The sequence below is a fragment of the Lagopus muta genome, chromosome 10 (assembly GCF_023343835.1).
Source record: "Lagopus muta isolate bLagMut1 chromosome 10, bLagMut1 primary, whole genome shotgun sequence".
In the NCBI taxonomy this organism is placed as follows: domain Eukaryota; kingdom Metazoa; phylum Chordata; class Aves; order Galliformes; family Phasianidae; genus Lagopus; species Lagopus muta.
Genome location: NC_064442.1, coordinates 16,455,554 through 16,708,493, shown reverse-complemented (window position 1 = coordinate 16,708,493; position 252,940 = coordinate 16,455,554). Strand labels below are relative to the sequence as shown.

The 252,940-nt window shown below is 41.5% G+C and overlaps 8 protein-coding genes across 33 annotated transcripts; 5 read left to right on the top strand and 3 right to left on the bottom strand.

Annotated features, from left to right (window-relative positions):
• Positions 1–11,747: 11,747 nt before the first annotated feature.
• CRABP1 (cellular retinoic acid binding protein 1) lies at positions 11,748–24,691 on the bottom strand. The gene is made up of 5 exons (XM_048956076.1): positions 24,587–24,691; positions 24,236–24,382; positions 23,734–23,912; positions 20,896–21,009; positions 11,748–12,061 (listed from the first exon to the last, which is right to left on the bottom strand). Exons 2-5 carry the CDS (start codon positions 24,303–24,305, stop codon positions 12,011–12,013), a joined length of 414 nt encoding a protein of 137 aa, XP_048812033.1. The 5' UTR covers positions 24,306–24,382; positions 24,587–24,691; the 3' UTR covers positions 11,748–12,010.
• Positions 24,692–41,777: 17,086 nt separating this feature from the next.
• On the top strand, positions 41,778–50,522 carry SKIC8 (SKI8 subunit of superkiller complex). 5 transcript variants are annotated; one of them, XM_048955675.1, is made up of 11 exons: positions 41,778–41,866; positions 41,983–42,026; positions 42,119–42,146; positions 43,390–43,495; positions 44,592–44,764; positions 46,194–46,342; positions 46,530–46,623; positions 47,369–47,462; positions 48,130–48,222; positions 48,759–48,837; positions 49,542–50,522. In XM_048955675.1, the coding sequence occupies exons 2-11, from the start codon at positions 42,015–42,017 to the stop codon at positions 49,629–49,631; spliced, it is 918 nt and encodes a 305-aa protein (XP_048811632.1). In that variant the 5' UTR covers positions 41,778–41,866; positions 41,983–42,014; the 3' UTR covers positions 49,632–50,522. The 5 variants fall into 5 exon arrangements, with proteins under 5 accessions (XP_048811632.1, XP_048811631.1, XP_048811629.1 ...); XM_048955674.1 differs by having other exon boundaries at positions 41,789–41,839; XM_048955672.1 differs by having other exon boundaries at positions 41,790–41,901.
• Positions 50,523–50,652: 130 nt separating this feature from the next.
• On the bottom strand, positions 50,653–55,870 carry DNAJA4 (DnaJ heat shock protein family (Hsp40) member A4). Of its 2 annotated transcripts, XM_048955669.1 has the most exons (7): positions 55,617–55,870; positions 54,137–54,317; positions 53,131–53,235; positions 52,186–52,413; positions 51,873–52,103; positions 51,332–51,432; positions 50,653–51,257 (listed from the first exon to the last, which is right to left on the bottom strand). In XM_048955669.1, the coding sequence occupies exons 1-7, from the start codon at positions 55,746–55,748 to the stop codon at positions 51,039–51,041; spliced, it is 1,197 nt and encodes a 398-aa protein (XP_048811626.1). In that variant the 5' UTR covers positions 55,749–55,870; the 3' UTR covers positions 50,653–51,038. The 2 variants fall into 2 exon arrangements, with proteins under 2 accessions (XP_048811626.1, XP_048811627.1); XM_048955670.1 differs by lacking the exon at positions 54,137–54,317 and having other exon boundaries at positions 55,617–55,720.
• A 66-nt stretch (positions 55,871–55,936) lies between these two features.
• Positions 55,937–88,831, top strand: ACSBG1 (acyl-CoA synthetase bubblegum family member 1). Of its 5 annotated transcripts, XM_048955667.1 has the most exons (16): positions 55,937–56,029; positions 56,207–56,336; positions 56,818–56,897; positions 66,807–66,874; positions 74,049–74,266; positions 74,875–74,963; positions 75,724–75,844; positions 76,303–76,383; positions 79,091–79,240; positions 81,039–81,215; positions 81,779–81,960; positions 82,772–83,005; positions 83,438–83,655; positions 86,292–86,431; positions 87,017–87,263; positions 88,296–88,831. In XM_048955667.1, exons 5-16 carry the CDS (start codon positions 74,135–74,137, stop codon positions 88,370–88,372), a joined length of 1,848 nt encoding a protein of 615 aa, XP_048811624.1. In that variant the 5' UTR covers positions 55,937–56,029; positions 56,207–56,336; positions 56,818–56,897; positions 66,807–66,874; positions 74,049–74,134; the 3' UTR covers positions 88,373–88,831. The 5 variants fall into 5 exon arrangements, with proteins under 5 accessions (XP_048811624.1, XP_048811622.1, XP_048811621.1 ...); XM_048955665.1 differs by lacking the exons at positions 55,937–56,029; positions 56,207–56,336; positions 56,818–56,897 and adding an exon at positions 60,158–60,268 and having other exon boundaries at positions 82,775–83,005; XM_048955664.1 differs by lacking the exons at positions 55,937–56,029; positions 56,207–56,336; positions 56,818–56,897 and adding an exon at positions 60,158–60,268.
• Positions 88,832–89,429: 598 nt separating this feature from the next.
• IDH3A (isocitrate dehydrogenase (NAD(+)) 3 catalytic subunit alpha) lies at positions 89,430–101,656 on the bottom strand. The gene is made up of 11 exons (XM_048955671.1): positions 101,508–101,656; positions 100,349–100,411; positions 98,714–98,797; positions 97,320–97,434; positions 96,604–96,791; positions 96,194–96,327; positions 95,508–95,610; positions 95,364–95,428; positions 93,590–93,674; positions 92,961–93,113; positions 89,430–91,059 (listed from the first exon to the last, which is right to left on the bottom strand). The coding sequence occupies exons 1-11, from the start codon at positions 101,532–101,534 to the stop codon at positions 90,976–90,978; spliced, it is 1,101 nt and encodes a 366-aa protein (XP_048811628.1). The 5' UTR covers positions 101,535–101,656; the 3' UTR covers positions 89,430–90,975.
• A 233-nt stretch (positions 101,657–101,889) lies between these two features.
• CIB2 (calcium and integrin binding family member 2) lies at positions 101,890–139,917 on the top strand. Of its 5 annotated transcripts, none has more exons than XM_048955678.1 (6): positions 101,890–102,822; positions 110,430–110,464; positions 121,163–121,274; positions 130,013–130,160; positions 130,283–130,445; positions 134,011–134,710. In XM_048955678.1, the coding sequence occupies exons 1-6, from the start codon at positions 102,772–102,774 to the stop codon at positions 134,198–134,200; spliced, it is 699 nt and encodes a 232-aa protein (XP_048811635.1). In that variant the 5' UTR covers positions 101,890–102,771; the 3' UTR covers positions 134,201–134,710. The 5 variants fall into 5 exon arrangements, with proteins under 5 accessions (XP_048811635.1, XP_048811634.1, XP_048811636.1 ...); XM_048955677.1 differs by having other exon boundaries at positions 130,250–130,445; XM_048955679.1 differs by having other exon boundaries at positions 130,250–130,445; positions 132,864–134,127.
• A 10,989-nt stretch (positions 139,918–150,906) lies between these two features.
• Positions 150,907–185,099, top strand: TBC1D2B (TBC1 domain family member 2B). 7 transcript variants are annotated; one of them, XM_048956168.1, is made up of 15 exons: positions 150,907–151,041; positions 153,484–153,572; positions 160,911–161,064; positions 164,276–164,441; positions 167,615–167,772; positions 168,719–168,945; positions 169,905–170,297; positions 171,553–171,663; positions 172,359–172,552; positions 173,194–173,688; positions 175,298–175,415; positions 176,023–176,208; positions 177,487–177,608; positions 180,497–184,495; positions 184,821–185,098. In XM_048956168.1, the coding sequence occupies exons 2-14, from the start codon at positions 153,558–153,560 to the stop codon at positions 180,690–180,692; spliced, it is 2,535 nt and encodes an 844-aa protein (XP_048812125.1). In that variant the 5' UTR covers positions 150,907–151,041; positions 153,484–153,557; the 3' UTR covers positions 180,693–184,495; positions 184,821–185,098. The 7 variants fall into 7 exon arrangements, with proteins under 7 accessions (XP_048812125.1, XP_048812126.1, XP_048812122.1 ...); XM_048956169.1 differs by lacking the exon at positions 150,907–151,041 and having other exon boundaries at positions 152,665–153,572; XM_048956165.1 differs by lacking the exons at positions 150,907–151,041; positions 153,484–153,572 and adding an exon at positions 154,723–155,082 and having other exon boundaries at positions 184,821–185,099.
• A 31-nt stretch (positions 185,100–185,130) lies between these two features.
• On the top strand, positions 185,131–234,420 carry DAPK2 (death associated protein kinase 2). 7 transcript variants are annotated; one of them, XM_048956175.1, is made up of 12 exons: positions 188,307–188,361; positions 191,924–192,100; positions 193,947–194,042; positions 210,863–211,084; positions 217,060–217,198; positions 219,083–219,212; positions 219,874–219,922; positions 220,573–220,599; positions 222,703–222,855; positions 224,203–224,248; positions 225,143–230,120; positions 230,289–230,320. In XM_048956175.1, exons 3-11 carry the CDS (start codon positions 193,966–193,968, stop codon positions 225,791–225,793), a joined length of 1,494 nt encoding a protein of 497 aa, XP_048812132.1. In that variant the 5' UTR covers positions 188,307–188,361; positions 191,924–192,100; positions 193,947–193,965; the 3' UTR covers positions 225,794–230,120; positions 230,289–230,320. The 7 variants fall into 7 exon arrangements, with proteins under 7 accessions (XP_048812133.1, XP_048812130.1, XP_048812132.1 ...); XM_048956174.1 differs by lacking the exon at positions 191,924–192,100 and adding an exon at positions 193,666–193,828 and having other exon boundaries at positions 188,340–188,361; XM_048956177.1 differs by lacking the exons at positions 188,307–188,361; positions 191,924–192,100 and adding exons at positions 188,628–189,164; positions 230,830–234,420 and having other exon boundaries at positions 230,031–230,120; positions 230,289–230,369.
• The last annotated feature ends 18,520 nt before the right edge of the window (positions 234,421–252,940 follow it).

The following is a 252,940-nucleotide window of genomic DNA, read 5'->3' as shown; positions in this document are numbered from 1 at the left end:
ACTCTAGGCATAGCTTGCTTCCATTATTATCTTTATTGGCATTTTTATGCAACCATTTGTCTTCAATATCTGCAGCTGTATCCTGAAGGATTTTGTAAAGGTACGTACAATATTTTCCTCTCATGAGAGCTTGGTTTTAATTCAGCGCCTTCCCCCCTCCTCCTGCCTATTTAAAAGAAAAAAAAAGTTTCCACTCCTGTGCTGTCTTAAAAGCACAAAAAGCATCTCACAGATGGGCTGACTACTCAAAAAAGGCAAGAATCTTAAAATCCAGCAGATCCCAGTCTAAACTCCACTCCTCCCCTGCTGCATTATGAATTAATGTGTCTTGATGTCATATTTTTCCCACCACTGCTTTCAGCAAACTCCATCCTTTTCATTTCCTCTGTAGCTCTACTTACAGCTGGCAAACTAATCACTGCCTGAGCACTGCACCTCAAAATATTTGTTTATGCTGAATGAGTCTAGCTGGATTTTCTGTTTCACATCATCTGCTGTTCATGTTAATCTGTATCAGTGTTTGGTTCACGGTACTGAGCTCAAAGAACAATTATGTTATTGAGGGGAAGGAAGTGAGGCTGTAGGAAAAAAACTTAGTATGAGCTAGCTGTGAAAACGGGTGTTTAGCATACTTTTAGCATGATCAGAAGCAGAGATTTGTTGCAGTGATACAAGTAAGACAATTTTGAGGTCATTGTGTGGACTGAAATTAACATGCAATTCAGTTTCTTCCCCCTACAGGGTCTGCAGGGGTACAGACCTCTGTTCCCACAGCATATTTATCACTGCAAACATCTGGCTGAGATTTAGACTGCTGTTGAACACAGGTAATTTCAGCTTCACTCCGTTGTTTTCAGTCAATCCTCCAGCAGCCTTCCTTGCTTTAACCTAGATTGTGAACAAGTGCTTTCTGATGGCATTTCAGAGGAAACTAATCTTGCACTCAGACTGAATTATGAACAGATTCATCTATGCCCCGTTCTCTGTGCATGGAGCAGCAAATCCTTAATGACCTGTTCTTACACACAGACTCACTTGCAAAGGCTCAGCCTACGGAGAGAGAAGCCAGGACTTTTTTTCCTCTGAAAGCAAAACTGCTGCTGGCAAAAGGTGCCACAGATTTATACATATTTTTCAGAGGCCTCCAGAATTTTAACATGCAAAATAGATGCAGGAAAACAAAAGCTTTGATTAACAACTGCAAAACATGCCAGAAGACTGATAATGACACCCCAGCAATCACCACAGACCCCAATTGGATTGTGCTAAGCAAATTCCCTATCCAATTGTGCTGCCTGAGTGGAGTGACATGCAGTCAATAATACACCATGTGGACAGCAAGATACCAGTATTGGCTTTGGAGTGAGATGTCCTCACTGCCTCTTGAGCTCTGGGATCAATAATGAGAGAGGGGGGAAAGAAAAGTGCAGCAGGAAGGCCAGCTGCTCAAAGAACCCTGTTAGGTTGATGTATGTACCAGTGGATTTCTACATGAAAACAGCAACATTGAAATGGCCCTTTGAGAATGATGTATCAATACTAGCACTGTTAAATATACAGCTTACATACATCACATATGAAGCAATTTTTGCTTTGTCCATTCATTTCTGCAAATGATGCTGCCCTTTCTCTTCCTGTTAAAGGTGCTGATGCATCTGCTGTTGCAAACCACAAACGTGTCCTTACTGTTTTCCCACAGACATCACTGTTATCTCGTTCACGCATTATTAAAGCTTATCCCTCTTACAAGGGGATGGTCTGATGTAAGCCTCGCTGGCCCTGCAACATTCAGGCAAGCTCTCACTTCATAAGAGGGACTGGTCCAGAGAAAGTGCTGAGCATATGGACTACAAACATGCACTGTCCTACTCCCAGGTATGGAACGTGTAAGTTTCCTGCCTGTTACTGACTGAGAGCATCCTCCATATCACAGAAATGAATAACACAACTCTCCTTTCAGCCCTCTCCCAGGACACCCCTGTATTTAGACCTGCACACGTGTACTTGCCCAACCAAGTGGAGTGTCCATTGAAGCTAAGACACGGATGAAAAGAGGAATAAAATCAGCTGCAGCAATTCCTGGCACGGGGGACCAGAGCTGATGGGCTTTCTTCCAGGGACATCTGGTCATTAACCCTCACACTATACGGGCTTTTAGGTCCTTTCATTCAGGACAATGGGCTGCACGGTAAGAAGCACTAACTTCACACAGCAGAGGCTTAATCACACCTTTTGGGACTTTAAAAGCTGGTAGCTATTGATTGAGGCAAGGGTGGTGAAACGAGGTCGCAGCTGCCTTCATCTTTCATATGGGGTCCATGGAGACCACACCGGGTAGCATGCAGAGCTCCCTATTGATTCAAGTGGCTTGGCAATTAAAAAGCCCCATTTTCATCCTTTCAGTAATGTCCCCTCACCAGATGAAGCCCAGTGGGCTCAATCAGCTCTCACGGCTGCCCAAACTGAGTTGGATGCACTCAGCTGTAACACCAGATGAATGCTGAGCACAACTTCATTTCACACCAAACGCCCCGAGATCCATCCTGCATACAGCACAGATGGGGCAGTGTTTCCATGCCCCTTCCTTCAGGCCCAGATTAAACAGAAAACCCAGAGAATGGTGTGGCTCTGGAGAAGGACCTTGCTGTAAGGAGAGCCAAGAGAGGAGGCACATAAGCAAGACAGTGTGAACAATTTATTTTCTGTTCTAATCCTCCTCCTGTGCTTCCATCTTGCCATTGAAACATGAAAGGTGATATCCTGCACATCATCTGAACCCTGTGGGTCTCTTCTCATGACATCCTGTGCCTAGGAGTGCCTCCCTGGGGCAACACCATACACTGAAGCTGGAGAGAACCTCAAACTGCCTTTGTCAGCACCTGCACACTGTGCATTCCAGGGTAATAGGAGGGCTCCGTCCTCCTGTGAGTAACAATGGCGAAGGTGCAATCTCAGCCCACAGCCAGCTGTGGAGCCTTAAGCTCCCACTAACCTCCCAGCAAGGAAATGGATGTGTCTTTTCATCACTCACTTTGTTGCACAAACAAAAGGCCATTCATTTCATTTGCATGGCTACAGTTCTACAAAGCAGTATTCAAAAAGGCACAGGTTATCATGCACACAGATGATCAGGCAGCTAAATGATGAACTCAGACTACAGAGATATCCAGAAACAATAGTGGACCTCACCACATTTTATGAGAACACAACATCTCCATGCAGGCTGAACACCTTCTGACAATTCTTGCAACATAAACAATTCAAAGACAGTCCTTACCATATTGATAAAAGACAAATGCTGCCCTTAAAGTCACATAGGCCACTATTTCTGTTTCTGTAGTGAGAAATGCAGTTGGCACTTCACAGATGAATCTTAAAAGAAATTCCTCATATCCACACCAGTGGTTTCCTGTGACAGCCTTGCACTGTGATTTCCCAGTGCAGAGATGTGTGCATGGCCAACACATGCTGAGCAGCCTCTGAACATGTCGCTATATTGCTTTCAGGTGAGCAGTCCTGGACATCTTGATTGCAGGACTGAGGCATTAACTAGGGGAAATTATGGGCTATGTAAGACATCCCTAAATATAAGGAGATTCCTGCATCTATTTTCAAAGGATAGAAGCATGTCCCATGCAAGCATTTTAGTAACTCATGGCCACAGTCTCTGACCACCCACTTTCATGTCATTTCATGCACTGTGCTGCCTTATTCCTATATTCACCTGTGAAGACACGTTGTGATGCTTGCCAAGCAGGGACAGAGCAGAAACAAGAACTGCTTCCTTGCCCAAGGAAGTGGTTTTGGTCTGCTGATCTGCACGGGCTGCATGCGTAGCATTCCTAACCTGTGCTGCACATTTGTGTGATACTTATGTCATCTCACATGTCATTACTGTGGATATCTCTCCAAAGCCACTTGCTTCCTTCCATCTTCTGCAGAGACTCAGTGGGCTCCACTGGGAACATAAGGCACAACTCCAGAGTAAAGTGTGTATTTTAAAAAGCACCTTTGTGTATATATGGGTAACAGTAGAACAACCTCCTTGCAAGACACGGTGCAGATTTGCAGGAATCTGCTGCCCAGATCTCAATATCTCTGAAAGAGTGTACCCTTCCCACTGCTGGGTGAACATCAGGGAGATTCACACCATTCCCAGACAGCAATCACCAGGATGTTTGTACTTTCTATCGTTTCTTTGAGGCTGATCTCATCTATCTATGTCCAGTTTATGTGAGCAGTTCTCTTTACAAGCTGTACTTCAGTGGGCTGCCATCAGATTCTTCTGCTCCATCCAAAGCAGAGCGGCCGCTCTCAGCTGTCCCCAGGGGCCACCGCCTGCTTCTGCCTCCCACCCCCAGCTGCAGTGCTGCTGTCTGAGCTCTGTAACTGTGTCACAGTTCAATCAGCTCTAAAACCTTACGTAACTCCAGTCTGCTTATGGAGACACAGCTTGGAAATTATTAACCTGGTATCTTCTTCTTCGAGATATGGCCTCATTCTTCTCACCCAGCAATTTTTCACCTATTTGCTTTGTGTTAGTAGATGATGGAATCTGGTGAATGGCCACCCTAATTATTGCAGCATCCAATAGGCTTCAGGAAAAGTGATGATTACTTATTCAAAAATTTCATAAAATTAACAAATTCTGAATATGCTCAAGATTAATTTAACAGGCACTACACATAATACATGCATTTAGCATATGCATTCATTTAAACTTGGTAGAGAGGAACATCACTCTTTCACAAGACATCAGGGTCAGCAGCAGAGGAAACCACTGTTCATCCAAACAAGAACACACATCAAGCAGTTCAGGGACCTGCAGCAGTTTGTTCAAATGTGTGCAACACCAAAACATACCAAGAAGCTCTTCCCAGGCTTTTCACTGTAACAGAGAATTCAAATTCCTCCTTAAATTCTGCTTCTCAGCCAAAATCAAGAAGAAAAAAAATGATGGAAAAAATAATAAACTCCCTCTCTCCTACTCCCTGCCTTGGAACAGATTTAGGGCTTTATTCTGAGGTCCTTCTGTGCTTCCACCTATTACACCTTTGATTTTTTTCTGCTTGTCTACTAATGAAGGTAGCAGAAAGAATAACGTGACTGGGGAAAGGGCTGTTTGAGTTTTGTACAGAAAACCTTGTGTGCTGCTTTGGGAAGGTAGCGGAGCAATCCATTGCACAGCAGTGTTCACGCTGTGTCAGTGTGCATCTCTCCCTGTTCTGTCTCAGCCCCATTCCCCAGGGTTACAGTGAGGTCTGTGCAGTCATGCCACGTCTGTCTCTCAGTCAGACAGCAATGAATGACTTCAATGAATGTGGCCACTTTCTAACGAGCTGAAAGAAAGGCAAGAGGGCACCGTGTTCATCTTGAGAACAAGGTCCTGTGGTGTGATGGCCGCTTCGCACACACGTACAGGTACACACTACATCCCTCTCGCCTCCTTTTTCCTTTCTTGAAAATGGATTATTGCATTCATTCCCAAATCCCAAAGTATCTTCCTAGATACTTCCAGCAGGACAAAATGCCAGCAGTAAATCAGTGGATTTATTCACTTTGCTGTAATTTCAGCAGTGGCAAAGAAGAGACCTCAGTCCCTGCAAATGACCTTTTTACAGCACTGACCATTCCCACAGCTTCCCTGTGGCTTCACGACCTGCTCCAACAAAGCACTGACCATCACATTTCTGTTCAGACTGTACTAACAGAGCCCATTTCAGATTTTTTAATATTCTTCACGTCCATCACAAAATATTCCTATCGGTTCATTAAGGGAATGAGGAAATAAATCACACTTGAGAGAATATGATGCCAGTCAGATCCAGATGATTCCAATTTACTTCACTAAAATATTTTTGATTAAAACACATTACTGGTGACGTGTCTGAAAAGGAACTTGGACTTCAGCCTCTGTAATAACTGCAATATGTTCTCAGTCTCGAGCCCTGCCACAGACTGCATAAGCTCACTGTTAAAAACTGCTGTGAGAGTTATTAGGTGCTTGTTTCAGACACACAGACTTCTCACTGCAGTCATTACTGATGTCCTGGCACACCCTATGTGGGATCATCTGCAAATTAATATCGTTATTCAGTTGTTCCAGACTCACTATGCACCGTAGTTGCACAGTGTCAATTTTACATAAATTTCCAACATATGGAACATTTTAAAAATCTCCCAGCTGCAGCAAGAGAAATGGAAAGAAATAACTTCAGCCACTAGCAACCTCCTAATAGCACCAGAATCTCAGCATTGACATGGACAATAAATCAGTGCTTAGGTCTCTCTAACACTGATAACATTGCTTTCCATCAAGATTGCTTTAAATCTTTCTTCAGAGATGCTAAGCTGAGCTCTCATGCTGTAGGTGTGTGTTGCAGGCTGTCACCAGGCAGGGTAGAAGCTAAACACAAAAGGAGATTAAAATGTTTTATTTTACTCACATTAAGTAGAATCTGCAAGTCCTTGCCCACTAAAACTACCGTAGATTTTAGTGGTGCTGTTTGTCTCAGCCCATCTTCGGATGCCAAAAATTCTCAGTGCATTTAGAGGGGTGATTTCAGTGGAAGGTCCCTTTGTCTTTTTGATGGGTGCTGCCATTCCCTTGTGTGAGACACTCAAAGGTGAGGGCTGGGATTCAAGCACGTGGAGGTGTTTCCAAGACATGAGGCAGAGCAGCTGTATGTCTGCCAGCCTGCTGAAGGGCTGTGCAGCTCACTGGGGTCTCAGAGAAGGGCTTTTTAGGCACTGGATACGAGGGGAGAGAGACTCTTTTCTCTGATCCACTACATCTATTCCTACCTGCAGTTTCCAGGCAATCACTTGATTTCCAGTTGTCCCCTTATCTCCCAGCAGAGGCAGCTACTTAGACATGAAAGCTTTCGCCCTTTGAAAACGGAGTGAACTCATCAGACCTATGGTGAAATCTTGTGAAGAACGACATGGAGATACATATCTACAGAGCTTTTAAGGATCTGTTGCTCAGTCAGACACCTGGAATCTCACCTCCTTCCTGCCTGAGCAACTGAGCTGCCTCTCCCAGTGAGGAGCAGCTGGTTTGGGCAGGAGACAGCAGTGTCTGGTAGAAGACTGTCGTATTCCCTGCCACAGAAACCATCTCAAGCCTCCCCACCTTCCTTTCCTTTGTCACAGTGTGTGACCATACAACACATTCTGACAGGAAATTATACTCGAGCCTGTAACCCCAAGTAGCTGCCAGATTCCTTTTTGTTTTGAGTAGATGGCAAGACAACAGAGTGCCTGCCATAGATCATGTTGGTGGACTGTCACTACAGGCCCTCAAATGGAAACAGCATGGGAGTTACAGGACGAGTTCCCAGCTTGAGAACTCTCAAAACTTTGATTTATCAGAGCGCAGCAAAAGTCAAGTGAGAGTGAACTGAAATTTCAAGAATCCAGGTGGTATTTTCTGCCTCAAATCCAAACTGGCTTCGTGTTGTGGGAGGTAATGTGGGGACTGCTGAAATGAAGGAATGACCAATAAGTGGTATGGCGTCTGTTTCCACCTATTCCTTCATTATTACCAACAGCATTTTTTCTCCAAACTCCTCAGCCAGTCATCTGTAATATCAAAGAGAAAACTATACGTCGTTCCACTTCTGACAGGGTGATATTCAGACAGCCCATATTTTAACAGGGCTCTGGATTCTGTAGCCCCATGGCATTTGGGCTTCCTGTCAGCAGAAATAGATCTCTTTGCACTAAGAATGAACTACAGCAGCACTAGCTCTCCAGGGCATGCAGCATGCAGGGGGACAGCTCTGTTTCTGTACAATAGTAGTCGGTGGTACAGATATGTGTGAACTGAATAATTCAAAGTAATGCCACATTTCTGGCTCAGGACTTTTTATTATTATTGAGTTTCCCACAGTAGATTTTTTTTTTTGAATTGAGCTTGACTGCCTGATCTGTTTACTGGTTAGGATATTTATTTTTCCTGTAGAAAAGAAAAACAATACAAATTTTATGAGAGTGGCATAAGAACAAAGTATGGAAAATCAAAGGAGAATCCTAAAATGAACTCTTCTTGCCTAGGGCAGAAAATATGGCTGCTGTATTCCTAGTGTCCCACACGTGTAGAGAAGTTTTGTTGTTGTGAAATGTTACACATACTGCAAGTAGGTGCAGGTATCTGTATAACCCCTGCTTTGTCTTACTGGAGCAGGCAGTTATCATCAGTCCTGCAGCGCGTAGCATGGCCCCAAGCCTGCAGACATGTTGGCTGGAAGTCAGCTGCCTAATCACAGCCACCTATGTTGTAATGCCCTCAGGTTTCGTCCCTGATCTGCCGCTGCCTCTCCAAAAAGGCACAGATCTCATGCACAGCCTGTTTTATACGCTAGTATTGTGCAGAGGTCATGAATACTCAGGATATCTAAAATCACTGTAGACACCTACATTTAAGAAACCGAATATTCACTTGTGCTGTAACCTTAAACTAACGGAACTGCTGAGGCAGCTGCAAGACATGGCCTTTATGTCTTCCAGGGAGGAAGCCTTCCCACCTTCTCAGTTATCTGCACCCTGCTGGCTTTGTGTGGGGAAATATAACTCTATTTAACCATAAAGGAAGAGTTTCCCAATGCATTCATTTGTACGGTCATAAAGTTCACAGCGACAAAGACCGACGGCCATTTGGCTGGTGCCATTGGCCACTAGCAGACCTCAGAAGCCCAGATGCTTGGGCAGAGAGAGTTGCAAGACAGCAGCCATGCAGTGAGCGGTCACCACAAAATGCTTGTAACAACCGAGCGCTTCCAGGCTGAGTGACAAAGTGCTATCTAGAACATGAAGCGCAAGGGAAAGGAAATTCCTGCAACTCTGGAGAAGCACAGTTTGCTGACATGCATAGCTGTGAGCCTAGCTCTGTCCCTGGCTGCACTGTTTGCTCCGTCTCAGGCCTCTCAAAGAGTCTCTTTAAATTGGATCTAGAAAACAAGATCCATAAATGCACTGGAGCACTTCTCAGGCATCCAAATGCTATTAAGCAGTCAACAAACCCTCTGTGTAACCCTTAGGTGCTCCACTGTCCTGGTGTCTGCCTATAAAAACCCCTCACTCCCAAGCGCATAGAATGGCTACCGGCAGCTTTGAGGATCCTACTCTGCCAAATAACTGTTCAAGGTTCATACAGTGTGACATTAGGTTTCTGTAGATGCTGGGTACAGCAGCCCTACTCTGCTCCCACCTCCTCATCTGGGGAGAGGTGCATTCATGGGTTTTTTAATGCAAAAAGTGAATAAAACTGTCTCTGTTGGTCTCCCTGGCATCGCTCTACTTCCATGTTCCCTGAGGGGCCCAATCTCAGCAAAGAAAAGAAGGGCAGGAGATGACTGCAAGGCCAGTAAAATCATTCTAAGTCTTCTGTGCCTAGATTTGAAGAGCTTTTAAATCCAGGAAGACTCACAAAATGCAATTTGGCCTTTGCAGTATTTCAAGAATGAGCCGTAAAACTAACACCCTGGACCAGTTCTAGTCCCCATCACATGAATTTTCTCATGTGCCAGTAACTCTAATGTAAGGTAATCAAGTGAAGAGGGTTCCATACTGAAATTACTAAAGAAAGGAACTTCTTTCATGCCAGACTGTAAACAAAGCTTGGGGGAACAGTTTAAATCCTGGAAGGAGAAAATTCTCAGTTATGCTGAGTAGCTCATATCTCAAGAGTCTGTTTTCAATCATAACCTCTACAACCCAGATTCACAGCTCATGCTTTACTACTTGAACAGCAGTTGCCAACTGGATAGAAACCTAACTTGGTATTTTTCAGTTGATGGGAAAGTTTTCTGAAGGATATTTGCTGGAGCAGCATGACAGCTTTGCACAATTCTTCCTAGAAATGAAACATAAACATCACTGCTTCCATTAAGTGCACTCACTTGCTCTAGACAACCAGTGAGGTTGATACCAATACCTTCCTAAATCCTCACAGACCATATGCCAGGGCAGAAAAGCTAACTGACAAGAGCATGTCTAGTATGAAATGGGGAGGTTGGTGGCCCTGCATGTGGCAGGAGGTTGGAGATTCATGATCCTTGAGGTCCCTTCCAACCCTGGCCGTTCTGTGTTTCTGTGATTCTGTGAATGGCAAAACAGCTGTGTTACCCACTAGCTTTGAGTCTGCTACTTGCTCCCTGTGCTTGAATTGGTCCCCACACCCACCAACCACCTTCTGACTCTCCCCAGAGTCAGGAGTTGGAAGTAAAACATCCAGCAGTGTTGGTGGGCTCCTGCTGCTGCTGCAAGGGTATGGCATGAGCCAGCATGTTTTACAAGACAAAGCTCCTTTCTTCTGAGCCTTGATGTGGCAATAAACAGTTTTGTTCACATCACTGAGAAGGTTTGAGCTAGTTCTGCCTGGCGCTTTTTATGGAGTCCCTTTGGCACAGCTGATTGCACAAACAGGTCCAGATACTCCTGACATTGATATTTTGGGAGGGGAGGGAGGGGATAATAATGTGACTCTTCAAAGATAGAAATTAAAGATATATCACTGCCATTCCCCTTAGGATTTCATTCTCATCAGTTGGTAGCAGCGCCTAATTCCAAAACAAAGTGAATCTAATTTCATTTCGTGCTTCAGTGCAAGCTGTCATGCAGTGCTTTTAATTGGCACCAAATGAGACAAGATCTTGGAAATAGGGTTTGACTGAATATTGAAGTGTGGAAGGAAGAGATCCTCCTTTTCAGCTGCAATATCATATACTGCATGCTCATCCTAGATAAAGGTCGGAGAGCAGAGGAGACAGAAGACATCCTCTGTTTGTCTCCTGTTGTGCTGCTATAGCTCACAATGTGATACACAGAACAGGTAGCTGTTTTCTCCACAGCAACTGATGAATCCTATTGAGGGGATTCCTCTGCACAGTGAGTCATAAAGAGGCAAAGTCATTTGTTTGCCATAAATGTCCCAAGACAATCGAGATTTGGATGTAGCAGTTCAGCGGATGGGACATACACTGTGCTACCTCTGAGCTATTTCACAGTTTGCTATGGTTGAATGGTGTGAAGCAGAGAAATGATTTTTGCAAAGTTGAAAATTGGTCAGATAAGCTTGGAGAGTGCACTGCAATCAGTAGTGCTCCTACTGTCTAGTTGTAGATATTCAAACACTGAAGAACAGGAGAGTTCCTGGTCCATCAGAGTAATGTCTTCCTTGTCACAGGTGAGAAGACAGGAGAAAAGCAGCTTTCCCCAGCTTCATATTTTTTTACGACCAACATGAGTAAAGTCTACCAGATTCTCCTGGCTCTCTGATCAGGTCTGATGCGTTTGGGTGTGATGACAGTAAGCAATAGTTTTGATCACAGCATTATTTGTCCTGTAAATACAGCTGTGCTTTGTACTTGGTTAGCGAGAATTTCTACAAGGAAAGCAAACCTCTGCCAGTTCAAAGTAAAAACAGTTTCTCTCCTTGATCGTCCTTCAGAGATGCAACTAGAAAGAGCAAAGAGCTCTCCTGGTCTTGTCTCATTCTGCCACATCACAGCCCCAGTGCTCACAGGACTTGTTCCTGGATGCCCCTTGCACAGTGACAGGTCAGAAGAAGGAAAGAAGCAGGCGTCTGGGTTTGAGAAAGCAACCTGCAGCTTGCAAAAGTCTGGCCAACAGCACTGAAATTCCACACTGACTTCCACAGAGGTGAAGAAGCGCTTCAATCCTAATCAAAGCACTGCTGAGTTTGCTATTAAAAACACCCCAAAACAGCTGTGAGTTATGCCCAATAAGTTTAATCATTGGTAAAACCATTGCAAATGACAACTACAGAATACAAAGCAGACGCAAAAAAATGACCGCATAAAAGTGAGAAAGGAGTAACATCTGTGATGAAAAATAAAGTAAAATACACTTAACAGGATACAGATTCAGATAGAACACACACGGTCACATACAACACCGCATCAGTAACAGCACACACAAATACTCATTCTACTGGGGCTTTCCACAGCTCTCCACTTCATCCCAGGTGACAAGTAAATGGATGTTTTTACTCTCTTACATAAATTCTTGTGCACACAACATCATCAGCACCAAAGGTCTGGAAAAGAAAAAGAAATCGATCAGAACAAATGGAACCAGTAAACACTTAACAGCATTTTTAAAGTTACTTTTACTACAGTAGATCTACAGCAGAAATACAATTTCCTATGTCTTTTGACAGATGAAACTGAAGAAAGGAATCATTTTGGACAAGAAGTGCACTGCAGGTGACCTCTTTTCCCAGGCACCATGAATTTTGTCAGAATGATAAATGACTCAGAAATTCCCTCCTTCTATAGTTTCTTGGCATGCATTTATAAATAAACATGAGAAAAGAAAAGGAATTTGGAATGCACTGCTGTTATAGTTAGAAACAATTGCAACACTTTGAACTGGAAATGCTGGGGGTGCAGTCAGACTGGATGGCATGTTAGAAAGGTATTCTTTGATATCTGCAGGTGTAAATCAGAGTAGTTCAAATGAAGCCACTGAAGCAACATTGATGAGTGTATAAGAACAACCTGTGAGCATAATGCTGCTGCAAGATGTTGGCACACCATGCTTGGCTACTGGAACCTTCTCTCCCAAGATGTAACGTGGGCTGCGCCAATCACAGCCTCCTTCCAGGATACACTGATCTAACCAGTGAATTAGTTAGCTAGGTAGGGGTCTGAAATGAGGGCATATAATGGACAAAAATGCAGTGGAGATGGAACTCATTTCACGTGACAAAAACTGTGAAATCTCACAAATGCTTGATCACTGCACATCTGAGAATTGCTGACTTAATACAGACTGTGTGTTATTACCATTGGAGCAGGGGCTAATTTACTCTCTTCAGTGACCAGCAACAGAACCCAAGGGAACGGCATAAAGCTGCAACAGGGGAGGGTCAGGTTGGGGATCAGGAACAGGACAGTCAGGCACTGAGCAGGCTGCCCAGGGCAGCAGTCATGGCACCCAGCTTGCCAGAATTCAGGAAGTGTCTGTTTAATGCTGTCAGACACATGGACTGATTTTTGAGTGGTCCTGTGTGGACCCAGTGATCCTTATGGGTCCCTTCCAGCTTGGGATATTTGCTGATTCTATGATCATCCTGTTTCTCACGGCAGATTCAGTGCCTCAGCATACTTGGATTTTCCACTTACTAGAGTTGGTACTGTGCCGTGCAATATGAACAGGAACAGAGTTTTAGATATGCATCTGAAAGCCTGTGTTGTTTTTTTTTCATTCTGCAGTACTGCACTTAGAAGACAATTCTACAGCAGTCATATTGCAGTACGGATTATTAGGACATTTAGGCACGACAGAGATTGTGGCAGCTGCCTCAGAAAGCCACCTAAACACAAGATCATTTTGTGTAACTTTATGTCTTTAGGCTAAAATCAAAGCAAGCAATTAAACATAAAGGAAATAAGCATCCAAGAATGAGGAAATACTGCCTGCAAAAGAGCTAGAAGCACACTGCATGCTCAGCTACACTGACATCACCAGCTCCAAGCTCACTGCTAACAAGCTGCGAGATGGGATGCTTGGCTGTAAGAACTGCCAATGTCTCACTGAAAAATATAATTAAGACCTACCCCAGAGTGTTATGAAAATTCAGCTGGACATTATTTGTTTTTATGCTCCCTATGCTTGCTTTGGCCAATATTTCTTCACAAGGATTTGGCTTGGAAACTGCCTCTGGCACATATTTTATTCACTTTACTGAGGAAAAAAGCCTTGTAGTATTTTGGATGGAGAGAAATAACAAAGATACAGGCTTTGTTTCCATGCGTAAAAAGAGCTGATCATATTAATCTTCATATACATTTTTAACTTCTACATGAAAATGTCTGAAAACAAACACTAAAGGATGCAGCAGTGCCCCCATGCCCACAGCAGCAGCTGCAAACACCCTCACTTTGGCTTCCTCTGGCATCTCCAAAATTATACACAAATGTGCAATTACTTTAGCAGGAGCTTTCCTGGAGACAGGCGGTCAGAATCAAGACCATGCAGAGCTTGAGATTTTGTGTAGACTAGAAAGTCACTGGCAGTCATTGCCTTCCTGTGCTACAATCAAGCACTGCTAAGCATAGTGAAGTTTGGGTCCTCACTGCTCTTATTTCCATGCTGGAGTGCATAAAGAAATGGTTGTGATTGTCATTGTTATGTACGTGGTTTAAATGTAAAAGGAGTTTCCCTCTCTTAATGTAACTTGCAAGCATTGTTGATAAAACTCCATGTTGCTAAGCCATGCAAAGAGGAACACATTCAAACTTGCTGCATTCCTTTTCTTGTGGTTAATCACAGAAAAGTCTAATGAACAGCTGGGCCCAAGTGCAGGGGAAGATCCGAAACAAAAGGCTGTTATTCTTACATCCTTCACACTTACATCCTTCTATCAGGGGTAAGCTTAGTATTTATGTGTCCAACTCTAGAGTGGAATGAAGCACTAGCTCCTGTCAGAACAAGCAGACTTTACGGACTTCCATGACTGAAAAGATCAGAACTTCATATGATAAGCAGAGAGGGTAATCCTGGCTAATTGGTGGTGAAATTTCATCAGATCAGCTCAAAGGAGTGCAGCACTACCAAGCTAAATTCCAAACTAATGAGAAGATGCAGGATTCTCAAACACCACACTCCCATCAGATTGCAAAGAACCCACTAATCTTACAAAATGCTACAAGGCTTCTATCTAAATCTAAAACAGGATTTTAAATGTGCAATTTACAGAGGATTGTAAATTACAGAAGAGTTTTCTTCACTTAGCTTGTCATAATTTGTGACTAAGAGTCCAAAAGGGCACCACAAAGAAAGTGCTGTACAAGGGGATAATCCAACAGATTCATCTGTTCCAGTTCACTCGAGATTTCATGAGTGCTGACATCATTAGAGACTAACTGAAAATTCCAGGGCAGTATATATTATGGTACGAGCCCATCTGCTTTGTAAAGGCCTTCTTTTCAAACATTTCTTGTGGAACCTTTGTGATACGTGGAGCAGACAGTACCACCAGGAAAACTGTCACTGAAGCAATCGCCTGGGAAAGATCACTTCTGCCTGGGTGTGTGCAAAAATCCCCTTCTCTGCTCATGACTGACCAATCTGCAGAGCCACCTCTTACAAACAGAGAGGGAATACATCAGCAAATAAATGGAGAAGATGCTACATGAGTGAACAGCACTTTCCATTCCCAGAAAAGGCTTTGCACGTGCAGACTAACGTGTGTACACTCACAGAGGCAACACTCCCTAACAAGATGAAGGTATCTATAAATGATGATACTTCATCCACGATGACAAACTAACGTTATACAGCATAAAAATATAAATCTTCACAAGAAAGCCATATTGTATATTTCCTTTCTCCTCTTGAGTGCCATAGTCTTTCAAGGAGATTGATTGTTTTGGGAACAGTCACAGAAGATGCAGCCCTCATTTTCAAACTCGGATGCTACTAACAAGCTACCCAACATACAACTTCACTTTTCTGCAGGACAAGACTATGCAAAATCAGGTCATGCATCAAGGTATCTGTATTTGAGAACTGCTGTATTATACAGCTGCCTCGGAGTAGTGCAGCAAATGAATGGCAGAGATAAGAACATAGTCTTTTAAGCCAGTTTCCAGCAACCACTGAAGCTGCAGCTGATATTATACGAGCCATCCACAGGGTCAGATGCATCCACCATATAGAAGGCTTTGGCTTCTTTCTCTGCTTTTGGGACATGCCTCAGATCAAGCTGTACTGGCGAGCAAGGGCTGCAGGTCTACAAGTTCCCATTTTAAATCTCCTCGGGGTAAATACTAAAGTGAAGCACTAGGTAAATGCAACACATATGTGTGCACGATCACAGGTCTCAGAACTTTTATCAAGGCTGCTTTTAGCGAGGTCAGCAGCAAAAACCCCCAGTGACCTCCATGAGGTGTCCCTCCTTTTGATAACTGATTGTGTTTAAGATAATTCTTCCAGAACTTTAAAAAACAGCTTAAACTACTTAGGGAGTTGAACATTGTTTGATACAAGGCTTAGGCACATCACAAATCTCACCATTCAGCTGAAAAATATATTTCCCAATCTGCACTTCTCACCTGCTATGTTTAACTTTAGAATCCAGCAACATCATTTAATAATGTTCACTCACTCATCTAAACTCCATAGTTCACCAGTTTTAATCAACCATGTCGTGACTTTTCTGGGAAGGAAAAGGAGAACACAAACCATGCTTGAACTCCCCCTAATGTGCTGATCTTTGACCCTTGCTATAATTGATTCTGAGAACCCCTGTGTGATACATGAACTGTGTCAAATGTGGTCTAAGGCTGTTTTTAAAGATCCTCTTCAGTAACCACCCACTTAAAATATTTGTTATAGGTTAAATTAAAATCTACAGAGGCATGAGCAGCTATGAAAGCACTGAGGCAGATAGAGTAAAAATATAGAAATGTTTCTCATTTGAGCAGCTAGCATTCAGAAGCAGCATCCTTTAAGCTTGTAAGAGCAGACCTTTTGTTCTGACTTACACAAGTGATTGATAGCTCATTAGTGTCCTTGATTAAAACACACAGCAAGAGCAAAAATATTAATGACTATAAAGGAAAAGGGAGGGAAAAAGATGTTAGAATAGCCTAAATCCCAGATCTTACTTTTCAGACAGGCAAATGAAATACATACTTTTGTGTGAGATTCCAGTCTTGATTGCCCAAGTGCTAATTCAAGTTGCTTCTGAGCTGAGTGGTAAACAAGGATACCTATGCTTTATAGACCTGACGTCCAATAATATGACACAGTCACAACAAGCAAATCTGGACTTTGATCCTTATCATCCTCCTTTGCCTGAATATTCCTTTTTTAACCTGGATTATTTGCTACTTCTAAAAATGCAGCACTGCCATCCTGGCATGTGCATCAGATGAGATTATCATTAACATCACTGATGAAAGCAGCTGGAATGTTTTGTACATTTGCAGCACCTTTTTTATAAAGCAGGGCTTGGTCATAAATCCCTCACTCTGCTAAAAGGACTCTTCCAGTGGGACTTTAGATCTACACCTCCCATAATACAAGCCAAGTATTATTTATGCTACTAATAAGAGTCATCTCATTCCCCATTCTGCAAGCAGTTCAGGAGAAGTAAAGATGAACATAACTGGCACCTGAAATTAAAGGAAACTTTTGCTAACTGAATAGTTTGTTCCCAGCATCATGTATCAGAGGGCATCATGTGCCATGAAAGACCACCGTACTGCTTCAGGGGAAGATCTTTGAAGAACACAAGAAAAATCTTCTGACAAAATCCAGAAAAGACTGGTAATTACATAGTAATAAGGTTTCTGTTTTAGATCTATGATAGTCATAACAATTCAACAATGATTTGTTTGTTTGTTTTTAATATGTGATAATAAATGCATTTTACTGAACATGCTGCGTTGGAAAGAAAAGCACATCCACTTGGAAAATGTCATAATCTAATGATCCCCCTAAGCCATGTAGCACATTAGATTAAAAATTATGCAGCAAAGCACCAAGATTTATGCAGCTACTATTAGCAGAGTAAAACCCATTCCTCACTCCTTACCTATTGCCTCAAGCCTATTTTCCATTAATGCCTGAGAAGTCTAACACAGTTTAGATTCCTTACTGCAACTTTTTGCACACAGAAGATGAGTTTTATTGATTTCTTCTGCAAATGCATTAATAGCTAGGAAGGAGAATGATGACTTGTTGAAAGAATTCTTTGGCTGGAGAAGCAGGAGAAGAGGGTGTGAAAAGTATCAGCTTTACAGAGTTCTTAAACTGCTACATCACAGGGTCTTTTGAATTGATGCAGGGAGCAAAACTACATGAGAGTGAATTTTGGGCCCTAAGGATCCCTAAAATAGCTGGGATGATCAAGGGAGAAAGGGGGGGGGGAAGACAATGACATCCCATTGTGATATCAGTTTGGAAGAAGCAAGACACACGAGTCTATAGACTCATACACAAGGAGGATTTTTAAGCATGAGATAAAATAATCTAAGTTAAAGCCTGGAGAGATGATGAATGCAAACACAGTTGAGAAGCAAAAGCTCGAAAGGGATCCCCAAATTTCCCACTAAGAGCTCCTATTCCTACTTTGCTCCCCATCAGAGTCAAGAGGTGCACCTCATGCAAACCCTTTGAGTAGTTTAGCCTTTAAAGAGAATGATCTAGATGGAACATTCCAGGCTTCTAAAATTAGGGGCTACAGGAAAGAGAACTCGAGCCTCCTTTACTCCCTTCTGCCCTCCTTCAAACACAAAGCCTCCCACATGGATTCACCTTGGCGAACTTAACTTCTCCAAACAAAGCAGAGACCTCACACTCACTACAATTACTCTTTGGAACACCTCAGTACTGAGCTTCAGGGTGTCAGAACATTTTGAACATCCTGACTCATATGTTTAAAAGCTTTGGATGCTAAGGGACTTGAAATTTTATGTCTTGAGGACCAAGCATTGGCCTAATACTTAACAAAGCAAAATAGGCCATTATGCTTCAGAAAGGAGGCAGAAGACTGGAACTGCATACCGTATTAAATAGTGAAAAACAGGGGGGATGATCTCGACCACTTGGAAGCAAATACTATGTTTTCACAATGGCCACAGTAAAATCCTACCAAAACATAATCCCAGTTTGCAGGCAAGGAGAAAGGGATCAGTCCAGGGAATCAAAAGCCAGGAAAATTACCTGGGACCATGATCAGCAGAACATGAGTTTCCAAAAGCTAATTAAGAAAGTCTTCAGGTAAGAGCGGGGAGATGAAGTTGTTACTGCATCAGGTGCTGGTATGACTGATAGCAGAACAGCATGTGTGATTCTGGCATCCATAGGTTAGAAAGGAAATAAATTAGAAGGGCTTATAGAAGCACTGAAAGAATGATTCAAAAATAACTTGTTTGATGTTGAAGGGCTCAAGGGATTTTGCCTAGCAAAAGGAAGGTTCTTCCAGGAGGCGGCTTCATCAGTATTTGCAAAAATAAATGTTAGGAATGTTGTTTAGATTCTTCAATGTACATAATACACAATGGCAGAAAGTTGAATATAGACATATGCAGATTAGAAAGAATGCGTACATTTCAGTGGCAATGAAGAGAACCAGTAAAAATCACTTCTCAGAAGTTGTTAGCGGTCCTATAACTGAAAATACTAATAAGGAGGAGTTTTTTTCTAATGCACATCCTAATCTGGAAAAGAATTAATTCAGAAAAGCTCAACAGATGGATTATGCAGGAGGAAAAAAAAAAAAAAGCTAGATGGCTTTGGAATCTTTGTACTGCTCTGCTTTCTCAACCAGCCTCACCCTTCTACCCCAGCTGGGTACGTTCATGTTGCTGACTCCAGGAGGGAAATGTGTTCTGATTGCCTTTCCTGCTTTGCTTTGAACTGCTTTTTTTGCTTGAACTTTCCTTAACAGCTGCCCCACAGTTTATTGTTAAGTAATAAACTACAAAAATGTATTAAAAAGCTGGAAAAATTAAAGTTGAGAATTCATTTTATTCGGTACGTTCTATATAAAGATGAAGCAGAAATCAAAGTACTTTGCCTCCTTAACTTTGGGATGATATAAAGGAGGTCAGTGATTAATTCAAAATAAATGATCCAGAATTACAGTATTCTTTCAGCAAAAACCAGTTCCACTTCGTTACCAGCAGCACACTCTTTCTCATAAGGGGTGGATAAACAGTTCCAAGAAGTCGGGGCTAACAGTAATACTTTAAAAGCTTTCTATTTATACTTGGCTAGGTTTGGGTCCTGTTTTTGTTTCACATGCACTATTAAAAACAGAGCTCCAACTGCTTTAGAGAAGCGTTTGGGAGGCTGTTTGTTTTTTAAATTGCAGGGGTTTAATTAGTCTGATAGTCTGAAATAAAAACTCCCTGTTTGATGTTTTTTTACTTGTTGCTCCAGCAGCATCTCTTCCATGCCCAAACCAATGAGGCACAACAGCTCAGCCAACTGATTTATCCAGAATTCACTTGAAAGAACATGCAAAATAAAAGATTCTGAACTTGAGCTGAACTGTGTTACATGTAACTCTGAAAAATGGTGTCTATATTCAGTTCTGGATGTCATTTAATTAATGAATGTGGATGGATTCCTAGGGAAATATACATTAGAGCGAACTCAACTCTAACAGAAGTACAATATAAATAAAGAAACTGCTCATGATTCATGGCATGAATGGAGAGGCAGTTGCAGAGGTGCTACTGCAAATGCTTGAAGTAACCCTGCTGCCATATGGAAGGTCACAAAGGAGCGGGGGGATGTTGGCTTACAGCAAATGTGCAAACGTGCATATCTGCAGCAAACTCACGGGGCAGCTCTGAACTGGATGGAGAGATGGTCAAGGAGTAGGGGGTTGTGGCAGAGATTGGGAAGGAATTGTGGTTCTTCATGAGCAGAATGAGATTAGAGCATACCAACAACATGCCACATGTCTCCTATACACCATGTGCCTGTGTATGAGAAGCATCACATTAAACACATGCTTATAAAAAGAAGGTTCTCCAGAAATGAGGTCAAATGCTTTGATCTCTCTCTCACCAGAGAAAATCTGCAATAAATCAAACAAATTCTTTGGTGTTACTGTGGACGTAGAGAGCAGGAGTGGCCCACTTATGATTATTCTAGCAGTGAAAACATGGTGAAAGATACAGCAATAAAATGCAAGTGAGAATCTGCATAAATTTGCATTTTTTCTTAAAGAAAAAAAAAAAATACGAAAAAGAAAGGAAAAGATTTGATGTGTGAATTGTACTGCAGAGAATTATGAAAATGGCAGTTTTTCCAGATAGATTTAAGAAAAGGAGTAAGCCATGCTACATAGCAACAAAAAGCTGTTAACACGGTGCACGCAATGGTTGGGTTAGAGGTTCTTACCAAAATCAGCTCATCATTAGCTAATTCTCGAGTCCAGTATGTTTTAGGACCATCTCCCTCAATAAGAGTTTGTTTGCAATAGATCTTGTTTTCATTCTCCCAAGTGGCCAAACTCTGCAGGCAAGAAAACCATTAGGAATAGCATTAATTATATTCTCCAGCAGCATGAAGCAGAGAGGCAACAATGAGCAGCAGTGAGAATAACTGCTGTAAAGGAGTAAAACACAGATAAAGGCAAAGGGAAACGGACCAGTGGAAAGTGATGAAATCAAAATTAAGTTGTAAGGTTTTATTGTAATAAGTGTATAATAGCAAAGTAATTGATGTGTCTTTTCAGTGTAAATCAGCACTTGTTTCCAAACTCAAAAGCCGTTCTCCTGAATTGCTTGATGTTGAAAACCATTGTTTAGAAACATGATAATACAGAGCCCACATTGCCAAATACCTTGGCACACTGGTTTGATGTGACATATTACTTGTCCCTACCAAGTCCCCTTAGAGTAAAAGCATCAAGAGGACTGTGTATCATTTTGTGGTGATAAATAATGCAGCCTTTCCCACCTTCCGTGCTGTGTGGCACCGAGCCAAGTTAACTGTATGTTAAGCAGATATTGCACTAACGACCCAGGATAAATCACAGCTACAGCTCCATTACAGGAACTTGGTTAGAATTCCAGTGTTTGTGGTATTTCTTTTTTAAGGCTCTAGGTCTGCTGATTGAAAATACCCTCGGGCGTTTTTCAAAGCATCTGAATAATGATTATGAAACCACAGAAAAACAAGTTAAGAAAATATAGGGTTTTGTTTAGCTTTCACAAATAGGCAAGCCCTGACTTTCTGTTGCTTTTCATTCTAGCACTGAACTATTATTCTATGGGGCAATGGAACAGCTGTGCAGAAGGATGCCCTTAATGAATGTGTGAGTAATTGCTTTACAACTAGCACATGGGAGACGTTCATTAGTCCATGATTATATACAAACATGTGTGCACATATGTGTGCATAAAATGGAGTTAACACTTCCCAGACGTTCTGCGGGGAAAAACATTAAAAAAACCCCTTCCTTTGATCTAAAATTAGCTGTTCACCTTATATATTTATTCCAAACCAGTAGGTTTTTAAGCCAACAAGCCTCCTCAAGTGGCAGTTATAGAAGCTGTGCCTTTCAGTGAACTGCACTGGACTCCTCTTTGTTTTATGAACAATGGATCAAGTTAGTTGGCAGAACAAAACCCTCCAGTCCATGAAGTGTATCACAGCCTATCACCAGTTAGCAGTTAGTTTTTCCAGGTATCACAAATTATATTCCAAAGTATCATTTTAGTATTTGTCAATTTCTGCTCCATGGCCACATCTTGGCCATATAAATCCAACAGTACAACTAATTCCTGAGTCTGGACTATAAATAATTTCACAACACATGGAAAAAATTTACTACTTCACAAAACACATTTCTTTCAGACTTTTCTAACCTGCAAAGCTTACAGCCATAATTATTGTTTTTCCATCTGCAGCAATAAATCCTCCTCTAGAAAGCAGGTCACATTTATTGTGTATGAATTATACATGAAAAAACTACTTTTGCTGAGCAAGACAAATTAACAGCCAGCAACATTTCCTGAACAAACTGTTAAATATATGATAACTCACCCTGGAGATGAAGGGGGTTGATTTAAGAATTCACCATCTTCCAATGTCTGCCTCTCTTCGTCAAAACTTTAAATTCACAACAATTGCACTGAAGATATTAAGTTTACTCTGATTTTTTAATTGTTCAAACAGTCTCAGAAGCTGGCCCAAGAATCAGCAGAGATGATAGCTTAGCTAATAGGCTGCTGCACCACTACAGGCTATCATAAAAACCATATTCTTTATTTGGGACATTTCTGCTCTTTACTCACACACCTTTCTGAGGCAATCTTATAAATGTCAGTGAGTCAAGTACTTGGGTAAAGGATTACATACTCATCATTGTTAACTTTTTTTGAAAGACAGCACTCATCAGAGCCCAGTTCTCCAGTACCCTCGATCCCACGTACCTACATCAGCAAGAAGCCAGGATCAGATCCTGCTGACTTAACAATATGATATCCCCTCCACAGCCATTGAAGAGGCTTACAAAGGGGAGAGGAGCAGGGGCTTACACAGAGAATCAAACCCTAAACACTCCCTCTGATGCACTTCTGTATAAGGAGACACTGTAACTGTGGCTGGTGTGACTGTCTGGAAGTCTGTCCTACATTGCTAAAGATTTACCCAACCAGCAATCTGAAAACATGAATTTGCAAAGGAATGACAGATAATTTCAGCCCCAAATAACCAATGTGAACCGTTTGTGAAGTTGTCCAACTGATTTTTGGAAAATGGTTATGCCACGTTTGTGCACTAAATCCTGACTCTTGAGGTGTCTCTCACTCCAGTGCTCCCTATGTCCACACTGAGGAGGGGGACCAGGAAGAGCCTTCACTGTGGGTGAGGTCTTTAAGAGAGACGGAGGTAAAGAGAGCTGGACAAAGCCCTGGCAGGCAGGGAGCTGGCAAGCAGATACTCAGCTATGCCCTCAACACCTGTCATGCTCCGTTACCTTCAGATTTCAGCTTTGCTCTGTCCTGCATGCCAGAGAATGTTAGGTGAGGTGAGCTGCAATCACCAAGACGCCCCCTCAGCGTTTCTAGGAGGAAGAAGGTGGAGGACAGCAGATGCATTAATCCTATCTAAGAGGAGTTTGGTACGGAAGCTGGGCAGACACAGTGGCTCTCGCGGCCGGGGCAGCAGGTCTGCACCTCTCAGCGTTCACACACACACACACACACACCGTACACACAGCTCTCTTCTTACCCTGCATTTTCGGCCATCCACCGTCTCCTCCTCGAAGCTCTCCCCGATTTTGAAGTTGATCTCCGTGGTGCGGACAGTGGTGGAAGTTTTGATGTAGAACTGGTCCCCGTCCTGGCGGATCTCCACGTGGGGTTTGGAGGCGGCCGCCACCGCCACCTTCCTGAGCATAGCGTTGACACCTAGGCGAAGCGGGGAGGAAGCACAGCTTGAGTTCGCCAGCTCGCCCAGCACCGGTCCGGCTCGGGGCGGGGGGCCGAAAGACAGCTCCGCAGCCCCGCACGGAGAAGCCGCGGCGCCGGGCAGGGCGGTGCGGCAGATCCCCGGGCAGGGCCGCCGGCTCTCGCAGGTGAGACCGCCCCGCGATCCCCGGGCAGGGCTCGCAGCCTTCCCCGCGCCGCAGCCCCGAGCCTTCCCGGGCGGCACCGGGCACCGCACTGCTCCGGCCACCCGGTTCCCTTCCATCGCTTCGTCGCCCCAGCCCGCCCGCCAGCCCCGAGCTCACCCAGCGCTTTAAGGAGCTCGTCGAAATTCTCGCTGCTCCTCATCTTCCAGGTGCCGGCGAAGTTGGGCATGGCGGGGCGGGCGGCGAGGACGCGACGCTGCTGCTCGCTCTGCGGCTCGGGCACCGTGTGAGCGGGGCGGACCGCGGCTGCGGAGGGGAGCGCGGGTCACACCCACCGGCCCCCAGCCGGCCCCCAGCCCTTCCCCCGGGAGCGGCGCACGCCGCCAGGCTGCCGTCCCCCCTCCCAGCCTTCCGTCTGTCCGTCCTCGCAGCCATCCATCCATCCATCCATCCATCCATCCATCCATCCATCCATCCATCCATCCATCCATCCCTCTCTGCTCCGCAGACCTCCTGGGGCCGCCCGATTGCCACTCGACCAGCCGCTGGGCGCTAAGGACTCGATGACAGAGCACAGAGGCAGCCGGGGGAAAACGGAGAGCGACGCAAATGGGAGAGGAGTCTGGGGGCTCAGGGTGCACCGCTCACAGCCTCGCTGGGCCGAGGCGCGGAGGCACACCATCACACCCTGTGCCCGAGCTGTCCGGGCACACCTGTGTCACCTCTGGAACCCGGGGTGAGCGCATCCCCAGAACCGCTAACGCGGACGGCTCCACCAAAGGGGTGCTGGGGGGGCACGGCCCTGCGCAGGGCAGGCGGCTGGAGCCGTGCCCGCACCGATCCGAGCCGGAGTAGGGCGAGGGATAGCGGCACGTGCAAAGCCCGTATGCTTCTGTAGTCACAGCCACGCTCCTGCATCGCTCAGCTGCAGGTAGATAGAGCCGAAGGGCTGCCAGGCGTTGCACCTGCATCCCGAGGAGCAGGGCCCGTCCTGGTCATAGCGGTTCATGGAGAAGCACACCAAGCCTCGTCCCGCTGTTGTAAATAAACATCAGCATCTGCAGCTGTGAGCACCCATCTGCACCTCGCTGCATTTTCATGATGGGTTCCACTGCTTGGAACCCCCCAGTTTCAGGCCAGAGGTGCTGGACTCATGTTCCTCACTGTAGCTGATTTAATCCATATGATTAAGAGGAACAGGATTTGATGGGTTGAGACACATGGACTAGTTCTGCTGCTATTGTGCATAAGGAAACACTCCAAGATTTGGAGGGCTGTGATGTCCCGCTCAGAACAGAGGCAGATGTATTTTAATGATAGGAAGCCCTTTGCTGAGCTGGCTCCATGCTACATGCGCAGCCATTCATCACTTGTTTCACTCGCTCTGTGAAACGACGAGCTGGTTCCTTGAGGTATGTCTAAAACATGTTCACCCCTGGAAAATGTGCAGATCCGGGACTTACTGCAGCCATCTGGCAGGAAGGGTTCTGCAGTTTCTATAGAGTGAAATTTGCTCTCATTTTCCACCCCAGGAAAAGCTTTTCTCCAGTACAGCGGAACTGTAGGGCAGAACCAAATATTTCTCTGTTGGCAGTTATTCTTTTTCTACTGAATTTTTTCCTCTTTCTTTTTAGGACACCCTGGAGACCTGGCACAGCTCAGTATCTGACATATTCTGATGGAAAATGTATTTTATTCCAAGAAATGAAAATTCTGATGGGAAATATCTGTTTTCAATATCAGTTTCCTCTAGAAAAACAAAAAAAAAAAACCAAACAAACCAAATCCAGTCACAAAACATTTCTTGTTTCGTAGTAAATGAGATTCTCTATCTGAAATAATTTGTTTAAAGATTTCCAGTCACCTCAAAATTAAAACAAAATTAAACGCACCCACCCCCAAAAAAGAAATGCAATAAACAAAAACCAAAAACACACAAGACTCAAAATTGCCAGTAATAGTAATACCAAAAATACCAGGAAAAAAAAAATATCAGAAAGCAGTCAGAGAAATGATATGTCCATGGCAGGTGGGCTCAAATCTTACGAACAAAAAGCTGCAGGCCCAATGAGCTGGCACCAAATCTGTGTATTGCCACAAAGCAGTGCTGAAGCCCCCTGCAGAGTGCCTCAGTTTCAGCTTGCCAGTTACACCACTGAAAGCATACTGCCATCATCCAGGCTTGCTTCCAGAACCCCACAAATAAGTACACGCGGACCCCAGTGGAAGCAACACAGCACCCACAGGACAGAGATATAATAATAATAACAATAAGCAAGTGCAGCAAAACTGAGTGGGAACCATCTATGTCTACCTAAGAACATAAATTGGCCCAGAAGATTTGAGGGGAGCATTTTGGTCTTTAAAGGACCACTTAATTTCCACTACTGCTCTCCGTTTGCTGCACTGCTGGTCTGAACAAGGAGGATTCCAGGAGACGTTGGCTGTGGAGGTGTTTCTAAGAGGTAGGACCAGTTGTCAAGGTGCTGGGCTGTGGCCACTGATCTGCCTCATGCTGGCCAGGAGAGAACCTTCAGAATACCCTTCATTTAGAAAGTGTAGCAAGCTAAAAGGAGCAAGAGCCTGCAGTGGCAAAGGCTCTCTTCTGCAAGGTCAGCACATTGAGCACATTGAGCTCAAATACATCTAAGTCAAACTACATTTCTGTTTAGTTTATGATCTTGTCTAAAGACTGTGAGTTACCAACTCATCTATACAGTACATTCTTGGGTGTCTACCTGGTGTTGTCTGACAATATGCACATGTTCACACCTTATTACACATAGAGCAGCTTTGCTTCTAGCGCTACAGACTGGGCTCAGCAGCTCTTTAGAGCTTTAGGCTTTGGGGCTTTAGGCCCCAAAATTCAAGCACGCACAGAATTGTGCCTCTGAGACTCAGGATCACTGCTGTAAGCACAGGCTGGAGGCAGGACCATGTATTTCCAGAGCAAATGTTTTCATTGTCACCAAAAGTTCTTCATATATATGAAGTAATTGAATTAATCACCTACATTCTTCCACGTTATCCTTCCTGCATGCACCTTCTCTTTCTTTTATATAGTTTGTTTTCCCATTCTATTTCACAAATATTCCCTCATTTTTCTGCGTTTACCAGTTCATTTAAAAAGTCAGCAGGAATTGAACTGCAATCTCATAAAGAGTCTCACTTCACTCCAACAGAAGTTTAAGAGCAGAACAACTCTTACATTCCAGGTCCTTAAGACAGTGAACTTTCAGTGAGTAAAACACACAGGATTTTTTTCTTTTCAGTTTTCCACTGTATGAAAATATTGGGATTGTAATCCCACTGCATTGTGGTATACGAGTCCTCTCGTAGTCTGATATGGCAACAGAAAGAGATTATTTAAATTGCAATAAATTTCAAATGGCTTATGGACCAGTTACACCAACTAATTACACATATAATAAGAATATTCAAGTCAGTAAGGGCTGAGATTCTATTTTGCTCTGATCATATCAGTTAGATCAATGCTGTTAGGTTATTATTATTTTCAAAGGAGAAGAAAGACAAGGAAAAAATATGAAGAGAAGCATAAAGGAAGTCAAGAGAAAGGAAAAAAATAGAGGGGGGTGCAAGAGCCACAACAAGTATAGTTAGAACAAGAAAAGAGGAGAGGGAATAGGAATTCTGATTAGCTTACTTCACACCTTGGATCACACAAATGAAGAGCAGAGAACATCACCATGTCAGAAATAACTCAAATCTGTACCATCATGAAGTGAGGGTAGCACCACTAAGATCTGAAAGCTATTCTGATTTCACAGCTGGGAATACTGTCCGTGGACTTCAGCCCTCATCATGGATTCTTACCCTACAGCAGCAGATACGTATCAGGTCATGCTGAAGTAACCAAACTAAATGGTAGTTACACTTTTCTTTCAAGCCCCTTCTTTATGTGATTTCCTCATTTATACTATGGAAAACAGTTTGATTTCCAAAACACCCCTGTCAGCAGTTTTTTCCCCTTGGCATTTATTTTATTCACCTGAATCCCCCAAGGCTGATCTTCCCCTGCAGATGGACCTAATTAATCTCTCCAACAGTGTCACTAAGACAAAAGAAAGTAATATATGTACAGATGGGACCAGGGCACTTCATCATCCATCCAAATAAGTGACCAGTAATGTGACCAAAACTATCCCCTTGAGGTTATTGACTGACCACTGTGAAGCCATACAAGGCTCAGGGTAAACAATAAATTTTATTTACTAAGGTGGTACCCCAAAAAAAGAATGGCTTAAAGAAGAGTATAATAAATTATTTCTGACATGAATAAATTATACAACTGGAAGGCAAATTGCCATCGTAAATTTATCTGCCAAATTAATTTACCATGGACCTCCAGCATGACAAAGGGTGAAATGTAATACGAATGTATTCAGTGGTGTCTTGTATTTTCTACTGCACTCTCATTAACAGTTGAAAGAATACCCACTAATTCCAAGCTGAAATGCTCATGAGATTTCAGACTGCTTCAAATGATGTTTTGGGGATGCTCCAGTCCAGACAAGAACATTCACTGCAAAAAAGATTATGAAGATCTCTTTAAGCAGTAAAGTCATTATTACCTGCTCACAGGCAACCTAAGGAAGACTAGGCTAGTGGAGCAGAGGGTCAGAGGCTGCTGTGAGTGGCAGCTTTTTGCACAGGCTGATGTACAGGAGTGCTCTGAAGCCCCAGTCTGTCTCCTGGGCTCACCAGGTGGGGTCATACTGGTCTGATTACTTTCTAAGAAAGAAAATCAAGCCTTCTTCAAATCAAGTAAGGTTCTGCATGTGTGCACCACATTCAGGAACAAGGTTGCTGTTCCCTTTTTAAATAAAAACTCATATGGTGTTTCAAATAGAAGCCTCTGAATGTGCTCGAGTCAGGAAATAGGTAGAGATACTGACAAAGTCACTCTGAAAATCCAGCCTCCCTGTTGAGCTGTGTTGAGGTTCTTTCTGTATGTGGCCACAGAAATAACTGAGCAAGGATAGGGAAGTGAGAGCAGTGCTCTGCACGTTATGTAGCCTTGATGTATTTCAGCTTGTGACACTGTTGAAGTTTGGTGGTTAGACTGCAGATACTCCCCATCATCACTAATGCTGAGAAGTTGTTTTCTCATAAAGAAGTTATCATGGCATTAGAAATCGGTGATGTTCACAGAGGCTTTCAGAAGCCCTGTAGTTCTCTTTTGCTTAACAAAAGGTATTAGTAAAGCTGTAGCTGTCAATATAAAAGCAATCAAACTGCGTCAATTCCTCTCTAAAGAAGACTCAGGTCTATTAAGACTTAGTCAGGCAGATGGACCAAACTGATGCATGGATTACCTTAGATATTGGAGTCTCTTAAAGGATCTTTGTCTCTGGGGATAGAGGACCATGTTATTCTTTATCTGACTGTCCAGAAGAAGAATGAGTGAATTCAAAGGAGCATATTTCCATTTAGGTCTGGACTGAACTCCCAACAGGGCCATGTCCTGAAGCTATAGAGGCCCTAACATTTGCACAATCCCAGATTTTACTCCAGTGCTCTGACCTTTGCGTATATGTTAAATTCAAAAGCTTTTTACTACATCTGGCAGACAAAAAAAAAAAAAAAGAAAAAAGAAAAAAGAAATTAGCATTCCACGTAAATTAGAACCAGGAAACAGGAATCTCATCTGTTAATTCAATTTAGAATTCCAAATGTGTTATCAAAAGTTTTCCATCAGCCTACCTCAAAACAGTCATAAGTCTAAGGGTTTGGAGTAATCCTTACCAGCACAAGGAGCTGTTCCAGTGAAGGTACATCAGTTTATGTCAGAAGACGTGGTCCAGTAAGATGTAAGCTATAGGTGTTTTAACTTGTATCCATCTTCCCCTCATCTTTGTTTTGCACAGCTAAACTTTGCTTAGAAAACAACCTTGAGTACTACTGCTCCTTCCATTGTTAACCCTCTGACCTTCTAAACTAAGATCATTTGCTCTTTCTAATTCAGGAGGTTTCTGGGGCTTATTAACTAAACAGGCCAAGTGACTGTTCCCAACTGAAACCAGCATCACTGACAAGGAGGTCATTGTTTCCCAGGCTTCCTCTCTAGCAGTAGATCTGTGGATTTCAGACTGAAAAGGAATAATGCAGACATTCTTTGTCTATACATTATCTGGGAAGCATCAAGATAACTCGAGCCACTTCCTCATCATTAAAGACTTGAAGGGTCATCTCCAGGGACCTAGGTGGTTACAGCCAGTTTTAAAACCTGGATGCTGATATTTGTAGGAAACTGTATGAGGTACCTAAATTAAAGAAGCTGTCTTTACAATTAATAATCATTTAAGCTTGCAGTGATTGCAGTGGAAGAGAAGAGTGCTTAGCACATAGCTGAATAGCAGTGCTTTTATTTACAAGTCTCTCTATGCACTTAAAAGACTAGCTGAGTGCAATCACATTTGCACATATTCTTTAGGTAAGACATAGCAAGTCTGAAGTCCTGAGTGGTTGTGGCCACATTTGCACATGATGAACAAAGTTCTTAAAAGATGCTGTATTCAGACTTGAAAAATCATGGATTCTAACATGTAAACCTACAATGATGCATGTGAAGAAATACCTGTTTTTGAAAATTCTTTCAATTTTCTTTAGGAAAGACACAGCAAGTCTGACGTTCTGCGTGCTTGTGAGTGTTGAGAGATCTTTTCACTGGAAAACCAGAAATTCTAGCTGAGATAAAGACCTTGCTGCAAGGGGTTTCAGACTTTTAGGAACAGCAGGCGTATTTGTGCTAAAAGATTACATGAATGTCAAAATAAGTTGCTTTCAATAGAATGTGCCTCATGTTTCTTGAGAATCCCTTCCTCAAAAGAGTCCACTCACAATCTAAGAAATCTCCATCCTGCATGTCTCAAAATATCTTTGTACCCCTCTTACTTTTAAGATAATGGGAGTAAATTTACTGGAGTATGAAAGAGACTGTAGTTTCCATGAGCACCACCTAGTGCAGAGCATGGCTCGTGCAACATGCAGCCTCTTCCATCTGCATCACAGATGCATTCAATCTTCAGCAGTTTCCTATGGGCAACATCCATCAATAATGTTAAATGGAAAAAACATGGGAGGAGGACAGATATTTTGTCCTTCGTTTGTAATCTCAAGGTATGAACCCCCAAAGTAGGAGTTACTGTAATTGCAGAGGTAGCACAACTAAATTCAGGGGGATGCTTTCATAAAAGCTGACACCCAACCAATAGAGAGATTATTAACTATATTAAAGGGGCACAGCGTTAAAGGGAATTGCTGAACTTTGAACTCAGCTGTGCTGATGTAACCTCTCTTCTTCTGGGCACAGAGGACAGAAAAAGAGGACACAAAGAAGTTGCAAGAATGCAAATTTAAGCTCCTAAGTCATTTAGTTTCTTTCAAATGTTTCAGCTTTTATTTTAGTATAATGCTGCCTCTCCTTGCAAAATAGACCAACATCTTTGCAGTTCATAAATCTAAACAACAAGCCTTAACCACAGATCTCAGAACAAAAAGTTGAAATCTTCCCTTTTGCCATTAATTGTTGTGTCAGTGAACAAAGAGCATTCTCCTCATCTGAACTCAGTATCTGCCACCAGTGTCAGATGGCTATGGCTTTCCAACTCATGCAAAGTGATACTTTTTTAATATAAAAAAGGCATTATTCTATCATATAGACTGTGACCAGGCATATGAAGCTTATAAAATGAGAACTGGCATTATATGAACACTTCAAAAATACCAAACTAAGTCTACATCAGAATATGTTCAATAATTCAGTGTAAACAGGCTATGTCATAAAACAAAGCACTTTTTTTTCCAACTAGGTATTGTTTTTTAATATTGCATTCAAAAGGCACTCCAAGGATTAAGGGCCCCGTTACGCCAGGTGCTATAGATCTAATTGCCTACTTTTCTTCACTCATAAATAATTGTGAATGATATTTTCTTGGCACAAATAAATCAATGTAAATATCTGGGCTACAAACCTAAGCAGAATTTCTAAAGAGAAATGTAGCCTACATGCCAGGGACATAACTCACCACAGTTGGAAACGAGCAAATAGAAGTATATTAATTCTGATTTTCCTTAATGAGCCATGACAGAAAGTCACTAAGCTGAACCTAACTTTCTTTAATGAGAGAAGTTCTGCCCATAGTACCACTGATTTTGAATGGACACCTCTCATGCGTTTTTCTGGTTTCTGAAATTATGTGGTCTAAATTCATTGTGGCATGAGTAATGGTAACAAAAACAGGCTTGGACTGAGCAAAGTACAGAGAGACTTCCTTCCAGAAGAAAGAAGTGCTCCAGAAGCAAGATAGCTAGGGAGGCTGGCTGTGATCTAAAATAAGAGGAAATAGATAGTAAAGATCAGGGCAGCAGACCATGTTCAGGAGCTTGTTGTGCTTCAAAAGTCTGAACTCACTGTGTGTTAAGAAGAAAATAAGCGTGGCTGAGAAATCCAGCAACTCAGTGGCCAGATTACTGATGCTGAAGGTTTGACTGGAACCAATGATCTTTCAGCAGGAAAGGTTTCTTGAGAAAAATATATCAAAGCACTTGACTCACCAAGGACTTCTGAGGACTGTGAGAGAGGTGTGGCACAGCACTATGGCAATTGATCTGTGAGATGACAAGTAACACTGGTGCCAGATGTATGAGCTGCATCTGCACATGAAAAACCAAGAGGAAAAAGCATTGGTCAGTGGAAGGAACTAAGAACAGGACCAGATTCAGCATTTTGATTCAGCCACAGGGAATGACAATCTCTTGGTGAGGGGCTCATGGCCGGATTGTGACGGCAGCAACAAGTATTTTTACTGCTGTTATTTGTGTGAGAGATTTGCTGATGATTTCAAGATATCATAGTTCCAGAAACAGCATTTGCCTTTGGGAAATAGACTAAGCACAGCTTAACAAGGAAACATTTACACTGAGCTATTATGGATGTAAAAAAACAAGATTAACCATGCTTTTTAAGGTAAACTGTGTATAAGCTCCTGACTTGCTGCTGTTGAAACAGACCTCTGCTGATTTATTTATTGCTTAAGAAAGACATTGCCTGCAGCTGTGATTAGACAGAATATACTTTCACGGTAATCTCTAATGCACTTCCCATGTTTTTAGCCTAATGACTGTGACAGACTGGTTTGCTGCTGGCTACAGATTTCAAATGTTGTTTTGTCTGACAGTTCCAAAGGGCTTAGTTGTACCAAACACACATGCAGCATGTAGCGTGACACTGACTTTATCCCACAGCTCTAATTGCTTGCAGTTGGTAGAAAGCCCATAAATATAGGCAATGTACTACTGGCATAAGCCATCATCTCACACAGTGAAAATGATTCAAATAGTCCTTTCAGCTAGCACACATTCAAATGGAGTCCCCAAGCTTGGAAAAGGTTGAGCAAAGAAAGAAGTGCAGTATGTAACCAGTTATCCTGTATCAAGGGAACAGCTCTGTACAGTCAGCTCTGAAGTGTCACTCCTTCCTGGGGACCTTGTGACATTAGTTATATCTGACAAGAAGAGTAGGTAGGCACCATGCTAAGTATGACTCAGTCTCAAAATATCAAGGAAAAAAGAAATAGGAGCAGAAAGGAGATGTGACACACTGAAAATACAAATAGACAACAGAGTATGTATGTGGAACTCATTGAAGCAGGCATGTTTCCTGAAGCAGCAATCCAGAGTGCATACAGAACCTGGAACTTCATCCTCAGGACAGATGTTGGCTCTTACCAATAACATCCATTAGTAAGTTGGGGGGGAAAGAAAAAAAGAATCCACACCATGCTCTCACCATTGTAAAGATGTACCAAAAGTGAAAGGTAAATAACAGTAGGCAAGGCAGCTGGAACTCATACAGCCCTAATAAAACACATTGACACTCCTGAACATTGTATCCAGAAGGCCATTTACTGCTGCTCGTCAAATGCCCAATAGCAGCAGGCCAACACTGATTGCAGTACATTAAAATTGTTTGTTTACCGGCCTTGTGCACAAGTAGCAACAAAAGAGAGGTCATTCACTTGTGATATCACTGCTTGTTTTGTTTTTGTTTTGGAGCAGCTCTGCTCGATTGACTCTTCATTGTCTGTACATAGCACGTGGTGTGGTAAGAGATGAGGCTATGAGGACAGCACTGTGTGCATGTGCAGAAAGATGATGGGAATGGTAGAACTTAATTTACAAGCTCTCAGGCACACAAGCCAACTATTGGAGTTGTAAGTTCTTGGCTTTTCTCCCAGGCTAAGTGGTTCACTCACAGGATAAAAGTTGATCTTGGAATTTTATCAGAAGAATATAAAGAAAATTCACTTCCCCTAATCTGCAACATAGAAAGAATGGTAGGAATTTATGCTTTAAAAATGAAATAAGCTGAATAATATGTTTACATGAGACCAATATAATTTAAAGGAAGAGACAAATCATATCTGTCTGATTTTCTAACAAATTCCTGGAAGTGTAAAGAATTGCAGTAAATACATTCCTTTAACATACTTTTCAACTTCTTTATTCTGTGGGTTGTAGTATCCAGTATATTGACATTTTCTTCAAATTCTCTTTGGAACCAGCTCTGCTCTGCTGGCTGCAGTTTGGAGATGAAAGGGAAAACTTGTAGGTTTTAACCAGGACTGTACACTGCCCCTGTGATCATCCATAAGCACGCAGTAACAGTGTCACAGCATTTAACTTAAACATTCCAATCTTATTTCCTCACTAAAGCTACAATGTAAAGAAGATAATTTTCAGAAGTAAGAAGTCACAGACCTGCAGGAAGAATCCATGCAGCATCTATTTCTGTATTCATCTTATTCCTTGAAATTGGTATGGCCTTTTGCCAGCTCCATCTCACTAAGAGGGAATATTTACAGTGATGGCATGACAGACAGCTCAGATGTTCAAGTGAGATGCCAGACTTGGAACTTTGTCGTAGAGAAAAACAAGCAACCACCAGAAATGAAATTGTAAGAATCCTTGGGATATCCCCAGCTGGGCAGGAAAGCACACTGACAGCAAGTCTGTGGGTCAGGAATAGAAAATAAAGGGGACTAATGCACCTGCCCAGTTCCAGAGGAACACCAGCAGTGCAGAGCACTGCAGGGGCAACGTGGCAGAAATGGCTTTCCACTGCAAATGCTAGTATGTTCTGCTGCTTTAGGAAATCATTGTTTGTTTTTAATCACTTCAGACAGTTCTAGAGATCTCCCATGAGAACAGATGCTGCTGTACCGATGGCTTACCAGTCAAAATGCACGTTCCTTTCAATATACACTTCTGTACACAGCACCTCCTCACCATTTTCCCCACAAGAAACAGAACTGTGCAGTCCTACACAACTAGAATAATCATATGTTATCTACAAAGCTGATTCCACTGTTAAGCAAGCTTTAATAAAAGGCAGAGTTTTACCTGGAGCATTATGAAAATTGAGCAATTTGACATATTAAAACTATGTGAAAGCTTTCTAAATTAGCTCGTGATGCAGTATTGTAGTTGTCACTGGCTATGAGTCATTTGATTATGCAAATTACCCACAGTTTATTACCCCAGTTATATTAAGGGAGGAGCTGAGGGATGTTACAGCAGTCAGGGTGTCCATGCACTGGCATCTGTTTACTTGTAATGCATGTTAACACGTCAATGCATCTGTTCTTGTTATTCTTTCAGAAAGACACTGATTTTGAAGTCAAGCCAACATTTTATCTGGAGATTATTTATTATCCAGTAATAATTTGGGAAAGATTCTCCTACCCTTTCTCAGAATGGACTGTAGGCAAACTTTCAAGTCTGCCCACTGAAACCAACTAGAATATTCCAGCAGTAACACAGTGCTGTGTGTGAAAAAAGAGAAGCCAACTTTGGCACTCGATTGTTGCTACTGTGATTATTGCAGAACCTGTTACACTGAGTGATAGATGACAAAAGGGCCAGAGCTCTTAGCTATAAGCTTCCTATAGTGTGTTAGCTATAAAGGTCTTTGGAGTTAAGTATGAGTTAATTGTCTTCCCATGATAAAGATGTGAAACAGAACAGTCTGGGCAAATGAGTCAGAAGAATGGTTATAAGCAAAAGCAAATCATCAAGGCAGAAAAATGAATATTGTAGTAGCTTAATTAGACTCCACAAGCTTTAGAGGCAGGTGTATAATTATGATCCTGATGATGATTGCTCCCCTCTGTCACTGCAGGTCCCATAGAGCAAGGTGCAGCCATGAAATGGGTAGCAGAGAGCTCTGCTCCTGTGCATTTTTCCCCTCTGTCTTCCCCCCCATCTCTCCTCTCCAACTGAACACACTCAAGTGTTGGTTCCCTGGGGCTCAGTGCTTGCACATTCTGTTCAGCTTGTCTCCTCTTATCTCAGACAAGTGACCTGCACGAGCTAGACCTCACCACAGAGAAGCAGGCAAAAGGAAGACAATAGTAGCAGTCTCAGGAAGTTCAGATCTGCTTTACTAATCAAAGCAGTCCAATGAGGCTAAAAGCAATTTGCTGGAAAGTCAGCCACCAAAACACTTGGAAGGACCTGAGACTGTTTTCCCAAGAGATTTAATTCCTCCAAGGGCAAAGCCTCTCTTCAGTGCCTCACACCTCCTGCTTGGAAACATCAGAACGCTGGGCAGCTGTCACATCAGATTTTGTCACTGTGCCCTAATGCAGGAAGACTGGAAAGTGACCCAATTCATGTTTAAAAAGAAAGGAAGCAACAATAAAAAGAATTTGTGCAAACACCAGTACGTAGATGGCAAAGCAGATTGCCTTTACCCAGCAAGTTGAGATCTTCTTGAAGGAGGTCAATTGTGAAATCCTTACAGACTGACTGTACAACAAATGGATTCCGTCCTGCTTTTGGAGGAAATCTAACTCTTAAATTCAATATATCTCTTGCTAAATGCAATCAAAAAGCCTCCCGCATCAGTCTTAGGCAATATGTTCCACTGAAACCTGTAATTACAATCTGCTTCTCTTTAAATTAGCACCTTACCAGCAATGCTACAACATTTCCATTAACACGTGCAACAAGCCCAGGAGCATCCCTTCTCCAGAACAGCAGCTGGTCTCACTGTGATTTGCTCAGGGGGAGACTTGTATGCACACACAGCATAACTGCCCAAGGCAGACGCTGTCACTTCCACAGTTAGGCTGAACATGACTACGTTCCAGCTTTCCAGGACTAAAGGTTTGAAAGCCAGTCTGCAGTTCACATGAAATGGCCTCTTCAGCTTTTGTGCACCACCCCCCATTTCATGCACGTTACTCCCTTCCCTGGAAGCGGAAACCCAGCACGGAAGGCAGCGTGCAGAAACAGCAGGTGATGGATGTTTGATTTTTTTGAAATATCCCAGCTGTATTTATGGTGGCTCTAGCACATCAAATAATGATCTTTCAATCACTGCCAGCAACCAAAACGTGATCTAGGATTAGTAAATGAGAGCTAATGACTGCACTTGGCTAAATTTGTATCGCAAGGGCCTAAAAGATCACCTTCTTCATTCCTGACTGCAGAAGTTGGGGTCAGTTGGCAAACATTTTCCTGGCTGAGGTGTTGTTACAGAAATGCTGTACATCCCTCCATTAAGAAACACCAAGAGCTGTAGCTAGCTGGGTCACAAACCAAACACAGCTCAGCACAGCAGCACAGACTCGTAACTTTCAAATAAATGCAGAAGGTACAAACTCCTGAGAGGAGCAAAGACCACCTGCCTAACACTTGCCAAATGTGCTGCAATGGCCACATCGAGGGATTCCTCACCCTTGGAACCTCTAAGCCTACTCCTGAGCTAGCAGGTTCAATGGGGCTAACACTATAAAGGGATACATCACATGGGACCTACGCAGTGATCAATTCATATATAACATCTATGATTTCTCCATGCCATGCTTCTGCTTCTCTCACTAGCACATCACTAAACAAAGGCAGTCATCACACTGGAATCCTGGATTTTCTTTCATTATATGAAATACCTATGGGTGGTTCAATGCCAGGTGTGAACAAAGCAGTCATGATGGGAGCTCACAACAGAGGAGAGCACAGAGCACACCATGAGGTATTTACAGATGGAGTGCATAGAGCACTTGAACTTGTGCTCAGGACCTGGTAAAATCTGTAAACCAAGAAAACCTGCTCTCACTGCACAGAAACAGTATGATGTAGCACCACTGCAAAATGGGCTTCCACAGCATACAGACAACAAAAAGATTTAGTGAATGTACATTATCTCCTTGAAGCACCCGTCCAGTGGTAGCTGAATGTAATGTTTGATGGTGTGCCATGCTTAGTCCTCCTCCCATTGACTTCCACAGGAGCCAGGGCATGCAGAGCACTGGCATTTATCCTCCAGTGTAGCTCCTCTGAGTAAGATTAATACCACCAGTTTGACTCACAAGGGTCTGGGAGCCAGGCAAACAAACTGAGGAAGAATAAGGCTTTCTCTCAAGGAGGTTGGGACGTGAAAGAGGTTGCCCAGCAGAGTCATCAAAGCAAACAGCATGAATGGAACAGTGTTGATGAAGACAGAAGTGGCATTGAAGGCTGCAGTAATAAAGAGAGGCAGTGACATGAAGATAAGTGGTAAAGTAATTGGCTGGTTGAGCCAAGTGAGGGTCCATGCAGCCTGCCTGCCAGTAAACCATGCCAATGGATACCAGGCATCGGAGATCCAAGTGTCCATTATGTAAATACATTCTAGACAGTGACACAAATATATAGGAACGAACACTAAGTCCAACTTCTGAAAATATTCTGAACGTATCTAAGCTAATTACTTCAAACCTGCTTTCCATCAGCTGCCAATAGATGAAGGGGACTGATTTGAGTTTTCTTACTAATTATTCTCAACAGTCAGAGTTGCGTTCTCCACATCTGATGCTGTAAAAGTTTTTTTTCATATTAAAAAGATTGTTAGAGTTACAGAGATGCTACAGTGCCAGGTTAGTTTTCAGCTCCTCTCTCCAATAAAAAGTAGGTTTCAAACCCATTCAAGCAGCTAACTGGACTGTTACCTTATAAAGAGAATCCATGAGGAGTATAAAATCAGTAACATTTTACAAGCAAATACCCTAAGATTGGAACCATCATGTCTTTATCTGTAATGAACTGTGAAAAACTTGGTCAGGCAGAGAACAAATCCATGGAATTGAGGATGTTCCACAGCAGGTGAGGAAAACTCCTCTTTTCCTCCCTGTCCCTCAGCTCAATCCTGACAAACGAACACCAGATGTTTCTTTTATCATACTTGATTTTTATATACTCATTCAACATTTCAGGCTCACATGGATCTCTAAGAAACTCTCTCTGACCCACCTCTCCCCCCAACAAAAAAACAACAAAAAACAACAGAGAAGCTACAACAGAGAACAAAATCAAGAATAAAATATAGTAATTCTGATTAAGCGCAGCAAATACTTGAAGGAAGAATTGAAGTTTCCCAACAAGGAGGAAGAGAAGACAAAGTGAGAGCAATGGCTGGAGTCAGTTATCATAAACACTATGACCTGGAGATTGAAAGGCCTGTAATTACATCTAAACATTCTGGCTGCTCTTCAGGCAATGGTGGGGATAAGGTTGCTTCTGAGGAGGAAGTCTAGTTTTTAGGATTTATTGGCTTAATTAGCTGTTTTACTTTCCTCTTTTCTTCCCAGAAGAAGCTGTTTAGTCACTCCAATCTCTCTGCTCACCTCATTCATTTTAAAGGAAAGTGCTTTCCAGGCCAAACTGTCTTCTTGCCATTACCCTACAAAGATAATTTGGGGTAGAACAGCAGAGTGCTGGTCAGAGAGATTTGTACCTGCAAGTGCTAAGCATTATTTTCATTCCTGTTTGGCTCAGTTCTGGCAGCTTTGATTTTCTTTTCCTCTATTGGCTGTCTAAAGAACTCACTGCTTATTGAATGAGTGTATGGAAAGGCTTTCTTCCTTGCTAGAGAAGCAATTCAGCATTTAAGTGCAAGCCTAAAACAGTGTCAGCGTGTAGGTACACAACTGGACTCATTTCAAAAGTGGAACTGTAGATTGCAATTAAGACCTTACTGCCTGTGACTCTTGCTTTTCTCTCTAGTATCATGACAGTAACATGCTACAGCGCTGACGGGTGGATTATACATGCTTATACATAGCAATTAGACAGGTCAGCACAGTGGGAAAGGTGTTACAACAATGGTGTGATGACACAAGGACCAGCACAATAGAAAGGTGCTATAAAGGAAGGGAAGAAGATTGCTCACCTCTATCAGAAGACTCCAGGTTCACAGGGAAAAGCTCTACCAAGGAGGATCTCCAGGAAGAGATCCTTCCCCAGTCAGCCCTTCAATGGGGTCTAAGAGAGGTGCAGCCAGGCTCCACTCCTGCTCACACAGCTGCATTGCCTTCACCTGTGCTCCCGGGGCTGACTGGGTCCTTCCCACAGGTCTCCATCAGTGGGGCAGGCCGGGACTCAGCAGTTCCCATATAACTGTCTTTCAAGGAAAAAGTGTATGTTCTATGTGTAACTGTCTGTGTGGAACTTGATGAAGGGGACAGGTACTTGAAATGCATGAGCAAACTGCAAATACAGTTCCAATTCACTCCCAGGAAAACAATCTCTCAGCAGCTTCCTAGGGCCACGTTGGGCAATGTAAGTAGAGGAATCTTGCCACAGCTGTCCCTAACACAGTAATAGTCAGCTGATAACGTGTCTCTGTGAATGCCAACCCTTTGCCACCACAAGGAGCGGAGATTATCTTGATGCTGCTGCCCCACAACGGGCAGACGGTGTAAATCCGCATGCTGATCCCGAGCTCTGCGTGAGGCAGCTCTTTGTTTCCGTAGTGCCTGCAGGCACTACAGTTTCTACACAGAACGCTGCTGTGGAAAACCAAACCTGAAATCCATGGATCAGCCCCGAAAGGCACCTGTCATCCATTCCAACCCTATGGTGGCAGTGGTGATACAGTCATTTCCAAGGTGACCACGTTGTTCCATCCTCAAGTCATCTCTTATGCTTTCCCACTATCTGCCACAGATAACTTCAAATATCACTATCACTTTTCTCATCCCCGCTACTTAATGGATTATTTACTATGGACGAGGGAGAGGAGCTGATGTGGCTGACAACAGTTGAGTGTTGTAGTGCTCATCTAAGTGCAGAGCAGAAACTCACAGTTAATTACCTTTATGCTGTAGGGAGGTTTGGTTGACCTTGAGATCTTGATAAATTTGGCTTTTGAGAAAGGCTAGGCAAGTGTTGAATGGTGAATCCTGGTATGAGTTATGAGCTGAGGACATATAAATACAACGCTCTGACCGCAGCCCCAGGGCGCGGGGCAGAGCTGCTATGTGGTGAGCCAGCGGCCCGCGGCGACGGAAACTGCCGGGATGGCACTGAAGGGCGCTACAGTTATGTCCATGCCGCCCAGAAATGCTTTAGGACAGCTGCAAGGCCAGCGGGCGGTTCCTCACGTAACGTTGGCTGTCTCGGTGTGACCAGCTGAGGAACCTGCGAAGCGCACAGCGCAACGCAGCGGCTGAGCACAGACACGCGCGCTCAGCCTCTCCGCTCCCACAGCCGCCCCGTGAGGGAGGCGCGCGCTGACCGTTATGGCGCGAGGAGCCGCGCTCAGCGGCACCACACGGCGGCGCTCTATGGTCGAGGCGTGGAAGAAGGCCGCGGGATGGGGCGCTCTTGCCGCGCTCTCTGTGCTACGTGACCTCATCAGTGTGCGACAGCGGCGACAGCCGTGGCGACCGGAAGCTGTGTGTGTGTGGGCACGGCGCGGTACTGTAACGGCGCGCCGTGACAGGGGTGAATGCGGCAGCGATCCGGGAGGGCCGCGCGGGGTGAGGTGGGCGGGGGGTGACAGGAGGGCCCCTTGGGCCTTTATCCGTGCGTGTCGCGCCTAATGGATGTTCTCCTTCCAGAGCCTTCCTGCTGAGGTCGCTTCCTCGCAGACATGACCACACAGGTAAATCGAAACATGGCGTTACTCAAACTGATCGCTACTCGGATGGATTTTTAGGCTGTTTGTGCGTAATACCAATTGTTTTTTCTTTTTAGTATGGTATTCTCTTCAAGCAAGAACAAGGTGAGAAGGCACTAACTTGTACTTCTTAATTCTGGCTTCCTCGGGTGTTGTAGAACAGATTTGCCACTGAGATCATTAAGGGTGTCCATGTTATGTGTACATCAGAGCAGATTTTCAGCAGCAGACAAAATAGCTGTTGTGTTCAGAGCAATGAGAGCCGGGTGTTACTGCTGCTGCACAGCAGGCAGCTCTTCCTGACTAGCAACAGGGTGACTTGTTTTGCTGATTGGACTCTCATGCATTCTGAAGCTGTCCTGGGAAAGGTGTACAGGCACTGTGGCTGCAGTGGTGTGTTCCTGCAGCAGCAGGTGCAGTAGACTTAGGATCACCACCATGATTAGGCCACCATGATTTCTGCCTGATAAAACTTCCTTCTGTAAAATTTTCTACTAGGATACAGATATTGGGACATGCAGTCTTAAAATGGTAAAGCAACACACACAAGAAGAGTAATTTCCTGTTTTCATCTCCTTGCTGGGGGGGAAGGATCTGTTTTTTTTTTAACAAAGTACTTCAAGATGCAATAGAGCTTCCAATCTGCTGGGAGTAACTGCTGTAAAAATTAACTCTGAACATGTTTAAAGTTTGTCCTATTGGATGATTCTTGTGTCTTCATCAGATAGCTTGCAGGAGATGGACACTATAACCTTAGCTCTTTTAGTACACCTAAGGGCTATTAAACAACTTACATGGTAATTAATGCTAATTAGGAGACAGCCCATGAAGTAGCAATATCACATAACTGAGAGAGAGAGACAGGGAACAAGATGACAAGGAGAGTAAGCAGTATGAGTAACAATGGCAGGGTTAGGGTATAAGGAAATAAAATAATCAAAAAACAAAACAGAAAAATGGGACGGGACCTCCTGGAGCTCCCAGTCAGAGCTAAAGTCTTGTAGTAAACTAGATAACAACAGAATTATTGCAATTGTATCATTGATTAAGATACAGATATCTATGTGAGAATGGTAATAAAGAAGGGGTCTGCATTGAGATGATGCTCCTCTTGCATTTGGCTTGTTTATTTGGAGCTTTCTGTGTGTAGAATATTGCTTCTGCATGTGCTTAGCAATTCTCCCTTTTGTAGGCACAGTCTGTATTTGTGTTTGCCTCAGGCACGTAACTGTGTCACATCAAGATGTTCATTGGCCTGTCTGCTCTGCACGAAGTAAAAACTGGTTGCTGTCTTACATCAAAAGAAAATACTTTAACTTCTAGTTTCAATACTTTCAATCTCTTTTAGCTCATGATGATGCCATCTGGTCAGTTGCCTGGGGAAAGAATAAAAAAGATGGTTCTGAAACTGTGATCTCTGGTTCTTTGGATGATCTCGTGAAGGTCTGGAAGTGGTAAGTGAAGTACTTTGTATTGGATGCTATGAGCAGGAGTTGGTATGGAGTTACAGCAGTCTTAAATTTGCAGAGGCTGCAAGGATGGACATTAGGAATTATTACTTTTCAGAAAGGGTGGTCAGGCACTGGAATGGATGCCCAGGGAGGTGGTGGAGTCACCGAGCCTGGGGGTGTTCAAGGAAAGGCTGGATGTTGTGTTGAGGGACATGGTTTAGTGGGAGCTACTGGGAATAGGTGAACGGTTGGACTGGATGATCTTGAAGGTCTTTTCCAACCTTGGTGACTCTCTGATTCTATGATTCTACTCTATGATGTTAGAAATTACATCAGGGAAGGGGTAGCATGGCATACAGCTCTTCTCTTGAGCAGACCTTATCTTTTTCTTTTATAGTGGTAGCATTCTGGGATGCTTCACATTTTTAAGAACACAAACCCTTTTGAAAACACACATCACATTTTCTATGTCGTTTACCACATAGTGGTAGGACTTGTTGCATTTGGAAGCCAAAGAATTAGAAATGCAACTTTTTGAGGTAATGCATGGGGAAGGAATGTGTCTACTGTGAAATGAATAATGGGAGCAAAATAAAAAAAGGAAATGTCATCTTCCTTTCTTATAAAAAGAATAAATCCATAATCCTAATAAATTAGCACTGATGTGTACTACGGCAAAGAATTTTTTCTCTCCCTAAGTCATAAGAAGACAGGTATGTGCTTCACTTTAATTACTTGAGTTGCTGTGTTGTGATATTATAAAAGTGTTTGTCGTCATTTCATGTTACGGTGGCAGATGAAGTCTGTAATGTAAGTACTCATACATTGCTGTGGAATGGTGATTTCTGTGGGAATACTTAGAAATGCAAAATGAAGTACTTACTTTGCATAAATATGGTAAATAATTAATTTGTTGGTTCTTTCCTTTGAGTACCATAGACAATTTGTGCATTTCTGTCTTTGCTTTTCACTTAGATTGCCCCCTGCCTGACTGACATGGAGAACTGTGGGTCATCTTGTTTGATTGTTCTGTCTGAGGTTTGAGACTGATAAAGTACCCCTCAGCTATTCATAACTTTTTTTTCCCCTGTGACAAAAGGAATGATGAAAAATTGGATCTACAATGGACGTTGGAGGGTCACCAGCTAGGTGTGGTGTCTGTGGATATCAGCCACACGGGTTCCATCGCAGCATCCAGCTCCCTAGACGCCCACATTCGCCTTTGGGATTTAGAAACTGGCAAACAGATCAAGTCAATAGATGCTGGCCCTGGTAAGATACCAGAGTTACACTGTGTTATAAGATGTGTACTAACACCAGGTGGTAAATACTGGACAATGTATAACTAGAGTACATGAGATGACTGGAATTTTTTCCTAATCTTTCTTGTAAAGTCTTAAAATCTTACTGATTTTTACCAACTCATCACAAAGTAGTATTGGACAGTTTCACATTTACACACTATTAATGCTTACACTTGATACACTTTTTGGTAGATACTGTAACAATTGGACCGATCAATATGATGGGAAAAGCTGGTTTACCAGAGGGGTAATGACAAAAGGATTGGCACAATAGAAAGGTGCTATAAAGGAAGGGAAGAAAATTGCTCACCTCTATCAGAAGACTCCAGGTTCACAGGGAAAAGCTCCACCAAGGAGGGATCTCCAGGAAGAGATCCTTCCCCAGTGGCAGTCAGCCCTTCAATGGGGTCTAAGAGAGGTGCAGCCAGGCTCCACTCCTGCTCACACAGCTGCATTGCCTTCACCTGTGCTCCCAGGGCTGACCGGGTCCTTCCCACAGGTCTCCATCAGTGGGGCAGGCCAGGACTCAGCAGTTCCCATATAGATACATAAAGCAAAATGGAATCCACCTTGTTCTTACACATATATAAGGATATGTAAAAAAAAAATCACAATTCAGACTGGTTATAAAGTCTGAACTTGCTATTGACATCTAGTTGTGCATTGAATTTGAGCTGTATATGTGATGCTTATTTCTGTAGTACATCCAGGCCTAAAGGAGCAAGTCAATTTACAGTAAAGCTGAAGCCTGTTGATCGATGTTGCATTCTCCAAGTTGAAATGCAGATTATTTCATTATTGTCTTATTTTAAATATGTCATTGATCCACCGGCAAATCCTTTATTTAAGAACAATTTTTGAGTGCTTTGGGTAATTAATGAATTATTAATAAATTAATAAGCAGGCCTGTAGAAGTGCCTGAATTACATTGTGCCAGGTAAACACCTTACCTAACTCTCAGAAGGTTTTTTAATTCACTCACAAGGCATGTTGATCCATGTTACATTCTTTTATCTGCATGTTTCTCCTGTGTCTTCAGTGCTTTGCTATCTGCTAGCATTTCTTTCTTTCACTGGCTTAGTATCTTCTGTCATGAGGAGAAAAGAATTCAGACTTCACTCAGTCTTAATTCTAAACCTGTCGTTACAGGAGGAGCTTCTAAAACCAAGATCTTGGAAGAAAATAGCATTTTTTACTGAACTGAAATAAACGCTTTGTGCTGCACTGCATTAATTATGTAGAAGGAAATTAACATTAATGAGCTGGTCCACTGTTACTCAGTGGAGTTTGGAGTATTTAGTACAAATGTACGCATCCAGAACTGACATCGTTGGATAAGGACCAGCAGAAGTACTCAGATAACTGAATGTTTTGCTGTTGTTTTTTTTTTAATACAGTTGATGCTTGGTCCCTGGCTTTTTCACCTGATTCCCAGTTCCTTGCAACAGGAAGTCATGTGGGAAAAGTAAATATTTTCGGTGTTGAAACTGGAAAAAAAGAATATTCTCTGGACACTAGAGGAAAGTTCATCCTTAGCATTGCATATGTAAGAAACACAGTTAATTTCTTACGTGAAACATGTTGTAATATGTTGTCAATCAGATTTTGTTCTTCCTTCAGCTAATTTCTATGTAACGTTGTCAGCCATACTTTGTGACAAGGTGCCAAGAGCACTGGGGAGGTACATAGCAGGAATTCTTACAGCTGTTAAATGCACCCTTCTTGTCTTACAGAGCCCAGATGGAAAATACTTAGCCAGTGGAGCAATAGATGGCATTATCAATATTTTTGATATTGCAACTGGAAAACTTTTGCACACGCTAGAAGGTAATGAGTTGTGCATTTGCATTATCTAAGTTATTGTTTCACTCAAGAAAACTGAGGGATTTAACAAGATGTTATCAGCTAGAACAGCCATGGCATAAATTATGTTTCTTTTCCGTTAGATCTTATTTATGTAATGTACTCTAACATGTAATATAAACTCAGGCTTGTAGTATAAATGCCTACCTTAAAATGTAACTATCAGTAATGCTTAACTCAGTTTTTAACTGCAGTTGCTTCTTGTGTTGTGCAGTTATGTATTGCACAAATGAGGCAAATTGTGCTACTGTGCATGTGGTTTTTTTCTTCTCTTTATGGTGTCAGAGAAAACAACTGAACATGTTGTAAAAGATGCACATTTTTAAGATAAATGCGCTTTTAATGTTCATGCAGTTGTGTCCAGTGTATAATAGAGCCCAGCAACTTCAAACATGACAAACTCATGTTAGAAAGTATGATGCTTGTCCTATTAGAAAGCAGTGTGAGATCAGAAAATTGTACGTTTTCCTACATTGCTTCTAATTAAGATCCACAGCTGTGAGAACAGGAGGGTACTTTTGTGTTGGTGTAGATATGCCTCAGCATGCAAAGCTCTGAACTACCGCCAGTTTCCACTGTATGTTGTATGAAGAAGCAAAAGCAGAGAGGTTGCTTTCTTTTAAAAGTGCTGTTCCGGTGTAACTCCTTACTGTTGCTGTCATTAGTAGCTGAAGAGCTACTTTGTAAGCCATGAATGCTTCAATTTCAGGTCATGCGATGCCTATTCGTTCCCTGACATTTTCTCCAGACTCTCAGTTACTTGTAACGGCTTCAGATGACGGCTACATCAAAATCTACGATGTGTGAGTTGGCATTTTGCAGCACATGATAACAGTAAAGTAACTACTTCAGAAAGCCAATGCTGTAATAAATATACCGAACTCTCCTCTCTTAGTAATCCTGTCCAGCTCTTGGAGATCACTTTATCTAATAAATAACCTTAGCTTAAGTACTAAAACACAAATCCTTCAGTTTTTACAAAGCACTTAGGTGGATGGCAGCCTTAGCTTGCAAACAAATGACTTTTCTCATATTTGGCCCTGTAAGGAACAGGTTGCTTTGTGTATCTGTCCTGTGTATTATCTTAAACATCTGTACCCAAGAAATGATATTGTATATGACCTTTTTCTCTTGCACTATGCCAACCACCTCAGTGATCTCTGCTCCCCTACATTACTTTGCATTACTGTGCCTTCTTCATAGAAGTTTTTCAGGTCCAACTGTTTCTTCCACCTATGCATCTTTTTAGTGGCCTCTTTTTAACTCTTGAAATGGAAAAAAAAAAAAAAATTATTTCAACACCATTCTGCTTGGATGAAAAAATGTCCAGAAGTCACCCTCTGTAATCTTTCTGTTGAACTGTTAGGAGTACAGTAACAGCACAGTATGAGCTGATTGCTTTTTCCCTGGAGGGAAAGAAGGCAAATATTGATGTTATAATTCTGTTTTCTAAATTTGTTCTTTCTACAGACAGCATGCCAACTTGGCTGGCACACTGAGCGGTCATGGATCCTGGGTATTAAATGTAGCATTTTGTCCTGATGATACCCACTTTGTTTCCAGGTACTAACGAATTTAAAATCCTTTATGCTTATTTAAAAAAAAAAAAAAGAATTATAAAGAGAGATGGATCATGAAGTAGCTGTGTTGGAACATTTCAATAACAGGCTCGGGAGACAATCTGCAACATAGTAGCAATTGAACAGGGTAAGCCATCCCAGTGCAGTGTAGTTCCCTCAAAGTGAAAAACATCTGAACCTCTAAATGAGCAATTTGATTCTAGAGATCTGAAAAGCTGTATTAAAAAAAAAACAAGTACAATCCAATGTAGTATTGCATGTTGATCTAGTGGAGTAACAACTCTTCAGACAGCTCAGACAAGGTGACCCAGGCTTACATAACATGCATTTCTTTATCTTTGTATCAAGGATCTTGGAAGAATTTTCTGGCTAAAATGGGAACCCTCAATTTTATCTTGCATATACAGGACCAGTGAATGTATTTTATAGGTCACTGGAACCTGCTGGAAGACATGTGTCTTTGTTACTGAACTGCAGTTAATCTATTAATTTAGGTGTTGATCAATATTACCTTTTCAGTTCATCTGATAAAAGTGTGAAAGTTTGGGATGCTGGAACAAGAACCTGCGTTCATACTTTCTTTGACCACCAAGACCAGGTATGTTAGCAACTTAAAACTGTTCTGTCTACTCTTGCTTTAAGTCTCCATCTTAACAGGAAAACTTCAGGTATGCAGTTATCTGCACTCGTGTTTAAAATTAGAACTATAGCTTTGGGATTTGTCTTCATCTTGCTATAATGAAATCCTCAAATTGTTAGTAATTTTTAGATACTTAATATCAAACTAATATTTCAAGGGTATAGATAGATGTCTTCCACAACTCATTTTTAGAGGATCAGATGAGGACAATCCCAGATGGCTGAATGAATTCTTATCAAGCCCTATTAGTTTTGTCTGTGGTCTTACGACTTCAGACAGCACACAGATATGTAAGGGGGAATTATTATAAAAGCTTGATAAGCATCCTTGATACTTAAGACTTCATCCTTAAGTGCATGTACTGTTATTGTAGACTCCTCAAGAGAGCAATCTAAGAGCACATAAATCAAGCCTAGCATTTTCAAACGGGCAGGTACACATTGGTAGTTTGTAGAGGATGCATCATCTGCGGTCAGTAGGAAAGTAAAGCCTTTTCAGACAACTAGAGGGCACACTGCTATTAAAAGCAAGAGGTATAACTGAACCAGCTCCAGTGTGGCCTTCCTCTTTTGCTTCTTCTAGTCAGTATAACTTGCTGCAAAGACAAATACATTTTTGCCTTACTGTTTTCCCTGATAATCTTCCTTATGTCCTGTTTGCAGGTTTGGGGTGTGAAATATAATGGAAGTGGGTCCAAAATTGTGTCTGTTGGAGACGACCAAGAAATCCATATTTATGACTGTCCTGTTTAAGTGTCTTGAGTTAAGTGCTTTGGTTTTCTGCTGTGGCATTTCTTAGAAATACTGCAGTCCTTGTATTATTACCTTTTTAATATTAAAAAAGCATTTTAGTAATGCTCAAGAAATGAAATATCATTTGTAAATTCAATACCATTTAGCATGGGAGAAAGCTTTACTTTTTTAAAAATAAAAGCTACCACTGCAATTAATTTGTGATTTTTGGAGAAACATTTTTAGAAGGATACAGTCATGTAGAATAACTGCTCAGTTAATCTACCACTGGTATTTGTTCCCTGCCTTCACAGAAATAGATGAGAGCTAGAAATTGTTGTTCAAGCTGGTCAAACTTATTTTAGGAGAAGGGAAAGTGACAGACATTAGGATATGCTTTACTCATCTTCCCATTGCTCCTGAAAGCAAGAGAGGGTCATTTAAGTTGAACAGCTGTTCCAGTAATTGTATGGTGACAGGTGCCTGATCATGGTTTAATCTCAGTAAGGGGCAGTACACCTCTTTTCAACTCTGACTTCAGTGATTCTGCTGCAGGAAAAACAGCACAGAGGGATAAGTCATCATTTTACTATGCTATTTCATGGTATTAGAAATGGGAGTAGCATAGCCAAGGCAGGGAGCTTTGTAATAATATTCATCTTAATCAAAGCTAAAGTACCTACTGCCCAAAGGAAACAACACTTTCTAGAAAAGGCTGAGGTATGATCTCTCAAAAACCTAAGTTCTGGTTTTATTTGGAAGCAGTATGGTGTATGTCATTCTGAAGCACATAGAGGCCACTATACAGATTAAGGTTGTAGAGCTGCAAGTTGTTACACTTACATAAAGCTGAGCATTAAAAGAATACTAGCCTATTGTAGAGAAGAGGGAAAAGATTATTATGGAGAAAGAACACTTGATATACAAGAGGAATACAGCTAACAGGGTTGCAACATGCAAAGGTAACCATACAAAGGAGAGCAGGGACTTGAATTTATTTAGAGATTCTAGATTGGTTAAAGAAGTACAAGAAAAAAAAACAAAAGGTGAAGTTCTATTTATTAGAAGTAACTTCTGCTATGTTTTATTCTATGAAATTAATTTTTCAGTATGAAAATATTTACATAAGACACTACTCAACTTCTACCAGTATTGTGAGAGTCTTATATAAATAGCATCAGTGAAATAAATTGAGAACCTTCAAAGCACAAGGAAACATACCAACTCAGTTGGTTCTCAGCTGTGTGACATTTGCTTTATATATAAAGACAAGAACACAATATAAATTAGTTACAAAAAAAAAAAAGTGATACTGACAGCGCAGCAACTCAATTTGCTGAACACAAAGACCACAAGCAGTGGCTATTACAGCCATGCAGTTTTCATTGTGAAAATTTACATTTTAGGCAATATCAACTCCACCTCAATTTAAGATGTCTGACACTGTACACCTGTTCTTGGGCCATCCTCATCTTCTTCATATGCTTCTCCTCCACTGTTACGGTAGGTTTGCTCGCTTGGGTCAAAATCTTCAAGATCTACTTGATCCATCTCATCTGTAATCATGACATCTTCTCTTGGAGGAAGTAGAGCCTCCAGCATATTCAGTTTCTCCCTTGGAAGCCAGTGCTGCTCTGGAAACTGGACCTAGGATTTATTTAAAATGAAGTTATTTCTGATGGTAACAATTCATTTGCTGCAGTAAATAAGCAGTTGCTTACCAGAAACTGTATAATTAAGCTGCCTCTGTCCATCGGAGATTTGTAGATAGGCATCCCTTCATTGTAGATACACTTCAGGTCACCATGTTTTATCACTTCACCTACACAAAAGTTGGGAGTTGTTTAATGTGACAGAAATTCAACTATCAAAAGCAACATTTAGTTTTCTAGAGACTAGGGAAAATTGTGGATTGAAGAGTACTGAAACCAAACTGAATAAAAGGAACACTGAAATAAGCTCCTTAAGAGGATTTCATCTACCGTAAAAAATAAAGTCAACTAATTCAGTCTGGTGGCTGTGCTAAGAGAAGCAGATGATATAATACAGTTTATAAACTTAAATCCCATAATTGAAGTAGAGATTTCGTAAGAAGCATTTGACATCTTTAGCTGTAATTCCACATGCAATATTTAGTTGTTACTCTTCAATCCTGAATTAAATTACTTCAGGCATAATTATAGTTTGTTGCAGCAGCTGATTAAGAACAGACAGCATAATCAAACAAGCATTTTGTATGTCATCAGAATTCTGAAGACCTACCTGGTCTAGATGATATGACAAGGACTCTGTTATCAAGAGTTTCAATAGTCTTTTTGAAACCACATAAAGCCTCTGAGAGTTGAATTCTCATTTTTGTAACTAAGTCATGGCCTCGTCTCTGAAAAACACCATGATCCTTTTGATCAAGCACAATTATGACATCACCAGGCTCCAGATCAGGCTCTTGATCACCTTCTCCATGAAACACTATCTTTTGACCATCTTTCATACCTACAGGAAAAGAAAGCACTTTATTCTCTGCAGATCTATCGGACTGGGAGTAGAGAATACAAAACAAATACTCAGTTCTCACCTTTGTCAACATGAACTTCTATGATCTTTTTCTCTCTTACAACCTTACATCCATTGCAGTTGTCACACCTGTCCTTTGGATTTATTCTTTCACCTTGGCCTTTGCATTCTGGACACACAGTTTGGATTTGTTGTACCATGCCAGGCCCTATCTGCTGAACAAGAACTTGCATTCCTCTTCCTTTACACACAGGACACTTCTCTATTGCACCTCTCTTTCCACCATAACCTACGGCAAGAAGTAGTTAAAGATATTTCAAAGACCAGAATTAGTCTAAAGTAGTCAAGCTAAAACTCACTGACTTCAGGAGAACCTTTAGAGTAACTCAGAGTCCTTCTGTAACATATTTCCAGTGTAATTATATATAGTTTCTATGACAAACACGCCTCACAAATTAAACATTTCTACATAAAGCAGTCAAGGTACCTATGCACTAATCTTTCCCCTCTATCCCTCAATACATTTTTGTTTTCTATTATCAACATACAGCATTCCAGAGCTGAATATTCCATAAACACCCTGGAAAGAACTCGCTTACAAAATATTTAATTAAGTACTACAACACAAGACCGCATTAAGTTTAACCTCAAGACCAGACATCATGATACTTAAGAGCTGTAAAATGAGTTGCATAATTGAAGCTAGCCTTCTACCCACAATGATTCAAGGAAAAAAACCCAGCTAGCTATTAAAGCTTCTAATTAAGGTATTTAAAAACTCCCTGAAAGTTATAATCAAGTCCACCATTAGATCAATAGCTTAACACCACTGTGTTTAGGAAGACAGCCTTGCTCTTGACTAAGCACTGGCATAAAGCAGTGCAAAGAAGCAAGTACACTGATAAACATTCAAGAAAAGAGAAGATCCACTTAGTTGTTAATCTTCCACTACATTCTTTGAAAGAATCATGGAATAAAAGGTGTTTGAAACCACTACTTATTTTACCTTCGCATTTCCCACAAATAACATTTTTTTGCAGTGCCAGTTTCCTTGTAGCACCATTATATAAGTCTTCAAGAGATACACCTAGCTGGTGCACAACATTCTTGCCTTAGAGAAAGAGAAAAAAAACAGATTAATTCTGGTTCAGCAACTCAGAAGACTAATGCTTATTTAAAGGCTCTATACTTGTTCGTACATGCAGTCTCACTAAAGAAACAGAGTTAATTCCAGACTTGGAACAGAGCTCAGCCCCTTAAAAGCAGGTGCTATCAGCTTCCACTGAGCAGCACCCACTTAAGTCAGAACATAAAGTTTAGCTGTAGTTAAGCAAAGCATCATTAACACCACTCTATCCCTACTCTTGCCCCGATTTCATAAGCTTAACTGAAAGGAAAAAGATGCAAGGACACTACCAGCTTCAGATCTACTCAATTTAGAAATGCCTATTAGGCCTACCTATGTATTTCCATGCCACTTCATAGCATAGTTTCAAAATCTTTATAGCAAGTTACTACTCGCTCTTCCAGCAGACACTGGAAATGAAAAGAAGCGATTGTGCTTTGGCAGCATTATATGCTCAGCATCACAATTTCTCTCAAATCTTTTCCATTTAGATTTAGAACTTCAGCTTAAGTTGATGGTGTCCTTTGAAGCAAGTTGCCCAAAGCACATGAGCAAGTGAGGCACAGATTTGGAAAGAAGATAACTTAAAACCCATCTGCTAGCCGTCTCAACCACCATTTCCCCCACCCCTCGAGATTACCCTCACCCATTTTAACAACAACAACAAAAAAAAAGCACAACTCATCAGAAAGACTGCTAATAGCTACATCATGTTATCTACTTAATTTTGCTACTAGAATAACTAATATTATAGTTTACTTCATCTATTGTTTTAGCTAGTAAAACCCATACTATGTGCACTTAGCAGAACAGCAGTACTACAGCACGGGTGTTTTATGCTTAAGTGCATGGTTAGAGTTTCTAGAACTTGTTTAGAACTGTGTACCTCTTCTCTCTCTATTCATTCGGCCTCCACCACCAAAGAACATGTCAAAGATGTCCATGGGTGAAGAGAAGCTGCCGCCACTCAGGCCTCCTTCTTTAATAGCCTGCTCCCCACCCTGGTCATAGAGGTCCCTTTTCTTTGGGTCCGACAGAACTTCATATGCCTGCGATATGAGTTTAAACTAAAAAGAAAAAAGAAGCTCTGAACAACTATGACCAAGAGGAAAAATAAGCCTCTCATATGCAACTGAATCTTCAGACTAAGCTGCTGTCACACTTACAATATTTATTCTTTTCCAAGAGGAAAGTCCCTAAACAAATAAGTCACAGACCCTACTAATACACTTTAGTCTATAAAGAACAACTCCTGCCTCCCTCCCACCCACCAAACGTTACAAGTGAACTTAATTCAGAGTCACATCCAGCTTACAAGCATATGCTAACTGCCCCTTTGGTGATCATTGGTTGCCGTCATTATGTACTCCTAACACATCTGTTAAGAAAGGGGCACCACATTATCCCTGTCCCGAGTGGCTCCCCGATGGTCAGTGGCCAGTGCTAGTCATTCTAGAGCTAAATGGAGATCCTTCATAGGCACTGCACTCCTACAGCCAACTAGAATTAAGCAGGTACTTTTAACTTTGATTGACAAGACACTGGTGTTCTACTCATTACACATGGAAGACTTAAAAATCAAAACATCATCCTCATAAAAAGGGATTCTTTTTGAGTAATTCCAAGGTTCCCATCACTAAAAATAGTAGACAAATTAAGTCTAGCTACTTTTGAACACAATTTGCTATTACTGAAATGACAAGCTCCGGTGTGAGCATCATTTACTTACGGACAGGTCAACTGGCGGGCCAAAATTAAAAGCAGATGTTAGCTGAGCCCACATTACTACTTCACTAGTTTTAGTACTCTGAGTTAGTGTACTAAATGCACAGAAACTGAAGCTTCCTTTCCAGCAGCGAGGGATCATCAAACCAGTTCGCAGACAGATGAAGCAATCACCCAAGTTTGATTGGCTTTCCAGTCTTCCAGCTGCGATGCTCGTTCCCACACAAGAAATTAAGTTCAGCGGGTCTCTATCAGTGCCTGGGGCAGCTCTGCCGGAGGGTGCTCGCGGTGTAAGCCACAGGACGGCGACCCCATCCGCCAGGATGTGCTGATCTCACGGCAAGCTGCCCGGCAGCATGGCACCGCGAGGGCACCAGGGGCTCTCCTGGCTCTGCCGGCTTTAAAGCATCGCTCCTAGAACGGGACTCAGGCCGACGAGCACAAGCAGAGGAGTAAGACCCGCGATCGATTCGTCCTCTGCAGCAGGACGGCTCCCAGCACAGCCCTGCACTCAGCACTACCACAGCCGCATTCTAACAAAGGCCGCCCCGGGAGCCGCCCAGCCGAGCGCGGAGCCCAGGCGGGCCGCCCTGCCAGCATAGGGACCGCCGCCACCCCCCGCGGCCCGGCCCGCTGCCTACCCGCTCGCCCTCGCTGGGGTTCTTGTCGGGGTGGTACTTCAGCGCCAGCTTGCGGTAGGCACGCTTGATCTCCTCGGAGGAGGCGGTGGGCTTCACCTGCAGGATGTCGTAGTACTCCGTCTCCTTCACCATGATGCTCCGTGGGGACGCGCCACGCTTACAAAGCCTGGAACACCTACAGCGCGTCTAAAGGCCGCAGCCGCTCACCGCCACCCGCACCTCAACACCGCACCGCACTCAGAGACCTCAATGATGGCCGGCGCTCCGCCTCTTCCGCGGCTTTTATAGCGGCGCCGGCCGAATCTTCTGGAATGACGCCGCGCTACGTCACGGCGCTGGAACGGTCTGGAACCCGTGCGCATGACGTCACTGCGGGGAGCGGAGCGCCGGGCGGCGCCACAGGGGGCGGGAAGGTGGCATGGGGCGGGAAGGTGGCATGGGGCGGGCCGGGCCGAGCTGCGTGTGGGCGGGAACTTGGGGGGCGGGGCTGAAAAACTCAAGCCACATCCAGCCTGGCCTTGAATGCTTATCTTGTTAATTGAGGACAGTGGTCTGTCTCTGAAGTAAAGTACACACATCCTCTTTTCCAGTACTGTGCAACGGAATGGAGTGGGAATCCTTATCTCCATACTCTGTAAGAAAAGTAGTACAGCTTCTTAGCATGCAGGCACATTTCTCAGCAATTGGAGCAGCTGTTCCTTTCTCTACTCGGCTAGCCTGGTGCGTACCTCCTGGTGCAGTTGTTTCCTCAAATCTGTAGCTCCAAACTAGCAGTTACTTCCCTGTTTTTCAGTTGAATATCTGATCTCTCTTACTCTTTCCCTTCCTTTTCTTCCCACTGCATGTAATACTACCAACTGCATTGTCAGTTTTTACTTACGAAGTACTAGTTTGCATGCAGGTGTGCACAGCAATGAAAAAAGCACAGAAGCTCCCTTCTTTCCAAAAAGGCAGGACTGGTTGCTGGGAAGAGCAGGGGTAATGTGATGGCAGCTCCTGCTGCCTGCTTTGTTTAACCCTCAGAGGACTCTACCTTTGTTTTTTGAAATGGATATTCACACTGCTAGCACAAAACTAGTCAAAACAACACCTCCCATCTGGTCTTTGCAGCGTTCATTGTCTTTATAGGCCTTAACAAGTATGCATTTTATTTTTCAATCTCTACTGTATTAAATACTCATACAATCCCTTTGTTTTCTAGCCATGCTGTGTGTCATAAATCATGTCTTCTGAGCTGTGGAACTGTTACTGAAAAGAGCGTCCTGTCTCCTGGTGACACAGGTAAGAATACAGTCTGTTAACTGAAACTCAGTTTCTTTGAGCACTGCTGATTTTTGTAAACAGGCTCCCAAAAGGACCTGTAAGAACTCAGGAGCCTGAGGCCTTGAGTTTCTGTTTTCAGGTGCACCGAAGTTTGCTGCTGTACTCTCTCACAAAGGTGGAATCTGAATCATAACAAACTTTGTGTCCTGTTGAGCTGGATTTTTTTTCCCAGGTGAAGCAGGTATCAGGATTTCTACAAATGCATCAGGGAAATAACCTTTAAATAACACTTCTAACCAGTCATTCTTAATTAAAATATACTTTAGAAAGACTATATAAAAAAAAAATAACAGTCTAATGTAGTGGACCTTACATGGTGCTAGAGTTCTTTGCACAGATATAGTTGTTGAAAAGGATATTCTGTGCAGAAGCCAGAAAGAAGAAAAATGCTTTTCCTCTTGGTGAAAGGTAAAAGATTGAAATGATGGTGCTTGCTTTATGTTGTTAGGGTGTTACAGTGAATGACTAGCACCTTCAGAGGATTTTTCAGAGCTGAGTTTTAATTAAGTGTACTGTAACCTGCAGAAATTAATTTTATGTAACTGTAATACAGCAGAGTAAGGGCTGTTACCTTAGTACTGCTTTGATTGGCTAAAGGCAGCTTATCTTAAGGTGGTTTATGCCTATAGGAAATGTGACTCAGATACAACTGCACGAGTGAACACCTGTAAGGCAATATCAGATGGCAGGTGACCTGTGGTCCAATCTGCACTTCTCTTCAGAAGGAAGCAATATAATTGTTTCTAGATATGCTTGTCCTCAGACCAAAACTTGTTTTGACCTTACAGGATGCTCTCTCCAGGTGCTCAGAATAGCTCTCTCTTCTTTGTGTGTGTTGATGCCTACTTTTTTTTTCCTCTCACAATTATCTTCCTTAATCACTACAAGCTGTAGTTGAAAACAAATCTCAGATCTGTTATAGATGCTGTGACTCTAGAGGCTTTGCACAAATTGATCTGTTTCTTTTTTCTAACTGTGGAACAATTCCTTAGAATGCAGAGTGCATTGTTCAGAAAAGCAAAATGCAATTCTTGTTGCTGTGGCGTGGCCAATTAGAGAAAATATTTTTACAGGTATGTCTTGGAAAGTTTAGTTATTTAAATATGAATACATGACAGCTAGTTACATTTATGAGTAGCTACAATTTGTACATATCTTTGGTATGTTTTGGGGCTCAATTTAAGACTCAGTGGAAGAATAGGAAAAGTCATGTTTAGAAAGATGTTTGGGTTTAGAATTCTGAGACCTGCTAGCATTTAAAGGTAATTGTTGAGCTGCTTAAAGTGTTTTAGCTAAAAAATTTGAGGCCTTTTAAAATTTTATGATATATATATATGTGCATTTGTTTATTTTTAATATGAAAATATTTTGTGTAAAGATAGTGTCTAATGACAGTAAATGCAGTTATCAACCATCAGCAAAGAACATCCAGAATTAGTGTACTCCTCCATTCATCTTAAGTTTGTGGTGAGACAAGCACTCTTGCCTTTAAGGGAGAAAAATGAGAGTGCACAGCTCTGGACAGGTTCATGTTGCCGTAGCAGCACTGTGAATTAACCCTGAAACGTCCTGTTCCAGACATGAATGGGGTGCCATGCCCTGCACCCGCTCTGAGGCTGATCTCTGCACTGTGGCTGAGTTACTGGCTGTAGTAACAACACTGCTTTGTTCTGGCATCTGCAGTATTTCTGTTTGGCATCTTGTGACAGTGTAGGGTTGCAGTGACAGTGCATATATCAGTCCCTAATTCCTGGCAGATTCCAGCCATGATTGTAGAGTAAAGGACATAAACAGTAGGTGAGCCTTATTCACCTCTTCATTTCCTTCATAGCTTTATAAGCCTGCCTGTGTTCAGAAAGCTCACCTATAGCCTGGAAAAAGAGGCCCGTTCCACTGCAGCAGTTCAGGCTGTGAATGTGATGCAGTCTTGTGCAAGTTGCAAGCCAGCAGTAAAGAAAAAGGTGACTGTGCTAACAGCATCATATAAATTGCAGCATGTAAAAATCATTGGAAGGTGAGGTCATTCCTTACTGAACTCTTACAAGTTAGCATCGTTTACTAGGATTTACAATTTGAAGCTTGAAGAGTACTTAGAAATGTACCAGGACTGCAAAGACAACTTAACTGTAGAACTTTCTCTTGCAGCACAGCATTCATGGTTTCGTAGTTAAAATGACAGGATTGTTTGTAGCTGACAATTGCAGGAAACTTTGTTTGACATAGTCATGAGAGCTTTCTGTTAAACAGTATGTAACACACATTAATATCAAATTGTGTTGTGCACAATTAAGCATTTGTGCATGATGCAAGATACTTTGGAATAAAATACTATTCTTTCTATAAAGCTTCTACAAAGTTTGCTGGTCTTACATTTTCCTAATCAATGTGGCTTTGTACCACTAAGCAACATTCTAGAGCTTGTTTTGTGGCTCTGAGAGCAAGTGGCATGGCACAGCTCGTATCCCTCTCTCCTCCTTTCAGAAGTGTAATCATTAACACAGCCTTCCAGGAGCAGACCCTGGCTGAAGTTATCCCCTATATCTGTGGGTGTAGAGTAGGGAAGTACCAGTGGGCTCAGCCTGAAGCCATCGCAGGGAAGCTGCTCCCGGTGGGAGGGTTGAACTGTTCCCTGGGTCTTATTTATTTACTGGCAGAGAAGTAGCCAAAGTAGCCAAACTGGGCTTACTGCATCCTGGGAAGAAACTGGAGCTGTGTAGAAACGCCTACAGTATTCAACAGGTCTGCGTTGGTGTAGGCAATGAAGTGCTAGTAGTTGTAATGCTGGGGGAGGTGCTTGGCTGTTGCTGTGCTGGGTTTCATAGGTATAACTGACTTCAGGGAATTACCTAATGTAATTAATCTGTGTTTTCCTCAAAAAAACAATTTTGTTGAGTGCTCTTTTCTGGAAATCATGGTAATAAAAATAAGAATTGCTTCAACTTGTGTAAACTAATTTGTTAGAAGTCTTGTCAAAAGAAAGGATTTGCATTTTAAAACATTGTAGACTCATTAAAATTCTTCTCATGGATAATTAAAGAGAACTGGATTAAAAGGAAAGTTTAACAGTAAGCGGCTCACAGCACTGCGACATTTCAAGCATGTTAAAATCAGAAAGAAACAGCTTTTGTGGCTGTAGTCTCCTCCTCTTGCATTACGTGTTGTTTTTTCCAACAAATAACCAGTTACCATCAGTTTCTTCTATTGTCCATGTTGCTTATTTATGCCTGACCCGCACAGTTCTTCAGCATATTTGTGACCAGCCTCAGAGGGTGTGTCAACATGCCTAACACTGGGGAGACTCTTAAGAAAAATCTACAAGATGAAAATGGGTAAAGTAGCTCAATTCTTTATGTTAACAAACTGATTTTTGGATATTTTGGAACCTCACTTTCTCTTCTATTACCCAGTGGATCCATGAGGGCCTTGCATGCTTCACAAGGGCTCAGTCTAATGCAAAATTAGAATTATCCTTGAATGAGATGAAATGGTAATGAAAATTCTAAATGGTTTTATTCTATGCTGACTCCTAGTTTGGCGTTAGTCCTAATTCAGTATGAACTGTGTTGCTTATATCCTACCTGCATATATTAAATTGTATGGTGTTCATTTTCTAGCACAGAGGCTCTTAGCCCCAGAAGTAGGCTCAGCAGGAGTTTGTGCATAGCAATTCTTACAAAAAGTGTATTTAATTCCTGTGGCTCAGCTACTCAGAGCTCAACAAAAGTGTGGAATACTAGTTAAAAATACTGGCCAGCTACTAGAGTACTGTGCTCCAGCAAATTAAATTATTAATGTGAGATTGCAGGCCTTCTCAAGTAACGGAAGATAGCAAAGTTCTGAAAGACAAGAAAAGAACAGTCGTGCTGCTGAGCCATTCCCTCACGGGTCTCCAAAGGACAGAGCAGTATTGAAAACTGCAAGTTCAGAACTGTCTGCTCTGCACATGCTACCATTCATTTTGTGTGCTCTGAATTGACTGAAAAAACATCCCTTGTTGCAGCTATGACTGTAAGTCTTCCCTGCAGAAATGGAAGGGATAAACTTTAGGTGATAATCTGCCTTTGTTATTGATCTTCCCATCAGTGGCAACAGAACTTAAACAAAAAACCCATCTCTTAGAACAGGAAGTGGGGAACTTAGTTTTAGAAGAGTTTATTTCGAAGTTGATAATACTTTCTTACATGAAACAAACCATCTCAGCTGCTCTTTTCTTTTTGTCCATGGCAGCAGAGTTTTTGAAAATACTTATTTTAATTATAGAAGAATGAATGATACAGGAAATGTTTTAACTTCTGCTTATTTTGTCAGTATTGCTGAGTAGTAATTATTGGTTCCTACAAACATATCAGGCACACATTTGGTTGTTAAATCTAACTTCACTTTGATTCAGATAAGAGCTTGCAAGTTACATCACTTGGAAGATTTGCTTGATGTAATTGGATTTCTTGCTTCTGGAGTGGTGAAGTATTTAATGCTAAAGTTGACAATTTTTAATGCACCTCAAACTTGTAAGACAGTTTGCTTTGTGATCATTACAGGTGAATGTACACACTGATGTGTGAAAGTTAGAATTGTCAGTAAATCAGTGGTAATGCCTCCGTTCTGGTCCATGCGTGGTCCTACCTGTGAGGTGCTTACTGCAAAGATGGTGTTCTGGCTTTGCACTGTTAAAACAAACAAAAAAATACAGAAAGAATGTTAAAACATACAGAGGTTTACAAAATAGGAAGTTGAAGTTTCTTGAATATTCTTCAAATTTGATAAAAAATGTGCTTGGTGTGTGGTTTGTTCCTGAAATTCTAAGGAAAGAAAATCAGAGGCTAGAGCTCTGGCTGCTTTCCATCCATTCAAATTCCTGCCTTAAATACATTGTTTCTTGAAGAAGTCAGTGCATAGTTACTGTTTTCTAAGTAGCGTTGTCCACCTGGTGTGGCTTGAAGTTGGGTGAAGTTTCTTTCTAGGTACTGGAAGCAGGATTTCAGGTGAGGAGAACCAGACAAACAGTATCTATTCTAGCGAGACGGGCAGAGCTAGAAAGAGCTTTTGTAAGGCTGAAATTCAGTGCGACCTCAAAAAGGAGTGAGAGAGGAGGTAATGAGTTCAGCATGACCTAACTGCTGGAATCCCTTTCACCCACATACTTCTCAGCTGTCTGTAAAACAAAAGATCAAAATATACAGGTTGTTGGGTTTTGTTTGGTTTGGGCTTTTTGCAAATACAAATCTGCTTAAGGTGTGTGCCAGCTGTGGCTTACGGCAAAAGGCCTTTCTGCTGTTATCTTTCTCTTTAGTGCTTTGTTCTTCATTAAACTTTTGTGTTGCTTTTAAATATCTCTGTGTGAAAAGAAGCTGTATTAATAAGTTAAGAGACAGTTATCTGGTGGAATCTGAGAAGACTGATTGTCAAATCAGCTGAATGTTTTTGCAAGAGTAGGCGCATGTTTGCACTCATTTGTGGCCCCCTTCTTAAGTCTCATAAGGACACTGAAACTAATTGGAACCCAAATCTAACCAGTTCTTTAAGGACAAAGGGAAATTTTAAATAGAACAATAGGGAAAGTATTACAATATTGCCCCAATTAAAAAAGAGGATTAATTGGTAAATAAAACCAGTTATAATAGACAGTGATGCCCCTGTAAAGGACCACAAGGGCCTCGTAGCTACTTAAGGTAGGAAAAATTTTACGTGTAATACAAATTAGGATTTAAGGAACTATAATGTTATGTGCTGCTACTCTCCTTCTTTTCCTTATGCAGCAGAACACAAAGAAATATTTCTTAAATGTCTGGGGTAATAATTAATAGCATCTCAGTCAGGAGACACAGAATTTCCTACTTAGCTATTTATGTTGCTTACAGGTTTCTATTTATCTGATGAGCTATCAAAGCTTTGGCACTGTGTAATGTTGATTTAAATTAGAGTGATTTCACCATCTTTGTCTCAATCTCTGACAGATGTGTGAGTCTTCATTTATTTTCTTGCATTCCCTCCTACCTCCTCTCCTCAGAGTTCTGTTTTTAAAATGTTGGACTCAGCACTTGCAAGACACGAGAGAAACTGGGAAAGGATTACTCATAAAACTGGATCTGGGTGATGTTTAGTGGCTGAGCAAAGTGCCAGGATCATTCAGGTTTTCAGAAGTACCCATAGGTAATGTGACTGCCTGCTTTTTTGCTGAGTAAAGAATTGTCAGGTGATTACTTAATGATTTCATCTTGAATTAAAATGGCCCAGTAATGCCTGACTCCCAGTAGAAAGTGCTTTGGAATAAGCAACTGCAGACCCAAACACACTGCCAGAAGCGGCCCTGGCATAGGCTAAAGCTGGTGGATTGCATACGGATAGGTTGTCCTGGAAATCGGGTAACAAAAGCTGGGGGAGAATAAATTCTCACTGACTTGGAAAGGCAGAAAGGTTCTGCCATGGCAAAAAGTGCATGTTTTCCAATTCAGCCTCACTGTGTATTTCAACTAAGGTTTATTTTTAATTGGGAAAGACTAAGGCAACAAAAGTACTGATTGAGGCCATAGATGGGATCTTCTTTTATAGAATGGTTCCTCCAAATTAAGTCCCATATTATGTCAGGAAATAGTGTTCAGAAAACATTCTTGCTAATGGACTTGTGCAAAAGTATGTTTTGATCCATTCTAGATGGTCAACACTGTGTAATATGAACTCATTTTGATCTAACTGGCATGCCAAAGTGACCTATCAGCTCCTGTGTGTGCCCTGCAGAGGTTTTTGTGTATTAGTTTTGGGATCATGCTTCTGTTTGTTTGCCTAAGCAAACAAAAGAGAAAATAATCTTTCAGATAGCACATTCCCAAATTCTATGCCTACACTAATAACCTTGCACGATGTATGTAGGGTGCCAGCCTTAACAAAGTCCAGGTTTCAAAAGCACCTTGGTTGTGATAGGGCATCTTAGCACCTGTATGGGAACTGCTGAGTCCCGGCCTGCCCCACTGATGGAGACCTGTGGGAAGGACCCAGTCAGCCCTGGGAGCACAGGTGAAGGCAATGCAGCTGTGTGAGCAGGAGTGGAGCCTGGCTGCACCTCTCTTAGACCCCATTGAAGGGCTGACTGCCACTGGGGAAGGATCTCTTCCTGGAGATCCCTCCTTGGTGGAGCTTTTCCCTGTGAACCTGGAATCTTCTGATACAGGTGAGCAATTTTCTTCCCTTCCTTTATAGCATCTTTCTATTGTGCCAATCCTTTTGTCATTACCCCTCTGGTAACCCAGCTTTTCCCATCATATTGATCTGTCCAATTGTTACAGCACCAAACACAGTTCTTCAGCACATTTTCTCCTTGCAGCAGTATACTCAACAAGCTTGTGATTCAAGTAGTCCCACAGTGTTGTTTCAGTTTTACTCCAAGAATGCCATGTAACAATCTTTATGGAGTCTCTAATTAATTTTTTTTAAAAGGTTAGCACCGTAAAAGTGCTGAAGTATTAAATTATATTTAGAACTGTATTCTTTCACTCTGGAGTGATGGTTCTGTATAATGTCCTGAGCAATAAACTGTTGATAAAAGAGAATTTTGCACTCTGAGAGCAAAAAGTCTCTCCAACTGCTTAGTTGGCTGAGGCAGGTGACAACTGCTTTGCACACAGTGTTACAAACTTGGGTGCTTCTGAAGATGTCTGATGTGTAGAGCTCCTCAGATGACATTTTCATGTTAGAATGCTGCCAGGGTGAGTCTAGAAGTTTAAACTCGCTGGTTGATTTTTTCACATTACACTGCTAATATTTAGGGAGCAAATTATAAACCAAACCAGTATCTTAGACCTTATCTGGGTGGGAATAAAACTATAAGGGATTTTCCTTTGGGAGAAATGGTTACTTATGATTATTTCAAGTTCTGAGTAGTCTCACAGGAGGTTATTCTGTTAAACTATCAATCATATCCATTTTCTTCTGAGGGCTTTTTTGCCATTATAGGCAAAAGTAACATTCAGTTGTCTTTTAACTAAGGCTTCATTTGTCTTACTTTACTAAAAAAGTAAGGATTGAAAAGCCTTAGTATTCAAAAAATAGTTAAATTTGCACTAGGTTTCTGCTTGCAAAATGCCATTTTTCTTTCAAATGGGAACATTTTTGAGGGCTGAGTGCTTCAAGTTGACAGACATATTTTTAAGTGGTTTTAGATGCTTTTATTTATTTTTATCATCAACTATACCTTCCAGGACTGTTGCTCTTTACATTTCTTTAAGCTACCATTCTCCCACACATCAAACATTTACCTTTTCAAATACAGTCTAATCCCCCTCTATATTTAAATTACTTTGTTTCTCATCAACATCTGCCTCCGCCCAGCCAGTGACTATTTCCAGAGCCTAAGTCTCTGTTTATTGAACAAGCTCTTTCATGTTTTGCCCCATTATGCCATTAACAAGAGGAGAAACATCCTCACAGGCAGGCTAGTGATGATGCCTTATTTTCCATCAGCTGTTTTTGCAACCTGTGCCTCTGCTCTGAGACAGCAATCTGCAGCGGGGAAGAGCTGAGCAGGGGCTGCCGCTTCTGATGAGTGAAGAACTGCAAAAACAGCTGTGTTCTTCTGTAGGGGCCTGGCTTGGATGAGGCTTTCTTCAAGTGTGATTTCGTTGTGAATAACAACTAGTAATAAATTCTGGGATTGTGCCACGTATCCATATTCTATAAAATGGAGTTGTTAATGCAAGATACAAAATAATGTGGTGACAGTGCTTGGTCCCACTGCTTGCTATTTGACTGCTGTGTTTAAAAGCTACTTTGGAAGTTGCTTGTTACTTTTTTGACAGCTGGGAAGGGCATTGTTTGGATTTTCTTTTCCTGCGTGAACTTACCTTGTTACAGAGGAGAAGAACTTGAGCTTCACTAAGGATTCTTCCATTATCCTGAGGGAGCAATTGATGATCCAGAGTTGTTCTCAGTCTCTGAAGGCTGCTGATTCCTACCTGTTGTTCTATTAAATGAAGTCAAATCAAAGTCTGCAAGCTGAAGCCTTCACTGAAGGACAAGTTCTTTCCATATATTCAGACTGCTTATATTCAGTATCAGCTATGGCTATTAACTATTAAATATAGATGTTGAGAACATGTACATTTCACTGGGTCATATTATTTTAATGCATTAGATTATTCATCAATAACAGTATGGTTTCTAATATTCTGTAGTTCATTACTTTATGCACTTATTCACTTTTACACGTTCCTTTGTTATTTAGATTTTTTGCTTCCGTACTTTGCAGTATGTTACTTTACAAACTTTGAGTTGATATTATCTGTTTAAAATTGTATTTCAATTTAAACCAAGTAATGTTAGTTTAATCCATGCAATAATCAGTTGCTTTGCATTTTTTGAGAAATATGTTATTGTTATTATGAACTAAATCTGATTCTTTTCCAAGTTTTAAAAAGAAAACAAGAAAAGACCACCAAACCGTAATCCCATGCCTTCACAGATATCAACAGTGGTAACTGATAAGAAATGTGATATAAATATGCTGGTAGCGTGGTCAAGGTTAGGATTGATCATCCATTTTTTATACTCACACAGCTGATGGCTTCTGAGAGTCACATTTATTGTCTCCATCTTGTGTGTTCCATGATGTGGAATCTAGCATCCTCTCAGTAAAATACAAATGTCATCCTTACTGACTGAAGGCTTTTCCCTATCTAACGTGATTGTAGAGCATGTGAAAGAGAAACAAAATGTAGATGTTCTTTGTCCATCTGAGCTGTATATTGATTTTCCTGTTTGTATTTCTTATTATTTTCCTGATGTTTTTTTCCCCCCTTGGCTATACTGTATGTGGATTGCAGTGGATCCTATTAGTACTCCTGGAGTTACATTTTTAACAGTTCTCTCTTCTTTCAGAAGAACGGCTGATGGACAGCCTGTGTGCAGAGATTTGCTGGCTGATTTTGAAGACCAGGAACAAACAGGTAAGATATGAAAGGGGATCTTTGGAAACTGCCTTCTTCTGTAAAATGTTTAGTTGGAATCTATGCTAGTGAACAGTCTGACAGTTTTTCAGGGCTGGGATAAGAGGATACAGCCGGAGAATAAACTCAGGTGAATCAGGGCTAGTGGAAAAAGTGTCACAGAATCACAGAATTACCAAGGTTGGAAAAGACCTACAAGATCATCCAGTCCAACCATCCACCTGTCACCAATAGTGCTCACTAAACCATGTCCCTCAACACAAAATCCAAGCGTTCCTTTGAACACCTCCAGGGTCAGTGACAGGGAGCTTTCTGTAAGCTTGCATGAATTCAGTTAGCTTCTCACAGTTTTTGTCTGTATTTGTGACAGTTATCAGACAACAGAAGAAAGCTTGATCTTCATCAAATTTGCACTCATTATGGTCTTAGCTTTGGTATGACAGCCTGCTTACCAACTCTTAGCTATGAAGGATTTGGCATAGAGTGTAATAACTGGAGGCTCAGAGGAATATCTATCCTCTGATCAGTCCTGTGCTGTGTTGTAGCATATACATCCTCCTTTAACTTTAAACCAGGTGCAGTATTAAGTAAAAAGAGTTCTGTTTCTATGTGGCGTAAGGGACATAGCCAGCTTCTTTGGAAAGTTTGCATCCCTGAAGGAGCTGCTGTTGCCTTGGTGAGACAGCTACTGCTATCTGCATTTGCTTCAAACAAACTGTATTTGTGCTATGAGACAAGTGGAGTAGCAGCTGCAACTGGATCCTGAAGAAATGATATTTATGTGGCAGGTCATGTAGATCTGCATGTGTATTCATACACACTTGTGTTCATATGTGTGAATAGTCTTTGAAAAATAAATTCTTTGATTCATGATTGTTTTCTTTTGTTGGATTTTTTTAAAATTTTATTGTAGTTGGAGTGTTTGGGTTTTTTTTGTTGTTCTCTTTTTTAACAATTGAACTAGTAGGCATCTGCACTTTGAAATTTTTATAGGTAAAGGTAGCAACTACCTTTTATTTTCAGATGTTTCAGAGTGTTTTATTGAGTTATTTGACACATATTGGATGTGTAGATTATTACTGAGGCTGTAATTCTACAGAGTACTTATTTGCATGCTCGTGAATATTCTGACCTATTTTTCTAATAGCATTTTCTGGGACGATGGTTACTGCCACCAGTGTCATCTGAGAGAAGCTAGTCTAGCTTTTTACTCGAAGGTAGGCTCCTTGCCTTGTTCAGCTGAGTTTTGAAAATGTCTAAAGATGGAGATTCTGCATCCTCTCACTTCCTGATCTTGGTCTTAGCCACCTCTATTGTGAAATTAATTTTCTTCCTCTAGGAAGACTTTTCCTTGTTGCATCTCGTGTCTGTTGTCTCTTGGCCTTCTGCCGTGTGCCTCTGAGAAGGGTATCTTTTCTATAACCCCCTGCCATCTGTGTTAGATTCACCCAACTCCTTCAGAGGCTTCTCTTATGGATTGTGCTCAAGCACTCTGAGTACCTGAGTCCTTCCACTGGGCTTCTATCAGTTTGTTACATTCTCTTGCTCTGGAACTTCCAAAGCTATATGCTGCTCCAGTTAGCTTACGAGTACTGAGTAGGGGGACATAATCGCTTTCTGAGATCTGCTGGCTGTGATCTTGCTAATGCAGTCAGAAATTAGCCTTTCAAGAGTGTAATACTGACTCTCATACAGCTTGATTGCCACCAGGAACCACAGGGATTTTTCTGCTGAGCCAGATAGTGTTTATTCTGTGTGCTGACTTGCCATTTATCACTGTTGAGCTTTGAGGCTTGCATCAGCCCATTGCTCCAGTTTGCTTGAGTCCATCAGAAAGGCAGCCTCACCCTTTGGCATGTTGACCAATTCCCCATATTTGGTGTCATTTTTGAAGCTGGTGAGGGTGCATTCCATTGTCCAAGACAGCAATGCAGTCATTAAAACAGTATTGTTTCCAGGACTAACTCCTGAAGAATGTCGCTTCTAATTGACTGCTGGCTAGACTTGGAAATGCTGACCACTGTTCTCTGAGAGTAATCATCTTGCCAGTTTTTCATTCACCTGATACTCCAACTGAAACGGGGTTTGGAGGGTCCAAGCCCTCCAAGTCTGACTGCTATGGGAGGCCTGGTTAAAGACCTTGTTAAAGCAAATGACATGCCACTTCTCTCTTCCTCCCATCTATACAGCCATTGTGAAAGTCAGTTAGGTTGGACAGACTCAAGTTGGCTTTGGCATATCCATTCTGGCTGGTCTCAGTCACCATTTTATGCCCAACAATGATTTCTAGGAGGGTTTGTTCTACAGTTTTCCCCGAGGCGAGCCAGATTGCCCTGTATTTACTTGAATGCTCTTTCTCTCTGGTTTTGCAGATGATTGTGACATTTGCCTTTTTTCTGTCACTAGGAATCTCAACCAGATTGCTATATTTTTCCAAAGGTGATGGAGAATAGGCTTGGGATGACGTGGGACCTGATCTCTGATTGTGAAGAAATGCATCTGGGGCCACAGACATTTTTGTATATGTCCAGTTTGCATATGAGGTTCCTACTTTGATCTTTCTCTGCTACTGTAGGTAGATCTTTTCACCTGCCACTAGGCACAGACTTAGGAAGCCTTTCAGTAAAGACAAAGGCAAAGAAGGTACTGAATACATCATCCCTTTCTGAGTCCTGTGTCAGTAAGCTGCTCATTATATCCTTGGGTCTTCCTTTGTTTTCTGATGTGCACTTTGAAGCCCTTTTCTGGTCCCTCACTTAACTGATTTTGAACTTTCTATCTCTCTGTGCCTGGGCAATGCCTCAGTAGTGATACTTCTCCTGATTACACCCTCCACACAGCTCTGTTTTGGTGCTTTGTAATCAGTTTTAAGAGCATTATTGTTGTTATGAAGCTTATTTTATACACAGTTTACAAAGCTTATTTTATAACCAGCTGTCTTTTCTGCTGCACCACTCTTCCATGTCAGTTTGCAGAAGCATTTTTTGAAGGGTATTTTATATCTCGGATCCACTGTGGTAGCATCTGCAGTGCAATACGTTTTCTTGTGACTGAAAAATATTCCCTTTTCATCCAGTGGAAAAAGTGAAAGCATCTGTGAATCAGAACATTAATATGGCTTGTTGGTTTTTCTAAGTTGAAAATAGTCTAGCTATTTTATTCAATGTAAATAATAATAATAATAATAATTTAGAGAGTTTAAAGCTACAAGTTTATCATGAAAAATTGATAATATAGCGGAATCCCATCTTCCTACCCTAACTGTGGGTTAGGCAAGCAGCAGGAAAAGATGTTGGTTTGCTTTTGGAAAAAAAAGTCACTCTGTATGTATTCTGCCTCACAGGAAGCTCTGTACCTCTTGGTTCTATCTGTTTGTTGACATTAGAAATTAGGTGCAGATGCCAAGTTTTCTGACTCCAAGCTGTTTGTAAACACTCATCTCCAGTTTTCACTGAGAAGTTTAGCTTTCAGGGCTGAAAACATGCTGAAGGAAAAAAAAAAACAACATAAAAAACAAGAAAGGTAAGAGGAGGAATGGATGACGTGTTTGTATTGTCAGCAGAATGTAATGGCATCACAGCTGTGGAATCTGGGATGATGACTGTCTATTAAAAAAATGCCTCCAGCAGAGAGCTGAATGCCTACACCAGTCATTAGAGCAGAGTGATATTTTGCAGGAAGTGGCGTGTAATCAAAACAATGTTGTGTGAGTTAAAAACGGAATGAGTTTCAAGCAGAAATTAAATCATAGTTTCTACTTTTCAGGGCATGTTGATGGCCTATCAATTTGAGCTGAGGTCAGATTACTAAGGGTGGTAGGTTAGGTTGTGGTTGGACTTGATCTTTAAGGTCTTTTCCAACTGAGTAGTTCTATGATTCCATGATTCTGTGCTGCAGGGACCAGAGAGGATGGAACTTAGAAGTATGGAATATCCCAAATTGGAAGGGACCTGTGAGGATCATTGATCCTGGCTCTGTGCAGCACCACTCAAAAGTCAGACCGTATTTCTGAGAAGGGGCTCAGGGATTCAAGATTGAGTACCTGATTAAAATCTGTGTTCCTTTTTAATTTTATTTTATCTAATAAAACGTTGTTTTGTTTTTTTTTTTAAAGCAAATACTTTCTCACCATCTCAAAGTGTGTTGCTGAGGAAATAAACCAAGGTTGAATATTAGTGAACAAAGAATGATTTGAGGATACAAAGTGTAGTGCAGGTAGAAGGAGTTACTGGAAGGAATAGGACGGGAATAAATAGTCTGCTCTGATTGCTTGCTTCTGTTGTGCTTTTTTTTCATTATGCTCTCTAAATCTACAGGTGTATCATGTATCAGTGCTCATAGTTTATTTAAAAGATCCTTATTCTGATCTCCTCTTATGTTTCAGATGGTGAGTTCATTTCCATCTTGGACACTGCAGTTTAGCTTTCAGCTGCTAGTGTGGCAGGACACCTATTTTGCTTTTCCCAAAGTATATAATCAGTTCATTCAGTGTTTAGCCAGGCATTCCTTCCCAGGCTCTTTCTGAAAAGGCTGAGCCCTTCACTTAATGTCCCTTTGCATACTGACAACAGAGCATGTTGTTCATTTTCTGCTGTTTTTACAAAATCTGTGGGAGAGAATTCTTAAGACTTTTTTTTTTTCTTTTTATTGAGACTTAACAACTATCTTTAGATTAAAGTTTTACTCATGAATTCATGTGAGTACAGATACTGAATGAATGTAAAAAATGGATTTTCCATAGCAGTATATAGTCTGTTATTAAGGTGACTTGCTGAGTCTGTGACACTAATTCTGTTTTTAGTCTGGATATGAATACATTGCCTACCAAATGCCTGCAGTGAAAGCACTGTCATTATACAACTTCTGTAATGTTATTTGAGGAACAATACTGATGTTTTCAGTTCACTTGGAGAGACACTGAAAAGTGGTTTTTAATAATTTTATTTAAATGATATGCAGACTAGAATGTTGTAATTTAACTCTTTGTGGTGTGATTCTTGTTTTCAACAGAGCACTCGCCCACCTTGCACACCCACACCTGTGATCCCTCCCATCTTAGTTGATTTAGAAGCCAGAAAGATCATCAGAGTTTTTCATCCAGACTTTGTGACAGTGTGGGAAAATAAGCATTTATATTAGCAATAGCTTCCTTCCCTGACAGATTTGTGTCATCTTCTTCATGCCAGGACTGGGGTTAAGTGCAGAAATACCTGTTTTCCCTCTCCACTTATAAAATGCTCGGTGGGTGCCACTGTTTACACTGTGGAAGTCTCTCTGTCCATTACTTAGCGTCTTCCATTACTGTTTGTTTTCTGAAATACCTGGATTTATGGAGCCTTTTATCCACTGACCTTAATACACATGACAGTATTGGGTAAAGCTCCACACCTCTCTTTTAAAATTGTTATATGCAATTCATACATGAGAAAATGAAGGCAAATTGAGATGAAGCCTTAAGATTTGTGTTTATTGCTGTCACTATTCATTTACTGACAAACAGAACAAACACAAGGCTGTGTGTCAGGATCTGAATGCAGCATAATATGAATGAGGAACAGTAATCTTGGATTGATACGACCACAGCTTTGATAACTGCTTTCACTTTCTGCATCAGAGCTTGTATCCTCTTGTCTGGGAAGGGATTAGAAAAGTAAATCAACTGTTTTTTTTTCAAAATGATGTCCACATGCTGGGATATAGCATGAGGGCAGTGACATTTTTGGAGTAGTTTCACAGGATTGTGACAGCAAGGTAGGCTGGCTGTGCTATTTGCCTCCTTAGTAGGAACCTTGTTCAGAAACACTGTTCAGAGCACTGGAACAGGCTGCCCGGGGGGTTGTGGAGTCTCCTTCTCTGGAGATGTTCAAGACCTGCCTGGACACCGACCTGTGCGACCTGCTGTAGGGAACTGCTTTGGCAGGGGGGTTGGACTCGATCTCTGGAGGTCCCTTCCAACCCCTACAATTCTGTGATTCTGTGATTTGCTCACCACCCCCTGACCGATGCCCAGCTGGCCCCCAAGCAGTGGAAGAAAGTGAGATGAACTCCCACCCCCTTCAAAACTCCTTCCTCATGATGTGACATAGCACGGAACATCCCTGTGGCCAGTTTGAGTCAGCTGTCCTAATTCTGTTCCCTCCCAGCTCCTTGGGCCCTTAGCTGTGGATAGGCATGGCTCTGTGCAGCACCACTGAGCAGCAGCTATCAACACCGCGGTGTTATCAGAATTGTGTTTCTCCTAGAACCAGAACATAGCATCATATCAAACTCTGGGGAAAACAATTCTGTGTCAACTTAAGCTACGACAATCAGAAATTTGAAGCAGTCGTATTTTGTTATGTTTATTTCTTACAAAGCTGAGCTATTTTGTCTGATTTTCTTTATTCCACTTCTTTGTAGAATGTTTTTAATGTTCATGTTGAAAAATATTTCTTATTTGGAAAGTGAATCTAAGGGGAAGAATGTTCTTGTACTGTTTCTTTCTGAAGAATGAGAACTAGCAGCTATTTTTCAGAGGAATTGTGTGGGTTTTGTGGGCTTTTTGTTTGGTTTGTTTGGTTTTCTTTTTAAGAACTTACCTGAATTTCGGCAATTAACTAGCTCCTAAATTCTCTTAGAATTGTCTTTGTATTAAGTCTGCTTCCTGCTGGGTTTGCAGCAGCAAAGATGCAAGCCAAAATCTTTGAGGCAGACATTAGCTGTGAATGCCAGATACTGCTACAGTCCTTGGAGCATCCATGAAAGCCAAGTGACATGAGGTGACTCCCTGCTTGAGTCCTGTCCTGCCAAGGAAGCAGGAGAAGGATTAAAAAAGAGCGAATGACTGGAAAGATAATTAGAATGAGGGAGACAAGAGAAGGAGGCAAAATATGAAATAGGGCAAGATGGTAGTAAGTGGAGGTGAAGATCTATGTGTGAGTTGCTCCAAAAGTAACATTCCCATGGAAATAAATAGGAAGTTACAACAGAAACAGAGAGCACAATAACACTTTGTGGGAGCAAATTCTCAGCTACAAAGCACTCCTTTTCAGCACAGTCACTTCCATTAGCTGTGCATTTTCACCAGTGATGAACAAGAGCCTGCATGCCGTGCTTGTAAAAGTCCGTGGGGGGGGGGGGGCATGTTGCTGCAGTACTTTTCACTAATATACCCTCACAATGCTTTCCTTTCCAGAGTCTTTGTGGACTTCCTTTGCTGATGGCAGAGTCAGACTGAGGATAGATAACTCATGTCCACAGACTCCCATAACAGTTCATCAGATGTTCAAGGAGAGCCTCGAAAAATATGGATCTCTTAATGCTTTGGCCAGCAGAAAGAATGGAAAGTGGGAGAAGATAACTTTTTCAGAGTACTATTGCTTTTCGAGGAAAGCAGCCAAGAGCTTCTTGAAAGTAGGTACAGAGAGCAAAACCAATTCCCTTTTCTCTTTGTCTCCTTAAAAAACAAATTGCAGAGGTTTCTTTTTTCCTTTTTGCCCTCTATTAACTGAAGATTGGCAGACACGTTCTTTATTGAAATAATAAAGGTACAAATGGTTTTGGTCTAAGGATGATAACACTGCTGCCATTGCAAGTGTGAAGCTGCTGTTTCACTCAAGTGTAGGTACAATGCTCAGCATAGGGCTTTAAAGTTAAGAGAAAGATAAGTGGAAAAAAAAAACCACTTTGTCAAGATGAAGAGCAATTCAAAACCACTCTGAGCAGAGGCTAAGGCTAGCTCTCGTGGTGCTTCTGTCCACATTGGAAAGGTCTGTTTTTTCAGGCCTGTCTCTGCAGCAGAACTTGAGCAGGCAGGAGGGATGGTGAAAAGTTTAGATGATGTTTGTTACTCACAGCTTCCAGTTCTGCCATGGATATTGGTATAGAGCTGGGGGTGGACGTGCCTTGTCAATGCTGGAGTAATACAACTTTCCATCATTTGTATGTGTTGTCATTTTTTGTGCTATATATTTCTCTCCAGCATGCCTGTGTTGTATAACCTTATGCATATTATCTTTAAGCTTGGTCTTGAGAGATTCCACAGCGTAGCAATCCTTGGATTTAATTCTCCAGAGTGGTTCATCTCAGCTGTTGGAGCCGTGTTTGCTGGGTATGGTTGTTTACTTTGCTTTTGTGTAGGAATGTCAAGGTTTCTGTTTTGCTAGGTTAGAAATTTGGGAAATTAGCACTTGGTGCCACATCCTGGACGTTGTGCTGCAGCTGCTGAGCGTGTTCAGCAACCTGCTGGAGTCTCATAGCTCTCAATGTTACTGGGATTAGTCTAGACACTCATAAACGAAACCTGTGACAGCTGCACAGTCTTTTGTCACTAGAATGTGGGAAACAGATAAGACTCCCCATTTTGTGATATGTCTGCAATGCAAATATTGCAATGTAAATTCAAGTGAGCAGAGCAACAGATTAAATACTCGCTATCCTAATTCCTTCTGTCCTGATATATTTTAATACAACTTAGATTTACCTCTCAGTTTGTTCCTGTGACAGTGAAATTCAAACTGATAATTGCATGCAGCTTGAACAGAAAGAGGACAAGTGTTTTTTAACCACTTTTTGAGCTAACTCCACTGCAGCCTTAATCAGGCAAAAATACTGAATCCCAGCCTACAGCATCTTCTACTGAATTGAATTCAGGGATTTATTTTGCATATATTGTTCATGTATATGTGAAAACTTGAAACAAGCATGATAGCTGTGATAATGTGTACTTCCACATCTTTATACCCCTCTTAGCTTTCATCTGATATCTTATTATTTGCTTTCTGCATATTATATACATCTATGTGTGTGTGCATATAAATATAAATGTTTCAATATATGCATAAATATATATATACAAATTTTGGACCCAGAGGAATTGTCACAGGAATATACACAACCAATTCTCCAGAGGCCTGCCACTACATTGCTTATGACAGCAAAACCAACATCATGGTTGTGGAAAATCGGAAACAACTGGACAAGATAATGCAGGTATGAGGAGGCAAAGCAGTTACTTATAAACTGTATTTTCCACCCTTCTTGATGCTGTATTGTTCCCAAATCCCGTATTTGCTACCTGTATCATGGAACCTTTCATGGCAGAATAAGTTCAGAAGTCTGGCATCTGGCATGGGTAACCACAGCAGCAATGGTCAGCTTTCAGCTTGACCTTGTCCATACCTTGATATGTACAAGAGAGCATGCTGAAGAGCCATTTTGGTGTAATTAATAGTTAAATCTTCTGGCTGAGAACAGTCGAAAGAGCAGACTGTGTATCTTAGCATCTTTTTTTAAATGAGATGGTTATGAATTAGGGGGAAATACTTGGCAGAGGAGGGAAGTGGGAGGTTTCTTCTGTCAGCCCAATTACTGTTTTGGCAGTACTTCAGTGGGGAAAAACACAAGATATGAATAACAAATTATAATAATTATTTAAAAAAATCTAACAGATCTGGAATCGTTTGCCACACTTGAAAGCTGTTGTGCTATACAAGGATTCAGTTTTGGAGAGACACCCAAATTTGTATACGGTATGTGAGCGCTGGAACAGTTATTATTCTTAAGGTATTAATTAGTTGATGAATTTTAATTATCTTTGATCTGTGGAATGTCTGCCATTCAGAATGCATTGCTGTCTTCCAGCAAATGTATTCAGAAGCTTCATGAATGTATTCTGTTTAGCTTACATGTAACTTGATGTTTGATGCTTGACATTTAAAGTGAGAGCTACCTTGCTTAGTTATCTTTTGTGTTAATGTTGGTTTGTTTGTTGTTGTTTGTTTTTCAGTTTTGATTAACAGAACACCTGTAAGTTTCTCAGGTGAGAAAGTGAGCTCTTACCATTTAAAAAATGTGGTCTGCCAGCTCTAATTAAATCTGAATTGTGGGTAGTTGCACTGGATGCACGAACATGATAATGCCTGTACTTTTACAGATGATATTTACATCTCATTTGCACCAAACTTCTGGTGTCAGGCAACACGTGAAGAGAATGGACTACAGGCTACGTAAAGAAGGGTGCATTTTCTTAGCATGTGCAGAATCTTCAGCTCACATGGCAAGAATAAAGCAGTAAAGGGGGCAAACTCAGGATCAGAAAATTGAGTAGAAGTTTAGCCTTTAACCTAAGCAGAAAATACCTTTATAAAAATATTTTTAGTGTATTTTGAAAATGTAATTGAAAACATTTATGTAAGAATACAAAAACCTCCTTTTTAAGTGCACTACAGATTATCAGAATCCAGTCTGAAAAATGTCGTAGCAGCATCAAACTACTTACATTATCTCATAGCATGTTGTTTATAATCCACAATGTTACAGTACTGTACATACTGATATGGAATACTTTTACGTTTAGTACAAGAAAAACGGAAGAAGATATTGCTGCTTATATTTCCTAGTGAAAGGAGTAAGGGCTGGCAGATAATTCTGGAGCAGCACTTGCTGAAACCTCCACGCTTGAGATTTTTGGAAGAGAGAATTAACGCATGGTTTATTCTGTTACTGAAAGATACATTTGAAATCAACCCTGTTCAGGTGTGTTGGACATATATTCTCCACAGAAAGGGGTAGCTGTGAAGAAGTCTGACAGTTGCCATAGTTTATATTGTGCAAAGGAGAAACTGGCAGAAATGATTATTTATCATCGTTGATCTAAGGTACCTAAGCCACATGACATGTGATAAAAGGGACTGCCGTTTGACAGCTGAGATGTAATGAGCAATTGCTGCAGTAAGGACAGAGGTGTAGTTCTCTTCTTAGCATGTGTTTCCAGAAGGCAGACATGGTCAGTAGCGTTTGTGGCTGCTTGTACCTTTTGTAGTCTGAAACAGGAGCGCTCACTGTTGCAGGTACTGTTCCATAAACAAAGCCTAGGCAACAGATATACAGTGATTAACACATCCTGGTATGACAAGACAGTAAGGTCAGGAAAGTAGGAGCAACTGTTAAGTCACGTAGAAACAGTTACACCCTTGACAACACCAAACTTTCCAGAAGCTAGTTAAATAAACAGAGTATTCTGTGGGAAGAGATAATGTGTGATGAGTCCTTCCCTTACTGTGGAGCTGTGCTTTGTACTTACTCTCTTCCCGGATAACTGATTTGGTAGAAGAAAGTATAAAACTTGGGACTGGTGGTTAGCAGCATCCTAGGACAGCACTGATACCCCAGAAGAGGAAGTCTAGGTGCCACAGAAGGAAGTTACTGCAACCTTAGTAGCACACTGCCAATGGCAAGGAGAGGTTTGACAGAAAGAATGAACTCCCCCTCAGGCAAAGGGGGAGATCTTGCTCTCTGCTGTCCTTCACGTCACCCCCTGTACAACTTCATGATCCTAGATATGACCTCTAAGAAATTGTGAAGAATGGGGATGCTGCTCTGTCTTGCTCTTGGATAACATAGTTCTGTAGCACTGTTTGAATCACCTGATCTCGATGGGAAACTGACCTTCTGTAACTGACTTCCTCAATTTTTAATATACACTAGTTTTCAGTTAGCACGGAGATCAACAGTATAACTAGCAGGATATTAGGTACACATGGCAGATGTGTCCTAGAACAACCAATGAAACAACTAATGAAGTGTAGAGGATAAAGCTCATCATGCTTCTCAGACCACTTTGTGCTGCACAAAAGTCCAACATCATGAAAGGTTTAGTTCATTCCAGACTGAAGCAATTTTGAATGGAAGCTGTGATCAGCATCATATGTTCTGTTTGCTGTTAAACAGCAGGGAATTGGGGTAAGCATTCATACATCTAGATGATGCTTTTGCCCAGAAGCTTTCATTCTTTTACTATATTTATGTAATGGACAGGGAATTATAAGTGGAATGTTGTAAGTGTGCTTCTAAAAACATAGACCCAGATTCCTTTGGATAAGTCATTATTGTTCTAGGTGTGAGACAGTCACATAATTGTATTCTCTATGACTTCTACCTAGTATGCATCTTGGCTGAGGGAATAGTAATACAGTTTCTTTTGGAGATGATGAAAAGACTCATGGCAGCATAATTTCAGATAGTCTGTGTGCAGATTGCACATAAAGTTATACAGTATTCTTATTGAGTTCTTAACACAGGCAGCTTCTGGGGAAACTTGCCTTGGAATTGTGTTCAGAGAAAGACATTGAACTTTTCTGTTTGCTTGTTTGTTTCTTTCAGACAAATTCAGTAACTTCATGTTTTTGACTTGCAAGGAGTCTTATGATATCCTGTATTTTCTGTTGCATGTTCTAGATGGAAGAGTTTCTGAAGCTGGGAGATGACATATCTGATGCTACTTTAGATGACATTATTAACTCCCAAAAGCCAAATCAATGCTGCGTGCTAATATATACATCAGGAACAACTGGGAAGCCAAAAGGAGCTATGCTGAGTCATGACAATGTATGTACTTCAGACTTTTCCTTGAGCACAAAAAATAGCGAAATAAGAGGATACATGTTCTTGTGTTTTGAAAAGACTGCTACATAGCAGAAGACTTTCAGAGGTCTGGTTTTGCAACACAGATAGTGTATTACAAAGCAACACTGAAAATGCAGTCAGCTGGTTTTGATAATGTATAAGCATGGTGAGAAATGAAACTCCATTCTAAGTAACACTTCACAAGTTTGAGTGTAGTTTATTATGAATAACATTTTGTTATTCACTGTCACTTCTCTTAAAAGAATGCAGAAGCGATTACAGGTACGAGCAATTCACTCCTGTGTATGTAATCAGCACAGAAATATCTTGAAGGAGAACATGGTGGACTTGATAGACAAAAAGTCCGACCTGGTATTGCAAATTCTACGCTCTTCTGTCTCAAAAGAGTCTGGTGTCATTTCCATGTTAGCTGCCAAACTATTCCTGGCTGATGATCACAAACAGGCTATTTTTATGTTGACCAACAGTGGAAAACATGCCTTGCCTGTATCTGCTGCTGCCTTCTTTAGTCAAAAGAAGTGTGCCACTGTCCATCTGTAAAAACCTGTGCTGAGTCGGTCACAGGCACTCATGTGGATCTGTTATGAGCGTGCCTGTGTGCTGTGAGGCTTTGGAGGATAAAGAGGATGAGCAATCCGTACAGACACGTTTCAAGGACATTCCTCTCTGCCTACTTTAAGTCTCTGATAGCTGCTTGACCAATGCTGCCACCTAAATTTGGAGTGGCCTGTCCTGACAGCATGCTGCTCACTAAAAGCGTTTCTTGAGAATCTCTATGTTTGTTTGTTTGTTTATTTTTTAGGCAAAACATACTCTCAAGGTAACCTTCACATTTGTTTTGAAGAAAAGAATATACTGTGATAGCGAGTATTGCATGTGATTTGTATTTTTTTCCCTATCAAGTTGAAATAATTTCCTTTCGAGCATCCTAACCTAGCTAGTTTAGATTAATTAGGCTCCTGTAAGGAAGCTGTTTCCTTCTTTCTGTCATGGACATATGTTCTTTTCCTCACATCCACACATCTGTGTGGGTCTTGAATGCAGTACATTCTGATAACAAATATTGCATCCTTCAACTGCATCTTAGATAAAATAAGAATCAGAAAGAAGAGGGGGAAAGACCATACAGTTTCACTAAGAAGTCAAGCAGGAAATCTTCAGCATTATTCACACATGTGCTTCTGCTTGTATGTGTGGGGGAGGCCCTCTATGAACCATTGCAGTGAATCTTCTGGAGGAGCAGGATACTGCTGCTATCATCCTCGTTTGTGCTTAGTTGTGCTTTGACGAGTATGAGACAATTAGCTTGTTGCAGTTACTTCACTATCCTGCGAGCTCATTGATCACCGAGTAAAGATTGTTATTTATCAGGTGGGCATTTAGATGCAAGCCAGTGAGAAGTGCCAGTGTGATAGGAAGTGTGCACAGGAGGGAAAGCTGCAGAAAGCTGATCACTTTTTCTCCTTATCCATCTAGGCTGTGGCTGCCTTCCTAACTGCAGTACTGGGGTGTGGGGAGTTGGTAGTGTTCATAAGCCAGTCAAGCACATTTACTTTGTTATGTGCAAACCTTTGTTGCTATTAGATGAGTTCATGTTGCTTTTTGAGTGGCACCAGAGAAATAACAACCTGGTGTGTTGTCAAAGATTGCAATGTCTTCAAGTTCTGTGAGCAGATTCTTCACAGTTTTATTAGTGTATCATGAAGATCCTTAGTTTGTGTTAAAAGGAAAAAATGTGTTCTATTTTTTCTTCAAATAGATAACGTGGACGTCAGCACATTGCAGCAGAGCAGGAGATATGCAACCCGCAGAGGTCCAACAGGAGTCCATAGTCAGTTATCTTCCACTCAGCCACATAGCTGCACAAATATACGACCTGTGGACTGGAATCAAATGGGGAGAGCAAGTTTATTTTGCTGAGCCAGATGCTCTGAAGGTATCTGCCTTGCACTGCACCTGATTAAGATTGCACTTTTCAATCTAGGAAATGAAATGAAAAAAGAAGGAGGAAATGTGATCTTAGAAGAGGCACAGAAGATGAAGATCGAGAGTCTTGAGAGTCCAGAATTTTAGGAATTACAGAAAAATAAAATCCATTAGACTCATGATCCAGTGCTCTAAACTCCATTTACTTCTGTGGTGAAATTGCACAGAAGGAGTCTCTTTCTGCAGTTAGGAGTGTGTCTGGAATTGGTCCTTTGCCTGTCCCCACAGAAAACTCATAACTGATACAACAGAGCTTGAGAAGAAGTCAGTTCCAGTATTTTCCCAATTAAACAGCTAACTTAATTTATGCTCACAGTATTCTGAATGTGTGCATAGAATTTGTAGTCTAGATCAATAAGCTTCTATTTTAGGCAGACAAATGTGGCTTTACTGTGAAAGAAGCGTAAGCAATTTTCTGGGGGAAATGTAGAGAGAATGCAGGCTGCATTACCAAACCTCTTCAGCGATGTGGGCCTTCTGCAATGTTTTGAAATGATTTGATGATCTTGACAGGGCAGTTTAATCAACACACTAAAAGAAGTGCAACCAACATCTCACATGGGAGTTCCCAGAGTATGGGAGAAAATCATGGAGAAATTAAAGGATGCTTCTGCTCAGTCAGGATTTGTGAAGAAGAAAATGCTGTCGTGGGCTATGTCAGTGAGCTTAGAGAGAAACCTGAACTGCTCAAGCAGGTATGTATTGTCATGAGAGAGGTCTCCAGCATCCTGGAGTACAAGAAAGTAGCTTGTCTGTTTGTCATAAGCTCTTAAGCATCAATGATACTCTCTACATATAAATAAGTAATATTTGACTTAGCAAGAGAGCAAATACAATGTAAGAGGGAAGGTGTAGCTGTCAATTACTGGAGGATAATCATAAAACCAACCTCCATCTTCCCTGAGAATGCATTGCCTAACTTTCTGCCTTCTGGGAATTGAACTGGTTGGTTTTCAGCTGGGAGAAGTCCTGGCTGCTTACTGGTTTAGGTAAAGGGCAAGAATTTGAGTGAACTGTGTGAAAAAGGGGAAAATCTTAATTCACAATTCTTTCCTGTTCTGAAGTTCTTAAGATGGGACACAGTGAAGTATGAAATGGCTTACAGAACATGCGATTCTCAAACATGCGGTGCATCGATGGCAATTTGCTTGTCTGATCTTTCAGCTTTTTGAAAGAGCCTTGCAGATTTCTGATTTTACTGGTATTGGTTCTCAGAGATTATTTTAACTGATGAAGAATCAGGAGGACAAAAGTATTGTCTTATGCAATATGGTTTTGTAGATGCATTCTGAATTAGCAGTATTCAGGAGCTGTAAGAGTTGGTGCTCACTTGCAATGAAAGACACTGAATAAATGAAGAATGAATTATTACTGATGTGAATCTGTCAACTTCCACGCACTAATGACAAATACATATCTAAAAAAGCCCTGTTTCTGATTTTGTCTTGCTAACTATATGACTTCATCCAACTTACTGTCTCTTCCTGTTTCTTGTTTTCTACTCAGCAGTGACTTGAAACAGTTTTGGACAAGGCTAGCAGACTACTTGGTGCTTGCTAAAATACGCAGTGCACTGGGTTTTTCTAGCTGTCAGAAGCACTTCTGTGGTGCTGCTCCTCTCAATACAGAAACGCTGTATTTTTTCTTGGGTCTGAACATCACCCTGTATGAAGCCTATGGCATGAGTGAGACCACAGGCCCACACTGCCTCTCAGGGCCGTATAACTACAGGCAGCACAGGTAACTTTTCAGTTATTGTATTTCATTATATTTATGAGAAGTGTACAACTGAGTTCAGCAAAGATGTTACCACTTTGAGGTCAGAAACTGAACGCATTGCCTCCATAGCATGCCAAGTCAGGAGCACTGAAAATGATCTACAGCATTCTCTGCAGAACAGTTACTAAGTGGGATGTGGAGTGTAGCTCTGACCTATGGTAGGATAACTTTCAAAACAAAACCTCTAAGATACAGAGAGGAAAAGAGCAGGAAGGATGAGCAAGATACACAGCTATTGTGTTAGCCCCAGTAAGTTCATTCCTTTCAAACAGTTACAGCAGGGTGTTACTATTGCTTACATTTTGATAGGACCACGGGGTTGGCATTGTAGATGTCCTATCAATATAAAGTATTTCAGTGCTCCTTGTGTGTTTTCTTGCTTTTCCCCAAAAGCTGTGGTAAACCAGTACCTGGCTGCAGAGTGAAATTAGTGAATGAAGATACAGAAGGCAATGGAGAAATCTGTTTCTGGGGAAGGACTGTTTTCATGGGTTATTTAAACATGGAAGACAAAACAAAAGAAGCCTTTGATGAGGATGGGTGGCTGCATTCTGGAGATTTAGGAAAACTAGACAAGGATGGCTTTCTCTATGTCACTGGAAGAATTAAAGGTAATGAGGAAAATCTTGCATCACATTTATAATAACTATCCAGCACTGTTCAGTTATATATCAGATGTGGCTTGTCTCATTTAGTGACTGTCTTTTAATCACAGCTGCATTAATCTAACAGAAAGGAAAATAAGCTTTCTGATGAGGAGACCATGGTGTTCCCCATTCAGGAAAGGTTTCCTTCTAGTTTTTAACAGGTGCAGATACCTCAGTTTCTACAGTGAGGCTGTCCATCTCCCAGACCTTGTTATTATTAATCACAAATAATATAAAATCACAATGCAGGTTTAGTGTGTCTTCTTTGATTCTAATGATCCTCTAAGCTGTCCAGTCTCCTTCTGGATCTTGCTCAGTTGTCTTAATTGCACACTAGAATGTTTAGTTGTTAACAGCAGGCAACTCTATTATGTAACAGTTATTGCTGTAGGTCAGAGCTAGATTCCTCTGCTTTTTGTGATACATTTACAGAGAATAGTATTGAAATTTGAAAGCACAGGACAATAAACCTAGGTGCTCTTACAGTGCATAGCTTGAAGTCTCACATGAATAAAACTGGTCATTGGTTACTGAAGTACTTTCTCAAAATACGTGCTCATAGTCTGATTTGTCAGATGTGTAAACTTGAGATCTAAAAACTGAGTGACTATCATCATAGAATGTATGATGAATCATTAAGGGGATGACATGAGTGAATTAATTTGTCAGAGAGTAACATGGTGTTCTATTAGGCACCAGGACTTAAGTAGGTACTATTAATAGGCTGCACCAGATACAGTTACTTTGATTCCTAGTTTGCTTTCTTATCTGATTCAATTTTGCTTAGTTTAGTGGTTAGCACCTTCTAGTCTCCTGCCCTAATGTTTGTGTTGCACTCACATCTTCCTTCACTGCTGAACTAACAACTGTTGCTCTACTTTCAGGTTAGGAAGACTGAGATAAAAGAACCACCTGTGCAGTTTACTTTTAGTTTTAATGTCTAACTAAGGTAAATGCAATAGAAGATAGTAAAGGAGCTTCTCTTCTAGTAACTGAAACAGGACTTCCTCCTTTAATTCCTTTGGTCTTACAAGTTTTATGATTTGTTATATTGAGCATGAAACCATAGAAACTGCTTTTTGGTATCTGAGATCCAGAGAAGCTGCGAAGCACAAAGATACTGCTAGAGAAGCCCAGATAGGGACTATCTGTAGGCATGTGCAAGAAGTTGTTACAGTGATTACAGTTCTGTTGTCAGCTGTGACAAAGCTGACATTTCAGACTGAAAAATAAAATTTCCTGGAGCTTGTGAGAAGATCTAGGACAAAAAATTGGAGTAAGACAAAAGGAGAGGAAAATAAAGAAAAAGATCTCTGTAGTTTAGGTACACAATAACTTTGCTGTATTTCTGTGGTGTGACAGAAGTCTTTTACTCTAGAAACACTATGCATGCTTCCTCTGATGCATGCACTATGTTAACTAGGGAGAGAAATAACATTCATAACTGTGAAATGAATGGCTACTCCATACCAGAATGCTGAGTGTAGACTGGAAGTTATTTCTCATAGTTGCTCTTTATGGAGCAGTAGAGGTGTTAAGGACTAAATGTGTGAGTGCTGAAAGTGTGCCATATTTCCTTGATTACATCTACATTCTTTTACACTGACAAGGGAACCAAGAGGAACCAACCCATTCCTTAATGTATGCAGTAAGATGGATTATTCCACACAGGACTGGTCTGCCAGTGCTCTGCATTATTTCTTGAAGCATGTTGCTGAACTGCTGCCAAGACCATTATTTGAGGGCAGTGAGAAGCCACCAGTGCAATGAAAACAGAATTGCAATTTGCTTAGATAATTCTCAATTTCACAATGGCTTCAATGATTACACATATTATACTTCAGAATTAATGCATTCAAAAAGAGCTGAATATTCCCTTATCAGTAAAGTTAGTGCCTCTATTGTTTACAGACCTTAAAAATATTAAGTTGTCAGTCTGTCATTAAATGCAAGTCATGTCAAAAGTAGGGCAGGAATGACTGCTTCCATCCTGAACTGTCTCTAAAATCTCACCTATCCCTCATCATGCTCCTCTTCTTTCTGCATTGCTTCTGTGCAGCTTTCCTACACTATTAACTTGTTTTTGTCTGACCCCTCTTGGTGGCTCAGAGAATTAGCTTTGATCACGATGTTAACCATGAACTGCTTTTGGTGAGTTAATGGTGAATTAGAGAGCGAATCCTATGTTAGTCTGGAAGAAATGATTGTTCAAAAAAAAAAAAAGTCCACATTATACAACATGTTGCACGTATACATTGGATATTGCACTGCATATATATATATATATATATATGCCTGTTGTTAACCTGTTACTGGATTACACGGAAAACATGATGCTGTTTAAAACTCACACTGTGTGTATGTGGGGGTAAATGTGTTATATAGAGGGAAAAATGAACATTTAAGCAGATCCTTGGAAAGAATCAATATCTACAACAGTTATTTTGAAGACAATCAGACTAACAACTTGAAATAGGCTTGCTTCTCTTTGGAAAGTATTGTTCTGCGTATAAAAGTAAGAAAGGTAGAGCCATCCTGGAATTAGCCTGCTCTTTGAAATTAGATTTCAAGTAATAGCCTTTCTTTTTCTTTTGGTCTAGATTTGATTATTACAGCTGGAGGTGAAAATGTGCCTCCCGTTCCAATTGAAGATGCTGTTAAAAAAGAACTCCCAATTGTTAGTAACGCCATGGTGATTGGAGATAAAAAGAAATTTTTGTCCATGTTGCTGACCCTAAAGGTATAACAGTCTTAATACTGATTTCAGTGAAACTACACACCTGTACCCTAACAAAATAAGAAGGATTCCAAACTGTTAGAAGGAAGGCCAAGAATTAAATGGGAAGGCTTTATTTCAACAAAGCAATGTATGGCAACTACAGGTCAAATTGTGACGGTCTGATCTTGTTATGGTTAGGTGATTGGCTACACGTTTTATATTTAAAAGTTCTAACTTCAAACAATGCTTCTGATTGAAGTTATTTACATTATATCATGGTAATTCAATGTCCCCCTACAACAATGGACTAATTTGGAAAAGTTGGTAGAAATTTAAGGTTGCTGGACGGACTTTAATTGATGTGGTTTTGGTCTGTTCACATTACCTGCATATAAGCCAGAAATTTTTGTGTTTGGTAGCTGTATAGAAAAAAAGCTGAGTACTGATATCTCTAGAGATTCCTGCTTTTTCAGGCTTAAGGAATGTTTGGGTATTAATGCTGGGCTGCTTTTATTGTTACCCCAGGGAGAACCTTATCAAGTGTAGTCATTTGATAATGCCTTGTAGGAGTAAGAATTTGATGATTATCTTCATCTGATATTTTAGTGCATCCTGGACCCAGACACATCGGATCCCACTGACATCCTCACTGAACAAGCCAGAGATTTCTGCCAAAAGATTGGCAGTAAAGCCACTACAGTATCAGAGATTGTAGCGACAAGGGATCAGGCGATCTACCAGGCCATTCAGGAGGGAATCAACAAAGTCAACATGAATGCCACTAATAGGGTTCATTGCATTCAAAAATGGATAGTGCTGCCAAGAGACTTCTCTATTTCTGGGGGAGAACTAGGTAAGACTTGCTGCTTTTTTTTTTTTTTTTTTTGAAGCAGTCTTGCAGTATCTAAGAGGGGGCTAAAAGAAAGAAGGGGACAGACTCTTTAGCAAGGGCTGTTGTGACAGTTCAATGGAAATAGTTTCAATCTAAAGGAGGGGAGAGTTAGGTTGGATGTAAGGAAGTTTTTTACAATAAGGGTGGTGAGGCTCAGGCATAGGTTGCCCACAAAGCTGGTGGATACTCTGTCCATTACCCAAGGTCAGGCTGTGGGGCTCTGAGCACTGTTAGAGCTGTGAGTGTCCCTGTTCACTGCAGGGAAGTCAGATGAGATGGCCTTTAAGGGTCCCTTCTGACTCAAATGATTCTGTGATTTATACTAAAGGTGTACACACAGTAGAGGGGCTGCCGATTCCTAAGTATCCAAATACAGTTCTGTTTGTCAAATTCTGTATATGATCATTGGATTGAAGGAAGAAAAATTAAGCAGTGTTTACAGAATACAAAATCTGGAGTTTTTGCTATGCACACATGTAGAAATATGTGGTCATTTAAGTGAGTACAGCACTGTAGCTAAGTTTGAGATTGCTTTGGGTAATTATGCAATTCTAATTATTTTTTATGCATTAAAGTCTCAATAACTTCCAGTAATAATTCTGAAAAGTGATCATTATCAGCATTAAAAAAAAGAGGACTAAATGAAAGATTGACAGCAGAGCCCAAAGCCATGTTATCTGCCTCTGTGAGTAAATTGGGAATTTACCCAAATTGGGAACAAAGTTTCAAAACCACTAGTCTTTTAATAGGAAAAAAATAAAAACAGTAATAGTTAAGAATCACCTGCTTATTTAGCTGCTTTTGAAGTGCTAACGATTACACAAAGGCAGCCATGTGCCACAACTGCTGCTCACTTTTGGCAGAGGTCTAAACTAATGAAGTAGGTGTTCTTCCAAACAAAGGCTCTGTAGCAGAAAATCCAAAACCAAAGCTTAAACAGGGTAGGAATTCTTGTTTCTATTTCTGCTTTTATGATGAACTCCTTCTCTCAAGGTCCCACCATGAAGTTAAAACGGCTCACTGTGCTTAAGAAATACAAAAATGAAGTGGACTCCTTCTATGAAGAGTAAGAAGCCTTTCATCGGAGCATTAAGAAAGATTTGTAAGCTACAGGAAGTATTTCCTAATCAAAATCATTAAGGAAAACTAATGCTTGTTCTTATTTTGCAGTCATGCACTAGAAAGCTGCTATGTTAATTTAGTTATTCCCAGTACTCACCTGATAGTTTGTCCTGTTCTGTACAGCGTGCCCATTCTATAATATGTATTTTACATTATGCCCTAAATGAGCAAGATTAATGATATCCTCATAGGTTGTGTGAAGTGAGTATATGTTCTCTAGACTGAAACAGAAAAAACAGTGATCTGCCCTTATAATTTTTTTGTTCTGCAGGAGGTTGCCTGGAGCTTATGTGGTAAATGAGTAGTTAGCAGTACCTGTTTAGTAAAATTGTTCTACCACTCTGGATATAAAGCTGATTAGTTTTTAAAATAACAATAATAAAAAATCCAAGGCCTGTTTTCTTTCATCCTAGGGAAAAGTGTATTTCTGTTCACTAGCTCCGCATTTTGTAACCCTCTTCCACTTCTATACCAGCTAGACTTTTCTAAAAGCAGCAGGTCATCATTTCTTAAATCCATGTTGAAATAAGCGTTATTATTTCTTCTAAAACCAACACTCAAAGTTGGGAAAACAATTCCTGAAAATGGAAAGATACAAAGTAGGTAATATGGGAGCTCTCACCTCAAAGCACAATTAACACATTTTAAATGAGAGTATTGCAACTCTACTTTCATGTTTCAATACTGATCTTGTTCTAATGCTGACAAATGGGAGCATTTCTTCTTTCCCTTAGAAAATATAAATTGTTATATGAAGGGTTAAAAGGGCTGCTGATAGATCAGTCAGTGGTGGCAGAGAGTTATAATGGATAACAGCTAGGGAGTCTGCAGCCATCTTTCTTGATTTAAAACCAGCTAACCATGCAGAGCAGAATATTGTTTCAATGGAAGTTTCACAATCAGTCTTAAACATCCTATAAACTTCAGAGTTTGTTGCAAGTGTCAGCAATCAGCTTAATGCATCAGACAAAGTAGGAGCCTGGGATTATCAAGACAACAAGCAGCAGGACTTCAAAAAGTTTATTTTTTCCCCATTTTGTGCGTAATGGTACTGCAAAAGGTCTTAAGATTAATCTAGAGGAAACAAGGAAGCAGCAGCTTGTAAAACACAAGGAAATGATACCCTATTCACCAAAAGCAGAGAGCACAAGAAATAAAGCTTACTGTCCCCCCTCCAACAGGTTGTTAGGCTGTACAAAAAAGCTGGGTTGCTTACTTCATAGAGTTCTGCTAGAAGACATTATTCAAAATAGTTTTGATTCTGAAATAACCAGCCTGAACAGCCTCACTAGGAAGTAACCCAGAGGTGTAATACCCATAAATACAGTCCAGCTTTAAGACACCTGGCTCTGGCAGTAGGTATAAACTTGTGTTAGCCACAAGTTTTACAAACGTGCATTTTCTTGAAGGATATGCTAAAAGGAGCATACCCTTAAGAAATCCAGGTCAGAATGGCTCACGATTACCTGTATGTGATGAAGAAGGGAGGGGGAAAAAAAAGAGATGCTTTGGTGCTTACTAAGCTTAGGAAGCAGGAGAAGAAAAGGTCTCTGATCCTTGAATAGGGATGAAATGTATTTCTGGAACGTAGGCACCCAGAGCCAGACCTTCAATCTGTCTTCATTCCATTAGGACTAGTCTTTTACATTCAGAGTTTATAGAATAGAATCAGTGAGACACACTGAGCAGGCTTCATAAAAACAAAGTATAACACAAAAAGCAATCCAGCAGAAGCCATGAAATATTTTGTATAAACTGGTGAAGTTAATAACTTCCCTTCATAATACAGAGCAGGAGTGAGTTTTTCTAATTTACTCTCGTTACAACTCTCTTGTGAATTAAGCTGTGTTTCAGAAAGGAAAACTTGTAAGAACTATTTTGATACAGATTTGAAAAATATCTTTGTTAATATCAGTTCTCACATCTAGGTGCTTTGATGTCTTTTTCTTTTTCCATATACATAAACAGATTAAATCTCTAAGATTTTGCATTTCTTTTTTGCATGCCCTTTGAAGGCAAAGCTGTATTTCATCAATCAACAGACACCTAGAAGTGTTCCTTCATTGCTTTTAACACAAAATTGCTATTGGAAATTAGTTTATACCCGTTTCTTTTTATAATGTTTGTCTTGTGCTCTTGTTAGGCCAAAAGCCTGTCCTTTAAATTTCAGTAAGACCAGTAACATAGCTCTAAGCATTAAGGTGCTGCAGCAATTCACTAGTTCTGGTTATGTTATATTCACATAATTTTTCTTTGTGAAAAATAAAAGCCATCTAGTTGAAACAGCAAATGGTACAGTTACAGTGGCAAAAAAATACTTCTCTTACATAAAAATGCTTACCAGGTAGAAATAAATAAGACAGAGCACTTAAAGTCCACTGAAAGCAGGCACAAGCGTCATCTGTAGCCATGGGGACTAAATTTATTAATGAAGAGGCCTTCCCTATAAAGTTTGCTTTATAGAGATGAGCAAAATATACGCATATACCAGGTTACATACTGTATGTTTGTGAGGCATCTTTTCAGAGTTAATACGGATCAAACGAGAAGTTTACTCTGCGTCCCGTACTCTGTTGCAGATCTCTTCTGTGAACTCTGAACACTTGGCATTACCTCCCAAGTCTTTTGTCAAAGCCTGAAGGAAGAACAAATGCTATCACTGTAATGTTTAATGGAGCCAGTTATACCTCTGCACAGTCCTATCATCTATGTTTTGTACTGGTATTGGGTATAGGTGAGAAGGAATACATCAAGTCTGGGTTTCTCTGCATTCTACATCGCCTTCATCAACAGCAACAATGCAAACTGAGGTGGGTAGGGAAAAATGAGTAGGAGCATTAAGCATTGTTATCTGAGCGTTCAGATCTCAGTGAGATTTATCTTTTAACTACCCACAGAAGTGAATTTGGACAAAGCTATCCAAAGTCCCTATGGCCATATCATAATGTACTTAAGAGATATGGACTTAAGTCTTCCCTAATAAGTCTGTCTTGTGGAAGTAAAATTCATACATGATGGCTCAGTACAATGTCAACTAATTAAGAGAATGTCATTCAGTAATGCTTTGGGTATGTGTTTTACAAAGGAAGCCCACAGAGGAAAAGCACACACACAGCTCTTGAAATGCTGTATGTTAACGGGTGTCCAAGGTTGCTTGGTTGAGTTAAGGGATTGAAAAACAGGTAGTTAAACTTTCTTTATTAAGGACAACTCCTCTCTGGCAGCATGGAGACAGTAAAATGAAAATAAATTGAAGTAGTCAGTGTTGTTTGCCCAAACTAGACAGATTAAAAAGTTTTGAGAGGTAATTTAAAAATTATTAGTGTTCCCCTTTTATCACATCCATGCAGATCTTAATTGAATGGTTTGGGGCAGGGACGAAGGAAAGAAAGGGCAAGCATGAAAGGCAATAAAGGTTACAATTTTAGGAACTTGGCATTTTGCTTTATGCTTTGCGTTATGCTTTTTTCAATTCGAAAAGATTCTCTCCCTTGTGAGCGTGTAATCACAACACAGCAACTAGTGAACAAGTAGCCATGTCACGCAACTTGTGCTGTTATCTTCTGTACAATTACTAACCTGCAGATGGAAGATTTCATTTCCAGAGCAGTAAATGGGAACTGTACAGAAGCATCTTTCTATTCATTTGTAAGTTTAGTGGTTTGTTTGTTTGTTTTTTAAACTGGCTTCTACAGCAGCAAGACAGCTGTAAGCAGACCACTTATGAAATAACGACAGTTTTTTGTTTAAGCAGGCTTGTTCTTTTTCATTGCAAAGCAGCTTTGTATGCCTGTGCCCCAGATAATCACAGCAGCTAAACGCTGATTTTCCTTAAGGGCAATCTTTGGAATCTTTCCCATTGTATTTTGGAAAGGTGCACCCAACTGCTTTAACTTCCAGCAGCAGCATTACACGCAGAAATTCAGGTCAGGTTTCAGAGCACAACTCCTTCCCCTGCACCAATACTATCTGAGTCTTGAATCTGCAGGCAGGTACACCTGCACAGAGAAGAAGTAATCACTGGATATCATCTTGCCCCTAACTTATTTTGTGATTAAAAAGGAGCTGAGGTAAATAGGAAGAAAGAGTAAAAGAAGTGACCTCAAAAACAGGAACAGAAGTATTAAGAGTCAGAATTGAGATGAGTGATTAAGCCTACATAAGGCAAATGACTGTCCTTTGCTCTAAGGTCTAGATTTAACTGTTAGTGCACCATAAACTTCACAAGGGAAATACCGCTATTTACTCAGATCTCTAATCCCTTTCATGGAAAACAGATTAGCAGTTCTAGCTTTTAGAGCTGCGGAAACTGAGGCAGGAGGAGAGCTACAGAGCATCCCTGTTGCTGAAGAGAGCAAACTTAATACCACCAGAGGTAACATAACAACAAGCACAGAACAGCAGCAGTACTGCTCATGTGATTCAGGCCAGCAAAGCAGGGCATCTTTTGTCTTAGCGTTAATGTTCCGAGTTAATTTTTGTTACACCAGGGTATCATTTGAATCAGTTTTATGTATTTGCATGCTCTTATATTACCTTTCCATCTTTAATTGTATTAAAGCAAGCTGTCTCAATTTTTGTGGCATGCTTGTGTAATCCCATATGACGCAGCATCATTACAGCACTCAGGAGAAGAGCAGTTGGATTTGCCAAGTCTTTTCCTGCAATATCAGGTGCTGTTCCATGAACCTAGAAAGAAAAGTGAATCTGTCTGTTACAAAGTTAATATGGCGATTAACAGAGGACATTTGAAACATAATCCTCACACACAAGCATGCTGAAATGGAACTTACTTCACAGGGACATGTTTAATGGAAAGAAAGATAGGAGAGAAAGAAGATAGGAGAGAGTGGAACAATTCAGTCCAAAGGCATTAGAAAAGGGGAACGAGTTCAGCTAGTGCCTCTTAAGTTCTATTTCATGAAGTGTTTAAGAAAGAGGGTGAAAGTGCCAATAAAAGCACGTGCTAAAACAGACATGTAACACATGCTCTATCCTTTTAGTAAAACTTCAAAATCTTAGCAGTAAAACATAGCTTTACAGAGAACCTACTTTTTAATATACCTACATTGTGCATCTTGGACAAGCTTTTAGATTCTCGAGTGGAGACAAAAGTAGTTATTACTACTACTTGATCAGTTTGAATCTTGAGTAAGAAGACTTACCGATTCAAAAATTGCAACTCCGTTAGCACCAATATTTCCACTTGGTGTTACTCCAAGACCACCAATCAATCCAGCACACAAGTCACTGGAAAAAAAAATCCTCATGTTTTTCCATGTAGTTGCCTCTCAGAGCTGTATTAAATTATCTTTGTTTCTCATTTTACTGCAACAGTAACCTACTCTAACTACCAACAAGAATAACACTGAGAAAGAACAGATGCTGTTAGCCACTTACACTGCTGGAACATCTGAGAATCTGCAGAACTACTAGCAAGAGCCATTTCAATAGAGAGAAATGAAAAGGAGATTCCGTACAGTATAGTAATTAAGAAACAGGCACAAGAGAAGTACAGAATACTTTAGAAGTGTCAGGAACTAGCCAAAGTTCAGACTGTATTTATATATACGTATATATATATATATAATATATATATATATATATTTATATATATATTAATATATATATGGAGTACCCTATATATATTTAAGTCTCATTTCCCTTTAAAAGGCCACACAACCCTTTTTGTATATAAAATCCTTCTAAAAATCATGGAAAAAATTTGCTCAGGTGAAAGAACTTCTGGTTAAGGTTAGTGTATGTAACTTAAAGGACACTCCAAGTGGCACAACACTGGCTTTACTCCTCTCTTTAGTGAACAGCCCATAAGTCATAATTCTGACATCAGTAGATGATCAGACATCAGGAATTTGCATTTGATTTCCTTGAAAATAAACATGGAGAAAGATAAATGAACTGTGCCCACAGTTTTCATACTGTCCTCTCAAAGCTGAAAGAACTGATAAAGCTCTCACATCTACATTTTTTAGCCTACCATTTCATTGTCTACAAGTCAGCTAACAGAGGACTAAAAAGCAGAAAGGAGGAGTTTGTGCGACAATCTTTTACATTAAATTGATCAGCTGTAGTTGTAATTGTTTGGGCAAGAAAATGGAGACTCTTAAACTTTTCACTTAAGATGCTCAGTGCTTTGGAGTAAAAATTCCTTCTGCATCTACTGAGGCTGAGAGACCTCCCTGGTGTTATGCTCACGTTGAACAAAACGCAGTGAGTGAGGTTCCCCAGTGACAAGGCTGCCCTTCTTCAAAAGACAACTCAAATTTATTGGAGCTTCCTTCAAGAATGAAAGCCTGCTGATGGACTCTGCCTTTAGGCCTTCGGGTTGACTGTAGCACTTTTATTTTCCAAATAGGAGATTTAATCCCAAGGTGAAAAAATATAATACAAAACCCAAACAATGGTAGGACATTGAGATGTTATACATTTCAGTCTTCAGAATCATTTCACTATATGGCTAGTTCACTCTAAACGTGGTGGTTCCACAGTCATCTTACTCTATTTCAGTGCTGTCAAGTGGCAAGTCTTTTTCCCCATTGTCAATCCAAGCAATCTGTATTACAACTGGAGCCATTAACTTCTTCACACTTCTGGAATGATTTATCCTCCACCCAGCCCTACTGGAATAACACTCATAGCCTCCATCAGCAAAAACTCCCTTTTACTACGAGGAATGTTCTCATCATAATTTCTCTCCCAACAACATACGGATAACTAGTATGGTAATACATTGTTTCTTGTCATTCTAAGAGTCTTATCATTCTAAGAGTCGAATACGTTGTTTCTTATCATTCTAAGAGTCTGATTTGTGTTTTAAGCTCTGGAGGGAGTTCGTCTGGCTAGCACGTAACCTGAATAACTGTCAGGAAACTAACAGTGTTGTACATGCTGGGCTAGTTAAAATTGAGATCTCCATACCTGAGGATGTCACCATACAAGTTAGGCATAACAAGCACATCAAATTGTGAAGGATCCTGAACCATCTAGAAAGAAGTATATTTTCATTAAGTTTAAGACTGTAAACTGAAAAAACAACCACAATTAAAACAAATAGATACTCACATTCAGACACACAGTATCCAGATACATTTCATTAAATTTAATATCTTTACAGTTTTCTGCTGCTTCCCTGCACTTTCTCAAGAAAAGCCCATCAGACATTCTCCTGCAATTAAGTGGAAGAATACTGCAGTTATTGTAAAGCAAGATATTCAGATAAAGAGAACTGCGTGCAACAGGATTAAATAGCAAAAAAATAGTAGACTGCAAAAACCTAATTACAACCATTAATCCTTTATGTAAGTATTTTAATAGAAAGTTATGTCTTTTAAATTTACCCCTAAGATGCTCCAGGAATTAATGCATGATGGTTAAACTGCTGCTCCCAACTGACTCCCTGGTTTACTGAAGTAAATTTACTGAGTTTATGCAGGGATGATGCAAACTATCACACACAGTGTGGGTTAGTTGCCAGTGAAGTGCTTTGGCAGCTGTAAAAGACATCAGCTATTTTTCCTGGGTTAAGATTATTTTTAAACTAAGAGTTTTTGGAAGAAAGTCACAGCACTAGCACAGAGTTAGTAAGAGAAGCGTTAGCACACAGTGACTGCAGCCCCGCCAAGACAAGGTCAGCGTTGTCCATGTTACTCCCATTAGCATTCACACATCAGACATCTGGAGAAAATTTAAAAGCAATTTATAATCAGAAGTATAGTACCACTTGTTCTTCAAAAGAAATGTCAACATACATAATGTTTGCCTTGTGCACAGCAGTAACATGGCTTCTGTGATTATTTCTAGCATACTCAAAAGCAAATTCTGCAATGCGCTTGCTAGCTTCCTCTGTGATTAGCTTGATGCTTTGCACAACGCCTTCAACAATCTGAAAGACAACAGTAGCATTACTAGTAGAAGTGGAAGTCTACTTGTGCAAATCAACAGTTTTGAACAATGTTCTGAACAACAGAATCACAGAATTCTGAGTGATGCAGTCTCCACAGCACACACTATAATATAGGACCTTTCCTGTGCGGAATGAACTTAAAATGCAACCAACAAAAAATCCCACTGCTCTGCCCCTCAATACCAAGCAACTGAGATGTTCTAACTTGTTGTTAACAAGACCCAGAAACTGCCAGAAACACTCCCAGCAACTTACCACGTGCTCAATTCCACTGTATTCACCCTCTGTGTTCTCTCGTATTGTGACAATATTTACGTCTGTGTAAGGGGTTTTGTAGCCCTCAATAGAGACACAGGGACGTACGTTTGCATAGAGGTCAAAGGTTTTACGCAGCAGCAGATTCATCGATGGATGTCCTGCAGCAATTGGGGTTTTTAAAGGACCTGAAGGGAAAAAAAAATAGAGATGATAAAACCCACGTCATAAATATCACAGTTGAAGCACCAGGTGGCGCTGTGAGAGAGGAACTGCAAATGCTTATGTAACCCCGACGGTAAATGCCACGGGAATTCTCCGTGCCCTCAGGAATACCACACAGTGATATTCATCAGCTGCTCCAGGGCCAAATCGTGGCCTTAATTCTACATGGAATGGGAGTTCATCAAAAACTGTTTTCAGTACAAACAACGTATGAGGATACCGTTCATTGGGAACTGAGCTATCACACACACTCTTGTGTATCAACTGCCTTGGAAAAGCATACTGTATCAAATCCAAAGCTGATATTTAGTAACATATTTCCTAAACATCAGTGACAGTTACAGCTTTGACACAAAGATGGCAGAAGATGACTTAATAGGCCGTCCTCCATAATTTGCCATCTTTTTGTGATACTGAGGAAGGACTTTGGATTCAAATCAAAGTCCCTGTAAAAAATGTTATTTAATGTCAATATATTAACCCCAATGTACCTTTTAATCCCATTTTGTTTTTATCCATGGATTCTTTGGCATCTGGAGGTATCATCCACTTTCCTCCTGGTCCTTGGATAGCTGTAACATTCCTTTCTTCCCACTGAATAGGAACCTAAACACATTTGCTCTGTGTTAACTTTAGTCTCATGACTTTTGCTCTCAGTTGTAACTCCTCTTTCACAAGAGATCAGGCTTGAGCCTTCTTAAACATCTTTCCTCTGATGAGTGACAGTAAGTATGAGATGCTTGAAGTTGAACATAAAGGTGACTTTTAAAATGTAAATAATTGAAAATGAAATGGTATGAGCAATATTATACCAGCACAAAGTTAAGCAGCACAAGACACTTCCCTAGCCATGACCTACAGACAGCATAAGGACTGTGTTTACACACTGCTTTCTTGCACCTGCTACAGCCATCACATTTCCTCCTGACAAGGGACACAAGACATTTAAAAACTGAACTCATTGAGAACTGATCTTCCAAACGGCAGTGCACAGCAGATCCACCTGTTATCTGAAAGGAAATCTACACACGTCCTGCAGTGCTTTCTGGATTTGCATTCACCACCCCTTGTCCATCAGGAAGAGCCACAATGAAAAGATTTAAGGCTGTTCATAAGCAAATGGAATGAGTCCAAGTGCAACGTAGTAGCAAAACACCCTATAAAACAAATCAGAGTAAGTACTGCAAACATACACTTCTGTGCAAAGGTTTTACCTCACTGCACCTCCTGCCTGTCTCCCCAGGGTCAGACAGAGCCATTACAAGGCTTCTCTTTGATTACATAGGAACTGCACCTTTTACAAATCTAAGTTGGACAGTTGTAAGATAAAATGAATATGCTTTGATACTGTTACTGAAGGGGAACAATTTGACAACAATTCTTCCTGAAGAACTACATTTTCTTCCAAGCAAACTGGACACATTCTTGTGAACTTCCTTGGATATGCTGAAACACAGTCCTCTTCGGACAGATGTAGTTTTCACATCACAGAGATGAACGTGGTACAACAGAATAATTGCCATTAGGTTTCTAACAATAAGGGAGTCCCCTTCACAGTGCTTGATCTGCACTGAGAAGTCACTGTAGATGAAAGAATATTTTCCTTTTGGTCACTCAGGATAGCTGTGTCAACAAGATGGCTCAGATGATACACTGAGTTGACATTTCCAGCACTTAAATGCAACATCTGCTCTCAACTCATTACTCCTCTCCAGCTAACAGTTTCAGACACTGCCGTGATATTGCAATCCTGTCTTTTAATATTGGAAGCTTCTGACTTTGTATTGCCAGAAAGTTTCAGCAGCTTAAAAATGACTCATAACTAGTTAACATTTGTTGTTGCACTTAAAGCTACAATGCTCACAGCAAGAGAAATGTGACTCACTTTGGCAGCATCAAAGATCTTCACGACAGCAGCAGAAATCTCAGGTCCTATGCCATCTCCTGGGATTAAAGTCACTGTTTGTACCTAAGTAAGGAAGCATCAGTAATAAAAGAAATGAAAGCTGTGTTCCACGTAGGAAACATTCTCATGTGTTGCAGGAACCAAGTAACTACTAGAAAAGAAAGTTTGAGTTACCAAAAATCACTATGAAGAGCAGCAGCAGTGGACAGAAGCAAGAGTGACCAGCTTGCTTTCAAAGGGAAGTGCAAACATTTTGAGACAACTGTCTAAAAATCTGCTTGCTATTTTTGTTTCAAAGCAATGTTTAACCTGAACAGCAGGTTCCTGCTCAGTGCTCCTTAAAACAAGCATCTCAGAATGTTTTCTTCGTGAAAAATAGAGAGGAGACAATACTACCTACTTACAGCTCTGTTTCCATACATTTCCTATATTAGCTGCATGCTGTGTAATACTGACCCACACTAAAAAAGATTTCATTTGTGAAAAGCTTAAAAAAACAACAACAAAAAAAAACAAGTCTATCTGAACTTCTCAAAAGGTTCTCAAAGAAATCTCAGGCCAATTTTTCATAATGTCTGATTCTTTTCTCTCTGTAACATTCTCAATCTTGTTTCTTTTATCATCCCCACATGAACTTAAACTGCACAGCCCAGGGTCACTGGACAGCAGGGGAAGGAAGCTGCCTGTTGTACAAAAACAGGCATACAGCACTATTTGCCAAACCCCAAGTGATGAGATGTGTGCCCAGCCTTCTCCCATGGGAATGCTCAGGATTTCAGTGTATCTTAACTGTTCTGTTTCCACTAATCAGAGTCAAAGAATTTTACTGTGCAAAGCTAAGGAAGCAGAGCTTCAGACAGAGATCACAGCTACTAAGCAAGCAGGCAGCCGATGGAATGCAAGATTGGTTCCTGCTCCACAGCACAGCAGGACTACACCTGCAGCAGAGAAGGTGTTCCACCTGATGCAGTAAAATGAGGTACAAGCAGATCAGGAGGAGCCTCGCCTACATCTTCTCATGCTGTGTAAGACACAACCTTCACTTCAGTTTCTCTCCGCTAGTAGTTTTACATAACTTAGAATTAAAAACCACAACTCTTCCTTAAGTCCTGCCTAAGGGTGCATGCAGCAGTGCATGCTTCCACCACTGCAGTTTTCAAGGCCACCTTCACTGAAGAAAGGCCTGCAGGGACCTCAGGCACACACAGTGCTAAAGCACCTACACCAGTGCTTGAAATACATTAAAGAGGGCCGTGAAAAGGCAGAACCATAGCTGTGAGATACTCTAAAAGCAGCAAGATTTAAAGTAAATATGCTAAAGTAAATATTGCTTAGCAGAATGCCTGCAAAAGAAAGAGGATGAGAAGCTTCTCAACAATCTCATTTGTCCATATTTGCCTATTTCAGAATGGGCAGAAGTTTCAGAAGCTTATGTCCGTGTTTTGTGACAAGTTGTCATTCCATGTCTGGTTTCCTTGTAAGCCTTTTTATTAGCAAAGTCATTAACCAGTGTAAATCCAGCTTGGCGTTAAAAGCATGAATGTTCACTTATTCAGGCCTTATCTTTTTCTTGAGAAACTTCTTAAAGGAAAAAAATATGACTAGCATACTCACAGCATTACTAAAACTTCTGGTCACCTGTTTTTGGTTTTTGAAAGCACCTAGCAGTCGAGAAACCTGCAGGAACATAAACCAAAAAGATGTTATCTTATTACACCAACGGATCTTCAAACAGTTCAACGCTGCAGCATTCACACTTTCAAAATGGTACCCCTTCAAATTTCCTGCTTTAAACCAGGATTAACACAAATTAAAATGAAACAGAGTAACTATGGCTTTGCCAAGCTGCTGGGGAGCTGCTGTGTGCACCTCCAGGGTATTCTTAGCACAAGGTGAGCAGAGGACAGCTGCTCCCTGGCCGGACTGCACGGCAGCCCCAGCAGCAACTCTGGCTGAGGAGAAAAGCAAGGTGAGATGTTTGTTCCCCTACCAGCTGCCCGGGCAGCACATCTGCACCTTCCAGGTCACGTTTCCAAAGCTGAGTCCCACCAGTGGAAGTTCTTCCATTGGAACCGGGGTGCACTTTGTTCTCGCCTTTATTTATGTCTGTACTGGGGCCGCAGTCCTCCGTGCACTCGGCAGGTTTTAAAAACCCAAGTGTACGAAAGGCAGAAGTCAGCACTGCAATGAGGAGCCCAGCCCGCACAGCGCCGCACAGAATGACCTCCCCTGCGCTCGGGGCGCCCCGCCATGCCAGGGAGCCCTCCGCAACCGCGGCGGCGATCTCCGCCTTTCAGCAGCGCACACCGTAAGCGGAGCTGTGGGCACCGACGGCTCCGGGCAGGAAGGACAGCTCGCCGCGTCCGCTCCGAGGAACGCCGCGATGGCAGAGCCGCGCACGGCTCCTCACCTCGCAAGGTCATCGGGCCGGAACCGCGGGCAGGGACCGCCAGCCGAGCGCGCTGCTGCGGCCCCGTGGGTGGCCGAGGCCTCCCCGAGCCGCTCGGGATCGGCGCGTCGCGAAGGCCCCGCGGCAGGCCCGGACGATCGGGTCTTCCCCTCGGAAGCTCCGCAACGACAGACAGACGGCGAATCCCGCCGCGAGAGGCACCGCCACGACGGGAGAGCCGCGGCCACTGCCGCGCCCCGCTCCGAGGCGGCCCTGAGCTCCGCACGCCGCACCGCGGCGCCAAGGTCACGCGCCCGGCGCGGCGCCCGGACCCCGCGAAGGAACGGCACCGCACCGCGCCGCACCGCGCTGCGCCGCACCTACCGCGGGCATCCACGCGGCCGCAGCCATGGTGTGCCCGGCGCTTCTTCGACCCCGCAACGTCCGCAGTCACCGACGGAGCGGAACCGGCGCCGAGCGGCCGCGCGCTACCGCCCCGCCCCCGGGAGGCGGCCGCTGCCGCGCCTCGCGCTGCGCTGACGGCTCCGCCCCGCGCTGTGCTGCGGGGTCCGCGCTCCCGAGCTCCGTGCCCGCACTGTGGGGCGGGCTGCGTCAGCGCAGCGTTCCCGGCAGCGAGCAACGCTACGCCGCCGGTGTGTGTGTGACAGCCGCTGTCCGTGTGACTGACGGCCAGTGTCCGCGTGACTGACAGCCGCTGCCGCGCCGTACGGCTGCGTGCGACCTCCCGGCACGGCTGCGCATGTGCCATTTCCTCCGCGGGGTGAGCCAAGCCTTCAGGCGCGCATGCGCTGTGCTTTGCGCTGTGGGCGCGCGTTTCGCGCCGAGTCCCGTTAGTCGGTGAGGCGTTGAGCGGGGATGCGGCGCTCGGCTGGCGCTACTCGGGGCGGGCAGAGCGCGGTGTGAGCTCGGCCTGCAGCGCTCTGCCCGGCACGTAATTGGGTGCGAAGCGATGAAAGCCGGTGCTGATAACGTTACGGTTAGAGTCTGGCTGTGTACACAGAAAAGTATCGATCTATTGCCGTTACTTATGCCAGGAGTAAATATTGCTTAACGCTCTGCCGTTGAATTAAAACAAGAAATGCAAACGGGGCAGGTGAAGAAGCGCGAGCCGGAAAGCTGGGCTCAGCCTACAGCGGCGCGGCGTGCCGGAGTTCGCTCGTGCTGTGCACGCGTCTCTTCGGCGCTCTTTTGCTCGCTCTGCGCGTGTGCGCAGTAGCGCTGCTGTGCCGGGCGCTGCAGGGGGCGCCAGGCGGCGCTGTGAGGCGGCGGCTCTGCACGGGGCGCGCTGAGGCGCGGAGCGGAGCGGCTGCGAAGCCGTTCGTAACCGTACAGCCCCGCGGGCTGGGAGTCGTGAGAGCTCCGTGTGGAGAAGCATCTGAAATACGGAGAGAATGGCATCGCTGCCTTCGGATGCCACCTGCCTGTGACTGCAGCGCCCGCCTCCTAGGTGCGCTCGAGTGAAAGGTTTTCCGGTCCCGCTTCCTTCCGCAGCACGAAGCATTTCAATGCAGGCTTCGCGATTCTGCCGGCGCGTTCGCAGGGAATCCGTGCTCTAAATGCCCGCCGCACAGAGCAGCCCGGCTGCTTCCTATGGGATGCATCTGCATAAAGGAAGAATTCTTCTAAGATGGGTAATAAGCAGACAATATTCACTGACGAGCAGCTGGATGCCTACCAGGTAAGACAGCTCGGTGCCTTGTGTTGGAAGGGTGGGAGTCACATCCGCCGCGTCTGGGCTAGGAAACAGCCTAACATTCGTGACCGGCTTGGGAAGGGCGCTTGTCTACTGTAATCGTTTTACTGAGCAGTTCCTAAAGGAGGGAAAGTGTGTCCATAACCTTTTTATAAACCGTGCTAACTTCCCTGTCGGTAGGGGCGAAAAAAATTGGATGTGTCTAAATCTATGCCTAAGTTCACTTCAGGCAGTAAATCATAGAAATGTGCTTGCTGTAAATCCAAAATAGGTATCCTTGTGCTTTTATCCACTCCTGAGTGGTAATTTCTTCTTCTTACCAGAAGACATACTCATTTAGTGCCTGGGGGTACTTTGTGGGTGGTACTTTATTTGTGGCACTCACACCAGCTGTGTTTTTCACGCTCCAGGTGATGAATGATTTCGTCTTATCCGCATTTTAGCATAACCCAGACCTTACTGAGGTGGTTTGAGGGATGCTGTCTGCACTGTGTACACCTAGAACGAGTTTCTGAAAACACAAGTTGGGCAGCAGATGAAATAGAAGTCTGCTGGAGAAGGAGGCAGGTGAACGCCTGCTACAAGGTGCAGGCAGGGCTGTTTGCATTGCTGTGTTCTGTGAAGTGATGAATGCAGGCAGAATGAACAGTTTGAGAAGTCAGCGTTTAATTTCTCCTGATAATCAGGGGACAGATTCAGGACACATGAAAGTAAAACTCTTTATGTTTACCTTCGTGAACTTTGACTTCTATCCCTGAATTAGAAACTGTGATTTTAAATAGTAATTTTTCTTTATTTTTAAAGTTAGTGCTACCATGGGCTTTTTACAGATGTAGAGATTTACCCAGATGAAGTCAGTCTGGGGGCATGTACTGAGCGTGCTATGAAATAAGCATACATTAAATTCTTATTAAATTCCTAATCCTGTTGGTAGCAGGGTTTCATATGTGTGCTGTTCTTGCTATCATTGTATGAAACACAAAAATGGAGCTGCTTTGATTTCCACTCTGTCGCATATCTCACCCTCACCAGCAGTCCGTCACTGTAATATGTTAGTCCAATGCACTGGTCTGAGGCTTGGCTGTCAAAGATCCTCAAAGGCTATTTTTTACATCCTTGCTAGATAGGCAAAAGGGGAATCACAGACCTGTGAAACACTACTGTCTGTCTTCCTTCTATCTTCAAAAGTGAACACAGAACAGAGCCCAACTGCAGCAAAACAAAACAAAATCTAAATGTAATTAATGTTATCTTCTTGACATAAACTGGCAAATGCAAGAGCCGAAATGTCATCCCTAATTCATTACTCTTCATCCAGAAATTGCCTTCTTCTAATGGCTTGTGCAGCCCCTGCCTTTCCTAATGCTGGGTAATTGATCTCAGAGCCTCGCAGTGGTTAGGCTGGTGCATTTCTTTGTTACAGGAGGACTTACAGCTCACTAGGAGCAGTAAAACATGCTTTGCAATAATCCATTGTGCTTGTTGGTACCCCAGTGTACAGCCAAGTATATACAGATAAATGAACTTTTGCCATTGCCATCTTTTGAACATGAGTTATTCTGGCTTTGTAGCACCTGAACGTTATTTTAGTAGAGAGGTCTTTTTTTTTACCTTGTAGGTTGTTTTAAGAGCTTGTTTCATAGGAACTGCTTCTGATAGGTGAAAGGAGGATGGAAAAATGAGAAGTTCATTTGCTTAATGTGTGGCAAATTCACACGTAAGCAGCTTTATATCAGGAGTTAAAGGTTAAGCAGCAGCAAAATCACCTGCATGAGGAGCTCGCATACGCTGATTTCAGGCCAGCAGCGTGTTATCGATGAAATAAAAGATCCTCATTTCATCTAAGATTTTCAAAAATGCCCATTTATGAACATCTTATCGTAACAGTAACCATACTGAAAGATCAGTTTTTAACACAACATTTAAATGAAATAATTGCCAATCTGTTCACCCACAAGATGACCTCAGAGTTTTCAAATAGGTGGCTGCTTCAATTAGTCTCCAGTAAGGCTGCTGGTGGGAGGGCCAGCTGGAGCTGTTTGTGGAGAAGGTGCTTGATATGACTCTGCGGCATTAAACTTCTTATCATTCTTTTATTATTATTATTTTTTAATACTCAGAATAGAGAGAAGCCAATTAACTGAAGAAAGAGTGGCATGTTGCAGATCCCCTAACACCTTGTGTATCATCTGGAAACTCAGTAAACTGATGTTGTTCTGGCTGACGGCTCTCTACATTTACATGAGCCTAGTGAAACATCAGGGTAATCTAAGGAGTCGGGCTTTTGCAAGCATTGGTTTTCTCTTAGAGATTCACCTCATCACCAAGTTAGACACTGGTTTCTGCTTCCTGTGCCCTTACAGTACTTGCTTGTTTTGGTGGTTTTGTTTTTAACATAAAATGCAAAATCTCCCCAAGGTCTGGGTAGAGAAAAGGTAAGTGTTAGCAAGGAAGGTGTATTTCATTGCAATCAAACAGCACTTCAAAATGAAACTTGTAAGAATTGTATATAGGACAACTTCTGGGTGCCAAGTTCCATAATGAGAAAAGCAGTGAACCGAGAATTTAACTGTGAGTGGTGCTGTGTGAGGATACTTGAAGCAGTGGGAAATAAGGGCATTAAATAAAGCAATATCAGGGCCATGTATTGGCCTCAGTGCACTGCATTATACTGAACAGGAAATGCCTCCAGGCTGTGCTTGGGTTTCGGCCTGACTGCTCTTGGAGCAATCTCACTGCTTTCACTGTGGTTGTTTCAGTAAGTGCTCTGAATTTGATATGATTTCAGTTCTAATTGTTCCCTTAATAGGCATAACTTGGGGAATATAGGACACAAATATTTTATTTCAGATCATTCTCTTTATTCTAAGTCAATCATTTTTGCATTTGTTAATTGCTAGATTGTTTCCTGTCCGCTCTTCCATGCAGCACCAAAACAGGATGGTGTTTGTTCCAGTTGTCTTCGAGGCAGTAGTGCAGTAAGCAGCAATCATGTGAAATAATCACTGTGCTGTCTTTTCCACAGGAATTTGCCTATTGCAGAGCTAGCCTTCTCCTTCTATTAAAACACATGTCAGAGTGGAACTAAACTATACTTCATGAGCAATTTGCAAAACCAGATGATATCGGGTACAGAAATGTCCTATATAAGCTGAAATTAAGCCACGAAGATATCTGCTGGTTTTAAAAAGCTGTGCTTGGCTCAGACAGGATCTGTGATGAAAATGTGCTCCTTAGGAGGCAAGAGTGCCAAAAGCACACTCATCACAGGTCCTCCAGGATCAGAAGTGCAAAGAGCACTTCTCCCTTTGATAAAGTGCTGCCGTTAATGTGCAAACTTCCAGCAGCACAGCAATGAAGGAAGGCTTTTTTGAAATCATCCTGCAGCCCCATTCCGGTTTCAGGTTACTGTTTGCTGCATCTATGGATTGAGCAAAATTGCATTTGCTGACAGTCTGTTTCTTTGTTAGTACTTGCTTATGTCCGGCTGCTTTCACTCCAGTGCCCCACTGCTTCTCACAGCTGCAGGTTTGGCCTGCTGAAACTCAGTGGGGGCTGCAGGGGTTTTCTGCTTGTGTTTTTCTGCACAGTGATGAAAATACATATAAACGTGTTGCTGATTCAGTCTCACAACAGCTCTATGCTGGCCTTACTTGTATGGCAATTAGAATCCAAAAACAGAACGTCTGCACAGAATGGAGATAGTAATGCATCTACTGCATGAAAACTCATTTCATTTTATCTGGCACCTTTTAACTTTTGATTTGTGATAATTTAACACGACGACGTTTTCATGGTGTTTCATTTGAAGTATTCTTAGACCCATGGAGTCCTTTTGCCACAGTACTAAAGATCACTTGGGATTTTCCAGATGAAATACTGCTGTACGATGTTAATATTTGAAATACAGCATTGGGTCCTCTCATTTCTTAAAAGCTGCTCAGTGAGACAGCTAAAAGGGATTCATCTGTCTTAGCCTGAGGATGCTATCTGAGTGCCTGTTTGTCAGTGGTTTGCTTTATCTGTGGCCTGTTGGCATTTGTTTGAGGCTGTCAGATTGGGACTGGTTTTTGCATTGCAAGGACTGCTTGGCTGCACTTATTTGCTTATAAAGCTTTGTGATGTAGCTGTTGCAGGAGCAGAATAAGCCTGCTCTCCTGAAATTATGCATATAATTATACATGTATAGTTGTAAAGAAGAAATATACATTTAATAGGTGCAAGAAGTGCCTCTGCATAGTTGAGTATTGCTGTTTTCTCATTCGATTCTGTTCTTCAATTTTTCTTCTGTTCCTTGCTGATAAATGTTACCTTCTCTGTATGAAATCGGTTTTATTTGATTGGCAGTAGATGCCACAGAATAAATCATAATGTGTTCTGATCTTGGAAGCATGCCTCACCTTATGCTCTGCATGTATATCGTGTGAGATTAAAGTTGGTTAGTTAATCAGTGCTCTCAGTATCATTATCTCTACTCCTATTTTTTGCTCAAATCCTGTTGCCCTAAATATGAAGCACAACCAATCTAGGAGTTTGTGATGAAGTCCTGAAGGCTAAAGGAGCCACTGTTTCTATGTTACCATCTGTCCTGAACTTGCATTCACCTGACACAGCAGGTCAAAGGATAAAACACTTATCAGTTCAGGTACTGCAAAACCTTCCTGTTGCTGTGTTGGTTTTAAAAGCAAATGTTAAGAGCAGAGATGGTTAATTCTGCTTCACAAGCAATGCAGTGACTGGCAGAAGGTTGCAGTACCAGCCCCATTCCCTGGGGGTGCCCAAGGCCAGGCTGGAGGGGGCTCTGGGCTGCCTGACCTGCTGGGTGGCAACCAGCTCATGGCAGGGGTTGGAACTGGGTGGGCTGTAAGGTTCCTTCCTACCGAGGCCGTGCTGTGACTCAGTGATTCTGTACAACCCAAGTGCACCAGCTGTCTGAGTCTCTTCTCTGCAGAATATTTTAAGAACCAGTTAAGCCACCTAAATGCCAAGTATGAGAATAGAGTCCCATTATACAAGCTAATGATCTCATTAAAATCAATAGGAAATCTTCTGTTTGCTTTATGATATTCACTGTCTTTATTAGCCATAAGGACGTTAAGCGGATAATTGCTGATTTGTTGAAGTAGTATCTTATCTCCAAACAACCATTAGTAATCCTTCATATTGCACTTGCAATTAGCTCACTTCTAAGGGCACAAGGACAGAGCAAGTGGGACAGCAGATCTTAGAAGAGAAGCAGGTTTTTCTCCCAGGCCCTGGAGGAGGTAACGTTTCAAGGCGAGACTGTTCTATTCTGAACTATTCTGTTCTGGATAACCTGAAAGCCATGAGGGCCTGCTGTAGTGTTTCAGGACATTGCATAGAATTAGAAAAAAAAGCCTATATTTTCAGGATAAATTCTTGCCAGAAATCTAGAATTGCTACAAATTATGAAAACTGTGTTCCCATTTCTTTAAGTAGTTTGCCTGTGCTCAAGTAGAACAGGCAGGTTGCTTTTTAAGTCCATGATTAACTAAAATACAGCCTATGTGACAACAGATGTGTTCAGTGACATTTGTTATTTCAACATGTCAGTTTACTACTTATTGTCTATCATTGTGTATTTTTCTGTATGAATGAAGTAGGCAGAAGAAAATTGGATGAATCACCTCCGTGCTTCTCTGGCCGAAGGTTTTTAATTAAATCGGAATTAAATTGCTGTTGTTCCAGCAACTACAAAATGGAATTATGCTTAGACCTGTGTTCCATGGTGGCTCCAATCCAAAGTGGGGCTGTGCTTACAACAGAAAGGGCAGTCCTGTACCTCTTTCCTGCCATCAATAGATACTTGCTTTAACTCTGTCCCTTATGTCGGTGCTAGTATAAGTTAAACTGTGTTGGAAGGTGCAGAAAGGAGACAGTTTAGCAAAAAAAGACTATGATGTTTTGAAAGTTTCTCAGTGGTGTTTTCACAGGATTCTGGAAGATGAAGGGTAACTTGTCTTTTTCATCTTTATCTCTATTTGCATATCAATTCCCTGTCAGCTTTCTAGTTAAATAACAGCGCCTGCTGTTTTGTCAAGCCTGTATAATTACGGGATGGTTGCTGCACAGAGCATCACAATCATCTGTGAGATTGTACCTGCCTTTCACCAGTAAATGATGCATCCTTAAGTGGCAGTTTGATTGTAAGTAGTGAACACGTTGGAATTAATGAAGACTTTCCCAGCTGGCTCCTATTTCACTTTGTGCAGTTCCAGACAATGTGACATCTTTGTTAGCAGCTTTCAAGGTGCCTTCCTGTGCTGCCTTGTAACACTATTCTGCTGTGCAACACACGGAGGGGAAAGCTCTTCTCCTGCTGCTTTATACAGAGGAGAACAAGCAAACTGAGTAATTGATACCAGGCAGGACTGATACCTTACCTGGACACCTGAGACAAGCTGGTTGATTGCTTCAGATAGCTGTGATCATTGGCTTTTCCCTTCCTTTGAAGCAGCAAGCATTTATAGCCAGATTAATTCTCACCTTAGGAATGAAATGAAATTTTCTCTCATTGCCTGAAGTGCAGAATGGGAGTGAGGCTATGATAGTTATATGTACTCTTCAGTAGGGCCAGTCAGGCCCGCTGCTCTTACCTTGTCACAAACTGCCTCTTATTATATATTTTAAATGTTTACATTAAAGGAGAAAGGTGGAATTCTTGAGCACGTGTCTGCCACATCCCCTGGGCCATTGCATGCCTTTGTCATTGGAGTGTTTGCTCCCACGCTCTTTCCCCAGCAGCTGGTAGCTCCATGACACAGAGCTGTATATTATCCAAACCTATGGCCTGAACAGGGAGCTGAACTGGTCACCAATATTTCATTGCCACCCGTGTTCCTAGTTTTGGAGGCAGGGCAGAATTTGCCCCTAGCATCTAGTAGACAATATAGTGAAATTAGGGACTATTTCCTTCCATTAATGGCATGTGTCTGGCTATTGTGCTTTTGCAACACCTGGTAATATAACCTGTTTTGTGACGTGTAGAAATACACAAAGTGCAAAATATTTCAGTGCTCAAATCGCCGTTCGCTTGTGAAGTGCCAGTTCTCCTAGCAAAACTCTGACATCGGTAAGGAGTGATTTAAGTAAATGTGAATTGCAGAGTCCAAGTTACAAGATAGTTTTCTTAATCTGTTCGTTATTTATGGTGTTCTAGATCTGTTTGTAGAATATTTTTCACCTATATTTTACTTATTTTAATTTTTCTTCTGATCATTTCACATTGGTGGAATGTTTCAGCAGACTGAATTGTAGAATCATAGAGTGGCCTGGGTTGAAAAGGACCTCAAAGATCCTCTTGTTGTCCAACTAATTGCAAACAAACTGCATGTTTTTTTTCTCCAGGAGTTCCACTCTAGGTATATAATTTTTCCTGACAGCCCCATCCTTAGAATATTTTCATTATTTTATAGCATCTGCTGCTTTCTGAATCAAAGCTAGATGGTAAACAAATGGCATCTGTAATGTTTTTTTCTGCCAGATCTGAGTTTCCTTCCAAAAATATTAAAAAGTAATGATTTGCACTTTCAGTATTCCTGTCATACAGTAACACCTGTTGTGTTTTACAGGACTGCACGTTCTTCACTAGGAAAGAAATCCTCCGGTAAGTGAGTTCTATTAAATTCTTCTTCATAATCCATGTGGAAAAAACTAAACCTTTCTTTCTGACTAGTGAGGAAGCTGGTTATTTTGAATAAGTGAATGAGTGTAGCACTGGACTTGGGATACATGCATAATATGTAAATATATGTAAGGAAAAAGATGTTAATGTCTGTACCATAGGTTTTTCTAGGGATAGGCAGAGAAGCTGTGACTGTGTGAGAGGAATGCACTGCTCTTCTGCTCAGGTGTGAAGTGAGGGCTTGTTCTTCAGTCAGTGTGGGCTTTGGGATGGGCTCCAGCATGAGAAAAACTGGTGGAACATAAACACTGAGATATGTCCTCTGCTTTGTTTCTGTAGGAACTCTCTCTTTAGTCAGCTGCTAAGGCTGGGATTGCAGTTAAGCAGTTGTGGGTCTCAGTGCTTGAAGTACACGGCATTGCTTTGTTTCACTTGTGGTGGACTGGGTCAAACCAAAATCATTCCTGTCTGTCTGTGCTGACTTCTTGCCTTGGAGCCTGCCATAGATTCTTGATCTTCTAACCTTCAGACTAAGGATGTGTGCAAGTACATCATAGGCTTTTTCCTGTCAATCCACTCGTATTTTTGTTTTCCCTGAGGATTTTTGCCCTAATAAGGAGGAAGGATGAATCTGTGGCTTCAGACCTAGGAGCTCACAGTGTTCCAGGACTCAGATTTGAATCGTCTCTGAGATGTAAGAGGTATCAGGGAAACAGCTTTTGTTTTCATAAACACTGGGAACTTCTCTCAAGTCAAAAATGGATGTGGTCTATGTGAGAAATGTTCTCTGCCTTAGCTCTGTTGGCATAAGCCTCTGTAAGACATTCAGTAATTCTGTCAAGGCAAAAAGTAATGGTATGATATTAGATGGGATGATTTGTTTTTTCATGGGGGGAAAAAACAGGTGGTATTTGAATTAGTTTCTGGTGTATTTTGTTCTCATTGCTCACAAAGAAGCACTTGCTCCTGGTCCATGGACAGCATCTGTGCAGTAGGAACATAGCAATGCCAGGGCTGAGTTTGGTCTGTGTCCTTTCATCTAATTGTTATGGTTCAAAATTAAGTGCAGTGTTGTTTCAAGTCAGGTTATAATGTGACTGAACTAGTCAGAGCTTTGTGGTGGGCCTAAATATGAGTTTAACGCAGGCTGGCCCCACCAGAGAGACTGGTCTCAAAGCAATTCAAGGCTTCACAGGCGTGGGTAACTGTACCAGGAGGTGACTTCTTTAACCAAGCTTTCCTTAGCTGCAAACCTCCAGGAACGGCACACAATTGCTAGCTATAAAGAGGTGTCACGCTGTGTTTTTGTACCCTACAAAAGGCCTGCAGCTCAAATAACCACGAGTGGCCGTTGTGTGTTCTGTCAGGACTGTAACGTTAGTTCTGCTTAAAGAATGCTGACTTTGACAGCAGCAGAATTTGTCATCGTAGTTGTCTGAAACAGCAGCTGTGTGTCAGGGATATTCCTGTAGTGTCATTAGTTGGAGACTGAATAAAAGATGTCCACGTGTAGCCACCAAATCTCAGATACACACGTTATACAGCCAGGAAAAAAACCCAACCAAACAGAAATGGTTTAGTCTTGCTTTCTGTGCACTTTCTAAGCACTGAAAGAAACCAGAAAATACTCTTCTTCTGTTTCACGTGAGCAGCTCATTATACAGCTTGTGAAAGAAATTAACCGGGACTGAATAAATGAAAATTGCTTTGCGTTTCTCTAATTCCCTTTGAAGTCTAAACTGAAAAAAACCCAACAACCAACACAATGCAATAAGCAGTTATTAATACTTGTATTCATACCCTGTTCCAGTGAGGGAAATAATTACAAACTAAGGATGTTAGCTTGTCAGTTTAGCTTGGATTTGTCACTTGTGTTTGGTCTGTCAGGGCATTTGGACCCTTCCAAGGGAAGCAATTAGCAAAGTGGGACACTGTGCCATCTTTCGTTCAGGGATTGTTCTCTTTGTTCTTGTTTGGGAGAGAAATATTGAAATGGATACCCTGAAAGTGGAATTGATTTCTGCTGCAAGGAGGTAGATGCGTTTTTGGTGTTTGTACAGCTAACACACATCTAGAGAAGAAAAATCTGCACAGATGGAGATCTAGAGTGTGTGTAGCACAGGCCTGACTTAAAGAATATGATTTAAAATACAGCTAATTTTCTAGCAAGAATGCAGTGTTGTCAGGGTGAGAATGGATGCAGAACTGTAAAATGATTATGATAGAGGGGAAGTAAGGAATCAAGCATCTCCCCAGCAGATGTAATTAGGAAACTGCTGAATCTGAACAGGCAGACTTTGTCACATCTGGAAAACTGCGTTTCCAAACTGTAAATTTGAGCCATTGTGAGCAGCTGAGAAAATACATAGAGTGTACTTTGAAGGAGACACTGGATTTCAGGAGAGGTTGTTCCAAAGTTAGGAAAAAAGGACAAGTCACTGTATGATGGCTAACAGGAGTTCATGGCATTGGCCAAAGCTGGCTTTGAACTGGGAAGTCAGAAAGAAATATTACTCTGTTTGGTTCTGCTTTTTTTTTTTTTCTGGGTTGCAGTGGATAAAAAAATATTTGTTACCATTGCACAGCTGTGACAAGCAGGTAAAAGCTGGCAGAAATGAAGAGAGAATTCCTTATGGAAATGGCATAAGTGTTTTACATACATTCTGGAATTTGGTGCACGGTGACATGTTGGCCTTTGATCTCAAGGCACTGAATGTCTCAGGACATTGTAGAAATAGCAGGTATAAATGAACTGAATTTGCAGATGTTGCGGTATTGTGGACTGTATGTCCTTCAGAACTGTGTGATTTGAAACAGCATTCACAGATAAATAATTTGTCATTTGTGTTTTTTAAATCCTTGCCTTGCAAGTGTGTCAGAGTAGAGGACGTCGCTGATTCATAGAACTTGCAGATGAGGGAAGCAGCACAAAGCTGTGGAAAAGATTCTCCTGCTACTTAAGAACAAGATTTTTTTAATCTCAAAAAGCCTGTCTGGGTGAGGTAGGGACTAAGGAATTGAAAACTCTTTTTTACTTTCTTACTCTGTTACTCGTCTGTGTGCAACCAAGCACCCTGACAAACTGCCCCTTTAATTTGTCTGTTATACCCAGACCTCATATTTTGGTGCCCTTTAAGTGTGAGGAGAATACTCCCTTTGTTTAGGTTGCAAGCTCTGCCTGGTAAGGATAACTGAAGCTATTTCTTCCTACAGAATGCTAAAACTGATCTTAGTTGTAGGTTTTGCATCCTGTTGCAGTGCAAACACTGGTCTGCATACTTTGTGAGGCTCACAGTATCTGAGAAATGTCACTGTCACCTGATAGACCTGGTCATTTAAATAGACCAGCTAAAACACAGTCAAGTGTTGACTGTGGCAAGTGGTGTTTGAGTTAAAATAGCACTGACAGGCTGTAATGAGCACTGGTTTTCTAAAAAGCAAAGAAATGTCAATAAATAGCCTTGTGTTGCTGTTTTTCTCTACTCACTAATGTCCAGAGTGTATGAATGATACAAATTATAATGCCCTCTCCTAATTTGTTGCGAAATACAAATGCAGCTTCTTCCAATAAGAACATATAACTCTCTTTGACTTGAGTACCATGAAAGCCTAATAGATTGTATAAGCTGTAAGGAAAACATCTATTCCCTGGGAAGAGAACAAGGCATGCACTTAGACTCAATTATGTGATTTTTGTTAGGCCAAAGGAAACCTCCTTCTTATGGACTGTGTATGGGAGATAAGGGAGCCTTTGGCTGCATGATTGTGCAGTATTGTGCAAAAAAAAAAGTGGGAAAAAATCTGCTTAAGAGAAACTGTGCAACCTCAGAATATTATCTGTGAAAAACAGATATTCTTGGGGTAAGAGATCAGGTTAATGGATGGTGGATAATAGATGCTCTGTTTCCAAAGTACTATATACCAAAGCGGATATTAATGTTTGATGTAGAGTGCTTAGAAGTATTAAGTCATGGGAGTAATTCTGAAAAAGCATGAAGCTGTGGGAGGAGGAACAGTCACTTGGAATCGCTACGTTTCCTCTTCTGCCTTATCCTCATAGTGTGATGTATCTGCTTATTGAGAAGCTCGCTACGTGATCAGTTTATGATAGGGCAGATACAACTGCAACTGACTGTATTATTGTGCTAAGTATGAGCTGTGGCTTGCTGTCTAAGGGGTGGAGTAGAATCGAGAGGTGTTTCAGCATGGGCTAAATTCTCTGGGTGGGAATAAAGGGGTTTATAACCCCTCAGTAATTGGCACTTATTGATTTGTCATATGCTGCAATTTAGAAAGCAAGTAAGTACTGCTGTGCCTTTCATTATGCACTGCAGGATGCTTTCAGACGTGGCATGAAGGAAATGCAGATCCAAGGTTATTTAGTCTGAACTGAATTTCTAGTGCAGCTGCTGAGTTCAGTGAGTTGATCCAGCAAGGAGTAATCTTGCCAAAGAAAAGCTAATAGTTTTTTTTGGCTGAAACGAGCTTCCCTGGCTGGCTGGCTCACCACCTATTCCTGTGAGTATTAGTGATGACCCAAAAGAAGGGGCACAGTTGTTTAGATGGGGCTGAAGGAATAAGTACTGCAGCTCCAATTTAGATGAATTTAATCTCATGTAAAACAGCATGACACTGCAATTAGGTGAAATAGGCTAAGTGGTTTTATCCTTCCCTCCCTGGGGAAAAATAGCCTCTGAGAAAACCCAAACAACAATAAATCTTTTTTTTTTTTTTTTTTTGGCTGGTTTAATGAGCTGAAACTGCTTTCTGATAGGTGAGTGCTAGAGCAAGAAAATGCAGCTGAAAATGAGGAAAGGAGAGGAGAGCTGGACTCTGCATTTCTGTGCAAGAGAGATGTTAGATTGACTTAGGATAGGACTTTGGTGCTATGATCAACTTATGAGCATATAAATGCAGGTTGCTGTCAGGGGACTCTGGACATGTTCTCCTGATTGAAAAACCAGGTATGGAAAGCAAAGCAGTATGTTTATAAACTATCAGCAAACAGAACAGCTCATGAATATAAGCTGAGAAGGAAATAAGCACCACGGAACAGCAGTCTAGGAGGTGAAGAAAACCCAGTATGGGCTGCAGAAGTAGCAAACATGGCTGGTGGAAGAGAAAAGCCATACGCTGTTATTGGTGTTTCAGGTGACTGTTTATCACCAGAAAATCTAAATACACTCCCTGGGAAGTGCTTCCCACAACCCATTGGATAGCACTTGTGAGCCCAGGACAAAAGGATGCTAAAGACTGGTGGGTAATGTAGAGATATTTGTATTGTTACTGAGAGTGTATTATCTAAGATACTTGGGGGACAGCTGACAAATGTTTAGAACCTTACTAACTTTTTTGATAGGTACATGCTAGGGCTTTGAAAACATGCTCCTCTGTTGCTCAGAATGTGGAAATTAGGCCAGAACTTCAGGGCACAACTTCAACATACAGGCAGACTCCAGAACAGCGGCTCAGCTCTGGGATGCCTAGAACGTAATGCGTGCTCAGAAGCAGCCACTGTGAATTTGCTGAAAGCAGATCTCCTTCATGAGTGGCTACTCTTGTGGATAAGAGAGAACAAACAAATGCAACATATCTTTATTGTGGTAAAGGCTGATTGTATATTCCTGCACATGTCAGTTCTTCCCTGCCTCTGTTGTGTAAGTGCACTAACTTCTTGGCTAAGGTACGTGTGAATGTATTTTTTCAAAAAGCCTCAACAACATTGAGCAGAAGTGAATCAGACACTGAAGATCAACCTTACAAATTCATATATATATGCAAAATTAGCAACAAGCTGAACTGATACTTGAGCAGTGAAGTGCTATCAGTAGATAGGAGAAAAAGTTGCAAATGTGGAATGCAGTGTAACTGCCTGTTGTACTTAAGGTTTGTGACAGTGGGATTAGTTGGTATAAGTAAATTTTAAAAATAAATATCCCCCCCCATATTTAAAATAAATAAGGAGAAGGGAGAAATTCCATTCCAGCCAGCATCGTTGGGACCTCAGTAGTTGGCACTATTGTTCAAAAAAGATTTGTTGTACTGGAAAAGATCCACTGGTGGGGGGGGGGGAGAAAAAGGCTTAGGAAAAAAATCCAAAACAAGCAAACAAAAAAGCCCACCACACTACATTCATAGCAGCAATTCATCTGTTTGCTTAACATGCTTGTCTTGTGGTTGTACATGGGAACAAGTAGTTAAGTTGTCTCCTACAAGGCAGTGTTTCTCTTCCTCAGTTTTGTGGACCAGATTTTCTAGCAGCCAACCTATAACTCCAGTATTAACGCTTGCCTGCTAGCCAGCCCATATGGTTCTGTTTCTCCCTCTAGACTAGTACGATTTGGCAAATACCAAAGCATTCAGACCCTGATTTCTTGGGCGTCTGTTCTAGCCCAAAAGCACAAATTCTGTCAACTAGAGTTGTTTTATAGTTTGAGGCTGACTTATCCTAGCTAGCTGCTGGAGGAATACGGCACTAAATCACCAAGTTGGGCACCAGCTGCCCAGTTTTACAGAAGAGCATTTGTAATTCTGTTGCATTGTTCTCTCTGCCTGTTCCTTGGCGTGTCTTTGAAGAGAAAAAGGTGAGGTTCAGAGAAGCCAGTCTGCCCATCCAGATATGCTGGATTTTAAATCTGAAACCTGCCTGACAGTTAAGTTGGGAAGATAAGCAGAGCTTTCCTCCAAGTGTCTGCAAAACCTTCCTTATAAGGGAGTGGGATAAGGGATACAAAAAAGTGCTTGAGATGCATCTCCCCTTTGGAGCAGGCTGCTGTGCAGATGGAGGGACAGGCTGGAACACAGCTTATGCAATCCTAACACATCCTGTCTTTCAAAAAGTTTGGGCTCTACATAAAGAAGGGGTTTGCTGAGAGGATGAAGTTTGGGGGAGCTTTACACCATTGGGAATCTTCTAAATGTGTCTAAGAGACTACATGCAGAAGAACATACATCCTGAAGCTGCTGTTGATCTTGTTAATTATGTTTCTATTCCTGTTGTTAAGCTTGTTTAGCCCCCCGAATGACACACATCTAGGCCATTCTTTATGACCTACACCTTTTGTGTCATAAAGTTTTCCTTTATAATACTTCAGTCACGTTGCACCTGGTTTGCTAGGCACAGGTGAGAATAACTCATTTTCAGTACTGACCTGTATGGAGCCTGTAGCACGGTGTTCAGTACTGGGCTCTCCAGTACAGGAGGGGAGTGGAACAGACTGGGAACAGCTGGGCAAAGTGCCTCCTGCACAATGGAGGGACTGGAGAGCCTCTCTTATGAGAGAAGTCAGAGCAGGGCTCATTTCAGCTAGCCAAGAGGATGCCTGGGGGAATCTTGGCCATGTGTGCTAATACTTGAGGAGAGGATGGGAAGAAAGTAGAACCAGACTTTCCCCTGTGATGCTTGGTGGTGACAGGACAAGAAGCACTGAGCTTTATATAGTTGTGTGAATGCTTTTACTCTTACATGTATTGAAAGACAAAGTCTTCCTAATGACTACATCTTTTAGAATAAATTTATTGGTATAAGCTCTGCCCAAAGACATTTCTCATGCAGAATTTTTTATTTTACTTTACTGCAGGTGCTTTTGGAGGATATTTATTTAGTATTGGCTTGAGTGAATTTCTACTGCTTCATTTTGCATTGCAGAGATGAAAGAGCACCTGACATTAACTAAAAGCTGGCAGAATGGGAGAAAATACAGTGGGAAAGGTCTCAAGGGTTGAGATAAGGACAGGGACATGGCTCACCAATAATCGTCATGGGCAAAACAGAGTGAGCATAAAGAGATTCATGTAATTCATTGACAACTACTACTGAGATAATAAGAGGCCATGAGATAATAAAAGCAAACTGAAAACACCTTCACACCCTTCCATCTTCCCCTACCTCCCACTGAGCAGTGAAGGGGACCAGGGGCAGCAGCCAGTTTATAACACTTCTCTGCTGCTCCTTCCCTCTTATTTTCCTCCCTGCTCCATCGGTCCTTCCCACGGGATGCTGCCTTTCCCCAACAGATTCTGTGTGGCCCACAGGCCACAGCTCTTCAAGCCCTGCTCTCTAACATGGCTCTGTACCATGGATCCCGATCTTCAGGAACAGTGTGGTCCAGCATGGATCCCCACAGGCAGCAGCTCCCCCAGACCTGGTCCTCCAACGTGGGCTCCTCTCCATGGGCTGCAGCTGCAGCCCAGGACCTGCTCTTGTGCAGAGGCTTTCTGTGGTCTGAGTTCTCCTTCAGAGCTCATCCACTGCTGCATGTGGAGATCAGCTCTGTGTGGTGTCCATAGGCTTCAAGGCAACAGCCTGCTAGTGTGCGTATCCTGGCAATTTGCATCACCAGGGCACTATAGCATCAATTGTACATAAGTTCCCATCTCTGTCTTTTCTTCAGCACGATGCATTCTTCCCTGCAGTCTGTGCAGTGCTGTCTTAAATGCAGTTGCTTTTGCTCATAGCAGCTGTTTTTAGAGGGGCTGAGTGCAGGGCCATGGAGAGGCTCATCAGTGCTGCTCTGGTTTCTGAAGCACTGAGTTCGCTGCATATTACCAGGAGCTGTTCTACAACTCTTCTGTGTAACCCTTCTATCTGAACAAGAGGCAGTAGCTTTGATTTTGGTGGAAATTCTTTTATTCCATTCTCTACAGTTGATTTCTGGGCCAGGTCAACCCACAACTCCTCTGATCTACTTGGACAGTCTGCTGGCACTCTTGGCTCTGTTTCGTTGCGCCAGTAAAGCTGCACTGCTATTTATTTTCTGTGAATATGCAAAAGCAATCCAGAAGTGAGTCTTTTGGGTGGTATTATTAAAGTTGAGTGTGCATTGAATACATTCATGTTGTTTTAGCATTAAATAGAATAGATACATTCCTGAATGAAATTCTTTCTTCTTCGTAACATAAATCAAGTGGCCAGTACTGTGGAGGCAGCCCTACACTTGGTGAGATGTTACATTAAATACGTTAGGTTCTGAAGGCTGCTTTAAAGCCTCTGCTTACTTCCTTCTAATCAGTGAGCCATTACAAGCTTTTGTCTGTTGTTTTCAGCACAGAGTTCTCATTACACAAGTAGCTTCACTGGACCTTAACACACCCAGTGGTGACCTTGGGGACGATTAGACTTTCTCTCCAAGATCAGTAGCAAATTAATTTGATATAAATGCACAGGCAGCATTAGTCTTGCAACTGTGTGAGCTCCCTCAAGGAGCTGTGAAACTTCTCTATTTTCATCAATTCCTTGAAACTTAGTTTCCTAAGAGTTAGTGCTTATGCTAGAGAGATGGGTCAGTGGGAAGACCTGAAATGCCTGCAAAAGCAGATCAGTAGTTTGGGTTTGGGCTGAATTCATTTGTTAGCAGTTTGTTAGGGAATCATGGCTTTAACTCCAGAGTTTAGTACATTAAGCTTAAACATACACCAATATCTGAAGGAACACGGCATCATCTGCCTGTTAAAACGTTTTACAATGTTAACAATCTCTTCTTATTCTCATCTGTGGGAAGGAAAACACTAGTAAATGCTACCAGGTTTTCCTCTGCATTCTCAGTGCAGAGTTACCTGTCTTGACAACAAAGGGAGCACATCCAGGAATGGGAAAGTAATGATGCAGGCATCCACAAGAATTCCTAGAAGCAGGTAGTGCAGAATTTGTAGTCATCGAAGGGCAGGGAGGCTGGTTGCAGACTCTGGGCTTATGAATATACATAATGGTCTGTTTATGGTAAATGGCAGCCTTTCCAACCTGTTTGTATTTAAATAGCACTGTAAAACCTTACATTGCTCCCCTGATAAGATGTAACTGTTTCTGTGACTAGGGCAGAGAGCCAAAGCCACTTTGTTTTTATCAGATATGCTTCCTGTTCAGGGACACGATGAGTGAAAGAACACAAAGCCTTTCCCTGCCAGGTCACTATTACTTATGAATTCAGATTGTCATCTGAAGTGCTGTCTGCTTCTATAAGAACAGAAGAAACAGAAACAGAAGAAAGTTAGAGCTGTTGGCACAGGGGTTTAATGGCAAACCATTTCCAGTTAGAAATTGATGTTACTGAGGGATGTGTCAGAACAATAGTGCACACAGTGCCTATCAGTGCAGCTCCTGGGAGGTGGCTCTTGGGGCTGGTTCCCATATTGGTCATGGTACTTGCTCTGTCCAAGTGTGAGAGCAGTATCACCAATGGATTGCATGAAAGCTAAACTAACGCTACATTTAACTACATGATGTATATCTTTCTCAGATCTCCAAAGGAGGCTGTGGGATTCCTGTTGTTTTTCTATCAGTTACCCACATTGAGTTACGCTGGATACTGCATCAAAGCTTTTCAAAAAGATGGAAATTTGGCAGGTTTAGCATTGTATGCTTAAAAAGAAACAATTAGCTGGATTTGTGTCTGATTGCTGAGACTGAATGTTAGGAAATGGTTCTTCATGAAGGGAGTGTGTGGACACTGGAGCATGCTCCTTAGGGAAGTAGTCACTGCATCAAGCCTGATGAGGTTCAGGGAGTGTTCAGATGATGCTCTCAGAAAGATGGTTGGATTTTGGGTGGTTCTGTGTGAAGCCAGGAGTTAGTGATCCTTGTGGATCCCTTCCATCTCACATTACTCTATGATTCCATGATTCTGTACCATGTGAATTGAATTGTTTATTTAAGTTGGCTTTTTTTTTTCTACTTGTTTACAGGTTGCATGGTCGGTACCATGAAATGGCACCAAACGTTGTGCCCATGGACTATACAAAGGATCCTGATGTTAAACTACCTATGCAGCTTATAATAAACATGCCTGAGCTAAAGGTAAGGCTTCTAATTGCTTACAAACTGCACCTTGTTAGCTCTGTAAATTGACTGCCAGAGGTTGGTAAGCCTTCTGATTGCTTACAAACTGCACCTTGTTAGCTCTGTAAATTGACTGCCAGAGGTTTTGCGGTTAAATTTGGTGCCTTGAAACAGTGTGGCAACCAAGGTCTTTCCTTTGCTGTTACTGTTCTAGGGCGTAGCCAGGCACAGAAATGGCAAAATATTTAGGTGGATGTTTCTCTTGCATAGATAGTTGGAACAGAATGTAAAGGAAATGAGGAGGAAATGAAACTATGTTTTATACTCTTTCCACTTTGTATATAGTGTCCTTTAGAAGCCAGTGGGTTTGACTGGCTTGTTTTGCTAATGATTCCCTTACTGGCATTGCTTAGTTTAAGAATATAATGAGTATGTACTTCTTTGTTGTTTAAATACTTACAGAAATGAAACCTATGATGTGATACAGGCTTCTCCTAGAATTTATAAAATGTTTCTTTCATCAATTGGTTGAGAGCTGTGCAGCTGTTGAACTCCCAAAGCTATGTAGCTCCTAAGGCTGAACAGCCCAGCTCTGGGTTGGTTTCTTACCAGCTGTTTGCATCGTCTGTGTCCTTGACACACTCAGTGTCCTTGACTGCCAGGGGTATCAGTGTAATTCTGTCCTGTGCAGCTTACAGAGCTGACCTTCCTAGCTCATCTTAATGAAATGAATGACATTTAATAAGTCATGTAGGTGCTGGAGTTTAAACAAAAATTATGCTCTGTCCATTATGTTGCTCTGTGTGAAGTAGAAACGGGACAGTTAGTAGCGTAATTCTAGGTTTGTTTATTAATGAGATGCTAATAGCAGCTACAGCATTCCATAAACCATTCGTTTCCAACGTTGTGTGTGCAAATGTGTTGAAATATCTATTAAAGACCCTAAGTTATGTGCCTGTGTAGTTAATGAAGAAGAAAGTGCATCCGGAAAAGTAATTATGGACTTTGAAAATAGATGGTATAAAGATCTTGCTGAAATGTTCCTTTCAGTTCATCAATGCGTAAAATATCTGATTGAACATATATATAATATAAATATCATATAAATATTTCAAAAATTTTATATAACACAAATTTTTGCTTGCTTTTTTTTCTTATACAAATAAAGAAATTAGGCAAATCTGGAAAAGTCTGCAGTACTTTGCAAAGGTGCCCTGTATTTTACCTACCTCAAACTGAATCCCAAGTGGAGATTGCAACACCAATTTCTAAGCTGATTATCCAGAATTAGATTGTTTAAAATGTAATTAGACATCTAAATCAGGAGCCTGAGGGAAGTTCTAGCACAAGCAGACTTAATTGGGCCCATCGGCTCTATGATGATGCATATTGTTAAATAGGTAATGGAGCTAAAAGTTGGGAATTGCAAGGCTTTCTCTAAGCCTTCTTTTTCCTCATAGGTTCAGCTGAATAATAATAGCAGGTGAACAAAAAGAGAGCAATTATGTACTACTTTTCAAAAGGACAAGGAGGTATTTCATGAAGTTATCAGGTAGATGGCTGACACAGCACGTGAAAATATCGAGGAACTCATTACCACGAGACATTCTGGAGACAGCGTGAATGTCATAAAAAATGATTTAAGTGCTTTTATTGAGCAGAATTCCACAGCTGCTGATAAGTTTTATGATTTGTATGTGATCTCTAACTCTGGAAGTCTCCCAGATATCCGTTGTACTCGCCTTTCTGAAAACGCTTTCCCTTATCTGCTATGGTTCCCAGTTAGAATTAGGCTGGTGATCTGGATGAACTGATAATTATGATAGTTGCTGTGTTCTACTTTTTTTTCTTCCCCTTAGAGGCAGTCCATAGACCAGATGAATTTATTTTTAAGGTCCCTATGAGATTTGTCTGAGATTATTTAATTAAAAGGACTTACTCGTAGCAATAAGCAAGAGCCAATTAGATGATGCTTACCAGCTAGGACAAAATGAAGATTATTTTTGTTGAAATAGGATTACTTACTGAAATGCTGACATGTTGAATGGGCAGACATATATGAAAGTGTAAATTAGTATACAGTATCACAAATAACTAATGGTCTTACCTGTGTGAATATGAAGTAATTGGATTTTTCCAATTTATCCTGGCAGGATAAAATAGCCTGTGCTTCACAGCACTGTGGGAGTACCTTGATTGTATTGAGCCAGCTAGCCAGCTATTTTTGCTTATACTTGAATTTGCATTTTTATCTTTGTAATTAAAATCCATCTTCCTTAAGGGGTTTTGATTCACTCATCCACTGTTGCAAGTAGTTTTATCTCTCTTTAGCAGGTCACGTCTTATTCACTGCTTTAGTGTCTTAGGTGTTTGTACTGGTGCTTCTGGTGTGGAAGATCACTGTTTCTGAAGTTTTATTTTATTACTGAGCCTGAATCTCTAGGACATTGGTAATGCAATATGAACTGCTCTGCCTCGGTTATGTAGCTCTTATGAAGCCCTTAACTGCCAGATGGCCAGTATTTGCTTTGTGAGAAATCCAGACAGGTTGATTTCAGCCTTCGGTTCAGAAAAGACGGTGAATAGTGATAATCACACATGTGGTTTTATTTGCTTTACTGATGTAGGATCAGACACTTAGGAAACCGTTGATTCTATGAAAACATTGACTGCTATGTTTGCAGGACAGCAGAATGTTTAAACTGAGATAGAAAATGTAAGTTTTGTTTTGAACCATAATTCGATTTTCAGATACAAGAGCGTATCTTGCTGCCATAGCAAACATAGGTGGTAAAGGGAACAGATTAAAGAAGTGTATTTAAAGTGGATCAAAATTGATCTTCTTGCACCCCTTCAAGTCTGTGAAGCTTTCTGATCCAGCTTTAGAATACATCATGAGGGAAATTGAACTTGATTTTATGCCAGCAACAGGACAAAATTTGCTGTCAAATTTAATAATTCTCTCACAGATCTCAAGAGATGTGGAAGACTTCAGAAATATTGCTGATTAACCACTCATTTCAGGAACAGAGTTTGTAAGAGTTCATAGTGAGCTTGTTTCCAGTAAAATAACAGTCAAATGAAGATAGTAGATCTTACTTCCCTCCCCTGCCCCACCATGTCTTTCAAGGTATTATCAGTACAGGATTTTAAAATGCCAGCAAGGTTATCAGCCATAAACCTGCACCAGCTGTGGTCACTATGGATTTTACTACTTCCTATACAGATGAAGAGAAAGAAGTATTTCATGCGGAGTTCATTTTCCAAGCAATGTGGTTATTTACTGTAGTTAATAAGGAAAAAAAAAAAAGGTCCTTAACCTTTCCAACTTTTCCAGACTGCTAAACAAATTGTTCGTGTTGGTTCTTGAGTAAGTTCTCATCAAGACAAAGACTAAAATGATGTTTGAATCCCAGAATAGAAACAAACAAACTAAATGTCTATTGAATTTTAATAAAATTAGTGATAATTTCAATGCACCTGGCTTTTTTCATATGCACATTACACTTCTAGTTACTGGCAATGTTCAGCTCAATACCACTGCAGATTCTGACAAATGGATAGAATCAATAATGCACTTTTCTAAATTAGATTCTGCTAGTATAAAGAAGCATCTTTACTTCACGCATTAATGTTTTGAGCCAGGGTGAATTTAAATATGATACCTATGTTTCAAAGAAGAACTTACTTAAATTGGTAATGAATTTTTCACTAATTCATGGTTCTTAAGTTGAAAGTCAGGGCAAGCGATAAATAAGTAAAGAAGGGGCAGATACTTTAAGTTGATTAGGTCTACCATTACACTGAAGTTAGCAGATCTAGTTTACTCCAACTGTTTTGTTGTAGTTTCTGTTCACTAATTTTGACCACTGTGGTTACACGGGCAAATATATCTACTAAATTAATGAGTATATAAGCCTAGCTGAGATTACAGTAATTAATACTGCAAATATGTGGCAACAGTATGAGCTGCTCAGTGTGAAGCCATGTAACAAGGGAAGATTGTTTCAAAACAAAACTGATTTCACTTGCCTTATCTCTGTCATTTTTTCATAGCTGGATGTAGGAATGTAGGCTGATCATAGAGGTCACGTATGATCTGTAGAAGTGCACGTGTGGCCATCGTCATTGTGGTGTATATGTCTCTAATAGAAGCTTCAAGCTGGTATCTGGTGATGCAGCAGTCTTTGTGTCAAGAGTAGAGTAGGTTATAAAAGGGCTTTCTGGAGGGGAACGATTTTTGCTACGCTCACTTTACAGTCTGCTGCTTTCCACTTTTGTCTCGTGCTCTGACTTCATTGATCCTCACAGGCCTTGTCATTCACTGCAGTGGTGAGTGAGGTAGTTCATAAATCCACACACGGCTGAAACAGAATGAGCAGCAGGCACAGGAATCAGTCAGGAGGAAGAAAGGACACACAGGGAACAGTGAATTGGTCACCTTTCAGAATCAAAGTTTGCACCTTATTTTTTATGGGTTTGAGCATGAATGCATGCATGGTGCTTCAAAATAAAATAAAACCATTTCCTGTGATTTTAAGCAGTGCTTTGCAGACTGCTTTGTGTGCTTGGGCATCTCTGCTAGTGTCACTTGCATGAAAATCCCAAAGTGAAGGCCAATTTATGCGGATGTAAAACTGAGAAGCATTTTGTAGTGACTGCTCAGCCTCTCTGGCTTAGTTATCTTAACCTAAGGAGAATTATTTCAGATTTATTTGCAACATCTTACTTCTAAAACATAGTTTGTACTAAAAGGATACTGTGCTTGAAATTAATTGGTCAAGCCACAAGATGATTGAGAAATGGGTGAGGCAAGAGGACACACAGTGTCATGTACATGGTATGTTTTTTTCACACCTCTGGTGGAAGTGAGAGCAAGGTGTGAGTAACAAACAACATGGTAAGATTTGACTACAACCCCTGGCACAAGCCCAGCGATAATATTCATAGTCATGGACTGGCCTGGGTTGAAAAGGACCACAGTGACCATGCAGTTCCAACCCTGCACTATGTGCATGGTCACCAACCACCAGACCAGGCTGCCAGAGCCACATCCAGCCTGGTTTTTTTGTTGTTAGAAAACCAGTCACCATGATTGATCATATTGTGTTCTAAGTCCTTACGCCAGAATAGATGTGATGGTGCATTAAAAGTATGTAGAAATACAGCTGTCTAACTAGAAAAGGCAACGGTTAAGAAGATAGATAGCTTTTACAAGAATTATCTCAAGTGGCTTCAACATCAGCAATCTGCAAAACAGCTGAGTTTTAGCTGTAATAGTTCATCGTTTCTGCCTCATTTTTATTGTAAGAGGATGGAAAAAGCTTCTTAACAAGACAAATGTGGGTTTTCTGTTGTAAAAGGGTTCTTTCTCAAACAATTAGTACTTGAAGGAAAACGATCTATGAAGGAACAGTATCATTTTCCCCATTGCTCCCTCCCCCCCATGTCTTTTCCTTTAAATATGATGGAACCTTAATCTGTGCTCTTTGGAGCAGAGGTAATGAAATTACAGAAAGGATGTGAAAAGTATCTGTGAAGGTAAACTAATACTTTCCATTGTGTAAACTACAGATATACTGCCTGAAGACACACAATATGAGAAAGTTAAAGGAAAGGAATCAATATGAGGAAAGATTTTATTTTTCATTTAGATTTTAGAGATGCATTTGGCAAAGAGTTACTTAAGAAATATACCCAGGTCATTTAATTCATTGCTGGTATTTTCAAGGCCTCTAACATGTCAAGTAGTTAATTCATCTTATGCAACCACAGTGTACTTAGTGAGATCATGGCTGGCACTTGGAACGAGGAAGTCCTGGGTCTGATATTCACTGCTGATAGGGATATTTGCATCTGTGTGGTCCTTGTTTGTTATTCAGGGCTGCCTCTAAGCTGTCAGTTTATAGCTGTTGCCATAATGCCTAGTTCTGATGGGGTCAGTTCTGAAGGGAGTGATGTAGCGCAATAGCATTTCTAACTTTTTGTTGTTGTACTGAGCATTCCCTAATATTTACACGTTTAACAGATACATTCTTATGTATGTGCTTTGAGGAAGAGAGTGGGACGAATTGAATCCTGCTTTGTCTTGCTGATAAGCTGACCACTGAAAAACAATTGAAACAACAAAATCAACCATTTTTTCTGGAGCAACTCTCCATATCCGTGTTCACAGATTCAAGGACAGGGGTATTTCCAAGCTCTCAAGTCAGATACTCTTTTCAGTACCCACTGCTGCATTTTATTTTTCACTGGCCTATTTTTTTCTCATCTGAGCAGTGAGTTCAGCCTCATGTATGAAGCTCAGAGCACAGTGAGGTTGTTAATCTTTACCCTTTAAAGACTGTAGGAATGTTTCCTATTGTGAAGTTGTTCACTCTGTAAGCCATGCAGCAGAATTTTAATGTATTATTGACTGACTTAATGGTCTGTCATTTGGGACCATGACTCTGTGGTTTCTACTTTAGCTGTCTTTTAAAACAACTTTAATCTTCGCCATTATCTCAGCCAGAAAGGTTGGAGTTATCTTGGCATTTAGGAGTGCTAAAATCTCTGGTCTTCATGATTGTTCTGAGAAATTACAATTCTGAATTTGATTTCTGAGAACTCACCTACCCACAAAAGGTTGACAGACACAATTGTGCTGTTGGATGGCTGTTTGCCTTTTGGCAGACTCCCATTGCTACCATGGAAGGGAGTCCTGGAGTGCAAACTTTGAGGCTCAGGGGCATCTCATTAGGTAGTTAATGTATGTTGAGACCTACACTGCCATTAGGTTGCAGTCTCCTAATGGATCAGGTATGCTCTGAGGATGTGAATAATCCTTTTAGCTTTTTTATGCAAGTATCTCAAAGTTACAGCCGGTAAGGCTGCCAAAATGTGCTCTTACATTTCCAGGGTGGTTTGACTTGCCAAATGTACTTAGATGCAAGACAGGCTTTTTCAAACCAGGCCTTATACCCAAATAAATGCCTCTCCATTTCTCTGTAATTGCATCTTGGAACAGGCTGCAAGGAGTCATCCAGTAGTGAGTCCACACATGACCAATCACCTGAAGAAGAAAGGAATGCTGCTTTCCAGGAACTAGATGTTCTTTGAAATGTTATTTATGTGCACAGCCACAACTCACTATCGTTTCTTGTGCTGATCTTATAACGAGAATCCTTAAAATTAAAATGGGCGGAAAATGGCGTGTTGCATGTAACGTGTAACTGACACATGAAGAAGGACACGGGGGAAGACTTTCATGGCCATTACTGCAGCTAAGAAGTCTGTGATATGACCTCTTAGTATGAACAGGCAGATTTACAGTGTTCTCAAGGAATGGTGATTTTCCTGGAACTTAGCTAGAATTCTTCATTAGCATGTGTATCACAGAATCTAGACATTTGGGTTCTACCAGGCTGTGTTCTCAAACACGATAGGCTTGTGCTATTGAATATGCTAAATGTAAAACATCAAAGTACCTTACAAGAACTGGGCTATGTACTACTAACACACAGCTGTCTCTGAAGTTAAATTCAACAACTTTTAATGATGTGCAGCAGCTTAAAAGAAGAGCTAAAGATAATGATGTCCAATTGAAATCACAAAGGAAATTTGGAAACACAATGATCAATATTTTGATTGGCATCTTTGACTTCAGACAGGATCTGCAGAACAGCCTTGGCCAGATGCCCCTCGCAGTTCAGATCACGTTCATGGGTTCTATTCCCACTCAGTTGAATTGATTTGTAGCTATTTTATAGAAATAACTGCAAATTCATCTTAGTTTTTATACAGATGTGGGAAATACATTGTTTTGTTACTATGAAAAGATGTTGTTTTGTTGCTGTAAAAGCTTTTTTTTTTTTTTTTTTTAATACTTCAGAGCAATAAAGCAACTTCTCTGTGCTTGCTGGCTCTTGTTTATGGTTTTAGGATACTGTCTTTTGAGAGTGGCGTTGTTACCGACTGCATTGGTAAGGTGCTGGAATAGGATCTTAGAATCATCTCTGAAGAGATGAAATTTAGTTTAAAATTCTAGAATTCAGATTCATTTCAACCAGAGGTTGGATATTTTTGTATAGCAGTGAAAATGAAAGACCTTTCTACAGGATGCTACTAGGGATGCGACCTCTACATCCTTAATAAACAGGCTTGGTTTGTTTGATGGTTCATTGGTGGTTCTGCATTAAGCAGATAGGCAGCTATGCTTGCTTCTTACAATGCTTTCATAAACAGTAGTCATTCCTCCAGCCTTGGGTCAGGTGCTGGCAGAGGTATAAAGTCTCCATTTGTTTTATTGACTTTCTCCTTAGTTTCTTCTGCTATCATCCAGTCTGTATCTACTAGCTTCATAATGCAGGACTAGTAATTCTCTTGACTTTATTAGTATGACAGCTTGTCAGGAAGCAATTTTATGCAAATGGTGTTCACACTCTTAGTACCTTTATTCTAACATTTATAAAGCAGGTCTACTCTCAAGAGAAATGAAGTCAACACCAGTATGGAGAAAATGAGTAACAATGGAGCTGAGAAAATCTAGGCAAGAAGCTGTACTGTGCAGCAGCATGCTTTACTGACACTTTGTGCCCTAACATGCAAATGTAAGCTTTTGGATGCATTTTGGAGGAAAAAAGTTATCTGCAAGAAGAGATCTTCAAACAACTAACGACTGTTTGTTTGGCAAGGTTTAGGCGCATTTGCTGATATTCCAAATAGGTGTTACTGGTTTTTTTTATTTGTTTTAAGTAATAAAAGGTTTGTATTTACAGGAGAATCCCTTTAAGGAAAGAATTGTGGAATCTTTCTCGGAAGACGGAGAGGGAAGCCTCAGCTTCAATGATTTTGTGGACATGTTCTCTGTGCTCAGTGAAATGGCTCCCAGAGAGCTCAAAGCTATCTATGCCTTTAAGATCTATGGTAATGTACTGAGATAGTTTTGTATGTCTTTGCTGAAAATAAATGTGAGAGTTGCCAGTGATCTTTTCTTTGCTTCTTTCACTCTTCAGATTTTAACACAGATAACTTCATTTGTAAAGCAGACCTGGAACAAACCCTCAATAAGCTGACCCGAGAAGAGCTAACAGCAGAAGAAATCACTCTGGTTTGTGAGAAAGTGATAGAAGAAGCTGACATGGATGGTGATGGCAAATTAGGATTTGCGGATTTTGAAAACATGATTTCCAAAGCACCGGACTTTCTCAGGTATGGAGACAAAGACTGTCACTTTGCCTATTTTCAGGTATTCTTTCTGGCTGTTGGCTGTGTAGCGTAGTGTAAGAAATATCAGGCATAAGAGAACTGAGTTTTGCTGAGGAGCCTGGAGGATGTCTTCTTACCCTAACTCAATTTAATTCTCCAGAGCCTACTCCAGTTCTGTCCTAACTTAAGACTAAGAGCTCAGTGACTCAGTTATCCCCTCCTTTTTTTCTGTCTGTATCTGTGTGAATTTTTCAGGGATATATTTTCATCTTCTGGAAGCTCAAACACATACAGTTTTCAACCAGGGATCCCTGTTGCATAGGAACCCATCCAGTGTGCCAGGATTTTTATGTATTGATTTTTAAACAAAATTACAGATGTCATGGCTGCTTCTGGAGAGGATTGCCAAAGCTCACAGTCAAATGGACTTATTTCCATAGGAAATAAGACTGAATGTTAGAACTGAGTTGAAGTAGATTAAAATTTGGATTGATAATCTTGATGCTAATGGTGATTAAGAACTTTGATGTGTCCTGAAAAATACAGGAGAGTTTTTTTTTCTACAATAAATTAAATTTCTAAGGAAAAACATTGTGAGGCAATGGTTCTGCTGTAAAGTGTGAGGTCCCTGTGGATCCCAGGAAACATCAGCATCTGAGGATGATATTCTGGAAAGTCAATATGAGTGTCTTCTATACATTAGAAATATATCAGGCACTCCTTGACTAATCAACTTACCAACAGGCACTCTGTTGCAACATATATGTCATCATTATGGTGAGATTGGACTGAGTATATGTAATATTTTGTTAGCACATGTTTATAGCAAAAAAACCCCAAACATTTTCTGCAGATTGGTCTTCTGTATAGAAGCTGCTGGGATCAGGTAGAATTTCATTTATTCAATGAAAAGGCTGTGCTGTACCTATAGAGCTGGTAGATAGCACAGATCAAATGTGAAGAATAGAAGGCAGATTGAAAATACAGCAGAAGCTGTAGTTTCAGAGGTTTCCTGTGCCATGACAGATTTTACTGCTGTGTTGTAGAAGCAGTTTGCAAGCTATGATGTGAAAAGATATGAAAACCTTTTTTCATCTTGGTGAAATTGTCCCTTTTGAAAGTCTTTAGCAGATGAATGGGAGAACTGCCAACCTATCCGTGTCCAGAGACAGCTGTGATTTCATCTGTTTTTGCGTATCTCCTTTTTTTGTGCCCAGCTGAATACATTCCAAACTTTAATTTCAAGGAAATGGGAATACTTACTGATTAATACTTTCAGTTGCTTATCAGCTCTGAAAATTAGACACTTTGCATTAAAGCAATGGTCGCTTTTAAGAACTGGTTGCTGATGAGCTATGGGAGATGTTGGGTAATTATAGTATCCAGAGACTTTGTTTTGAAGCTGTAGGCAATCAGCATTTCTGAACACTGTATCCTAGAATACCACATTGGTGCCTAGTATGTGTTTCTGCAGAAAACGTTAAGTAATCTTCCAGATCTCAGATTGTTTCTGTTGGCAGTGAAGAAATTCTTTATTCTCTATTCTTTACCCTTATTCCATACAAAGAGCCACTTCTTCACATTGTAAGAGTATGAAGCTTAGGATGCAAGGTAGAAACCTGTGGCTTTGCCACTGCTTCAACATGTGTTCTCTGCAAAACCATTTGTCATACAACATCTGTCATACAACTCCGTCTTCTTTATTTTGCTAAATGAGTCCCGTGCTTGCCTGACTTTTGGCAAACATGGGAAACTTTTATAATATGTTCTATTCAAATGTAAAATCTCATTACTGAAGAAGAATATCTTCTTTGCCTTATTGATAGGAATGTTCAAAGGTTTTCCTTTGCATACTCCATTTTTGGAGCACTTATTTCACAGAGCTCAATATACCAATTTATTTTTTCTAAGCTGCAGTACAGTTATATGTACTTGATACATGCAGCAGGCATTAATTTTGACACCATGATCCAGGCTTGTACTTGATATGAGCTCAAGTTCACCCATTGTACGTTGACTGATTTTTTTTCCTCATGTCACCGCTTCCTTTGTTTATGATGCTGTTCAGGTTTAATCCCTTACAGACAGCCTTTGCAAGGTTTGTGCTGTTGTCAGGCAAATGAAAATGCTCTTGTTTGTTGCTTGATTTGTGCTGCTGATGTTCATGACTTTTTGTAGAAGCTAGAAGACGACACTGCTCCTTGTTGACCAAGGTAGATGTTATATGCATTTTTGACTGTTATTCTGGAAGCTTGAGTAAGTTATAAATAAATGATAATTGCTAGTTCAGAGAATTTGATTTCAGTAGGTTTCAAAATTGTTCTCATTTAGAAGCTGCTTGTAGTGCAATGGAAGCATTTGGACTCTGAGCTGGCATTAGCGAAGTGTTCTGTTCTACAAGACTGGTTACATTTTCCCCAGGAAATTGGTTTATAAATCATCATGGAAGTTTAAGCTTATTCGAAGGCCTGAGGGTGAAACATACTATAACAATCTGAAATGGAGCTTGAGAAGAATATGGCATTAGTAACACCTGGGAGCTGACAAACCTGAGCAGTGAGACAACATATGAAACAAAAAGATGTCATTGTAAATATGCTATTCTGAACTATGTGGGCCTTTACTCCTCTAACAGCTGATATCCTGATTCTTGTCCTATCCAAAGCTGAAGGGGCAGCAACTATGTCTTAGATTCTGTGCATTCTGTAAGTTCTTTTCTAAAGTGCAGATGATCTAGTTCCTAAAGACTAAAATCAGAGCTAGTGACAAATAGGCAGGAGATTATTAGTGAGAAAACAGTAGCAAGAAATCACTTTTATCAGTGTTTTCTTATTAGTAAAATGCTTAATTTTCAAAGTTCAGAATGATACCCAGAAATACAAAAATAGTCTTGGACTTAGCAAGAGAAGCATCACCTTTATCTGCCTAGTTTGATCTGCTTAGGAACCCAAATGCTGTGCAACAGCCTAAGTGCAATTGGGAAACATTTTGCTTTGCTGTATATCCAATAAATAAGTCAATTGACACTTGATTTAATCCAGTGCTCTGCTTGGCCCTCTAATCAAATAATTTCAGAAGATGGAGGTTTCTCTTCACGTATGTCAATCTTCCTGAGAGCCTGAGAGAAGGCTTGCTGTGCTGGCAAGTAGTTAACAGAAATGCCTTGTCTAACTGTGGATTTTAACTGTCCTGGAGAAGGAGACAATGTGAAATGTAAATATTCTGCAGTTGGCATATGAATCAGAAATTAAGCAGTCGTTCTTGTTTTATTCTTTATTCTGTTACAGAAAGATCTGAGGTTTCCAGCCCTAGTTTCTAGCTTTAGCTCATTCTAAAAACTGAGCACATTTGCAGATCTGAGATCTGCACCACAAATTTTTGTCTACGTCTTTCCTGCACTAAATCTGATCTTTTCTGAGGATGTTATCAGTATCTCCTTGTACGTATATCTTGTTGTAGAATAAACTCTTATATAAAAGAAATATTATCAGTACCTCTGAATTTCCGTAGTTACTCTCTTACACACAGAGAGAGGGTTATTCTAAACAGCATTCTTTCTTTCTGACAGGCTAATTGAACTTTACGTGATTCAAGGGAGCATTCTGACTTACCTAAGTTTGCCATCTCTGTCTGCAACCAGAATTCAAGTCCTTTTAATTACAGAATCTAATTCACAGAACTATACTTTGCAAATAAGGACAGCACGTTTGAGAAATGCTTGCAGCTCAACTGCAGTAAAACATAGACACAGTCTGTAAAATGACGTTGTGAAGAGCTGAATTACTGCTGTTTGGTGAAATTGTGGAGATGACACTGCTGGTATGATAATGCTGAAAGACCAAAAAGTTACCTTAGTTTTGTTTTTCAAGTGGTATCACCATCCTGTATCCTCATCACTACTGCAGATCTACCAGCTGCTTGGTTCAACCTTCTGCTTACTGAACGTGAAGTCAACACTTTGCCCTGTCAGATTCTGATTTCCTGTGTTAGATAGTAAGTGGCCTTTGTTAATGCTGTGATAGGTTGCACCAGAGGCTTGATCAGTAGCAGTTTTCTGGAAGTTTCCTCAAATAAATATTGTACTATTGTATGTCAGAAGAAAAGTGAGAATGTTCCCATCACAACAAAATGGTAGTAATTTTGGGGATAAATATGAAGTCTCTTCACTGTTAAAGTCGAGTAGCTGCAATGCAGGCCTGCGGATTGACTTTTGGGTCATTGTCAAGAACTCAGCCTCTGTATGAATATCAGCATTCCTTGCTTTTGGAGTAGCTTCCATAGGTAATTTCTTACAGTAAAGAACTGTCCTGTTGCTGTAAGCGCCTGTTCTGTATTCCTGAGAGACCGCAGCTTGGCCAATTACTGAGGTGACACCAATGTGGTGAACAGCAAATGGCGTTTATTACACATATACACTAACTTATATAGCCTAAGTACTTCGTCTATGCCCCTAAGGGCACGCACCACACATCAATCATAGAGCAGGGAGGGGGCCTAACACGTCACAACCCACAGGGGGGTCTTGCAGTCTCGCAGTTGCTGACAACATCTCCCCCCCCTCCATGCTCAAGAAAGTCTACTACAACTCGAGAGGACCCTAACCGCGTACAACCCGCAATCCCCGCATGGTGCCTATACATGCCATTGTCCTCTCGGTTAAGCCTTGCCCCGTTACATCCCGATTCGCAAAATAATCCTACCCTAATAACCCTACAATACTAATAAAGTTATAGACAGAGAGATTAGAGATTAGAGTAATTGCTGATAGCTCTAGTGGCACTATCTATGCCCAATATATACCAACGTTGTCTCAGGTACCTGTTGGAAAGTACTTCAAAAATAAGAAACATCTGTTCAATATCAAGGCAGATGTCTCAAGCCTTGAGAGCATTGCTCTCACAAACCTGCTGTATGGAATTGCTTGTTCTCCAGGCCTCAATTTGGCCACTTGTCCCTGAAGGGAACCCATTCTAATGCCCACAATGTGTACTGCACTGGCTTAAGAACCATGCACATCAGATTTGTTACATGCAGAAAGAGAAGGCCTAATACTGTCAGGATTTCTAATGCATTTAAAGCAAGGAGTGATTTCAATCCCTGTTTCTCTACACAATCTATCAGGTGTGTGATGTCTTTCCGATTGAGGGATACCCCTCCCAGGCCTCTGTTACCGTTTCCTACTACCAGGAAGATCTCTAGTACTTTTCCTTCCTCTATCAGGCTAGATCTAAACTTCCCACAATCTGTTAGTGCATCTCTCTTAACTCCCAAATGCAAATTCACCTTTCTCCTTTCGCTATCCTGTTCAGTCACAGCTGGAAGCTGCGAGCTCCGCACTGCTCCCACTGTGCCCATCTCCCTTTGATCATACACTGACTGTTGTAGAGGCTTCTGATTGGTTGCATGCGCACTCAATCTTGTAAAAGGATGTGTGGGTCGAGTCAATGGGTCTGAACACTGTGGCAGAGAGTGGGTCCGGAGACTATCGTTATTTCTTTCTCCGTTGGGTGTAACCTGAGCAGAGGGCGCCGGCCGGACGCCACCTACACCTTCAGGTGCAGTCAGAGTGGACAGTGCTGGCCGTACACTATCATCCGAGCACCTGTAAGTTACATCGCTTCCCTTTCTCTCTGCTGTTTTTTCTTCTACCACTTCTCTAACTTTTGACCAATCCATACCCGAGCCTTGCCCGCAGTCCCCACCCCCCTGGGTGTTACTGCATTCCACCTCCTGAGAGGAGACAGCAAGTGTCCATCCCAGCTCACTTTTCCCCCTGCCCCCACAAGTGGTATTGAATTACACAGAGAAGGATACAGCGGTTGTCCTGGATACGGCTGAGAAGTTTCAGCGACCTTGGATTCCTGCACTTGAGCCGTTTTGCAAGATAAAAGTGCAGACAGTTCAGCGCAGTCTTCTTCTATTTGTTTGTGCGAAGCTGAATCCGAGGGGGCGGTGAAGGGGGATGCCGATGGTGTGGACAAGACGTTAGTAGTCATAGCTGAGGGCATATTTGCGGTGTTCTCTTCCTCAGTGGACCTGCAAGAAAGCACGCTCCCCGCACAAGTAAGCATAATCCTGCCCAAGAGGCGCTCCCCCATTCCCATGGTTAACGCCACTGTGGGTGAGGGGCTCACTGAGGTACGGGACCCCGATCTTGGGTAGGCAGAGCCGCATTGTCTGGCCCGTTTGGTGTTCCCGGGGAGGGGACCTGGGCCTACAGCACCCTCCCATCCTTGTTTCCCTGCGGCACCATGACAAACTTCCAACATTGGTGTGCAACATGTCCAGCTCTGCCACATAATTGGCACCGCCTCTCCGGTCCCTGTGAACCACTCTGCCCCGTCTTCTCAGGGCACTGCGCCTTAAAGTGACCACGCTGCCCACACTTAAAGCACGGGCCTTTATCCCTTTCTTCCCTGACCTGAGTGGCTGACATCACTGTGGTCTTAACCGCAGAACTAACTGAAGCAGCCATCCGCTGCATGGCGGCTGCTAGTCCCTCATAAGTTAATGGTATGACCCTCTGATGATCTAGTACATACTTAATAAGCTCCCCTGGGGTAGTTAGAGTTCCCGGTGCTGCTCTGATGATTTGCTGGATGTCCGGCAGCGATTTCTGCTTAAGACAATCTATTATGACTGGTGATTGGACCTCCCGCGGGAGGTCAGATCCCTCCACTGCATGGATCAGGCGATTCGCAAAATCAGAAAATGACTCAGAGGGGCCCTGCTTGATTTCTGCCCATGGAAGCACAGGTTCCGCAACCTTAGCCAATTCTCGCAGGGCTTGAAGGGCTGCAGTTGTAATGGCTGCCAGCTCTCCTGCTCTAAGCAATGCTGCTTGGCCCTCCGGGGATCCCACCATTCCATCTGCCAGGCCCTGAAGACGTGCAAGATTAGTTCTGTCGCCTCTGCGCTGGCCGTTGGCTGGATGGTGGGGGTCACGGGTGGCAGCAGCCACTACAGCTTGAAGTAGTCTATTCCATTCATTATACCACAGGATGTATTGTACAGGCTCAAGAATAACATGCATAAGGTTCACCACATCATATGGCAAGAGACTAGAAGCCATGAGAGCTTCCACCGCTGCCATGGTAACAGGGGAACGCAGACCTTTGCTTTTAACTAAATCCAAAAGGCGAATAATTGCTTTGGAATCCAGAGGAGTCCAAGCTGGACCCTCTGGTTTTACCACCACCAGGAGAGTAAGCGCGGTACCTGCTGGATCTGCGGCTCCTAAGTCTTCTCTCACACGAGCCCAATCAGTGAGGGTAGGCGGGCCCCATGAAGCTGTCGATATGGGACCATGCCCCTCCTGAGCGGACCCCGGGGCCATCCCCGTCGGAACGCCCCCCCCACAGCAAGGCTGGGGACAATCCACGCCCCTCGGGGGGTGGCCGCCATAGCAAGCGGAATCGGGCAGTAGGTGAGTCCCGCCCCCGCTGCCGCATTCCACAGGTCGCACCACAACTCCTCCAGACATCTCTCCCTCCCCAAGGACCCTCTTATCAACTGTGCTAAAAGTTATACCGCGTTCCTCCACAGGCCCCCCTCCCCCTTTATCTTTAAAGGGCTTAAGTGAAGGATATAAGCTGCAAGCCGGGTAAGGAGATGGGTCCTCCTCTTTATGATATGATCGTTCCTGCTCCGCTTCGTTCTTCTTTATCCCCAGGGTCGTTGTTTCTGGTGGGGCCGAAGGAGTCAGCGCCATCTTGCCCTCCAGCGAACCTGTAGGGGAGACAAGACCCCCCCCTGGCCCTAACCCCAGCAGATCCCTAGCACGGTCACCTGCAATCTTCTCCTCTTTTGCTTTCCTAAGAGCTGTCAAAATTAATCCCCACACTTTAAACTCCGCAACCTTTTGAGTGGACATTGCTCTCTGTGAGAGCACAGCAGTAAATGAATCCCAATTATCAGGATCATATAGGTCAGAGGGGGATGATAATAGCCCCTCCTTTTCCAGCAAGGAGAGTGTCGCTGAAATCTCCTTCTTAGAAGGAACATTTTTCCCGCAGTAAATTTTACATGCATGCAGAATCACCTTTATAACGGCTTCCATAACGCGTCCGGCCGAACTTATGCCTGGCCTCTCCTGGCGCTTCCCCTAACGTCCTAGGGGGATCCCGGCTCCTTCTCCCGGGCCTCCCACCTGACAAGGAGTAATGCGCACTCCTCCCCGTCCCCGGGCTTCCACTACTCCGCAGATTTGAATTTACCCGCTCTGCAATGGACTCCTGCTCCGTTGGCTGATTCACTCCCAGGAATCACGTCGGTCGGGGTCACCACTTGTTGCCGTAAGCGCCCGTTCCGTATTCCTGGGAGACCGCAGCTTGGCCAATTACCGAGGTGACACCAATGTGGTGAACAGCAAATGGCGTTTATTACACGTATACACTAACTTATATAGCCTAAGTGCTTCGTCTACGCCCCTAAGGGCACGCACCACACATCAATCATAGAGCAGGGAGGGGGCCTAACCACGTCACAACCCACGGGGGGGTCTCGCAGTCTCGCAGTTGCTGACAACACTGTCCACAAAAATAATTTTGCAGATCAAATGGTAGAGCTGCATTTCAAAAGGAATGGTGTAGTTTTATTATCAGCCCATTAATATCTTTATCAACAACTTAGGACTGAAAATTAAAAAATATCTCCCTGTCCAAATGATGGCAAGACTTTGGGTAAAGCAGTGGTTGGAAACTATTAGATCTGCTTTCAAAATGAGAAATCCTTTAAATGCTGCCACTCCTCATCTTATCATAATTCTAATACCAATTCACTTTTTATGCTTGATCTTCCTAATTGTTAGATATCCTGTAAAGAGGATGATGGTGCTTTTGGGAGTAAAATTTACTTGGTTTAGGAATGCATTTTATCTTGAAATACTTCAGTGCCGATGGAAATGCACTTCAGGTTTTTTTGCTTTCTCAAATGTCCTCAGTAGGAGAGAGAACAAGAGAGCAGAGATCCCGAATCTTTACAGAACACCTTTCTGTATGTATTCTAAGGAGAATGTTGCACATAGTGATAAATATTTATATATCTCTTAATATTTTTGCTTCCTTTGCAGTACTTTCCACATAAGAATCTGAAGAACTGTGTGTGAGCCAGTGTTGTCAGAATGATTTCAGTCCAGCCTATCTGAATCTCAGGCGCTCTGGGGGCTTCTGTCCTCTCCTTGTGGCTTCTTAGAACTCAAAAAATACTGAAATGATTCTGGTCTGCAAAGAGAGAGAAGCTTCATTTCATCCGCAGGATATTTGGAACAGTCACGTTTTTATCTTCACTGCTGGCGTTCTGGCAAAGATGGCTGATTGCTGGGTTGTGGTTACTCTTTTTCCTTTTTCTTTTTTTTTAACAGACAGAATCAGAGTGTTACTAAAGGTATTTCCACAATTTTTTTGTATTTATGAATATTTAATACTGCTCTTACAAGCAAAAAAAAAAAAAAAAGAAAGAAAAAAGCGATTAGCTTGGGTGAATTCTCCAAGAAAAAAAAAGCACGGGCCTTAAATAATGAGATGCCTCTATCACTGTGTTGTACAGCTGGGGATCTTGCATGGAAATTATCTTACGTGAAAGGACAGCAGTCAAGATCCAATTCCCAGTGTTGAAGACAACCACATCCCGGGTTTGCCCTTCAGTCACTGAAATGGCAGTTGCTGGGTTTGGTGCTTACCTTCAACTAATATTTTACGGATTGTCACGTCCTTATGAAACTTGAAATGTTTGCATTTTGGATATGATTACTGCATATGTGATTCGTTTCTTCCCAAGAGAAACTTTGAGACTGTGTCCTTGCTCTCAGAGGGAGTCTTGCATTGTACTCATTCTGTGGTCTGATAACGTTGAATAGAAGAATCCGATCATCTATAATCCATGAAGAAATTAAAGAAGCACAGCACTATTACTGAGGACATAAAAAGACATTTTCTATCTAAACCAGCTATGCAATCTTTCCCATAAAGTGCATGAAAGCAGCTCAGTATTTCTCTTTCCTCTCCAGCTGGAAATCAGCTATATTTGTTCTTTTTTTTTTTAATTCCAGTACTGTTTAGGTACTGGGGCCTGAAGACAATCACACATGTATTACTGTTCTAACAGTCAATAGAAGGGCTCTGTCACTTACATGGCTTCTGTATCAAAGTCATAACTATTAAAACTTTTGACGCATTTTGTTGTGCTTTGAGAATTTGTGGGCTAAGCTCATTCACTTCCATTCTAGTCATCATTCCAATAACTGTAAACTTTGGTCTTTCAAGCTGAAATATGTTATGCTCATTGAAATAATTGATAAAGTATAGAAATCCATCATTTTGCCATTTCTGTAGGCAAGGCAGTGCTCTCCACCTTGGAACCTGTAATGGGTGGTAAGCTTGAAGCCTGATTTGCAAGTACGGATGCCCAGTATGCATCAAGAAACATTTATGGAGCAGTAGGGTTGGATGTTAAAAGCCTCAGTGGAAATTTTGAGTATCTGAGGTATAAAAGACCAATTTAATCTAAACATAATGAAGATGAAGCTTCTATATCTGTAATAATATTTATTTTGGACATTTCCTAGAGTGATCATGCTTTTAGTCAGTGCTGTTTATAGTATTTTACTACTTCCTCCTCCTGGTAACTGCTTAGATAAAGGTCGTGGAGCCTGAAGTTCCTTTGATTTACGTATGCAAGTTAAAAGGTAACGTAAATCAATCCTGATACTCAGTTCTGATTGAGTAAGAAGGGATTCAAGCCTCAATCTTCTTTGTTTCAAGTAGATTAAATTAGGTGATTAGTTGATTCAAGCAGTTGGCAAGATACGGGCTTTGAGAAATTATGTTAAAATTGCCTATTCATCAAAACATCAGCCTGATAACTTCCTATTTCTTTCAAGACAAGTTTAAATCTTTGCAAGATGTTGTTTTTCTGTCCCTACTAATCTATATCATAAAATGACAGGTTGCAAGATTTGGGGTTGGGTTATTAAAAGGATCTTTATTGATTTCAAAGGTCAGTTTCCTTTGGCATCAGTGTTCTTTTTCTATATTTTAAAATTTACAGTAGCCAAAGTTCTTTCTTCCTTTCCTGACGCTGTGTGTCATTCCACAATTAATTAATTCCCTGTCTCCACTTAAGGAACACCTCTGTTGCTTTGGAATGTACTCTGTGTATTTCTTAGGTCTTCCCTGACCTCAGTGTCACGTAAAAACAGCTGAAGAAATGCTTGGTCTTGCAGTCAGATGCTTAACTTGAGCATCCATCCATGTGAACAGAGGCACCATGAGCAAAACAAACGCGAATACTGTGATGGAGCACACCTATCCACGTGTAAGGAGGAATGTTGCAGAACACTGAAGGTACAAAGTCCTAAATGTCCTTTATCTCTAGTTTGTGAAGTTTGAGTTGGACTTTAAAAGTGAAAGAACACATTTCACGTGGCAAAAAAGCTCTTGGAAGTGACTGGGTATTTCCATTTGTGCTTTCAAAAATGGACAAAGAGCAATTATCCAAAGCCCCTGTGAAACCAGGTAGTGTGAGTGTTATCTCTAACTGATACACACACAAAGCGTTTTATGGGCAAAAGGGATCTGGTGAAAGTGAGTAAATCAACATCTAAAAGCAAGTCACTTAGTAACAGGCTTTCATGTAACGTTGTTTTAAAGGAATGCCGTCAGATGGGATTCACAGTGACAGCCTGCAGGTCGCAGTCTGAACTCCTTCCACATTTACTTCCAACAACTTGATTGACTTCAGGGGAACTGATCGCACGTCCGTAAGTGGATCTGCGTTGAGGGAAGCAATAGCTCTTGTGCTGCAGTTCCTTGCCCTCTCTCATACCCTTCAATGTAACCTTACATGGTGGCGGTTACCGCGTGCCGGCCTTTGTCAGTGGTAACAGCCGCGTCCGATCTCCCCGCCGCGTCCGCCCTGGCCGTGTGCGTTTGCTCGCACTGCGGCTGCACTTGTGCCGCATCACCGCCAGGCGGCGCTCTCGCACCGCAGCCCGGTTTCACATCCGTCTGTCCCGTATTCTCCGGACTGACGGTGGGTACAGCATGTCTGGATATTGAAACGGCCTTTAAATATTGAGCAGGTATGCACTTAGCCGAAATGACAAAAAAATATGAAAAAAGAACATTTTCTTTTGAGAGCAGCCCCGCAGAGAAGGACCTGGGGGTCTTGATGGATGAAAAACTTAACATGAGCCAGCAGTGTGCCCTTGAGACTCAGAAAGCAACTGGTATCCTGGGCTCGGTCAGAAGAGGGGTGGCCAGCAGGGACAGGGAGGTGATCATCCCTCTCTACTCTGCTCTTGTGAGGCCCCATCTGGGGTACTGCAACCAGTTCTTGAGCCCCCAGTACAAGAAAGACAGGGAGCTGTTGGAGAGGATCCAGAGGAGAGCCACAAAGATGATCAGGGGACTGAGCACCTCCCCTATGAAGACAGGCTGAGGGAGCTGGACTTGTTCAGCCTGAAGAAAAGAAGGCTGCAGGTGACTTCATTGCAGCCTTTCAGTACCTAAAGGGAGCCTTCAAACAGGAGGGGAATCAACTCTTTGAAAGGGTTGATAACTGCAGAACAAGGGGAAACGATTTTAAGTTGAGGGAGGGAAGATTTAGGTTGGATGTCAGGGGGAAGTTCTTTACTATAAGGGTGGTGAGGTGCTGGAACAGCTGCCCAGAGAGGCTGTGGATGCCCCATCCATCCCTGGAGGTGTTCAAGGCCAGGTTGGATGGAGCCCTGGGCAGCCTGGTCTGGTATTAAATGAGGAGGTTGGTGGCCCTGCATGTGGCTGGGGGGCTGGGGGTTTGTGATCCTTGAGATCCCTTCCAACCCTGGCCATTCTGTGATTCTGAAATAATGTAGAAAAAGCTAAGCATAGAGTTTTTGGTACCGGTATATTTGTAGAGTGGGAAATACTGTACTTGTTAGCCGGGACAGACTGGAAATGAATCGGATGTAGGTGGCATTAATGGCAGTTGGGTGGCTGATGTCCTTAGAAAGACCTGCCTGAGACAGAAGTGAAGGACATCACAAACATGCTTTGCTTCTTACTCTGTCTCATTTTACAGTTCTAGGTGTCTTTCAGAGATGTTGGTGATGCAAAGTGACTACTAGATTCTCCTTGGTGAGGAATAAGAAGAGACTCGTGGTGGTGGAAATAAAAGGACATCAGCGTTGCAGATGAGAGTGCCTTTGTTTAACTGGAAGTTCTGCCATTCTTGTCTGTAAAAAGACTTTTAGAGTCTGAACTCTGAAATTCGTGCTGCCTTTTTACTTTGCTGCCTAATTTATAGGAGAAGACGACCACATCAGGCTCCTGTGTTTCACTAAGCTGCAAAGTAGATAACTCATTTGCTTTGTTCCTTTCTCAGTTAAGATTTTCTGAGATGGAAATATGTTTCTATTTAAATCTGCGTCTTTATCTGTTTTGCACGTGGTGATTCTTGTAGCAATGCTGCTGAGTGTGTGCTCACAAGCCCTGCTGCACAAACTCTGATGTACTCCCTCTTTTCCAGTTCTGTGCACCTACGGGTTGAGGCTGTATGTGCCTAAAAACGTAGGCCAGAATGTTTTCATTCTGCTGGAGAGCTCTGGGCAGCAGTCCAACCTTCCTCCTCTCTTACTGTAACTTCTCCCAGATGCATCAGTGGAGCTAGCAGCCTGCCAGCAGTGAGAGGTTCTGGCTGCTGCCGTGTGAAGGGGCTGGGCAGAACAGCAGCTGATGGAAGGTGTTAAGGAAAACTGAAGTCCTTTGGAAAGAGCACAGTGAAGACGCAGGTACAGAGTGTCTGTTTACATGGCAGGAAATGTTCTCTGCTCAGTCTCAAAGCCCAGTTCCTGCTGGACCAGGTTTGGCTTCTCAAACAATTTCGATCCCCAGTGCTTATGAGCTGCTCCTCACACCACTCTGGAGACAGTGCTGGCAGAAGCTCATGCTGATCATTAATAATCTGGCTTTAGTAATTAGTATTCTGGGTTACTTCACTGACACTTAGAAATAAATTAATTTTCAGCAGACATCTTTCCCTTGAGAGAAAATAATTTTCTACTTTGGAACCTGTTCAGCTGTGTCACTGTAGCCTAGCAGACCCTGAGAAAAAAAGAATGCAGGGGTTTTAACCAAAGCATTCATTTTGTTTTTTGGGAAATGGTCCTGAAGCTTTTTTACACAGTAAGATTCCACGTAAGAAAATAAAGTAATAGTAATTATAAAAATGTAGATTCAGAGGGAGTTCCCTCTGTAGGAGAAATTTGAAACTGAGAGACTGAATTAGCTCAGCCTAAACAAGAGGGTTAAGTAATGTGTGCATTCTCAGAAACAAACTCAATTCCAGGACATTCACTGAAGCTTCCCATGTTTTAAAGTTCTGTTCTGTGGTGATTTCAGTGACCATCTTTCTTCCAGTGAAAACCAGACACGATAAGGAAATATAAATATCCCACCTTGCAATTTCACACATCCTGGCAATGTCAGCAGTGCTGGACTTTGCTGCTCCTCAGGTTGTTCCCTAAACCTTGGCTTTCTGCAGAATTTGATGGCAAACGTTTCTGATGAAATGACTCAGTCCCATGTGATTCACTTTCAGTACTTTTCCATTTCCAGCTGGAAAAAACAAGCAGAATACAAAGAAAGAAGAATTGGCATCTGAGAAAGTTGGTGCATCTTAAGGTCTTTTCCTTCAGCTGGGAAACCCACAAAATTACATACCGGGTTATTAGTGCAGCAAGGCCAGCTTGAATTGCTTTTTTTTTAACTTGCTGTGGTAATTCTGAACTTGAGGGCCTGATCTCAACCACAGGAGGTGCTCCTTCTGATTCCAGTATAGGCAGGCTTCAGATCACATCCGAGATAGACTGTGGTTAACAGATGATTATTTCTGAAGAAATAGGAATAAGCAGGCACAATCAGAGGAGGTGGAAAATACATTTACTGCAAGTATTATTATGGTCTTGTTTCTTATGAGGCAGTGTGTAAAATGAGAGAAAATATTTTAGATTCTTGGAAGAGGTGATTTAAGCAGTGTTTGATAACCGTGGCCAGGAGAGCTAAAGGAAATGCATGTAACTACTTCTGTAATGAGCAGTGTGCTCTAAGCTGGATTTTCTTAGATTAATGAATTTAGAAATCTGTTAGCATGCACAAATCAGGCAAAAGCTGAGTGTTCTGTGACTCAGATTTCACCTTTGCAGACAGGGATTTCCAGGTTTGCACAGAGTCAAAATGGTACTCAGCAGTTTCCATCAGATTCCTTTGATGAGCAACATACGTTGGTGTTGGAGCTGGAGCAGGGCTTAAAGGGGATTTAAAGCAAAATTTGTGAGCAGCAAGCCTTTGGCTGCCAAATTAAGAGTGAAAACGGAAGCATTTCTGAGCAGCTTGTGAAAATTGACCTTTGGTCTTGCTGTGTTCTGCAGGACCACTGTACCGGGTATTTCCAGTCTAAAGCAAGTATTACTGATGCCCACTGTAGCTTTAATTGGGTTCACTTCCCAATTAACAAGAGGAGTTCACCTCTTGTCTAACTGTGAATTCCAACATGTTATTATAATAGGTTGAGGATTTTTGAATGTCTTTCTCAAAGCCTCTGAACAGTAGAACACGGTTCTTCCTTCCCATCTACTCAGCCAATAAACAGACAGAAACCATAGAGTACAGGGCAAGGAATGCTTTTTCTCATGCAGGGAATTGGCTCCACTAGCATGCCTCAGTGGCAAGTGAGCAGCATATAGAAAGGGCCCTTTGGAATAACAAAGGATGGTCATGTCAGTTCATCTTCCACGCACAGCCGTCACCCAGTCCCTTCATCAGAAATGAAGCAGTCATTATTCAATGAAGGAATAGTTTTTTGGGGTGGTTTTTTAATTTTTGCTAGTTTTCAGCAGAGAGTAGAGCACAGTATTTCTGCAATTGATTTACTATATTGTGAATACTAGTGCAGAAACAAAGGTAGAGTGTGCAGAGAAAATTAAACCTGTCGTGTTAAAACGTCCTAGAAAAAATTCTTGACTTATCTTAGTAAAGCGAAGCTGAGAGGCTTATGAATCCTATGGTGAAACTCAGAAATTCTGACTCAGTATCCTACAAAACCTCCCTGCTCTCCCTCTCCTATTTACCTTAAATTAGATTACAGATGGCTTTTTTGAGTTGTAGCTGATCTACCCCCAGTGAACCCAGTTATTTACAAATAAATAATTGTGATTCTTCATGACGCTGGTTCTTATTAATCTCCATTTTATGTCCCACTAACAAGGGGAAGATAATGAAGTGTAGGCAGAGGAAAAAGAGTCAAGGACACTTCCCCAGTTGTCTGCTGATAGATTTATCCTGCCCTGAGGATGGACTTCAATCACCTCTGTGACTGCTGAGGTAGCCATTGTCTGAACTCTTTTTCAGCTTAGAAATCCTTGATAAGGACAGGAGGAAAGGACGATTCTGGTGGTAATGTGTTCATCTAGATTTGTATGTGATTTGCTTTCCATCTAGTTCTATCCTTTTAATTTTTTTGCTAATTGTGATACTGTGGCGATGTTGCTGGATACATGGTTTCTACTTGAGTTAATTAAATGATGTTGACTCCTTTTTAATTTCAGTTTAATGATTTTTCTTGGCTCACAGTGGAAGGCTAGATTTTTGCTGCTACCAGCTTTGACTTATGATGTCCAGAAGGAGTTCCTGGCTGGTCTATGGATCCACATTAATTTACACTTTTTAGTGCTCCCAATGAAAGTATGACAAAGAGGGAAGGTTGTAGTCTACAAGAAACCCCGTGAAATCAGGATACATCTGTTCATTTTCCAGTCACTGCTTAGAAGTTAGCTAGTTAGCCTAACAAATATTGACAGTTCTTTTGTTTGCAGATGCAGCTCCAGTCTGTAAGTCCAATGATGCATTATCAAAATGGTTGGCTTTTGGTTGTAGAGCACATATTTCTGACCCAAACTTTTACCTGGAAGCTTTACTACCTGATATTCTTATGAGCTTGCAGAAAATGCATGTAAAAGAGCGAATGTTTGCAGTGTTTATTCTTTTACCACATCAAGGCCAACTGCAGCGCAGCACGTATCTTCTTACTGAAGGATTCAGTAACAACACAGCTTTATATTTTTACTAAGAAGCCAGATGAAGAGCGTTTTTCAGCTCTAATTCTACTCTCAGTGGTTAGTGGCTTGATGCTCAGCCTGAGATGGCTGTGTCACAACCTAATTTCCAATGTATTTCCAATGTATTTAGTAAAATGCGTTCTGTAATGCATGACTGCAGAAAACTCCCTAGATGCATATTTATCAAGAAACTAGCCTGAACTGGATTTCTCCTCACCATTAGCCAGAGGAGGGGATTTAACTGTGTCTCTCTCTGTTCCAATCAGAGTTCTTGTGGCCTTGTAAAAGCTGATCTTTCTAGTCCTGCAGTCTTCCACCCTCCTGTTAAAGTAATAAGAGGTTTGCTTGCTGCATGTAGCTTTAGAACAAATCTCTTACTTAGAGCTAAATAGAAATATTTACGTTTAACTACAGTTGGTTGTGCTTTTCATAAGAGCATAAACGCTCCTGTTCTTTCATATGCAAATGGTTTTAAAATAAATAGGAATGGCGAATTTGTGATGGAGTCCATGAGGAAGTGCATTTTCCTGTGATAATTTCACCCATATAAATGAATCATTCTTCCTACAAATGAGAAACCAATACGTTTGGCAAGCAAGGCCTGAACCCCTTGTTTTAAGTGTTGGACCTTGAGGTTCATTTATGATGATAGTAATTGGATGCAATTCTCATCGTTGCCAAAATGTCTGCATGGCACACTGTAGCAAGGGTGCCATCAGTCCCAGAGGTAATGTATGCATACCAGTACAACTCTATATTTACATACACAGTTCTCCTGCCAAAACACTGCATCAACATAGCTGCTGCTGGTCTGGTGCTGTGTTGTACTGCAGTATTCAGTGTGTTCCTAAGGCTTATTCTTAACCAATGCTTCTTGTGCCAGGATCTGAATGCAGTTGATGCTAAATCTCTTCACAATTACTGCCCCACATCTGCCCCTTTACTCTTTGCTCGAGTAGGTTTGTCACTTATTTCTTCAGGATTGTGCCTACTGTGGAACTGAAGAGTCTGAATCACCACTGAATGCACTGGCAGTAAAAAAGCCATCTTAGTTGTCCTCCTCATCCATTTTTGGTTGCTGTATTTGCAGAATATGTTGCATTACGTATCCATTTTCAGTGAGATGTTCTGAAGACAGAAATTTTAAGAAAGAGAATTCGAGTTATTTGTGTTAATAAATATCATGATGTCATGCACTTCCCCAAACTCTTTCACTTCTCAGAACAAATTAATTGTTCATTAATCCATTCTTGATGAAACAGCATTTGGAAGAGCATCTCACATTAAGCAAATAATTCATTTATGCCATTACGCAGCAGCATTGTGATGGAGCAGCTATCTGATAACTGCTTACAGTTAACTCATGTAAACCATCAAAAGATTCCAGATAAAAATTTGATTGCTAAAGCCATTCACTGCTTCGAGAAGTTGCATATCCCGCAAACTTTGTGATGAGTTCATAAATATCATGAAGGGTAATAGGAATGCATTCTAAGAACGCATTATTGCTAGCTGTAAGCCAGCTGCCCTGGGGCTGATGATGTATCAGTATGCAGTATGTTCTGTGAAGCATAGGCATTGTTTTACATCTGGTATTGTTGGTATTAGTACAAGGTGATGCTGCAAAAGGTAGTTAGGATTGGAGGTGGAGAGAATGGAAAACATTTGTCTTTGATAAACCAAATTGTTCTTGGAGCAACTCTGAATGTAAACCCATAGTTAGTCTTTAAGGACTAGCGTTCCCCTATCTCAACCATCTACATTTTGTATCTTCTTCTAAGATACAGATCTCTTTCTATAGGCAAGCTGAATTTCTATTGGTACTAATGTAAGAGGGCCAGAAAAACTGTTTGCCATGGCCAGGTAAACCAAATACAGACAATGTTCTGATGTAAAGCCAACTTTGGCACATGCTGCTAGCAGAATTGGGTACTGGAGACCAGCTGTCTGCATACAGTGGGATAATTTTCCCCTGGCATTTTCTCAGATCATGTTGTGTTTTGTTAGTCTTAGAAAGGGCTTGAGTTTGTTTGGGTCCAGAGGTGAGTGATGTGACTTACTCTTCATTCCGTATTCCCTTGATTTTTCTCATGCTTCCTGTCTCTTTCCAAAGCCAAAGCCAACAGTTCCAAAACAGAAACCTACGGGAAAAGCTTCCCTGGAAATGTTTGTCTTGAACAGAAACAAGCAGCAAAATACATTTCCTGCAAAATAATTTTCTTACAGGAAATGTAGCCTGTGTCCTAGACCAAACAGTCTGCCCAAATCTGCATATTTTTAGATAAGCTTTTCAATTACAGATCCTTATTAAAAGCACGTGTAAGTGCCTTTCAGTTTCTAATCTTTAATTTCTTTTGAGAAATGTGTTCTCCCTTTGCTAGATCACTTGATTTCTTTCTTGCAAAGGGGTGGGTGGACCTGTGGTAAGTTAAGATTGAGGAAGATTTGAATGACGCTGATTAGCAAAGAGCTCACGTGACCATTTGTTGTAACTTCTAATATCTATAAGCATACAAAGCCTCACATAGTCCACATCAGAAGAAAAGGTCTTTTCTTAAGCATTTAGGATAGAATTCTTAGAGCTAAAGTTTGAACACTGGAAGATTTGCTCTACGTCAACACCTGCTGTTCTGCCATTACGGCAAGAAGGAAGCTGGAGCAAAGACTTCTCAGCTGTGACATATAATCCATGTGTGGATTAAACTGAGCATGCAATGCAGCTGAGAATTCCAGAGAATCCTCCTTCCTTCACTCTGACAGTGTGAAGGTGGGCTTTTGACCCAAGGGAATATGTATGAATTATGAAGTATTCCAATAGGGATTGCACTAACCTTCTGTTTTCTCTCTCTGCTCCTGTTTTGCAGGATGACTCTTCAACATTTCCTTCCTTGTTCTAAGAAAATTTGATTGATTGTCAAGAGTGATTTTGGGCTTCTTTCCAATGTATGTCTGGGCTCATCTTTAAACTCTTCGCCCCAGCATGACTTAAGCTGCCGGTGCAGAGAAGAAAATAACCTTAAGCAGGCCCTTACTATGTTACTTTTTTACTCTAGACAGTGCATGTAGAACTTCTTTGAGCCATTCTACCTCACTGGATTTTTCCTAATTCTCATAGCACGCAGTGCTTTCATGTCATACAAAAAAAAATTGCAGAAGGATTACATAAAGTCTTCTGTTAAAGTCTGCCCTATGACCTACTCTTATCTTTCTTTTCATTGGGCATTTCTTTGATTATTTTTTTTCCTAGGTTCTCCATTGGGAAGCAGAGATAAGTTACACATGCAAAGAAGTTCCACAGTAAGTAGCTGAAATAATGAAGCCTCATTGTTTCTGTGTCTCTTGCCCATTAATCTTTTTTTTTTCTCCCCATCAGCAGTACTGTGAATTCATCTGCTTATCATCTTCAACATTCCCATCAAACTTTGTCACCATTCTCTACCCAGGATGGATCTGTATGAAGCCAACAATTATGTGTGTTTGAATTATCCTGCTCATTGCTACAGCAAGGTACTTCTGGCTTTCATATTCGTTAGGGGTCACTCTCTCTCCTCTACCTGCATACCAATTTCTGTCGGTTTCTTTACGAGTCAGGTTACAAACGTGTGACTAGAAAGCAAAACTGCCCTTCACTGAAATGTGTGATTACTGCTTTTTCATAGTGAAGAGTTCCTAATGAGATGCAGTGCAACAGAAAGTAAAAGTGTTTTGCATCCAGTGTTTTGTACGTTCAGTGTTTTTATGTGAGGCTGTTAAATTAAGGTAGATCTTTCCAGCTGAATCAGAAAATATAGATAAGCTTCTCTGCTTATTCAAGGTTTGCGTCTTTGTGTTGACAAAGAACCACAGAGGTAGAATGTGACGGAGGAAAGGAGCACCGCCTACTGGTCGCACAATGATACTGGGGAACGGAATTCTACCCCTCGTTAAAACGCACAGACGGCGCAATTCTTGGCTGATTTGTTTGTATATAAGGAAAGAATTTGTTCTGGAAGTGCAGTAACAGGGTGTTCCTCATGGGCATTGCGGTGACTGGGAGGCAGGGGAATTTAGAATGATGTCTGATGCATCTGAAGGAGGATGGTTCTGGCTGTATCAGAAGCAGTAATTTGAGAATCTTTTTGCCTGTTTGTCTCCTGTGGTTTAAAAAAAAATAAAGAGTTTAGGAAAGATTGTGGTTCCTGATCTCCAAGGAATTGAAATAATAATAGGCCAAATCCATTCAGTCTTTGAAATAGTGTACTCTTGTATGCAAGTTCTTGTATGCACCGTCACTCTATAGCAGATTGAAAATGTTTGTCTTGGCATCAACAGTCACAGAGAATTGGCAAAATATTTTATTAGACCAGAATAAAAATAACAATTGGCCCTATATCTCAGCATGCATGTTTGGACTGACTGTGTGACTCAGGGCTTGCGGGGGCTCATCACCTGTGGCTCCTTTGTTCCAACAAAAAGGGTGGTTGTTCAGTGTAGGCTCTGAAAAGTACTGCTGGGTTTTATCTTTAGCTAAATCCTCACACCTTGGATGTTATCAGACAAGAGAGAAAGCCATTCTCGCTTTCTTTTCTGTGAAAGGAAACAATTTATGTTCTTAGTCATCAGTATTTTTGACTTGTGATCTCACTTTAATCAAAAGCAAGGCACATGTGTGCTGCTTGTAATTTACTGAAGGTTCCTGTGCTTCTATAAATATGATAGCATGATACTAGGATACACACTAACTCTACCCTCTGTACCTCAGTGTATGATGATACTCACGCCTTGCCCTTGCCCTCCAAAATCAAAATTTGTTCAGGAATTATGAGTGCTTATACTCATTGTAGGATAAATGTGTTGTAATTGTAGTGCATTAGGCCAGTCTCATCTTTTCAGAGTAGATACAGCTTCATTTTACAAGTGCAGTACGACATGTTGAAGGCCATCGTTGCCAACAAAAAAGACCTACTAAAAAAACAGTGAAAATTTTGGGGGAAATACATTCCAGGAAAAAAAAAAAGTCAAATATTTTAATGTTTTTCAAGCATCTTAGTCTTCTTGGGTCTGTAAGCACTATGTCACTATAAACGAAATTCATGTGGCTTACATAGGGATTACATCAAACCAAAAGGTTCACTGGACCCCCCCTCTCAACAAGAGAGAAATCCTATCTTTGAGATGCAGCTATATTTGTTTTCCAGACAAATATAGAATGTCATCTATCCCACTTGTGCATTCTAACATGAAGACATGAAAGGAAGAAGAAGAGGAAGTGTTGTTTTCATGTATGTTTCCTGCAGCAATTGAGAGATATGCTCCTATTATTTACCACTCCACATCTGATCTGTTTTGAAAAGGTTATACACGAAATAAGGAACTGATGTCCCCAGGAAGGGGAACTTGTTTACATGAATCAGCTGTAAAAATGGGGGATTGTCCTGCTTTGTGTGTTGTAAGGAAGCTGAGCAGCAAACTGAAAAAAGAGAAGTACTAACAGCAAAAGTTTTGTGGGCTTAGGAATTGATTCTGTGAGTAGTTGGGAGATACAAGTATTGATAGCCAGGGATTCAGTGTTTTCCACTTGTAATTTGTGTTCTGGCAAATGGCACGTGCTGAGAAGGAGTATGATGCTATGGCAAGACCAAGAATACTTTGTGTTTGGAGAAGAATACTCTGTGCAGTGTGTAAGAGAGAAATCTGACTCGTCAGGGTCACTCCTAAGCTGGATCAACCCTTCCTATTTTCCATGTTTCCAAAAAAGCTCTCAACTGTTAACAGAACAGAGTCAGTCTTCTTAGTCTGAGAAAAAGAAAAAAAAGTGCCCAGCCCTAGTTTGTAACATTTAATCTTTTGGTGTGTCACACTTATTGCCATGTGAATTGGCTGAGAAGAATTCCATGCCTCAAGTTCTGTAGCAGGTTCATCTGCTAGCAGAATAATGCCTGCTTTCTCACTTGACGCATTTCTTACCAGTAGGTGAAATCCAGAGAGGAAGACTTGAAGAACTGCAGTCCCTTACATCAACACTGAAGTGGAACCCAAGGACAATGCTGAATATTCAGGTTCTTTATATCCTTTATATCCTATAGTAGAGAATGAAAATGTTGTCTAGCATATGACATAGTTACTTTTTACTGAAAAAATTAATCAAGGGATTTAAAAACACAGAGTAGGAAATTTTTGAGAATTTAGGATTTCTGGATACTCTGAGGACTTCCGAACAGCAGAATTCATACATAGTACACTCTTTACAAAAACACCACTGCAAACATCAGCTCCAGCCATTGCAATAACTATATAGACACCAAACCTTTTGTGGTATCTTCCCTTCTCAATCTAAACAAGCCCATCTCCCTCAACCTTTCTTCATAGGAGAGATGCTCCAACCCCCCAGGTGTCTCTGTGACCCCCTCTGAACCTGTTCCAAAAGCTCAACATCGATTTCTTTAATTATTTGTTCGATGTTGATATATTTATTCATGAATATTCAGGCTGTTGATTCCAACTTTAAGTATTATGTGGAATGTGTACTGTGATCTCTTCAGTGTGAGAGTTACAGAAGTTCTTTATTAACAGTGGAAGTTCCCTGCAGTCCAAAATGGGCTGAGGAGTTCAGAGGAAAACATCCACAGTTGAGCCTGAAATCTTCACGTCTAAAACCTGCCAGCTGCAGCTTTTTCCCTATTGCTGCCTGTGTATTCTGTGGTTTTGTGGGGTTTTTTTGCCATAAATAATAGCAGCCGGGATGGAATTCAACAGGCCTGTCATTGGGCAGAGGGGTGATGGTTCACTGGCTGCGATGGAGCGTTGCACAGAGGTTTGGGCTGCTGGGCAGCAGCACTGCTTCCGCGACAGCCGCAGCCCCAGGTGAGCGGCTGGGGCAGAGATGAGTGCGGGAGCCGCAGAGCCCGATGTGTGAGAGCACTCCCCACGCAAAGCCAGAGAAGGGCTGGAGCTGACTGTGGCCGAGACCGCGCTGTGGCAAATACTTCTTAGTGCGGTCACACAACCACCGAGCCCGGTCGCGATACGTAAGAGGCAGACAGCGGCCAAAGCGGTGGCGGGGCGCGGCGCGGCGGCAGGGTCAGCACTGATTTCCCATTCCAGGGCCGAGCCCCGCGCCCCGCGCCGCAGCCCCGGCCAGGCGGCAGCGCGGCTCGGGCGGCCCCGGCCCTTCCGCTCCGCCCGCAGCCGCGGTCTGGGCGGGCACTGCGAGCACTACGAGTCCCGTCAGGCGGCGCGGCCCGGCCGCTCCCAGCGCGGCGGCGGCGGGGAGAGGCGATGCCGGCGGCGGGCTCGGAGGGGGACGAGGGCCCGGCGGGGGAGAGGGCCGGGCCGGGAGCCCCCAAGCTGTGCGGCTACCTGCAGAAGCTGTCGGGGAAGGGCCCGCTGCGCGGCTTCCGCAGTCGCTGGTTCGTCTTCGACCCGCGCCGCTGCTACCTCTACTACTTCAAGGGGCCGCAGGAGGCGCTGCCCCTCGGGCACATCGACATCGCCTCCGCCTGCTTCGGCTACCACCAGCCCGAGGCCGCCGCCGCCGCCGCCGCGGGTGACGAGGCGGCCGCCTTCGAGGTGCGCGGGCCCGGCGGCGCCGTGGCCGTGCTGAAGGTAGGCCGGGCCGGGCGGCCCCGAGCGGGCACCGCGGCGCTCGGAGGGGCCGGGGCTCCCGGCTCCGCTCGGAACGGCTCGGAGCCGCGCCTCCCGGCTCCGCATGGGGCTTTCCGCGCTGCTTTCGGCCGCTGGTTTCCGGGGTAAACAGATACTTGGCGATGCGCGGTGCCGGGCGGCCCCGAGCCTTTGTGTCATCTTTTCCTTGCCGAGCCTTTTCCCAAGTGCTGTCCTGCACGGGAGGGCCCTGCCCTGCCCTGCCCTGCCGCCTGGGCTGGAGTGCAATCCCTGTGAGTGCAGGCTGGAGCCCACCGCTTGTTTTGAGCAGCTGGTGCGTGGCAATAGCCTTCATCTCTGCTTTGGGAGGGAGGAGGAGGAAGGAGGATCGTTTCCTGATAGCCTAGCCGTTATCGCGTGCATCCCGCGGGCTGCAGACTAAACAGCGGGCTGGCTGACGCCTCTCGTTGTTGCTCAGACACACACACACAGAGCAGAGAAACAGCAGAGATACGGACAGAGATCACAAATGCTGATGCTGCACAATGTGATTGCGTGCTTTTTTTTTCTCCCCAAAATGTAAGCATTTATCAAAGTTAGGAATCATTGACATACTTTGGTAAAGATTAAATAAGTTATCCAGCTGGAAAACTAATGTGGTAATCATCATGAGTATATCTGGTTAAAGCAGAGCGATGCAGTCAGCAGTTCTGCTTGTGATCACTTGTAAAAACAACTTTTTTTTTTTTTTCCTATAGCCTTAAAAGTTCTCGTCACTTTCTGTGAACCTACCTTAGCACTCAGCATTCATCTTGTAGAAGTTAAAATGGCAGAGTTAATGTAGGGGTTGCTTTGTTCATTAGCTACTATTGAGTGATTTCTGTTATTTATTTTGCTGTAGAAACCTCCAAGAAAGCACATAGTGCCATGAGCAACTCGTGTGTCGAACAGTGCTGCTGCAGCAGCCCCAGGCACAGGGCTCACATTGGCCTCAGCTGCCATGCACAAATGTAAGCAACAGGAGGTTTCCTTTTTAGTGTTTCTCTTGGTACCTTTTAGGCCATGACGTTACTCTGCCCTTCCTTTCCTTAGTTGTTTCTTGCTGTACTCTTTGGGAAAGAACTGATATGAGTTGGAGCTCTCTGCGTTTCCCTTACGGAAACAGAAAAGCCAAGGTTGGTTCTGCAACATGCAGAAGTAATTTTGCACCTTCTACCCCCTATATTGTTTCAACACTTGCCTTAAAGTAGCCAAGTGGTTGCCTTTTAGAATGGTATCACATCATAAGCACTTACATAATAGATAGGGAGTAAGTGAAAAACATGAGAGATGTTAGGAACCAACTGGTCTTTGGCAGTTGTGTGGTTCACCAGGGGTTAAGGCTTTTGGGGCTGGAATTAATTTTCTTCTACCCAATGTGGTAGATCTTGAAGGCCTATAAAAATACATCGTAGCTAAATTAGGTAGAAATAGGAATGAATTCAGGATAGGGAAACCAAACCGCTGTCTGTTCCAGTCCCTGCTGAAAAGAAATGTGGTTTCATTTATGAAGAAAACATTGCACACAGAGCACGAGGAAGAAAATCAAATGAAATGTTGCCTTCGCCCTCTAACTCACATGCCTTATTTTCCTCAATTTGCTGCTTGTTCAGAATTTCCAGATCTCATGATCTGGTCTTTCTCATTCAGTCTTCTCAGCTGAGAAGAGCAGTAAGAAATAAGCAACTGGAATTCCAGATTGCAGTGATGGTGCTGTTCAGGAATGCATTATTTCTTCATAATGCCTCATTTTTTTGTTAATGTAATGATTTCGTCATCTGGATTGCTCAGGCTTTGTAATTTAGTGGGAACTGAGGACAGTGTGATATGCTTGTGGTTTGTTCCTCAGTTTGATAGCATCTGACCAAGAAAAAAAAATCTAGTACTGCAGCCTTCACAGCAATTGAAGTGAGTTGTTTCTAAGTTCATTTTTAAAGTAGTGTCTGTCGTGGCTTATGGCACTGTTCATTTGCTCCTGAGGCAATGAAGCACTGACCTGTAGTGATGCTCTGTGTCTGCTGACATGGTTGACTTCCGTGTGGAGAAGGGTGAGTTGGAGGCAATGATAGACTAATTCAAGAGATAAAAGAGCTTTGTTTCCAGAGCTGGTCAGACTTGTGACTTTGCCCGTTAGTGGTTTCAGTGCTTTAGCTAAAATTGGGCTGCTTTCCAGAGAGCTTATCTGGCTCAACACCTGCTGTTTGCACACAGCAGGGTTAGTAAGTCCTAAAGAAATGCTCATTTTTGATGGTGATTCTTCTTTCAACATTTCTACATTCAGAAAAGGATTGTGGCAAATGTTTTCTCAAAATGGAACATCTGCTTATTGACATTTCTTCAGGCTCTTCCTCCAAGTCTGTCATATTGGCATGTGTGGTCCAGGTAGGGGATGGCACTGTGCAGTAGATTCCTCCAGATAATTTTTTGTTCATGTTACTTGTGCATTGGAAGAAGGCAGGTCCTATAGCATCCTTCACACAATGTGGGGGGGATGGTTTTAAGTAAATGATAACCGTTTTCCATCATTTCTGTCTCTCTTGAGTTACCTTATCTTCTGCTGCTACCTGTGGGTTGGCAATGGCAGTTCCTTGTCAGGCCCCAGTTCAGATGACAATTCCAGTTCAAATGACAACTTTGTAAGTCTGAGGCTTTGTACATCTCTAAGACATGAATGCTCTTTACATTGTTTCGGGTTCTGTTCTGTTGTGAGAATATCTCTCTGTCAAAATAGGTGTCATCTTGCAGATACAGATCCTCCCTGATATTCCATTTATGGTGGTTTTCTTCCTGCAAAAGACGCCTCCCTTAAAATGTCACTGGCCTGCTGCGGCTCTGTCTTGTTGAAGAGCCATGCAGTAGCTGAGTACAACTGAAGGTTCTTTGCCATGGCTGATCCATGCAGCTCTTGGTTGCACATTCTGTCTCTGATGGTGACCAGCAGCCAAATACTCAGGGAAGCCGTGAAAATGGGGCAGGCGTGGGAGAGTTCCCGTCTCTGACAGGTGAAGTGGCTGCTTTTGAGTGTTTGCAGATTTCCCTGTTGTTTGTTTAGGAGTAGGGGAAGAGAGAAACTTGTGTTCTATGAGATGTTAAGGCAGTTTTGTAGAAACAAAAGGCCATCTTAACAGAAGGGTTCTGTATAATTCTTTAACTTGTAAAGTAAATAATTAAGATGCCTGCGTAAACTCAGCCAACAGTGTTCAAAGGAAGTGGAAATCTCCACAAAAAAGAAAAGGAAGGTCATGTATTTGGAGGAGGAATGTCAGACAAGCGGGCTGCGGCAGCATTGTGATGAGGAATCCTAGGGAAAATGACTTAAAACAGGGAGGGTGAGACTCAGGGTGCACTGTGGTCCTGTTTTACACTGCAGGACTGTACCTGCTGACCCCTGTGTGTCAGTGCCATCACTGAGCAGCTGAGGGTATGTATTTGCTGCCAGCACTGGATGGGTGTAAATGGGAATTGGGTAACAACAGCAAGCAGCAGCTCCAATAAAACAAATTTGTTTTTACTAAACAGCATTAGCAAGAGGGTAACGGTGCAGGATGTTAGCAGGACTCATTACGTTGAACTAGTCGTGGGCAGAAGCTAATTGTAGGTGTGTGTTGTATTGCCTCATTAGCGATGTTGTGGTAGCAGAGAGAACCACCTACATATTACATCCTGTGTTAGTGGAAGCTCTTTGAAGACGCAGTGGTTTTCTTGAGCTCGAGCACGGTAATACATAACTGGACGAGGCCTGTGTGCGCTTCTAAAGGAAGCATAGGTTCTCAGATGTACTGCAAATGGACGCTTGCTGCTGGGCAGACCTCCAGGGGAAATCCTTTGGTGCTGGAGGTGGAAGGGAAGCACGTATGCCTTGCAGAGAGTGACTGGGTGTGTAGGCTGTGTAGGTCCTACTGTGCTGGTTGTTCCAGAGGTGCCTGTGATGGCTGTGTGGGTTGGCTTTGCAGTGTATGAATTCTCTGGCACTTTCTGGTAAATCTCACATTTAAACAAGTCTCTTCCCCTCTCTTCTTTAAGGCAAATACTTTTTCCCCGGGTGCCTATGAGCAGGCAAGACTAAATAGACAAGACTTCCATTTTGGAGCAGGTGTGTGTTGCTTACACCTATGTCATACCAGCTGAGGAAGGTGAACCTGCAGTGTCCTCGTGTGTCACTGGTTTATTTCACTGCTTGGTTTGCATTATTGATGCTTACTTGCTCAGATTCCCATGTTCTGTGTTGTGTTATGCATTTGATCTGCTGAGAGGGTCTGCAGCATCAGCTCCAGGAATGACAGTCTTGGTTTTCTGACCGGCTTGCTTGAATGGTGCTTTGGAGCCATTTGCCATGGGATGTGTAGATCTTAAAATTTGTATGGGTACAGAATGCCAAATTATAAAATAAAAACCTGTCTTTATGATTGCTAAAAGCAAATATTGCAGATTGCTGAAGCAGAGAGCGCCCTGGGGGAGCATCGCTTCTTGTTTGTTGTATTACTAATGCTCTGTCTTGAAATTAGCTGCTCTGAGTTGACATACGATGGTAAATGGATCTTCCATTTGACGAGGCCAAAAGTGTTCTTAGAGCAGGAATGAAGATTAGTCTGTGCCATTTGTGTGCTTTGTGCAATGCTGAGTGTATTTCTGCGCAAAGGAAATGGCATCTTCATGCTTTTGCAGCTCTGCCATATGTAGGCATCCCTTTCAGTTGTGATGAACAAAATAGGAAGCTTCTAGAAATTCAGTTTGTCTGCAGAGCAAACAGTCATTTGTACAGGTAGCGGATTTTTTTATTAATAATGCCAACAGGCACTTGGGGAGCAGTTAGGAGAAAGACCAGCTGCAAGCTAAGCACTGTGCGTGCTTAGGGCCATAGGGTCACCAAGGTTGGAGAGGACCCCCAAGGTCACCCAGTCCAGCCATCCACCTCCCACCAGTATTTATTTCCCCGCTGTAGCATGTCCCTTACAGGCCTCAGGGCTCAGGTGAGTGCCTTTTCACAGCATTAACTTTGTACTCCTCAACATGCCCTGTTACCGGTGCCAAGTGTTTGTTCCAGATTGGCTGTTGAGTGTATATTTTGTAACAAAAATAACTCTTGAGGGAGCACCTGCAATGCCTTCTGCCATCATTTAGTCTCTTACTGATACCGAAGGCCGTGATTTGACATATTATGAAATGAATCCTGCAGCTATGATTCAGACTGAAGCTTAAAGATGTTTGACTTATGTCATTATAATGAATGTAGGCTTGTAGATTAAATGTCTGTGTGTATTATTAATACACCCTCTGTATAGAAGATGGTTAACTCATGGTACAATCAACTGACACAATGAAGAGATTTAGCTATGGAAGTAGATGGCATCACAGCGCCTTCTTATGTTGTTGGTTTCTGCTGGTAGCAAAGAAAATGAAGTAAGGAAGGCAGGAATTTTTCTGTGCATGGGGCTCTTTCTGTGATGTGGAATTGTAGTTGTGTCTGAACAGTGCTTTGTGTGTGAAATATAGCATATTGCTGTGCTCTCTAATGTTTGAGTTAAAACTGGAGGAAAAGGGAAGGTGGGTTTGGCGTGGAAGTCAAGGTACATTCACAGCGTGTGTTGAGTCCATTAGTGATTATTTCCTTTAGATCATCCTTGATTGGGGTAATCATAATTTGCAGACCAGCAGAGAGATCTGGGTCGTTGCTTTCTGTATTGTGCTTGGAATTAGCAAATTCAGATACCAGAGATGGACTGATCTCATTAGTGCTCTGCTTCTCTGTGCTGTAGGCTGCAACCCGTCAGGATATGACCTACTGGCTTCAGGAACTTCAGCAGAAGAGGTGGGAATATTGTAACAACCTTGATGCAGCCAAAAGGGACAGTCGGACTTCTCCTACACCGAGTGACTTTTCCAAAGGTCTTGTTGCCAAAGACAGTCCTGGTAGGTGGAAAATCTGAGTGAAAATGATGTGTGCTTCTGTTTGGTATCTCCTAATGGGCAATAAACACAGTGTGGAGGAAAGATGGAGGGGTCATCTCTGGAAGTTCTTTGTTATATCTTGTTCTTAAGTAACTAGTTGAACTTTGCATCTGTGGAAGTTACTTGGCATAAGTGCCATTTGATGTGTGATTTTATCTCTTCTGAAACCCCTTGGTTTCTTTAAAAACAGATTTCACAGTAGTGTAAAACACAAAAAATGTAGTATGAATTATTCTGTGTTTTGTCTTCATTGCTAAGACATTTCTGAATTGTTTGATTCCTGTATTGTTACAAAAAAGGCTTGCTTGTTTATCTCTGTTACCAATAAATAAGACCACATTAAGAAATCCTGTTCTTTGCCAAGTTAAGTAGATTAGTAAAGCTCCTTCAGGTTTGGATTCTGATTTGAGGTCGGACGTACTTCATCAACAAATGTTATATTTTATCGATTTCAGTTTGCTCATATTGTCAGAAGAATGTTAAGATGTCTTTGTCCCCTCCCTTCTGTGCTCTCCCATGTCAGATCCCATGTGGCTGTGTTGTCCTCTAACCCAGTTTACTGCTTTCATTTGAGAGCAGTTGCTTGTGACTGCTTGCTCAAGCACAGCTGGCCTGAGGAGCTCAGCCTTTGGTTCAGCTGTGCTGATTTAATAGCTGCCCACTGCTTGAAGGATCACCTTTCTGGTGGCAGCCCCTTTGATTAGCAGCTTGTTAAACCATATGCTGCAAAAATATACATATTGCTGCTGCTGCCAGAAGTGGTCACACAGCTTTGTTCTTTTAAGCCTGTCTGGTTCTACCAAAAGCCTCTCACTCTGCTAGGCACTTTCTTGCATTGTTTGTGGTGTTTGATGTTGTGCTGAGTTGATTCAAGTCGAAGCTTAGCCAAGAGGGAGGGCTGCGTTTTGTTCTGTTTCCAGCTGGATTACTGAATGGAATATGTTTACTATACAGTCAGGTGACTTGCAGAGCTGGTGGGGGGGAGGGAGCAAGGTTTAGCAGCTGAAGATGGAAGTCAGAGTAGTAGAGACAGGAGTGCCCTCTTCTGGGAGCAGACCATTGGATCAGAAACATTAGTAAGGTTTGACACCAAATCCACTCCTTCTGCTACTTTCCTCAGCATTCAAGTGGTGTGAAACACATCTCATGTCTCCACAGCTTGTGTAGATACTGTGCCCTCGTTCGTGCTTTGCTTGGGGTCCAGCAAAACCAAGTGAAAAAGACCCATCACTTTGGATCACTGACCTAATGGCTTTCTTTCTTCCAAACTGTTGGTTGGGCTTTGTTGAATCAGCAATCTAAGCAGTGTGTTGTAGGACTGTGATGGGTGGTGTGTGTTTGTTGGTTGTTTTTTGTGGTTTTTCCAGTGTATTAAATCCACTGCAAGAAATATCTGGGGGTGCCTGGGCTGAGCAGACACATCCCTTTTAAGGACAGCTGGCAGTTAAGCTGCATTATATTTAGTTTGGGAGTGCATCTGTAGCACCTCATTTTTGAGGACAGATCTCAATGATGACTTTAACATCAATGGAGCTCTTGAAGAGTCAGGATTCTTCTGGGGAGAGTGGGAAAACCCTGAATGATTCTTTTTGCTTTTTAAACAGGTACTGTAAAGGTTTCCTGTGAAGTTTGGGATCTCCTTAGGGGCCTGATTTCAAGCTGATGATGAATCTATGTGTCTTGTTTAAAAAACAAACAAACAAAGAGCAACAACAACAACAAAAACCTTTATTGTGCATTCAGTGACTTCAGTCATTGAATCCAGTACTTCATACTGGAGCATACAAGTTGGTTTCTTTTGCTTGTGCTTTTGCTTGTGTACAGGTGCCATTACTAACATTTTGAATGGGAAGAAGTCTGTCTTCAGTCCAAAAATAAAATTGCTTACTATCCTTTTGTCTATTTTTTGTTATCTAGTACTGGATTTATTATCTGTAGTAGTCTTTCTTAGCAGAAGTCTTTCTTAGCAGAAGAGCCTGTAGCAATGTTATTAGTTAGTCATTTTGTATCTTAAGGAAACATCCAAAGCACAGGTATCAAAGTGTTAGGGTGAGCTGTGACTTGAGTTTTCATCTTTCAACTGTTATTCTTGAAATACTTGTTAAGACGTTCACAAATAGGTGTGTGATGTTCCCTCATTGCTCATTGCAGGAGGTATGGACATGGGTAATATCAGTCAGTGGTTTAAAAACAAAATCCAGTTGCTAAGTGATGTATGTGGGGCTTTTTGGTTGGTTGGTTTTTTTTTCTCCCTCTTGGCACTGCTCTGCATGTCCTCACAGGCAGGAGTTTGTAGGGAAGATGGTTCTTGCTGCATCCCTCCCTATAATAATATTAAATAATGGAACTAACTCCTTTTTTTTTTCTTCTCCTTTTCCTTTTGCCTTGCTCTTTGTGTGTTTTTGACAGTATAGAAAGCAGGTGAACTTTCTCCAGCTTTCTTACCCAATTAAGCTGTTGAACTCCATCCTTAAATCCTGGGTCACTTTTATTGATGTATTCCTTCAGTGTTGCTTTTCTCTACTCCTGTTTCAACTGACTTTCTGTGCTGTGATTGGTGAGCTTAGTTGATATTTTTCAAATGTACTTTTGTTTTTCACCAGCTGAGATTATAGAGCAGAAGCTGCTGTTTATGATAAACCAGTGGTAGGTGTCTGACTGATTAACTTTGTTAAAAGACAACTGAGGACTAGTCAAGTTCCAAGTTCTGTCACTGTTAGCTGTGTTACATAGCTTTCAAGAAGAGGAGCTGGGCTTAGAGAATGAGTTGGGTTGGAAGTCACCTTGAAGGTCATCCAGTTTGAATCCCATGCTGTGGCTGGTTTGCACCCACTAGATCAGGAACTAGACCAAGTTGCCCAGGGTCTCATCTAAGCTGGCCCTCAATGCCTCCAGCAGATAAGACGGCAAATAAGTTAGTTACCTGTTTGAGTGAGGTTACATTCATTTCATCTTATATGCCTTATAATGCTCCTCGTGATAGATTACATTGATTTTGATTGTTTCAGGAAAGAAACATTGCAGACGTGACGTGGTTTTGGGTTTCTTCTCCCTCCCCCCAGTGATTCTATGCTCATAATTCAGTAATGTATTACTTCTGCTGTTCTGCTACTTACTGAAAGTTTTCCTTTTTTTTTTTTTTCTTCATTTTTTTCTTTGTCTTTTTTAATAGATTTGAGTATCCTCAGCCAAAATGCTTCAGCAGAGAGAGCTAGAAATATCCTAGCTGTGGAGACTTCTCCTACAGACCTAGTAGGGGAGCAAGCAGCTTCCCAGCCTGCGCCAGTCCAACCAAGTGCCATCAATTTCTCACTTAAACAATGGAGCACTGAACTCAAGTAAGTTGATGATGTGGGAGAATGATCGTTGCTGAAAGAGGAAGTTTTCTTTCTGAAATCCTATCAATTTTAAATGAATGTAGTTTGAATTCCTGAGCGTAAGTGTGATAGGTTCCTTCTGAACAACAGCAAAACCGCATTTTACCTTCTCACTCTTTTGGAGTTCAATCTTTAGTATTAATTGTTGTAAGGAAAGCAGTCCTAGTGGTTTCCAGCTCTCTTGTTTGTGACTTCATTGATTGTTTTTACACTTGGCTTTGCCAACATAGGTGAGCCTTCAGCATCTACTCAAAGGACATTACAGGAGCATCACAGAGCAATTCATAAAGCTGAGCTGTGGCTTTGGTAACTAGACCATGGTCCTCTTAAGCTCCCAGGAATGTTGTTTGCTTTATTAGTGTTGTGAGTTAAGCCCTTTTGAAGCTTACCTGTTGAGCATGGAGATCTAAAAGATCATAAAGTGGTGCACTTTTTTTTAATTTTTAAGTGTCTGTATAGACCACCATTTAAGTTCTAGTAAAGATGACCTGTCACTGTCTGACCTGGTAGAACTTTAAGTTTGGTCACAATACCAGGAAAATTCCATGAAGCAATTTCTGCTAGATAGGATAATTTTAAGAGCATGTCTGGTATTTTGAAACTTTCTTCTTGATTTTGTTTTCTCTGAATTGCAGATGTTCTTTGAGGAAGTCTAGCTAGAAGGGCAGTGTCAGGGTAAGCTTTTCGGTGTTGCCTGGTCGGTGTGTTGTGCTGTTTCTTTTTAACACAACAGATAGGCTGTCAGCAGATGTCGGGTTGGGAAGCCCTTTGTTTGGAGGGAGTTGCTCATCATGGCAGTGGCCCAGCAGATGTTCTAGCACAACATCAAAGTGTTGGCCTTTTTCTGTATGGCTGTGATCCTAACAGTTTGGAGTCCATGCAGATCTGTGGAAATAAGTATGTCAGAAAATGCCACTGAAGCTTTTTCATACTGCGTCGTTTGTTTCTTCTGTTCTTTTTTTGTTGTTCTTTTTTTGTCTAATCCCCTTCAGAAGATGTGTGTATGCTATTGATAGGGACTAGTTTTAACCCCAGTGCAAGAGAATGAATTGAGGCATCTCTGATACAGCCAGTCCTACGTTGCTAGGAGGGTGTACTTAAGTACCTATTATGTGTCTTACTGACAGACTTACCTTTCTCCTGAGTGCATTTATGATGTGATTGCTTGAGAAGCTATTGCTATAGCATTTACATCCTAAGTAGCAGCAATAAACTAATAATTGGAAGAAGGCGAGCAATGTGTCTTTGAGTTAAGCTGTATGTATACTTACAGTACCTAAAGCTGAATGGTTGTTTTCTTCTTTTTAAAAATCTTTTTTCAAGTACTAATTGGCATACACAAACATTCAACTCTGCATTTTTTCATCTTAAAGCTCTCACTTTCTTGCATCTCTTGTTGGTGTAAAATACAGAATTGAAAGTACACTGAACTGTAATAACCTCAAATTGTATAATCAGAAAATACGACTTATAACCAAATATTTAGAAATACAGAACCAGTAGATCATATGTTCAAGTTTTAAATAGATTATACTTGTCATACTGTGCACAGGAACATAAATGTGTGTTGTTTTTTTATTGTAAATTCAATTAGCTTTAATCTAATAGAACACAATGAAGCTGTGCCAGTTTGGTGCTGTGCCAGAGCTATACTAAATTCGGCTTCAGCTGTGATTATTCCTGGGTGTAACAGCAGTTTCTGAAGGTTTCCTGGGAGTCATATGACTTGTTTCTTGTGATTCTTCCAGCTTCTTTCAAAGGTGGTGTTTGGACATGTTTTATATACAGAAGCTGACCAAGAGCAGAACAGGCAGCTGGGGGCTTGCACTGTAAGCACTCTTCAGAGAATAGCTGGAGAGATGCCAGCTGATTATAATTGAAGGTGCCCTGGGTGATATGTTGATCGTCACCTAATTTGAGCTATTGACTGTAAATAATAGAAAAGGAATCCTTGCCCCTAACAGAAATTGTGATCTTTTTTGCTAAGAAGGCTGGAAGAAAATTAAAGGTGTTGTTTAACTCGGTATCTGTCACCCCTTCAAATTTGTTGTTAAAATAATTTTATTAATAACTAATAATTCAGTATTATTTTTTGACCTGTGCTTGGTAGTTAATCAGTTCACCAGACTGTAGGAATCGGGCACTGCCTAACGATTAGCCTAGACTTCATTTTCAGCCTGGCAGGATATTTGTCATCTGATCACAGGTGGGACTGGATCACAGACTGATCACAGAGGTGCAGTACAGCTTACTTTCTGCCTCCAGCTTGCAGAGTTGGAAGAAAGAATGGGGCTGGCAAAGCGAAAGCATCTCTGTGGGCTTCTGACTCTAACAGCTGTGTGTCAAACATGTGGATACCAAACATATCTCTTTCTGGCTTTTTATCTAAAACACTAGGCTGGTTCACGTGGATTGCTGTGGAATCCTCTGTAATTGAAGAAAGATGCTGCTGTGCAGTGCTAGTACTATGGATCATACATTTCTGACAGCATGATCGTTGTGGGGGAAGCTGGGTAGGGGAATCTCATCTTGTTTGTGGAAAAAATTGTTCTTTTATAGAATTATCTGTTTGGAGTTCAGAGGTTGAATCTGAAATGTCCTTGCAGATGAATTGGCAACGTTCCACCTCAGGAAGGAATAACTGCTAAGCAGCTGCAGCAGCAGGTCCCTTGGATGATCCTGAGTTTGATGTTAATACAGAATATGATATGATAACATACGTGCACTTTGATTGCATGCTAGTCTGTTTAATACTGGGCCATTTTCCTAAAAGGCTGAGCTGAAATAACCAATCAGTGAAAAGAGATGCTGCTTCTAAATCTTTAATTCATCTTTTTTTCTCTCTGCCATAACAAGGGTAGAACAGAGGACGATTCAAAAGACCTTTCCAAAATATTAACTTATAGTAAAAAAAAAAAATTCTTCTGTCTTGAAATGTACAGCAGTTGGTAGCAGGTGCTGTTTAATAGGACGTGCTTTGTTTTCCTTGAGCCTTTATTTGGTTTTGGTTATGTCTCTGGGCTTATTTATCATTTGCATTGTTTTGACAGCAATGATTGTCTTGAAAAACCACTTTCTAAAATGAGTACGCAGTTGAGAAATCTTTGCCACTTTTTCTGCTGTGTTTTTCACAGGAATTCCATGTCCTCTTTGAGAAAAGGAAATAATGAAAACCGTAGGAGTGTATTTTATACAAGTGAAGAGTGGGAGCTGCTGGATGCAACCCCAAAAGATTTGGAGGACTCCATGGCCCTGGAAGAAAAGAGGAAGCACTTGGCAGAAGGAAATAAAGGTAGACGTGTGAGGAAGGGAGAGGAGCTCATGCCTTTCCTCCTTTCATGTAGCTCACTGTGATATCTGTATCTCCAGAAAATAAGTGAAAACTTGTCATTTGTTCACAAATCATATCCAGGGCTCTGTGAAGTATTTTAAAAGTAACTTTGGTATGATGTATTTGGGAGTCTCCAGCCATTTAGATAGAACAGAACACACAAGAACTCGTTTCCTGTTGTTTCAGGCTCTTTGAACATTACCTTCTCTGCTTCTGTCACTTGGGGTGCAGAATTGCAGGATGAAGGGATAAGTTGGGGCTTTTGGTTACTAATTTCTGTCACACATTGAAGTAGATTGACTTTTAGGCTCTAACACACGTTTATGATACTGACCTGCTGATGAAGTGGTGAAAAGGGGCATAGGTGCACTGGTAGTTTATGAATATTGCAACTGGTTCTTGCGTGTTGCCCATGTTTGGAGTCTCGTTGTGAGGATGTCTGTACAGCTCCCTAGGAGCACTTCAGCTCTTAAGGAAATCCAATTGGTTTCATCTGTTAGAAAACATATTTCTCTCTAATAATTCTTGTGTGGTTCTGTAAACAGGCGAAACTACACTGAGTGCATCTTAAAAGAACGATGTGCTGTGATTACTTCGAAGCAGATAATTATCTAAGTTTGCTACAGTTGGGAGTGCCTTTTATTTTCTGTAATGAAGCAGTTTTGTTTGTGTTTTATTTCACAAGTATATATTTGAGTGAAAATTGTTCTGAGAGAGTTGGGAGAGTGAGTTACGTATTCTTCCTACTGAAGGAAGCAACTGGGAAAGCAATTTAACACTGTTGTATTGAGCTATTTCAGTGTAGTTAAGAGTCTAATTTCAATGAACATATTTTTAAAGGAAATTTGAATGCTTAGGAATGCCTTTTAATTAAGTGAACTGAACTAGAAGGAATTCTTTTGTGCAGGACTGACTAGTTCAGCTTTCCCATTTGATTTTGGCCGCATTCCACAAAAAACGAGACGCCCTTTGAAAGACATGATTGGATCAAGCAAAAACCGGAACAGCAGTGACTCTTCTCCAACGGAGTGGTATTCTGGTAATGGCAACAGACTAGTCTCTGAGCTGCAACTGAAGTATCAGAGCCAGCAGGAAGAGTTGGAAAAGCTGAAGAAAGATCTTCTGAGCCAGAAGGTAATTAAGCTTTCAGACAAAGTGCTCAGATGCAAATGAATCTGGATGGCAATTGTTAGTTTACCCTTGATGGCCGTCTAAATACATAAAGAGCTGGCTGGTTGTTAGAAAATAATGGTGCTAAACGAACCTTTGTTTACTGAAAGCCCTAAATAAGGAGCGAGTTTTACATCCCTTGAAGATTAGATCTCTGAACAAATCTATCATTTGTGCAGTGTTCACTAACTTGTTTTATTTGCGTAGTTTTCGTATTTCGCAGAGTCTAGAAAGATCCTGGCAGATAATCAGATGTTGTGTACAGAAAACTGGTTTTTTTGGGTTTTTTTGAAAGAATTAGCAGGATTTCATGCCAACAAGGATGCAAGCAGGGTTTTCAGCATAACTACTTTTCTGTGTGTATACCTGTGCATCTGTGAGCATCTTTTGTGGAAGTGAATAAATGTTGTAATGGTCCTGGATCTGAGTGTTCCCCTGGACAGCAATGCTTGTACTTTTAATTTTAGTGATGGGATGGAAGGCAAAAATGGTAGAAATATTGGTACATTAAAAAAAGAAAAAAACAAAGCAACAAAACATTAAAAAGTTGCAAGGTGTCAGTGGTGTCTTTTGTGAAGACCACAGAGGTTCCTTTTTTTCCCTTGTGGTAAATGAGTTAATTACTTGGTTTTGTTGAAGGTATTTCTGAACAAACCTGCCAAGACTGTCTGTTTAGCCAAGTAGCACATGCTCTTTTCCTCCTTCATATCTTCTCTGAATCATCTGTGGTAGAGAAGCGAGCTTTTAGTTATCTTTCCCATATCTGTACTATAGTTAAGCCTGCAAGAACATAAATATCTCAGAGATTTCTCTTGCTTGGTATTAAATTTCTGAGTTGTTATAAATTCTACAGCTTTCTGTTTGTTTGTTTGTTTGTTTTTTTCCGATTCATTTTGTTTTGTTGCTGCTGTTTTTATTCTCAGGAACTCGTGCGCCTTCTGCAGCAAACAGTGCGATCTTCCCAATATGATAAATACTTTGCAAGCCGTCTTTGTGAAGGGGTTCCCAAAGACAAATTAGAGCTGTTGCACCAAAAAGATGACCAGATTTTGGGTCTCAACAACCAGCTTGAAAAGTTGAATTTGGAAAAGGATAGTCTTCAACAGGAAGTAAGGAATCTGAAATGTAAAGTCGGAGAGCTCAATGAGCAGCTGGGGATGTTGATGGAAACGATTCAAGCTAAAGATGAAGTGATCATGAAACTGTCCCGCCAACTCAGCGAGTGTGAGGACAGTTCATCCTCCCCAAGCGGATCAGTAAATTCTCCCGTGGCCACTTGTGTTAATAAGGAACTACAGGAACTGGACAGGCTAAAAGTAAGAGCAATGTCTCTGTCTTGATGGATAGGGAAATCTCTGCTGCCTATACAAACTACTTGCTAGTCTGCTGTGTGGTTTGGGGAGTTCACTTCAGCATTTCTCCAAGATGCTCATCACCTGAGGCTTTCTCTGCTTGGAATCTACGCTTTGAACTGTTGTCTGGCAACTTCTATGCTTTGAGCTGATCTGTACAGCTGTAGTACAATGTCTCATACTTTGGTTATTAATCATTGGTGTGGAGGAGGAGTGATGTGAGAACCAAAGGAGCAGGAAAAGAAGTAAGGGTAAGAGGAAAATACTAGCATGGAGGAAAACCATCAAGAAGAATCAAATGGGAGGAAATAAAGAGCATGTGGTATGTAAGAGGGCAAAAGAGAAGAGAAGAACATAAGAACCTGTACTGGTAATGGTGTTACCCGTGCACTTTATTCCTCCAACCAACCTCAGTGAATGCATCAGAGGTTCTTAATGGAGTTACTCAAGTTACTCATTTTGCTTTAATGTGCTTACTTGCCTTTGGGTAAATGTTCTGTTCCAAATAGATTAAAGTTCCGAGTCATTTGGAATATAAGGCAATAAAGTACATAAGAAGATATGAGTATGCCCTGTATATGAGCCTGGGAAATTTTAAAAAACAAAATGGAAACTGTAGAAATCAGTGGTATCAGGAGGAAGCTGAGCTTTCAGGTACTGCGCAGTGTTGAGATGGTCCCTCATCCCATAGCCACAAGTTTCATAGGTAATATTTGTAGCCTGGAGCCACGTGGGTTAGCTGAGGAATTCTTGTTGTTAGCATTTTATATTTCTACGTGAAGGCAGACATCACACTTGTTCTTTTACTGAGGGCTGGTGAGGGTAACCAAAACCCAAGGGATGTTTGCCCCTATTTCTTCTACTGCATGTGCTTCTGGCTGACACGCAGCACCATGACCCCCCTGGCATGCTCAGTGTGCATGTTGCTGTTCTCCTGCCCAGTGGGGCAGCATGGCAGGGCTGCTCCTGTCTCTTGACTACAAGCAGTCATCAGCTGCCTGCTGTTGAGCAAGGCTCCATGCTCATATCTAGCCTTGTGTGTTTGACTTCTGTGAAAACTAAAGATAACACCTGATTTGATCCTAATGATTTTGGTAGCTATTAGTATACCTATTAGTAGCTGCTTGATCTTTGTTTCGAGGTATGCTTTCTCTGGCAAGCATTTGCTATCTGTAAGATACCTTTATTAAAAATCCAGTTTGCTTTCTTTTATCAACAGGACAGTCTCCAGGGTTATAAGACCCAGAATAAATTTTTAAATAAGGAGATTTTGGAACTTTCTGCTCTACGAAGAAATGCAGAAGCAAGAGAGAGAGAATGGCAGGCAAAGGTCAGACTCACAAAGCATGTTCTCATTTTGGTGATGTCTAAAGCAGTTTTCAAAAAGTCAGTTGTAAATCTTCTCCAGAAACATAACTGTGTAACAGCAGTGAAACAGTTCAAATGTGTTAAAGCAACAGAATCAAGATTTACAGACTGAGCTTTCTGAGTGGATTCTTGAAAAATGTGGTGGACTTGAAAGCAATGTTAAGTAGTGCATCATTTTAATAACTTATGCAGACAAGCACGTGCATTTCTAAAAACAGTAGCAGTATCTTCAATTTTGGCAGAAGCACAATACATATGAAAGAACATGATTGTGTTTGACGTGTTTCGCTTTGGTGATACATCACCAAGTAGAGCTTTCCCCATCAGAACATGAAGGATCAATATGTTACAGTAAACATAACTTTGGAAGTCTGTTTCTGTAAAGCAGAATTTGAGTGCAGAGAAGCTGCATGTAAATGACAAAGTTTTCCATTGCCCAGAGCTAAGAAAGCATGCACGTGGCCATAGCTAAGGCAGGATACCTGTAGCTAAGGTTTGGTAGGATGTGCTTCTGTTTCTTGGGAAGCCATGACTGTTCTTGACTTAAAAGTTTCTAAGCAACATATAAACAAACAGAAGGAACTTATTTTAAAAGATATGTAGCACAAACTGAATTCCTGAAGACATGCCTTAAATACTACATGTTGTTTCCTGCAGTACACTAGCTTGGAAGCCAAACTCTGTCAGATAGAAAGTAAATACTTGATCTTGCTTCAAGAAGTGAAAACTCCTGTTTGCTCTGAGGAGCAGAGCCCTGCTCGTGAAGTTATCACCCAGTTACTGGAAGATGCCTTGAAAGCAGAAACCAGTGAACAGCCAGAACAAGCATTTTTCAAACCACACCTGGTCAGGTAATTTTACTAAAAGAAATGTTCATGAGGAGGAATGAAAATTATTTTGTGACCACGTTATTATCATTTGTAGTAATAAAGGAAGTACTGTCATTGGCAGCTAGAGCATCTTGCACTTACATGGATCACATATTGTACCTCAGAAAATGGTTGCATCTTGACTAGTGGGCCTGGTTCTAACACTAAGGAGCAGACGAGCAGGGGTGTATGTGCAGGATCTGGGACTTTGAACATATTTTCAGTCAGAAATAAGAAGTTAATCTTTGAAATCCTTTTGGACACATAAATAAATTCTGTTCTTAATTTGAGATGAGGTATGAAATTTAGACTCGACTGTTGTATAGCTGCTGAGGGGATGGACTCATCTGGACTTGACCCTGTTCTTAAATCACTTCATCTGTGTAGTGTTATATATTGCAATATGGGAACAAAACTTTTTAAAAAGAATATATAAAAGATACACCTGAGAAAATATTTAAATAATAGCTGTTCATTAAAAGTTCTTAAAACTGGGGGGAGGGGCGTGAGAGGTATTATAAATAAGTAACACTAGGGTAGGAATTTGGGAGTTTTGGGACTGCTGAACACATCTTTAGGAGCCGTTTTGTGTTTGTTTTTTGTTTTCTTTCCCTCCCTTTCAGTGAATATGATATATATGGTTTCCAGACGGTCCCAGAGGATGATGAGGAAGAGAAATTAGTAGCAAAATCTCGAGCTTTGGACCTGAGATCTCTTTCTCTCAGTGAAAATCGGGAGATTTCCACAGGGGTAAAATGGGAAAATTATCTTGCAAGTACAATGAATAGAGAGATGATGCGCTGTGCAGAACTGAAGAATCTTATTCGATCTGGAATTCCACACGAGCATCGCTCCAAGGTGTGGAAATGGTGCGTCAACCTCCACGTTAAAAAATTCAAGGACAGCACTGTTCCCGAGTACTTCCAAACCTTGCTTCAAAGCGCCCTAGAAAAACAAAATCCTGCCTCTAAACAGATCGAGTTGGATCTACTGAGAACTTTGCCAAACAACAAACATTATTCTTCTCCCACATCCGAAGGGATCCAGAAGCTGCGAAATGTGCTGCTGGCCTTTTCGTGGAGAAATCCTGATATCGGATATTGCCAAGGGCTCAACAGGTAAGGATTTTGTGAACCTGAAGTTACCAGTGTGTGATGGAAGTACTCCTGAACTGTGCAGTTTCAAATCACATACATAGGAAGAGGCTTTTGGACAGCAGTTTCCTCTGTGATGTCTACGTTCATAATTTGCAATATTTTGAAAACTGATTACGTTTTTTTTAACAAAACAAAAAAAGAAGACTTTGATCCCAAAATTTGTAAAAATCAGAAAGAAAGAATCAAAAGAATGGGAACTGGTATTAACTGATGGAAAATGTGCTACTTCAATGTAGGATGTCTTCGGTTAAAGTTGCAGTAATCATTTTATGGACAATTCTGGTATTAGAAAGCTAAGAAATATTGAAGCATAGTGTCATTGCAATTGGCATTTGCTGAAATAGTTTCAGAACTTTGAAATCTGTAATGAGAGAAGGTGTTAATTGAAAAAGGTATGTTAGTCTAACACGCTGCTGTTGTCCCCTTGGTATAACTCTACAGATGTTAGCTTGTGCACTGATTTGTTCCAGAATTAGGGTAGGAGACGTTTTATCTAGGGCAGCGTCGTTTGAGATTTGCACTGAGGAAGGGTTCAGACACTACAGACCCAAAGGGAAGTATTTAAAAAGCTGCTCTCCCTACCCTAGGACTTGGTATTTCTTATTTATTTGCTTTATTTTGAAGGAAGTGTTTTTAAGTTGCAACATAGAGCTTTTAAGTCACTTCTCTGTTCGTCTGGTCTGCTTTGTTACTTCTTGTATAGCATTGCCCAAAAGTACTCATGCATACTGTAGGACAGTGGATGCACTTGCTTTGTTTCTTCCCCTCTGTTTATTTAATTTATGGATGTTTCACAAAAGAGAAAGTAAGAAAAATAATTAAGCTCTTGGGTATACTTAAAGAAGTTAAAAGCAAATTTCATAATAATTCCTTACTTGATTATCTTAAGACTGGGAAGCGTGTGATGATGTTGTTAAGCTGTGTAACATCAGGAGCAATATGTATTGCAGTTCCTCTCACATGCAGCAGTAACACAAGTTGACTTGGTAAAGTACATGTGAGGTAATGTTTCATATTCGAACAACTATCAACTATCCATAACACAAGGCCTTACCATAGATTTCTTCTTTTCTGTCATAGCACCCACTGGAAACAGGAAACTAAGGATGCTGCTTTTCTTCAGTCCTTTTGTTCTCATTCTTCAGGAAATTCTTAGAAAAAGTTTAGTCTTGGAAAATTAAGTCTTAAGATGAAAATATTAATTAAATTTAGCCTGGTGGATATAAAGTAAACTTACTGCAAGTGATTGTTCTAAATTTTAAATCAGTTTTGTGTGTGAAATGTCAGGACTACCTGTCTTTTCTTCTCCAGTAAGGAAATAAAGCCTAAGGACCAGAATAGAAGATTTAGGACTTCCAGACTTCTCATTACTTTGCCTTAGTTCTTGGAAAGAAGTTCAGTTCTGTTACTGAACTGAATAAAAGTGCTTGGCTTGGCTGAGAAGACATCTGCTTGCTTCATCTCGCACTGCATTCATTTATGTCTGCTGAACAGAAGGAAAGGCTGTATTGTTGTTAATGGATTTTCTGGTGTTTATTATGATTTTCTCCAAATAAAACTCTGTTTTCAGATTGGTAGCAATTGCCCTTCTGTACCTGGAACAAGAGGATGCTTTTTGGTGTCTGGTAACAATAGTGGAAGTCTTTATGCCTCGCGATTATTATACTAAGACACTGCTGGGATCTCAGGTATGTGCTCTACCAAAATAACACCTGACTATAGACTGCTGCCAGTCACAAGCTGCTCTAGAACTGTTTGGTGCCCCTTCTAGGGGAGATGTGATGAGTTGAAAAGTGAGTTCTAGGCACCAAGGGCAAGAGTTCCAAGTGTAGCATTGAAGTGACTGTACCGTAACTTGTTTGGAGCTCCTGTTTGTAGCCCGTCGTTTAATTGTCAACTAAACTGATCGTTTCTTTCCTTAGAACTAGGGGGGAGTTGTGGGCTTTCTGAGAGATTTCGGGATGAGAGTACTGTGCAGTGTAGTACTGTGAGCAGCATCTACTGTTCCTCCATCTCTCTTCGCTTGTTCTCTGCTCTTGTGCTTATGTGCCAACACAGCAGTGGTGCTTTATGATAGGAACACAAGGTGTGTGAGGAATCCTCTGAGAGATGGGATGGATTAAGAAGCAAGAAGTTGCATCAGCAAGGGAAGTGTACATTGTGACAGCAGTGTATGGACTGGGCTTAGACAGTCCTGGTGCTCCTGTTGAGCTCTTGAAAAACTGACCCTGTGTTGAATCATGTGTATGTTGTTAAATATAGCATCAATAACATCATATCTGTCTACTCTTCTAGGTTGATCAGCGAGTGTTCAAGGATTTAATGAGTGAGAAACTTCCACGTCTGCATGCTCATTTTGAGCAGTACAAAGTTGACTATACTCTTATAACTTTCAACTGGTTTCTTGTGGTATTCGTGGACAGTGTGGTTAGTGACATCCTTTTCAAGATATGGGACTCATTCCTATATGAGGGACCAAAGGTGAGCTGAACCAGCTGGGTTTTTCAGTTGCTATGTGGTGACAAGGTGCTGTCCTGTTACCAAGAATAGGGTGTGAAAGATGGTGGTTTCACAGGAATCCTGTTGGTTACAATCACTGGTAGGAAGAAGGGAGGAAATGTGCATAAGTAGTCAAAATGCTTTTTTTCCCTAAGTTTTGCAAGTTCAACTTGAGATACACAGAGGGATTCTAAATGCAGAGTTTTCCTTTGCCCACCTACTGCTTTTTACCACTGAGAAACAAAACCGTAGACAGTACTGGTTATCAGTTTATGGGGATTATGTGAAAATGGGAGTTTCTGTGAAAGCTGAAGTGAAGGAGGAGTAAGTTGGAGCTGTTGAAAAGATGTAAAAATGAGTTGTAAGCAAGTGCTAATGATCAGGCTTTCTTTGCAGCACCTATTTGCTTTATTTCTGCAGACATCTAAATTACTGTTGACCAACAATGGCTGTCTGAGCTCTGAGCACAAGTTAAGAGTGAGGTTGTAACAACTTTCACGTATTTTGTGCTTGTGGAATTGCATTGAAATAAAATCAGTGCAGGTAGATTGCGGGATTCAAACACAGTAATAGCATCAAGGCAGACGTTGGATACAGCAGCAGATATATCAAATAAGTAGACAAAAAATGCATGTTTCTTACTGTTAACTTCATCTGAGTGTTCTAAGTTGCAGTTAGATGCAGGGATTTGGGTTGAGTGTCTGTTCAAATAGGTTTGAAGCACCATGGCATTTTATGAAGGCAGCCAGACACAGACTGATAAAGTTCCAAACTTTAGAAGTCTTTCTAGAATGAAGTAATGCTTTTTCACCTTAAGCTTAATTTGGTTGACAAACTGGTATCAACTTCTTCTTTCTTAGTCCCCCTACACACTGTGAAAATGGCAGCCGTTAGATAATAGACAAGACTTAATTTTACCTGTGAAGTAACCTTATAGGTGTGTTCAACAGTCTTTGGTCTACAAGTGAATTAGAAAATCAAAACTTCAGAGAGTTTGTATTACTGTGAACCCAATGCTGTGTTTTGGTTGAACTCCAGAACAGCCTGTATTGGTTACAGCCTACTGACAGAAGTTCTTCGGCAGCTTTTGGAAATGAGGGGTGGAATGGCAGGGAGGAGAGACTGGCAAGTATGGACAGTTAGTTCAAATGCAGGCTGTAGGAGAAGTAACGCTTTTCTTTTGAGTTTATAATAGACAGCAATGAGAATGGGTTGTTTCAAATAACAGAATGCTCTCAATGTTCTCTTTGTTTTTATCAGGTAATATTCAGATTTGCCCTGGCATTTTTTAAGTACAAAGAAGAAGAAATCTTAAAATTGCAAGACTCAATGTCCATTTTCAAGTACCTTCGATATTTCACGCGTACCGTAGTTGATGCTAGGTGGGTAACTCACACCTGTGCAACCAAAAGGCTTGTGGTGGGGCATGGAGCAAGTTTGCTGTGTAATTTATTTATTTAATCTACCTCTTAATTCTGATACAGAGAACTGGAGAGGCAGCTAGTGACTAAGATTTCTCATGAGTAGTTGATCGTATTAAGGCAATGTATGAATGACTGTTTCATGCTGCAAAAAAGGGAGGAGGCAAAATTAGAAGTGATGGATGGTAGTCTTTTGGGGGAATGATTGTGATTACTTTGCCAGGTTAGGTATTGTTTAGCAGATGTGGCATGGTAGAAAAATTTAAGAAGCTCATATATAGGCAAAATGTCTCACCTTGCATTATGGACACAACTCAAGCCAGAAAATGTTGCTCAAAGGACAGGTTTTTATTTATTGTAAAAGTCTTTAAAAATATGAGCTGGGTTCTACCAGAACTAAATCAATTAAGAAGCACTAATGTGTAGGCTAATGCTATGTAACTTCAGCTAATTTTAATCACATAGTTTGAAGCAGAGATGGAATACAAGTTAAATACTCTGCTATATCTTGATCTTTTCATGGGATCTAAGGTGAATGTAAATGAGGGTTGAACATTTTTAGTTCCTGGTTTCAAGACTGCAGAGCAGCAGATTAAGATTGAAAAGTTATACTGGAACAGATTTAATGCCTGAAAGTATATTTGGCAAAGGTATTGGTACAGACTGATTCTGAATTCCATTGGAAATTAATATATTAGAATCTGACCTGTTTGTTTTTGCAGTAATAAATTCCATACATAATTAGGCTTATACTTGAACTCCTATTCCAAGAATTATTTACTATTTGCTGGAGCTATTTTCTCAAGACAAATTGGAAAGGAGTAATTGTATTCTATCCTTAAGAATGATTGCAAGGTCTGATGCAGGGAAAATGTTCTCCACCTGGTTTAAATGGTGAAAGTCTGGATTAAGAACTGCTGCTTTCTCTGCTGGAACACCTGCAAGAAGTAGCATGGTGCTTTCTATGCTAGCATTCACCCTTTGGTGTGAAAAATGCTGAGCAATCACTGTACTCGGGCATTGGTGACTAGCAAAATGTTGACCATGATTCCAAATCTGGAAGTGACAAATATGTGCTTGGTTTTGGGAGGAGGGAGCATGTGCTCTTCTTTTTTTTCTTAAGCAAATAATGAAACTGTTTGGTTTTTTGTTTGTTGTTTTTTTTTACCCTCTGGTATTTTAAGAATATGTGTATAATGTGTACTGTGGCTGCACCATGAGAAATGTAAGTTGGAAAAGGTGTGAGAAGGAGGAATCCATGTTTAGATGCTTAATCAGAGCTTCAGATTTGGCTCTCCTTTCCTCATACAACTATGTATAGCACTTAATGATATATCTCTCCTGTGTAAAATATGTGGTGTTAAAATATCTTATTTAAAGTATTTTTAATGTTGCTATGAGAGATCTCATTTTGGTATTACCAAGTTGAAGCAATCCTTCCCTGTTCTGATTCCTGGCAGATTCAGTGGCCATCAGAATTCAGTGCATCAGAAGTGTTTATGGTAGAAATACACTCTATGCCAGTCTGTAGGTGTGTAACTTGGGATTTTAAGTTGTTGTTGAAAGTGTGGTGCTGTGGTGCCACCTAGGGGATACAAACCTGCTGAGCTGATTTGTATGACTTTATTGCAAAATAAGGCATGACTCAAACCACCTGGTTTCTTATTCTACCATTTCTTGTACAAGTTTTACAGCATCAGAATTCAAACTACAGAAACATGTAGAATTGTGTGATACTGGGATGGACAAAAGAAGGTATGGTGGGCCTGAAATTCAGGAAGACTTCTATACGTAGAATTTATGGATGTTCTCAATGAGTTAGAAGATCATTTTGCATGGAGTTTCTATGTTTAAGGTCTCTAAAGGAGAAAACTATGCACAAAAACGTGTGACCATACTGAAGGTGATAGGGCATCACAGGCTGTGCATCTGCCGAGGTTTTCTACAACTGCATGTTGTTCCTTAGCGCGTTGAGAAGGCAGGCAAGCTGTTGAGTACATTCTGTTCATAGATAGTGAGAAATACTTCTTGCTAACTGAGAAATATATGCCTAGGGAGAGCTTACCCTTAAACTCTCCAAATTTTCTTAAAGTTTTGCTGATGGTTAAATTAGAGCAAGTGAAATACCAGCTCCTCTTTTTTCCCTCAGTAAGTACTGAGAACTTGTTTATTTGCAGATCAACAGTAATAACCAAGTTAACTCTATTTGGACTGATTGGGCAGTTTGGTTAGTAGTTTTCTGGGACTGAATGATGGGGTGAGATGGCATGACACACAAAGAGGTGCACATTTTCATGTGGGGCTTGACTGACAGTAACTCAGAGATCTCTGCAGCAGCAAGAGTGACTCCTGAGATGTATCACAGTTTGGCTTAACCATGTTCTGTGCTATTACTGTTTTAATCTGTGCTGTCCCAGGCTTCATTAGATCTCTATCACTGTTTCTTTATCCTGGATAGCTTGAGAGCTGACTGTCCTGGGATTGAATGAGCTTTCCAGCCTATAATTGAGTGACAGGGTGTGCTATATATTCAGCCCAGACGATGAAGGTCTGATTAGCCAAGCTTACTTTTGTTCAGTGTTATAATTGCTGTAGAACTGCATAGAGTTTGCAGGTGGCTTTGAGAACTGATGAGCATTTGGGAACACTTTACCACCTGAAGTAACTTTAAAACTGAATGCGTTCCCAAACTTTCTTTCAACACTGGTAACATCTGAGATCTGTCAGGTATGTGAAGGAAACCAGAGATGGCAGTTATATACTCAGTACAGACACAAGTGAAGTACAGAACTGATTTTAAAAGATTCTAAGTGTGAATGATTATCTTCTTACGTTGCGTGATGTTGCAGGAAGCTGACTGGCATCGCTTTCGGAGACCTGAATCCTTTTCCGTTACGTCAGATCAGGAACCGGAGGACCTATCACCTGGAGAAGGTGCGTCTCGAGCTCAATGAACTTGAAGCCATCCGTGAGGATTTCCTGCGTGAACGAGAGACCTGCGTAGAAAAAAGAGACCTTATTAGTGATGATGAGGAGGATAGTTGAAACTTCTCAACATAAACTTTTCTTTGGGATCCGTGACCCAAGTGAGTTAACGTCCAAAACTTGTTACTAATCCTATCAACCAGAATGTAAACTAATTGCTTTCGGAAATATGCAGGACAGATTTCCAACCCCCAGCACTTTCAGAAACGTGTTGTTTTATGGAGGCCAAACACTTTTGTTTACGTTTATGTTCATGGAATTGTATGTAGGGCACTTACTGCATTTCTTCGTTTAGTCAAATAGCTGAATTCGCTGAAACTGTTGACAGTTGTTTTCCTGCAGCACACTTTTAGTTGTCTATATGTGAAACAATAGTAAGAAAAGTCTGCATGGTGTTTACTATGTTCATTGCCAGGCTTCTGCATTTGTGCTATAAAAAACACGATTACAATCACACAAGATCAATGTGGGAAGACATCTTATTTTTCAGCTTCAGGTTGGCTTAATAAATGGCTTTTATTTTTTTGTCCTTGGGCAAAAAAAAAAGCCCGTTTTTGGTCACAACAGAAAAGAATGGCTTGAAGCATGAGAAGGACTTTTACGTTCCTTTATCTTTTACTGAAGTGACATGAAATGGATCATCCAACAGAAGACTTTAAGTACTTAAGTGTAAGATAAGTCTTTATTTGTCATTGAATGTTCAATGTATACTACTACAGAGTGATATCAAATATCATGTATGCTTTTCTGAGCAGGTGTGTTGCTGAAGATCAATGTTATTACAAAAGATTTAGTTGAACAAATTCTGTTCAGTTTGATTTCTATTCTCTTTTTTCTGGTTGTTATCTCTCAAAAAAACAAAGCCACAACCAAAACCATATTAGGGAAGAAGAACAGAGCTTTCTGCAGGAGTATCTTTTAATACTGAATTAGCTTTTTTTTTCCTTATTTTGAATTTAAATCATTCTATTTAGGTCTTAAAGTAGGACAGAGTCATGATCTTTAAAGAGAGACACAGCATTCTTTCTGCTGGAGCATATAACTAACCTGTAATAGATGGCATTCAAAGAACAAGTGTTAATCAAAGAACCCTCAAGGCCACAGCACGCGCGTACAAATTTAAGACCTTTTTCCAACAGAAAAATGCAATATTTTCTTAATCTGCTCTGGTTTTCTGTGAGCGTTGTGTGCTCATGCTTTCAGACAGCTTTAGGAAGGATTTGGAGCATCTGTGAAAATGTGACTGGAGAATTCTTTGTCATTTCATCGCTAGCTGTATTCTTAAACAGTTCTGACGGTGAGGTAGAGTTCCCGTTTAGGTGTGTGGATTTTTCTGCTGTGTTTTGCTGTCTGTTTTTTAATTGGCTTTTCTCTGTGCTCCTGCAGTGCTCTTTCTTGAGCTGTTGAATCTTAGTAATGTTAGATTGGCTCAGGATAGATTGTGATAAAACTAACGTTCAAACACTAGTCAGCAAATTGCTCAGCTCTGGGAAGGAGTGGTTAATTGGCAAAACAAACCAAAAACCAGCGAACAGGAGCAGTCCAGTGCATGAAGCTTCTGCTTCATCTCTTTCAGTTTCCTGAGAGCAGGTGGGATTTCTCTGGTAGGTGTCCTCTTGTAATGATTCTAAAAAGTTTAACGTGTTTGTGGAGAAATCTTGCATCTGTTTCACAGCACTTTTTTTTCTTTTCCTTGTGAATGTATTTATAGCCTTCTCTAAACATATTATTAGTCAGTTTATCTGGGAGGGAAATATTTAATCAACAAGGTGAACGTAACTTGCAGGTTTTACTTTGACAGTTAATGTATGCCTCTTCCTACATAACTTCACATTAGCCAGCAAATCCTTGCCAGTGAGGGCACATGGTGGAATCATCTTGACTTGTATGTCATGTGTCTTCTAAAACACCCCCTACCTATCTTGTCTATTGTAAGGGGTAGGTTTTCTTTTTTCCTAGTTACTCTTGGTTGTTTACTTGAATTTGTTAGGCAGGGTTTTTTCATATTATTATTGCATGTACTGTATTCTTTTTACTTACAGTCAGTATTTGAATAGAAAAACGGGACCAGCTTTTCTAATTTTCTACTTATACTGTTTTTGGAAAGAGCTGGTCTCTAAATGAGTCTGTAATGTCCAGTATTTTTTTTCTCTTTTCATCTTATTTTTGTGTGTTAAATGAAATCTTTTCTAAGCTGAAGGTCTTCCTTCTAGTGGCAACAGTTGAAATGCGGAGGTGAAGACTTTAGATGTGTCTGCACTAGGAACTGGTTCTATGGCTTAAGACATTTTCATGCAGAATTCATTGAAGTCTTTGGGCTGCAAAGCTAAAACTAACTGTAGGGAACTGTTCAGGAGGTTCTGCAGATGACAGAACGTGACCTGCAATATTGCAGGGCCTCTTCTTTTTTACATTTGTGCTGAACTGTAAATTGTATTATTGTGATTCTTTATACAAATTGTTAATGGGTTGTATGGTGGAACAAAGTAGCTCTGTTTCTTATTCTGTTATGTGAATCTCCTACCCGAATAGTAGGAAATGATGCAAATTATGTTGTCCCTGGGTATTTTGTTAGTTATTGAAATGAGTTGGTGTTCATTTACTGAAGTGCCAAGCAAGTTCATTTGGTTGAGAATACTTAGTTAAAATGTAAAAAAAAAATAATATTGAAAGAGGCATCTGAGCAATGACTGCTAGAAGTCCACGTAGAACAGAAAAGCAATGCAAATAGCAGGAAGCTTACCTTGCTGTTACAGATGACTTCAGGCAAATGCTAGTTTTCTAGCGGTGCTTAATCTGGCAGCTTTGAGCAGTAGCTACAGTTGGGGCTACACAAAATACGCAACCAGTATTTGAACCAAATGAACAGAGCAGAAGCACAGTGAGACCTGTCAGCCTGCAGAAGCTGCGCTGTGTAGATATGAAGCGTTCACAACAGGGGAGAAATCTTCCAAAACAGTCTGAGGATTTAACATTCCTAGCAGCCACTTAGGAAGTGGACTTGTTAATGCAAATAAAGACTGTAGAGGATGTGTTTTTGTTGGTTTTTTGGTTGTTTTTTTTTTAATTGAAGATCATGCACTTCTGTGCATTGAGTTTCTTATGCATGATTCCCAGTATGTTATGTAAACCAAACTGCTCATTTACATACTGTGGAATATTTCTCCATCTTTGTATGCTTATATGTGACTCTCCAGTGAAACTTCTGATTACTTGTTTAAAAATGTTCTGTTATCTTCTGTTAAATAGCCAGAATGTTGGTGCACAATACCTCTAGCTGTTAAGACTGCACAGTATTTCAGCTTTACCTGCATATGTGTCTATCATCAGCTGTTACCAGATTATTTTTTTACCAGGTATGTAATCAATAGAGTATTTGGTTGCCCTTTAGGCGTCTTTTGTGACAGATTCTTCTCTTGCCCTCAATCTTTGTAAACATGGTGAGATATTTCAGCAGAAAGGGAAATATTTTTGTTCGTTACGGTATCAAGAATGAATGAATTGTCCTAAATTTGATAAATTGAGTTGTATGTTCAGTCATACTAAGGGGAGAAATGAGTGTTGAATCACTCTGATGAAACTGATAGCTGTTTTGGTGAACCTTTCCTGAAGTGCCATGTTGAAAATTACGCGGTACAAGAAATTTGAATCACAAAACATGAGTGATGTTATTTTCATAAAGATTGATGTAAAATAAATAAATAGTTTACTTTGCATTACAGCTTGTTCTAGTTCTTCTTTCTTTCCTCTGACAGATGAAAATAATTGCAGGTGCCATCGGAACAAATCCCAAGCAAGGCTTTTTGTCTGATAACGTGATTTCAGAGAATCTCTATAGAGAAACAGGAAGATACTGCATGCAGGTGATGCTGACTGGGTGCATTTGTGATTGGTGCCCTTGGCTTCTGTGGGAAAGTGTGGGAGGAGAGGGGAGATGGAATTCTCATGAGCGCTTACAGGGAACAGACTTTCTAAGAAACCTGAGTATTTGTATGCTATCTCCTGACACAGCCTCTTTAGCAGAATGTCAGTTCCTATCTTACTAAAGCCTTCAGTTGCTGAGTGTGTAATTTCAGCTGTCTTGAAAAATGGGAAATAAGACTTGAGATATTATTTTTAACTGCATGTTGAAAGAGATCTCCCATATTAGAAGTGAATAGTCCATATAGTTCTCTATCTCTTCTACAGGCAAGTTACAAGTAGATACTGGCACAGCTGGAAATCTAAGGATTTCAAAGCAGGATAGAGTGGCAGCTGAGGCAGAACATGACTGGCTTAAGGACCTCTTGTCCTCTGTACTGAAGGTTTGAGTCTGAGGAATAAAGAGAAAATTCTGCGTGGGGAACAAGATCTCACTTGGACACTGAATGCAATCTACTCATGTTAAATATGTTGTACAGGCAGCTGTTAAAGAACAGCTGAGGCTCCTGTTTCCTCCTTGGAGCTGAGTTAACACATTTGTTCTCGACGGAATTGCAACAAAGATGTGAGTCCAGATGATGGATGTAGCTGCTAAATGTTGTTAAATATCTTGTTGCTAACAAATTCATTTAGAAAGGATAAACACAGTTGATCTACTCTGTGAGTCCATATATGCAGAATCTCACCCTCTGTTCTGAGCCCCTCAGAGGTGCAGAGAACATGCTGAAATCTGCTGGTGCTGTATTACAGTCTATCAGGTGTTCACGCTGGGGGAGTTCCAGGAGTGCTAAACATAGCTTCCTTATCTTCAGCTCCTTGACCTCACTGGAAGCAGAATCCAAGTAGCACTGATGCTTGAAGATTTCCCACACATGAAGGCCACGAAATATCTTCATTCAGATAATGAAAAGGAAGGGTGTGCTCTGCCTTGGAAGCTTTCCCCCTGCGAAAGAAGGCAAAAGGTTCAGTCGCAAAGAAGTTAATAGGGTGGTGTTTTCTGTTGTGATATAATGCTGTAGAGGCCATACTCCTTTCCAATTATGAATGTTTAACTGATGGCCAACTCTGCTCTGTCAACATGACTAGTTTTTCAAAGAAAGGATTAGACTAGTGAGCAAAACTCAGCACTAAATGATAACCATGAAAATAATAAAAAAAAAAAAGATAAAAAACAGCAACCACCAGCTATTTAATAAGAAGACTGGCTGTTCTTTACCCTACATGATTCTCGGGTTTTATAGAGAAGTGAATAGGTAATTTAAACGTTCAGTACTACAATACAGATGGGAAAATCCGGGGACTTTGGCCTTAATTCAGATGCCCAGCCTTGAACAACTGCATCCCGCCAGTGTGTTTCAAGCAGGGAGTACTTTATGTAAGTATGAAGCAGTTTCATGTTTTTTCAGTGAGTTGCAACTAAGAATTCCTGTTTGAGCTGATAAACTGACTCAACGATGTCTTCAGGTGCCATGATTTGTGTTTAAATTGTGAAGTAGGCTATTGAGCTGTGTTTATAAATGTAGGTGGTGGTTTTTGGTATTTACATGTGAATATTCCCCTCGGAAACTTAAGGTATGAGCTTCCTTCTCTATCGCTTGTGGAAGAGGACTGGTGAGCAGGCACTGCAGCACTTGTCTGCAGTGTTCAGTGACTTACCGGGTTGCTTGCGTTGCCTGCTTTGAAAGCTACAGCTTTCAATTTTCCTTCTTACTCTTTTGCCTTAATTGCCAGAAACATTGCAAAGAAATCCGAGTTAAAATGTTCTAAAGGTGTCTGAACAACTTCTAAGAGCGGTTTCTTATTTATACAGAACCTGTGTTTTTGGCATGTAAACCCCATGGATGTAGTATTGTGAAGGAGATTCAGTATGCCTTTGTGTTTTTGGAGACTTTGTAGGGCTGATGAGTAGAAACTAAATTGAAATGAGGATTATTCAGGGTGTAGAGACTTGAAAAGTGCCTTTCACTTGCCAGAATGATTTGCGTCCTTTCTTGTGTGCCCCTTTCTCTGAGAATTTTGTAGAAGTATTGATGTAATTTTAATGTAATCATATCACATTGTGGAACTAAAGATGAGGAATTAAGGTTATTCTATTTCTGTTTATGAATTCTACTGGTGGCCTTTGAAACCTCTACCATTTCCTATCCTCCACCCTCTCAGTTATCAGATACAGCCACTAATTTTTTGAGTTGGGAGAGCTGGGTGGAACTGCTGGGCAGGAGCATAGTTGAGTCCGGTTCGCTTCAAGCAGATCTGAAGCTGAGTTTCTTTTTCTCTCTGACGATTAAAAGCATTGCCTTTAGGCTCTTGCCTAGTATAAAATTATTTTGAAATACATTTTAGTAATTTGTTATAATGGAAACAGCCTGCCTGCTTCTGCATAATTTCCTATTGCTTTATTTTATCTTTACTGCATGCAAAATTGAAAGTGAAGGCAGCATAGCATTTATATTCACTTAAGTTGTGAACAATGCCACATCAGTCTTCATTAAGAAATGTTGGATATTAACCTGCCCAAGAGAAACTTAAGGAAACCGTACAGTATTTATCACAGTTACTGCCTGCCACATAGGGGGAAAAATCTAGTTTTACTGGTCTGGGGAATGTCTTTAGGAGTAAACAAATGAAGGATGTAATTCTTGTTAGTCCACATTTGGTCCAGGTCAACTTGGGAAAAGTATGGCACATTTTTTTGCAGTAGTGCTCACTCATCTGTTTTGAGATCCACAGTGAGGACTGAGACCCATGCTGTCCCTTGAAATAACAGGAGATTGCACTGGGCAATGTTGAGTTGCAGGCCACATAGTAAATAATGTAAGCTTCTATGTAGGCTGCTCTGAAAGTAATGCCTTCTTTTTTTTCCATGGAAACTACAACAGATACCATGAGCACAACAGCACTGTTTGCTAGAACTAATTCTCACACAGCGTGGTTTTTCAGCAGCATTGCCGCCCTTAGCTGTGCATTTTTGCCAGCGATGAGCAAGAGCCTGCATGCCATGCTTGTAAAAATAGATAAATGAATGAATTTCATGGTGTGACAGCTGTGTATGGCCTTCCTGAACACGGCTTGTTTGCACATGGCTGCTGCAGTGCACCACCCCCAGCACCCTGTGCACGCATCCACTCTGTGCTCTCCATAAGCAGTCAGGCAGTGGCAGTGAATATCAGTGGTGCCGTTTTTTTTCTGTGAGGAGGAATTCCATGGCACGCCTTTTCTTCAGCCGCACTTCCGCATCGCACGCCTTCTGTCTGCGTGCCCTTCTGCCCCGTCTGCCTCAGGGCAACAGTGCGGGGTGGAATGTTGGTGGGAAGGTGCAGCCTGTACTGCTGTACCGTCAATATTTGCCTCCGTACCAAAACGGGAGGCATTATTTTCAGAGTAGCCCCTGTATTTGGGCTTGCACAGGCTGTAGAACGAAGCTCGTATGTCTGAACTGTGTCTCTAATGGATTCACCACCTCAGCCTTCTTTCCTTCAAATCGGTTTATTTTGCATTGCTTTCTCGTATCCCGAACCTACTAAAGCAGAAGAGCCCAAGCAGTCTGTATAGGATCGAACACGGCAGCCGGCCACCATCAGTTCTTCCCTCTCCTTGTGCCGGTGGAGGTGGGAGCGGCTCTCGCTGCCCACCAGGGGGCGCCACGACACCCGGCGGCAGCGCGCTGCCCGCGCCCCTCCCCTCCCGCCCCGTCCCGCACGCCCAGGGGCGAGGCCCCGCGGCTGCTCCCGGTGAGCGGCGCCGCCCCTCAGCCCCCGCCTCAGCCCCGCGGACCTGCGCGCGCGGCGGCGGCCGAGAATCCCCGGCGGTAAGTGGGCGCTGCGCTCCGGAGCCCCGCGGGTCTCCCCGTCCCTCCCCCTGCGATGTTCCCGCTCTGCTGTTCGGGGTGCCACGCTGGGGAGCTCGGCTTTGACCCTCCCTTAGGGAATGTGGGGTGGATCCGGTAGTTTGCCAACTTTTCTGTGCCCTTCATCTTTGCGTGCAGAAGAACGGCCCGGCCGGACCGCGCTTCGGGGCAGCGACGTAACTCGTGTGAAGCCGTTAATCCCTCGGGCGCCCGAGGGGCGGGCGCGGCGGGCTTCCCCCGTCCGGCAATGGCACCGAGCTCAGCGCTCGGGCACGCGGGGATCGCTTGGACGCGGTGCTGCCCGCGCCTGCAGATCTGACAGGAGAACAACAGGCGCGAGGCAGGGGTTGTTGGATCGAGCGCTGTTCCTTTGCTGCTCTCTGAGTTCTTTCAGCTGAAGGATGAGAAAAATGAAGAAAACTCTGTGGGGATGAGAAGGGTGAAAGAGGAAAAGCCATCAGTGCTGACAAATATCTGCTTAGTTTTAGCATAAAGCACCGCGTCAGTTCATTCTATTAATTCAGTCACTGGTTTGGGCAGTTCTGAAACGCTGCGGTCTCTTCATAGTACTGAGAGTGTAAGGGAAGTTGTCTCGCTGTGCTCAGCTCTGATGCCTGCTTTGGGTTTTGCTTCGCTGTAACTGTTTTGCAGCATAAACTGTGCCTCAGGGGATGCATGGAATCTGGCCAAGGATCTGTGGTTCAACTCTTCCCTCATGGAGAACTGCTCGGCCAGGGGGCTGGAGGAGGCTGCTTAGGAGAAAGGTGCAGAGCTGCTGATGGCCAAGTCCTCTCTTATTCCATGATGGGCGGACGTTTATCACACAGTCACCGTGTACAAACCAGTCATCACTTGTCAAACTGTTGATGGCAGGCTTCATAATTTACCTACAGAAGGAAACCTTTATCCCGCTCCCCTTGAGGTGTATCTGCTGCTTTCTTCATTTCCTTTCCCTGCAGGGAACTGCAGTGGGGCGGGAACACCTACATATGGGACGTGTAGTGGTAGAAGAGAATGTATTTCTATCCGTGCTTTGGTCCTTTGGTAAACCACGATTTCCTGGGGCAAATGAGCTCTGATATTATGGTATGAGGGAACTTAGGAGCATGAAGTGAACTGGCAGTAAATGTTCCTAGTGCAGAAACTGGAACGCTGGGAGCTCTGTGTTCTTTCTGGTTGCACGGCTGTAGGAAATTGTGTGGTATTATTAATACTTTGCCACCTCTTCATGTTTGGGATTTGTAAAAGGTGAAACTGTGCTCCAAAGAATCGTTGTGGAAACGCAGCAAGTAATAGGAATGCCCAGTAGATGCTTTTGTATTGAAGTGCTCAGCACTAGAGCCACAAGAAAGGAGCGTGCCCCAGCATGGGATGGCTGGGGAGACGTGGTGTATTCTGTGAAAGTGCAGACCTGTGCGTACACCCCATGCTCTGGTCACAGGTCAGCCTCCCAAGGAAACCACTGTGTAAGTAAAGAAGTTTGGGCCCTCCTTCCTCCTTTGCTCCATGTTTGCAATGGAGTCCAGCAAAAGCTTTGTAGTTTAAGCCTTGAAATGTGACACTGTCTTGGTTTCCTAAGGTCAGTGTGCAACACCTGGGAAGGATTGTGTTTATGACCGTGTAGGGAATTTTTATTTTGGTTGAAATTTAAGTGCATAAAGGTGATCTTTCATTATCTTACCCTCCTTGTGCAGTGTACAATTGTCTCAGGTCATCTAGCGTACAGTCTATTTTGGATGCCTGCTAACTGCAGCTGCTGGGTGACAGCCAGGGGGAGAAACCCACAGAAGAGAGGAGGGTGGAAGGCAGTAAGTCTGTCTCCTAGGACAATGGCTGTGGTTGGTTTTTAGATTTTTTTTTAATAGGTGTGTTTGAATTAATGTCGTTTAGCCACGTACCTTGAATTCTAATGAAGGGAGTAGGCCATCTGAGTAAATCCCTTTGGGCGAGCCTTAGTACTATCTCTTAATATGTGAGTATTTTCCTCTGCTAGACTTTCTCATGGGTTCAGAACTTGATCTTGCAAATCAGGATGAGTAAAAGGTTTAGGGTTTTTGGCACAGCTTGGCTTTGTCCTTTGTTTGCTTTTTTTGAAGTCTAAATGTTAATTTTGCTCCAACACTTCAAAAAACGCTGCTCTGAACAACTGCAAACAAGATTATATAAACTTCAGATGGAGCCAGTAACTTACAGGTATCCCAGTTATGATAAATGCCACTGTAGCATTGATTTACTGTGGTTTCAAGTCTTAAGCACAACTGGTTTACTTTTTTACACAACGGGCTTACTTTGAAATTATGAAGGATTGTTTCAGAAATACTGCAGTTTTAATTTACAAAGCAGAATTTGAATTATTTATTTAGACTAAGAGGAAAGAGGCTTTGGGAAGAGGAAGGGAAATAATGAGCAAAGCAGCAGCATGTTTTATTTGTTTTCATCTTGCAACACTCTGAAAATAGAGGAAAAGTATGGATTGCCTAAAAGATGTCTCAGAAAATGTGGGGATCGAAAGTGGAAGTGAGAAACACCCCTGAAACGTGACTGGTCCAGGCTCACCAGTGGAAGTGTAGGTTTGCACAGAACTGTGCTGTGGTTATTCTGGCCTTCACTGTCACAGCCTATGCAGTTTCTACCATTTGCCTTAGGTAACTGAATGAGAGAGAGCATAATTAGAGCAAAGTTAAAGGAGGATTTTGAAGCAGTGGTTTGGAGAGATTTGTTAAGGAGAAAGCAATAGGCCTCACGGTCTGCAGCTGAGCCATCACATGTGTGGTGGAGACTTCCAGCAAGGCTGCTGCTCAGGGCATGGAAGGTATTGCTAGGAGCACTCTGTGCCTCCCCTTTATGGGGTTACTGCGTGTGTCCTTCATGCAGTGAAAATGGTAACTTCTTCCAAAGCATGGCCAAAGTGGATGTGTGCTGGTCCAGTGTCAGATGAATGTCAGCCATGTCACATCACGTGCACTATCCCACGATGTGTGCAGACATGCACCCTTCACAAGGAGAGCTGAAGTACTTGCCGTTGTCTGATAAGAGTGATGCTGTGGTCCCTTTGGGGAAAGGAGTGGCTCTCGCTGGAATACTGCACGTGCCCTGGGTCTTCCTCCCTGCTGTGGGGAAAAAGCATTGATAAGGGCAGGCTACAGGCTGGGTCTGGGCTGTCAGGAGCTCCCCATGAATATGGGGATGAATGGGTTGTGTACTAGAAAGGGGTGAATAGAAATGAATGCTCACCGAGCTCCCCCTGTGGAAATGTCAATCCAGAAGGACACACGGACATGCCCAGCGTATGGGAGCCAATAAGAAGCTGCACAAAATGGTGCTGGAGGATGGAGGCAGGTAACTGCTTCTTGGCTTGTGTGCTGTGATGGTGCTGTATGCTGACAGAGGGAGTGTCGTTCTTCTTGGTACTCCTTATTGATTTGTAAAAGCTTGAGTGTTGCTCCCAACATAGATAATGGTTGATGCAGTTGCCTTTTCAGTTGAGTTGAAGAAATCAAAACATTTTTGTCCTACTGTGTAGGTTTTGCCAACACCAGCCAAAAAAAGTACGTGGAAGAGCAAGGAGAGACTATCTCTCTCTTTGAAGGAATGCTTTTGGAAATGAATTTGATTGATGCTCTACCACCCTCCTGTTTCTTAGAAGCCAACAGCTTAAAAGGGAGAGAGAGAAAAAAAAGTAGCAGATCTGTTTAGGGAGGTGAGTGCATGACAAAAGCTGGGTTTGTTTTGACAAGTCTGTTTGATTTTTACAACACATTTGCTGCTTGTAATGTACACTTACAGAGATGGGGAAAAAATCTTTTCTTAAAAAAGTGAATATGGCAGAAGCCCTGCAATTGCTGTTTGATACTTTGTCCTGTTTTATAGGAAGACCGTTGGTCTGTCCAAATTGCTGGAGCTTCTTGCAACGTTGGATTATGTCTGTTTCTAGATCAAAATAGAGTTCTGGAACCTGGAAGTCCCTGATGCGTCTGCAGTGAGCAGCATCTGGGGTTCATAGGGAAATAAGCATCAACTGAGGGATGTGAGTGTGGTGCTGAAGTCCAGAGTTACAACAGCTCTATTGCTAAGTGCAGTTGGATTTGTTATGATTTCAGAGGTCTGACCACTACCTTGCACATTCTGATTGAAATAGTGCTGTTTATAACATCAGGGGTAATATGAGTATTTAACTACACAGGACACATCAACATGTTGTGAAGTGTTTGCTTGGTTACTGTGTTACAAAGTCATGTGAACCTGTATGGCTGCATGTGTATATGTGATGAGTAATGTCTCTGATCTCCTTTTCCAAAAGCAGCAGTTGTGGACCACCCAGAAAGGTGAGGGCACAAACAAGGTTAAAGCAAAGAAATGACAAAAGGAGCACACATGGGAACAGGTGGAAAACTGAGCTGATCAGCATTGCTATGGATTGGGGCACACCTAGGCAGCACTTCAGAAACCCACTGCTTTTTCTGTGATCCATTCTTATGTGTCAGGCCTGATGATTTTTTTCTGCCATCATGGCAGTTTGTGAATATCATTTGCTGGACTTTGCTCTGTGATCTTCATTGAATGCCTCTTCATTTCTGTTTAGTCTTCTATCATCAGTCTAAACTTGGGGCAGACTTTGGTTAATCCTTAGAGTTCCTGGTATCATTAGCATAGTGGTATACAAGTATCTGAGTAGCATAGTAAAGTGAGGTTAAACATGTCACAGTGAATTCTTTCTCAGTCTTACTCTGTCCCCATAACTTTAGAGCATCATTTTGGGAGCCAGAACTGATCCTTGCTGTCAGAACACCTCCAGGATTTCAGTCCAGTGACTCTGGTAGAAGCAGCAAGTCTTTCCCCCTTTTCCCAGCAGCCTCATTCTCTGGTTAGCAAATTTTGTGTCATGTATTCCCAACAGAGGTCCTCAACTGCACCAGTGAGGCTTGGTCACAGAGAACAATTATGTTCAGGAAACTGAACATAAACTTGCACTGTTACACAGAGAAACACATGCAATAAATGGTGCTGCTCTTTTTCTTACTCAAAACATCTGGTGTGCGGTGAGAGACACTGCACTGAGCATTCTGTAGGCAGAACCATAGTGCCTTTTTGTAGCAGTTGTTCAGACTTCTGTTCGCTGCCCTGCCGGTGTGCTCTAGCACCACAGCCTCAGGTGAGAAGAAGGAAGTGCTGTTATGTGGTCATCTTGGTTTGTGGTCCGCCTGCTGACGCTTGCAATGAAGAAGCCTGCAATGCTGATATTCACACTAGCTCTCTCTTGCATAGTGTGAAGATGCACGATGCTCACAAGTTTGACTGTTGGTTGGATGCGTCTGTGCTCGGTTATTTCAGCGAGGGGCGCTTCGCTTAGTGCTGCTCACCAGCTGATACAATTGGGCCTTCATTGTTCAGCTGAGACTAATAAATAAAATCCTTCAACCTGTCCATGGTGAGTCCAGCCATGATAAGTTGCAGTGGGTCCCAAGTGTCTGTATCAGAAATGTGTTTTATCTGTTCTTTGCTTGTTGAAAGGTCATGACGAATGTGATACTTTCTTAACATTCTAGTTGCATCATCTCTGCATCAATGAAGAGTCCAAGTATGGCTTTGTTCAAGCAACAGAGGGTGGAGGACGTTTACGAGATTGGGGAAGAACTAGGAAGGTAAGTCTGTGCAGACATGGTTGTAAAAGCTGACACACAGGGATATTGGCAGCATTTTAAAATAGTGACTCGATCAATGCACTGCATGATAGTTTATATCAATTTACAACAGGAACACATTCCTCTGGAGGAATTTCACTTGGGCATTTATTGTTTTGTTTTGTTAAATGTGCTAACTTGCTAACTATTTTTCCTGTTTCCTTCCTTGCAACTAGGACAACAGAAGGTATGTTTGCATTTGTCTTTTGTGCATAGGTGTCATCTGTGTGTGTGCTTTAAACTGGGTTACCTGTCTGCTCTGTGAACGAGCCAGGAAACAGGAAGCCACACCACCATAGTCACAGATGCAGCTCTTTAGTTAGAGTTAGTCAGAGCACTGGCAGGTTGTCCTGCAGAACACTGTGTATTCCTGAAAAGATTCACCAATGAACATCTCAGCAGGACTGGGTTAAGGCCTTTATACAGCTTTTAATCTATAAAGTGTTATCTACTCAACTCTTAGATATTTAGATAATTAATATCTAGATAATTAATATCTAGAGATATTAATTATAGGTGCAGTTAATAGGCTGTTGCCATGCTTAACCATGATCACCTGCTTAAACACAGTAGTGGGTTTGTGGGCTGGATGACTTGGGGCTTCACAGTCGCTTACAAGAACACAGGGCTCTGAGTGGCTCCCATTCAGTGTTGAACCCTCCAGTGATTTTAATATGCAAATTGCTAAATGAGGGCTCTGTTTGTTGGCTTCTTTCCCAACATCTGGCAGTTGGATTTGATAAATGACTGTATGTGCAACTACTCCTTTTCAAGGGCCGATGATTTGGTTACATTAAAACACTTCAGTTCAGGTTATTTCCCCACCAAATCTTTTTGTGGGGGATGTTTATTTTTTTCCTTTCTATTCCATCCCAGGAGGACCTCAGCCTTTACATTTTCCATAGCTGCTTACTTTCATGTACTGACTAATTCTGAGAATATCAGCCTGAAAGTGAAAATTTGGCAGAAGTGAGCAATCACAAAATGCAGTTCATATATGCAGTGTGTATAGGGTGTGCTTTTTTAATCTAGGAGGTACTATTATGTGCTGTAACAACCAAGTCAGTGAAGATAGAAAGTGGAAGCTAAGTAGTGTATTTTTACTTTGGTTTCTGAATTGGCTTTGGAAATCCAGTGCCTTTTGAGATGAGCCTTGCTCCCCTCTTTGAGGTGATGACTGTAATGCTTCTTGTAGATGAGAAATCCAAGTTGACTTGTTACTGAAGTTGGAAGGAAAAAAACATTCCCTAAAGGAAAAGGACAAACTGTGACACCTCTCCTTGTTATATAATGTCATGTAGGCTCTGCTGGCTTTATTTTCACTTTCAGATTTTGTGAACAGCTCTACAGACCTCTTGTTTCAACTGTGTTACATGTGTAGTGTTACCAGGTTGTGGCCTGTCTCTGAGCTCTAACTACTGATTAGGGCCAATGACAAGTGATACCTTGTTTCATTGGAAGTGAAATAATAGACTAGACAAGTTGTGATGGCTGTTCCACATGAGCTTTTTCCAGTGATGACTGATGCCCTTGGAGCCTGTAGGTGCCTCTTTTTATTACTCCAGTACAATCGCAACAAGCTGTTGGTGCTGACAGGTGCGGGAGTGTAAAAGGATTTGGTTTTTGTGATTCTGGCTAAAAAAGTCACTTGCAAAGCAAAGGATTTTAAACCAAGTCTGTGAAATGTCTGTCCTTTCGTGTCTTCCTAACTTAGTTTCTGATTTCCTGAGCAAAGAACTTGTCATTAATACGGATTCCGGGTTGGGTTCAATCAGAAAACCAGCACCTTACCAGCAGTGCCAGACACTGTACTGAAAGCCTTTGCACAGCAGTTAGGAAAGGGGGCTCCCGCTATGTAGTGTAAATGCTCTTTTGCAAGACTCAAGTATGCTTGGTCTAGAGATGTAGTTGGACCTTTTCTGGCATGGTGTAGTATTCAAGGTAGCTGCAGCAAAGGCTGTTTGGTTCCAGCTGTGCAGCACCCTGCAAACAGCGCATTTGCAGAGTCTTCAACCAGGACATTTTCAGGATCGTGCTGAGCTAGAGACAGTTCAAAGGATGCTGAAAATGTTGTTTGTTGCGCCAGGGCACAGTGTGAGGGAAAAGTCAGCAGAAGCAGAGAGCAGGCTTTCCATAGCTGCAGCTGTGTGCTGTAACCAGCTGCCTAACTCCAGTGCTTTCGCAGTCTTTCAAATATTGATTTTAGGCTTATGGTTCTGTTGCCTAATTTCTCTGAAGTGAGGTACACAGGGAACCAGGAATCAGGCATGTGGCATTAGACAAAAGAAGTTGCTAATGGGCTTTTGTAGCTCTAGCAGTGACGCTTGGGAAGTTTAGTGTGGCTTATACTGAAGGAGGACAATACCTTATTGTCATATAATAGTACATCAGAGGAGTGCTTAAAAAGTCCTCGGTTAGACCAGCTGGTCTGGAAGCTTAGAAGAGTTAGAATGCAGTGGGGTATAAAGCTGTCAGATTCTCCTCTTTTTTCTTTCTTCCAAAGGCAGCAGGCTTTGCAGTTTGGGGGTACATTATACAGAACTCTCAGGCATTTAATGCTGTCGCTCTTTGAAAGCATTAAACCATGATTTCTGGCAAATTCAGTTTCTTTCTGTGTCTGAGTTGATAAAAAATGGATATGTTGAAAATTATTTTGCACAGAATGTTCTCAAAATTCATCCCTCCCCAGATGTGATTCTGTGTTGCTAAATGTCCCTTTTATTCAAGTAACGGGAAACGATGCCTTTCACCATTCATTTTAATAAACTTCTCTGTCAGAAACCTATTAATGCTGTTATGAATGTTGTGATGGGATCCTGGCATAAGCTGTTTGCAGGACTGTTGGTAACAGATGACTCTAACTGCATATCTAAATGATGGAAATGTTTCTTGAAAAATGTGCAAAAGTGAAGGTGAGCTTAACTTCCTTGGTAGCATGCAGCAAGCCAAGTGACTCTTGGCTCTTCAGGCAAGGAAACAGGCAGGGAAAGGAGATCAAGAGTGGAAATTCTTCAATGGAAGCCAAAGTGGGTCAAGAGGAAGGAAGAACTGGGCTGCCCATCTCATAGTCTGTTTCCCAGGGGAGTGGCAGCAGCAGAGCTCAGCAGCAGGCCTTCTAACACAAAGTGTCTTAGCACCTGTTGTGATTTGGATAGGTTGCTCTGTCTAGCTGTGCAGCGTAATTCATAAAAGGCTGTACCATAGAGTCATCAATCTCAATGTGTCATCAGCTAGCCTGCAGAGGACTGCTGACATTTGTGCCTTGTGGGCAGCGTCACTGCTACACGTCTGGGCTGAAGTGTGATGGGGGTGTGCAGTGCCTTTCATGGCAGTGCCACTGGGAATTGTGTTCCTGCAGGGCTGGCACTGCTGTGCCCTGAGAGCGTCCTGCTCACCACAGCTCAGCTCTCTGTAGCCTACAAGGATTAGATCACCTTTAACAGAGAAACTCAGCTGATCACAGGGTGAGGAAATCTCCTTTTCTTTATTATTGGCCTTTGGGTGTAGGGAAGGGACTCTGCTTGTTTCTTGCTTGTCTCCGTCACTGGGAGCTACATTCACCTGTTCTCTCTCCTCTCCTCAGCTTTTGTTTGGCTTTGCCATGTTTTATGTACAGATGGGAGACCTATGGATGGAAGATGTGTGGTCTGATGTGCCAATCTTTACAGCAAGTCAAAACTGAGTCTTTGGATAAGCATGAGAAAGGGGAAATGCATGTTGTTCACTTGGCAGTTTGGAATCCTCTCTGCTGGCAAATATACTTGGTTTGCTACAATTGTAGTATGCTGGCCTAACAAAGAAGGTGGCTGAGCATCTCTTCAAGATTGTAAGAGGTTTTCTTCTGACAAGAGGAAGAAGCAGGGCTCTCTGGAGTCGTGGAAGCTGAAATGCTAGGGTGGCAGTTTTTTGTGAAGCTCTCTGCATGAAAAGGCTGTAGACTACCAAGTTAATGCCTGGTTGGTGCCAGAAATGAGCTAACTAGGAGTGGATCTAGGCTTTACCTGTGGGAAATGATTTTACAGCAAATCAGTGATGTTCTTCTGCACATTGGGGTGATTTGCATTTCACCTTGAGGAGTTTCCTGCTGTAGATTTTTAAATATCAATTCCTACTTGTTTCTTTTTTGTTTGCTTAAATCGTAAAAATCCTTCCTCATATTTCTGATTAGATATGTTACTGCAAACATAGTATTATTCCTTCTGTGTATCTCTAACTAATAAAGATTTTCTGTTCACTGAGATGAGTGAAAAAGCACATCTTGTCATTTGGAGAAAATGGCACACTTGTTTTTGGAGAGTGATGAATGGCAAATCAAAGAAGTGTAGGCAGAAGAGTACCTTTCAGTGTTGGCAGTACTTTGTTGATAACTTGAACTGTTTTTGTCCTGTCTCCTATTCTCTCAAATTCAATTGCTAACGGAACTTCATTGTCTGGTAGCTCTGTTTCAAAATTATAGGTAAGCTGAATATATATTGTTTGATCTTCTGCATTTTATTCCCTGCAGAAGTGTTGAAGTAAAACTGCTTAGTGTCCATCTCTCCTATTGCTTTTTGTGCTGGATCTAAGCTCTCAGGGACATGGGTTGTCTCTGAATATGTGTCTTTTTAGCACTGTGGTTCCTGGGTCATTGGAATCAGAGGTTACTATAAGAAAAGCTATTCATAATACAGAAGAAAGCCCACATTTCTGTGGCTATTTCTGTGGTGTTGCTTGAATTTATAAGAGTCTGGTGAGCAGTAGGAAGGAAGCAATTGCATTTCCAATCACGGATGTGTTAAACGAAGGAGAAATCTGGGGAGCTAGTAGTTACTCCACTCAATTTTCCCTCCTCCCCTTGAGTGATCCAGTTTGGTTTTACAGCCGCTTTGGATTTAGGGAGCAATAAGTCTTCATTGTAAGGGTTTGGCAGGGCCACAGGGTTGGAATTCGTGGATCAACTGTAGAAATAGATTTTTGTCACATGGATCAGTTTATCAATTTTAATGTGTCATTTAATTCACAATTAGTAATTGATATAATAATGTATTATATATAGTTGGATGCTTCAGTATTTCATGATAACATTCTTTCTGGCCACTTCTGAACAAATACATTTTTTTTCTGCTTCAACATGCCATAGCCCAATGTTTTTTGGGGCATTTAAGTATATGAAACTTTGATTCACTCAGGATTTCAAAGGGTTTGCTGGATGTTCTTTCCTTCTTGAATAGAGTACTTCATTTCTTCATGTAACCACAATTTCAGTGATGAAAGTCATCTTGTACATAGCTACTCTGCTAGAGAACAACAGAACAGGAGCATGCATCAGGACAGACTTCAGCTGAAGTCGTTTCTTTGTACATTTTAAGCAGGCTTGGAAGAAATCCCAGGTGATTTAATCTCTACTTTCATGCAAAAGGTATGATTTCTGTTGATTATTGTAGGCATAAGCCAGCTCCCAGTTTCTCAGCCTCTGCTGACCTGGGGTGTGCTTAAGCCAAGCCAAATCTTTAATCCGTGCACTGTCATCTCTTGTGGTCCTCCATCTTCAGCCACAAGTTCACCCCCTGCACCCACGTTCCTTGTGTGTGGAGGATCCTTGCAGCTTCCCTGAGGCAGGTGTAAACATTTTTTCTTTTAAGAGGGCAACAGATGTAACCTTCAACCTGCGTTAATAGAGCCTGGCACATAATCACTGTTCCAACAGCGTAACTAACAAATATTTACTTAGCAAATGAAAACAAAAAGCAGAGATAACTCAGGTATTCTTTGTAGGGGAGGAACTTGGAAATCTGTGATTAAAAGCCATGTCATCCAGTTAGATGGACTCTCCCTGGCAAACAGCAGGGTGTAATTACAGGTAGGAAATTCACCCTTCACACACATCACACAGTGTCTTCGTACCAGGAATTTTCTTTCCTGGCTATAGACATTATGCAGTATTGGGCTTTCTCACACATAAGATTTAACTCTTCTTGGAGTACTTTGAATGAGTTCTCTAATTTTTTAAAAATAAATTTGGATTCTTATTTTTCCTACAGTAAATGCAGAGCAAGAATTCACTTTCAATGCAAAAGTAACTTTAATTATTGAGCATTAACCAGCAGCTATTAATATTTCTTTGTCATCTGCTTGTTTCAACAGAAGAATCAATATATGTTTTAGTATCTGATACTGAGGACTGTAACTATCATCAGCCATCCCATAGTTAGTATTTTTAAATTCTTTATTCTATCCAACAGAATGATCTTAGGTTTTTTTTCCTTTTTTAGCAGATTTCATTGCTAGTTTTCAGTGCTCTTTCAACCATTTCCAGAATCTTTTATTTCTTACAAAGCGCAGAGAGAAATTGCTTTGTTTTGTAATTAGAATAATAACTCTCAGTCTCTGAGTTTGGTGGGTACACAATCCTCACACAGAAAGAATTTCCACTGGTATATCTGTTTCCTACATAGGGAGTGCTGACATATTAAATTACATAGCTTTTGTGCTGTCCTGCTGCTGGAGGAGGTTCTGTCTATTTCATGCAGTTGAGACTAAAACAGATGAGGAATGATTTCCATCCCTTACATACACAGGGAAGGGATAAAATTTCTTAACCATTAAGTCAAAATATTGATCCCCTCTGACAATTTGTTATTCCCAGGTATTTTATGTCCAGACCACATTTAGCTAGATGTGGACCTTTAAGTGCTGAAAGTACAATGTGCTAACCTTCTGCATGCCTGTTATGTATGCACTGGTGTTGCTCCACATAGCAGAAGGAACAGCTTATCAAATCTGCTATTCCTGCTGAGCATGAGTCAGCTTTGACCTTCCCTGGATCTCTGGACTCTGTTCGTTACCACTCTGAGAATTGATATTCAATCTGAGACCTCCATGTGTTAAGTGGGAAGCTTTTCTATCATGCGCATTTTATTCTTCAGCTTCAGATTAACGAGATGCTTGCCAGGCTGGCAGGAACTTCCAATGCAGATTCTGGTTTTCCAACCTCAGGGCTGATAAGGGTCACATTGCTTGTGCTGCATGATGGGGAAATTTCCAAAAAATAGTCTGCCAGCTTCAGAAGATGCTGGTGATGAGTCAGGAGGTGGCACAGTCTCTTGTGATTTGGGGTTAGTGACCCAAAATGGTGTCTAAGGCATTAATGGGCTGTAATTCAGGTAACATTATTTAGCTGGTTGTTGATACTATATATGTTAATTGATAACATGGTACTTAATTAGTTGTTAAGCCAGTAGTAAGTCATTGTTCAGGAACATGAGATTTATTAAATGGTGTTTTGAATTCAAATGGGTGCTTTGCTCCATACTTACTCTAATAGAGTGGATCCTTCTGGCTGAGCTCAGATTCCTCTGCTGTTTCAACGCTTTTCTGTCAGTGGCCATGTTGTCTTTTGCCCAGAACACACTGGTTACAAAAGTCTGAGCTGTAATGTGGTGGGGGTGAAAGGTGCTGGTGCTGTTATCAGACACAGCCCATGTTCAGAGGTGCTCAGCACTTCCCTGCTGGGAGCATTGAAACCTGCCCTGTAAAGTCACTGGGTTCTGAGGTGTTACACACAAACTTCTGTGCTTGGAAGGCACCCTGGCACTAAATCAACTTGAAACGAAATGATGTTACTCATTTCTCATATCGTAACGTTTGTATTCCTACCTGGCTGACAGGGCTGTGATAAGAGCTAGTAATACATCTGTGGTCTTGTGCAAAAGGTCTAAAAGGGAGCTGTAGGGTTATGTTGGATAGGATCCACTTGTAAGCCTTCCACACGTTGAACCATTCATCAAATTTTAGTAGTCAAAATTCCTATTAAATGTTCTTTTGAACGGTTTAGAGCATTCTGGCACCGTCTGGCATCTGCTGCAGTTCAGCTTCTGTGGAGTTCTAGGAGAGGTTGTTTGCATTTTAAAATAAGTAAATACAACACTTTATTTGCAGCTCAAACACAGGAAGCACAGTGACATCTGTGACAGCTGTGTCAGCGGGGCATGAAACAGATCCACATTTTGGATACTTGTAGAATTTTATTCCATAAAGGCCTGAGGGAACAAGTCACCTTGCTCTGCTTAGATATCCACTGTAGTTTCTTCCTAAATACTGTCCTGTTAGACATAATACACGTTCACTAAATAGACAGAATTTCTGCCATTCCAAATACTGGTTTAGATTAAATAATAATAATGTCTTTATAAAATAGAGCACAAACTAAAAACTGATTTACAGAAGGCTCACACTTCTCTATGGCTGTAATCTCAGACTTCTTACTGAAAGCTTCCAGTGAAGTGCTTCTGTGTATATGCTTTGTGAACCTTGCCCAGCCTTTGGTTGGGCTGTTTCCTGAGAGCTCCAAATGTGGATGGCCTGTAGGAGTCACCAACAAATTCCTGTCCTCTTTGCTGAAAAGAGCATGGCAGTGCAGCAACAACTCACAGAATTTGCTTCTGAAGTGTAAGGAAAGAGGGAGGAGAAAATTCAGCATGATATTATGCAGTAGATTAATTGCTCTAATCATTTAAATTTGGAGGGAGTCTGTTTTAAAGCCTTGTGGTTTTTAAGAAGCACCCGAGGGCTTTGATTTGGAAATTAACAAAAATGTAACTATGAAATTATAAAATTATTAGAACCTATTTTTCCAAGGGGAAAAAAAAAAAACAAACAGAGAAGTGAGCATGAAAATAAATGGAGAATATTGAGGTGCAGAATTTCAAAGCATGGATTTGCCAGATGAGGTGCTTACGTAAGGTGAAACTGACTTGGCTCATGACGTACCTGCAAAGCAATGGATTCTTGTTGGCTGTTGCTGTCAGTAAACGTAAATACTTTTCAGGGTTAAAGATATCACACTGTCTCATAGCTCAGAGAATGTGCAGTGCTGGGTAAGGTGTCACTTTTTTTTTTTTCCTTGCTGTCAAGGGACCAAATGTAATTTATCATCCAATTAGAAATAGAGAGCCAGCAACTAGCAAACTTTACAAAGCGTAGTAAACCTAAAATTAGATCTCCAAGCTGTGTTTCGGCTTCCTGCATGCAATCACGTATCTGAATGATGTCATTTGACCTTGTTTGAGACAGGGTTTCTAATAGCAGATAAACCCTGCTAACCCTGCATTCCTACAGCTGAATGTCTTAAATATGAGGGCACAAATACAAATAGATGTTTAGTGTTCTTGTTCATACTCTGAACACCATATCGTCTTGTGAAAGTTCTTTTCTTGGTTGTTTTTGTTTTGTTTTGTTTTTCATTTAGATTCCTTTTTATAGCTGGGTGTTTTTATGTTATGGCACCTCGTGGACACAAGTCAGAGTGTTCCAGCCCTGCCTCTGGGTATGGCTGCTGTTCTGCTGGATGGCAGGGCAGGGCAGGTGGAGGGAGGGATGTGCCTGAGGCAGCTCCAGCATTCTGCCCAAGCTAAACTTGGCACCTCGTGTTCCTCTTGTCCTCAGAAGGTGGAGAGAAGCAGTTTAAACAGGATCACTCACAAGTGTGAAGCTCTCTGATGTGTCTTTTACCACACTAACATCGTTCTGCATTGAGTCGGGCTTTCAGTTCTCCATGGCTTGGAAACTTGCATTGTAGGAAGTTTCCTTTGAGGCCCTTTGTCCGGAATGTAACAGTGTTAAAACCAGCTGGCTGGCATACCAATCACAGTTACTTTACCTCTGCTTAGATTCTGAGAGTAGTTCACAACTGAGCAGGAGCTAAAGTAGGTTAGTGAGCTTGGTGTAACCTTGCTAAAACATGAACAACTGCAGCAAAAGAAACACGTGAGGAAGGAGAAAGAGACTGGAAAGCCATGTCAGTTTCCCTTAAAGGCATTTGTTTGTGTCCACTGCATTTTAAGAGACTTTTCCATCAGGTACAGTGATACCAAAAGTGTCGGTATTGCCGTGCTTACACTGCTGTAGCCTGTGTGCTTTAGTTGGAGATGTTCTGTTTTTCTCAAATGGAAACAGGAAGCTTTTCACCTTTCTGACCTGCTGTAGTTAAAAAACAACATCAAAACAGAGTAATAGATATTTGTGGCAGCAGGCAAGTTAAAAAAATAATAATAAATCCTGTGTGGAAAAATATGGATATGTTTTTTCTGTGTGCAATAGACTGTGGGTAGCATTCTTCCAACGGTGAGCACATACAGCTGATGTTGCTGAGCTCGAGTGGCCATTCAATGAAAACACCTCAAGTGAATGCCTCTCAGACTGCAAACCAAACGAATTCTCACTAAAGACTCTGTTGCTGAGCTGAGTTTGCAGGTCCTCTATGAGAAGGAGGGTTGAACTGTCTCGTGGTTATTACAGAATCACAGAATGGCCAGGGCTGGAAGGGACCTCAAGGATCATGAATCTCCAACCCCCCTGCCACATGCAGGGCCACCAACCTCCACGTTTAATGCTAAACCAGGGTTATGGCAGTCTGCATGTAGGCTGGCAGGTAAGAGATTGAGGTGCTGTATTTTGCTTTCCCTCTGGTAGTGTATTTTTGTGCAGGAACACCTAGAAAAGAAATGTGATTATAATTGCAATTCTAATGATGTCTAGAGACATGAAATTAAATGTAGGGCTAGCTGAGCGCTTTCAGAAGGGGAACATATGTTTGGTGTTTGGGAAGAAGCAGTTTGCTCTTCTCAAGTGACTTAGTGTCGGCTTCCTGACTTCTTCCTGCACTGCCCTCCAGTGCCAGCCTGTAGTCAGGTAACCTGTACTGTCATCTCAGGGGTTTGTTTACATATTTTCAGCATTTCATGATAGCAGCTCAGCAGTGTGGTGCTTTTAGCATATCAGAGGTGGGCAGATAAACCCATACATATACATAGAGTTGCTTAAAGGCTCTTCTTATTTTAATGCACTGTGACAATGTCAATCTTTACATTGAGGTGATCAAAACTGGCAGGACGTGCTTCTGTCATTCACTTGAGTCAGATTCTGCCCCCGAGCATTACCTCCAGGACCACTATTAAAAATCAACCTTGAGGAAAAAAACAAGGAGTTATGTAGTTATTCTGGATTGTCCACTTTCTCTCCCCCACATCTTCTCATGAGCTGCACAATAACATGAGCTGAACTGGTGCTCGTGTAAATCATGCTTCTGAAAATAGAGTAAAGCCACCCAGTAGTATTGTCTCTTTGTGTTCTAACTCAGTGACAAATCTCCTAAATGATATTAGCAATGCAAATAATAGCTTATCTTCAAATTCCTATATTAATGAAGGACAAATGTAATGTGGTACCTAATTAGGTATTGTATATTGTAACTGACAGGTTGCAGCAGCTATTGTTTATGCTCCTGATCTGCTGGCAAGCTGAGGATGGCCTGTGCTGAATTGTGACAGTAAATACCTCTCTGCTCTTAGGATGACTGTAGTCATCTTTGTTTTGGTGCTATACTAAAAACCAGGTGTTTGGGCAAATTTTAGTTGGCATTTGGACATTTAAGCTGTGAAATTTGTTGTAGAGTCTAAGATCTGCCACCAACTCCCAATATGAAATCAAATACATGACTTAATTTCTCAGTGCTGCCAACTCTTCTGTCAAAGAAGACACACTTTCCTTTCTCCCACCTTTTGCCTTAGCTGGATTGCAAATTTTGGGAAGTTCAACACTGTCTGATTCTCACCACTGGATGGAGATGCAGTAGATGGCACAGAAATGCTTGGTCCCTGACTCTAGGAGCTCTTCTCTTGAGCAATCTGGAGTGTGTCTGACTGATTGTTAAATACAGATGAGACATTATAGCTGGCTGGGGCTCCTCATGAACTATTCATTTTAGTACATGTCTGACAGAGAAGTAGAGCAATGTGCTGCCCCTATAACATTTGTTTAAAACCTTTTTCTCCCTCTTTGTCCCTTCTCCAGCCTTCAGCTCTTCTCTTAGTATATCATAATGTATCAAAGCACTGGGCTACTTATGTGGAAGGATAAAGCAGCTGCTGCTTTGTGGTGGTCTGGAAATAGCATTCCCCTTGATGCTTTAATAAAGACCCTGGGAATTCAGATGTGAGCATGGACAGAGCAAATGGCTGTGCAATAAATAGAGAGTAGGGTCTGCTTGGTGCTTAATTGCATGGTAACAGCCTTAGATATCCTAGTCTCAGCAATTGTCCGTTTATCTTTCTTTTTCCTTGTGGTTTATAACATCTACTTGGTCACAAAATGGTGCAGTAAAAAGCCTGCTGTTCAGAAATAGAGGCAATGGCACAAAGATTGGGGCAGGAGGAGGCAGTGTGTGCTTGTGGCACCAAGGGGGAATTGCAGATTACAAAGGAAGCAGTGGTGTGATGAACAGCTGCTCCAGGTTATGTATGTTGAAGGTGAAAATGAGAATTCCTATCCTGTGTCACTATTACTTTCGTAAGCTTTTAGGTAAACATAAATGTATGAAGCCTACAGCATTGTTGGGCTTTTTAAAAGCAAAAGCAGCTCTATATACTCCCATAATCAGCAGTCATAAAGTAATATTGTTCCACGAGCTTGCTGGCAGAGTTGGTTGAGGAAGTCAGTTCAGCAGTACCTGTACTATGTCTCTTTAGAAAGCCTGGACCAGTTGGGGTGTGTGTCTTGTAAAACAAACATCATGAAACTCATGATGTTTTACATAAATAGCTTTCAGAGCTACAGATTGAACTCCTTTTAGGGTAATGTTTAAGACTGATTTATTTTGTAGCAGGAATTTCATTCTCATAAGCTCTCTAGAGTTTACATCTAATAGCAAAATCAGGAAGCATAAATATTAATTAATGAATTTGACAAATGCAGCAGTGTTGATTCCACTTGTGTTTGAATCCTAGGGGGATAAGTACACTTGTCCCATATGTTTCCACCTCTCTCCTGAGAAGTGTTTAGTATATGCCTGAAAATGAAAACCAGAAAGAAGTACTTCAGGCTGTCTGTCACTGTTTGAGCTCTCGGAAAGAGGAGGCTGCTTCTGCCATGGAGTGCTGGCTTTTGAGAACAAGTGAGGGCCAAGTGACAGCTTTAATTTTTAGGTTTTTTTATTCTGTGGGTTGAAGACAGACTCCAACCAGCTGTCTGTGTTAATGAAGTACTAAGTGCATTGTGTAATTATAAGGTTTCTGAGTGTAATTGCTGTGTGTGCTGCATAATTTGAGTTCCAACTGTACTCGCATCTTTTGTTTGCCAAGGTAGTGAGGGATGTAATCATATTGAAACCAATAAGAGCTCAGTACTTCTGCAGTGTAGCTGTGGGAGGTTGCACTTAGGGAGTGTATTTGATTGTTACAAAAAAATCTTGGCTGATAAAAATTGCAGTAGCAAAAAGTGAAGATTATCTGTAAGATAAAGCTTGTCCTTGCAGGCCTGGATATAATGCCTTGACTAAAGAAATGGTGCTATGCTTATATTCGGGGACTGGAGATGTACCAATTATTGTCTTATCAGAGATAGGTGCAGTGTATTGTGGCAGGAGAGAACGGAGCTGCAGGTGGATATGATGAGGAGCTCACTGCCTTATTTTTCTGCTTGAAAAGTGGTTGGCCATCAGCAGAGACTTCTTGTAAATGTGAGTAGATGAGGGCTGAGCTCAGACGGCTCTTTTGGTGGAAGGACCTTGCATACCTATAATGCTTTATATGTTCCAGGCAAGGGTAGCTATTTGGCTTCCTCATTAAGAGACCATGGCTTCCTATAGCAACATAAGAAGTGTTCTATTTCCTCCTACAATTTGGAAATACATTTCTGTGCCATAGTGGAAAAATGAAGATGTATTTTGCATGTTTTTAGCAAAAGTCTGAATCTATCAAATATTAATTGATAAAGCCTTTTCTGACTAAGGAATTTTTGGTAGGGTACGAGGTGTACGTGGCAGACTTGACATTTCCTTAGTTTCTACTCTAGTTATTGTGAGCATGGCAAAGGTTTTTAGTGGGGTTCCTTACCTTCTAATGATTTGATTCTGCAGGTATTGGCCAACTGGCTCTTCCTCCTGCCCCTTTCCTGTTGCCAAAATAAAATACAACTTACACGAAGCAGCAGTTTTATCAAAAGCTTATATAACTGAAGTCCTGTTCTGCCATCACTTGCTTGTTTTTCACCTCTGTTATCACGTTGTATTTTACAGTTAAGCAAAGCATATGCTCAGTCTGCAAGATATTTGGTGTGTTACCACCACAGTAAAGTTTCTAACATTACAGTCATAGCCTTGTGCAAAGTGGATACAGTGTTCTTTTCCTTTCCCAACATCAAAAGGAAGTTTCACTAATGGAAAAATAAATAAGAAGAACAAACCTTCAGCTTAGGTTTTCTGCAATCCTCAGGTCAGTTGTAAATTCTTCTGGCTGCTTGAAATCACAGATATATGCAGACGGGCTGTGAGGTTATTTAACTGGTATCCAAATGGAAGAGGTGGACAACTTTTCCTTCCATTCAGACTCTTGTAGGTTGTATTGCAGAGATACTGCTACAAGACTTGTCCTGTCAGCAGCAGCTTGCCATCAGACTTACCAAATGCAGTCAACAAGCACTGCTATTAGAGTAATTTTCCTTGACAGCTCACCATTATAACACTTCCCCACCGGCTCCTTGTTTTCCAGCTGCTCCAATTTAACCACCTGTTTTTTTGATTTACTTTATACATCATTCTGTCCAGGTCTATGCTCCTGATTGGTGGTTGTGAAAAGGCAGAGTAATGAATAATCCTGAAGTACCTTAGAAGGTACCAAGAAGGCTCGACAGAAACTTGTCACAACTGTTTAAAAATGAGTGTAGTTCATTAAGTTAATTGAATCCATTGTATCAATGAAAATGCTGGGCTTCCTATTGAGCAGAGAGAGCAGCAAGTGAATGAAGCTCATCCCCAGTGGAGGAGCTGACTTCATTTGTTTCAACTGACTGAAGCTGATGTTGAGACCAGATATTCTTAATTCTTTTTGTTACTTGAGCTGGAAGCTTGGTTGTTGATTGTTTTGTTTTTTGTTTTTTGGTTTTTTTTTTTTTCCTTTTTCCTTAAAATATGTCAGTTTTTGAGTTTAATTTTTTTAAGATCTAAGAAAAACTTAAGAATTGGAGAGTTTGTGTCTCCAGATGAGGCAATTTAGCATGAATATGGAAAATAATGGAAAATATTTATCTTGATTTTAATAAGGACTACTTGATATTTAGAGATTGTGATGAAACCTTAAGCTGTAGAAGTTTCACATAGTTTCAGACTGATGAGTATTTTAATATCTTCATTAAGCAGCCTAAGGAGCCAGTAGATATTTGAATCTGTACATGCACTGCTCTTTGCATAATTTCAGTCTCATAAATTTAAATGAAGCATAAAAAGGCACAGATGTGTTTAATTTAAGTCTACAAATGAGCCATCACAAGAAGAAACACATTACTGTTTTAAATGAGATTTTTGTCCACTTTCCAGAATCAGCTGGGACAAGAGCCTGTTACACTGCGTGGTACAGTACTAGCAATCCTACTATGTCTGTTATTGTAACAGCAAAGGAAGACTGACACCTCTATGCTTTAAGTGGTGTACAAGAACCCTTAGGCATGTGGTGTGTTAGAAAGGAAAGCCATTTCCTCTGTTGTTGATGGGATGGAAGTGGGTTGCTAAGGAATATATGCAGTGCATTCATGGCAGAAATCAGATCTGCAAAATTCCTCCATTACTTTAGCTACAGACCATCTTTTAAAGTAGAAGTGGCTCTCTTATATGTCCTGGTTCAGCTAACTGCAAACTCAAGTTAATAGCTTATGATTTTTTTCATTGTTTGTATGGCTGTAAAGTTCTTAACATCTAAACATTCCTCAGACGCAGCACAATTGTCCTTGTCTAGAAGTTATTGACTCCAAATGGATGAGCAAGAAGGACCCTCTGAACACTCACTGTTTCCTGCCAAACTCTTGTCTTGCACAGACCTGGTATCATTTTAATCTTTAGCTACAAAGCTCCTGTCTTTCTGAATTTTGAGATGACATGTCTTGGCTTGATTACAGTTACTTTCAGAAGGACGAACAAGAAGGAGGGAATATCAGCTTTGTGGAAGCTTTGCTTCTCTGAGTTCCATCAGTGCACTCAAGGGCACAATGAAGGGAGACTAGTTCATGGAAATGAGAGCAAAGTGGATTCCCCTATTTACTATTGAAGAGTTGATAACAATTGCCTCTCTTGAGAAGCTCACATCACTGACATAAGGCTGCAACCTGCAGGGTTACTATTGTTTGAGTTTGTCATTTGACCTCCAGGTGTTTCCCTTTCAGGACACAGAAGGGAAATATTGCAGTTGAAGTGAAATATTGTACTTTAGGAGACAAAGTCAGGAAAATGTTATTAACAAATGGCAGCTACGTGTTTGGGTTTTTTTTTTTAATCTTTAACACAACTGCTTTCTGTTTAAAATGATGGGAAATTCTCTGTCCTTGAAGTGCAGTGAGATACCTGTACTTGTTCTAGTTAAATTTAAAGCCAAACTATCAAGTGAAGTATAGAAACATGAATAAACTATTCTTTTCTTTGAAAACTGATTACTTGGGCCCAATTCTGCATTTTCAAAGGCTCATCAATCCCTTACATTCTTTTCAGAGAGATTATTCTAAAGGAAAGTACTTCAGTGCACTCATGTCTTTTCAGAACACCCAGTGCTGTGTTGCAGTCTAGAATGCCTTCATTATTATCCAGCAAAGGATAATTTGAACATGAGCCATAACTTAATCACTGAAACATGAACAAGTCTGTGTGATTTCAACAGTGTATCTCAGAAGGGCCATAGGATCAAGCTTTGCATATTCAGGAAGCTGTTGCATATTACCAGAGGTTTGTATGAAAGCCTTAAGAGACTATTATCTTGTTGTTGCAGTGGCCAATTTGCTATTGTGAAGAAATGTAGAGAAATAAGCACCGGTTTGGAGTACGCTGCTAAGTTCATTAAAAAGCGTCAGAGTCGGGCCAGCCGTCGAGGGGTGAGGCGTGAGGAAATAGAACGGGAGGTGGACATTCTGCAGCAGACCCTGCATGCCAACATCATCAAGCTTCACGACATCTATGAGAACAAGACGGATGTGGTTCTCATCCTTGAGCTGTGAGTAAGGGACTTGCTTTCCTCTGGGGCTGGATGAGGCTGCCAGAGCACAGGGGTACTGTTCAAATGGAGCTGTTGTCTTTTTGGGCCTCGCAGGTCTTGGTGGGAGAGCTGGATGAGGATGCTCATGAACAGCCGCATGGTCAATTCATGTGTCCTGGGGGCATAGGTGCACCTTAAATCACCTGAGGCCATTGCTAATGAGCCAGGTTCTGTTGTCAGTTTCAAAAAAAAAAAAAGAAAAAAAAAAGAAAAGAAAAAGAGTTTGCCAACAGAGTGCGTGGTGCTGCCCTGTCATGAGCCTTTAAGGAACCACAAATGGCCACTGAACTCTCCTTTTTTTTTTTTTTTTTTTTTTTTTCCCCACTTCCTGCAGTCTTCCTTTTCAGTGCACAAAAATCTTGCAATATTTTCAGCTGTTCTACTAAATCCACATTTTTTTCACTTGGACACTTGGAAGTGACAAGGAGAAAAAAGGGAGGGAGTAGGGGAAGAATTTTGGAGATCCCCAAACTTTCCTTATTCAGAGTGAATAGCAGCAGGATGGGAATGAAGAACTTCTCTTGCAATGTGATGGGGAAAAACTCTTGCCTTTTAGGACTTGCTGACAAGTGTACCTCCTCACCTGGACTTCTGTGGGCCATTATAGCCTCATTCTTGCTTTGTGGCCCACTGGGTGGCCAGGCTGATGGTTTGGGATGATTATTATGCATATTTGGCTGTGAAATGTAGCTTTGTTCTGTTTAAGAAGAGATTCAGAAGCAGCTAGCAGCAGCTTCTCTGTCTGGGCTGAGAGAACAGTGGCTTTTTCTGTAGAACCTGTGCACGTCCCTGCCTGTGAGAATAGATGCCCATCCCAGGGAAGCTAGAGATGTGGTCAGGCATCATTTTTACATGGACGTGGTGAAGGAGCCTTTGCTTGGCTGGGATGTGATGTGAGTTTTGCATTTAAAGGAGTCACCTTTGGTCCTTTTGTCTATACATACTCTCACTGGCTGTAAGGAAGTGAGAAAACCTGGCTAGTACATGTTCACAATGCAGAGATGATTAGAATCTGAAGTACTATCAAAATTGTTGGTCTCTCCAATAGCTGTGGAATTCCCTGTGTGAATTCTTTTTGCTGTTTGTTTCATCAGCCTAGAAATACTGCATCCCAAAGACAATATCTCTTTCTTACACTCTGCTGTCCTTCCCATGTGTTCAGAGATGGCAACTGAGATGAAGCATTTTAGACAGATGCAGAGCACAGCCTAATATTGTAAGGTTTTATAATCTAACTTGTTTTACATATGTTCTGCCTGTTTCTGCTGCCCGCTTTGAGATTCAGAGTCCCTGGCTTGGACAGACAGGCCTGGCCATATTTTGAGAAGCAGTCACATAATTTTTAACAGTGCTTCAGAGACATTATGTGTTGGGGATTACATGCAGGGATGTTAATCTTAAGGGGCTGGGGTAGAGTTTACACGATCACTTTCTCTATGTCACCTCAACTTACAGTGGTGAAGCTGAAGTACAGCTTTTCAGAAAAGGGACTAATTGCCAAAGAATGAAGAGTTTCTGTTGTAGAGCTAGAACAGCCAACACACAAAGTTCTAAGGAGAAAGCTGGACACTGTCACACAAACCAGGGACCAGAACTGTATGCACATACTCATCATAGCCAGCAATGGAAGTGGCTATTGTAATACAGAGAGCTTTGCTGCTCAGGGAGTATGATTTTGGCCAGCAGGATGAATATTTGCCATGAAGTGAAAAAAGGAAAACAGCAGTTACAGCATTTTTGATCTATATTTTGTTCTTTTGTGGAGTTGATATCACCTAATGTACAGATCCCTGAGTTTTAGAGGAGCTGTGCAGAAGGTGACATACCCTTTGTCTGTAAATTCATGGCACTGAACTAAAGCTGTAGTAAACAAGGAGGAACCCAGAGGTCTTCTACTTACAGCAGTTTTTAGGTACTTAGTAAATTATGCAGTTTGTGTATGAAGCAGGAATTATAGGAACGCCATAACTGACATTATGCAGATTGTTTGTTCCCCAGAGCACCTGCCCTGGCCTTGTGCATGGAATCCAGACAGCGAGGCTGTATGAATAACCACTAGTCTTCCAAGAGTGTCAGCACTCAGGCCAGGGAGTGTGCCTGGAGATTGATGTGACTGCTGGCAGATGGCATGTGAGTGGTGGTGAGCATCTGTTAAGTATGTGTGTATGGCCAAATGTTAGTCTCTGTAACTAGAAGTCTGCTTTAGAAGACAGGAAAGAAGCTTGCTCTCTTTGATTGTCAGCTACTAAGCCACCTCCCATTTCATTATCTTCTACTTCTTCCTGTCCTCACATGGCCTTGTATATTTTGTGTGTATTCTTGTCAGGCAGTAGCTTATTTCATAGAATCACAGAATCGTGGAATGGCCTGGGTTGAAAAGGACCACAATGATCAGCTAGTTTCAACCCCCCTGCTATATGCAGGGTTGCCAACCACCAGACCAGACTGCCCAGAGCCACATCCAAAGCCACATCCACATCATTTCATTTTTAGAGGGCTGAGTGTAACAGTACTTTGAACTTATTAAGGCCACTGCATTCTGCTACTGCACACAAATTGAGGATGATGATGATAATTGCTAATAAAGCTACGTAGATTCTCTCCGTAAGCAGATGATTTCTACTCCTCACACACTGTTATCAGTCTCATACTCAGTGCAGTTTATTCAGATAAGCATTTTCAGCACATGGCCAGTTAATCTTACGACAAGCTGCAGTGGACTTTAGCTTCAAAAGAATATTCCCAGTGTTCTTATTAATTGAAGAAGCTGCCTGGGTGTTTAAAACAGGATTTGGCTTAAATGTTGACACCCTCTCCAAATCAGATTGTGCTGGCCCTGACAGTGGTATCTTCCCTTTATGTGGGGACAGATTCTACAGATGCTGTTTGTTTTGTTCAGGGGCAGAAAGAGCACTGCTTAGTTCACTGCTGTTATGTGCACCTAAGCAGGCCCAGAGTTTGCCCTTCCACGTGCACACTGCCCAGGGTTACGCTCCCCACAGCTTTCAGTGACCTTGCTGCTGTTCTCTGTCGCCTGGTTTCTGCCTTGAGCTGCTTTGCCAAAGCGAAAGTGGCTTAAAGGCAGCCCTGATTCATACACCAGACTCATCTATTAGTAAGTGTTCCCAAGAAATAAGGCAGCTTTATCATTTATTGGACTTTGCAGGAAGAGCAAAGTGTCATCCACTTGCTTCTTTCTTTTCCTTGGAAAGAAAGGTGACGTGATAAGAGATAAAGAGATGAGACCGGAAGGAGGGATTTTTTGTAAGATGAAGTCCCCCAAGAAGGGAGCACTCCCTCTTTCATTTGTGGTGTTGATTTGGAAAACGCACTTGTCTGGATGTTCAAACGTGACCTGCAGTGGAGCTATGAGTTTTTTACTGCTTTTGTTTTACTCTGTGCATTTCAGGAGCCAGAGAACATTGTCTGCATTCCAAGTGGTAGTAGGGTTAGGTAGCTAAAAAAATGATTGCAGCTGCGACAAGTTATTAAAGGAATCTGTAAGTGAGATCTGCTAGTCTCTGCTGAAATCTATGTACAAAGAGCAGGCAAGTCTCATTTCCTTAATTATTTCTATTCAGAGTACACACCAGCAGTCACCTCCTGCAGCAGTCTGGCCCTGCCAGCAGGAAGCCAGCTGCACTGGGATACTTTCTGCTACCCTTCTGGAATGTAACCATGCAGGCACTCTACTCTCTCTCCCTTTGCGCTGCAGAAGCTTCTCGTGGCGGGCTTTTTAATGAGAATTAGTAATAAGTTCTGTCTGAAAGGGCCTGACAACGTTTCAGCTCAGCCTTCTCTCCACCAGCACTTGCAAAAGAAGATACTGCTTAAGGAGAGCACAGACCCCACGGCACTTTATGAAAGGCATTCCCTTTCGCATTCCCTTGGCACAGAGGACAGTACTGAGGATGTCAGAGAATATATGTACAAAGGAATGCCAGAAAATTTAGCAGAGGGAACTTTCAAGGTACGAAACACTACAGGAAAACAAATAAGGAAAATTAAAAAAAAAAGATTCAGAGAGTCTGAATTCCCATTGCTACTTTACCAGCAAAAGGCTATTCCTTAAAACAAACACGAGCGTTTTGGTTTCTGAATGTCAGAGCTCAGCATACATCTCCAGTGTCTTGTAGTAAAGTCTAAGACTTAGCCTGAGCTGCAGAGATCTTAAGAGACCAATCTAAAGGAAAACTCAGTAGAAGAGTTGTGATGATTTCTCATTAATATGAGGTTTGAGTAAATTGTACAAAAAGTTAGTAGGAGTAAGTATGTGGATCACTCTGGAAGTAATCCTGGGATATTTGGGAGAAGGTCTAAATTCTACTGCCATGCTACCAACATCCACCTCTGATGTTATGGGCCAATATAATAAAACAGGAGGCATTACTTTTGGAGCAGCTATTGCACCATATTCTTGAGTCCTTTATTTTTGTTTGCCAGCCACTTAGCAGCAAAGATTACAGACCAAGGGACTTCTGCAGCTGAAATGTCCTGCCTCATGTTGCATAGGAAGTTTCTTGCCAATGTGGAAACTGTGGAAAAATGTCCCATAACTGGCAGGCAGGTCATTAGGCACTGTGTAAATCAGTGCCTTCAGAACAGAATGGTGTCATATGCTGTCACCCACAGCATCAGTGAGAGCTAAGAAATGAGCCAAAAACTGGCATTTGACATGGGGTTCTTGTTTGCAATTGACTTCTTGCAATTTTTGTGACCATTCACAGTAGTTTGCTTGGAATGAGGCAGAGTAGGGAATCATTGTCACCACCAGTGTTAGAAAGGAGCCTGGGGTCAGAGGAATGATGGATTGCCTAAAAGACCTCTGCAGTGCACAGGCAGTGTGATCTGACTTGCCTGTGAGTCACAGCACTCAGTTAACTCAAAGCACTTGAACCTGCGAGTTCTTTTACTGCTATTTCATTAGACAACAGGGCCGAAAATCTATTTTCCTGATTTACTGTTGGACTGTTCAAGTCTTGCTCTTGAGCTTGGAGTGCTGAGCACAGGTAAGTGGTACATCTCAGCCCAAGAGAAACAACCATTTTGAGAAATAACTGCCAGGAGAAAAATTGGATTATGATAGATTATCAATGAGTGTGAACTGAAGGCAAGAAATGTAAGTGTAAATGTGAATAACAACTGCAAACAGTGCACAATTCATTACCAAGATAATCCTCTTTCGTGATGTATGGAAAAAGTAGCACTGAGGGCTCTCAATATGAGACAAAAGAAATAGTTGTATGTACTAAATACATATGGAATTTCATTTTTGAGGACTCATATTAACTTGTAACATTCCCTTGGTTGGAAACAACAATTTTGGGTACCTTCCAGGCTGCTGCAATCTGCTTGCTTATTAGCACAAAACGAATGCTTTCCTGTCAGTGTATGTCAGGCAAGAATTTGTATTGGTTCTACAGCCACTGTAATGGCTGTTCTGGAAAGAAGACAAAAGTTTGCTGCCCGATTTCATTGCTTCATGTTACTGGTGGCAGCTGGTAAGTAACTATTCAGCAGTTGCTGGCTATTGCAGTTTTCTCTGTTTCCCGTGTCTTGTCCAAAGTGAAAATGTTGGAAAACTGCAGTTGGAATAGTTAACATCCAAGCCTTCCTGTTACAACATGTCTGTGGGTTTATCAGACAGCGCACCTCTTTTTGGTCCTTCATAACTCTTGATGAATCAAACCTTGCAGCATCAATGCATTAGGGAAGGATAATCCTTCCTTTGGAGGGGAGGGAGCTAAAAGCAGTTTTGGGAGCTAAAAGCAGTTTTGGCACCTTAGGCCAGAGCACAGAGCTCCAGATTGTCAGTGAAGGTGGCCTTTACTCACTATATGGAAGTGTTCACCTGCTTCAATTTTCTTTGATTACGTTTATTTTATGTCCTAGAGCGCAGTTGATAACGGGAAGTTTCCTGGTGTGTTTTGCAGGGTGTCTGGAGGAGAACTTTTTGACTTCCTGGCACAGAAGGAATCTTTGAGTGAGGAGGAAGCAACCAGATTCATCAAGCAGATTTTGGATGGTGTGAATTACCTCCACTCTAAGAAAATTGCTCACTTTGATTTAAAGGTGAAGAGGCTGATTTAGTTACTGTTATTGATAATTTTTGATGACTGTACCTTTTTTGGGATGTAATGTTAGTGATGTCAGGTGGTCAGTGGCGATGTTACAGAAAAAAAGCAGAATAGAAATGAGAAAAGATACGAGGGGAATCATTTCACTGATGGAGGATATCAAGTTATCTAAAACAAATTCACAGATTAAGTCTATTGGATTTAATAGGACTGTTTCCTGGGGTTTTACTAGTGTTAAATTAGGCATATATTTTTTTAAGCAGTGGTCTTATCAGATGGAAGAAAATTGATATTTATCTCATCACTGATCAAGGCTGCATCAATTTCAGTGCAGCTGCAGTGTCTTACACACCTTAAGGAATAAAGCAGTGCAGGGCTGTGGCTGTGAGTTCTTGCCGTTTCAGTCTGTCCTGCGTGCTCCAAACTTACATCATGTATCTGCAGGGAACACGTACGCCCTAGATCCATGGAAGAAAACCAGACTTGTTAGCCAGAGGCTAAAATAGGCTATGACAATAAATTATTCATATGCTTTCTTTCCCAGTACAGCTCTGAGTGAGTGTGTGTGTGTTAGCAGGAGACACTTCCACCTTAGGATCTGCTTTGAAAAGGCCAGGCAGCTGCCAGCAGTGAATCAGATTGTCTCACCATTGCTCTTGAGCTTATGATTAAGTTATGAAAAATTAATGCAGTGAAGCTCTTCATCAGAGATAATTGAATCTGCAGTTTATTCTGAAACCTGTGAAATAAGTACAAGGAGCAACGAATGCTGAGAAACATAATTGGAAAAAAGAAAAGTAATATCCATTGCATTTGGCAAAGAGTAAGGAGTCTATGACTGAGGTAAAGATAGGTCTAATATCAAAGTTATTCTAGCTTTGGCTCAGGGCCTTGCCCTGTGAATCTGTAAGAAATGCTGCATGTTCTTCTAATAGCTTGTTGTCATACATGATATAGGACCACTAATCTCAACATTTTCCATTTTAAGGATTATTCAGGCAGCAAATCCTGTAGATCTTTCTGGGTCTTCTTGTTGCAGGTGTGAATTTAGTTCCAGAAAAAAGATTATTTACCTTCCCTAAGTAGGTTCAGATGTGTTAAGAGCTGTATACTAAGACACTGTCCAGCAGGTTATGGTACATTAGTTACAGCTGGGCAGAAATAATGGGATTTCTCAGTGTACATTCCAAGAACAGTTCAGCAAAATACTCAGTTGTGTAGCTCTCCTTCAGGATTGAGCAAGTGCATGCTGTCTTTGTACTAGGTAGTTGCACTGCTTCAGCTGCCCTCTAGCTGTTAAGTAGCCACTGATGTTACAACAGTGGCAAATCCACGGCATCAGGGCCTGGCATCTTCCTAGGAGGCCTTTCAGGACGAGGAAGTATTTTCTGATTTAACAGAGGACAAGATGCACCACAGAGCCACTTGCTGTTACATCACAATGCTGCTGGGATAATAATATCGTTACATATCTTATCAGATATGGGAACTAAATACAGTAGTGTGGAAACAAGGATATGTTGCTTCTATCCTGGCAGCACTCATCATTAAGATGGGCTTAATGTGAAGATAGAAAGATTTTGCTTGAGATGAGAATAAAAACTGCAAGAGGAAGAATGTATTATTTTATTATTTTTATTTTTATTGTATTATCAGTTTTGTTTTCCTGTTGCAAAATTCTGATCTGTTCATTGATGTCAAACATTATGAGATGTCATCCCTTTACCAAAAGAGTGAATTGTGTATGATTAAGAAAGGACACGTGTTTCTTGTTCTACAGTGTTGTGTATGGGAAGGAAAAAATTTGAGAACTGGAGGTGTAGATCTGTTATTTTCTAAGATAATATAACAACAAATATCTATCTTTTGTTATTTTTAGCCTGAAAACATTATGCTTCTTGACAAGAATATCCCTATTCCACACATCAAACTCATTGATTTTGGCCTGGCTCACAAAATAGAAGATGGAGTTGAATTTAAAAACATTTTTGGAACTCCAGAATTCGTAGGTGAGTGACCAGTTTGTATCAAGGTGACCTAACTCTAGAAATCTGCTATATTTTTCTGCATTAGGCTTTCTGTATGCCTGATGGGCTACTCTTGTGGGAGTCAGTTGCTGCCAAATAAATGTTTAGAGACACAAATTCAAGGCTGAGGTTGTGAAACACTGCAATACAAGTTATAATTTTCTATAATTTTCTCCCTGTTGCCTGGGTCAAGTAATCTGTGTGTGTTGCTGCACAATTGCACAGGTTCCTCTTTTATTTCTTTCTAGTCAAACTGCCTCCCATTGTTTCTCCCCTTCATTTTTCCACTTGATTTTATTGTTACTGCTTACTGATCATCATTCTAATTTGTCTCTCTACTTCCTATTTGTTTTATTTTGAGTTTTGGGGGTTGTGGTGGGGAAGAGAATTGTAATTCATGTTCCATTTAAGCACATCTGTTCCATGACCTGAGATGATTTCAGTGCTGCTAGAGACACCTTTTTTTTGTCTCAGTATCTTACCTTGGTCTTTTCCCTTGCATGCTGTCTTACATGGGGATGCTTTGCAATAAGAAATTTTTTCTTATAATACAATTTCTCATGGATAGCACTTGTCTGTTTTTTGGTCTTTTTCTGTTCCCATCCACTTTCTTTTTTTTTTTTTTTCCTAATATCTTCTATAGCTCCAGAAATAGTGAACTACGAACCACTGGGGCTGGCTGCAGATATGTGGTAAGCTTCTAACTTCTTTTCCAGGTTGCTCTCCTGACAATTTTTCCCACTGTTCTCTGAAGGGAATCTCAAAACAAACTTAAGTCTGATGATTGCATATTCTTTGTTCTGTCATTCCATTTTTTACTGATTACTTTTACTGAAAAGGTAAAAGGAGTGGTTAACTTCTGCAAAATTACAGTGAAAAACTTGAATAATGGCCATTACAGAGTTAATATTTTGCCACTGTCCACTGCGGAGGAGCATTCTCAAAGGAAAACGTGTTCCTGCAGTGCCTGTGACAGCTTTATTTATAAGAGCACTGCATGCAGAGGAGACCTGCGTACTAATCTGGTCTGCTGAGAATGCAGCCAAAAGAAGTCACCCCAAATAAAATACCCTTCCTACTGTTTCTGTGTATTTCTGGTAGGTACTGTGGTAAATATCTCCCAGCATAGAAATAAGTCATTTCAAATATCCACAAAATATGAGTATTGGTGTAAAATTCACATTTTCATTAAAACTAGCTTTAGATAACGACTTTTATCTGAAACAATGAGAGCTTTCCTGCCCGTATTGCAATACTGTAACCATTTCTGTATTGTTTATGTTGAAAAGAAAAGAATATAGATAGTGCAGAAGCTTTGCAATTAATCTCCTTTGTTTTTCAGGAGCATAGGAGTCATCACCTACATACTGTGAGTACAAACCATACATTCATTAGTATAGAAGTGTTCCTAAAGCTCTAATGCACTGCTACAGAGCAGCTTTTCCTTCAGTCAAGCAAGAAAGGAGCTGCACACACATCCTCTAATGGAAAAACTTATTCCTCAGCTTTTTCAAATTTTAAAATAAGGCATTAAAAAAATTGAGAGGGCCATTATGACCAGATGAAGAACAAATGGCTCTGAAGATGTTGGGCATTTCAGCTTCCTATGAGATCTCATCAGTACAGTGTGATAGAGGATAGAAAAGCCCAAGCATGTTGGTTGGGTGTAGAATAGTTGAATTACCAGTGTGGAGAGAATAGATACATAAAGTATCTAACAGCAGCATTTACAAGCAGAGTTATTTCTGGTGAAAACAGAGGAGTTTGAAACTGCTTGTAAAGGTAGCAGTTTAGTTTATATAAATATGGTCACCCATATTAAAAAAGACGAATTTAAGCTGAAACAGGAGCAGAGATGGTTGATCCAGGAAGCAGAGAACTCATCTTGCAGCATTAAAAAGGGCTTCTTAAAGGTAGAGAGGCAAAGGCTGGCTGGGAACATCACCACAGTCAGTAAGCACAAGAAAAAAATGCTCATGAGAAAAGCATGTAAACTCTAATAAATGAGATTCTATTGACATACTGGAAACAAGCAGTTGAGATAGTTTTAAGATGGAGCTTGACAGTTTGTGGAACTGCTTCTTTCACAAGTTTCCTGTGGTTTATGAAAGCTGCCTTCTTGTCACCTTCTTTTTGACTAACTGAAACAGAGCAACAGCTTAAGAGGGAGGGTGGAGAACCTGTTAAGAAATGAGATTCATTGTGCCTATGGGGCAGACTTTACGGCATCAAAAACAGCTGGAGAACTTCATTTGTGTTGCCTTACTGTGTCAGCAACGTCAGTGACATTATATGATTAAAGCAGAAGAGAAAACTTTCTGTGCTCAAGTGCTTATTCTGTGAGTGAAGCTGTGGTAGCTGGGGACGGGCTGAATGACACACGTGGTCATATGTCTTCTTCTGCTTACCACTGAATCCTCAGTCAAATTGATAGTGAAAGTAAAGACAAAATAAAAGATCTGTATAGCAGTTTTCTATTCAAACACTCACTTTAGATCACAGGAGTTTGCTGCAATCCTATTTTGAGCCTGCTGCATCGTGAAGCTTTGCTATCAAAACAAGGCACAGGAGATGAGCATAATAGTCCAGGCAACTTTAAACAGGAATGAAATAAATTTCCTCATTATAAATAATATTTCCTGTAAACCGGGCTTGCATCCCTTCATGTTGAGAGGAGTGGAGGGCAGGGTAGGAAGAGTCTGCAGTGAACCTTTGAATTCTGTGGAGAAAAGGTAAATAGTCATTACAGATGAAAGTTGTCAAGTCACAGCTGAGAGAGGCAAAGTAGACAAATCAAAATGAAAGCTTTTTCTGTCTAAATAAAGCTTACTGAATGCTGTTTTATTATGATACCTCTGTTATGTCCATACGGTTGGAGGAAAGTGCCAACAGAATGCAATCTTACATTGATCAGAAACAGTTGGATTCTATCTCAACCGAAGTTCCCTAGTGAATTTCTTTTGTTGAGCTGTGTGCCCATTCCTCCGTGCAGGGCTGACCTCTAGCAAGGCCACCCTTGATTTCTGGTCACACACTGTATTGTGATGTCGTCTGAGAAACATCTCCTGGCTGCACTTACTGCACAGGGAACTTGTCGGTAACTTTGCAGACAGAAAATTGCAGGCAGGATTTTTTCTACCTGGTGAAACTGAATGGAAATACAAATTTATCTGCTTGACCTGACAGAAGCTTTCTGGCTGGTAGTGTTTGTGGAGTCATAGCCACAGATGCTCTCCTCAGCTGAAGCTTTTCCTATTTTGACAAACTGTGACTTCAGTGAGATACTCAGAATGGGAGAATCTGTGCACGTCTATCTGAGCACTCAGTGCTGCCCTACAGACTTTCAGAATGAGTCTGGTTCAGAACCACAGATGCTGGACCTGTTATTTCCCAAGTGTTGTGGCTGCTACAATACAGAGATCCACAAATAGGGGACCTATTTCCAATTGATTCTTTTTTATGGCTTATCTAGGCTTAGTGGTGCATCACCTTTCCTTGGAGAAACTAAACAAGAAACGCTCGCTAACATCACAGCTGTGAATTATGAATTTGATGAAGAATTTTTCAGCAATACCAGCGACCTGGCAAAAGATTTTATTCGGAAACTGCTGGTGAAAGACACACGGTAAGTGAAAGCTCAGAATCGTTCATCGGTGTTTTAGATGAATCTGGTGAAACAGCCTGCAGAGCAATCTGCAGAGCCTTCCCTGCAGTGTGTGTTGCCATTCAAGAGCAAGATGGTAGGCAGAGTTCTGCTGCTGTGCCCACAGTGAATCACAGCATCCACAAACTCTAACAAAAGGAACTGAAATCTCCTTTGTTAAATTTCAATTTCATGACTGCATTTTCTCCAAAGTGGAAGTGGTACAACAATGTGTTGGTGAAGGGCTGAAAATGGTATGCAAAATCTTTAGTTCTAGGTAACTACCACTCCAGTATTTCAATCTGCTGTGAACTGCCTGCAAGGACATGACACAATCCTGTAAAACGTTCCCTGTGGTCCAAGAACATTTTGTTTTTACATCTGCTCCTACTGGAATTGTTCTTTATGTCTCTATGCATCCACTGCAATCACCCAGGATTTGCATGACAGCTATTCAGAGCTTTATTCTCAGTCCTTGGGAACCACAGTCTTTTAAAAGTGTTTCTTTTAATAAAGTGCACATAGAAGTAGCATCTCCTTCCCCTTAACTCTGTTCATCCCAGAGGGAAGTCAGGCTGTTGCAGTTCTTTCTAGTGGCTTCAATAGGAGAAAAGAAGGATATTAGAAAGAGGCAAGCTGTGGGGTCAAGCCCCAAGGAATTGCAGCAGTCTTAGAATAGGTTAGAGTAGGTGGGGTTTGATGAGAGGCTAGTGCAGGTCTAGCAACCTCCTTATAAGAAAGACAAGTCAGGCACATTGATATTTGTCACGTGTTATAGAGCAATGTGGTGGTTCTGCCTTTGATTCTGAATGGTGATAGGGTGCTGTTCACTGAGCTGCACACTGCAGGAAGAAGTTAGGATCAATTATGTTGGATAAGATTTGAAGTATTCCTCTCAAATTCTGTTTTCAGGACATGGCAGGAATGACGTCCTGTTGCACTCTAGAAGACACTTTTGATATAATTAACATTGTATACCATGATTCAGACACAGTCATGTTAAAGGTATATAGAAATAATTTATTCTCTAAGCCTGTAGGATGAATAATCTTTTATCACTTCTTATAAGAGGGTACACAAAAATAAAGATTTCAGACAGGAAGGAATTAAAATTGGGATGGGGACAACTTCCTACTGGCAAACACACAAACAGCACGCCTTGTGGAAAAGCATAATCCTGAATTTCACTATTAGGCCTGAAGTTATCTTGATAAATGCTTTACTGCTTATACAAAGGCAAAGAGAAGACTAATGGACTTGTATGCAAGGTATTTCTCTCTCAAATCTGTACTTTTTGTGTTTCTTTTTTTGTTTGTTTTTTTTTTTTAGGAAACGTCTTACAATTCAAGAAGCTCTGTCTCATCCATGGATAACGGTAAGACCAAATAAAAAGGGAGATCTTGCTTTTTGCTGTGGGCCGAGCAGAGATAATGTTCTCACTCTTATTGATGTGTTAATTGGAAATCTGACCTCTGTGTAGTTAGAGACCATTGACATCTGAAAGAGGAGATGTACTGGGAGGAAATTGGTTGGGTTCTGACTGAATCTTGGGATTTCTGCGAGCCTTAATCATGACTTTTTATTATCGTGGTTGTCAAAAAGAGGAGAACAAAGCTTTGATGTTTGTTGCATGTACAGTGTCCTACATTAGACTGTGCTTTGCATTTCTTCATCCTTCTCTGCTTGCATGATAAGCACTATATCTCAGATACAGTGCTTTCTTGATTTGGGAGTTGATCACAGCCAGTGTGGAAATATAATTTACCTCAGAATGTAACTGTGTGTACCACGTGTTGATGTGCTGACATTTGTGTCTGAATGGATTTTTTCATCATAAATGTTGCTTGTGTTTGTGGATGCATAAATATAGAAAATATAGAAAATACCTCAGGATAATCTCAGCATGCACAGTGATCCAGTTTTTGCTCCGCACTGCAAAAAGCACTGAGTGGACTCTTTTCAGGACTGTTGTTTTTCCTCTTACAAATATTGATGTTTTTGAGAATGACTGATTAAAAAATTAACAACAAAAGAAACTGAGGCCCTGGTCTTCAACTTACCACACTGGAATGAAAGCACATTGCTTACTACATTCATTTTTTCCTGTTGTTTTATTGTTTGGTTTTTTTTTAATTGAATGTGTGAGGGAAAATCTGTGGGAGAAAAGAATCTCCCACAGATTGGAAATTCAGGCTGCATCCTTTGTGTAGAGTTTGAATTACTGCACTGTCTTGTAAATGTCCAGTAATGTTGGTTCCTCTATCTGAAGACTCACCAGCTGAAGGAAGAAACAAAAGTCGAAGAAAACAAGAAGGCTGAGAACACACAGCTCAAGACAAAACGACTGAGAGAGTACACCATAAAATGCCATTCAAGTATGCCTCCTAATAACACCTACATCAACTTTGAGCGCTTTGCCCAGGTAGTAGAAGACATTTCATTTATGGAACGAGAGGTCAGCGCTTTGGCTGCATCCCACGACTCTTTGCAGGAGGACATTGATGCTCTGGTTTCCATTTATAATGAAAAAGAAGCTTGGTATAAAGAAGAAAATGAAAGCGTGAGGCATAAGCTGTCTCAGCTCAAGTATGAATTCCGCAAAACTGAATCTCTGAAAAGACATCTACAAGATGATATCAAGGCTGTAGGTGCCAGTCTTACAGTCATAACTGGGAAATATGCTGCTCTGCAGAGTCAGTACGAATCTCTCAGTCAAGAGCTTTCTGAGGATCTTAAGTGGATACAGGATTTGATGAGTAATTTTCAACTGGAAAATGGAAATGAAGCCTGTGTGAATGGAAACTTTGACTCTGTTTTCAACAAAGATATCAGTGAATCCCTAACGGATCTATTAAACAGATCGTGCTGTGAAGAATTCCTTGCAGGGCTGAATCTCAGTGTGGCAGAATCAAATCAGTAATGTTCTACATCAGGTTACATGCAGGCTTTGCTGCCTCTCTCAATGTACAACAGTTAAAAAAAATAACGTTTCAGTGCATAATCTCCACACACAAAAACATTACCTAGAACTGAAACAGGAATTCTGATGTGTTGCACAAGTTGCTGACCAAAACCCAAATATAAATTCCCAGCGCTTAAGTTTGTAGTGTTTAAGTTCTTTCCCATGCTTGGTGTCTGAACTTACAGGAACTGGGTTATCACTGTAGTATGGACCACAGCTAACCTGCATCCTTTTGCATTTCCTATGTCATACTTATCATACGCTACGGTTCCTGAAGTTCACTAAGTAATGAATGCAGAGAAGAGAGTTCAGTCTGTATTCACTGGGCTGGGTGCCTAGAAACCAATAAAGAATTAATGATAGCATGTCCATTTGGATGAAAGAAATAGTCACCTAGAGCTGCTGTGGGCAGTTCTACAGAGCAGATGGGAGAAGAATTTGCAAGTATTTGCAAAAAAATTAAATCTGTGCTGTAACATGAAGTAAATGAAGTTAGCAGTTTAGTATGGGGAAATTCTCTGTGAGAATGGCTGCTGCTGAAGAACAGTTAAAATCAGGCTTTTCAAGATGAAGTTTTTAGGCCTGTAATTCAGATTGGGATCTTCTACCATCAAGTGTTAGCTAATGATTAATTCTTCAGTTTAAAATTCAGTGGAGTTTCTTGTCCCATAACAAAGAAACTTACTCCAAAGACAGAATTACGAGTTTGTAACGATCAAATTACTGTGTATATCATTTTGCAGTGCCAATATTAAAATGTGAGTGATGACAAGCAGTAACATACATGTCTGATTTGCTTTCTGCAGTAAAGATGAGACAGAACTACAACTAATTAATATGCCATGTGGGATTGAGGACTAACATTCTTGGTGTGAAGTTGTTGGGCTTTTTTTAAGTTTTAGAAAGTAAGAGAAAGGTTGTCCCAGACTTGAATCCTGACTTGTGTTTCAAAGATTTCAATTGATTATACTGTACATTCACATGTACTTTGACTCATTTTTAGACCCAGTAAATTGTTCTTTGTGCAGATGGCAATTCTTCCTTGATTATGTAGTCAGCGGCAAAAAAGGAACTGTGAGGCTTTTTTTTGTACTGGGAAGAGTTGTTGGGCATCTGCTTTATGCCCTCTTTGCTTAGCTATTTGAATTTGCTTCAAGATAACTGTTACACAGATACAGGAATTACAGAGGTAGTAGCCAGGATTCCCTGTATCCGTGATCAGGTCCATCCAGAGTTGATCTCGAAATGTAGTAGAAGGGGAGAATTTAATGATCTTCCTGAATTTGAACCACCGTTGTTCATAACATTGTTTCCTACTTTGAGATAAAAATGATAAAAGCATACATTGATCCAGTTTGTGTAGGGCACAGGGGATCTGTCACTGTCACTGTGAGGACATACAGAGGCTGGTGGAAATGAAGGGTCCTGGAAACAGTTGCTCAACAGGGGTGATGTTGACACTGTCATGGTACTTGGAGGATGGAGTGTGCTCTCTGGCATCTTGCTTTGCACAAGAGGTAATATTTTAGATACCCAGGAGATGTCCCTCACATACTGATGCTGTTGGCCGGGGACTTTTGGACTCCAGAGTGCCAAGCAGTATTGGAAATATTAACTGTCTCAGCTTTTGATTGGCTGTGAAGGCTTCAGTCATCATTTCTGCAGGCTCCTTGGAGCTACAAGATGCAGGAGATGCTGTCCAGACAAACTGGAACATCAGACTTTTTGTTGTTGTTAAAGAGAGAGTTTCAACTCTTAAGAAGTAACTTAAAGACTACTGAGAGTCAGTATCTGCATAAAAGACCCTCAGTGAAGAGTGTCTGCCTTCCCTCAGCTGTCATCTCACATCCTCTGATCTGTGTAGATTTTCTTGTGGAACAATGCACTGACATGACGAGAAGGAACATGAAATGAGGCCACTCTGTTCCCGAGTGTTTGGGTGAGGTCAATGTTTTTGTGACTCAGTCCTTGAGGTCAGTGCTCTCTGGGCTGAAAGGGGTAAATAACACTGTTTTTGAGAAGGTGTTCTGATGATTGAGAAGATGACAGGGTCATTGTTTGCAGGCTGCTTAGCAATTGGGAGATAGTTATTAACAGCTGGGAGCAGTGTGAAGCAAGCTATTTTGATTTGGCAATGGCTCTGCTACCAAAAGGGCACTCAGAAATTTTCATATATAGCTGACATTCAGACTGTGACATTTTTTCCTCTTCAAACTGATTCTATGAGGCTTTGTTGTACCATGTTAGCTATTTGCAGCACGGGGAAATGCACTCAGTGCTTATGTGTCCCTGTGGTGGGGGGACACCCAGGAGTGGTGTGTACATCTAAATGGGAAAGGAGCCTAGCTGATTACTTGGCTCTGACTTGCACAAATGTTATACCCATAGCGTCTGAGGAGAAAAGTGAATTTGTTGGCTCATGAACACTGCTTCGCTGGAAAATCCTGTGGTCCTTTTTCCATTCTCCTTTGGTACTCCTTCTCTTTCAGCTGTCTGCCTTGATTGCATTCTAGCCCAGTTCAGTGTAAGTATTTCTGGATTGTCTGCTCCCTACATAAGCAAATCAGATCTGCTGAAATGGTGGTGACTATCTAAACTCCATAACAGCTGAAGAGCTGTCTTCCATCCTCTTTTCTTTTACCAAATCTAGTACTGAACTTTGTTTTTGTTATTCCCAAATACAATTGTCTGGTCTGTGCATACGTTGATGTGGTTTTGGATTTCAAAGATATTTCATTTTTAGCATCTGCAGAATATCTGTTAACACCAGGGTGACATCCCAAAATATTGGACACGTCTGAATTCTTGTGTGTATAAATTTTTAATTGCTTTCCTCCTCTTCTCCTCCCCCTTGCCATGTAACCAGGTATTGCAGTTTTCTCCTCATGCATTTACTGCTGAGGTGCCAGGGACTTGTGCTCCCATATTGTGAGGATCGTAAAAGGACAAAGACTGACATGTCTTCAGATATGCTGGAGTGTGTGTCCTAGTAACTAATACTAAATGACAGCTCAGCTTTTTATATTTTCAGCAAAACATCTTGGAATGAGATTGATGGAAGGGATTGGAGCTGACAGAGAGCTGGGATTGTTTGGTATCAGTAGGAGGCCTGGGGAGTGCTTATCAATCTGCATAAATACCTGGTGGGAGAGAGAAAAGAGGCTGAGCCAGGCTTTCTCTGCTGTTATCCAGTGACAGGACAAAGGGCACAAACTGAAATAAGGAAATTCTGTGTAAATACTGAAAAATCAAACAAACTTGTTTACAGTAAGAGAAATGAGACACTGGAATATGTTGCCCAGATGTGAGCTGTGAGTCCCCATCTTTTGACACCGGAGTGAGACGTGGTTCAGGGCAAACATCATCTGAGAAAGAGGCTCTAGAATAAAATGAAATATCCAACTCTGGACATTAGGAGAAGGCCTAATATATCTTTGGACAGTGTTCTTGTAAGGGGTCAAGTGTGAAAATTCTGAAAGTAGCATGGGACACAATAGTGTGGTGGTGCTGGGTTTCGTCCCACCACCCCTGAGAAAGCGCTGGGCAGCAGTGCTGTCCTTGTGCTCATAGTAGCCCCACCTCCTTTCCACCAGGCACCTGTAGAGCCTTTTTGTTGCTCTCCCAGTGCCTTTCTGAATGATGCAAATAAAGGCTAGCAGAAGTGAGCTCCAGTCAGAAGAAATCAAGGTGTTGCAGTGAGATGCGCTTCAGTGGCTTTGCAAAGCAAAAGCATTGCCTTAGCATCCTCTAGTCATTGTAGTTATCTCCCTCTTCTGCTTCGCTGTCATGCATTCTGTCCTTGGGCTTCTAAGGCTGTTCCAGGCTTTTTACTTGTTTTTCTGGGGATCGTAATGAAGCAGCAGGCAGAAGTGGAGGCTGAAGCAAAGCCTGTGCCCTGCACTGCACCCTTTGTGCCAGGCTGAGGGGCTAGAAGTGAGCACAGCACTCAGGGCAGCTGCAGACTGCTGACTGTGAAGTTTTAGGGTTTTGTTTGAAATCAAGGCTATAGATCCCTTGACTAGACAGGGGTGGACAGGGTGGGATCAGTGATTTAGTTTTTTCTTCTGCTTACACCTGTACGAATCCACAGCTTTCCCAACATTATTTTCAGCCAGCTTTAAGGAGTGAGGAGAATCTTAGCATTTCATGCATCAAAGGGAGCCACACAATAAAATTGCCATCTCTTATCTTCCAGCCACTGGACAAGCAGCAAGCTTTGGTACGGCGAGAATCTGTTGTTAACATGCAAAACTTCAAAAGGCAGTATGCCAGAAGGCGGTGGAAGGTATGGCAAGCAGCTTCTCATCCTGCTTGTGTTGGGCTGATGGGTATCTGCAGGCAAGGCCAAGGTTATACATGTAAAATTGTAAGATGCCTTAGACAAATAAAATGTATTTTGATGTGTCTGTATTGGTGTTTTCATATTCTCATTCTTCCTTCTATTTACTTACAGCTTTCTTACAGCATTGTCTCCTTGTGCAACCACTTATCTCGTTCGTTGGTGAAAAAGGCCCTAATTCAGGATGAATGTTTGGTAGGTACATTCTTCAAAGGGGAAGAAAATGCAATTTTACTGTGGATTGAAATTTGCAAGACGTCAGTGGTTTGGGGTGGGAAACCAGGCATCCTTTGTATGCTGTTAAGGCTACTGTAAGTTGTGTTAATGCTGAGAAAGGAAAAACAGTGACTGCAAACCTTATAGGTGCTAGCCATGTTTATTTTACATAAAGGCAGCATAGGGGCTGCACGTTATTTGGATATGACAGCAGTGACTGTCCTGTCCAACTGAGAAATGAGCAGCTGTGGAGAAAAGTCTGCACAGCCCTCATGACCAGCTGTGTGATGGGGGACCCTTCAGTGAGCATAACCTGCAGTGAAACTCTGCTGGTTTTAATACATCTGCTTTTCTCTATAAATGATACTGATTATATCAGACTACTTAGCAGCATGGTATCTCATTTATTGACTGGAATAACATGGCCTTTTTATTTCAGAGAAACGGTGAAAGTGAAAGTGACAGTGAGGATCTACTGCAAAGAGAAGCTGCTCATCAGAGGAAAAGCAGCATATCCTAGTGTAATGAGAATCCCACAGGCAAGAAACAGAGGGAACTTTCATCCGTGCTGAAAAAAGCAGCTCTGACAGCAGCCCTTGCCTTACTGTCTGGATCCTTGGAATGATGCTTACTTTTGAAATGACAACAGCAGCTGGATAATGTTATTAATTCTTCTGAGCATTTTAGAAAATTGATGATCCAGATTTCCAGGGAAGTGGAAAGGCTCTACTGGAGTGCTTTTATATTTTGAGCTTTTTGTTGATATTTCAGTCTTTCTGATATCAACTTTACTCAGGATGCGGGCTTTCTACTTGATGTACTTTTACTGCAGAATCATTCACATTCCACACAGTGATTGAACCTGTGTGTATTATTTCAGTCAGGGAAATTGTTATTGAGTCTTAAAGAATTTTCTTATGATTTTTGTATTTGTCAATAGCATCAATATTTGATAGCAGGTATTGATTGCTGTGGGCAGTACTCGCTCTGCTGTTGCTGTCGTTGAGGAGAGAACCATAGTGCCACTGCACTCCATAACTTTGCCTTCACAACCTGGCAGTCAGCAGTTCTCCGTTCCAATAAGAATTGTTCTGTAGCCACCACCTGGCTGATTGAAAGAGAACTAACACAGCTGCCATGGATAATGAGCACAGCCAAAAAAACCCCAGAAACTATTGGCTGGAGGTTGTTGTGCACCAAGAGTGATGGTGGGATGCTTCACCAAAACAGGGCACTGAGAAAAGCCCTAAGGAATGGCCAAAATAGTCTTTATTAGACTTTTTTATTATTTTGATTTGTTAGCAAATTGGAGATTCATTAACACCTAGTTACATAGGTGTCGTTTACACATAACCCAAGCTGTGTATGTTTGGGTTTTATTCAAAGGGTTTGTATTGAAAATTGTGAAGAAGCACTTTAATTTAGCTCCTTTCTGCTAGTAAGTTGCATCATTTTATCTACGTTAGTTTATATCGAATATGCTAGTATTATTCAGTTGGTACAAAAAAATGCACTGATGAGGCTATTTTTTTGTTGGAAAATACTAGTTGTTAAAAATTATTTACCTTTAATGTGTAAACTAAAAATTGCAAAACAAGCTTTCTAGAAAAAGCCATAGATTGATAGGGAAACCAATTTTGTTTTGTTTTATGGTGGTCACATCCAGGTTCAAGTTTTAGAGCTGAAGGTGGAAGCCAGTGTTGAAAACATGCATTAGGTTAATTTTACCTGTCTTCCAGTTTTTTTAGGAAGAAGGAAAATTATGCTACTTGTATTTATATTTTTGTATACTTGCTTAGGTAGAGGCTGAAATGCAGTTGACAAGAAAGTACTTCTGTGAAAGGACGGAAATGTGCAAGAAGCATTGCAGAAGAGAGGAGGAAGGTAGGATCTGAGGGAAGAATAGTAATGTAAATAGAAGGAAGTAGAGAAGGGGCAAAAGCAGTGGGAAGGAAATAGGTAAAGGAGGAAGTGTGCAGGGAGTTGGTGTGCAGGGAGGTGTGAACTGGGACTGAGAAGGTTGAAGAAGGGAAAGAGAAAGTAGGTAGAGGAATTTTGGTATTTTTGTTTGATTGGTATTTGTTTTGTAATGATCCGTACCTCGCTGTAGGCAGCTGGATGCTAGAAGTTTCAGATGGATCATCAGCCAGCCTGACATTTTTATGAACTCTATTTTAAATTGAGTGCTGTGGCAATTTAACACCAGTTGAAGACCAGCTCTATTGCTGCTACCATGTTTTTTCTTCCCCTTCTCTTACCAAATCTGAGTGGCTCTTTGCACCTCAGCTAATACTGAGTCCACCCTTTCCTGTTCCCAGGCCTAGAGGTGTGATGGTTTTTAGTGACTGTATTATCACTTTGTCAAACTGGGGTTATCTCAGTAGTCCTCTCCACCAACCATACCCCAGTTTAAGCATTAAAAAAAGCATTAAACAAACAAGGAGTATCATAGGACATCAAGCTGTTGTATGTCTGTTGTTTTCTGTTTGTTTTCTTTTCCTTCCAAATTAATTCTCTTTGATCAACTTAGCTTTGAGACATTTTTCAGTGAAGTCAACACATTGCAGCATGACCTGGTTTGTTGGCAGCCACTCCTGTCCTGTTTCAGCATCAGCATGGCTGTGCAGAGTGCTGGGTTTGGATTATGCAGCAAAATTAACCGTGGGACAGTGTTCCTACCATTTTTTGTACATGTTTTCTTGCTTTCAACACACTTCTACAATGCTAAATGATGTTTTAAGTAGGCTAATGATTTTTTTTTTAAATTTAGGTCACTCGTTTGTTTCAGTGTTTTGGAAATCTGGTCTTGTGTTCATTTCTGTGAAGCACTTGGTGATGTGTTCTTGAAATTACTCTGAGCTGCCTGTATTGTTCGCAGAGCTTTCAGAGTTCCAGAACTCTTTATGCCTTCTGAAATCCTGGTCTGAATCCCTTTTTCTGTTGAGATAACTGGACACGGATTGCCAGGCATAAAATTCTTTTGCACTATGAACCAATATCACAGGGACTGGTTGAAGCATCTGTTAGGCTTCCATGTAGTATGTTGTATTTTAGCAGACTGAGAAGAACAAGCTTCTACATCAGTGGAGCAGTTCCAACGTTTAAACCTTGGTTTTCATAAATTACATGTGGTCTAGCTAAATGTTTTACATGCTCTCCCTGACGTTGTGTGATTTTGGAATGAAACAGGCTCTATACTTGTTGTCATATTTATACTTCACTTTTTTTGTGTTGTTTTTTGTAATTGTGACAATTGTACTTGTTGTAATTTGAGCTTAACTTGTTTATATCATTCATTGTCCTGTAGGAATTGCGAACAAATTTTCATTATGTTATTCACTTAGCTTTTGGTATATGTATTTAAAAAATAGGAGCAGAAAAGAAAAAATGTTCTTCAATGCATGCAAAGCACTGCAGTAAGGTGTTGCGAGGGAGCAGCAATGGGAAAGGCTGTTCTGTGTCGGGAGGGAATCTTTCCCAAACAAAATGACAACATGTTCAGTGAGGGGCTGCCCAGTTCACCTGCTGGCTTCTCCTCGCTGCACCACTGCATTCCTTGGGTTATGGAAAACCAAATAAACTCAGAGCCAGAGGTCTTTTTCAGAATTCCCCGTGTTTCACAGCATTTTCAGGTTACAAATGGGAGACTGTGGGTTGCACGGCCCTGAGGGGATTGGCCTGGCCAGGCCATGCCATGCCCTCACACCTGTTCCCCTCAGATGGAAGGGGCTCTCACAGGGGGTCCTGCCTGATTTGCATCAACGGCTGTTTGCATAAACATACTGCTCCTGTCACGTCATGGGCACGTGGCAGCAAGTACATCTCTGACAGCATTCTGTGGAGAGCACTGCTAAATGCTTGAGAACGCAGAGGGTTTTTTGTTTTCTGTCTCTCAGCTTTCCATGCGATCGTTGTGACTTGGCTGATGTTCTCTGTGTTTTTCATTTCAACACTTCTCTTTGCATAAACCTCAGAATCTGTGCAAGGCAGCATCATACTGTGCAGCGAGGAGCTGAGCCTGACGGGGCTGAGGAGGTGAGTAGAGCCAGCTGGGGGTGGCTGTGGGGCTGGGAAAGTGAGTAGAGCCAGCTGGGGGTGGCTGTGGGGCTGATGAGGTGAGTAGAGCCAGCTGAGGATGGCCGAACCAGTGCTCATGGGATGGCTGCAGCTGTGCCCCAGGAGCCAGCTAGGCTAGGAGGCAGAGGCTGTGTCCATAAGCAGAGTTGTGAGGAGCTGGAGGGGCGAAGAGCTATGGAGGCTTCAGAAGGGTAAGGGTTTGTGGCTCTTGTGAGAATGAGCAGCTTTGGTGGGAAAAGGGGAGTTGGAGGAAGGGCCTGGGGGAGGCTGGATGGGATGGAGCGCGAGCTCTGGCTCTGAGATGAGATGGAGAAGTGGGAGAGCTGCCTGACTCTGGGTTTTTTCTCAGTGTGAGTTCTGGATTAGTTTGCTGTTAGTGCTGGTGATGAGGCTATCGCTGAGCGTTGGTTTTATATAGCAGTTTGTCACAGTGTGTGACTATCAGTCTCAGAGGTGTAACATTTTCCTGTCATACACAGAACTGTGCTCAGTCACAGGGTGGGAAGCATCTAGTCAGGAAAATTAGATAATACTGTGTCGTGTCAATAGTTCCAAAAATGCTTCCTCACTTCCCACCCAGCAATAAGCTGCATAAACTACATTGGATGTTTTGTTAAAAATGACTGATTGAGGTATCCTCTAATGGTGTACATGTAAATTGTGATAATATGATAAATAATTGGGGGTGGAGGGAGGCTTGTAAGTAATCCTGGTGCTTTAAAAAAAGTTCTTGCTCTCTATCTGCCAAAAATGTGTTGTAATGTATTGGTATGGAATCTGAATTTCATTAGATTGCTTCCAAACATGGGAAGGTCTTTCTAAGGTCTTTCTAAAGTCTAAGATATTTAGCTTAAAGCCTCTCATTCAGTTGACAAAGGATGGAAGATACTAAACTTAATTTAGACCCAGTTACACAATTCAAATGGCAGACAGCAACATAAGGATGCAGTTTGGGTCATAGCACTAAGCCTGAGTCTGTCCTCAGGTCCTGACAGACCTTGTAAAGCTGCAGCAGGGAAAAGTGAGTTCTCCAATGTTTGCAACAAGTCCAGTCTTATTTTGAAGTGGGATTGACTCTAAGCTCTTGAAAATGAAACACCTGGAAAGGTACAGCGCAGGCAGATGTGTGGTTGTAGTAGTCTTTATCTGACTGAATTAATGCAGCTTGTCTGTGTGTCGTGTGATGCTGAAAGAGAGGTATCACACAAAAGGACATCTGATTTTTCTGGGGTTTAATTACATTTTAAACGGGACCATGGTGAATGAAATGATTGATCAGTGAGCTGGGCAGGCCATATGAACTGCCTTAGGTCTTTAGTTTATGCCCTATTACAATATTTGAAAAAACAATTTTTTTGTCTAAAGTATTCTGGCATTATTTATGTTGAGATAAGAATAATAATTCTTGTGGAGCTATGAGCACTTTGGCTTTTGCCGTAGTTGATAAATACAGCTTTATTCAGACCACGGTGTGAACAACCTGCCTGCTCCTCCAGGAGGGGATGGGAGCTCTGTGCCGCGCAGACGTGTCACAGCCACGTGCTGTGAGGTTGAGCCAGGCCTGCCCTCCAGCTGCTGCTCTCTGGAGCGCTGGGTGCTTCTCTCTCTGCAGTTTCTTTTCCTGCTTCAGCTGATACCTGCATCACAGAACTGGTTTCCTGAGTCTCGATGGTTTCAAGCAATTGTGACCTTTTGTTTCTTTAAAAGCAGAAGCCGTTTGGCCTGTCGTGACAGGCACTCTAAACACATAAGCATTTTAAGCTATAACACATAAACTGTTCTTGTGTGGCAGCCAGAGTCCTCATCTTTTCCAGTGGAAAGCCCCAGTCGTGGGATAGGAGATCAACACGTGCTCTCTTTGGTCCAGGGAACCTGTATGTCCTGTTCACACCATACAAACACTACACAGCAGTATCTGGAGGTATCTGCCTCAGTTTCCACATCCTAAAGTACCTTCCTGTGGAGCCAGCCATGGGGCTAGGGCTTTTTCTAATGAGTGCTTGTGCGAGTGTGGCCAAGCCCAGGGCCACGCTGCTGTTCTCAGCACACAGCTCTGTGGTTAAAGAGGAGGGTTTGTCTTTGTGCTGGAGAAGAGGAGAGAATGTCTGGGAGAGAAGGGAGTTTCCTTTCCTTCTTGCTTGCTGATTTTTGGTATGAAGAGTTAATGTAAAAGTGATCAGAGAGATTCAATGGCCAGCTGCTGCTGTGGTCACTGCACTTCAGTCTGAAGCCCCCTTAGGAAAACATCAGCTGTAATCTTTTAATCTATACTTTTCCTCTCTGTCTGGTAGCTGCGACCTTCTACAAGTCACAGAGAATTCAAAGGATGGGGGTGGTGGTCATTTGTCATCCTTCTAAGAGTCATCCAGGAGCAATGAGGAATTATGTAAACCCTTCTGTGTTGTGATAAGAATGGTCTGAAACCCTGGACAAGGTGCTCAAAAGCAAGTGAGAAGTTTTTCCTTTTTTCTTTCTTCCTGCTTTCTTTGTGTGTGTGTTGTATGGAATCAAAAAGCACCTTCCAAAACAGGTGGCTGGTACTTGTTGGTGTCTCCTGGTTTAATCTAAAATGAGCTTAGTGAAGCTTTCCTGGAAAGCTGAGGGTACACAGGGCCCTAAATGACTGTGTATCAGTCTGATTCTGTTTCACTCCACTGCTCACGAGTAACACAGATGGTACCAGCTTGAGTAAATATGCCTCATATGGCTACACTTGCCATGCTTTTGTTATACCTGCACTAAGATGATGTGATAGTGGATTATAAGGGGTACACGGATGCTTTCCCTATTGGGCTTTAGCATCTTAATTTAATAATGATAAAGCAGAGCAATAGGTAGCAATTTTCATTTTGTTTTTCAGAAGTGGGGGGAGGCATAGTGTTGAGAAATTGAATAATAAATATCACCGAGAGGTAGCTTAAAATGTTTAAGAGCTGGGCTTTCTTTTGGCTTCATATATCACTGTTTATCTCCATATACCTTTTAGGACCATGGCATCCCAAATGACAGCAGATCTGCTTTGGTCATTTTCTTTTTTTTTTCCTTATACCAAGCCCAGTAAAACTACATTGCCTACAGAGTACTTCACAGCTCTACTGATGGTGAGTGCTAGTCGTAATGTGCTTGGTAACTTGTCCTGAAATCAGTGTCAGTGAATAAATGGACAGTTAAGGTGTACACCACAATCAGAAGCTGATTGCTGTCTTTGTGCAAAATGAGAATAAGTGCTCCCAGACTGGTATTCCCTCTTTGTCCTGATGGAGTTTTATAATCACACAGACTTCATGTTTTTTAAAGGACTACATAACAATCAAAGCAATGGGAAGCTGGTCTGTTACAGATCACCAAGCAGAATAAAGGCAGTAGCCTCATTTGGGTTTATTACAAGGTTTTGTTATTAGAGTCTTCATATTTGTCCAATGCCATGTGTGCATTTGCATACATTTGAATAATCTTCTCCTGAAAGAAGACACAGCTTAATGCTGTTCTGGCTTGTTTGTGTGCTTGTGGGGATATGACCAACAAAAGTGGTTTTAGTCTTTGTGTAATGTGCAATATTAGGAAAAGCCCTTTCTATGAATTGCTTCTGAAGTTCAAAGCCAATATCGAGAGGTGAGTTCCAGTTTTCTTGGCCTATCTGATCAAGAAGATTTTGTTTAGAATGTTTTTGAATTCTCCAAATAATTTTGTTTGCAATGGTCCCTAAGATAAGAAGCTTCTAATGTTCCAAGCTGCTCTTCTGCTTGAGAATCAGTGTGTGTGTGTTGCTCGCTCTGAAGGAAGAAAATCAGATTAGCAGCGATTAGTCTCATGCTGTGTATGCACACATTTTTTCTTACAGTGAATGCTAAATTACCTATTTCTCAAGTGTGACACTGCATTGAAGCTCTGCATGGTCTGTGGGCACCACATCTTTCAAACATGCTCTAATTCTTCAGGACATAGAGTAAAACTTCTCTGAAGAAATAGAAACTGTTTTGAAATGGAACAAGCCAGATTTTCAGCATTCTCATGGGAAGCTTAGAATGAGATGAAGAGCCAGTTTCCCATTTTATATCAATGTCAGTGCTCATTTAGTATCAACTTAAAACATTTTACTTGTTAACCAAGAATAATTAAGAATATCTTGAAATGTTCTTTCCAACTTATTTCCCTGGCCTTCAATGCACTTGGTGTTTGTAGGGATGTTGTTTCACAGACTCCTCGGGAAGCAGAGAACAAGAAATTATGGTGAATTTGTCCACACACACACACACACACACACACAAAAAGCTTAAATTTGGAAGGAAAAAAAAATGAAATGGCAGCAAATGCTGTGTGCTCTCCAAATAAAAATGTTATTCAGCTGTTTTTTTTCATCAAGCTTGTATAATGTTTGGGTGCAATGGACTTACCCTGTACTTAATAGCACCGTACAACTGCAGTCAGCCAAAGGAAAGCTTCTGTCACTGTCATCATGTAAGTACATGAAGAAGTGGTGCTCTCTCCTCAGCTCTGTTTCTTTCTGATAACTGGTGGAACTGCTATGTGCCAGGTTGAATCGGTTCATTATTTAAACTCTTACGAACGTCGTGTGACACAACATTTACTTTTGCGTTTTGGTCAATAAAAGTGTAAACAGGACTGTGATCTTAAGGGCAGTTGTTTCAGAGCATGCAACAATGACAAAATGTTAATGCTGATCTGCCCAGGTGCTAAAGATCAGCAGAATGTGGGTAGAAGTTAACAAAAACTTGCCTGGTCTCCCAGTGCCTTAGCTAGCTGCAGTATGGAGGAGTGTGCAACTCTGTCACGGCGTGCTATTTACAGTCCCATCCTGTGCCTGTAACCATGGCATCTGAGCACCTTGTAGGCACGGGCACGTTTTGTAACAGCATGAAATGTCCTCTAAGGATTAGCAAGAAACCTCAACTTTTAGCACCTAAGTTCTCGCTCATAAAGAGGAAAAGATTGCATTCATGCTTTTTTTCAAGTACAGCCTTCTTTTCTTGCTATTGACCTGTAACTTCAGGAGGAGTTAACTAAATGAGGAGATCTGGAGCTGTGGACTTGGTGCTCTTTGGCTGTTCTGTTGGCTGGGCAGGCTGGCTGCCTTCCCATCTCATTAATTGCTTCTGGCATGGCAGAGCTGTGCCCTGCTGCTGCAGTGGGGTGCAGTGTTTTTCTTTTGCTTCCTGCCTTATATTGTCATTCAGTTGTGCTCCCGTGTCACGTTTGTATGAGAAGCTATTGGGATTATTTATGCTGTAAAAAACAAAACAAACAAAAACAAACAAAAAACCTGTATGCAGACAGGTTCAGAATTGATTGAAAAGCCTGACCTTGAGATCTCTGAAGTATATGATCCTGCATCTATTTCAGATGTTATTCTGAAAGACCCCTGGCTTGCGCTGCTCTGTTTCTCCATTTGGAATCCCCAGACATCGGTGCAAAGCCAGAAGATCCCTCCCTGGGTCCTGTTCCAAGGGCTGAGCCCCCGTCTGTGCTCTCCATCGCTGAAGGCTGAAGTCTGCCTCAGCTCGGGCAGCTGATCTGGGCTATGTGAGAGCAATTATACTTGTAGGTTGAAGCATGCATTACAGGGTGCTTCCTCTTTTCCCAGATTGCCGTAACATCTGTAGCTTAACTTCTGCTTTTGGATGGGCTTGGTGTGGGTGGTCACTGCCTCCTCTCAGACTGGTCCATGTTACAGTTCTGAGTGCTACATGTCTCCTTTTAGCCCCGTCCTATGAAATCCTGGAGGCAGGGTCACTGACAGAAGTGCTTCTTCAGGCCGCGATCTCATTCCAAACTGCAGCCTCCCCCAGTTAATGCTCTGAAGTTGCAGGCAGGTATTTCTGTGAGGCAGTAATCCTGCAATTTGTTTCTGCAGTGGCAATGCTCCTAACATTGAGCAGCAGTAGCAATGTGAGAAGCGTCTCTTGAGCAGAATTGTTGGTGAGAGCATTTTCAATCTCCCAGATTGTCTTCCTGCAAAACTGCTGCAACAAATGTGATTCTGAAGCACCTTCCTGTAGGGCTGGTTCCTAATTTTCACAGTAGCATGTCAGCTTCCTTGCGAGGAGGACACCCTGCAGTGAAGCATGCAGATTGCTTCAGCTTAGTTGTTTCATGACCACTGTGTCCTTTCGAAGCTGCAACCAAGATAAGTGCTTTTTTTTTCTTAAAGTCATGAGCATTTAAAGTTATCCTTCCAGTGCCACGTGAGCAATGTTATTACATTTATATTGTTTTATTTAACTGCTATGTGAAGGGTGATGACTTGAATTCCTTCAGTTCTCAGGGTGTGTTTCTTAAGACAACTGTTTTCTAGTAGATGGGTATCAGTGCATTTCATGCATTTCCTCCTCAGTGACAGCCTGCAGTGCCAGCAGTGAGATGCCTCCTGTCATTGCCATGTCACCCTGCTTATATTTATAGCACTGGCACTTGTTGGTACATTTTATTCCATTCTTTGGACTTTGACCCTATCACCTGTATTATATGCTGCGCAACCTCACTGAAATATGAATATTTTCCATCATTTGTGTTTCATTCCAGGCTGCATTATTATGTGCTGTAAGACAGACATCCCATCTTGTAGAAATGATTTGCTTCTTCCTTGGAGTCCATGTTTAACTCTGTCAGTACTTTTCAGTAGTCACTAAGGTAGCATGTGTTTCATCATGATCTTCCTTCTTTTCCTATACTGTGGCCTAACAGAACGGTTTCTCAGTGCTGCTAAGCTGTGCCTATTGAACCCTTCTCAAATTTTACAGTACGTTATGTCCTTTTTTTACTTACCTGTGTTGCATATTCATGAAAAAAAAAATTATCAATGCATTTTCCTAATGTTGACCACTGCATCCACATCTGGTGCTGCTGTATTTCCTCTTGCTGTATTTTTCTCTTGCAGTGCTGGCACATCTATCCTGTTGTGTCCTTGGTGGTGTATTTGTTTTACTGGGAATCTGTTTATCTTTACTAGTGACTATGAATGTTTGTACTTATTTTTGGAGCACGTCCACTATCCCCTAAATCCTAGTGTTCCTTCCCCTGGATCAAAGCTTATTGGGTCAACTTCTGTCTTTCTACTGTTCTTTTCCTACCTGCTTGGAATCCGTCCTTCTGTAGGCATTTGTGGCGGTGGGAAAAAGAAAGAACAAACAAGGTTGTACGTTCAATTCCAGCCAAGCTACCTGTTTATCCACTGTTCTTATAGCAATGTGATATTTTATAGTTAGCTACAAGTACTGGTCTGGATATATTTTTCTACCTACACAAAGTGTTTGTCTAATCCTGCATTTTGAATAAATATGCATTTGAAAGCAAGCAGGTATATCTATGGGCCTCGGGTCAGTGGCTATAACTGTTTAACACTTGTTTTTGTGGCACTTCTGATTTCCAGCTGCTGAGCAGACAGTTGTCACACACTGTGTATGAGAGCAATAGTTTTTGCTTCTGGTGGCTGTGAACAGCCAAATTGAAGTCAGTGGAATTGCAAATACAGAATAAGCTAAATAAGATTTCCACAAGCTGACTAATATTCTTTCATATATATGCTTTGATCTCAGCATCCCACCTCAGATCACAGAGCAGGACTAGAGAAGATGGCTGGTATGCCGCATGTCTGGTTGTACAGCTCTGTGACAGCAGACTGCGAACTTAAGGGGTTCTTCAGCTGGAAGAGATAAATGACCTAGTGAATTTTGGCTTTCACTCAAAAAAATGCTCCTTTTGAAACGTTTCTCTTGGTGCTTCTTTCACCCTTTCAGTATTTCCTTTTTTTGGCACTGGCTGGTTATTTAAATGGTGGAGGACAAATACCATCAATCAGTACTCCACTGTTGTGTAGTCTTTGGTTTATCTGCTTTGCACTAGGCATTTCTCAGTAATAATTTCCGTGGTGGCTTATTTGCAATATGAACAGGGCTCTACCTTAAAAATGAAGGTGTATCTTTAATAAAACGAAGCAATTTAATGTTGGAAGCTTTTATAAGGAGCACAAGCAAAACTACTGACTTGCAACATATCCTGAACAAATTAAATTGCACTGTCAGCTACTTCGTTTGGAAGGAATAAAGGAAAAGATAATTTTGAGTATTATCCACGTTATTGAGCAGGTTGGCTGTAGCTGGAAGCCATAGATTCTCCCATGCTCTCTTCCTGAGTTATTTTTCTTTTTCCTCTTCTCTTGTCTGTAGTTGACAACACAAGTTATGAGAGGCGTATGAGAAGCTAGGTCAAAATCAGCCTCTCCTGCTGCTAAACTGGGAGAGTTTTCATAATAATAAGTACTGTGCTGATTAGTTCTAACAACAACAACAACAAAAAACCTGCCCTATCTAATTATAGCACCAAAAGTTCTAAATTTGGGGTAGCTCATTAGGACAGGAGACAACATGCTATGGTCACTGATTAACAGTGGAGGATGTTAGACAGTATTATTTATCTTTCTGAAGAGCTCATTTGTATCTTGGGCAGTTGGTCAACAATGGATCTTCTTTAAAAGTCCAGGAGTTAATATGTCTCTAATAACATTCCCGTACTGAAGCTGGGAGAGTGCTGCATAGTACAAAGTGGATTCTCAGGTATTTTGGGAAATCTGGTACTTCAATAATGTTAAACTAAGCCAGCCCATGGGAATTACAGACTGTTCTTTGCTTGGCATTGAATAATTGAGAATTCATGTGGTTTGCCTAATGTTCCTTTAAGCTGTTTTAGGAAAAGGGATATGAAAAACGAGTTAAAAAAAGCAAGGTATCCAGAGAACTAAAAGAGGAGAAGCTTCTGATGACTGTCTTGTTGGGCTGGGAGCGGTGTGGTGTTGTGTGTGTACCTCAAAGTAAAGGTATTCAGTGCTGTCCAGTAGGTGGCAGAGATCACAACTCTTGTTGAGTTTGGTGCCAACAATTGTCTTGTGGTACGATTTCAGATTTGTTCTCGTGTTTGGGATTTGGGGAATGTTTTTGTTATTTGTAATAACTTCTCTTAAGTCACTGATCAAAACTGCAGTTCCAGCCTGCTCCTAGTCTGAATATAAATGGTACAACGTCTGGTACCGATGTCATACCAATTTCCTCGAGGGGGAGGGCTTGAAAATACTGAACCATTCCTACAGGTTATACAGCTGAAGGGGAACTTTAGAATACTATTTTGAACTGTTGGAACATTGTAGGAGCTGCTGCTTGAAGACTGGCATTTATTTCCTAGGGAAATGTCACCTTACAAAACAGTATACTGAAAGTTCCTTCAACCTTTTTTCCTAGAAGAGTTCTGTTTTTCACTGAGTTCCTTGTATTTTAATTTTATTTCAAATAATTTTACAGCACCTGTTTGTTTTTTTTCTTCATCTTTTTCCTTGTGGAATCTGTACATTCCTTCATTTTTATTATATTTTATAGCAACATTTAAAACCAAACACTGTACAAAATTAAGATCCTCTCCTACCTGTGTTCAGTTTACATTGAATCAGACATTCCAGCACAGCTGCATTCTTCAGATGGAAGCTGTTGACCATCTGTACGCTGTTGCAGCTGTTGGTGAGATCTGGTGGAAGGGGACTGGCTCTGGAAATGAAACTGCCGTAGTGATTTTAAGATGCTGAATCCCATCGGCGCTGTCTCTGGGATTTCTCTCTGAGATGAAGCAGGGAAACTTGAGAGTGCATGAAGCCTGCAGAAATAAGCAGCTTGTTTCTGTGAATCAACAGAAAAAGTGACACAAGAAATAGTTCCTGCTGGACTTTACATACTGTTCAGAAATGTGACTATGAAACCTGCCTGGGAGCGAGTGAAGTGGGTAAGGTTGGAGGCAAGTGAGCCAGTGTGCACCTTGTCCATAAAATGGCACACAGGCATGTATGGCCAGGCATTCATGTGGGCTGTGTGGGAAGGCTGGGCCCACTGCCTGCCCAGTACTGTACTGGCTGTACTGGTGCAGTGCCTGTGGGTGGGCACTGCGTTGTGCTGCGCCTTGCCCCATTCAGTGATGGGATGGCACCTTCAGGAGCTGTGTCCCAGCCAGCAGCATCCAGCAGCTATTTAAGACTTTGGAGGAGCTAAACGACTCCTACTGTTTGGCGAGGGAAAGAAATAGGCAGTTTGAGGGAATTAAAAATAACACCAAGAAAAACCTGTTTGGTAATCAGCTGAATGCTGGTGGCAGGGAGGTGAGGAGGAGGATCGCATGGAACACAGCCAGCTGCGTGCCCCTTAGTGCATTTGGGCATGGGGATTAGTTGGCATGGGAGAAAACGTCTCAGCCATCAAATAGACTGCCTATGGGAATTTGGCACTGCATTTGTTGCTTTTTCTCCTCTTCCTCATTGCTACTTTCTGCTCTCTTATGGACTGGCAGGCCACCTCTCCTTTCCAGTGCTATGTTTCAGGAAGTGCTGTTCACCATTGCATGTACTGCAGTTCAGCAGCCCTAGCTAAGTGGACAGAATACATCTTTCAGTACGCGTATTCTTTTTTTTTTCAAGGCATATCCACAGAAAACTGGCTTCTTCTGTCCTAAACCTATCGATATGTGCCATCTAAGTGTGCATTTGTTGTTCAACTGTAGCACACAGAAGACCAGAAATCCTTTATCTCATTTTTGAGGAGCAATAGACAGGTTCCCAGCTCGGTTCCAAACCTTTCTCAGCTGGATGATTGTTCAGTTAATTCTTTAGTTCACATGATCAAGACAAATTAGAAAGAGCTGCAAGTAGGTATGTAATTGATTTCAGAAGACCAAAGGGAGAGGTGTGTTGTGTGTGTGGTTTTTGTTTTTTTTTTTTCCCTTCCATGCTTAAATAAACTAAGTGAACTACTCAGGTGAGCTCAGATTGGACATTTGGAAAAATTTCTTCTCTGAAAGAGTGGTGAGGCACTGTAATGGGCTGCCTGGGGCAGTGCTGAAGTCACTGTCCCTGGAGGTGTTCAAGAAGTATTTGGATGTGGTACTAAGGGACATGGTTTAGTGGGGAAATGCTGGTGGGAGGATGATTGGGGTTGGTCCGGAAAATCTTGGAGGTCTTTTCCAACCTTGGTGATTCTATGCTGCTACGCTGTCCTCAGGTTGTACGTGATAAGGTTTGTGTTGATTTCAGATTGTTGCTTCTCTGATTCTGGTGCTTGGGTTCTTGGTGTTTTTAATTTCTGAGGGGCAGGGGTTACAGGAGTGCTGTAAGGAAATGCTGTTATCAAGAGAGCAGTGTGATGATGGAAAGAAGTGCCTCTTCATTAATGTAAATTGCATCATTCCTAGTCATTTAACAGCATACTTAGGTTACCCGCACACCCACATTGGTCTCTTCCTGAGTTGGTAATTGGCTGAGCTATTTATTAGGATTTTACCATAAAACTGTTTTGGCTCATCTGTTTTCTGGATGACAGCCATGGCAAGGAAGAAAATGTCTGCACGTTGCTCAGTGATTGAAGGTAAAGCCCAGGGCTTCACAGCACATACAAATTCAGGCACATGGGAAGCACCTCTGAGCTCTTGGGTTAAATCTGATACTGAGTTATGGAAACAGGAGTTAATGCAGGCTCAGGAGTAGCCTTGGGAAAGTTTTCATCTTTCTGGGTCTCACTTTTTCGTTCCCTGAACTGAAGATACTGGCAGTGTTCCATGTGAAAGATTTCTCCTTACTGCTCCTTTTGAAGGTGACCTTTAAGTTTCCGTATCAGTTTCTGTGAGCAGGAACTTTATTTGCCCAGCAGCAGTGTTGATCTGGCAGTGGTAGCAGCCCAGGAAGTGCCGTGGAACAGAAACAAAAACTGTGCTTGAACTTCTTTACTACGAGAGTGGTGAGGTGCTGGAACAGCTGTCCAGAGAGGCTGTGGATGCCCCGTCCATCCCTGGAGGTGTTCAAGGCCAGGTTGGATGGAGCCCTGGGCAGCCTGGGCTGGTATTAAATGGGGAGGTTGGTGGCCCTGCATGTGGCAGGGGGTTGGAGCTTCGTGATCCTTGAGGTCCCTTCCAACCCTGGCCATTCTCTGATTCTGTGATTCTTCACCTATCCTTCTGGACTGACCAGTATAAGCAAGAATTTTCTGGTAAGAGTACAGGATTGAGTACCATGCTGCAACATGGCCTATGCTAAATATACTGCGATAAGATGAATCTCTTTGCACCTTGCATTTTCCCCATCAGTGGGAAAGATGCTTCCTGCTGGAAAACATTTTGACATCTCAAAGTGAAGGTGGGGAGGGTATTGTTGTGGTGCTTCCTGGGGAAAGAAAAAGGAAAGCAAGAACAATGGAATGGAAGGAAATACGAGAACAAAGGGAAGAGAAAAGCTGCTTTTAGCCTTACACAGTGGCCATTGATTCCTGAAAGCAGAAGGATAATAATTCCTCATTGTGCAGCTTCCAGACAACAGTTAGAACAGAATATTTACTTTCTCTTAGAGACTGGAAGAATACAAATGAATTGAGAAGACTGACAGAAGCCAAAGGAGGGTCAGGAAATTATTTATTCTTTTTTATTCTAATTCCATAGAGACTAGGGAAGTAGCTTAGGCAAAGTGGAAAACAAATGGAGCATAAGTGAGGAAGGGACTTGGCTGTTAGAGTTCTGAAAATTGATGTACACGTATATAAATGAATTGCTTTTGTAATTTGAGTTCAAAAAGGGATTTCTAGGTTGAAAGATATAAATAGAGTAATATTTTGGGGAAATGCTTTTTTGAGGAATGATCTCCCAGTGAAAAATGGGATGCCATAATTTTTAATGCTGCTAACCAGTGTATTGGAGTATGCTGTACAGATGTGTTACAGTAACTTCTGGGCCTTCATGTTCCATGTGGTGTGGTTACCTGGGTCTTGGCAAAATGGTGATGTTTGAACATTGCTACTTGTAGGGGCAGCTTTACTGCTCTTACGATGAGTTTTCAGCAATGAATAACAGCAATCACAAGTATAGGGAAATGCTTATTTTCCTGGGCTTAATGATAATATTTATTAAAAACAATGTTCTGATAAAATGTTCTTATAAAACTAAATGAACTCTTGCTGAAAGAAATAATCGCAGCACTTTGCATGAAAGAATTACGATGAAACATAAAAATGTGCATTTGTTGTTGTTGTTTTCGATGTCGAGGCCAGTTTCATGTGATGCAATTCTCTGTAAATATTAGCTTTATGAAATGCTGTGGCTATTCCTTTTCTGAACAGCAGTGAGTTTACTGTGCATTAAGTTAATGTGTACAGGCACACATCTCTTGCGTACTACAGCTGGCAATCTTCCCGTTGTCCCCCCCAGTGTCCTGCCAAGGCTAACGAGCCTGTTTGCTTCAGTTGCTCCAGGGCCATGGTAGCTGGATAACCTCTCTGGGCTTTGAATGCAAAGGGACAGCTAGGCTCAGTCTACATCCACGTGACACCAGACTTTGGTGGTGACTTGGAGCTCGGGTTTGCATCTTTCCTGATTTCTATCTGGAGATGTCCTTGCTTTGCTCACTGTGTAGGGGCGACTACAGGGAGAAAAAAAAAGCAATTTTAAGTAGTACTGTTATCTTTCGTAACAGTATTGCTAAAGGGATATGAAGTTGAGGCACAGCTACGGTGTTGTGCAACAGTGGCTCTTAACAGTGGAGAACCAAATCTCGCTCCTAAGGCCTCAAAGATGTGAACTGATAAGAGTGCAGCTGGGGAGAGACAATCCTACCAGTGGTACTTTGACTCCTTCTGGTGTCTTTGTGCATAGGATTACGAGCACAAAGCATTTAAGGTACATTCTGGCTGTGTGCTGAATGCTGTCATGTTGAGCTTATTATTAAAACTTCAAATTAGTAATTTAAATGCATACACTCAAAGTGCTATGTATCCATGCATACATTAGCTTGGAATTAGTGCTGTGTGTGAATTTTAATATTGCTCAGTTGTTCAGATATAGTTGTTTTATTTTCCCTTTTACATCCTCATTCTTCATCTTCCAGTGCAAACTCCAGTTTCCTGTGTGTTTTTCCCATTTGTTCTCTGACTTGATCATTTTGGCCCAAGGCACAGAACAGTGTCTTCACAGAAACTGACTTTTAACAATGTGAAAAAGTTACCAGCCAAATAAAAAAGGAAGAGATGGTGATGGACAGATCGTAAACGTGAGTTACTTCAGAGTGGCTCCTACTCTGAATTTCAGTGTGTTGAGATCCCTAGGGGAACAAGGGAAGTGAGGCAGTCAGCTGCGTTCTCAAGCTCTGAGTAGTGCTGACAGTGTGGCAGTGATGGGTTTGTAGTGCAGCAAGGGCCAGCTGGCCGTGTGGATGTGGCTGTAGATTACTTTCTGATAAATAGCAGTTAGCATGGCTCTGCTTGGTAGGAACAGGAAGTGCCATGAGGAAGAACTGACACTCCAAAATGTGAGTCAGAAAATGAAATTACTGAGTGACACAGATGCATATATATCAGTGCCTCCGCTCCTGGCATGCCTGCACAGGCAAGATGTTCTCATAACAGCTTCCTTCATATACCTTGGATGCACAGTAAAAGAGCAAGTGTTGTGATGAGTAACGTACAGAAGACATGGGTGTCTGGTATTTTCAGTTTAGCAGTCAGATTTTCTGTACGCTTCAGAGAGGGATGTAGGCTGGCTTCAGGTGTGTTTCTTAATGGTTCAACTGCTTCTTGCACACCTGAACAGTGGCTGACACCCTCCTTCCTTTGTCTTCCATCAGTAAACTTGACCCTCTAAAATATGTTTCTCTTTCTCTTGCCTCGTGTGAATTGTGAATTCATTGGACAAGACATGTCTTGTCTGTGAATGAGCCCTTACAGAGAAGTGATTGTCATGACCTTTCTTTATTGAGACGAGTATATAATAAGACTCTTTTCATGTATTTCTGAACAATGAGAGCAGCATTTATTCCAACAAATCCGGGTCCTGGTTTGGTTATGTAATTGCATAAGCAAATCACTGTGATTTCAGTAATGCTTTCAGCTGACAAAATTCTACCCACACGGACCGAATTGCAAGATGGGGTCACAAGCAGCAGTTTGGTATCTTCTATCTAATCAAGGAGCATATGTTCAGCCTCTTACACAGTTCAGGCGCTCTCCTTCCTTTCCCCCTTAAACCAGTTGCTTCAGTGCTACTGCTGAACAATCCAGTATCTGTTCTTCTAATTGTTGGCCCATTTCTATATAAAATGATTTCTGAGTCACATCCAAAAATATATAGACTCCTTTCATTGCCATGACAACAGCAAGACATGACAACGTTAGCAATGTCTGCTAGAAAAAAGCCAGTAAAAGCAAAACACAGTTAACTGAGAGATTTCAGATACAAATCTATTTTTATGCAACAATCCATAGTTAACCTTGTACTGTGAAGAAGTGGTTAAGAGCAAGCCCTGTATAAATAGTTTGCTGTAATGAGTCCTAGACATTGCATTACAGGAAAAAAACCAAAAACCAGATGACAGTGTTCATAGCCATGGTGTCATGTCTGCATTGGGAGAGAAAATAAGGAATTAAATGTGGCTGCTAAACAAAGGACAATTAGTTTTAGAAAAAATAATAGATGTGATAGTGTACGTAGTTCTCTCACGATCATACTGTTCTCATTATTGTCTGGGAAGAAATTACATTTGATGGGATTACGAAATGATGCATTTAAGATTTATTTTAAAATAAATAATATAATAATAGGAAATCACAGGTAGAAAAAACAGGTCTTGTGGGCCTGAGCACAAGAAGACGACCAAGCAAAGCTGGGAAAGAAGAAAGCCAGGAGACTTAGACTTGAGAGGCCTCCACTTATCTGAGGAGAGCTTCCATTTTATCAACTGTGGTAGAACAGCTTGTAGGAGCACTATGTACAGTTTCCTGTCCCTAGAAACCTGCGTGATCTTAAGGGTTTTCTCACAGTCTCCTTCTGTTCTTTGAAGCCAAGATCAAACTTGTCTTGGAAATGGAAATTGAGCATGAATATCCTGTATTCAGGAGAACTAAATGTTGAATCCTAGAAATCCAAAGGTTTCAAAGACGTAATCTGCTTAATCTTGCTGAAAGGGAGAGGACAAATGTTGTTTCCCAGTGAGGAGCTGTGATTCCATTCTTCTTGGTCTCTATCTCAAGTTCTCCCATAAGGGAATCTTACCAGCTTTTCCCTTATTTTTTCCCTTCACATCTGAAGCTGCAGATGACTGCAGGGCTAATCTTCCTTCTGACATGCTCTGAAGAGTTTCAGGAACCTTTTCAATTTCCTAAGGATAGAAATGCTATATAATCTCAGTTGAGGTAGCAGATATCTAGTGGCAACCATAGGCAAAGCCAAGGAGAACATTGAGCTTGTTACCCTTATTTTATATCCTTATTTTTAGACTATGGATCCTGTTGGCTTCAGCTGGGTTCTCAGGAATTCTGAAAATGCCTGCCTGCTTACTGCAGGATGAGGAGGCCTAATCAACCTCCTTGTATCATTTGCCATCCTGGAATTTCTGTGGGTCAGAGAAGTCTGAGTGCCAGCTGGCTGGAAGTGCAGGCAGTATCTCAGGCGGTGTTTCAGTGGGTGGGTGCTAAAAGAGCCCTCCTGAATTCCCAGAGAAACTGTGTAAGTCACTTCTAGATGCTGTTTGAGCCTTTTAAAATATCTTAATCATTTCACAGTGTCACTGTGCTTACTGCTGTTGCTTTTAAATTGGGTATTAAAACTTTTTGGCAGGTGGGGAGTGGGCAGTGAGGAAGTTGTATGCAGCCCTCCTTAAAGGTGAGGCAATGCTTACAATCCTGAAGAACATAACTTAAATCCAAGGTGGTACTTGATCAGCCTGCCCATCTGTTTCTCTCTCTAGCCATAGACTATAACGTATTTGTGATTTTGTATATTCACCAGCCTGAGTTGCACAGAAAAATAAAGCTTAGAAGTCTGCAGAGGTTCGTAGACTTTTCAGCACATAGTCTGCATCACAGAACACTTTAAATGATGGCAGGATTTACCTGAGTAGGGGAAATGCACTGAAATTTTAAGACATGCTCAGCTTGTTGAATGAGTGAGTCATGTGGAAAAAGAGGGAGCGTTTTTACCAAAATAGACAGATTTTCCTAGATAATGCTTCTAGCAGAGGAGCATCATGAATTGTTGTCAAGTGTTATTTCTGAGTTTGAGCCAGCCTAGGAGGTCCCAGATGTGAAACCTCTTCACAGGCACATCATGTCTACTGTAGGTATTTCCAAGCTCTATACTGATGTATTTGAACAGAGTTCTGCTAGCGCTCAGCTCTTGGGAAACACCTGGACATGTGGGGAGAAAATGCCATTAAAAAGTCCAGATGTCCTTGTCAGTGTGAAGTGAAATATCAAATACCATCACTGAAGAATTCGGAATAAGAAAACGTTGACTGGAAATAAACCACATCTTTTAAAGCAGTGAAACATGCTAGTTTATTTTAGTTTGAATGATGGCGTTGCTTTCAATGTTATTTTAATAGTTGCTATTTAGTAAAACTAGCTTTATATGAAATTGCAGTGGTCCTTGGGACATGGCACTCCAGAGGATGAAACCTTTAGCAATGTTAAACTGGAAATCCTTCATTTTTGTTGCTCCTCTTACTCCTCCCCTCTTTATTTGGCAGCGTGCTTTCTAAACAACAATGATCACAACACAGCAAATAGTTTTTCAAGGCATTTTAGAGAATTAGGTACTTAGAATACTTTCAGAGTATTCCTACACACTTGAATACATTCCGAAATGATAGGAAGATCAATGTGGAACACGTTGCTGTTAATTTGCTCCCTTGGTTCTCTTGTGTTCTCAGCACTTCAGGTCCCAACCCGGAGACTGGCTGCATCATGCCTCCGCTGTAACTTTGTAGATTCCAACAAGGCTGAGCCTGTAGAAAAACAGACACATTTGCATATAGCCAAATTTCAAGACAACAGTCCTAGGCTCTCAATATTGTGAGATGGTTGAAGAGTTCTGTTAGAACATAACAAATGAACAAAAAACCAACAAAAAGCTCATGACATATGCACGATGTGAAAATGTTTTACACGTCTGCAAACCTAAGAAGCAACCTGAGTTCTGTACAGCACTTGGCTGATGGTAGAGCCTGCAAGCCATAAAAACCTGCAGTTAATGATAAGGTTTGTGTCCATGCTGTGGTTCGTGTAAGCATGTGGGCGTGGGGCATGTTAGCATGTTGAAGAGTGCTGCTTAGTGTCTGCTTTCCTTCCACTTCTGTTGTGCAGAATGGCAGGTCTGCGTAGAGGTAGCTGAAGGACATTACTGAGTGTAATGTATTTTGATGTATCTGATGAACTGATTTCTCACAAAGCATCCGTATTTTAAATGTTTAAAGTGTGTTTTAAAATGTTCTGAGTTTACCCTGCTTCTGGTGATGTTTGCTCGCAAAAGTGGGCTTATCAGTTAGAAAATGCTGATTCATAGCAGAGACTGGCTATGGTTTTAACAGAAGATTAGCCAGTACGCTCACAGCTGTAAAACTTAAGAAACTGCAGACTTCCTGAACAAAAATAGATTTTTCTCTACCAATTGGAGATTTG

Coding starts and splice junctions, on each gene's coding strand:
- IDH3A (XM_048955671.1), bottom strand. CDS start 101,534: ATGGCTGCGGCCGCGTGGATGCCCGCG. Junction 96,792..97,319: donor AAACAAAATGGGATTAAAAG/GTACATTGGGGT, acceptor TTTTCCCTTCAG/GTCCTTTAAAAACCCCAATT. Junction 93,675..95,363: donor TTGTATGGTGACATCCTCAG/GTATGGAGATCT, acceptor TTTTTTTTCCAG/TGACTTGTGTGCTGGATTGA.
- DAPK2 (XM_048956171.1), top strand. CDS start 189,076: ATGGAATCTGGCCAAGGATCTGTGGTTCAACTCTTCCCTCATGGAGAA. Junction 189,165..193,946: donor GGAGGCTGCTTAGGAGAAAG/GTGCAGAGCTGC, acceptor TTAACATTCTAG/TTGCATCATCTCTGCATCAA. Junction 217,199..219,082: donor TTGCTCACTTTGATTTAAAG/GTGAAGAGGCTG, acceptor TGTTATTTTTAG/CCTGAAAACATTATGCTTCT.
- ACSBG1 (XM_048955664.1), top strand. CDS start 60,219: ATGCCTAACACTGGGGAGACTCTTAAGAAAAATCTACAAGATGAAAAT. Junction 74,964..75,723: donor GTTGGAGCCGTGTTTGCTGG/GTATGGTTGTTT, acceptor TTTTGGACCCAG/AGGAATTGTCACAGGAATAT. Junction 81,216..81,778: donor CTGAGCCAGATGCTCTGAAG/GTATCTGCCTTG, acceptor TGATCTTGACAG/GGCAGTTTAATCAACACACT.
- CIB2 (XM_048955677.1), top strand. CDS start 102,772: ATGGGTAATAAGCAGACAATATTCACTGACGAGCAGCTGGATGCCTAC. Junction 102,823..110,429: donor AGCAGCTGGATGCCTACCAG/GTAAGACAGCTC, acceptor TGTGTTTTACAG/GACTGCACGTTCTTCACTAG. Junction 110,465..121,162: donor ACTAGGAAAGAAATCCTCCG/GTAAGTGAGTTC, acceptor ACTTGTTTACAG/GTTGCATGGTCGGTACCATG.
- CRABP1 (XM_048956076.1), bottom strand. CDS start 24,305: ATGCCCAACTTCGCCGGCACCTGGAAGATGAGGAGCAGCGAGAATTTC. Junction 23,913..24,235: donor CGAGCTCCTTAAAGCGCTGG/GTGAGCTCGGGG, acceptor CGCTTCGCCTAG/GTGTCAACGCTATGCTCAGG. Junction 12,062..20,895: donor CTAATGATGAGCTGATTTTG/GTAAGAACCTCT, acceptor TTTCTTTTCCAG/ACCTTTGGTGCTGATGATGT.
- DNAJA4 (XM_048955669.1), bottom strand. CDS start 55,748: ATGGTGAAGGAGACGGAGTACTACGACATCCTGCAGGTGAAGCCCACC. Junction 53,236..54,136: donor AATGAATAGAGAGAGAAGAG/GTACACAGTTCT, acceptor TCTTTCTCTAAG/GCAAGAATGTTGTGCACCAG. Junction 51,433..51,872: donor TGTCATATCATCTAGACCAG/GTAGGTCTTCAG, acceptor ACTTTTGTGTAG/GTGAAGTGATAAAACATGGT.
- TBC1D2B (XM_048956163.1), top strand. CDS start 154,792: ATGCCGGCGGCGGGCTCGGAGGGGGACGAGGGCCCGGCGGGGGAGAGG. Junction 171,664..172,358: donor AGAGAGAATGGCAGGCAAAG/GTCAGACTCACA, acceptor TGTTTCCTGCAG/TACACTAGCTTGGAAGCCAA. Junction 172,553..173,193: donor TTCAAACCACACCTGGTCAG/GTAATTTTACTA, acceptor CCTCCCTTTCAG/TGAATATGATATATATGGTT.
- SKIC8 (XM_048955675.1), top strand. Junction 44,765..46,193: donor GTCAATAGATGCTGGCCCTG/GTAAGATACCAG, acceptor TTTTTAATACAG/TTGATGCTTGGTCCCTGGCT. Junction 48,223..48,758: donor GATACCCACTTTGTTTCCAG/GTACTAACGAAT, acceptor TTACCTTTTCAG/TTCATCTGATAAAAGTGTGA.